General features: G+C 34.6%; 1 protein-coding gene across 2 annotated transcripts; it reads right to left on the bottom strand.

Moving 5' to 3' along the window:
• Positions 1–90666: 90666 nt before the first annotated feature.
• On the bottom strand, positions 90667–252499 carry NFKB1 (nuclear factor kappa B subunit 1). Of its 2 annotated transcripts, none has more exons than XM_051966185.1 (24): positions 252412–252499; positions 218283–218331; positions 215224–215311; positions 202930–202970; positions 188333–188431; positions 143080–143228; positions 136580–136743; positions 134852–135010; positions 133180–133284; positions 130514–130605; positions 126496–126634; positions 119918–120061; positions 118734–118820; positions 116951–117139; positions 115334–115475; positions 109771–109885; positions 102856–103057; positions 102167–102336; positions 101244–101346; positions 99472–99596; positions 97571–97637; positions 97108–97280; positions 94310–94478; positions 90667–91492 (listed from the first exon to the last, which is right to left on the bottom strand). In XM_051966185.1, exons 2-24 carry the CDS (start codon positions 218322–218324, stop codon positions 91326–91328), a joined length of 2931 nt encoding a protein of 976 aa, XP_051822145.1. In that variant the 5' UTR covers positions 218325–218331; positions 252412–252499; the 3' UTR covers positions 90667–91325. The 2 variants fall into 2 exon arrangements, with proteins under 2 accessions (XP_051822145.1, XP_051822146.1); XM_051966186.1 differs by having other exon boundaries at positions 202930–202967.
• Between the last annotated feature and the right edge of the window lie 35859 nt (positions 252500–288358).

Below are 288358 nucleotides of genomic sequence, written 5' to 3'. Positions count from 1 at the left end.
TTCATATAATTTGGAAAATTTCAGTCAGCTTTTGTATAATCGGTGGAACTCAATGTTAAAAATCTCAGTTTGAATGGAATCAGCACCAGATGCTTCACCAACAGGAGCCTAAGGGTATTCAAAACCTCTTTTTCAGTTGGAACTTCAAATAGGGAGAGATTGACTTCAACCTGAGGTAAATAGTCAATGGCTTCAGCATTGGTTGTTGTTAGTCTGCTGAGAACATTATGGGAGTGTTCAACTCATCTTTTCAAGAACATGTCCTTTTGCTAATTGATGTGGCTCCTTCCAGCCCTGAGTAGTTGAGATACACCATACCATACCTTTGGCCTACAAATAACCTTCAGTGCATCATAAAAGTGCTTTGGATTATGTTATCAGCATAAAACTGAATTTCATCTACCTCATTACTGAGCCAAGAATCCTGCATGTCTCTAAGTGTGCATACATTCGAGTGGAATCATCTTTGCAGAACTTTTTGTACATTTTTTTGGATGTCTCAACCACTGGGTGGGATCCCCATCTGCCATGGTAATTAGGCCAAGGTTGGGTAAGCAGACAATTTCAGGGCATTTTTTCTATCCCATTCCTCATATCCAGAGATGAGCAGTGGGATTCTTAAAAGGCTGCTCAGACGACCAAGGGCTGCTGTATCTCACTGTTGCTACTTGCATGCAGGACTGTCACTCTAACTCCCAGTGTATCTGAACCTGCTGTTTCATCACTTGCTTGTCACCACAGGGCTTTGAGATAGGCAGAAAGTAATGTTTTTTGATTCATGCATAAATTGGATTTAATTGAGGCAGAATTGCACAGAATCATTGGTTTCACTCTCTCTTTCAGAGACATCACAGTCTAGTGGCAGGACAGAGAGGACATGACTAGTGATGGCTCAAAATGTAATAGATGACCTTGTTATTGTTCCCATACACTCATTCCAGCAAAGGAAGTCTTCATGTGCTTGAGATAGATACCTCCTAACTTACCATAGAATTTGAGGCCCTTCAGTTACTTTCAACCTGATTTAGCCCATCTGCTGAAATATTTTAGCAGGGTGTGTCCACTGTGCATGCAACAGCTTCTTGGAGCCATAGCTGAGAATTAGGTAGATCAGATGGACACTAAAGGTGAAAAGGAGCCCTAAAAAGCTACCAGTAGCTTTCACACCAGAGGTACTAGGTTTTCCTGAACATACCCTAGTCCACTTTCTTCTCCAATCCATAAGTTTGATAGGTGATTTCTTCTATGTTCTACTAATTTTCTTATGATATAACCCTCTATATCTAAATCATATGCCTATTTTGAAATTATCTTTGTATACAGTGTAAGATGTTAGCCCATATATAGTTCCTGATAGACTACTTTCTAGTTTTCTCAAAAGTTTTGTGAAATATTGACTTCTTGCCCCAATAGTTGGGATCTCTGTATTTGTCAAATTATAGGTGACTGTGCTTGTTTACATAGATATACTATGTACCTAATTTGTTTCACTGATAAATTTTTCTATTTCTTATCCATTACCAAATTGATTTGATGATTATAGCTTTGTAAGATAGTTTGAGATCTAGTACTGATAAGTTCCCTTCTTTCATTTTCCTTTCATTACTTCTCTTGTTATTCATGAAACTTTTGGTCCTTCAAATAAATTTTGTTATTAATTTTTTCTAATTCTACAAAGAAATTCTTTGGCTGGTTTAGTATCTACTGAATAAGTAAATTAATTTAGGTAGCATTGTCATTTTTATTTCTTTATTTTTTGGCATTTTTATTGCAATGGCTTAGACTATTCATGGACAATAAACATTTCTCCATTTATTTAACTCAGTATTTATTTGGTTGAAATGTTTTATAATTGAGTCTATACAGTTCCTATGGGTGTCTTGTGTGGCAGATAGATTCCCAAGTATTGTATATAGGATATAGATATTTTAAATGGAATTTCTCCTCTCTTTTGCTGTTTGGTTTTGTTGATAACATACAGAAATGCTTTATCTTTTATCTTACAAACTGAAGTTAATTGTTTTGATTAGATTTTTTGTTGATTGGCTCATTTTATGAGTAAAAAAAGAGTGTTAGTTTTGTTTTCTTATCACCTATGCTTGTTCCATCAATTTCTTTTTTTTCTCCTTACTGCTATAGCTAGCATTTCTAGTATACAATTGAAAAGTAATAATAATAATGGACATCTCTGCTTTACCTCTGATCTTATGGAAACAATTTCTAGCCATTAGAGATAATACTTGTTCATGGTTTTATCATTTGAAGAAAAATATTTTATTTATTCTTGTGCCTTCTGGTATTTTAAATAGGAATGGGTTTTGTCAAAAGGGTATTATGCATTTATTGAAATTATCATGTGACTTTGTTGTTTTTATTATTGATATGGCCAGTTGTGCTTATGCTTTTCCTAATATTGAACCAATCCCTGCTATAATCTCCTTTTTTAATATTTTGTTAAATTTTTTTTCAATGGTACTCATTAGAAAATTGTTCTATAGTTTTCTTTTGGTTTAGATATCAAGATATATTTGTGTCATAGAAGAAATTTTATAGAATTCCTTCTTTACCTATTTTCAAAGATAAATTTGTGCAATATTTTAATTAATTGTATTTTAAATGTTTAATAGAATTTTCTTGCAAATCCTAACAAACTGGAGCAAGAACTTACTATTTGACAAAAAGGGCCATGAAAACTAGAAAGCAGTCTAGCAGAAAATGGTACGGATCAACATCTCACACTTTATAGCATTATAAGGTCAAAATTGTTATATGACTTGTACATAAAAGGTGAAATCAAAAGCAAATTAGAGAATAATGAAAAAAGTTCCCAGACAGATTTGTGGATAAGGAAAGAGTTCATGATCAAATGAGAGAAAAGAAATAACAGGAGGTAGTATTTCATTAAGTTGAAATGTTTTTTTCACAAATAAAACCAATGCTGTCCAAATCAAAAAGAAAGCAGGAAACTGGGGTAAAATTTTACAACAGCTTTTTCTAAGTAAGGTCTCATTTCTCAAATATATGGGGAAGTGAGCCAAATTTATAAAAAAATAACAGCCAATCCTTGATTGATAAATGTAGAATTACGTAACCAGACCATTTTCAGAAGAATTCTAAGCTATCAATAGTTCTAAATTACCAATTTAAATATTCTAAATTACTAATAATTGGAGAAGTGCAAATAAAAAATACTTGAGATAACACCTCTCAGTCATCAGATGAACTAACATAACATAAAAGGAAAATGACAAATGCTGGAAGGGATATAGAAAAATAGGCATGTTAAAGTATACTAAACTAAACTAGTATATTACATTATATTTTTATGCATTGTTAGGTATAATGTGTACCTCATTTTAGCAGAACTGATACAAACATTCTGAAGAATAATTTGAAAATAATCCCCCAAAACAGGTAAATACTAGATCTATATCCCAAGGAAATTAGAGAAAAAGGAAAAGGATTTATATCTATTCATATTTGTGCTGAATAAGAATTAGAAAATAAGGAGATGCTCTTCAATTGAAGAAAGACTAGAGAAGTTCTGCTATATGATCGCAACGACATACTATTATCATGTAAGAAATTCTGAACGGAATGGTTTCAAAAAAACCCAGGAGACTTATATGGCCTAGTATTAAATGAAATTAGTGAGACTTGGAGAAAATTTTACACAATAACAGCAATATTGTAATGATAATCAATGTGAAAGACTTGGGTACTCTGATGAAGTGAGAAAGACTCATCTCAAGTTCAAATCTAGCCTCAGACTTTTACTAACTCTGGGCAAATCACTCAGCCCACTTTGCTTCAGTTTTCTTATCTGCAAAATGATCTGGAGAAGGAAATGGCAAACTACTCCATTATCTTTGCCAATAAAACCCTAAAGAGGGTAACAAAGAATTGTACATGCCTGAAAAATGACAACAGAAATAATAGTTTCCCAAGGAATTCAAGCACCTAAAGTTAACAATTTTCAGTTATATCTCCTAAACAATTTCTATTTGATTGCCTCTTATTTTTTCACCTCTTATCTATTGTACCCTTCTTAGATATGGTCAAGAAATAACTCATAAGGTATTCACATACCAGCTCTTCCCCAACCAATCTCATTATTCTAGGCAATTGATTTATGAATTGTGACCTAATCAGATTTTCCTGCTTCAAAATCAGTGTGGATTTTAAGACTGAAATATGACAAAAAAGAAGAAAGCAATCTATTATTCTATAAAAAAAATAAGAGCCATTCCTCAATTGATAAATAATTAAAAGATATGAACTATTCTTAAAAGGCTATACAATCATATCCTTTGACCTAACAATAGAACAGATATAAAAAACAACACCATATTTAGAATGACTTGAAAAAGCTATTTAAAGGTGTTGAGACCCATTCCATACTATGCTCCTTCTGTCTCCACTGTCTGATTGCTGTCCTGTGGTCAAGATACCACATTAACAATACCAACTCAGAGTAGCCATCAGGGAATCTGCATATGAACTGAGCCATGGCGTATAGAAATTTGAGAAGCAGTATGAGCAGATCTTCATTAAGTGGATTACCACATGGAAATGCCACATGGAAGTTGAGTAGGCCCTGCCTGAGTAAGAGGATTTCCAGAACCAATTAAAGGATATCATGATACTTTGTGAACTTATCAATAGGGTATAAACTGAAGGTCAAGACCTAGTGAAAAAGATCCAGGCTTTAGGCATGGCCTTCAAATATGTGGAGTTTGTTTCCTATAGACACCGGAGGAGCAGCTAGACAATGCAGTGAATAGTGTACCAGTTCTAGATAAGGAGGATCTCAATTCAAATCTGGCTTCAGACACTTAATATTTACTAGCTGTGTGATCCTGGGCAAGTCACTTAACCTCAATTGCCTTATAAACAAAAAACAAACACAACAACAACAAAACAATGATACCGGAATGGAATGCAGGAGACACTGATTAACCTTGGTGGACTGGCAAAGACTCGGGATGATGTATTCTTTTTTGGAAATCTTCTCTAATTTTCTAAGAAATCTAAGGAGAAAGTCCAAGATGTTATAGTCAACCAACTATTATTGTGATGCCGAAGAAACTGAGCAAGACAGAGGTTATTAGAGACCAATTCAATAGTTTATTAAATGGAGAGAGATACTGGGACCAGAAGGATCTTGGTCCCAGGGCTGGACAAGACTATCATCTCAAAGAATCCAGTCCCGAGTACTGGGACAGCAAGCTTTTTTACAGTATAATAAGAACAGTGACACCTAAGTACCTCTTAGGTGGGGATAATCTAATGGTGGGGGAGGCCCCTAACATGACACAATGGAGGGAGGTTACTGATATTCTAATGACATCTAAAATGGATAAACCTTTATCCTGTCAAACATTAAGAAGCAATGTCTATAACCTAAAGATATAAAATCTTTATCTCATCAACCATTTAAGAGGGAATGATTATAGCCTGGGGTTTTGGGGCAGAGCAACTGAGGTAAATCTTTATCTCATCAAACATTAAGAGGGAAAAGTTATAACCTGAAGCAGAATAACTAAATAGGACAATTGGAGAAACTGGGTCACAACATTAAAAGGGAACTTTGGTACAACATCATAAGAAGACAGAAGAAAATACTATTAAAAACCCTGAGCACAAACATATTTGAAATGGAAGGAAAAAAACCATATTTAAAGACAATGAATCAAAGAGTAAAAGTTGAGAATAGATACAGAAGAAAAATAATGAAGAAAATGAAGTAAAGAAATTCTTTTAGAAAAAAGCATAAAAATGAAAAAGAAATTAATTAAACAAAATTATTTTAAATAATTTAGAGAAAAAAGAGAGGAAGAATTACATAATGAGAGAAGGAATTACATAATAATAAAAAGAAAAAGAAAAAAAGAATTACCAAGTAAAGCTAAATTCAAAAAGTAGGAGGAAAGTAACAAATAGAAGGGGATAGGCTTGAGAGTGAAGGGAAAGGAGCCTGTGTTTACTTATAGAAGTGGCTTAAAGTAGATTGAACAAAAAACAAGTACTTTCTTTACAAAGAAAGACAGTGAAAAAAATACCAATTTAGAAAAAGCAACCTTAGAAGAAAATGAAAAAAAAAAAACAAAACTCTTTTCCTTTCTCCCAGGGCATACTTTTTTTCTGATCCCTTAATGTGATCTTTTTTTTTTTTAAATCTTCCCATCATATTCAACTCACACTTGTGTACTCTGTGTATTCCACACAGAGAACACTAATAATCGAGAAAGTTTTTAGGAGTTTTAAGTATCATATTTCCATTTAGGAATGCCAACACTTAAATTTTATTAAATCTCTTATTTCTCTTTCCTGTTTATCTTTTCATGCTTCCTCTGAGTCTTATTTTGGAAAGTCAAATTTTCTATTCAGCTCTGATCTTTTCATCCAGGATGCTTGAAAGCCCCCTATTTCATTGAATGTTTATTTTCCCCCAAAAGATTATACTCAGTTTTGCTGGATAGGTGATAATCCATTCTCTTTTGCCTTCCAGAATATCATGTTCCAAGCTCTCTGCTTAGAGGACTGCTAAATCTTCTGTTTTCCTGACTGTAACTCCATGATATTTGAAGTGTTTATTTTTGGCTGCTTGAAACATTTTCTCCAGAGAAAAAACTGGTAGAGCTTGAATGCATATCAAAATACTTTTTCTTTATAATTTTTGGTTGTTTTTGTTGTTGTTCTTATTGTTTGTCTATGTTTTATTTCACAGAAATGGGTTTTGCATGACTACACATATTTTTCTTAATGGGGAACTAGAGGAGAGGCAGTGAAAGAATTTGGAAATCAAAATTTGAAAAAAAAAGTTAAAATTGTTTTTACATGTAATTGAGAAAAAATATAAAAATAAAAACCATATGAAAAAAGAATGATAGTAATACTACTCAAATTAGCGGAAAACAAAGAGACTCCTTTTATGAGACAAATATAATCCTAAATCAAACTAGGGAAAGACAAAACAAATGAGAATTGTAGCCTAATATTACTTCTGTGGATTTTTAAATAAAATCACAAGAAATAGACTACAGCAATCTTTTAAATTGCTAAGTGATTTGCCCAGGGTTATACAGGTAGGATGTATTAACTGTCTAAAGCCAGACCTCCTCAGGTCCACCTGATTTCAGGGCCAGTGCTCCACCCACTGCACCATCTAGCTACTCGATTGCAATCATTAGAAATAGTATAAAAAATCAATTAATATGCCAGAGATGTAAGAATTGTCTAGCATTTTAAAACAACACAATCATATTAAAAACAAAATATCCAGAAACATCATGATTATCTCAATGGATGGAGAAAAAGCTTTAACAAAGCATAGAACTCATTAATGCTTTTTTAAAAAAAATACCTACACACCTACAAAGTATAAGAATAGTGGGATCTTACTTAATACCATTAAAAATCTATCTAACATCAGAAAAAGCATTATATGCAGTGGGAATACATTATAATCTTTCCTTATAAATATTGGTGTCAAGCAAGGATATCCATCATCCCCAGAAACTCAGATAAATTTTAGAAATGTTTGCAATAAAAATTTGACAAGAGAAAGAAATTAATGGAGTGAAGATATACAAAGAGAAAATAAAACTATCCTTATTTGCTGATGACATAATGATATACTTAGCAATTACAGAAAATTAGCAAAGATAATGAATGAAACATATCTTTAGCAAAGTTGGAGGCTAAAAATATGACCATAAAATTCAAAGTCATACATAATTACAGCAATCCAAGAGGCAAACATGAAAAGGAAAACTCCATCCAAAATACTACAAATTGTATAAGATATCTAGAAACCAATCCATCAAATCACACGAAGAACTTCTATATTTTCACTTTTATTGTGCTTCTGAAAGAAATAAAGTACTTAAATAGTAGACTGCTATTGGCTAGATCATGCCAATATTTTTTTAAATGACATTACTGCTAAAGTTAATTTGCAAATTATCAAAAAGATACTTTACAGAACTCCATAAAACAATAACAAAATTCTTTCAGAGGAATAAATAAAATAGACTATAAAGAAAAATAATGAGAAAGGAAGGGATGAGGGATAAATAGTACTTCCAAATTTTAAATTTCATTTAAAAGCATGTCATCAAAACTAATTGGCAATGGTTTAAAAAAAGAAAGAGAAGTAAAGAATTGGAACAAATCAGACATAACAGAATAAGAAACTTTAGAACTCAATAAATCAGTATTCAATAAACCTAAGAATAAATTATTTAAAACTTTCTATTTTATGAAAACTTTTGGGAGAACTGGAAAGCAATATGACAGAAATTAACCTTATATTAATACCATCTTCCAAAATAAATTCAAAGTGTTTATGTGCCCTAATCAAAAATCATACTATAGACAAAAAATTTCCAAAAAAAATATCATATACCTTTAGCAACTATGAATAGGAAACATATGCTTAACCAAACAAGGAATACAGGCAATTATAAAAGCTATAATAGGTATTTTTTAGTTAATTTTTAAAATTGAAATGCACAAATAAATGCACAAATGCACAAATAAATTCTTTGTTGCAAATTTCTTTGATAAGGATTTAGGATGCAAGATAAGATACTACTAATAGGCATATCTCAGACCCAAAAGCCTTAGAGGTAAGTGGGAATATAGATTTACTACTATAATGTTGGTAGAGCTGTGAATGAGTATATTTTATAAAATTATTTTATCTGAAAGTGAGCTGGGATTTCTATCTCCAGAAATTTCTCCAGATATGTAATTTTTATATATTTTGTTGAATGTTTATGTCATTCTCTTCATCAATTATAAAGATGTTATCAAGGGTTCAGTATGGTTCCTTGGCAACCATGAGATAACCAAGCATCCATCATTTCTTTTAAATCTAATAAGTAACAATCTTCAGCAGAAGCAGCCCTAATAGCTCTTCATCTTCATAACTATACCAAACCTATACCAAGTAGACCTTAGGTGCAAGACCTAAACAAAAATCCACAACTAGTTACAACTTGATCTATCTACTGGGCTTCAGAAAAAAAATTATATCTGAGGAGTGGGAACTGGAAATGTTCCAGGATGACATAAACCTTCAAAAACTTCTAGGAGAAATACGGTTTAGATTAAACTCGCAAACATCAACAACTGAAAGCACCGATGCAGTAAAAATGGGAGGGGGTAAGGTTAATGGGACCATTCACAGAGTTTTTTGACTTAGTTCCATTATGAAAGGATTTGGTGCTTTAGTATGCAGGAAATAAGGAATTTATTTGGTTGAGACAATGTTTAAAGATTAGGCAACAGCATCTATGATTCTTTGAAAATGAATGACTGTCCTTGATCACAAAACTAATAATCTGAGACTGGATTTCAACTTAAATTGACCTGGCTTTAGGGGTAGTACTCTATCCACTGTGCCACTAGCTATCCCATCCCTATTGCTTTTTAATTTAGGCATCTTTGAGATTTTCATAAATACTATTAGGCAACCAAGTCAGGATTAGTTAAAAATCATATAGCAATCTGAATGATACTTTCATTTTGTCCTGGTCGTATATTGTACTAACCCACATGAAGAAAAATGCTCTAATTTTGGACTCATTAAAAATTCTGTTCCAATTAATCAATTCAATTTTTTTTTTTTTTTTTTTTGCAGGGGGAGGAATGGAGCTCCAGGAAATATCTTTGGAAGCCATCTTGTGCAGATTGGAAACTAAGTTAGGCTGGAGATATAAATTTAAATAAATTGTGAAATACAAATTTAGCCTTTTATAAAGGAAGACTGAATGAAATTCAATGCTCCACCCACTCCAGCCTTCCCATTAAAAGGGAAAGGGGGCAAGAAGAGTTGGAAAGGTCCTAAGTATATCCAGGTCTGAGTTAATACTATAATGAGATTTCTAGTGATTAGTTTATCCTGGAAAGGTCATCTTGTTTCATGGAGTTAAGGCCAAGCAGGGCTTGAAGATATAAAGTATAGGTGCAAAAATCAGATGAATAATCTTCTTCAACTACTATAAATGCCATTACTGAAAATCCATTTTAAAGCTCTTAAAAAAAAAATTAACAACCATTACCTAGATATTTATTGATTTGCAGTTTCTCTAACAAAGAAGGGAGTGCATACCATTTATGTATCCTGCTTTTAGAAAAAGATTGAAGTTGTTTAAACGCTGTATAAGTTGTCATTTCTTTGATATTTCCTTATCATCCTTTACTTATCTCCCCTTTTGCTTTTAGTGGATGAACAGGTCAAGTATAGAAATATATAGCAAACTGTATTTTTGTCTTGTACAATTTTAAAATTGTAAGGATGATGTGAGAATATGTTGGTTTTCATAAAACGATCAATATATTGAAAAAGAAAAATCATCTTTACTGCAAAGGTATTTTGTTTTTGTTTTTAAATAAAAATCCTTTATAATTTTTTTTAGTTTGAGAATTTATTGAAAGCATTAAATGGGTAACTTTTCTTTAATATGTTATATCACTCATACATATATTTGTTTAAGATGTATTTCTTAGAAGAACTATAAAATTAAACACAAAATACAAATAACACATTCACACAATCTGAAGAAGTGTTACCAAGATGCTTATGAAATATTATGTGACTTGGCTCTTTAGACACTAGGCTTTAATTTTAAAATGTTAATGCTGGTTGAAGGAAAGCTGTATCTAATCAGATCTAATAATGTATCTAATTAGAAATTATTTTATCTTACTGTTTTTCAAACACAGGATAAGAACAGATAATTTGTTTTTTTTTTTTTTATTCCTTTTTAATGCTTTTGAAATTATACACTATCAGTATTTGTTGACTTACAAAAAATAAATTCTGGCCCCCTCCTCCTTTGCAGTCTTTTTCTATCTTTTCCACCCCAATATACTGTCATTTTGTGGACTTTTTTGTTTCTCAAACAAGACACTCCATCTCCTGACTTTCATGCATTTTTACTGTCTCCCTTGCTTGGAATTCTCCCCCTCTGCACTTCTGCCTCCTAGCTTAACCAATTTCCTTCAAGTATGAGCTAAAACCCTATCTTCCACAAGAAACCTTTCCCAATACTCCTTAATATAATGCCCTCTTTTGGTTAATTATTTCTAATTTATCATGAATGCATGTTGTTTGTACATAATGGTATATAAATTATCTTCCCCATTAATTAGGCTATGAGTTCTTTTATAGTAGAGAATATAGTGTGTGTGTGTGTGTGTGTGTGTGTGTGTGTGTGTGTGTGCGCGTATTGGCCAATCATAAAATAGCATACAATGCAAAGACAGAAACAAAGAAGCTTGCAAATTCTTTATTTTCATCTGTTTTGACAAGTATGTAAGAATGCTAAAGTTACTTATAATGATATTAACAGAAAGCTATAATAATGAAATAAATGGCTTTTTAAAAAGCATATTCTTAGGATTCCTTACCCAAAATTATGAAAGATTTATTATTATCAGTTTCTCTTCTATTACAAATATTTTCCATTTAAAAAATGATCTTCAACATTCAAGTCATGCATTTATTTTTAATTTATTGTAGGAATTGATATATAATATTGTTTTTAACTTATGACAAACTATTTTCTAGATTTCTTAGTAAAATGAATTGTATGTTTGAGTTATTGGCAGTTAAAGGCAAGAAAGTTGCTACCTCACTTCTCCCAGATCCTCCATGCTCATGCAGGCCATTCCTAAGCATAAACACTCTAAGAATTCTTGGCCATGGTTTGCAGCTTTATTTCAAATGACAATTGAGATCCTTTAGAGAAGAATAATGAAGACATTTTAGTGACAGTAGGTAACATTTCAGATGTCTATTACCATAGTAAATCAATAAACAATTATTAAGCTCTTTACTCTGTGCCAGTCAATAGCCTAAGCACAGAGGATAAAGAGAAAAGAGAGTCAGCTTTCATTAATGAGGTAAATAGCAAGCAAATTTACTTTGTGTGTGGACAAGCTATATACAAGATAAATAAAAAATAATTAATAGAAGGAAGGCACCAGAATTAAGAGGGATTGAGAAAGGCATCCTACAGGAGATAATATTTTGATTGGTACTTGAAATCAGGAAATGGAAATAAGGCAGAAGATCATTCCAGGCATGGTGGACAGACAGAAAATTCCTGGAGCTGAGAAATGAAGTGTGTTGATTGTGGAATAAAAGAAGGTCAATGCCATTGAATGGAAAAATAGGAAATAAGATGTAATGAGATGGGAAAGGTGGGGGGAAGATACTAGATTATGAAAGGCTTTCAATGATTCGTATTTAATGCTAGAGGTGATAAGAAGCTATTGGAGTTTACTAAGTGTGGTATGGAAGTGAATAAATTGAGAATGAATTAAAGATGGGAGGGACTTAGGGCAGGCAGACATACCCACAAGCTTTTGCAATAATCCAAATGTGAGGTGATGAAGGCCCATATTTGGGTGTCAAAGAAGAATAGATATATTTGAAAGATATTGCAAAAGCAAAATCAACAGGTCTTGACAACAAATGATCTATAAATGTTGAGAGACAGTAAGAAATGAAGAAGAATAGCCAGATTGCTGGCCTAGGGTAATTGGAAGAATGGTATTGCACTCAGCAGCAAAAGGAGTGGGAGATGATTTGGATTGGGGAGATACATTTAAATTTGAGATTTCTGAATGATAGTTGGAGAAGCAAGACTGGAGATCAGCAGACAGTTAGGACAGGATAAAGCAACATCAACATACCTGTGTGGGACAGTATCGACCACAAAAACAATCAGAGACTCTCAGAGGAAGAAAAAGCAAAAAGGGTAATTATTATTTCTTCGGGAGAAATGGCATCTCCCATCTGACAAGGGGTTTGTCAGTAAAAGAAGTGCAAAGTAAAAACTGCAAAGCACAAGATTAAATAGCCTGAATGCACAAGTCCCCAACTCCTCCATCCCCTCCTTGGCCTTTTCTCCTCTTGTTTGGGAGAGTCAGGGTTTACATTCTAATTGGGCTGAATGTAATAAAAGAATAAATTGCCTTTTAAGAGGCACTTAAATGCTAATTAAGAGGTGGTGGGAAACTGGAGGGGACAAACACCTGCAATTTTTTTTAAACTATATTAGTTATTATAAAGTCTCAAGTCACAAGGTATAGTTTTAGGCTATGTTCCCATGAGAGTGTCTTCATTCAATTAATTCCACACATACGCATGAGAGCTGATGAAAGGAAGAAGAAAGCTCAAGACATAGCCCCTGTGGGACACCTAGGGTTGGAATGGCATGACCTAAATGAAGATCCAGCAAAGAAGACTAGGGAATAGTCTGATAGGAGGAAGAACCAGGGGACAACCATGTTCCAAAAGCCTAGAGAGAAGAAGAAAAGAGAAATACCACCTTTGGACCGTGATCAAATTGCGCCTATCCTGCTGATTCTCTATGTGCTTTTGTCTCTGTCAGACAGCTGTTTTTCCTTTATGGTGATTAAGCCATACTCTTTAGGAAAAGATTAGTGAAACCAGTTCCTTGGAAAATTCACTATAAAGGGTGATAACTGAGAAAAGATGAAAAGATGAACTGAGTTCTTTTTTTTTATTTTATTTATTTTTCTTTTTTTTTTCTGAGTTCTTAAACTGTCACATAAATCTCATTCAATTTCTTAACCTCTCACATGGCTTCATTACAGTCCTCTTCAAATAGTCTCTTCTTGTCCTGAGACTCTTTCTCTTAGTTGTCCATAAAACTTCCATAGAAATAAAATGTATTGAAGATCATTTGCACATTCAAAAAAGGGTCTCCTTTCTTGGAGGCCTATTCTATTCTAAAAATATAGAAATGACACATTATGAAATGACTGAGGTGCCTGTATTACTTTATTTTTTGGGGTCTTTTACCAAATTTTCTATAAACTTGTTTATCTCTTCATCGTTTCTTGGTGCATCATGAAAAAATTAATCATCTTCCACCTTCTTCCTCCATAACATTACACAAGCAAATATATATTTTAAACTGGTATTGCTGCTGACTCCTCTGTGCTTGACAAGGAGACTATGTGTTTGATGGCTAAGGTGGTTTTTAGCTATTTTTGACCTTTTTGTGGTCATTAGTATGCATTTTGTAAGCTTCTTTAGAGATTGAGGATAGACTGTATCTATGTGCTTTCTTTCCTGAGTTTTCTTTAAATTTGAGGGGGTTAACATGTTGAGAAGTGAGATACTCTAACCCCAATAGGGGTCCTGAGGCTGGTGTCGCAGGTTTTGCGAAAGAATTTGCAGTCCCAGTTTCCAAGCGAGGTTTAGCAAAAATGGGTTTATTTTCATGGAGAAGCTCTTTCTCTCAGTAGGTCCCTTCCTGATTAGGAAGATAGAAAAGACTGGGGTACAGAGTTTTGATTTTATTTAGGTTTCTATGGCTTCAGGCTAGGGAGCGATTTGAGGGATGAATTTCCAAATCAATAAAGGGTGGTGATTGTTTCCCAGGCCAAACTGATTCCCAGATCAATTGGAGGTAGGAATTTCTCATGAGAACATGAGGAGGGTGAGGATCATTTTAGGAATTTTCCAAGGCCAGGTGGCCCACCCTCCACAAAGATCAAGGGGACACAGAATCCTATTACATCAAACAGATTGTTAAATTAGGTCAAGTTAGAGTTGCTTCAAATATACAAATATACTTTAAAGAATAATTTATGTTATAGAGTACAGAGAGGAATTTAGTTTGAAGATAAAAGAAAATTAACTAGTTCCAAAAATAATCCCATGCAAGCTTAATATAAAAAGCTAGTAATTTAAATAAAAATGCCTAAAATCTAATTATCCTTTTCATGTACTTTCATTAAAAAAAATGAAAGATATCTCCCCAAATCCTGAAGTTTCATTGAATATAGTTTGGAAGGAGTTAAAGTAAATGATCTTCTGGCCCTTAAATTGTTTGTTTCTATAACTGTTAGAACCACTGTATAGTTGGGAAGTCAATGTTCTTAGATAGCATTATACAACGAACGGTTTTTTCTTTTTTTTTTTAAAGGCCAATAATACATCTCTCATCTTCTGAGTCCTTACATATACCTTATTTTAGCCTAGAAGTTACTTCTCTGACAGCTCGCACTTAAATATCATTAGGTATACAGGTAAAATTATACCAGAGCTCCACTCCCTGCCTTCTACACCCTCATAACCGCCCACATTCTTTTTATCTTGTTAAGTATTTCTGAAATCTCTTTAATCTTATTATTTCCTTTGTTTTCTTCTCCCACTCTTTACTGTCGTTAATAACTTCTTTATTTCTCCACTTTTTTGACTTGAACATTATTCTGATTAAGAAATGTCAAGCCTCAACCTCCTAGTTTTCCTTTTTTTTCAAATGTGTTCTTAAAACCCCCTCAAATGCCTGTCTCACCAAGGTCCCCAAATGCCCCTAGTAGTTTTTTTTTTTTTTTCTTTTTGAAGATGATTGGGAGTTGAGTGACTTGGCCAGTCATATAGAAAGTGTCTGAGACTGGAATTTAAACTCAAGTGTTCCTGACTCCAGGGCTGGTGCTCTATCCATTATACCACCTTACCTGCTTCTGCCCCTAACGGTTTAAAAAAACAAAAACAAGAAAATAAACTATATTTTTTCTTTTACCTTCTAATAAAATTAACATAAACTGTTCTCTAATAAAATCTTATTTTGACATAGACTGCACTTTTGTTTCTCAAAGCCAAGGCTATATCACAATGTGAACTCTTGCAAGTTCCACCAAGGTCAAAGGTTTCAAGTATAATTGAAATATCAGATATGTCACTCAAGAGTTCTATACTGGTAGAGACTCATCACTGTATAATTTGGTTCCTAGGCAATGATTTATTTTTCAGCAGCTGTAAGTCAAGAGTACTGAAATTAAAATAAGTGCATCTGGTTTGAAATCCTGGCTGTGTCACTTATTACCTATGAGAGCTTGGAGAAGTCATATAAGCTCAGGGACTGAAGTAAATGGCCAGTAGGGTCCCTTCTTCTCTTAATTTATGACCTTAAAATCAATCAAGATGTTCATTATTATGATTTGTATCTATAAAGATAAAAATATCTAACATTTATATACTGCTCACTATGTGCCAGTTTACTATGTGCTAAGCACTTTACAATTATTTTATTTCATCTTTATCACAATCCTCAGAGGTAAGTACATATTTTATATATGTTTTATATATGATTAAACATATATATGAGGTAAAAAGTTATTAAGTAGTTTGCTTAGGATCTCACAGATCACAGACAAGATTTCTACCAGGAGAGAAGTAGAAGGTTGGGGTCCAAAATTAACTGTTCTGTTCTCCTCAAAGAGATGGGGTATCAGACTAGAGTTATACCATTCTTCCTTTTACCCCTAGTTAATATTATTAATCAGGAAAAGATGATTTTTTAGATTATGAAAACCTTAGAAGTTAGATGAAAGAGTTTGCATTTTATCAGGTTTTGAGCAGTAAAGATATAGATTGTAGAAAAAAGGAGTTATTTGTAATCACAAGATCTGATTGATTTACTTATGTCTTTTTGTGTTAGCTACACTTTCTTACCATCTTTAGCTATTGATATTTTCTTGATCACTTTTCAGATATCTTTAGAATCAGTCCTTCAATGACTTAAAATTATGTCTCCTCCAACATGATAACCCTGTGTAACTGGTAGGCTAATGGTGACCTCAAAAGTAAGAGGAAAATTTCAAAGATGGAGAAATTTGAAGGAAAAGATAATAACTTCAGTTTTTGCTAATGATTTTTAATACACTTTTGGGACAACTAATTCATGATGTCTAAGAGACAGTTGGAGATAGGAGACTGGAGATTGAATAAAATAGATTTGAGTATCATTAGCAGAATCATTTAATATGTAAAGATGATAATTGACTCCATAGGAATTGATGAGATCATCAGCTGAAATAAAGGGGGAAAAAAAAAAAAGGACTCAAAACAGTTCTATGGGACATTCACATTTAGTAGGCATGACTTTAATAAAAAGCTAGCAAAGGGGACTGGAAGAAGCAGTCAAATCAGTAGGAGAACCAGGAAAGACTGGTGTCACAAAAATACAGAGACAGGCGTCTGTAAAGGGAAAAGGTGTGATCCACAGTGTTAAATGCTATAAAAAGATCAAGACTGATGGAGATTGAGAAAAGGCCACTTGATTTAATTTTTAAAGAGGATTGTCAGTTGAATTATGAGCTTGAAACATAAAGAGAAAAAAAAGATAGGAGGTGAAGGCATCCATTTTAGTGGATAGTTTTCTCAGAATGTTGGTATAAAGGGAGGAGAGATAAAGGATGAAACCAACAAAGATAATCAGATCAAGTGAGAGCCTTTTAAAGACAGAGAAAACATGAACTTGTTTGTTAAGCAGGAGGGAAGGAGCAAGTGATACAAGAAGAGATTAAAGATTAGGAATTAAGGATGATAGTAGGGAAAACCATTGAAGAAAATTAGAAGAGAAGTAAAGATGAATGTAGAGGTGTACTTGACAAGGAAAAAGGCCACCTCCTCAGGTGGCATCAGAATGAAATAGGAGAAAATGGAGGAAGATGCTCAAGTGGTGTGAGATGAGAAAAAAAGGTGAAAAGCACTCTAGGTAAATGGTTACATAGAATGACAAATAATCTGGAAATCACTGTAATCAATTGCTAACCAATACTTTATCTGTTAAAACATAACCAATCTCTTTTGATTATTACACGTGGTACTCACCATGGCTAGTATTTCTTGACTCTCTTTTGAAGATATTCATGATAACATAAGGATTCTGCAGAGTCTAGAAGCTCTCAATTTTTCTCATTTTTTTTCTCCCTTGTTTTCAATCATTTGTCAAACATTTATTAAGTAGTTATTAGTGTAATGTACAGAACTATATTTGCCCACAAGAAGCTTACATCCTACTGAGAGGATAAAATATATGCATAAATCAATAAATACAAAGCAATAAAAATAAATACAAAACAAAATAATTCAAAACATTTTAGGAGGGAAAGAGAAATAGCAGTAATTTAATACCAAGAACAAAGCTATCTTCAAATATTTGAAATTATTCTAAGGAAAAGAGTACATATGCTTGTTTTGTTTGGCCTAAGTGATACAACTTGAAGTAATTATCTCATGTTAAAAAGAAATAAACTTTGATTCTTTGCTCCTCATAATTTCTAATAATTCCCAACAAAGCTATCCCAAAGTATAATAAATTGACCTAAATAATTAGGTCCCCTCTTCACAATAGAAGTTCATCAATCAAAGACTGAATGATGGAGCAGCTAAAGGGTGCAGTAGATACAGCAGTGGCCCTAGAATCAGTTCAAATCTCACCTCAGACACTAGCTGTGTGACCCAGGGCAAATCACTTAACTCCAAGTACTTTAAAAAATACAATAACAAAAAGTTGAAATACTACTGGTTGGCTATCTTGTAATATTTGGATGGTGAGTAGGGGATATACTGCTTGGATTAGATTGCTGATAAGACCTCTTCCAAATTTAAAATTCAATGATTCTGAGTAGGACATAGAAGTAGCAAGGTTAATGATAAGCCTTATATCCTGGATGATTGGTATAGTGATGCTAGTGACATAATTTATAATTTTACTTAAAGAAGCTAGCTTCTAAGGAAAGACTATTAAAATGCATAAATACCCTCTGTGCCCTTCATTTTTGGTGTCATTAAGGCAATTAGGACCAGCTTGAAGACAAGGGAAGGGGACTATTGCTAAAGGTCCAGATCCAATTTCCTTCTCATGTATGCCTATGAAGGAAATAGGATTAACAATAATCTTGGTTGTGAAGGTGGTTACCTAGAAACATCAATTTCCTGCCCATTCTATAGTGTAAGAGCTAGTTTCTTTCTCCTTCTTGTTCAGTTGGTAAAGTCTCTCCACAAAAACCATGCTTCTTGCTTACTTGAGTCTAGGACACATCCAGATAACCAAGCTCCTTTTCTTGTTTAATGCTTTTTAAAAACTTTATTCTTGTTTAATGCTTGATATATAGAGAGATCAGATATTTCTCCCCTTAGAAATGCATTGGACGCTCCTGTTCCATCTTTACTGGTTGTCTAAGCTTGAGTTTGCTAGCAAAATAGACTTTTGCCAAAGACTTCCAGTATGGGATGAGGGTAGGCCTGGTACCAGGTGGCAGCAGAGAATAGGACTGACTGAGCAGGCAGAGACCAAGGCAAGAGACCAAGGCAGCAGGTACCCTCACAGGGCTCTACAGGAAGGTAATTTCTGTGGTACAGATACCAAAAAGTCTGAAAAAGCCCCTCATTCCCCTGCATGAGGTACACTAGGTCATGCCAGGCAGTTGGCAGAGCATTAAGAAGCCTATAATTTTTTCAGGCCCACTAGAAGATCCATAATCTTTTGGATCTAGATGCCCTGGATCTGATTATGATAATTCCATTTAACTGGGAAGCCATAAGTACAAAATTGCTTCTCTTCAGCTTTCTCTTCAGCTTTCTTTTAAGGTAGAATTCCTATTTGACAGGTTTATCCTAGCCATAATTTAGATTGTGTTATTAGACAGGAACATATCAATTCCCAGAAAAAATGAAGTTATGATTTTGTGTTTGTATTGCTTGACAAAATGTGACTTAATAACTAACCATTAAGAAAAAAGCGCCTGCTTATAGTCAATAAAGCTATTGAACTTTATCGTTAAATAGAGTTAACTTGTTGGGATTACTTCTATTTGAAGAAAAGGTATCTCAGCACATGGTGCAAAAATTATTATTTGTGATAAATCTAAACTATGCTTAATTTATGTGATGTTCCATTGATCCACCTCCTCCTATTTCCCTATCTCCTGTTATCAGTGAACATGATATTGCAAATTTCAGATTGCAGCATCTTTCTGATAAGGAGATGGGTAATAGAAAATAAATGAATTCATCCATCAAAAAGATTTATTAAGTGCCTACTATGTTCCAGGCATTGTGCTGGGTATTGGGGGCTCAAACACACACAAAAAATAAGTCACTACCTCAAAGAGATGATATTCTATTTGGGGAAGCCACACACACACACACACACACACACACACACACACACACAAACAAACAAAATGAATATAAGGTAATTTTGTCTTTGTAGTGGATCACCGTGAATCAGGTAGTTTAAGTACATTTTGGAATGAAATGAGATATTCATAAGTTATTCAGTAGTTATAAGGAGGTTTACTTCGATAAATTATAGAAAGAACTTTCAAGAAAATTACAGAATTAGCTTGGGTAATCTCAGCCCCTGTATACAAAGACTTCTAGTCAAGAGACTCAAGATAGTAAACTCTAATGACCTTGGCATCCTCTAAGCCTGAAAGGTCCCTAGCTATATGTTCACATGATCTTTTACATCCTATAGTGAACAAGGTATATCAATATGGCCTGAAGTTTTCAGGAATTAAGTGAATTGATCCCTTTAGATCAACCAATTGTTGGGAACATCTTTGGATTTTAGGAAAAGGACTAGTCTAACTGATATGTTAGAAAGAGTGGAGAAAGAAATTCTATCATATAAGATAATATAAAAAATAAAACCCAGCACATGCAAGATAAAAAGTTTTTGTCATGGTTTATTTCCAAAAATGATTAGGGAAAAAGAAAAACCCTATATGATCTAAAAAGTTTATAGCAGCTCTATTTGCAAAGAACTAGAAATTATAAGGATGAACATCAATTGGAGAATGGCTAAATAAATTGTGGTATATGATTGTGATGACATATTACTATACTATAAGAAATGATGAGCACAATGATTTTAGAAAAAAACACCATGAAAAAACTTGCAAGTAATGATGAAGAGCAAAATAGAACAAAGAGAATATTGTAAACAGTAATTACAATGCTGGTTTTCTTTCTTTTTTTTTTTTCATTGTCATAGAAATAATTTTATTAATAAAAATGTTGAAATGAATGTCTATCAATTTAAATGAGGCACTTGTAACCTCAGTTATCATTACATTTAAAAAGTGTCAGATTTTACGGTCTTATTCACAACTACAATAATAGTTTACAAAGGTTTTAATTAGTATTTCTTGTGGTTGGTCTTTGTCTCCCACTCCATGGATTACATCTCTCTGTCAGTTAAAGAGACAACCCTGGACCTCTGTTCTCATAGTCTGAAACTGAAATGTAACACATCTGAAAAGCTTTGAGTGACTACTGCTAATATCTGCAGAGGAGCTGGAGAAAAGATTTTGGCTGGTAGAAAGAAGATCAGACTCATTAAATGTCTAAATGGACTCGTTTTCTAGCAGACTATCAATTTCAAGGTCAGCTTTTAAACAGATTTCTTCAGGTTCTATCTTTAAAAATACTTCATCTTCATCATCACCTCTCGCTGTTTCTTCAGTTGTGGATCAAGTGTCAGTGGATCTTATCACCACTGAAACAGATTGAGATGTGTGCTCAAAAGCACCAACAGTACAGTAAATTGTCAGTACAGCTGCAATGTATAAAAGAATAATAGCTACACTTCAGTTCTGAATTTTTCTTCATGTTCTAAGAAGAGAGGTATTTCATACATATCTAAACCTCCTTGAGATGCAAGGTAAGAGCTGAGTGATACACAAATTAAAAAGAAAATTTAAAAAAGGATAAAACCTTAGAGCCTCTGATTCCATGTCAATGAATAAGAATTTATTTAATATTTACTATGTGCCAAGTACTTTTAAGGGCTGGGGATAAGGTCACTTCTCATCTACATTATTTAATTTTTTTTCCCTAAAGCTTTCCCTTATCCCCACAAAAAAACTCATCCAAACATTTCAAATTGGTAGGATTTGGGTTTTTTAAAAGGGTCAGTTATATTTAGCCAAAGGTAGTACAACTAAACCCAACAAAAATAAAAATTGAATGTGGTTTGGCAAAGTGATTTAGGAAAAGAGATGCCTGATATTTCCTTCAATCTCCACGTCTATCCTCATCTTTTCAGTTTTATTAATTGTAACAGGAATTTTATCCAAGCCATTAAAGGCTAAATTTCAAACTCAACTTATGCATATATGGAAACATTCAGGTGATACTATATCATATATATATTTGATAGCAGGAATTGGGGATGAAAGCAGTTACATTTTTATTTGAAGCTGAGTTTCTATGTTGCAGGATAAAAGTAGTGTCTATCTTTTATGTGATTTATTCTTTTAAACCATAAAAGATGAAATGAAATAGGTTCTTCATTTCATAGGACTTGTTCTATTGCTGAGAAACAATTAAGATGTTCATTTGCTTAAAAAACATTAAAATTTGAAACTATCTAAATTCTATATAGTAAAATATTTCTTCCAGCACACTTTAATCTAAAAGAGTTAATCCTGCTTTTCAAAATGAACTATTAGAGAAAAGGCCCATCTTTTCTGAATGGAATGTATATTGAAATCTTGCTTGGTATTGAAAAATAGATCAGGGGTTTTCTACTTTCATATATATATATATATATATATATCATTAGGATTAAAAAGTTCAAGAGGTCCATCTGCATAGATAATATCTTTTAGGTTCCAAGAATGGATCCTATTTTGTGATTGTGAACTGCTACTTGGTATGAAAGTTCTTACTCTATTAAAGTAACATCAGAGCAAGGAAATGGGTACCTGTCAGAGAACAAAGAGAATTTTCCTTGATGTGCACAATGAACCTCTTTCATCATCCTCAAATTAGAAAAAGAAATAAAATACATATCTCAGGCCATACCAAATAAAATTGAGTTTTCTAAAAAGATAATTTTCTTAAAAGGAAAAAAAAAACTTTTCTCATACTTTGTGTTAGAACAGAAGAAAAAAGTCCTCTGTTTTATTCAAGATTCATGTTTCCCCTACAAAGTTTTACTCAGCTTTGCTGAATAAGTTATAATTGACTGTAAGTCTATAATGTTTTTGCTTTCTGCAATATTATATTCCACATTCTTTAGTCCTTTATAATGAAGGCTGCTAAATTTTGTGTGATAGCAATTGTGTCTCCTTAGTGCTTGAATTCTTTGATTGTGATATTTTTTCTTTGATCTGAACTCTGGATTTTGGCTATAATGTTCTTGGGATTTTTCATTTTGGGATTTTTTTAAAGAAGTAATTAAGAGGTTCTACTTTCATTTTTTTTTTTTTTTTTGGTTTTAAAAGACAGGCAATTTTCTTTAAAGATTTGTTGAAATATGATGTCTAAGATCTTTTTTTTTTTTTTTTTCTGTATTCAAGTAATCTAACATTACTTAGTATCTTTCTACTCAATCTGTTTTCTAGGTCAATTGTTTTTGCTAGGAGATGCTTTATATTTTCTATTATTGTTTTCATTTTGGTCTTTGTTTTAATTTTTGTTGTCCCACAGAATGTTGTTTGAGCAAAGTTTTATACATCTTGTGTCAAGTTGAAAATTTTGTTTCTAATTCTTCCTTCTACAACATTGATTCTTTTTTTCTTTTAACTCTGGCTTCATTTCTTCCAGAAATTCCAGTTGAATTTGTGCCCAAGCTATGCTTTGCTTTGAGGCTTTGTTTGTAGATGTTTTAAAGCATTCTATTTTGCTTTTTTGCATAGACCCCTCCCCCCATAACCATAATCATAATATGCTGGTCATAAGGTATTATGGATAGTTTAATAACTCTTTGGGCATAATTCCAGATTGCTTTTTAAAATGTTTGGATCATTTTACAATTCCACCAAATGAATGTGCCCCAATTTTTCCATATCTTTTCCAACATTTTTTACTTGTGCCTTCTATCATGTTAGCCAATCTGGTAGGTCTAAAATGAAATCTCAAGGTTGTTTTAATCTGTGTTTCTCTGATCAATAATGATTTAGAGCATTTCTATATGACTATAAATTGTTTTGATTTCTTATTAGAAAACTGTTCATATCTTTTGACTATTTATCAACTGGGAAAATGACTCACATTCTTACAGATTTGACTATAAATAAATATATACAAAATCTTTCTCTGAGAACCTATCTATAAATTTCCCCCCACTTTTCTGCTTTTCTTCTAAACTTGTCTATGTTTGTACAAAACTTTTTTAATTTAACAAAATCAAAACGATCCATTTTACACCTTTGTTAGCTATCTCTTCTTTAGTCATAAATTATTTAACTATCCAAAAGTGTGATAAGTAATATATTCCATATTCTTCTAATTTTCTTGTAAAATATTTCTTTATATCTGTCATGGATCCATTTTGACTTTATTTTGGTAAATAGTATAAGATGTTTGTTTGTGATCAACTTCTGCCATACTGTTTTCTAGTTTTTCCAAAACATTTTTGTTTGCCAAATAATGAATTCTTATCCCTATATCTTGCCTTTACTCTTGTCATATATAAGATTATTATGTTTGTTTATTTCTATGAATGGTATGTCTCTTCCATTCTACTGATCTACCTTTTTATTTCTTAGCCAGTATAAGATAGTTTTGATAATTACTGTCATAATAGAGTTTAAAATTTGGTATTTCTAAACTTTCTTCCTTTATACTTTCATTATTTCTTTTGACAGATTTCACTTGTTTGTTTTTCAAATGAATTTTATTATTATTTTTTCTAATTAAGTAAATCAGGTTTTTTTTTTTTTTGCAATTTAATTAGGATGGCATTAAACATATGTTAGTTTGAATAAAATTATCATTTTTCACTATATTGTCCTTGATTAAATCATTGTGCTTATCTTTCCATTTATTTCAACCTGATTTTACTGAGATAAAATTTTTTTTTAATAATTTTGTTTAGTTCTTGGAGGGTATATTCCCAGGTATTTTAAACTATAGAGTTATTTCAAATGGCATGTGTATGGTGTGTGTGTTTTTAATGTCTCTTTTTTCAGAGTTTTGTTTCTGTGATATAGGAAAGCTGATAATTTAGGTGGACTTACTTTTATATCTTGCTACTTTACTGAAATTATTCATTGTTTTAATTAACTTTTTAGTTGAATCTTTGGGATTTTCCGAGGATATCATCATATTGTCTGCAAAAAGAAATAATTTTATCACCACATTCCCTATTCTGAATCCTTTAATTTCTTTTTCTTCCCTCATTGCCATTGCCAGTATTTCCAATACAATACTGAATAATATTGGTGACAATGTACATCCTTTTTTCAGATCTGATCTTACTGAGAAAGTCTCTAGTTTAGTCCCATTACAAATCTTGCTTGTTTGAACATAAAGCTTTTTAGAGTGTTAGAGTTTTAATAGTGGCCAGGCTACTTAAACCTGTGCAATCTTGGATAAGTTACAATCTTTCCAGAACTCATTGGAAGAATGGGGGAATTTGATTAGGTTAACCTGGATATCCCTTCCTGCCTTAAATTTGTACTCCCATGATTTGTTAAAGAATTTAAAAATATTTAGTGTTGTGAAAATTTACCAGAGGCATGGTACTGTGACTGTAAGCACATTTTTTTCTTTTCAAAATGTTTTCAACAGCCTATTTTATATCCACTTGCAAACAAATAATGTGCTAATGATAAATCATTTTTATCTGTTCACTGCAAGAGAGTTGTTTTAGAGGATCTTACTCAATCAATTAATGCTATTGATATTTGCTCCAAGATCTGATTAAAACTATATTTGAATGCTTATGAAGGGGGCTGACAAGATGCTAGGAAAACTAATTCCTGATTCTCTACTTGACTAATTTGTCCCTGAAAGACAATTTTTTAAATTTATAGTACATCAAGGAATAATTAATAAATAAGTCAAATCTTCCCTTAGCATACTTCAAATGTCAGGAGAAATAGAAGGATCCCCACATATTTTGTGGATCACCCAGGGAGGATTGAGGAGAAAAATTTGACAAAATGCCTGCACAAGAATGAGAGTAGATTGAATTTTTATATCAATAAAATCACAAATGATCCAAGTGTATGGTAATTATGCCTTAGTTCTCTTGTCATTGAATGATCTTTCAGCTGCTATGCCTGTGTCATGGTAGATGACATGACCTAACCATCAAGAATGTTACAGATCTATTTTTTATACCTGGGCTGGCATCAATGTCAGATTGAACCTTGAATATATCCCTTCTTTGTGGGTTGAGTCTGTACCCTGTAAATCCCTGTAGCAGTTTTGGAAAAAAATGTTGCCTCTGAGATCAATAACCTTGCCCTATAATAATATACAATCTCTTTCACCAGATGCTTTACTTTTAATGCCCACATCTAAGTAAGAAAGTCTTTGTACTGCTGATGGAGAGTCTCTTTTTTCTCAGCCTTTGATTAGATGAGGTCTTTCCTCCTGTTCCCTATAAAATCTATCTAACTTGCCTAATGTAATAAGTGGTTTTGATGGATAGTCCTGATAGGATTTCTTCATTCCATGGAGTAATTTTTTCAAAAGGCAAATTGTTCAGCCTTTCAAACTGTAAAAATCCAACTGGACAGATGGAAACTATCTTCTCCTTGCCTTCCTCAAACATAGGAAGCTGGTGGTATCCAATATGCTAGTCTAAGACCAAAAAACACTGGCTGCCTAACAAAATCCAAAGCATCTTGCACCTGAGGCCTCATTTAATGGTCCACATTAGTCCTTTAGTTCAAAGTTCAGTTACTGATACATATTTGTATCTTTCCATTTTTCTTAGGCATTGCCACCATGAGTGATGCATAAGGAGTGTTGGATTCTGTGATGATGACATGAACCAGCATCTGTTTGAGATGTTTTTCAACATCTTCAATCATAAAGAAAGGAATCCTTTCAGATTTTTCTCCAAATAGTCAGGAATCAATGAGCTAGATGCTATGGATTCCACCTTGAGCTCATTGTCCTCTTGTAGAGTTCTAGCCTTAACCTCTCCTTTCATTCTTGTACTAATAGGGAGTTCCCAGTAAAATATCTAAGGATCCGAAGAATTAGGACTCCTGTGACATTCACTGAAACCTCTTATCTTTAGTCTTTTGTAAGCCTTTGCATAGTCTGTATTAATGGCCAAAGAATACAGGTATTGGATCCCACAGGACTTTTTCAAATACCCTATTAGGATTTTAAAATGACTAGAACTTGTTCTAATCAATGTTGACATTCCAGTAAATGTTGGAGGCTCTGCAAATATCAGAACCACAATGACTACTTATCTGCAAATACCAACAATTTCCTTGGGGAATTTCAAGATTACTTGGATGTATCCCAAGTATGGATAGTTTTTATCACTCAAACTACCAAGTTATAGCTTTTAAAGGTATTTGACCCAAAAAAACCTGTCATAAAAACTGTAAAATGAGGGTAGTTTGTTATTCATTATCTAAGACAGCATTACAGTTTCCATTCTCAATATTTACCACCATCTGGGTCCAGGTAGAGGAGACCCATAATGAATAGATGATGAGGTCAATATGTTTGTCTTCACGGCCCAGAATGATACATTCCTGCTCAAGTTTCCTGAAAGTGGCTCAGAAGATTTTTAACTTCTTCATGACCAATGCTGTCTTTTTTTCGCTAGTACATCTAACATAAATATGTCTATCTAATCATAAGTATGTCTATCTAACTCACACTTAGAACAAAAGGTTTATCAGTTATCCATTTATCTGATGGAAGTGTTCTTATGCCAGGCTTTTGTGCCCTCCTTTGTCTTGATACTCTATCTTACCACAGAGAAAAGAATTATACATTGCTCCATTTTTTTCATGTTCATCTAAAGTAATATGCATTGATATTGTTGTTACTCTGCTTTGCTTTTGTGATCCACATTTGAAAAGTCCTACAGTCTGTTGAGATTAAACCCAGTATGATTATATTGATCCTTGAAGTCAATTAAGACCATAGAAAGATTTCTGCTTCTGCATAGTTGAGGACTCTATATAAAGCACTGGCACAATTTTTGCAGTGTAATTTTTTTTTTTTTTCATTTACAGGATCCACAGAGCTCATCTGTATCAATCTGTAAAAATTGCTCTTTCCTGAGGAAAAAATCAATAGGAGACTTTTCTCTTTTGTGTTGTATAGTGTTAGAGCCAAAATTAGCTTAGGGATCTTCTGATCTCCCTTACCCTCCCCTCAAATACTGCAACTTAAATTTGTGTACATTCATGCCAGGAAATATCTGGCCTTGCTTCTATGTGAGAAAATGCTGAGTTTGCAGCTTCTCTGTTAAGCTATCTATCAAAGTCATTACTTTGGCTCAGGAGTTTTCCATTTTTTCCAGGTATATTCTTTTCTCTTTAAATTTTTTTCATTTTAAAGTATTTAGTGCACAAATATCTTGCTTATATTTTTAACATTCAGTTAATTTAGAAAAGAACTGAGTTCCAAAGTCTCTTCTTCCCTTCTTTTTCTCCCCTCACGCCAAGCAGGAAAGCAATGATACATACATATATATATATATACATGTGTATATGTACATTTGTATGTATCATGTAAAGTGTATTTCCATATTAATTGTGTTATTCCTTCCCCCCCACCTCAAGCAAGAAAAATAAAGACAGTGAATAACAATGTGCTTCAATTTGTATTAAGGGTTTATCAATTCTCTTGCTGGAGGAAGATAAAATTTTTATCATGAATCCTTTTGAATTATCTTAGATCATTGTATTGATTAGAATAGCTATGTTTCATAGTTAATTATTATTATAATATTGCTTTTATTGTGCACAGTATTCTCCTGCTTCTGCTCACTTTGCTTTTTATTATATAAATCTTAAAAATTTTTGCAGATTTATACTCAAACTTGTTCATCCATTTCTGAATTGATGAGTCTTCCCTTAAATTTCCAAATCTTTGCCACTACAAAAAGAACTAATAGTAGTTCTAATTATTTGTTGTATGTATGATCCTTTTCTTTTCTATTTGCTCTCTTTTGAATACAGATCTAATAGTGGTATGCTGGGTAATTATAATCTGGAGGATTGCACACAGTGTGCATAATTCCAAATTGTTCTCCAGAAAGGTTGAACCAGTTTATAACTCTATAAACAGTGCATTAGTGTGCTAATTTTTCTACATCCCCTCTAGAGTTTGTTGTTTTTTCTTAAAGTCGTTAGCCATTCTTCTATTTTTAAACCTCAGAGCTGTTTTAATTTGCATTGATTTAATTATTCGTGGTTTACAGTATTTTCTCATATGATCATGAATAACTTTTTTTTCCTAAAAACTGTTTGTTCATATCCTTTGACCATTTGTCAGTTGACAAATGATTCTTATATTTACAAATTTGGCTCATTTCTTTACATATTTGAGAATATATTTTTTATCAAAACTTATATCAAAGAACTTGTAAAAAATTTTCTCTGCTTTCCTGTGTTCCTCTTAATTGTTGATTTTATTTGTGCAAAACCTTTTCAATTTCATGTAATAAAAATTATCAATCTTAGCTTCTATTTCTTGTTTGATCTTCCCTTATCTATAAATCTGACAGAGAAAATTTTTGTATTCTCCCAATTAACTTACAGTATCAGTCTTTATTCCTTAATCATATACCCATTCTGAACATGTCTTTTTATGTTTTTGTTTGTTATTGTTGTTTGACTGTATCTGATGTCCCATGACCCCGTTTTGAGGTTTTCTTGGAGAAAATACTGGAGTACTTTGCCATTTCCTTCTCTTTTGTAAAAGAAGAACTGAGGTATACCTGGTTAAATGGCTTTTCCATGTCACATAGCTATTAAATGTCTGAAACCAGATTTGAACTCAGGAACATGTCTTTCTGATTCCAAGCCCAATGCACTATCCTCTGTGACATCTAGCTGCCCTTGTCTTTTTATATAGTATGAGATGTTGGTTTATGCCTACTTTCTACCAGACTACTTTCCAGTTTTTCTGCAAATTTTTTCAAATAGTGAATTCTTGTTCCCTAAGTTTAGATATTTGAGTTTATCAAACACTAGATTACTATAGTCACTAAGTATCATATATCATATGTCTGATCTATTCCATTGATACATTACTCTATTTCATAACAGTAACAGATTGTTTTGATTTTCATTTTGTAACCAGGTTTGAAAACTGCTATTATATGGATGCCTTTCTTAATTTTTTATTTTTATTTTATCAAGTCCCTTGATATGCTTGACTTTTTATTCTTCCACATGAATTTCATAATTTTTTCAACTCTGTAGTTCTTTGGTTGTTTGATTAGTATGGTACTAAATAAGTTAGCTTAGTTAGGATTATCATTTTTATTTTATCAGCTCATCCTACCCATGAGCAATTAATATTTCTGTAGTTGTTTAGATCTGTATTTGTGTGGAAACTATTTATATATTTCATGGATTTGTTTTGACAGATAGATTCCCCCAAATTTTGTACTTTTTGATGTTATTTTAAGTGGATTTTCTCTTTCTTTTTCTTCCTGTTAGACTTCATTGGTAATATATAGAAATACTGATGAGTTATGTAAGTTTATTTTATGTATAACATATTTGATTGTTTCAACTAGTATTATACTTTACTCTCCAGGGTTCTATTTTCCTTTAGGATTTCTTTGTATAAAGCTGTTAATTCTCTTCTCTTAATTATCTTGCAACATTAATTTCCTTCCACAACTTTTCCTATACTACTTTTACTTGATGAAAAAATGTCTTTAGCTCTTTCTTTAGCTATTTCATGAATTCTGGATGAGTTGTTTGGAGGGAGTTTTAGGAGGGTTCAGCTAGAATCCTATATGTATTCTGCCATCTTGGCTCCATCCACTGACTTCCTTTTAAATCCCATTTAAAAATCCTATTTTTTTTTAAAAAACAGGAAGCCTTTCTCAATCTTTCTTAACTCTAGTGCTTTTCCTTTCTTAATTATTTCCTATTTGCCTTGTATATAGCATGCTTTATGTATGAGCTTGTGTTCAGTGTGCAGTTTCCTTTGAGGCTTTGTTTGCAGTTGTTCTCGATTCCTTTTCTTCTGAGTTTTGAGGCTTAAGTTTTTCTGTCACTATAGTAGCTTTTTATGATTGGATTCCTTTCTTTGCTTGCTTATTTTTCCAACATATTTCTTGACTTTGAACTCTGTAGTCAAACAACTCTGCTCAGTGTTACACAGGGATGCCTAATAATGTCTTTCTGGTCATTTGTTCAATCCCCTTGCCCTCTCTGGGCTGAGAGCTCCTGAAGCCGCTTTTTAAATTTGATCCATATGTAAACTGGATTTAAGTGAGGCAGAGTTGCACGAAGTAGTCAAAGTCACCATTGTCCAGTGGCAGGACAGAGACAGGACAACTGGTGATGACTCAAAATGCAGACCTTGGTGTCTTCTATGTCTAACCAGGCTCTGTGCACTCCACAACACCTGTTTCACCTGCTTTCATGACTGTTGGAACAAATTGTTCTCATCTGCCCATTCTACCTGAAGCTGCTGTTGCTGTTGTCACAGCTACCTTCAAGACTCAGAACTGGTTTTGCTACCCTATATGGTCGAGCTTGCCCCCACCCCAGAGTCACAGATCTTTCTTTCTTACTTCCTAAGTTGTCTTGGGTTGGAAAAAATGTTTCAATGTGATCTTTTGTTGACTAAGCTGTTCTACAATTTGATTTGGCATATTTTAAAGTTGTTTGGAGGGGAGAATTAGGAGAATTTAGCTGGAATACTACATGTACCCTGCCATCTTGGTTCCATCCACTGGCTTCATTTTAAGTCCCAGTTAAAAATCCTATATTTAAAAATATGAAGCCTTTCTCAATCTCGCAATCTTTCTTAATTCTAATGCTTTTCCTTTCTCAATTATTTTCTATTTACCTTGCATATTACAGGCTTTATTTATATGCTATATTTATATTTGTTTCCCTGCTGTCTGTCCCATTAGATCATAAGCTACTTTTATTATAAGGATTATAATATATTTATATTTATTATTTTTATTATATAATATGTATAATATATAATAAAATGTATTTATTATAAGGATTATAAAGATTATAAGGAACTGTCTTTTGTCTCTTTAGTAACTCCAATGCTTAGCACCATGCCTGGCCCATAGTAGGCTCTCAATAAGTATTTATTGATCAGTTCATAGATGGGTGGAGACTGCCTGCTTTATTCATGTTGACATTTTCCCAGAATTTTTGAACAAGCAGAAATCAAATGGACATTGTTCATTTTCTCTCTAAATGCTGCAAGTTGGAAGTGTTAGAAATGAATGTAGATTCCAAAGAACTTGAAAAGAATGAAAAGAGCTCAGAATGATCTTTACAGATTTAAGAAATCTGAAGAGAACCTCAAGATTAAAGAGATACACTCTCTGGCTTTCACCAACTCCATCTCACTGTTTAGGCAGGCAGATATAGAGCATAGTTCTCAACCGATGAGGAGAGAGATACCCAAACCCATGAGATAAGTATTTATTGGTGAATTTGAGCAAGTTAAAAATGGCATTTTTATTCAAAGCAGTAAATTTCTATTTCCTTTACACACATTATATAGTATAAACTCTATTAGCATTTGTGAAAATGACTTCAGCTTTATGGAAAGTGTTGCAATCTGTATTTGCCATTAAGACAACCTTGAAGGCAAAGCCATGTTTTATTCTCCTTTGTAATTACCATAACACCTAGCATAGCATATTATAGTTGTTTCAGTGGATATGTCATGTCCAACTCTTCTGTGACCCCATTTAGAGTTTTCTTGGCAAAGATACTGTACTCAATAAATATTTATTAAATGAATAATTAACTACCAAAGAGATACACCATGTTTCTAATTATTTTCCTATATATAGGTTGAATGCCAAACCTTATAAAAGTAATGAAGATAATTCTAAGTTATTTTAGAGCAAGGGTTTTTCAATAACAGAATTCTCCTCAAGAAATGATGACTAAGCTACTATTGTCATTAAATGCTCTGTATAATTGGTCTTTTCCTACCTTGATGATTTCAAGATTTTATGTAGCTTGATCACACAACAATGTGTGATCAATTAAACAAATTTACAATTTGTTTAATGTTTATTTTTACAAATAAACAATTTAAACAAAATTATCAAGACTCAATTTTAATAAAAAAAGGAAAAATAAAGCAAAACAAAATCCAGAACTCTCAAACCCTTTTAAAAATTATATGATACTGTACATACGAAATTTCTAAAAAATTTTAAGTGGTTACAAAATTATGGGTTTTTTTCATCCATGATGAAAGGATTATAATCTATTGGTAGGTGTCTCCACATTTTTATAGTCACAGGTCTTTAAAATTAAGGTATGCATGAAAAAAATTGAATATATATGTATTTTCCATTCCAAATTTTGTCTGAGTGAAGATTTTCTAAGATTATCACCCATTACCTTGATATTCATAAATGAGAAGGTCATAATTGGAATCACAGAATCACAGAATTTTGAAAGATGGAAGGAACCTTAGTGGCTATGTAGTCCAACACATAGCCAAAAGGAATACACACAATAAATAGTATATGTAAAATACTATCAGCTGATCTAGAACATTGGTATAAACTCAATAGAAACAAGGGTCACTAAACATTACATAAGGCTCCCTGCAGGCCACATTGATTTAGAAAACTATATATTGATATTATCTATGTATTATTAATTTTCAAATCTTATTATTCCCAATGACATTTTAACTTGATTGGGGCCATCCTCAGGAATGTTATGGACCATATGAGACCTATGAGCTGTGTGTTTGACACCTTTCATCTAAAACAATATATCTGACCCAGCCTTAGTATGGTAATAGAGAAATGTGATAAATACATTGTTAAATAGAAAAAGGACTTTGTACAAATCAATATTCAGCCCATTTAGAGTACTCTACTATGATAAGAGAATCACTTAAGCTTAAAATAGAATTTCCTCTTCATGTTTTATCAGTTTCTTCAATATTTAATGAAGATCCTTGATTTCATTCATGCCTCCCTCCACAGACACATATTGGAATCTCCTTGTGTCTTAGTAAATGCTCTCCATGTGGCTGTGATGAAAACATTTATCAGCTATTGGCCATCTTCCTGATATTGTCACTATGATCATTCTCAGGTTATATACATACACATTATACATACATATTATATATATAAATATAAGCTGTAATTAAGCTTATGCTTAAAGCCTTTATATTCTATGAACATAGCCTTTAAGAACCTATAGAAAAATATGCATAATGTGGTTTTACATTTATTTATTTATTTTTCAAGGCAATTGCAGTTAAGTGATTTATTCAGAACCACATAGCTAGTAAATAGCAATTATCTGAGGCTGGATTTGAACTCCTTTCTATGTTCCATCCACTATACCACCTAGCTGCCCCTATTTTCCATATACTCTTTATAAATCTGTGTTAAATGGTGGAATTCTGTGTATGGGGTGGGAAAGAAGGGAGGGGGACAGTTCAAAACTTAAAATATTACAAAAGTAAATTTGAAATTTCAAAAACAACCTGACACTAGAAAAACTCTCCAATAAAAGAATAAAGCTCACAGAGTAAGTTATAAACGTACAAATAGTAATTATAGATTTATAGATCAAACATGTCTTTTATCATATTTAGCCATTATCTAAATAAGGACAAAAATTTTAATAAAAGATAATGACATTAGTCTTAAACTAAAACTTCATCCAGGAGCCCTCTACTGGCCAAATATAAAAGATAGAAATTACATTTGTAGAAATGGAACCAATATCATGATAATACCATGCATGCAATTTTAAAATATTTTCATATACTTTATCATATTTTATCTCTATAACAACTTTGGGAGGCAAGCAATAAAGGCTTTATTATTCTATTTTACAGATAAGAAAACCAAGAGACTTTAAATGACTTGCTATTCCTACAGCTAGTTCTTTCAGCTAGTTGCTACTAGTGCAGCTAGAATAGTTCATTATTTTCCCATTGTATAGCTAATTATTTTGCATATCAGTCATGCTTTAATATTCTAATGGATCTATGATCTAACTCAGTAGTATGGGTAATCCTTCCAACAATGCTGAACATAACCAAACCAATCTCTGCCAGGCTGTCCTGTAAAATCTTTGACACTGTCTTCACAGAACTTTTCGACACAGGAAAGAAAAAGTGAACAAAGAATGGCAATTGCTCCGATTTCAATATGCATTCATGTAGATACTCTATAGAACTATACTGTATATATGTATATACATATATATTTATGTAAATATGTGTGTATGTGTATTTGGGATAGTGTAAATAGTGCATTAATTGGGCCCAGAATTGGAAAGATAAAAATTACCTAGATAGCGATTTTCCTTATCCACAGGGTTTCCATGAAAGTAAAGGCTCATCTTTTCCATGGCAGTATCATTACATGGTAGCCAGATATGGATCATCATTATCTGTGAAGAACAAAAGATGAATATCACACAAAGGATAATAGGAAAGATGCATGGTAAGTATAGGAAGAATGAAATGTAGGATAAACAAATCTGAAAAACAGGAGGTAAGGGAGTTAATCTTACGAAGAAAAAAATGGTCATATGGCAAGAAGGAAACATGGCAAATGGATAATCAGAGTACTTTACTGATACCCTTGTGTTGTGACAAACTGAGGGAGAGATTCAGCATATTTGGAGATCTCCCTGTGGCAAATTTTTGCAAGAGTATGGTCAATCACACAGGATAGGTAGGTGTGAATAAATTATAATCTACCTAATTAGAGGAAGCTCCTAAATTAATGAAATTTCAGATCCATTTGAATTAAGGAGGTCTGAGTGTATTTTTTCCTCTATGCCTTTAATATCTTCCTCTCCTTCAGAAAACTTAAGAATTTATTCCTCAGAGCTCTCAAAATTGTGTTGCTTCAAACATTAACCCGCTCCATTACTGTAATTCAATTACTTTTCCTAATTTTAAATGATCATTTTACTTCCTCAATAAGAACATTTTGGAGTGTAATGTAAACTTCCAAATGGGTATCTCCCTTGAGCTTGATGGAGAAAGGGGCATGTTATAAAAAGTAATTGGAGATCTTTTCCATTTTTTTTCCTCTTTGTTTGTTCTTCTCTTAACATTCCATCCTTATATATCCTTGGATTGACCTTCTATAAGGTGGGTTTTTCTATTACATTTTTAATGTGATTTTTTTTTTTCTTTTTACTCCTTCTAATGGTTTTATGAAGCGATGGTGCTCATATTCTCTTACCATCCTTTTTTTGTAACATTTTACTAATGAATTTATGCTTTGTGATATTATTTTCTTTTTAACCATATTTCTATTGGCAAGGAGGTAATCATCTTTTCTTATGAAGACTATTATTAGATTCATTTTTACTCCATGTTATGGCATAGATTTGTATCAGTTAAATTTCTGTTTGTAGTTTTAATTGGTATCGATATCTATTATCTATTTCCCATTTTCATGGTTAATCACTTAAAATAGGTGAAATTTGAATATTTTATTTTATTTTTTGTTTTAATAATTAATTTAATTTTTAAAATTCTTTCCTCTAATTTTATATTAATTTTGTTTTGTACTTTATATAACAAACTTGGTGTCTGAGTAGATTTGCTGATTTGAGAATGACTCTCACTTAAGTTATGAAGTATTTTATTACTTCTTAAATTGTTTTAATTTTGTAATATTGGTTAGCATGGTTTTGAATATAGAAGTACTGAAAAGCTTATTGATTGGTTGATTTAACTACGTGGAAATAGCTTGTAATATTTAAAGCTAGAGATTTGGCACTCAAAAGAGGGCAGTTATTTTAATTAATAAATAATAATGAAATTACAATTATAGCCCACATAACCCAAAACTTCATAGTAGCAAAGAAAAAAAAGTAGGTAAACAGTAGTGGGATAGTGAGAAAGTCAATAATCATTTATTAAGCATTTATGTGTCAAACAATATGCTAAGAACTAGGAGTAGAAATATTAAGTAAAAAGAAAAATGGTTCCCATCCTTGAAGAGCTTATAATCTAATGGGGAAAGACAACATTTAAAAAGGAGCTGAAAAGCAAGGAAGGGAAAAGAGGGAAAAGGAGGAAAGAAGGAAGAAAGAAAGAAAGAAAAAAGGAAAGGGAGAAAGTTTCATAAGAGAAAAGAAATAAGAATAGAGGGTTAAAAAAAAAAGTTCAAACAGCTAGGAGCAAAGCCAGGAAAAAAGTAAGCTATGGCTAAATTTGGTACTCTTTCAAATGGGTTGCTTTTGGCTAGGAACTTACCAATGGAGATACGAGACCACTCTAAAGTTGGAGACCTCTTTGGGGTATGAAAAATGTTGGGATCAAGGTAGAAAAGTTAGAAAATGGACAAGTCTAGAAATTCAGAAGCAAAATTGGCTAAACAAATTATAATCCTTATAATAAATATAATTGAATTTTATTTCTTTGTTATGAGAAATGACAAACATGCAGAGAAGCTTGAGAAGACTGCTATGAACTAATGTAAAATGAATCAAAAAATTATATTCAATAAGTACAACAGTAGAAATAGAGGGAAAAAAATCCAAATAACAAAACAACCTAAAATGAATATAGAAAAATTATATTTGAGCTTTCTTTAGGGAAATAGACTCCCAAAGAAGAAATATAAGAAGATAACTTCCTCTAATTATTCTTTGCTGTGGTGAAAGATTGTGGGTATGAAACATTTGCATATCATGTTATATATTTTTGGCATGTTGGTTAGTTTCACTAATCTGTTTTTTTTTCTTTTGATATGAGAGATGGTTCTCTGATAGAAGAGAGGGGAGAATTATATATGTAATGTAAAAGTAAAAGCAATTAAATTTTTTTAATAAATTTAAAAATTAGTTTGAAGAGTAGTAGATGAGGCTGAATGTATATGAAGTTTTATTTAAGATCCTCCAAAATTAATGGTATTTTTATTATTGTTGTTGTGATATGAATAAAACAATAAGTATAATTAATTTCAATTTAACAAACATCTTTAAAGAACATTAAAAATAAAAAACATTAAAAATACAAAGATAAAAATAGTCTCAAATCAAGGAATTTACATTCTCTTGGGGCAAGCCCAAATGTTGCCAATTGATTTTATTTTATTTTTTTTTTTTAATATTTTATTTTATTTTACAATAACTTCATATTGACAGAATCCATGCCAGGGTAATTTTTTTTACAACATTATCCCTTGCACTCGTTTCTGTTCCGATTTTTCCCCTCCTTCCCTCCACCTCCTCCCCTAGATGGCAAGCAGTCTATATGTTAGATATGTTGTAGTATATCCTAGATACAATATATTTTTGCAGAACCGAACAGTTCTCTTGTTGCACAGGGAGAATTGGATTCAGAAGGTAAAAATAACCCGGGAAGAAAAACAAAAATGCAAATAGTTCACATTTGTTTCCCAGTGTTCTTTCTTTGGGTGTAGCTGCTTCTGTCCATCATTTATCAATTGAAACTCAGGTCTCTTTGTCAAAGAAATCCACTTCCATCAGATTACATCCTCATACAATATCATTGTCGAAGTGTATAATGATCTTCTGGTTCTGCTCATTTCACTTAGCTTCAGTTCATGTAAGTCTCTCCAAGCCTCTCTGTATTCATCCTGCTGGTCATTTCTTATAGAACAATAATATTCCATAACATTCATATACCACAATTTACCCAGTCATTCTCCAATTGATGGGCATCCATTCAATTTCCAGTTTCTAGCCACTACAAACAAGGCTGCCACAAACATTTTGGCACATACAGGCCCCTTTCCCTTCTTTAGTATTTCTTTGGGATATAAGCATTGCCAATTGATTTTAAAAAGAAACAATTTCCAGAATAAGTAAGCTCCATTATTATAGAAGGCATAAAATTGTATATGTTATCCAAAGCTGTTGAAAAGCCTTGAAAAGAACATAACATTAAAAAAATAAAAACTATTAGCACAAAATCTGGAGATTTATGTTCAGTTCTCTATACTGCATCTTCAAATCTTTTAAATTTCCCTGTAATGTATCCTCAAACCCTTTAACTACCCCATACTATCACTAAAGTAAAACAAACACACACACACACACACACACACACACACACACACACACACACACATTTTATTTCATTTTCCAACACTGCTATTGACCTGAAATTTCATTTAAGATTTTTATAAGTAACATACAGGATCTGGTAAAACGAAGATTGAGTTTTATTAACTCATTATTATTATTATTATAGTTTTTTATTTACATAACATATGCATGGGTAATTTTTCAACATTGATCCTTGCAAAACCTTCTGTTCTAACTTTTCCCCTCCTTCTCCTCAATCCTCCCCTAGATAGCAGGCAGTCCTATACATGTTAAATATGTTAAAGTATATGTTAAATCCAATATATGTATACATATTTATACAGTTATCTTGCTGCACAAGGAAAATCAGATCTAGAAAGAAAGAAAAAAAAAACCTGAGAGGGAAAACAAAATGCAAGCAAAAAATAACAGGAAGAGTGAAAATGCTTTGTTGTGGTCCACACTCATTTCCCATAGTTCTCTCTCGCAGGATGCAGCTGATTCTCTTCTTTACTGAACAATTGAAACAGATTTGAATCATCTCATTTTTGAAGAGACCCACATCCATCAGAGTTGGTCATCGTATAATCTTGTTGCCATGTATAATCTCCTGATTCTGCTTATTTCACTTAGCATGAATTCATTAGTCTCTCCAGGCTTCCTGAAATCATCATTGCTGGTCATTTCTTACAGAACAATAATATTCCATAACATTCATATACCACAATTTATTCAGCCATTCTCCAATTGATGGGCATCCATTCAATTTCCAGTTTCTAGCCACTACAAAAAAAGGTTGCCACAAACAGGCACATATGGGATCCTTTCTCATCTTTAAGATCTCTTTGGGATATAAGCCCAGTGGTAATACTGCTGGGTTAAAGGATATGTACAATTTTATAACTTTTTGAACATAGTTCCAGATTGTTCTCCTGAATCGTTAGATTTGTTCACAATTCCACAAACAATGTATCAGTGCACCAGTTTTCCCACATCCCCTCTAATATTTGTCATTATCTTTTCCTATCATCTTAGCCAATCTGAGAAGTAGGTAGTGGTATCTCAGAGTTGTCTTAATTTGCATTTCTCTAGCCAATAATGATTTGGAACACTTTTTCATATGACTAGAAATAGTTTCAACTTCTTCATCTGAAAATTATCTGTTCATATCCTTTGACCATTTATCAATTGGAGAATGGCTTTATTTCTTATAGATCTGAGCCAATTCTCTATATATTTTGGAAATGCGGCCTTTATCAGAACCTTTGACTATAAAAATGTTTTCCCAGTTAATATTGCTTCCCTTCTAATCTTGTCTGCGTTAGTTTTGTTTGTACAAAAACTTTTTAACTTAATATAATTAAAATTTTCTATTTTATGATCAATAATGTTCTCTAGTTCTTCTTTGGTCACAAATTCCTTCCTCCTCCACAAGTCTGAGAGGTAAATGATTCTGTTTTTCTAATTTATTTATAATCTCATTCTTTATGCCTAAATCATGAACCTATTTTGACCTTATCTTGGTATATGATGTTAAGTGTGGGTCAGTGCCTAGTTTCTGCCATACTAATTTCCAATTTTCCCAGCAGTTTTTGTCAAATAGTGAGTTCTTATCCCCAAAGCTGGGATCTTTGGGTTTGTCAAACACTAGGTTGCTATAGTTATTGACTATTTTGTCCTGTGAACCTAACCTGTTCCATTGATCAACTAGTCTATTTCTTAGCCAATACCAAATGGTTTTGATGACCACTGCTTTATAACAGTTTTAGATCTGGTATAGCTTTTATTATGTTTTTGATTGCATTGTATTGTGAAGAATTATTATTGATGAGGAACTGTGGGGAACTTAATTGATTTATATGAGCAGTTCATATTTTCAAATGCAAGCTTTTTAGAGAGCTTATGAGTACTTTTCATAGTCTTTCTCTAAGAAACTGTAGTTTGTACAGTAATTACACTTAAACCATCTTGTTAGGCAGGCTAAATCCAGGTTGAGGATAATTGGTAGGCCTCAAATCCATTGGTGAGTTAAAACGATGTTTCCCCTGAGCATGTGAAAACTTTCCCTAGTAGAATGGACAGATGAGAACAATTTATTCCAAAGGCCATGAAGGAAGCAGGAGCACTTAAAGCTTGGTCAGATATTGAAGGTACCAAATTCATATATTGTATCCTGGGCCATAACCAGTCATTTCAATTTTTGTCTTGCCCCTGAACTGGAAGGGAATGAAGCTGATGACTTTGTGCAATTTTGTCTCACTCAAAACCAATTCATCTGTGAGTCATTACCCTCTGATGTCAGTGGCTCTCTGAAAGTGAAGGACAAATAACAAGAATTCTTCTTTCTAGCCTGTTGTCTGTGCATACATTTGTATATCTGAAAAAAAAAAAACAAAAAAAAAAAACCTTACAGGAGAAGTCAGAAGACACGGCTTCTTGTTCCTGTTCTGTCACTTATAAGCTCAGAGTTTGACCAAGTCATTTAATTTTTCTGATTCTTAATTTATTTGCTTATTTTAAAAAAAGTGTCAGTTACTGATCTGTTTTTTTTTTTTTTTTAATAATAGATAGAGTAGAGAGCACATTATGAAGGTGTAAGGAGCAAAGGCAGGATCTAGTACTATACAAAGGAGTTTCTTTTCAGATGCTTCTAGCAGTACCCATACTGTAGAAAAAAGCTAGCCAAAGTATTGTTTGCATTAGCAATTCTGTTGGAACAATTGAAACAATCAGATCAGAGGAAGAAGGATTATAGCTTAGACTACATGATCTATGCTTCAAGAGTGAGTAGGATGAAGACAGAGTAGAAGAAGGAAGGTACAGTGGAGCAGTTGTTTCCCTTTGCTTAGAGTTTCTATATCTTCTCTTATAATTGGATAACAATTATATGTGTATCTGTATGTGTAAATGTGAGTTGTGTCTGGGGAGTGTGTCTGCCCAAGGTTATCATCATCATCATCTTCATCATCTTTATCATCACCAACACCATTATCATTGTTATTATTATCATTACTAACATTTAAAGATCAGTTTAAGGTTTGTGTTCTATGAACAAAGCAGAATTGAATTAGCTCCAAAGAAATATGAATCCACCCCAAAAGTTCATAGAAGCTATTTGAGTCTGACCTATGGCAGAACATCCAAGATCATATTTGTCTGATCAGCCACAATCAGATACACTAATTTACTCTATTTTGATCCTCTTTGAGAATGAAGGACAGCAGGGAGGGAGGGGAAAAATTGAAACATAAGCAAGTGCAAGGGATAATGTTGTAAAAAATTACCCTGGCATGGATTCTGTCAATATAAAGTTATTATTAAATAAAATAAAATTTAAATTTAAATTTAAAAAAAAAAGAGAGAGAATGAAGGACAGCAACCAGCAAAATCTATAAAATTCTTTACATTGTTTATCTCATTTGATACTCAAAACATTCTTGTTATATATATAGATGTCATCATTACCCTCATTTTATAGAGGGGAAAAACTGACACCAATTTACTCAAGGTCACAAAAATAGAAAGCAAGGCATGATTTAAACTTAGGTGTTTCTGACTATCATTCCAGAATCACGGCTTTCCTATGGCTCATGTTCCTAGTATGCACTAGAATTGGAAGGTGAAAAGGATATACTCAGATATAGCCTAGGACTCCCTAACTGAATTGTACCAGCTGCTCTTAATTTCAACTTACTACCGTGTTTCCCCGATAATAAGACACTATCTTATTATTTTTTTGGACAGAAAAACACCAGAGGGCTCATTTTCAGGGGAGGGCTTATTTTAATGAACATTGACAGCAATTGCAATAAACAGGTAAATGTGAACAAAAAAAAGTACCTTTATTCAATAATGATCATGTCATCTTCTTCAATGACATCGTCATAAGTGTCCATACCCTGAATTCCGTCCTGGATGTCTTGCGCCTCTATTTCCTTCAGAAGAAGTGGACCTAATCTGTCATGTTCAGCAATATAGCTCTCTTTAAATGAACATGTCTTATCCAGGTAACCTGCTCGTAGTGCCTTGGTGACACAGCTGTCAGTCATTTTATCCCATGACTTCTTCACCCAAGTCATGACTTCTTGCAGACAGGGCTTCACAAAGTTTCCACGCTGATTTCTTTCCATTCTATTTTCAATGTAGTCATTGACTTCCATGCACAAATGGTCCTTGAATGGCTTGTTTATTGCAATATCAAGGGTCTGGAGATAGGCAGTCATTCCTGAAGGAATCATTACTTGATCTAGTCTTCTCTCTGCAAGGAAGTTCTTCATTTCTTTAGCACGGTGAGTGCTGGCTGAGTTCTTTTATCCTCCATCATGCCCCCTCACTCTCACTTACATACTGGGTTTTTATATTGTCCTGCCTCAGCTCTCCTCCGCGGCACTGCTCTCAATGGTGCCAGCAAGCAAATCACTGGGGAAGAACAGGATGACGTGCTCACTGCTGCAGCTCTGATTGGATGCAGCTCGGAGCGCGGTATGCGTTTCACCCGGGTGGGCGGGGGGAGGACAATGCATACAGAGGGTACCATAATGTAGCATGTAGCGCAGGGGATCACCTTTATTACATTAGCAATCTCAATAGGGCTTATTTTTGGGGGAGGGCTTATTTTAGAGGACTCTTACACAGTAAGGGGAGAGCTTATTTTGGGGATAGGTCTTATTATCGGGGAAACATGGTATGTCAAGTAAAAAAAGGTCAGTGATAGGCATTAAGCATTACCTGTAAGTCCAGTTGATTATATCAAATTACATAATCTATTTTTAACATGTATAGAGTTCGATGAAAATGTATGGAATTGTTCTCACCAAAGATAATATTGTCACTTTTTTAAGATTATGTGCTCATATGCATGAGTAAAGGAAGTTCCCTAATAAAGCCCTCTATAATGATGAAATCACATTACCCCTCTTCCTCTCAATAGTCATAAAATTAATTAATATACAAATAATAACCTTGAATAAATTACAGAAAACATGTGGGAAGTAAGTGACTGGAAATAGTGAATATAAATGGGGTTTGAAATCAGAATTTGGTTGTAAATGGAAGATGAGAAATGGATTGTTAAAAGTGGAAAAGAACTGATCCAACCATTCTGGAGAGCAATTTGGAACTATGCCTAAAGAACTATCAAAATGTGCATACTCTTTGATCCAGCAGTGTTTCTACTAGGCTTATATCCCAAAGAGATCTTAAAGGAGGGTTATGAACAAAAAATATTATTTTGTAGTGGCAAGAAACTGGAAACTGAATGGATGCCCATCAATTAGAGAATGGCTGAATAAGCTATGGTATATGAATTTTATGGAATATTATTGTTCTATAAAAAATGATCAGCAGGATGATTTCAGAAAGGTCTGGAGAGACTTGTGTGAACTGATGCTGAGTGAAGTGAACAGACCATGAGAACATTGTACACAGCAACAACAAAATTATACGATGATCAATTCTGATGGACATAACTCTTTTCTTTTCTTTTCTTTTTTTTTTTTTTTGATAGTAACAAGTTGAATTTATTACTTTTTTTCCCCCAAAGCAAGCTTTACATAATAGATATTTCACATATAATCCTTTTTTTCTCTCTTAATTGTATATGGAAGTTTTTTCTTCAGGTGGAGGGGAGGCTTATTATCTATAAAAATATTTAAAATTATCAAATTGTGCTTAAGATTTGGCCTTCCATTCCACTCACTGAATCTATGTCTCTGAATGAACTTTATTATTTTTTATTTATTTATTTATTTTTTAGAGTCTGTCATATGCTAGTACTTTACTAAGTATTGGGGTTACAAAAATAAAAAGACTTTGGCTCTGTCCTCAAAGAATTTGTATTTAAATGTGAGACATGTACACACATGCAACACACACATATATGTGGATACATATCTAGTATGTTATGTATATATGAGCAAGAATTCTAGTACCCTGCTTGGGCCCTTCATCGTCTCTCATATGGAATAACGCAGTAATCTTCTGACTGAAACCCTCTGCTCAAAAAGCTTCAATGGCTCCCTATTGACTCTCTCTCTCTCTCTCTCTCTCTCTTTTTTTTTTTTTAATAACTTTTTATTGATAGAACCCATGCCAGGGTAATTTTTTACAGCATTATCCCTTGCATTCACTTCTGTTCCGATTTTTTCCCTCCCTCCCTCCTCTCCCTCCCCCAGATGGCAAGCAGTCCTTTACATGTTGAATAGTTTACAGTATATCCTAGATACAATATATGTGTGCAGAACTGAAGAGTTTTCTTGTTGCACAGGGAGAATTGAATTCAGAAGGTAGAAATAACCCGGGAAGAAAAACAAAAATTCAAGCAGTTTATATTCATTTCCCAGTGTTCTTTCTTGGGGTGTAGCTGCTTCTGTCCATCTTTGATCAATTAAAGCTCTCTTTATCGAAGAGATCCACTTCCATCAGAATACATCCTCAAACAGTATCATTGTTGAAGTATATAATGATCTCCTGGTTCTGCTCATTTCACTCAGCATCAGTTCATGTAAGTCTCGCCAGGACTGAGAGAAGAAAATTGAGGAGATTCTGAACTCTAGATCCTTGGCAAAAGCCCTGGCAGTTTTGTCCATCTCCTTCACTCCTCCCCCTGAAGACCAAGGACTTTTTTTTAATCCTGACTCCAGCTGTTCTTGAGGTCTCCAGGAAGCTAGTTTGTGTTGTGCCACAGTTCCCTTTTAATGTCCTGACCCAGTTTCCCTAATTGTCCTATTCAGTTACTCTGCCTCAGGTTATAACCATTCCCTCTTAATGTTTGATAGGATAAAGGTCTTGTATCTTAGACCTCAAGCTATAATTATTCCCTCTTAATATTTGATGGGATAAAGATCTTTATCTATTTTAGACATCATTAGAATATCAGGAGCCTCTCTAGTACCTCCCATTATGTCATCCTAGGAGCTTCCCCCCATTAGGTCATCCCCATCCAGGTACCTCCCCCATTATGTCATCGTTCTTGTTACCCTATAAGAGAATCTTGTATCCGGCATTCACTGCTGGATTCTTAGAAACGAAAGTCTCATTCAGCCCTGGGACCAAATCATGGATCCATTGGGTCCCAGTAAATCTCTCCTATTTAATAAATTATTAAATACTCTCTAATCTCTATCTTGCTCAGTTTCTCTGGCATTACACCTGGACTTTACAGACTACAACTTGGCACAAGATTTTTGCTATATTATTCTCTAAGCTTACACTGAAGTATATTATAATAAGGAATTACAATTTTAGAATTAATTTAGCATCTAGTTACTCTAAATCTAACTAACTAAACAGATTACAAAAATGCTTCTTTTAAGACTTTCATAAATTGATATAGAGGGAAGTGAGCAGAAGTCAAAAAAAAAAAAAGTACAAAAATACGATACCATAAAGATAAACAACTTCTTCCATGTGTATTCCGACTTAGTCCAGTCCCTAGGTGATACAACTGAGATTTGTCTGTCTCTGTGTCTTTGTCTGTCTCTGTCTGTCTGTCTCTCCCTTATGAATAAATCTAAATGCTGGTAAATATGAGAATCTTCTCACTGTCTCTTTACTTGTCTGATATAGTTTGCTATACATAGACCTCAGGCTTAGGTTCCAAATCTTTAAAATATAGGGTACAGTATTCAATTAAAGAAACATTTATTAATGTCTTTCTGAGTGCAAGCTACTGCCCTAAACACTGGTGCTATGAAGATAAAGGAGAAACTCTTATTTAAGGCAACTTACATTCTACAAGAGGGATCGCTCTCTCTCTCTCTCTCTCTCTCTCTCTCTCTCTCACACACACACACACACACACACACACACACACACACGCACGCATTTATATATATGTCAGTTCTAGGCCATTCACAGAATGTGAACAGAAGGAACTATTTGCTATAACCCCAACTGCCAGGAGATGTCTCTCTCTGTCTCTATCTCTTCCTGTCTCTGTCTCTCTCTGTTTTTCTCTGTGTGTGTCTCTCTGTGAATCTTTCTTCTCTGTCCCTCTCTCCTTCTCTCTTCTCTCTCTCTCTCTCTCTCTGTCTCTGTCTCTGTTTCTCTTTTTCTGTTTCTGTCTCTCTCTCCTTTCTTTGTCTCTCTCTCTCCTTTCTCTTTCTCTCTCTCTCTTTGAGAGAAATTATTTCAGTATTATAGTAATAATCAATTATTAATTTGGTTTCAGGCTTTTCTCCTTTAGTTTCTTATTTAAGGTCCAGTCCTTATAAAAAGGCATCCTCTGAAGGACATGATTGATGAGATTGTCTTATCCCCCAAGTGATTTTTGTCTCCAGTTTCTCTTTTCTCCAATTCATCCTCCATATAGCTGACAAATTGATGTTCTTAAAGGATAGGTCTGGCTATATAATTCTTCTGATCAAAAAGCTCCAAGTGACGAAATGAAAACTTCTCTTAGGCATTGAAAGCCCTTCCCTGGTTGGTTCCATTTTGTTTCCCAGATTGATTTTTCCTTACTATTCACATGCTCTGACCAAATGAGACTTGTTGCTCTTCTTGGTACATAACAATCTAGCTCCTCTGTTTTGTCTCTTTACACAAGCTGACTTACTTCTCTTATGAACTTCCTTATACTACCATCAAGGGCATTGCCATCCTTCTAGTCATTAATGCTCTTACCCTTTCCATCATAATATTCATTGTCCCTTGTTCTTCAGATTCAATCAATTGCTGTCTTATTGTTTCTGTCTTCACAACATCTTTCATTTATATACATTTCTCTCCTTGCCTCTCCTCTCTTCTTTTCTCTCCTTTCTTTAAGCTACCACCCTATTATAAGTCTTGGGTTATTACAGTGATCTCTTTTGGGATAGATAAATATGAATCAATTGAAATTAAAGTTTTCAATAGCAAAAAAACCTCAACTAAATGGCAATAAATAAGTCATCTTTCACTCCATTCCTGTGTATTCAGTAAACATATAATTATTAAAATTTATGGTATTTTCAAAATAACATATACAAAATACTTTTTGGCACATTTGGAAAAATTGGTTTTATTTTCCTATAGCCCATAGATCATGAAAATCTCTATGGCTGTTCTTCTCAATACATCAATATCAAGAAAATATAACTCAGAATTAACTGTGAGAGTACAGCAGGTTCCCCCTTCTCCTCCACCCTTTACAAAAAATAAGAAAGAAAAAGAAAGGGGTGGGGGAATAATGAAATAAAGATGTGAATTCTCTAAGAGGAGAGTGGTATTCAATTACTAACTTTTAACCAATTTAAGCATCAATAAATGAAGAAAAGTAACACAACAAAACCTTTAAATAAAGTGACAAGCCTATTAGCATAGATTATGCTGCTAAATACTTTCTTATTATTTTACTCCTTAAGGGTGAGAATTTGAAAAGATCATGCTTTACAAGCAGATTTATTTTAATTTAGTTTAATTTATATTCCCTTAACATATCACACTCTAGAATGAGATTGTATATATTTGCACTGACTATATAGCATTATTTATTCAACTCTGTATTCACCATTTATAAAACTTAACAGGCTCCTGAAAACATATCAAATCTTCCTGGTGACAGATTTGATCTACATTTAAGCAAACTGATAAGAATAATGGACAGCCATCTGTGTATGAATCTGTAGAATCAAAAATCAGATCAGTTAGAAAATCTCCTGAAACTTGGGTTTTATAAATTGTCACTTCAGTCAAAAAAAGACAACTCAAAGAAGGATGTTGCCAGTTTACTGTATTAAGAGGTAGAATTTATTTTATCAGATTCCTTTCATTATACATCATCTTTAGAACCAGTCTGGTTTCTCAACCCCATCAACCTTCTAGTCTTGTGGAAGTTCTTCATTGTCATCTGTTTTGTCTCCTTGGCTTCCATTCCTGGGTTTGAAAGTTATCTATCTATCTATCTATATTTTTTTAACATTAGGACAAATCTGTATTACGAGTTTCTACTGAAATGATAGTGTTTATTGAGTTCACAAAATTAAGTTTAATGACTCTGCATGAACATGAGCTGGTTTTTATTGTCATATTCAGGCAGTGTGTGTGTGTGTGTGTGTGTGTGTGTGTGTGTGTGTGTATGAGAGAGAGAGAGAGAGAGAGAGAGAGAGAGAGAGAGAGAGAGAGAGAGAGAGAGAGAGAGAGAGAGAGAGAGAGAGAGAGAGACAGACAGACAGACAGACACAGAGACACACACAGAGAGACACAGAGAGAAAAATTAACATTTACAAGATTAAGTTCAACTTTTTTCAGTAGCGTAGCACCTTTGTAGCTATTTTGTACTGTTGGGGGAAAAAAGCATCCATAGACCCATGGAAGCATATCACTGACTTTTATCATATATGATTGCTAATATTACTATCTCCTTTGATAATGTTAATTAAGGAATAGTTTTTAAAATTCATATATATATACATGCAATTATAGTTGTTTATGGATATGTTTCTCTCCAAGAAACTTGTATTAAAGCTTGCGGCTCACCATTTGCACCAATCCTTTATTGAAGCAAAAGATTAAGTTGCTTGAAACTTTTATCTTCTTCACTAGTAGAACACAATACTTACATCTTTCTCTCTCTTGGTTCTCATTGGCACTCATCCTTCTGGTAACAAGGTCTTTCTCCCTTTGGATGTTTTGATTTGGGAGAGAGAGAAGAGTCAGTTGTGGTGATGACAGAAGACTTACTCTCTGGCTTGAGCCACCCCCCTTCCCTCTCCATCTCAGTCACCTCACCTCCTCGCCTCCTCTTAAGTGGCACTTCCATTGTGTAAACCTCTTCCCTTTTTATTCTACCCACCAAAGTGATTTTTCATAAAGTTTAAGCCTGATCAATGTCCCCCTTTTATCTTTAAGATCAAATAGAAACTTCCCTCTTTGGCATTTAAATCTCTTCACAACCTGGGCTCTTCTTATCTTTGAAGTATTTTTTTTTTTTTTTTTACATATTACCTCCTCCATATTAGCTTTCTTCATGCACTCTTCATTCCCACCAATATTGGTGTACCCAGTGTTCCTAACATACAATGCCTTATGTCCTATCTCTGTACCTTTGTACTGACTTTTCCCCCATACCTGAATGAATTTCTTCCTCACTTCAGCTCCTAGTTTCCTTTCCTAGTTACATGTGCCTGAAACATAGTTAATGCTTGTTAAGTTCTTAACTGACTGCTTCACAATCCCAAGTGGGGATGGAGGTGAGGATCACTGATTCCAAAGGAAGATATATTCTTGGCATCTCAAATTGGAACTCTCAATTTACCTACAAACATACTCTTGACTGTGATGGTTTCTACAAATAAGCAGAGTAATTGAAAGCTACTTCCATCTCTAGGCCTCAGGATACTCATCTATAAAGTGAGAATCAGACTATATGATTTCCAAGGTCTTTCCAGATTGAAGTTCCATGATCCTATTGTACAGGACAATATTTCCGACATTAGGTTGAGAATCTAACTACCACATGGACCATCAGTGCCATTAGAATTGTATTATAGGTTCCAATGTGACCTACAATCTTTGATTAAGTGGAACATTAATTCTATTTTCAAGTTAGTACTATGTAAGTAAAATAGTGAAAACCTAAAAAAAAAAATGCTTTGAAATTCTCATTTGTATCATCTTCCGTTTCCTATTTTGTTATAATGTAAATCCCCTGGGATTTGTTGCAGCTCCTTTTTCCTCACCCCAGTTCCTTTTTCATTTTCAGAGTATTGAGGCATATGAAAAATGTTTCATTACTTCACTTCACTCAGCACTTCTCCCCAATGTTGCCAACAGGTTTTGAAAATGATGGTGTATTTTATATCTATGGTATCTCAGACCTCCATTTGAACTACAAGATGATGCTTACTTACTTTAAGTTCTTTAACTTCTTGGTTGGAGAAAGGAAGAAGGATGAAGTAACAAGAAATAAATTTCTGTCCTTTTGACATGATCTTGTTCAGTTTACATTCTACCAAATGATCTTAATCAGTTTACATTCTACCAAAAAGTCTTCAGAGGCTTCTCTCAATATTTTTTTGGACCTGCAAGAGACTAGAGAAGGAAATGGCAAACTATTCCAAGCAAACCATGAATGAGGTCTTAAAGAGTTGGGAACATTTAAACAACAACAATGGCAAGATGATTTCTATGCAAAGTCTTTTCTTTGGATTAACTGTGCTTCCTACACTGATGGGATGGCAGAAATCGAGCTTTGAATTTTTATTTATTTATTTTTTTCTTCTAAAGTTAATCCAGATGGAAAGGAATCCATACCCACAGCTTTGGTGAAATTTAATAGGGAAAAGTGTAAAATCTTACACTTGGATTAAAAAAATCAAATTCATATGTATAAGATTAGGAAGAGATATGGTTAAAAGGCAATTCATCTGAAAAAGATGGTCTCAATATGAGTCAATGTGATATGTCAGCCAAGAAAGCAAATCTGGTTCTAAACCACAATAAGAATAGTATGAGTTCTAGCAATAGGCAAGTGAGATGCCTCCTGGCTTCATCAGATCATATTGTCTTTATCTGTGGACACCACATCTTAGGAAATATTTCAAAGCTGTCAAGTGTATCCAGAGAATATGTGGGATAGAATAAGAGATTTGGGGTTCATCTATAGGACAATTCTATAAAGGAGATGGAAAAGATCATACTTAGGAAGGAAATTGTAGATATTGTCAAGTATTTGAAGGGTTATCATGTGAAAGAGAGAACAAACTTGCTCTATTTGACCCCTGAAGGAAGAACCAGGAACAATGGGTTACAGAAGCAAACTTAGGGACTTAACATCAGAAAAAAAAAAAAACTTCCTAACACAGAGCAAAGGTTCTTAATCTGATATTGATAGGAACTTAAAAAAAAATTTTTGATAACTGCATTTCATTGTGACTGGTACAGATATAGGCATTTTATTTTATTTTTTATTGAAAACCATGATTCCTAGAAGGTGGCAGGGAAGAATCAACATTTTTATATAGCATCTACTATGTGCCAGGAACTGTGCTGAGCATTTTTCTTTAAATATCTCCTTTGCAACATCTCTGAGAAATAGCTGCTACTATAGTTCATATTTTGCAGTTGAGAAAACTTGCCCAGGGTCACATAGCTAATAACCCTGAAGAAATGAACTGTCATGAAAGGCTTGTGAACTGTAATCACTGTAGACTTTAAGATTACAGAGGAGAATCAATGAAGGATGTCCCCACTTTCTGACAGAGAAGAGATGTCACAGGGCTGTCTTAAGAGGTATGGTTTGCCTCAGGAGTTAGCAACTTTGAGTAAAAGTTGGAACTTGTTAGGCATATGGTAAATGTAACTCTTGTTTAAGCCAATGCTGGAACAGAGGGCCACTTGGATTCCTTGTAATTCTGGTTTTGGAAATCTGCCCTTGTACTTTCCCCTCCTGACCAATCCAATTTCCATAAGGGTTTGAGGCAGATCTATCCTATTCCTTTCCCTATCCCAACATCTTAGTTCATCTTCTTTCCTAAATTTATTCATTTTTTCTTTTCCCAAGACAAACTGTATCCAGATTTATTAAAGATATTTTTCATAAACAATCATGGTAATTCAAGAGATTTGGCAGCAACAGAGTTAGAGAATGGGGTGTAGTAATTGGTGCAATGGTTGTTCCCATGTTCTCTTCCTCTTCCCTTTTTCTATTATGACTAAACTTCCTTTCCCCATCCCATGATTAGAATTTTTCAAAAGGAATTTTTGTCAGGAAAATAAAGGAAGGAAAACAAACAGAAAAACATGGAAATAGATGTGTCATAAAAGCACAGAATGCTTTTGGATAAAGTCTACTCACAGACTGGTTTCATTAATATAATTTTGAGGACACTTTACCCTGGTTTCTTTTCCTCTCTGGAGTTGGAAAGGGCTTGCTAGACTTTTGAGGTCTTAGGAGTTATTTTTTTGGGGGGGCAAAGGGTGTGTGTGATGGTAGTAATGTCAAAGAAAATTGCTGGAAAATCCCCTCATTTCTAACTTTCTAATTTTAGCTGCATTAGTTTTGCATATGCAAAAAAAAAAAAAAAACTTCTTAGTTTTATGTAATCAAAATTATCCATTTTACTTCATGTGATCCTCTCTATCTCTTACTTAGTCATAAATTCTTACTTCTATAGATCTAAGAGCTACCTTTTCCCATGATTCACTAATTTACTTACAATACTATCTTTTATGTGAAAATCATGTATCCATTTTGATCTTATCTTGGTAGGGTAGATTCAGTCCTGATATTCATTGAATTCTATTCAAATTCCATCACTAGCTGAAACCCAGCTTGTAGAACTCCACCCACTAGTCCCCTTCAGCTTGTAACCAAAGCTCCTATTATAAAAGAGCCAATCTAAAATCCTCTCTTTGCAGAGGTTCTAAACGTGCCATGCTATGCCATGCTGTGCCAAGGAGCCTCTGCCCATCGGATAATATTCTTTTCCAGTGCTACCCTCTCTTTATCCTACCCTATTTCCCTTACTAGACTTTATGCCTCTGTAAGGATTTCTAACCTTACTTCCCAATCCCTATAATAAACCTCTTTTATCAATCTAGGTTTTCTGGTCTTGTAAATTCCTTTACAGAGAATCTCTTCACCGCTAGAAGGGAGTTCCCCAAAACTCCCTATCCTTGTGCCAAATCCTGAGAGGGTGTAGGGGAGCCAAATCTCTTCATTTGGTTCCCTGAACTCTAAACCTGCCACTAGACCTTATCATTTAACTCCCTGACCACCAGAAACCCTAATCTCATTTTGATTTCCTAAATCTAAACCTTATCATTTGGTTCCCTACTAAATGGAACCGTAAAACCTACACCTCATCAGTACCAGGACAGATATATATATATATGGCATATAATAAATAATTAATAAATGTTGAATTGAATTGGATTATCCAAGTATGTATTGGCCTTATAACTGGTGTTATCTTTGTCCACATCTTAATATCATCATCTTGTAAGAGCTAGAAATGAACTTAGCTTTTTTGAAAACTTATTCTTCATTTTGGATTGCCCATATATCTCATTGTCCTACCTGAGAGTATTTCTTTAGCCCTTGGTTCATTTCCCAAATAAATATGGCTGATACAGTGTGGGCATATGCCTCTCATGATTCAAGAGTCCCAGTTCTGGCCTCTTCCCCAGGTTTTCTTTGATTATTCTCTTCCATGATCTAATGGTTACCTTACAGAACCTGATTACTCTGACATTACAATGTTAAAATGACTTAGCATATTCCTCAATTCCCAACTAAGAGATGATGGACTCAGGGAACAGATTGAGACATATATTTTTTTTTTTTTGACATAGCCAATGCAACAATTTGGTTTGATTGTTATATTTGTAACAAAAGTTTTGTTTGTTTCATTTGTTTGTCTCAGACTAGGTGAGAAGAGTGAGAGAAGTAGAGGGAGAGAATATGTATCTAAAAATTCATAATACAATTATATAGCATATTCAGTAACAGTAGATATAATTTCCCCTAAGGAAAGAGAGAATATGTATCTAAAAGTTTAAAAAAATTTACATAGAATATTTATAACAACAGATATAATTTCCCCCAAGGGAACAAGAGTATCCCCCAACATTTTGTTCCAAATTAGATGGGGAATGAATAAATGGAAAGATGGGAAAGTGAGAAATTCTTGCTATCTCAGCTTTAGATCTGGGAGAATAATCACTAATTTCCAGTTATTTCAGGCCCAATTTTCCAGTCCGAAGCTTGCTCAGGCCCTTAATATTTATTTTTTCTTTCAGTCCACTGCCTTTTGGGCATTTCACCAGTTAGAGAAGAGAGGAGCAATGGAAAGGCAACAAGAGCTTATTTTCTGCTCTGACCCAAGTTCAGGTCAAAAAAGAGGCTAAAACTGGTAGCTAAAAATAAAGGCAGTCTGTTCATCTATCTGTGTAATCCCTGGGTCCCCATTAGCATGGATAATTGAGTTTACAATATTGTAAAAGCCAGTGAGAAGAGGCCAGTGAGTATGGGCAGCTGTTCTAAGCTCTTACCTTTTCAGCAAGTGTTCTATGGCCTTTGGGGGCCACAAGTACCAACTCAGCTACTTATTGGCACAGGGCCCTTGCTGGGACTTTTTATTTGGTGAAATCATTTTCGGCAGCAGAACTGCCTTCTTTAATGTCCCTCTTATTTAGAGGTGATACTGATAATGTGATAAATTTTCATTATATCTTGACTTCCCTCATCCCTGGAATAAGACAAAAATATTCCCTAGTGCAAGGTATGGGTGTAATCAGGAAATCAATTTATTTTAAATATTAAATGGTAAAAGAAAAAGCATGGGGTAGTTGATGGAGAGCTAGCCTGGGAGTTAGGATGACCTGAGTTTAAACTCACTTTTGACTTTTTCTACTTGTGTAGTTCTTGTAATGCCAGAGAAACTGAGCAAGATAGAGATTAGAGAACAATTTGATATTTTATTTAAAGGGAGAGATATACTAGGATCAAATGGATCCATGGTTTAGTCCCAGGGCTGAATGAGACTATCATCTCAAAGAATCCAGAAGTGAATAGGGTTACAAGAACGATGACATAATGGGGGAGGTACCTGGATGGGGATAATCTAATGAGGAGAGGAACCTAGAATGAGGATGACATAATGGAGGCAGGCACCTAGAATGACATAATGGAGGGAGGTACTGGAGAGGCTCCTGATATTCTAATGATGTCTAAAATGGATAAAGACTTTTATCCCATCAAACATTAAGAGGGAATGATTATAGCCTAAGGTCTAAGACAGTGGTTCTCAAACTTTTGTTCTCAGTATCTTCATGTTAAAAAACTATGGAGGATCTGTTCAAAGAGTTTTTGTTCACATGGGTTATATTTATAGCTATTTACTATATTAGAAATAAAAAATAATTTTGAATTTGTAGACCCTCTGAAAGGGTTTCAAAGACCCCAACAATTCTTTGGACTACACTTTAAGGACCACTGGTCTAAGATAGAAGATCTTTATCTTAACATTAAGAGGGAATGGTTATAACCTGAGGCAGAGTAACTGAATAGGAAAATTAGGGAAACTGGGTTAAGGACATTAAAAGGGAACTGTGGCACAACTGTTCTGAATAAAGTTTCTGAGTAAAATTCTTACTCTCCCTGGGTGTCAGTTCTCTCGTCTTTAAAATGAAAGCATTGCATACTTGTGATATCTCTTTTAGCTTTCACCCTTACTAGTTGTGTATGACCCTGGGATGTCACCTAATTTAGTGATCTAAGGTGACTTTCTTAAGACCCCATCATTGGCAGAGCATTTTCTTCCTCTTGGGATTTCCTTTCTCAAGGAGATCAGGCTCTATACCTCCTTCCAAAACCAAAATTGGATAAAATGGCATTTGGGGGTCATACTACCTCTCCATTTTCTTTTTACTTAGGTTTTTTTTTTTTGTTTTTTGTTTTGCAATATCACAATTAAAATTCTATAATTGTTATATTTGTGAATTAAAAACAATTCAATTTGGTCCTAATCCATAAATGAACCACAGTGAGGTAAAGAGCCCCACTAAGTGACGAGGCAGAAGCTGAGAGAACTCCCAGATATTTTGGTAGGGCAAAATTAGAAAAATCAAAATTCAAAGGCATTTACTAATTCTGCAACAATAAGATAATTGGAATGTTTCAGAGCCAGCCGGTTCCACAGGAACAGGGTTATAATTAACATCATGGTAAGATTTTTTCCAGTTTCACAATGATAAGTAATGTCCTCTTAAGTTCACCATTTAATTGTGAAATACCTTTGTTTGGGTTCCAAGATAATCTCCTTTCAGAGCACAAGGCAGCATGGAGCAATGATAAGATTGTTGGACTTGGGGTCAGAAAATATTTTAGTTCACATCCCACATTTTAGATGTGACAGTAGTGAAATCTTCTGAACCTCAGTTTCTTTTATAGTATCATGAGGATGATTGTTTCTACCTCACAGAGTTGTGAGAAAAAAAGTGTGAAAGTGTATACTGAACCTAAGGAAACTATAGAAACACTTCTCAGTCTTTTCATTTAATCTCTGCTGGTCCTAAATAAACCTAATGACTGATGGTATCTTTTTGGGGTGAGAGTACCAGTGAAACTCTCTGGAGCCCGTGTGCTCTCATAGGATTGAATACTTGATGGTGAAGGCAGGACAGCCTCCTTCTATAATGAACTAATGATGGAATGCTGAAAAGGTGTGGCCAGTGCACAAGACAAAGTTGTATTATCTCTGACTTGACAGTTAGTGGTGAGTTCTCAAGCCCACTATCACTTCCTGTCTTCTTTGTAGGATGCTGTGAGGCTAGAGAAGACACAGATTACTGTGAGTATCCCAGCTTCCTGAAGAGATATTGAGGTTACCTCTGGAGCAGGTACTTCCTTTGCAGAGCCATAACCAGAGTAGCTTTACCCCAGGGTACCTTATGTGGTGTTCCTCCTTAACTCAGGGGAAGAAAAGAGAGGAAGACTCCAGTTCTTCCCTTCTTGTGGAACAGTTTGGGGATAAGGAACAGGTAGGGAACAGCATCATTTGATGAAAAATGATATTGCTGAAAAGCCTGAGGATTAATGCATAAGGGCTCTTGGGCTACTTTCTATCATTGAAAAGAAGGGCAGGTTCTTTGGGGACCTTTTCAGGTGGTTAAGTGGCTCAGTGGATAGAGTGCCAGACTTGACATTTTCAAGTCAGGAAGATTTGAGTCCAAATCCATTCTTAAGACACTTACTAGTGTGACACTGGAAAAATCACTTGGCCTATGTTTGCCTCTCATCTGTAAAATGGAGCTAATATTAGCACCTATCTCCCAGGGATTTTATGAGCATCAAATTAGATAATATTTGTAAAACATTTAGAATAGTGCCTGATACATAATAAATGCTACATAAATGTTAGATTATTATTATTATTATTATTGATACAAGAAGAAACATCCTTCTCTGTACTTTCTGAGTAGAGTGCATATCAAAGCTCGTAGCTTGTCACCCCCTTGGAAAGGTAGCAGAACATCTCTCCTGACTTGGAATGCCCATAGAGAATGGATACTTCAGGGTCCCTTGTGTCATAGGAAAGGAAATTTGTAGCTCCATGGGATGGAGAATACTTCCTGAAACAAAGGAGTACTTAGAAAGACAGGCAATAGAGCCTATTTGTATATGAGACAAGAAAATAAATGTTTTGTCAAATTTGTCAGTTCATGGCAGGGGTGGAAGTTGGTCATGATTATGTTTATTTTGCTTTCTAATTTTTGGTTTCAACAGTGGTTTATTCACAAAAACTCTATCAAACTTTATTGCAGAGCAAAGATGGAATGGTCTACATCTTAAAAATCCCAATAACAATGAAACATGTCCACCTACCTTTAACTCAGAAAATATCCATTTTATGATAAATGTTGGAGAGGATGTGGGAATACTAGTGCTTTGTTGGTTGTGAATTGATTCTACCATTCTGGAGAGCAATTTGGTACTAAGCCTCAAGAGGCAATCAAATTATGCATATTCTTTGTATTCAGATCCCTTTTAGCTCTTAGATGTGACAATAGGAAAATCCTTTGGATCACAGTTGCTTTTCCTATAAAATGAGGATGATTATTCCTATCTCAGATTTGTTGTGAATAAAAAAATGTGAGAATAAAAATAAAAAAGTATGGTTTATAAACTTAAAGCTATAGAAATGCATCCCAAAGAGATCATGAAAAAGGGGAAAGGACCTACATGTATGAAAATATTTATAGTATCTTTCTGTGGTGGCAAAAATGGAAATTGAGGGGATGTCCATCAATTGAGGAATGGTTAAATAAAGTGTGGTATAAGAATGTAATGGAATGGTATTGTTTAATAAGAAATGATGAGCAGGATGCTTTCAGAAAAACCTAGAAAGACTTGCATGAATTAAAGCAAAGGGACCAGAACCAGAAGACTGTTATACACAGTAACAGCCACATTGTGTGATGATCTTATATGGATTAGAAATACAATGATACAAAACAGTTACAAAGGATTCATGATGGAAAATGCTATCTTATCTCAAGAGGATGAACTTAGACTCTGAATATAGAATGAAACATACTATTTTTACTTATTTTAAAATTTTTTTTCTCAGTATATTTCTTCTTTCACAACTGGGATTAATATGAGAATGTGTTTTAATGATTGGACATATTAATTTATATCAAATTGCTTACCTTTTTAAGAACATGAAAGGGGAAGAAAAGAGGGAGAAAAATATGAAAGTAAAATTTTGTTAAAATGAAGGTTAAAAATTGTCTCTACATGTAATTGGAAAAATACTATTAAAAAGAGAAAATATACAATTGATTAACTTGTCTGTAGAGGCCCACTTTTTCTTCCTTCCTTTTCCCCTCCACTAGACAACAAGGAATCCAATATAGGTTAAACATGTGCAATTTTTCTAAACTTAATTCCACATTTATCATGCTGCTCAAGAAAAATCAGATCAAAAAGGGAAAAAATGAGAAAGAAATAAAAACAAGCAAACAACAAAAAAATGTGAAAATATTATGTTGTGATCACATTCAGTTTCCATATTCCTCTTTCTGTATGCAGATGGCTCTCTCCATTACAAGTCTATTGGAATTGACCTGAATCAGTTCATTGTTGAAAAGAGCCAAGTTCATCACAGCTGATCATCATATAATCTTGTTGTTGCTGTGTATAATGTTCTCTTGGTTCAACTCACTTCATTTAACATTACACATAAAATATCTGGGAATCCACCTACCAAGACCTACTGGGTACTTCCATGAATACATTAACAAGAAACTAGAGAAACAAAGGAAAACAAAAAGAATGGTATTAATTGTATACTGTTAGTTTGCTTATATAAATTTATAAAATTACTTAATTTATAGATTTGGTGCCATACCAAACACCAAACATTATCTCTAGCACTCAAAATAACAATAAAATATTTTGAAGGAACCAAAAAATCAGGAATATTAAAGAAAATAATAAGAAAAAAGATATGAAGAGAGTCTTACTGTAACATATTTCAAACAGGAGTAACAATAATCAACAAAACTATATGGTACTAATGAAAAAATTAAAAAGTTGATCAATTGAAGAGATCAGGTAAATAAGACCTTGAAACAATCACATAGTCTAATAGCCTAATACTTGATAAATCCAGGGCCTAATAGCACAAGGATTCACTATTAGACAAAGACTGCTATGAAAATAAAAAAAAAAATAGTATGACAGAAATTAAATTTAAGACATCTTTCATCATATGCTACAAAAGACAGAAATGGATAGATGGCCTAATTTTAAAAGATTATATAAACAAATTAGCAAAAAATTGAGCTTTAGACCAATTTCCTGGAGGTTAAAAGCTCATGTTGGCATGAAATGTGACCTCTCCAAGCCATTCAGTAATTAACCAAAGGAGATTTACTTAGTAGTAACAAGGGCAAGATAGTCAACAAAGATGTTCAGAGAAGGCATTTTTCATTATTTCAGCTCATCAGAGCTCTGAGTTATTTATAGACGTTTGCCAGCCAAACATTAGAGAAAGGTTGGAGCTATTCTGGCTTTTTGTACTCAAGGGATACTAATGGTTTCAATTGTTATCATTTTCTAATCCTTTGAGCAAATAGTTTTTAACTGTTGAATAACGTATGGGTCTTTGTACTTTACAACACTGGAACAAAACTACCAGGAAGTCATTCTGCACCCATAATTATTAGCATAGTTGGTAGAGTGGTCTTAATACCTTTAAAAGAACAAGTAGCCCATCCCATATGTAACTTAACTATGGTAGACATTTTGCTACACTAAGAAGAGAAGAAGGTATTCTACGGATAAGGGGAAAAATTCTTGACTAAACAAAGGTCAGAGATGATTATAAAAAATTAATTGAATACTTTTGATAATATAAAATTTAAAAGCTCTTGCACAACTAAAATCAAAGTAGAATTAGAAAAGCAAGCTAACTGGAAAAAAATATTTGAAGCAAATTTCTATGATTAAAGGTCTGATATTCAAGATGTATAAGGATTTTAATAGTTTTAATTTTTTAAATTATAAAGCATTTTTCTACTGCCCAACTCTTTTTTTCAGCCTCCCCTTTCCCAAAGAAAAAGAAAAAGAAAGAACCTATAAACAAAAAATAAAAGTATAATCAAGCAAATAGAATTCCCCATCAACCATGTTCGAAAATTCATGTCTCATCATTATACACTTCAACAACATTACTGTATGAGGATGTATTCTAATGGAAGTGGATATCTTCAACAAAGAGAAGATCTAATTCAGTTCCAATTGATCAATGATGGACAGAATCAGCTACATCCAGAGAAGGAACACTGGGAAATGAGTGTGAACTGTTTGCATTTTTTTTTTCTTCTTGGGTTATTTTTACCTTCTGAATCCAATTCTTCCTGTGCAACAAGAGAACTGTTAGGTTCTGCACACATATATTGTATCTAGGATATACTATAACATCATATTTAACATGTATAAGATTGCCTGCCATCTAGGGGAGAGGGTATAGGGAGGGAGGGGAAAAGTTGGAACAAGAGTACAAGGGATAATGTTGTAAAAAATTACCCATGCATATGTACTGTCAATAAAAAGTTATTAAAAAAAAAAGAAAATTCATGTCTCATTCTTTATCTCTGTTAAGAAAATGGATAGCATTCATTGTTGCTCTTTTGAAATCTGGATTGGTCATTGAATTTTTACTAGAATTCATAAGTGTTCCAAATTGTTCACTTTTTAAATATTGATTTTATAGTGTAAATTGTTCTCTGGGCTTCATTCATTTCATGCTGATTAATTCATACAAGGCTTCCCAGACATCTCTGAAATTATTTTTTTTTTATCATTTCTTATAGCATAATAGCATTCTCTCATGAAATCATTTGCAAACCATAATTTGTTCATTTCTCTATTGATAGCTATTCTTACATCTGTCATATTGATAGTTTAGAGAATTTTAACAGCACAAAAGAGATATTTTTGTACATATTTAAGACTTTTCTTATTGTTTTGTCTTTTTGAGACATAGACCTAGTCATGCTATCTTTGGGCTGAATAGTTTTGTTCAAGTTAGCAGATTTTGAATCATAGTTCCAAATTGTTTTCAAGAATGTCTAGACATAAATAATATATTCATATGTCTTTTTTCCTGCAGCCCCTCCAACATTTTTCATTTTCATTTTTTATCAGCTTTGTCAATCTTAAGGGTGTGGAGTACAACTTCAGAGGTGATTTAATTTGTATTTCTCTAATTTTTGGTGATTTGAAGTATTTTTTTCATATGACTGTGGATATCATTGGAGAAAGAAATTGCCAAATCAATCTTGTATCTGCCAAGAAAACCATAAAAGGGATCATAAAGAATCAGAAATGACTGAGATATTTTCCTTGAGAACTAACTGCCTATTGATTGACCATTTATCAATTAGCAAATGACAAATCATTACAATTATACATACACATATATATATATATTTCCATGTATATACATTATATATACATATGTATGGCCCAAATACATAAAAACAACATGTCTTCCACAATAAATGATCAAAATCTATTAACCATTTTTAAAAAAGAAATGCTATCAACCATATGAAAAAAATGCAGCAAATCACTAAGAATGAATTCATCTTCTAACAATTCTAAGGTTTCATCTAATTCATCAGATCAGCAAAGATGGCAAAAATGATAATTATAATTATTGGAGGGTCTGTAGCTGAATTGATATAATAATGCCCTATCAGAAAAGCCATGTGCCTTAAAAATGGATGAATATAGCAGAGAAATCTAAGAAGATTTACATGATCTGATAAAGAATGAAATAAATAGTATAACAGTTCATGTAATAACATGTATCAGTAACACAGGAAACAGCTGAGGCACTAGAATTCTAATCAATGTAATGATCAATCATGGTTCCAAAAGGTTAATGCTGACGCATGCTTCCCATCTCTTGACAGACAGATGAATTAGGGGGACAGAATGAGACATAGATTTTTCAGATACAATAAGTGTGTTCCATGAGAAGTAGGGAATAAAAGAAAATAATATCAATGAAACATTGGAAAAAACCTATCTAGAAGAGAACAGAAGGAAGTTCAGAAGGTGATAGACAAATAGGAAAGTGTTGGTACAATCATGTTTAATGTATATTTAAAAAGCAAACTGTACACATGTTAAAATTTTTATATAGTTTTTCTGTTTATATGTATATATTTTTAGTATTTGCTAATTTAAAAAAGCCAATATTACTTAACTTCTCTTTGCTGCCCCAAATTTTTATGAATGTCATTGCCACTAGCCCTGGTTACTTTTAAAATATTATGCCATTTTATGCATTGTCCTACTTTAATCTATAATTTTTTTATTTCTGCAAAAATTTCTAAGACAAGCAAACACAGAGAAACAAGAGAGATTAAACAACTATATAGTTATCTGCTCTGATTGCAAATCCTGTGTTTGAAAAATTGAAATGATAGAGATTGCTTTATTTCAAGAACAATCTATCATAGAAATAATAATCAAAATAAAAATTTTTTCATTCATATCAATTCGTATGAAAATTTTATTTTGGGTAGTTTTTGGTCATTTTGTCATAAGCTATGATTCTACAAAGAGATAAAGATGGACCAGAGTTCAAAAGTAACTATTAAAATTGAAGAATATTTCTAAACTATTTGAAAGGTGACATATACATAAAATAGTATTACTAATGAGTAAGAAATCTCTTAGATACTCTCTCCCTCTCATCTCCATTCCCCACAAAATTTTTCACCATGAGAAGATGAATTAAGATAGCAAACAATTATATTTGGTGTATATACAGTTTGGAATTTAAGACTTGTTTCCATAGGGCAATGAATCTTAGGGACATTTGATGGGTTCTCCATGGAAAATGAAGGTATTCACTGTTTCCTTGGTGAGAATGTAGGGGATAGAACTTAACTGGGCTTCATTGAGTGGAGGTGCTCCTTGAGTCAGAAGAAGCACCCACTTCTGTCACATCAAACTTGAAATCAAATGACATATGATTTTGCAATGTGAAGTACTTTGCACACCTTACACCACTATATAAATTCTAGTGGTTCTTATAGAAAAGAGATAACCGATTTTTCTCTAGAACATAGGCTCATTCTGCTAAATGAATTCCTATATGTTCTTGAAAAGGGAAAAGAAAAACAAAACAAAAGGAAAAGTGGGGATGGGGCAATCTGATTTTTTTCTGGGAACCTAAAAGCTTTTTTACAGGCTAGCAAATTTAATTGGAATCTAGCCTCAAAAGTCTCAAATAACAAATCATCTTAGTAATATAATCCCTGTTACAGAAACCTAATCAAGAGCCCTTTTTTGACATCTAGACAACAATGGTCATGTCCATTCTTCATGATTTGGGGCTCACTTTCTTATAAGCTCATGAAACTAAAGAGCCCATCAAATTGGCAAAGAAATACATTTCCCTTTCACAAAATTCAGTGAATTGGTCATTATTGTTAACTATATTGAGTTTAGGGAACCTAATATGAACCTTGGTTAACTAACATTTCCAAAGAACCAACAAGGGATTGGTCCTAGAAGCATGTAAGTCTTCTGGATCTTTCTCTTCCATCGGTGGAATTATGTCATCTAATTTCTTTTTATATTTTTTAGATGAAGATTTATAGATATTGATATCACAAAACTGAAATGCTAGGACTCCTGGAAGTCACTGGAATAGGAAGTCATTAAAAAAATAAGTTGTGGAATGGATAGAGGCTGAATCAGTGATTACTGATTAGCGATTTGTCTTGGAGGTAATATCAGCATGGTCAGGTATGGAAGCTGTGGAATGGATAGAGGCTGAATCAGTGATTACTAATTAGTGATATGTCTTGGAGGTGATATCAGCATGATAGCAGCATGGATATGGAAGGGTTGCTGAGCAAGGCTGTATTATTTGAATTATGTTCAGAAAGATATGAGTCAAGGGAAATGGATGAACACCAGCCTGGGTGTAGAGAGATTTGTATTCCACTTTTGCCTGTATCATTAATTCACTGTCTCTGGTCAAATCATTGAATCTCTTTTTTTCCTTATTCATATCTAAAATGAATCTTTCATTAATCTCTTACATTTTTCTAATTCTATGTGCTTGTGCCTAATAATTCTCAATGTAGCACTTTAAAAGTTTATAAAATGTTTTCCTTTAAAAGTTTACAAAATGTAACTCTAAGCAGTAAATAGTGCTAGCATTAGACTGAATTCCATCTATTCATGCATTCATTAGATTGATTCATTAGATGAATTCCATCTATTAAATCTACCAATTTATTAGATCTACCAAATACAATAGAAAGGCTCAGAAGACCTTTACATGTTTCTGGATTGATCCTTTGTGGGTTCATCAGAAAGGTTAGTTAGATAAGGTTCACATCAGGTTGCTTAAATTCAATATAGGGGCATTTCCAGGGAGGAATTCTCTCTACCAGTGAAGAACAGCACCTTTTCTACAACATTTAATCCTAGAGAGTAAGCCTAAAACTCTCAGGGATTAAAGTATTTACCCAGGGCCACACAGTCAATAAGTGTCAGCTGTCAATGTGTATCTTGAACCAGTATGCCATTGTCAGTGTTGTTAACCTCTTTTCCGATATAAATAAACTGAGTCTCAGAGATTGAGAATTGCTCAGAATCTCATGGCTCTTAAATAGTGAACCCAAGAAACCCCTAAAGTAGTTCTGTTTTTGAGTTTTGATTTCTTTTTAGAGTTCAGTACTTACAAAGTTTTGCCTCAAGGTTCACCACAGAGCAACTTTTTCTGATCTCTGTTTTTTGGCCTACTTCCTTCCAATCCATCAATGTTACCTTTGTAAAAGGGTGACATTTGAATGCTTTATAATTAGATTTAATTGCTATGGATCTATGAAACTTGGCATAAGGCATCCTGAAAAGATGACTAAGGAAAGGGAACAGATGAAAAAATGAAAAGAATGGTGTAGAGCAGTGATCTCCAAGTTTTTAGACTGTGCACCCTTGATTTTCCTCTTACCATCTGACCATTCCCCAGTTGTCTTTGTTGAATCATCATTCATATCACATCCACTAACTGTGGGTATTCTCCAAGGTTTTGTGCTGGATCCCTCTCTACTGATATTCTGCTTATTAGTTATTCCATCAGTTTTCATGGATATAATTATCATTTATGCAGATGACTTCCAGATAAATATATCCACTCCTAATTTCTCTACTAAACTTCAGTGCATGCACATTTTATGCTTGAATCTCCAGCTTTTTAAAAAAAACTATGTTCTATACATATAGTATTGTACTGATTATTATCTCCATTATAAAATCTGAACAATGGATGAGATAAAGGTGAAATAATATTTTGTTCTTGAGTCTATAGGGAGTCACTGGAATTTATTGAGTAGGAAAGTGACAAAGTCAGACCTGTACTTGGTTGATTGTATAGAAAATAGATTGGAAAAGGAGAGATCAGGTGGCTATTTCAGTGGTCCAAGTGACAGGGACTCACCCAGAACAATGGCTGTGTATGTGAAGAAAAGGTAAAAAAAGTACAAAATTCCACAATAGTGGAAGCAGAAATGACAATTTGGCATCTAAGTGGATATGTAGAATTAGGGTAACCCTAGGATAACTCCAAAGTTGTGTACCTGGGTAACTAAAAGGAAGTTGGTACTTTCAATATGTAATTGGATATAAAATATAAATTTGGATTTTAAGCTTGAGTTGTTTTGCATGCCACTTACTACTTAGAAGTGATTCTGGACTGGAGAAAGATAACTGGATACCACCTGATGAAGGTAATTGAGAGAATTAGAGAGAAAATATATTCTTCATTCCGATTTTGAGAGAGGACAGACATATACGATTTCAGATTCACCTGGGGATCAATTCCAGACATGGAAGAGTGAGGGACAAATTTTCTAATGTAAAAATGTAGGGGAAAGTCTGCTCCTCAAAATATTCCATATTTTCAGTTTACATCTGTAGTCATTTTGAGGAATTTCCTTTGAGTGATATCAGTGCCTTTCTCTTGATTGAGTAGAGAAATCTGACTCCCAGTTAGAAAGCTAATTTGCTCTCTATTTTCTAATCTGGGTTTACTCACTATTCGTCATTTGTGATGATCTTTTGTGTAATTAGCAATTGATGAGAATGGTCCAACCAAAGTTTGCTGCTTTGAACAACAACAAAAAATATCCATGTCCCTAGATTGAAAATATTTAGTGGGGCAGATAATTGTAAATCTAATCTTGTACTCTTTTTTTTTTTTTTTGGTCAGAACAGAGGGGCAATCCTCATGGCCCCCTCTCTTGATCCTTTCTAGATAGGATTCAAAATTTCCCTTGGAGAGGAGTGGGCAAGATTCTTGAGATATCTATCAGTCCCTCCCTGTGAGCTGCATGTAGACAAGCCAGGTGGCCATAAAAACAAAAACAAAAACAAAAACAAAAACTACATGAGTTGCATACACTTTTCAAATAGAAATAGGGAAGTTTGGAAGAGAGATGGGTTTGCAAAGAAAGATAATTAGTTCAATTTTGAACATGTTGGATTTGATATGTCTACAGTACATTCAGTTCAAAATGTCAGAGGCATTTTGTAATAAGCCACTGAAGTTCAGTAGAGAAATTAGGACTGAATATATTTATCTGGGAGTCATCTGCATAGATAATAATTAACCCCATGAAAACTGATGAAATAATTAATAGAGAGAATATCAGTAGATAGGAGAAAAGGGTCCAGCACAAAACCCTGGAAAATACCCACAGTTAGCCGATGTGATATGAATGACAATTCAACAAAGATAACAAGAGAATAGTCAAATAATAAGAGGAAAATCAAGAGTGGTGACACAAAACCAAGAAAATGGGGAGTAACTATCAGTCATTGGTAGCTGAAACATAGATTCATAGCAGCAAAGCCACATTTGTTTGTGAACTTGATAAGACCATTTCTGTATAGAAATTATAGGGAGCCAACATGGCCGAGACAACACACATTTCTTTCTGACCTTCTCTACAACCCTCAGACTAGTTAACAAATATAGCCTCTGAATTAGCTCTGGATTGGCAGAACCCACAAATATTGGGAGTGCAGCAAATTATCAGCAAAAGATAATTTTGAAGATCACCAGAAAAAGTCTGTTTCAATTGGAAATGGGAGGGAGGCAGCCAGCAAAAGCAGCTGAGTACAAACGCTAGTGCAGATAGCACAAAGTCCTGGGGCTGTGCAGTCTCTGTGGGTGATGTGGACTCTGCATGGTGGAGAATCTACAGGAAAGAAACAGACTAGAAAAGGTCTATTTCAATCAGAAATGGGAGAAAGGCAGAGAAGCATAAGCATCTGAGCACAAAAGTTAGCGCAGACACCACATAGTCCCAGGACAGTGCAAACTCCATGGGAGGTATAGACTCATGGGCTGTGCGGACTCCCCTGGCAGTGTGGACTATATGGGTGATACAGACTCCACGTGGTAGAGAACCTATGGGCTGGAATCTACATCAGCAGTATTGGCCATTCTGCCCTGGTTGCAAGCCAGTAGATCAGCAGAGAAGTTATAAAAAACATCCAACACAAACACAAAAGAGCAATAGTGAACCCCAAAATACGAGAATCTCCCAGGACCTGGTCATGCCACCCAGCAGTGGGAGTGAATCAGCACTGACCCAGAGAAGCCACGGCTACTTGGAAAACCTCCCCTGCCCTAAAAGCAGACTTAAATTTTTTTTCAATGAGTGAAAAAGTAAAGAGGACTATGACAATAGACTGCATTTCTGATGAAAGAGAAGAACAGATTTCAAATCCTGCAGAGACTAAAGACAGACTGTATCCAGATGAAGCCCCAAAGGGTGATATAACCTGGTCCCCATCACATAAGGTTCTCCTAGAAGAAATGTAAAAAGATCTTAAAAGAGAGCTAGAAGAAAAATGGGGAAAGGAAATGAAAAAATTGCAAGTGGGTTTGGAAAAGGCACATAACTTATTGAAAGATAGATTTGATAAAATGGAAAAAGAGAGCAACTCCCAAATAAACAGAATTTGTGAAACAGATAAAGCAAATTACTCCTTAAAAAACAGAATTTGTGAAATGGAAAAAAATTCCATAGAACAAAACAACTCATTTAGAAATTCAATTGGACAAATACAAAAAAAAAGTAAATGAAGAAAATAATTCACTAAAATTCAGAACTGAATAAATGGAAATTAATGACTCAATGAGACAAGAATCAGTCAAGCAAGACCAAAAAAAAAAAATAGAAAAAAATAGAAAAAATGTAAAATACCTAATTGGGAATAACCAACCTGGAAAATAGATCTAGGAGAGACAATCTAAGGATTATTACACTCCTTAAAATACATGATGAAAAAAAAGAATCTAGACACTATCTTTCAGGAAATCATCAAAGAGAACTGCCTGGATATCATAGAATCAGAAAATAAAATGACCATTGAAAAAATTCGCTGAACACTTCCTGAAAGAGACCCTAAAATTAAAACCCCAAGGAATATTGTGGCTAAATTACAGAACTATCCGACTAAGGAAAAAAAATATTACAAACAGCCAGAAAGAAGTAATTCAAATACTGAAGAGCCACAATAAGGATAACTCAGGAACTGGAAGCTTCCACTTTAAGGGATCCAAGGGCCTGAAATCGAATATTCCAAAAGGCAAAAGGTGAAAGAACTTGGAATACAGCCAAGACTAAATTACCCTGTTAAACTGAGCATTTTCTTTCAGGGAAGAAAATGGACATTCAATGAAACAGGTGAATTACATTTATTTCTGAAGAAAAAATGAGAGCTAAACAAAAAAATTTGACCTCCAAATATAGAATGCAAGAGAAGCATAAAAAGTTAGAAAAAAAAATCTCTTGAGAACTGTATTTCTGTTATGGGCATGCATAGAGAGTACATGTATAATCTGATTTTACTGTTATAATATAAAAAAGAAACTAGAGGTGGAAAGGGGATTGTAATAGAAAAAAAGGGGAAAGTGGAGGGAAAACGAGGGGAAAAGTGGAGGAAATTACATCTCACGAAGAAACAAAGAAAACATATTATAATTGAGGGCAAGAAGGGAGCATGATGAATATTATGTGAATCTTACTCTCATCAGTAAAAGAATATTAGATATATTTTGTTTCACCGAGACACATCCCTCATCTTATAGAAAGGTGGGAGGGGAAGGGGAAAAGGGAAGGGGTAGGCTAAATAAAAGGGAAAAGAGAAATAATAGGGAAAAGGTATAAGAAAGGGAGAGGGTCTCTAAAAGGGGAGGACTACATGAGGCAAGTAGTGCTCATAAGTAAAATACTGGGAAGGAAGGAAAGGGGAAAGGAAAGAGAAAAGTATAATTTGGGGTAAATAAGATGACAGGAAATACGGAATTAGTAGTTTTAACTGCAAATATGAATGGGGTGAACTCTCCCATAAAGCATAAACAGATAGCACACTGGACTAAAAGCCAGAATCCTATAATATGTTGTTTACAAGAAACACATTTAAAGCAGAGTGATACATACAGAGTAGAGATAAAAGGCTGGAGCAGAATCTATTATGCTTCAGGTGAAGTAAAAAAAGCAGGGGTAGCCATCCTTATCTCAGATCAAACAAAAGCAAAAATTGATCTAATTAAAAGAGAAAAAGAAAGAAACTATATCTTGCTAAAGGGTAACATAGATAATGGAGCAATATCAATATTAAACATATATGCACCAAGTGGTGTAGCATCTAAATCCCTAAAGGAGAAGTTAAGACAGTTGCAAGAAGAAATAGATAGGAAAACTATAATAGTCTGAGATCTCAACCTTGCTCTCTCAGAACTAGATAAATCAAACCACAAAACAAATAAGAAAGAAGTTAAAGAGGTAAATAGAATACTAGAAAAGGTAGATATGATAGATCTTTGGAGAAAACTGAATGGAGACAGAAAGGAATATACTTTCTCCTCAGCAGTTCATGGAACCTTTACAAAAACTGACCATATATTAGGACATAAAGACTTCAAAATCAAATGCAGAAAGACAGAAATAGTAAATGCATTTTTTTCCAGATCATGATGCAATAAAAATTACATTCAATAAAGGGCCAGGGTGCAGAGGGCTGGAACTCTGAAAAGGTGTATTTGAATCTAAGACAACAGAGCACTTAAGGCTAATTACTTACTAAATGTGAGATAATGGTTCTATAAGCATATACTTGGATGATAGGGTAATGTGATGACTCTCCTCACTATTGGCACTTGCTGAATGTGGTGTGGTGAATCAGAGGCAAGGATTGGAGGGCTGAGGGAGAGATTGAGACTCTCTGCCACAAAATGCTAAGGAGAGAAGACTTCAGGCTTCAGATTCCAAAATCCAGGATTCATCTTTGATGAGTCCTATGGCAGTTTGCTTGCCTCCTTCACTTCTCCTTCTAAAGACCAAGGACTTGACTGATCCTGACTCCAGAGAGCTAGCCTGGACATTATACCAGGGGAAAAAAGATCAAAATGAAATTGGAAACTAAATAATCTCATCCTAAAGAATGAATGGGTGAAACAACAAATCATAGATACAATCAATAATTTCATCTAAGAGAATGACAATGAGACAACATACCAAAATTTGTGGGATGTAACAAAAACAGTAATAAGGGGGAACTTTATACCTCTAGAGGCTTACTTGCATAAAATAGAGAAAGAGAAGATCAATAATTTGGGCTTATAACTAAAAAAGCTAGAAAAAAATTAATCCCCCCTAATCAAATACCAAACTTGAAATTCTAAAAATAAAAGGAGAGATCAATAAAATTAAAATTAAAAAAAAACCCTATTGAATTAATAAATAAAACTAAGAGTTGGTTTTATGAGAAAAAAAAACAAAATAGGTAAACCTTTAGTTAATTTGATTAGAAAAAGGAAAGAGGAAAATCAAATTGTTAGTCTCCAAAAATGAAAAGGGAGAACTATTCACCAATGAAGAGCAAATTAGAGCAATTATTATAAATTATTTTGCCCAACTTTATGCCAATAAATTTGACAACCAAAGTGAAATGGAGGAATATCTACAAAAAATATAGATTGCCCAGATTAACAGAAGAGGAAATAAAATTACTTAAATAGTCCCATTTTAGAAAAAGAAATAGAATAAACTATTAATCAACTCCCCTAAGAAAAAATCCCCAGGACCGGATGGATTTACATGTGAATTCTACAAACATTTAAAGAACAATTAACTCCAATACTATATAAATTATTTGAAAAAATAGGGAATGAATGACTCCCACCAAATTCCTTTTATGACATAGATATGGTACTGATACCTAAACCAGGTAGAATGAAAAAAGAGAAAGAAAATTAGAACCCAATCTCACTAATGAATATTGAGGCAAAAATCTTAAATAAAATATTAGCAATGAAATTACAGAAAATCATCCCCAGGATAATATATCACGACCAAGTAGGATTTATACCAAGAATTCAGGCTGGTTCAATATTAAGAAAACTATTAGTATAATTGACTATGTCAATAACCAAATTAACAAAAAACCATATAATCATCCCCATAGATGCAGAAAAAGCATTTGATAAAAATCTAACACCCATTCCTAATAAAAACACTAGAGAATATTGGAATAAATGGACTTTTCCTTAAAACAGTCAGTAGCGTCTATTTAAAACCACCAGCAAGCATCTTACGCAATGTGGATAAACTTAAACCATTCCCAATAAGATCAGGAATGAAACAAGGTTGCCCACTATCACCATTACTATTCAATATTGTATTAGAAATGCTAGCTTCGGCAGTAAGAGTTGAGAAATAGATTAAAGGAATTAGAGTAGGTAATGAGGAAATCACATTATGACTCTTTGCAGATGATATGATGGTATACTTAGAGAACTCCAGAGATTCTATTAAAAGGCTATTAGAAATAATTCACAACTTCAGCAAAGTTGCAGGATACAAAATAAATCCACATAAATCATCAGCATTCTTCTACATCACTAACAAAATCCAACAGCAAGAGATAAAAAGAGAAATTCCATTTAAAATAACGGTTGATAATATAAAATATTTGGGAATTTATCTAACAAGGAAAAGTCAGGAACTATATTAGCAAAACTACAAAATACTTTCCACACAAATAAAGTCAGATCTAAGCAATTGGAAAAATATCAAGTGCTCATGGATAGGTTGAACAAATATAATAAAGATGGCAATACTCCCTAAACTAATCTATTTATTTAGTGCTATACCAATCAAACTCCCAAGAAACTATTTTACTGGTGTAGAAAAAATAACAAAATTCATCTGGAAGAACAAAAGATCAAGAATTTCAAAGGAATTGATGAAGAGAAAAGCAAATGAAGATGGCCTAGCTGTACCAGGTCTAAAACTATTATTATAAAGCAGCAATCATCAAAACCATTTGTACTGGCTAAGAAATAGAGAAGTTGATTAGTGGAATAAGTTAGGTTCACAGAATAACATAGCCAATGACTATAACAATCTACTATGTGACAAACCTAAAGGCTCCAGCTTTTGGGATAAGAATTCACTATTTGACAAAAATTGTTGGCGAAATTGGAAACTAGTATGGCAGAAAGTAGGCATAGACCCACATCTAACATAGTATAGCAAGATAGGGTTGAAATGAGTTCATGATCTAGTCATAAAGAATGATATTATAAACAAATTAGAAGAACATAGGATAGTTTACCTCTCAGATTTGTGGAAGAGGAAGGAATTTGTGACCAAAGAAGAATTAGAGATCATTATTGATCACAAAATAGATAATTTTGATTATATTAAGTTAAAAAGGTTTTGTACAAACAAAACTAAGGCAGACAAGATTAGAAGGGAAGCAATAAACTAGAAAAACATTTTTACATCCAAACGATCTAATAAAGAGCTCATTTCTAAAATAGAGAATTGATTCAAATTTATAACAGTTCAAGCCATTCTCCAGCTGATAAATGGTCAAAGGATATGAACAGACACTTCTCAGCGAAGAAATCGAAACTATTTCTAGCCATATGAAAAGATGCTCCAAGTCATTATTAATCAGAGAAATGCAAATTAAGACAACTCTGAGATACAACTACACACCTTGTCAGATTGGTGAGGATGAGAGGAAAAGATGATGCTGAATGTTGGAGGGGATGTGGGAAACCGGGACACTGATACATTGTTCATGGAATTGTGAACAAATCTAACCATTCTAGAGAGCAATTTGGAACTATGCTCAAAAAGTTATCAAACTGTGCATACCCTTTGATCCAGAAGTGTTACTACTGGCCTTATCTCCTAAAGAGATCTTAAAGAAGGGAAAGGGACCCACATTTGCAAAGATGTTTGTGGCAGCCCTTTTTGTAGTGGCAAGAAACTGGAAACTGAATGGATGCCTATCAATTGGAGAACAGCTGAATAAATTATGGTATATGGATGCTATGGAATACTATTTTTCTGTAAGAAATGAGCAGCAGGATGATTTCAGAGAGGCCTACAGAGACTTACATGAACTGATGCTGAGTGAAATGAACAGAACTAGAGGATCATTATACATGGCAAAAAGAAGACTATATGACTATCATGGATGTGGCTCTCTTTGACATGGAGATGATTCAACCACTCCCACTTGTGCAGTGATGAAGAGAGTCATCTACACCCAGAAGAGGACCACGGGAACAGAGTGTGAAACACAACATAGTACTCTCACTCTCTCTGTTGTTATTTGCTTGTATTTTGTTTTCTTTCTCAGTTTTTCTTTTTCTTCCTTATTGATCTGATTTTTCTTGTGCAACAAGATAATTATATAAATATGTATACATATATTGAATCTAACATGTATTTCAACATATTTAACATGTATTGGACTACCTGCCAGCTTGGGGACAGAGTGAAGGAAAGGAAGAGAATATTTGAACCAAAAGGTTATGCAAGGGTCAATGTTGGAAAAATTACTCATGCATATGCTTTGTTAATAAAAAGCTTTAATAAAAACAATAAAAAAGAACAACAAAAAAGAAATTTTATTAATTATATTAAGTCTTAAGTCTGTAGTTCCTCAGAAACTGAGATATAGTATAGGTGAGAGGATAGCTCTGAAGTACTGGGGGAAATATTTATAATTCTTTCTTTGTTGTATCTTTGAAACTATATACTCATTTGTGTGTGTGTGTGTATGTGTGTGTAAGAAAGAAAAAGGGGAGAGGGAAGGAGGAAGAAAGAGAGAAAGAGAGTAAGAGGGAGAGAGAAAGGGAGACAGAGGGAGAGAGAATCAGAGATAGAGAGAATTTGGTAATTTAGAAGAAAACAGTTTCAATTTAAGATAAAGAGGATATTGAAAACTTAGATGCATGGTGGCAGGCTGATATTCTGTCCCATAGAAATAAGGAAATCTAGAAATGGCATGATTGGTAAGAGGAAAATGGAAATAATATAATCATAATCCATTCATGCTTGTACATCCTAGTATACTTTCCAAGCAAAGAAATGAAAAATATGTATATGTTGGAGGAAAGGACTGCCTTATTTATCTTTTGATCCTGCTTCAGCGAGTAAGGAGAAATATAATGTAGGCATTATATGGACAGTTGTATGTTTATTATAACTATTATAGATGCTTGGACCATTTTGATTGCAATCCTTTCTGCCTTGAGAGGTCCATCTTGGAGTAGCCACAGATGGCCAATTATGGCTGAGAATAAAATAGGAGAATGTTGAAGTAGATGGAGTATTGGAGACAAAACTGTGATTGGCTATGATGGGGGGGGAGTGGTTGTATGAGGTGTTGCAACCCATCTTCTTTCATTAGTTTGTAAATTCTTTGAAATTGTTTTTATAATATTAATGTTGTGATATAAATTGTTCTTCTAATTCTGCTTCTTCATTTAATATCAGTTATTATAAGTCCATTTTTATTTTGGAAATAATCTATTTCCTCTTTTTTTAATATCACATCTATTAGCTTATTTAGCCTCTCAATCAATGGACCTTTTTAAGTTTCTACTTTTTTTGCCACCACAAAAAGAGCTGCTATATATTTTTTTGGCACATGTGGCACCATTTCCTATCTCTTTGATCTCTTTTTGGACATATCTTTTTGGATATAATGGTGGCATACATAACATGTAATTTCACTCATTCATATTATATTGTATCATTTGAGCAAATGCTCAACTTCCATATTTTTTCACACAGCCACAAACTGTTTTCAGACTGAGTCTGATCATCTCTCACAGGCTGGAAGAGTAGGGGTTTTCATGATTCGTGGCCCTTTGCAATTTATTGATCAATTTTGACCTAACTTATTCCCAATCTGAGAATTAATTTGCCCCTTCTTAGGCAACCTGAAGGCTCCCTACCCAGAGGCTCACCATATGGATGTCAACTTAATTCAGACATGATATATATATATATAATTACAATGCCTAAAATTTTTGAGCACATCTGCCAGCCTCAGCCTCCTCAGTAGTTGAGATGACAGGCATGAGTCACCATGCCCATCCAAAGTGTTTTCACATAAGAATCTTTCAGTTTTTTTTCCTGCCACTCTAGGGTAATCCATTAATGGATTAAAATGCAAATTTCCTAAATTCCCATTAGAGCTACCTTTCCTTTTGAAAATATATACATTTCATCCTCCAAATTTCATATTAAAATAATTTTCAAACTTTTTTTTTTAAAGTTTTGTGTTCCAAATTCTATACTTCCTTCCCCTTTTCTCTCCCCTCCCTCAGATTTGTGTTTTACATGTGCAATCATATAAAATATTTCTATATTAGTTTTTTTGTACAAGAAGACTCAAAAGAAAGAAAATAAAAAATACCATTCTTCAGTTTGTATTCATACAATATCAATTCTTTCTCTAGAGGTAATCCCCCCCAGTTTTCTGCTCTTTTAGTTTTGGGTACATTGATTTTGTTTGTAGGAAAAAAGTTTTTAATTTTATGTAATCAAAATGATCTATTTTCTATTTTATAATGTTCTTCATATCTTCTTAGGTCTTAAATTCTTCCTTTACTCGTAGATCTAACAAATAAACTGTTCCATGCTCTTCTAATTTGATTATGATATCATCCTTTATGGGTTAATCATATATTCATTTTGACTTTATCTTGGCATATGGTGTGAGATGTTGATCTATACCAAGTTCTATCATACTGTTTTCTAGTTTTCCCAGGAGTATTTGTCAAATAATGAGTTTTTATATTAAAAAGCTTGGCTCTTTGAGTTTATCATATACCAGATTACTATGGTCACTTTGTATCTAATTTGTACCTAATCTATTTCACTGATCCACCACTTCATTTCTTAGACAGTACCAGATTGTTTTAAAAATTACTGCTTTACATACAGTTTGAGATCTGATACAGTTAGACCACCTTCTTTCTCATTTTAAAAAATGGATTCCCTTAATATTCTTCAAGATGAATTTTGTTATTATTTTTGAGCTCTATAAAATAATTTTGATTGATTAATATAATACTGAAGAGATAGACCAATTTATGTAGAATTGCCATTTCAATTATATTGGCTCAGCCTATTGATGAGCCAATATTTTCCAATTTTTTTGATCTGACTTTATTTGTGTGGAAAATATTTTGTAGTTCCTTGCCTTTGCCTTGGCAAATAGAGCCCTAAATATTTTATATTACCTACAGTTATTTTAAATGGAATTTTTCTTTCTATCTCTTGCTCTGGGCTTAGGTGGTCATATAAAGAATTGCTGATGATTTATGTGATTTTATCTTATATCCTGAAACTTTAATAATGTAATTTTAGTTGATTCTTTAGGATCCTCTGAGCATTTAGGATCCTCATATCATCTGCAAAGAGAATAGTTTTGTTTCTTCATTGTTTAGTCTAATTTCTTCAATTTATTTTTCTTCTCATTGCTAAAGCTATACTGACTAGTAGAGGGCATCCTTGCTTACTGGGAAAGCTTACTTCTAGTTTATCCCCATCACTGAAATGCTTGTTGATGATTTTAGATAAATATTACTTATCATTTTAATATAAACTCAGCTCATGCCTCTACTCCCTAGTATTTTTTAATAGATGCCATATTCACAGGTTTCTTCTGCATCTGTTGAGTTATAATCATATGATTTCTGTGAGTTTTATTATTGATATGGTCAATTATGCTGATAGTTTCCCTAATATTGAACCAATTCTGCATTCCAGGTTTAAATCTTACCTGTTTATAGTGTATAATCCTTGTAATGTATTGCTATAATCTCTTTTCTAGTGTTTTATTAAAAATTTTGCATCAACATTCCTTTTTTTCTGTTTTGGCTCTTCCTGGATTAGTTTTGAGCACCATGTCTGTGTGACATTTGGTAAGATTCATTCTTAGCCTATTTCCCCAAATATTTTTGGAGAGTATTGTCCTTTAAATGTTTGATAATATTCACTTGTACATCCATCATCTGGCCCTGGGATTTTTTCTTAGTTCATTGATGGATTGTTCAATTTTTTCTTCTTCTGAGATGTAGAGGGTCACAGTCACTGGGAGAACTCTGGGTAAGGTATAAGACCCTTCAGCCCAGAGGGAACCTGCTGACAATGTCAGCACACTAGTGTGGGGGCTCTAGAAAGCATAGTACATTTTGGTGCCTAAACACGGGGCTAGGTGGGAGGCTCTACACACAGCAGCTCAACTGAAGTGATCAGCAAGTTTGGCGGAGGAGTCCCCATGACCTTAGGAGAGGACCTCCCTATCGGAAACTAACAGGGGATATAAGTGAGACTATGCTAAAAATAAACTCTCTCTGGCCTCACCTCTAACTCCTGGTCTATTTGTCTCTACAGGATCAGGGGTAGAGCCCCAAGCCAGGTGAGCTGGCCTAGTTGTGGCTGCCGATGAATGGGCAGATAGAGTAGCCTTAAGGGATGCTACAAGTGGTGACTGAACAGGGATCACTCAACTAGGACCTCATAGTGTAACAGGTCTACAGGGTGAGAAGGGAGACAGAACTCTGCTCTAGTGAGTGGAAGATTCGGTATGGGTGCTAATAAGTCGTATCTGCTTTGTCCATCAGAGAGAGATGGAAAAAGAGAGGACCCTTGAAACAAAGGAGAAGACCTAGTAAACATATGGTAGTTCCATCTCTGACTACACGTGCCACTGAAAGAGCATGGCAGTAACCCTATGTTTATGGCAATTGACTCATGAATATCAAAAATTGTTAATGAGACTGCTGCAGGATTTCAAAACCTGCAGGAATCATTGGATTCCCTGAGACATGATAAGACTGATGCAGAACTTCAAAACCTGCAGGAATCATTGGATTCCCTGAGATATGATGACTCTGTTGCAGGATTTCAAAACCTGCAGGAATCATTGGATTCACTGACACATGATGAGACTGATACAGGACTTTAAAATCTGCAGGAATCATTGAATTCCCTGGTTTTGGACTATCTCTTGGCTGCTGAAGGAGATGTATGTGTGGTTGTGAATTGATAATTATTTTCTACATCTTCCTTCTAGTACTCATGGAAATTTTTTGTAATACCGTGCTGATTCATATTGTTTGTTACATCACTACTTGCATGCATGATTCCTCATGTTGATTCTAGCATGTGGTATATTACTACTTCTTTGTGTGATATTTTCCATGCTGATAGATTTATGTATACCTGTTTCAACTAAAATAAAAGAAACTGGGAGATGTAGAGAGCCGCAAATAGTGGGGGAAGTCTGGGTTAGGTATAAGACCTTTCAGCTCAGAGGGAACCTGATGACAATGTCTGGTTTGGCTCCCCATTTCCCTTTGGTGCCCACCTCCCTTCCTGAGAAGTCAAGGAGGATATAACCATCTGTATTCTACTTGAAGCAAGGGATACTTACAGTACATATCAAAACAGGGTGCTTAATACTTGCAGTGTTCTGTGGTGATGTAATGCTACTATAGTTAGCACTTGCGCAGTGTGCTGTAGTGATGTAATCATACTAATTTAAGGACTGAGAGGACTTGAAAAAACATCCTGCATCTTTGATCAGCCTTGTGGGTCTCCTGCTTCATCACTCCTCCACTAAGACCAAGGACTCGAACTGATCCTGAGATCCTCCAGAGAGCTAGCCGGATGGTATATTTTGGCACCCCAGCATGGGGGCTCTAGAAAGCACACTACAATGAGATTGGGTTATTTAAGTGTTATCTCTTTTGTTAATCTGGGAATTTATATTTTTGTAGATATCCATCCGTCTTATTTAGATTGTCAAACTTATTGGCATATAAACGGGCAAAACAGTTCTTAACAATTGTCTTAAATTTCCTTTTCATTGGTGATGAGTTCACCGCTTTTATTCGCAATACTAATAATTTGGTTTTCTTTTTTCCTTTTTTAAAAAAATCATTAACCAATCATTTATCTATTTTATTGGGGTTTTTTTGGCCATAAAAGCAGCTTCCAGTTTTATTTATTAGTTCATTGATTTTCTCACTTTTAATTTTATTACTCTCTCTTCTGATTTTTAGGATTTCCAATTGGATACTAATTAGGCTTTTTAATTTGTTCTTTGTGTAGTGTTTTTTATTTGCATGTCCAATTCAGTGATCTGTTTTTTCTCCATTTTATCTGTGTTAACAATTAGAGATATAACTTCCCCTCTAAGTACCACTTTGACTGCATCCAATTAATTTTGGTATGGTGTTTCATTATTGTTTAATAATAAACAATTCTTTTTCTTTCTTTCTTTTTTTTTTTTAAATAACTTTTTATTGACAGAACCCATGCCAGGGTAACTTTTTACAACATTATCCCTTGCACTCACTTCTGTTCCAATTTTTCCCCTCTCTCCCTCCACCCCTTCCCCCAGATGGCAAGCAATATAAATAATTCTTTAATGAAATTTTCTATAATTTGTTCTTTGTTCTTATTATTTTTCAGGTTTTGATTATTGGTTTACAATTAATCTCCTTCCATTGCCCAATATTGAATATAACTTTTATTTCCTTGTAATCTAAAAAGGATTCTTTGGATATGTCCACTTTCTTACATTTGGTTATGAGACTTTTATGTGCTAATACATGGGTCAATTTTCGTGTAGGAGTCATGTGCTGCTGAGAAAATATAAAGTTCTTTCCATCTATTCCCATCCAGAAATCTATTATAGCAACTTTTTCAGAAACTCTTTGTTGTTTGGTTAGATTTGTCTCATTCTGAGAGGGAAAAATTGAGGTCCCCCACTACTATAGTTTTATTATCCATTTCATCTTATAACTCATTCAACTTCTTCAAAAATTTAGATGCTACACCATTTGGTGCATATAATTTTAGAATTACTATTACTTCATTGTCTTTGGCAACTTTTTTTTTTTTTTTTATAACTTTTTATTGATAGAACCCATGCCAGGGTAATTTTCTACAGCATTATCCCTTGCATTCACTTCTGTTCCGATTTTTCCCCTCTCTCCCTCCACCCCCTCCCCCAGATGGCAAGCAGTCCTTTACATGTTGAATAGGTTACAGTATATCCTAGATACAATATATGTGTGCAGAGTCTTTGGCAACTTTCAACAAGATGTAGTTTCCTTCCCTATCTCTTTTTATTACATCTATTTTGCTTTTGTTTTTATCTGAGAACATGACTGCTACCCCTGTTTTCTTTTCTGCAGCTAAAGCATGATAGATTCTGTTCCAGTCCCTTACTAGTGCTCTGTGTGTGTCTCTCTGTTTCAGATATGTTTCTTGTAGACAACTTATTGTTACCATGTCACTTAAAGCTCTGAGAGCCTCAGCTCCCTCATCTGTAAAGTGGGGCTACCTATCTCCCAGAATTGTTGTAAAAATGATTATAAACTAGAATCCATAAGTGGGTAAGTATTTATAAGTGGATACTCTTGAAATTCAGCTCTATATGCCAGGAAATAGAACTCAAATCTTTGGTTTCTATCTCTACCTCTTTCAGCAACATAATGATTTTCTCATATTGATAATACTCTCATGTAAGCCATAGTTCACAGGATCATAGAATGTGATCTCAAGTGACATTCTGGGGAGTTCATGTGACCATCTCATCTACCTCCTCCACTCCACCATAACTAGAAAGGAATCCTTCCTGTAATAAACCCTACATGTGTCCACTTAAAAACAGATCTTCAAGTAGGGTGATCCCATACCTCCTGAGAAAGTACATTTCACTTTGGGACAGCTCTAATCATTAGGAAGTACTGACTGACATTGAGCTGAAAGTGGCCTCTCAACCATTCTGATGGCTATTATTCCTGGTTCTGCCCTTTAGGACTTAACAGAACAAGTTCATATTTACAGCCTTACATGCCAATCCTTAAATACTTTGAAGCTTGTGGTTATGTTCTCCTTTCACCTTCTGTTTTCCATACTTTCCTGGTACTTTCAGCCTAATTAAATATGCATAGACTCAAGGTTCTTCACTATCCTGGTTAGAATTATCTGGACACTCCACAGCTTATCAATGTCTTTTTTAAACTTTGGTGGCTAGAATTGAACACAATGGTAACAGATCAGGGCTGATAAGGGCAGAGTATACTGGGACAATCTCATCTGTATTCCTAGGAAGTTATTGTTATTCAATCATTTTCAGTCATGTGCCACTCTTTATGACCCCCATTTGGGGTTCTCTTGGTAAAGTTCTGGAGGATTTACCATTTCCTTCTCCAGCTTATTTTATAGATGAGAAAACTGAGGCAAATGGGGTTAAGTAACTTGTCCAGGGTCTCACCACTAGTAAATATCCAAGGCCAAATTTGAATTCAGGAAGATGAGTCTTCCTAATTTCAGTCCTAGCATGCTATCCACTGCATAGCAAATTATCCTTGTCATTAGGTTTTTTTTTTTTTTTTTTTTTTTTTTTGGCTGCCACATCACACTGCTGATTTATATTGTAGGTGGAGTTCACCATAACCCTCCAAACTGGGGGGAATCACTACTGTGTAACTAAATCTTCCCTTGCAAGATTGATTCTTGTGTACTTTAATGCAAGACTACATTTATCCCTTTTGAATTTCAGCTAGGTGGCACAATGCAAAGAATAATAGACATGAAGCAGACAGACCTGAATTTAAATCCTGCCTGACTAACTAGCCATGTGATACTGGGCAAATCACTTTATTTCTCTCAGCCTTAGTTTCTTCATTTGTAAAATGGAGATTATAGCACTTATCTCAACAAAATTGTGAGAATCAAATGAGATATGTAAAGGTGCTTTGCAAACCTAAAAAAACGCACAACATAAATGGTAGGTATTATTATTATATTCAGAATAATCCTCTAACCTGGTCAAGATTGTTTTATATCCACTCTACTTACTATCTTTCCCACCTTTATATCATTTGCAAATTTGATGAACAAAACATTTATTCATGTCTTTATCTAAATCATTGATAATGTTTACAGAGCCAAGCACAGATTCCTGGGATACTGCATTGAAGATATCCTGTTGTGTTAAAAACAAGCAATTACTACTGTTTGAGTCTGCCTGTTCCCCCAATTCTTAATCTCTCTGACTTTAATCATATAATCATAGTGTTCCATCTTATTCACAAGAATATAATGAAATGCTTTATCAAAAGCTTTGCAAAAATCTAAGTGAGCTTTATCCACATCATCTCTTCATTTATTATTATGATAATCCTGTCAAAAAAGGAAACAAGGATAGTCTGGCATGACCTGTTCTTGATGAAATGTGATTACTGTTTTCTTTTACAGCTAGATGTTCACTAATGATGTCTTTAATGATCCATTCTAGAAATTTTCCAGAAATTGAAATCAAACTCATTGACTTAAAGGTTGCAAACTGTTCTCTTTTCATATTTGAACACAGGGACATTTATTCTCTTATCTTGCAGAACCACTCTCATTTTTCATGCCCTGTCAGAAGTTTTATCAGGACTCCTAACTTTGATGCCCTAAGCACAAGAGTAAAAGTCAGACTTGGATTGTGATCCTAATTCTGTCATGAATAATTCATATCAATGGTCAAATTCCTTGGTCCTCAATTTCTACCACTTTTAATTGGGATTTGCATGAGAGGACCATTTTAGGTTCTTTCCAGCTCTATTATGTTAACATTTTAATTTTTCTGAAACTTAGTTACCTCTGTTATCTCTGTGGGCTAAGGGGGGCAGGGGGAGGTTGTTTTCATCTTCCTATACCTGCCAGAAAACAGAGATGGGAATCTAGCCACTAGATCCTGCAGTTCTTTGCAATTTGTCTACCTTATTTTCCAACACTGGACTAGGGCCTATGGCTCTGGCTGTTCTTGAAGTATAAGTATAAGTTAAGACCAAGGAATTCTATGTGTAAAAGGAATATCATGATCTATTTAAAAATAAGAAACCTGGAAGATGTGTGAGTTGTATAAAGTCATATGAGAGTCTGGGTAAATTGGAAGGTCATTTTCTGTTCCAACCATTAAACCATCTTGTTTACTCCCATAGCCCTTAGTCTGAAGACCCTTTTAAGGACAATTTTGTCCTTTCATTCATTCCTTTCTATATCCTAACCTTAGTTTCTAATCCTGAAAATCATCTTTGGATTTACCAGTATCTAGTGTTCATGATAATAGGTGAATGAATATGGCAGAGAAGGGAATATGCCAGACTCTGAGTCAGAAAAACTTATGTCCATGGCTCTTCTCAACAATGTGGTGATTCAAGGCAGTTCGAATACATTTAGGAAATGCCATCTGCATCCAGATAGAGAACTATGAAGACTGAATATAGATTAAGGCATAATATTTTCGCTTTTTGTTTTTTTTTCTTTCTCATGCTTTTTTCCCTTTTGTTCTGATTTTTCTTGCACAACATAAATAATATGGAAATATGTTTAAAAGAACTGCAGCTATTTAATCTATATCAGATTACTTGATATCTTGTTACAAATGTTTTGTGTATTGAAAACTATCTTTATAGGTATTTGGAAAATAAAATATTATTAAAAAGAAAAAACCCAAGTTTAGGGCCTGCATCCTGAAAAATATGTCTCTGTGACCATGGGTTAAGTCATCTCACTTATCATTGTCTACACTCTTAAGTTTCAGAGTGTGGTAGGAGTGGGGAGAATGGGGAGGATGATTCTCAGTAGAGGGAATTTCCTATGCTAATGAAATCACAGGTTTGGGCCAATATTACAACAAATAGGAGGACATGTTTCATAAAGATGTCATGTATGAGTAAGGTCTTGATGGAACTTTCTAGTCTTGGCTGAAATATGATTGTTTTAGGTATCAGCAGACCTAACATAATGAATTTGCCAACAAGCAGAAAGATGCCCCCAAGACATTCAACAGGAAAGGAAATGGAGCTTCAAGACTTCTGTGTAGTCCAAAAACTAGAGAACTTATCTACATATAACTGAAAGGGTACCATATCACCTCTCTACCAGGTAGAAATTTAATCTCTTTTACTCAGATACTATGTCCTTTCTTTCCACACCCTGGTTCATTTTGTAGCATAGCAAAATATAATAGTACCATCAAAAACTCAATTTTTTCTTCCCATTATTAAGAGGGCAAAAAATGCAGACATAAATGACTTAGGGTTTAGGTGACTTAAAATATCTGTGTGAACTGACTTGATTGATGAGATTTGATTTAAGAAAACCACATGCTTTCCTTGGCCAAAAATGTGTGTGGACTTGTGTCTAAGAAATATTTTGGTTTATCTTGTAATCCTATGCAATTTATATATTTAAAAACATGATTTTGAGGACTTTCTAGAAGCTTCCAAAAGCTTCTATCAGTAAGACTGCTAAAGGAGATCACGACCCATCCCCATCCTTGTCCCAAAAGTGAAGAATTCCTGGCTTAAAAGACTATTGATTTAGATAAGATTGAGGAAAAAGCTGGCTTCATAGATAGGGCTATACTTATAATGGGAGAAAAATCCTAAAAGGTAACCAAAGTATCAGGGAAATTTTTATAATTTTTTCCCCCTGAGATCTAAATTTTAAAAGGGAAGTCTATTTCAGCACCAGAACAGAAGCTTCCCTGAAAGAGCTGTATTCATTGTGGCTTTATCCCCATCTACTGGTACCATATAAAAATGATTCCATCCATAGAGTTGCAGAAGAGATTGATAGTATCAGTAGCCTAACTGTTAACTTTAGGAGCCCTACCCAGAGTAGAGACTGGAGAAAGTAAAAGAAAGAGGAAGTTTCTGGAACAGAGGAAAAAGGTTTAGAATTAGGATCATTTTACTGTAAAAGTTAGGGAATATATGGTCTAGAACCTCACACTTAGATCCTCTGCTGTTAGCCCAATTTTTCCTTTAAATTTAAAACTTTCCAAAATGGAAAACAATAGGCCATGATAGTGCCAGGAGATGGAAAAGTAGTAATTGGTACAATTCCATAAAAAGACTTTTTTAAAATGAAAAAGTTTAAATCAAAGCTATAATCAAAGTCAGCATTAGACAGATTTTTACTAAATAAATATATCATAGTGATTATTTAATATGTATGTGAAAAGTATAATTTCCAGATTAACCTCGGTATTTTAAAAGTACAATAGTTGTTATATTTCCCCATAAGCTTTTTAGAAATTTTCAGGAGAAATATAAACCTATTTTTCTAAAAATTTTGTCTTTTTCAATGCGGAATGTTGGAGGGGATGTGGGATAACAGGGACACTGATACATTGTTGGTGGAATTGTGAACACATCCAGCCATTCTGGAGAGCAATTTGGAACTATGCTCAAAAAGTTATCAAACTGTGCATACCCTTTGATCCAGCAGTGTTTCTACTGGGCTTATACCCCAAAGAGATATTAAAGAAGGGAAAGGGACCTGTATGTGCCAAAATGTTTGTGGCAGCCCTGTTTGTAGTGGCTAGAAGCTGGAAAATGATTGGATGCCCATCGATTGGAGAATGGTTTAGTAAATTGTGGTATATGAACGTTATGGAATATTATTGTTCTGTAAGGAATGACCAGCAGGATGAATACAGAGAGAACTGGCGAGACTTACATGAACTGATGCTAAGTGAAATGAGCAGAACCAGGAGATCATTATATACCTCAACAATGATACTGTTTGAGGATGTATTCTGATGGAAGTGGATCTCTTCGATAAAGAGAGCTAATTCAGTTTCAATTGATCAAGGATGGACAGAAGCAGCTACACCCAAAGAAAGAACACTGGGAAATGAATATAAGCTGCTTGCATTTTTGTTTTTCTTCCCGGGTTATTTATACCTTTTGAATCCAATTCTCCCTGGGCAACAAGAAAACTGTTGGGTTCTGCACACGTATATTGTATCTAGGATATACTGTAACCTATTCAACATGTAAAGGACTGCTTGCCATCTGGGGGAGGGAGGGGAAAAATTGGAACAGAAGTGAGTGCAAGGGATAATGTAAAAAATTACTCTGGCATGGGTTCTATCAATAAAAAGTTATAAAAAAATAAAAATAAAAATTTTGTCTTTTTAAAAGAGAAATAATGCCCTTTACTGATGAATAAATATAAATATAGCTTATAAAGAAAATTTATTAGAGAAATTGAAAGGTGAAGAGTAATAGGAGTTAAATCCCTGTCTGAAGACATTTGTAATCAATTGAGAAATTAAAGTCTTTTCAATTTGCCTTACAAATAAGTTAAGCAACAGATATAGATGTTAAGTTGTTTAAACTGAGAGGGCAGATTTATTCATCTGTCGGTGTTTCAATTCTAGATTTTAAGAAATAAAATGATATAATGGAGGAAAATTATATTAGAATCAGCATCTATCCAAATGAAATAAAGATCTCTTAGCACTACTTTGAAATTCTCCTTGTGTAACTTGGACATATTGCTTCATACACAATCACTTGTATTAAAGAATAAGAGCTACATCCAATCTTCCAAGTTGTTTAAAAAAAGAAATTGATTTCTTTTTTTTTTTAAATTTTTATTTAATAATTACTTTATATTGGCAGAATCCATGCTAGGGTAATTTTTTTTTTTTTTACAACATTATCCTTTGCACTCGTTTCTGTTCCAATTTTTTTCCCCTCCCTCTCTCCACCCCCTCCCCTAGATGGCAAGCAGTCCTTTATATGTTGGATATGTTGCAGTATATCCTAGATACAATATATGTTTGCAGAACCGAATAGTTCTCTTGTTGCATAGGGAGAATTGGATTCAGAATGTATAAATAACCCGGGAAGAAAAACAAAAATGCAGATAGTTCACATTCGTTTCCCAGTGTTCTTTCTTTGGGTGTAGCTGCTTTTGTCCGTCATTTATCAATTGAAACTCAGTTAGGTCTCTTTGTCAAAGAAATCCACTTCCATCAAAATATGTCCTCATACAATATCGTTGTCGAAGTGTATAATGATCTCCTGGTTCTGCTCATTTCACTTAGCATCAGTTCATGTATGTCTCGCCAGTCCTCTCTGTATTCATCCTGCTGGTCATTTCTTACAGAACAATAATATTCTATAACATTCATATACCACAATTTACCCAGCCATTCTCCAATTGATGGGCATCCATTCATTTTCCAGTTTCTAGCCACTACAAATAGAGCTGCTACAAACATTTTGGCACATACAGGTCCCTTTCCCAAGAAATTGATTTCTTAAGAGACAGTTGATTATGTGATATTTTTTCTTGGGAAAATAACTTTCTTTTAATAAGCAGAGCCAAATTAGTTCTAACCAGCTAGGTAAAAATATAATGAGATAAAGTCAGAAGAGAAGGCACATTGATAGCATTATAAAATACACTGATTTTCTCATGCCAAAATGCTTTGAAGAGTTTTTGAGCTAAGAGGCCATCATCACTTTTTATTCATTTTTATAATAAAAATAAAGCAAATTCATTTTTCTAACAAATTTCCTCCTGAAACTTGCATATTTGGTGGGCTTTAAAAAATGGAAATTCTCAAGAAATCAATAAATGCAATATTCTCATATGCACATTTCATTTCTCAATGATCAAGTAACTATTTATGAGACAGTCAGAATAATGGATTTATTGATTGGAAAATATTTATGTGCTTCCCAATATTAAAAAAATGTAAAACTCTGTTTTAATCATTTAAATTAATCATTTCTAGTCTATAGGAACAATTATCATTTTAGGTAATTATTTTTAAATACAAATTTATTAGGAACCTATTAGCTATAGATACGTGAACACATTTGATTTGACTTCATCTAAACAAGAACAATTAATAGATTTGGTCTTTTAAAACTAAAAAATCCTATTGTTTTATTTTATAGATGAACACAGAATCCTCCATTTTATCAAAGTGATATAAATCTAGGTGTTCAAAAAATCTTATTTGAGTGAAATGGGGTTTTCTTCTGAAGCCATTAAAAAGATTCAATATCTATTTCAAGTAGTGGTTGAAAAAGAAGTAACAATTTCACTGTATTTTGAGAAATTTGGTAGAGTAGAGTTAGGATGCTGGAGTATTAGGAATCAATGGGATTGAGCTCCTCTGCACAAACTCCTCTAAACAGATCTAGAAAATGCATTAGACTGAATCCTGATTGGGAAATCCAAATAAAATGTATGGTTTCTCATGGAAAAGTCAGTATAGAAAACTAAGCTTGTCCATCACATTAATATCATTATAGTTATTATTTTATATTATCCACATGAACATTATACAGAATTATTTGTTTTGCATGTTACAAATTATAAATTTTATTCATGAATATCCTTTGACCTAACTAAGCATGAATGCCAAAAGAGATTTTAAAAAATTGTAGCAGCTCTCTTTTCAGGGTAAACAACTGAAAATTGAAGAGATGCCCATCAAGTGGACAATGACTGAATAAATTGTGATATGTGATGGTCACTGAATACTATTGTTATGGGAAATGATGAACAGTCTCAGAAAAAAAAGTCTGGAAAGTCCTCCATGAATTCAAGCAAAGTGAAATGTACCATATACAAAGTACTAGCAATGTTCTATGATGATCAGCTGTAAATGACTTTACTATTCTCAGCAGTACAATTATCCATGACTACTCTGAAGGACGTATGATGAAAAATTCTATCAATACCCAGAGAAGGAACTGATTGTATCTGAATACAAATTGAAGCATTCTCTCTCTCTCTCTCAACTTTATTTTTTTTGAGGGTTTTTTTTCTATTAGGGTGGGAGATTTATGTTTTCTTTCACAACATATCTTTTATGGAAATGTTTTGCATAACTTCACATGTAGTTCTTAATGGGGGCTGGGTTGGGGATAAAGTAGAGAATCTAGAATTCAAAAGTTTTAAAGACAAATATAAAAAATGTTTTGAATGCAATTGGGAAAATATTAAAATTTAAAATTAAGAAAATATAAATTATAAAATTCTATTTGAAAAGTGTGAGCTTTAAAAAATTATTAAGTGGGTGGGTATTGGGAATAAGAGAACTAAAGAAAGAATGTAACTCAATAGAGAATGGAAGGGAAAAAGAAGAGAGAAGTGTAATATGGTAGGTATAGGAAAAGATAAAGAAGGTAAAGAAGATTTCTGACCTACAAAAGAGGGTTTTTTCCCTTGAAAATGTAGACAGAGCATTTATTAAACACTTAACTAGATACTGTGCTAAAAGTGTATAGGAAGGTGAGGCTACAACTAACTAAATTGAGTAATCGTAATAGCAAGTGAATATTGTCAAAGCTCCTTGTGAGAGTCTTCTAGGACTCTCTTTAGTTAGCCAGCCAAATGAGATGACATCTTGCAGAGACACTTTGGCACTATGACATATTTCAGTTTTGATGGGTTTATGAAAGAAATTCTTCACGAAGGCACAATCTGACATGAGATGATCAGGATCTGGACCAATGTCCAAAGCCTATAACTAAAATAGATAGATTCTGATTCTTGAGTATGATGACAAAGTCTCTCAGTAAGTTTTTAACTGATAATAACGGGAATTCAGCAACAAAGTAATGTAATGAGCCCCAGGTATCATGTTAGAAATAGATTCTTCAAAGATCAGAGAAGGCGAGGTTTTCCATTTACTTTTTCTTTTATTATAAAAGTAAAATAAAAAATAGCATTTATAAATCCAACATTTCTCCTTTAAAGTATTTAATCTAAAAAATATTTACAATAGTAAAATGCAGAAATAGTGGAAAATACCATTTTCAGCATTGATTAGACCAATGTTTAAATATTCACTGAAATATACATATTCCTTTCTTTTGAATCATGATAACCAAAAGCAACAAGCTTTTAAAAATTTGTACATTGAGTGATTCCCACTTCAAAATACCTTTTCTTAATTTTTTTATAATTTGAGTAACTGTACTATGAATAGCTAGAGAGAGTATCCTTGTGGGTACTCCCCAAGTCTTTTAAAGTGAGTGGGTATGCAGCATAGAAACAGCAGGAACAAACAGAAAGCAACTTGAGTCCATTGGCAGCCAAAAAGTTTGGTAAGACCCATTTCCCTAAAGAAGGTACTACCCTGACCCTGGGTTCTGGTTACTAGATATATCTGGTAAATGAACCAAACTATAAGTAGTTTAAGAAATAAGAAGGAAGTTGAAGATCCTGGTTTTAATCCCAAATAGTTCAAACCAGTTCGTTTCCTCTGAGCACCTTGATCTTCCTTTCCTTTGGATGGTTAAACGGGATTTCTGTGCTGTAAATCCTCAACGATTTTGTTAAACCTTGCCTTCGATTGATGCTTCCTGTCCATATTCACGAGACATTTTGTTGAGTGTTATCAATGGGCCAGGGCTGGTCAGAGACTCAGTAAAACTGAGTTTATGAAAGGAGGTCTCCACCCCACTGTCATAGACATTTTCATTATCTTGGAGTTTATATTCACCTGAGGAGGAAAGGCAAAGTTTTAGTGCTGGACAGCTCCTATTGTTTTTGTATGGAGTTATTAGATATCACTAGGCCTGGACAACTGTCATTGAATTTCCCCCTTTATTTCTGCCACTACCATCTCATATCTTTTACCTTTCCCATCACACCAACCTAATGAAATCAAGAATTATTGACTAAGTGCTTAACCTGGCACTAAAAACTGTGCCAGGTAAAGGACAGTAAATAAAAGAGAGGAAATAACCTCTTTTGAAGAACATTAAAGAGCTGATTAGCAAACATACTTTGTTTCTCTCAAAACATAATTGCAACAGAAACATCTTGGTGGTGCAGTGGATAGAGCACTGTCCCTGGAGTTAGAAAGTTGTGAGGCCTTAAACACTTATTAACTTTTTGATCCTGACCAAGTCAGTTAAACCCAACTGTCTCAAAAAACAAAACAAAACAAAACAAAAAAACAAAAACCAGAACCTAAAGCATAATTGCAATGAAAATGAAACAAGAAGAAAAGAATGGAGAGGAGTCCCTGTGTTAAATTTCCTTTGGACACAGTTACAGGACAAGTTCAGAGACTCAAAGGAGACTAATGTGATATTCATTGAATGTGAAGTTACAATAAAATCTTTTTCCCCAGTCTCTTTTATGATAAATATAGGATCATGGTCAATGGCTAACCAAGTACTTGATCACTTGGTACAAGTTAGCTAGGTAACTCAATGGATAGAAAAGAAACAGGAACCACACCCTAGACTTTAAATGAATGTTCTACATACCAAGGATTCAACACTATTTTATGTCAATAAATTATTTTGATAAAATAATTTGTTTTCCTTTAGTTGTTTTGGTCATGTCTAACTCTTTGTGACCCGATTTGGGGTTTTGATACTTGAGTGGTTTGCCATTTCCTTTTCTAGTTCATTTGACAGATAAAAAACCGAGGCAAACAGGATTAAGTGATTTGCCCAGGGTCACATAGCTAATAAGCATCTGACACTAGATCTAAATTCAGGAAATTAAACCTTCCTAATTTCAGGCCTGAGTCTCCATGCACTGTACCATTTAGCTGCCCATTTGATAAAATATAGGACTTATTTTTTATTTTAATGAGACCATTCTGGAAAAATTAAATGAAAATTCTCCTAAGTAGGAGATCTTTGTAGGAGTATGAACAATGTTCATGAATTAATGAATATTCTAGAGAAACCTAGGATTTAGGTGACCAAATATATTCAAACTCTAATCAAGTGGTGGTGTTAGATTTGTGCAAATTCTGGTGGCATGTTGGACATATACCTGAGGAAATAACCCTAAATAAAGTTCATTAAGCACATCACCCATTAGAGTATTTCCTCAATGTTTTTAGATTAGATCAATACAATGCTGGAAATCCAAGACAACTGAACTCTAATCCTGTAAAAGAAGGACAGATATAACTACTGTTCTTTCAATGATATCTAAAGAGAAAACTAAGTGATGGATGCTTTGCTGGTTAATTCACATGTGTAATGATATTGCTTTGGTGATTATTGAGTCATCTTAAATTTAACGTACCCCACATGCACAGGGAACCTGACTCATTTCATTCTCAAAGAACAATCTCTTTGGAAATTCTACTGCCTTCCTTATTCCTGCCTCTTTTATCTGGAGGTGAGCAGGACACAGAACTGTATTGAAATGCAATCTTGCTTCGAGGAAGATATTCTTAACCAGGGATCCACAGACCAACAAAGATTTCAAGGTAGGAGGGGAAGGATATAAACTTAGATGGGAAAAAAAATTTACACTTGTATCTCAATTAAATTTGTCTGATTTGTAATATACCTAATTTATTTCATGTAGTTAAAAATATTATTCTGAGAAGAGGGATTGGGTGGTCCCTGAGCTTCACTAGACTGTTAAAGGCATCCAAGACACTCTGATCTACTCTTTTTTTGGGAGTGGGGAGGGGTTAAGTGACTTGCCTAGGGTCACACAGCTAGAAAGTGTTAAGTGTCTCAGGCCAGATCTGAATAAAGGTCTTCCTGACTTCAAGCCACCTAGCTGTACCCCACATCCAATCAATTTACTCTTGTGAATGGAATTCCACTGGTTCAAACAATTGAACATTCTTCTTTACTCTGAAAACCTTGGGGGCAGAAGTTCCCACTTCTGAGGGCTAAAAGATATTTTTGTTTGCCATCCCTATTGGCAATGGCAACAAGGACGTGTCACCACTATACAATTTGTCCAATACATACCAGGGTACAGGAAAATAACTGAGCTAGGAGCTAGAGGACTGGAACTCTGGTTTTGGTCTTATCACTAATTAACTGACCTCAGACTTTATTTCCTTCCTTTGTAAAATGAAATGGATTAGCTGAGTCCCACATTATTGAGCTTCATAATTCTGTACATTTAGGGTGGCAATAAGGAAAAGTAGGTGGCGCAATGGATAGAGAGCACTAGCCCTGGAGCCAGAGGACCTGAGTTCAAATCCAGCATCAGATGCTTACTAATTGTGTGACCCTGATCAAAGCATTCTACCCTGTTTGCTTCAGTGTCCTCATCTGTCAAATAAGCTAGATAAGACAATGGCCAACTACTCTAATATCTTTTGTCAAGAAAATTCCAAATGAGGTCACGAAAGAAAATCCCAAATGGAGTCATAAAGAGTTGGGCAAGAATAATTGAGTAAATAACAAAAAAAGATGGCAATATGTGCCCTATGACATTGAAGTTAAGAATAACTAATTTAGAAAGCCCAAGGTCAGGGAACATGGGAAGGCGCCTATTTCTCAATACACCAGAATACACAGACTGTGTATCATTCTTATACCTAGCTGCTGTCTTATGGAGGAGGGTGATGGGGGTGGCTTCATAGGCTGCTCTTTGATTTCAGATGGATTTACTGAGGCATTGGAGGCCTTCTGGATGACTTCAATTGCTTCAGTATAGCCCATTTCTCTCAGAGCATCCACCAGTTCCCTTATTGTTCCCCCAGAAACCTGTGAGAGAGAAGGGAAAAATGAGAATTTCTTTGTGAGAAACACTGCAATTCTATTTAACAAAGAACAAAGTTCAGGTCTTCCCCCATTTGACTGCAAGCTTCAATGTTCCCCCTCTCCTCCACAGCCTCCCTTGCCCTCTCTTGCCACCACCACCCAACAACACACAGGAGGAACAGAACCACAACTGGAAGCTGCAAAGCATCAGAATAGAATGACAAAGAAAACATATAATTTTTGAAAAAAAAATTCCCGTTTCATCTCTTGAAGACCGCTCAGGACATCAGTGAGGCTCTTTATAGTGAGCACAGAGATAAAAATTCTGAGATAATAAAATCTCCCAAATGAAGTGGAGCTTGGAGGGTTTCCCTGCACAAGGGAAGGCTACAGTTATTGAAAAACTACAGGGGGATGGATTTTTTTAAAAGAAAGAAAATGACTTCATCACCGTGCTGTTTCTACAGTGTGCATCAAGCCACAGTCTGAATTCTTCGTCATCAGCATTTCCACTGGATAAATGTGCATGTTGTTTACAGTCTAATCCCCTCATTCTATCAAGCAAGGCTACTGAGCTGAGGACTGTGAAGAACTATGCTCTTCTTACCTCTTCCTGTGCCTTTATTCTTTATATCTCTCCTTCTACACTCTCCCCCCACCTTTGTCTACTTTTATCTGTTATGGTTTCTGCCCCTTATCTATGTCTCCTCCTTCTACTGAAGTCCTGGGAACTCCAGAATAGTGCCAGGAACAAACAATGTGGTCTCTGTGGACCCTCACAGTGTTATGAGCTCGTACAGATGCCAACAACCCAGCCTGACATGATAGTTGGGGCACCACAGCGGACAACTCAGCTCTTCTGGCTTGGGGGCTCAAGCCCTGCTTCTCCTTTCTCACTGCCTGATCTTGGACAAGACTTTTCCCCTTCCGGGATCCCTTTTCCCATTTTTTCAGTGTCCCTCACCTACTCAAATCTCTTCCATGTCTCCCTATTGCCTCTAGGGTAAAATGACAAATCCTCAGTCTGGTGACTTCTATATAATGTCTCTCTCTCATTTCCCTTCATTGTCTTATGTTGACAGGTCCTTCCTTGTATTCAAAGTAAAATGAACAGCAATTGTTTTTGTTTTGTCAGAAACACTAAAGTTCTTCCCCTTCAAGAATGATATTTTTTTAACTAGGGAAAAGAGGCTATTTTCTGCCTCATTTCTTACCCAGAATGGGTATTGCTTCAGTCATATAGATCTGGGAAAAACCTTTGCTTAAAAAGACCAAAGTCTCCCACTGCATCCAGGGAAATCTCTAGTAATCCTGATCTATACCTGGCCACTGGACTCAGATGACTCCAGAGGACCAAGTAAGGCTGGTGACTCTGCACAACAACCCCTTCTCACTTTAATTCCAATCAGTTGCAAGACATCAGGTGCAAGTATCACCTCCCTGATGTCATGGTTCTCTTTGAGAATGAAGGATAAACAACGGTAACAACTAAGGGTACAAACCCTTGTTGGGAAGCAGGGATCCAATCAGGGCAACTTTTCAAATTTATGAAGAGACTTCTAGGATCCCAAAGTATCATTTCAGTAACCCAGGAGTATGGAAGGTAGGTTTTTCTAGAACTACAGCCTCCTTCCCTTCAGGAACATGAATAAAACCCATCCTTATTTCATTACCAAGCACACCCCAAGTTCTCATATTCCAAACTTTCACCATGAATCCTGCTAATCTGGGTGGTTTGCCCCATTCTGCCGAGAACACTTAATAGTTCAGCATTTTTCTATCGTTAAGTAGAAAAAAATTAGTTATCCCTTCCATAATGCAGAGATTTAGGGCATTGTATCCCTGTGATCTAGAAAATTTGCATAAAGCTTTCATATCGGTGAATAAATCTAAATTTTTCTTTTGTCTTCTTTTATGGGATATTTGCAGTACCTTATTGTAAAGTTTGGATTAAAGATTTGGCCATAGACTATATTATATAACACTATACAAATTTTTACTGTGTCATCTAATGGTTTTTGCATGTCATCTGTAGTTTCCATAAAAGTCCCCAAAAATTCCCATTTAATTTCTTATGCTGACCCAATGACACATTGAAACTGCAACAGGGAAACTCATGATACGGAAGGGATAAAGGTAGCCAGAAGAAAACAGTGGATAAAGCATTAGAATCTGAAAGAGTTAAATTTGTTTGAATTCTGTCTCAGTGCTCACTAGTTATGGTGGGTAAGTCATGAAACCTCTTTCAGACTCAGTTTCCTCATCATAAAATGGGGATAAAATTAGTTTCTACTCTTACAGGATTGTTGTGAGGATCAAATGAGATAACATATATAAAGTACTTTGTAGATATTACAGCTATTATTGTTGTGTTCATTTTCTATAAATTATTTTCTTAGAGGACCTGAAAAACCCCAATATGCTTGAGAAGAGTCTTCTCAATAAGGCAAATTTGCTATTGCCAATCAGGATCACTAGGTTATAAAAGCAACCTGGGGACAAGAAGTACCTTTCTTCCTATGAGTTTTGGGGGTGAGGGCAGGAGGAGGAAGCTCTGCTTCTGGGTTAATGGGGGCTGACAATGCAACCAAGGCTAAAAGCAAATGAGCAAATGTTTAAAACAGGGCATCACCTCATAGTTGTCCATTAGAGTTTTGGAAGGAGCAGGACTCAGTCGGAAGGCATTGTTAAGAATTCCCAGACCTAATTTCTGTGCCAGAGTAGACCAGTTTTTGTCTGGATCAGGCATTTCTAATAACTTATAAAGCTGCAACTTTGCATCTTCATTCAGCTGTTTCATATCTCCTGAAGGGAATGAAGAGACAGACAGAATGAGTTAATGGTTCATTATAGCATTGTTCTCTAACCATCTCACAGTGGAAGCACTTAATTTTGAGGATCAGTCAGTGCCCGGATGAGCAAAATTAATCTGTATTTCATTAGGTTAAAACTGGGCATTCTCCTTCCTCATGCCAGCAGGATCTTCAAATCATAAATGAGAACTTTTGCTTGACACAATACAAAACACATCCCCCCTCCCCTATAAAATATGATTTGCATCTTAAAGAAGAGATTTATATGCCATCATAACTTACCTTGTACCAGTAAATCACTGGATGTTGACTCTGATTGATATGGCTTTCCATTTAATATGTCATACACCTGTTGAGAAGAAAAGAGGAACATGTTATATTTTAACGGGAGTGTCTGAGGAAAACTCTTCCCAACAACTCAAGTTCAGAGTCCTATGTTTTCCTCACTTTCTCTATTCAATTGCTAGCTATTAGGAAAGGATTTGAAAATTGATTCTTTGTGACGGGAAGAGGGCTATGTGTCTCCCAATTTCTGTGAAGACCTCCTTACTGATTTGTAGGTCCACGGAAAGCAAAGTAGACCAAAATGTATTATTGTGAAAGGAGTACCTTTGTTTGCTCAGGGTCTCAAACAATGATGGTGTCTGGGGATGCTGAAGGCTGAGAGGTTCTTGCTCTCACAAAGCCTGCTTGTGTGAAGGTGGGTGCTGTCTGAGCTTGGTTTATAAATGTCTGTGCTGTAAGCCAGACTGGAGCAGGCTGATCAGTCATCTGAATGTAGCCAGGGGAATCTTACTGCTTCTTTTCTGGGAGGCAACTGGGAACTTATTCTGCACTGTGAAATAAGCATGCATTCTCTCTCAGGGGTTCTTCTGGTCCTCGTGCTTTCTGACCTTCCCTATTAAAACTTGCTGTCATAGAAATAACTTGAATTCAGATCTTCCCAACTCCAAGGCTTGTTCTCCATCTGCCATGCTAAGTTGCCTCTCAAATTCATGTGTATTGAGGCAGAAATACTGAAACAGTTTAAATTAATGTTATCATCTCAGAAAAAACAGGAAATTTCAAGCTGTTATCAGAAGCTGGGGGTGATGTTTGGAGGACAGACTGAGGGATTGTTTTTGGTGCCTCTCCAGAAATTACAGAACGTAAGCAGTTGCCTGTTTATAAGGCCAGTCAAGGAAACATGCTAGAATACTGCATTAATAGTATATCACTAATTTTAATGTTTTTATGTGGATCACATAACAATGTAAGTAACTTGACAATGGTCAGATACTTGCATCAACAAATGGGACACTGCTCCAGGATGGTCCTGGCCTTGAGGCCTGTCTTGTTATACCTTGTCTTACTGGACACTAAAATGGGTCACTTTCTCAGAAGACCTTAGCACATAGCTCACAGCTATAAGAAGCCATCCTTTAAGAGAAAATATGCAGTATCTCTGCCAGGAATCAATCATGACATCAATATGAAGTTCTGAAGGTGAAATGAGCATTCTTTAACTCTGTGTGTGTGTGTGTGTGTGTGTGTGTGCGCAAATTCAATGCCTCCCATTATACTCTAAGGTCTGTATAATAGCATTCTGTATGCAGTAGACACTTAATAAGTGTAGTTGAACTGACCTGTGTTCAGAAACCCACTTACATTCCCAGAGCTTCTGCTACGTCAGAAGTCTTTACATCAGCTCTGATCCTTTCCTGGCCCCTCTCACTGGGCCACCCCAGGGAACCTTAACACATCCCCCTACTGCCTTTTCAGTTCCACAACTATGAGCAAAATCCCTGTTTAATCTTGCTGCAGCCCCAAAAGGATCACACTTCGATGTTTAATACCACATGCTTCATGCCAGACAGCAAAGTCAAGATGCCAGTGATGGAGAGGTTCAGACTTGGCTGAGTCTCCTGTTGTACTGTTATTTTTCTCTTACCCACAGGTCTTATCATACTAACACCTTTAATATTCAGAATCAAAATGGTCTGGGTTAAGACAACAGAGGCTTTTCAAGGTGACAGGATGTGTTTAGAAGGAAGATTTCTAGAAGAAATGAGAGCAAAGTGTTCAAAGAGTAAGGAATCAGGAGAACATCAGCTGGCTGCCTGACACGTATTCTACTCTTTGCCTTCTCAAAAGTTTTTCTCCCTACTTCAGTCAGTGATCAAGACACTGGGATCACTACCCACCTGTGAGTTGGCTGCCATATCCAGAGGTGTAGTCCCAGGAACTACTCCCTCATCTTCTCCATCCTGTTCCCAAACATCATCCAAGTCAAACAGAGGTTCAAAGTTCTCCAAAAGAGGGTCTGCACCTGAGGAATAACAGCATATTGGTAGGGCTCTGGACTGGGAGTTAGGAAGACCTGAATTCAAATCCAGCCTCAGATCTATTAGCTCGGGGGTCCTGAGAAAGGGATTGCCAGCTACTTAATTTCCCTCATCTGTAAAATAAGATAATATTAACACCCACCTATCAGGGTTGTAAAGATCAAATAAGATATAATGTGTCAAGTTCTTTACAAATTGTTAAAGTGCACTTACATGAATGGTAACTAAAATAGTGAAACTGTTGCCTCAGCCATCCCCATTATTTTGAATTTGAATTACATATGAAACTGGATATGAAATGTGAACTTTTTGTCTACAGAAAACAACAAACAGCTTGATTGTGTTACATATCAATGATTAAATATTACATATTTACTGAGCCTCCATCTTCTATGTGTCAAATCTTTGTACTTTTTAAAAAACTGTGGGCTATAATTGTTGGTGTTGGAACATAAGGTCTTTCTTGGGCTAGTGGATAATAAGGTGACTAACATCCTAGAGGTAGAAGAGAAAACTCCATCTGAAAGGTGTTGTGAATTCCCCTTCCTTCATTTCACTTGAAATGACTTTTCAAAAGTAACCAAAAATATTTAGTCACAAGGAAGTGTATAAGGGAATAACCCAAGGCCAGTAATGACTTTGGAGTACCTTGCCATGCAACTTCTTCCTACAAATGCTTAATATGAGACAAGAACAATACATTTTGTCCATGTCTCCTCATTAAGATATTATTTCCTGATATCCATGTTGGCAACTAGAAACCATTTCTCATATAGTTCTGCTCAGGATCATCATTACCTTAAAAGGAAATAAGTGCTGTATTCAGTGTCTCTGGAGTCTTAGTTCTCACAGAGTACATCAAAGAAGGCACTTAAGAAATATTTGTTGAATTATCCACTTGTAAACCTGGGAAATTCAGGCAGAGAAATTTAATGTATAGAACTAGAAAATCTGGGCTTCACAAATTTGTAACTTAGAGGTTCTGTACCCCACTTTTTTATCTCTGTGTGTGTTAGGGAAATGTATGCTTACTTCAATGAAATATGATAAAGTCTTGTAAGAAGCATTTAAAACTTCTTTCTAAACGTGCCTCTTAAAACCAAATAAGTTTCTTGAGACTTCTCTTGTTGTCTTACCAGGCTTAACGCTGAGATATAACCTAAGTTCATTTTCCTATTTCTAAGATCTATGTGGAGGAAGGAAATCATGAATATGGGTACCTACTTTTTCTTACTTTGCAAAGTAGTAACTTTAGCACTATCACATAGGAGAGTTTTTTCTTACTCTGGGACTCTGATGCTTCCCAGACTGGTCTCTCACATATAAATAAATACAAGCAGTTCTAATTTTATGAAAACCTGGTATGGTCAAATCCACCTTTTTCAAAACAACCAAGATGGGAGTGATGATCCACATTACAAAAATATGACAGTAAGTTTCTCTAAATAACAAACATCCTTAATACACTTACAATAGGATCTAGTTTATGGAAATTTCAAGTATACCTAACTCTGCAGCATATTGAGATCTATATTATAAAGATGCACGTCAGCCTTCTTCTTTCAGCACTAATTGATGCCTGCATTCAAAGTCTAACATTTCCTCCAACTCCCTCCCCCCATTTGACTTACCCGCTGCTTTGAGAAGAGCTGCTAATTTTGTGGACCCTCGTCCAGCAGCAATATGAAGGGGGGTGGTTCCATCATATGTTGTGCTGTCCACATAGGCATCACCCTAAAACACCACCCATCAAAAAAGAAAAAGGATGAATAGAGTGCTTTGTTTTAGGTTTATATTTTCTCTTATTGGTATGGTTTTTTTCCCTAGCCACTCCCAATAACTGCATCACTGTTGGGTCTGTTTTGTCAAGGGGGAAGGGAGGGAGGGAGGAAGGAAAAAAGAGAGGGAGGGAGGGAGAGAAGGAAAAAGAGAAAGGGAGGGAGGGAGAGAAAGAAAAAGAGAAAGGGAGGGAGAGCGGGAGAGAGAGAGGGAGAAGGAGAAAGGAAGGGAAAGAGAAAGAGAGAGAGAGAGAGAGAAAGTCCAAGGTAATGAACTTGGGAAAATGAAGCCATAGTCAATGAGGAAGTTGAATAATTGGATGTGGAGAAAAACTTATTATTTGCTCTGTTTTTGAAAAGAAGTTATTCAGGGGCAGCTAGGATAGAGCACTGGTGCTGGGGTCAGGAGGATCTGAATTCAAATCCAGCCTCAGACACTTGCTAGCTCTGTTAACTTAATACTGACTGTCTCAAAAAAAAGTTTTAACAATGACTTTTGCTTTGTTTTTGACAGTTGTTCCCGAAAATTCAACATTCTCCATTTCCTGCCAGGTTGAACCCACTTTGTAACAAAGGAAAAAAAAATTTAAATAAAACCCCTAGTTATGGAGAGAGGATCTGACAGCATCTAAAATCTTGTAGGCTCACAGGTCTCTTCCTTTGTGTTTAACCCTTCTCTTCCACAAGGAGGCAGCATGTTTCAGGCCCTGTTCTCCTGGAGTTCTGTCCATTTTTCAGTTTGCACCTTTAATTAAAAGGATGGTGAGCACACTAACCTCCAATAATAGGCAGCCAGCCAAAGATACATTCTCTTGTTCAACAGCCAGATGCAGGGCAGTTCTCCCAGACGTCTGTTCCTGAGCATTGACATCTGCGCCAGCAGCAATCATTAGCCGAAGGCAGGGCATACTGTTGATTAGCATGGCCAGGTGAATTGCATTCAAACCTATGGGACAAAGTGCAAAATGCAGAACTCACCAAGAGATGATGGTAGCCTAGTGCCAAGAAAGGGACTCTTGGAAAATCCCCAAAGACCAGTTGCAGTTTAGAAAACCCCTCTCTGCTTCTTCTCCTCAATGGTCCAAAGTCCAAAGTTAACTCTTTTAACTAAAAAACATTATGTTTCTTTTCTTGTTGTTCTCCTTCTCTGATGGGCAAAATATGACCATTCTTTGAAATAACAGCTATTCATTTACCTTTGGTTGATTGTGTCTTAGCCGTCTCTCTTTAGCCACCTAACATGTGCCAAATTCCCTCTAAAAGCATTAATTAATTCAATAACAATAACAGTAAATTGTGAGATGATAAAAAGTAGATTTAGCTGAAGATTCAATATGAAAAAAGGGAGACATTTACTGCATGACCATCTACTTCAGCTATAGAAGCAACTACAGAAGCGGCAGAAGAAATATTAACAATTTCAACCATTCATTTCCATGCAAAGCCAATGTGATTTTTTTCCTACCTTCACCATTGGGAAGATTGATAAGTGATGATATCTTTCTGTGCTTTAGTAATATGCTGAGAATTTTCTCATCTCCTTCCTTTGCAGCTAAGTGTAAAACTGAGTTACCCAGGCGGTCCAGAAGGCTCACGTCAGCTCCAGCCCTCAATAGATCCTCCACCACATCTTCCTGCTTGGTGATGACTGCTAAGTGCAAGGGGGTCTGGAAATGATAGGAAAAGCAGGCAGGGCCCATATTAGATAAATGGAGAAAAGAGGAAAATCCTGCTATTTCTATAGTGTTTTCAGAGGAAGAAGAGTTCAAAAATTCTTATTCCTATAGCCACTTGGATGACACTGGCAAATCTCTTTCTCTTTCATACTACAGGGATGAGGGAACTTCATCTATCAAAGCAGATTGGCACCTCTTCAATCAATACTGTTACATTAGATATCTTAGAGACCTTATAACTTAAAACTGCACTAAGATTTTTGGGACACTATAAATTATAGGATTATTAAATATAGACATATTTAATATTAATTAGGGTTGTGTTCCCAATTTTATTGTCATGCTAAATTTTTTAAAATTTCCATTAAAATGAGTCAGGATCACAGTAGAAAGAGATCAAATCCAACCTCTTCATTTAAAAGCAAGAAACCAAGACTTAGAAAGATTAAATACTTTGATAAATATCACATAGTAACAAAGCCAGAATTTGAACTCAGGTCCTGTGACATCAAATTAGTATTCATCCTATTGTGCTGTTCAGATGTGACCAATTCTTTGTGATTTCTTGACAAAGATACTGGAGTAGTTTGCTATTTCATTTTCTAGTCCTTTTAACAGATGAGGACACTGAGACAAATAGGGTTAAGCAGCTTGTTCAGGCTCAGATTCACTCAGGGAGGTGAAGCTTCCTGACTCCAGACTCTATCCACCATGCTACCTAGTTATTCAACCATTCCATTCTTCTTTACTGATATTTGAATTTCTTTCTAGAAGGGACATGTTTTTGGCCAACATTTTTACAGGTCAAAATCTCTACTCAAAACTTTGAGTCTTATTTAAGGCCCTCTTTTGGCTGTTCTTCATAAGATCACTACAACTAGAGCCCTCTAGAGTTAAGGAATGTGCTATTATCTGCTTGCTGTGTCTGTTAAGCCTAATCCAGGGATTCATCCACTGTGAGTGACTAAGGGACTTCCTTGGATCCCTACAGGGACCCAAGAGGGATATTAGAGGAGTCAAGCTCCTGACACCTTGGCCAATGAATTTCACTGTATAGGAGGCATTAAGTGGATGGATTGTTGATAGGAAGTTGTGAAGACTTCATGTGAAGTGAAATAGGGATGAAAAAAAGACCTTGAAAAAAAGGCAAGATAAAAATCATAAAAACAGTTTTCTTCCAAAAAATTGAGATCCATGACAATAAAACAGCAATATTTTATTTTTATACAAATGAACCCATTTCACAGAATAGTAAGAGTGTAATCTACACTATTTAGCAATGCTGGTTTGTCCTTCAGTGAGCAGTTACTGACTGTGCCAAAGGGCTGACCAACAGCATCCTGGGTGTGTCATAGATTATGCCATATACATTTAGTGGAAGGAGAAAAGCTGACGTCTTGCAGGGCCAGGTGTTGTATTATTTGATGATAAGAATCCCAGCATTTCTCTGAGGTTTAATTACATTAATTATCAGGGCTACCATAAACTAATAAGGAAGAATGCTTCTTTTATAATACCTTAAAAAAAAAAAAAACCAAACAAGTTGTGAGCTCCTTTGATTAATTTAGTTTCTAAAATGAGGCAGGAGTTCAGTAACTAATCTTCATAATTATTCAATAAATCAATTTTACAAACATTTATTAAGCAAGTGCCTATGGTATATCAAGCACTGTGCTAAATGCCAGAAAAAAGTTGAATATGAACATTAAAGAGAACTGGCATTGATAGCACATGGTAAGACTGTGAAGCATTTTATGTTCAAAACAGCTTTTTGGAGTAAGAACTATACCCAGTACTTATTATATTTAGCAGCTAGTTGGAAAAGTGGATAGAGTACAGGGTCTGCAGTCAGGAGAATATGAGTTCAAATATAACTTGAGAACTTCCTAGTGTATATAACTTAACATCTTAAAATGGGATAATAATAGTACTTGCCTTCTAGAGTTGTAATTAAAGAAGAGAATATCAGTAAAGACAGTAGCACAGTGCATTGAACAGAGCAAGCACTTAATAAATGTTTGTTTTCTTCCTTCCTTATAGCTTTTTAAATCTCTTAATGTCTTTGGATTTTTAATTGGGAAAAACTTATTCTAAGTTTTGTCAGAAGGAGGGGGACAAAACACATTTTTTAAATGTGCAAAGAGAACAGAAGGAAGGTTAAAAGGAAGTATAAACAAACACGTCAATTTTGAAAGTATTTTGTAAAAAAAAAAAAAAAGATGAAACAGATTTAGGTTTCATATAGAATACTTTTTTTGTGTGTTGCATGCCTATGGAAAATCTGTATTTTTTGAAGTCCAAGTTTAGAATTTAAAAAATTAAATAAAAAGGCACTTTGAGAAATCAAAAATCTTTGAGCTATTATGATTTATGCTTATGACAATATTTATTATATTTATACTTATGACAATACCAGCAGCCTAAGGTAGGCCAGCATTATTTTATGGAGGAGGAAGAAGAGAAGTAAAATAATTTAGCCAAAACCTTCTTGTCAAATAAGTGATATAAACCAGGAATAGCATACCTCCCACAACTCCTTCTGAAGGTATCATTTTATAAATTTTGCAGCCTTGCTGGAGCTGTGGCCACAACAGGAACTCTGATTATGGCCCATTTACTCCTTCCTTCAGCTTGGAGCTGCTCTGGAATAAATTAGTGGGAAGTTGTTGGCAGACATGTGGTCCAGTGGATCAAGCACAGGACTAGAATCAGGAAAACCTGAGCTCAAATTCTGCTGCAGATACTTATGAGCTATGTGACAATGAGCAAGTCACCTATCTTTTCTATTTCTGTTTCTTCATTTGTAAGGGGATTATAATAATAGCACCCATATCACAGAGTTGTCATAAAGCTCAAATGAATAACATGTAGAGAGAGCACTTTGCAAACATCAAAGAATCATATAAATGCTAGCTATCATCATCATCATTATCATAAATATGACTTGCCTCAAAGTGGTTCATGGTTGATTATTTTTTAATTAATTTACTGAAACTTTTGTTCTTTTCCAATATATGTGTGTTCAAGGATTAAAAAGCCCCCCACCCAACTTTACCTGTTTAAGTTATATTATATTGTTTGCTATCTTGAGGGGTGACGGGGAGAAAAATAGAAAAATGTGGAACGAAAGGTTTCGCAAAGATGAATATTGAAAACCATTTTTACACGTATTTGGACAAATAAAATACTATTAAAAACTTCAAAAAAGGGAGGGGATTTGAAAAAAAAAAGAACGGCTTCCCTCAATTACATAGAACTCATCAGTAGGTGGTAACATAGTTGTGCACAGGTCCAGGTTTGGACCACATATATTAAAAACATTATTAAGCCTTTATGGCACTTGGGAGTCAGGATGCTGGATATGAATCTCAAATGTATGATCTTGGGCAATCTCTCCAAGCTTCAGTTTTCTCATCTGTAAAACGAAGGGATTGAACTCAGTGGCCTTCCCTTCCAGCTCTAGATTTACAAATGTAGTGGAAGGAGTGCTTGGCTAAAATGAAAGCACTAAATAAATGTGCATTTTTGTTATTGGAGTGTTTGCTGTTCCATCTTTTGCTGCTTCATCATTCACAGACACTGGTTAGATCTCTCTTAGAAAGGGAAGGAATGTGATGCTGCTATTTTCCAACAAGCACATTTTTTTAATTAAAAAAAAAACTGGTTGAAAGACTGAAATTAGGGTAAAAATGATAAGGTGAGATTGTCTGTATATTGACTGGAGAAGCTCAAGGATCTGTGATTGTTTACATGGGGTGTTTACTGTTTGACCTCCTGAAGGATAAGGCTTTTTGAGTTTCTATGGCCTAATTCATCATTCTATAGCTAATATGGTAATGGATATATTTTTTAAGAGAACAAGTGGTTTGTCTCTGGAACATGCTTAAAGCCTTGCAACTTATTAGGATTGGGATAGTCTAGTACAACTTCTAAAAATCCAAGGTTCCTTCCATCCTACAATCTATAGGATGAATTCCAATCACTTGTATTATATTTTGTTCCCCAAAATAACTACCAATTAGTTGACTCTCAAAAAAACTCCTTCAGTGAGTATATCTGCTATTTTCTTGACCTATAGATTTTACTTAAATTTTAATTTTATATTTTCCAAATTAAAATTTTTTTTCTCCCTCCCAACAATGGGCTGGAAAAAAAGTCCTTATAATATATGTGCATAATTAAACAAAACAATTTCTCTCCTAGACCAGTGCTTAGCACAGTGCCTGGCACATAGCAGGTGCTTAATAAATGCTTAATGACTGGTTGGTCATGATAAAAATATGACCTACAATTTTTAAGTGTCAGTATTATACATCTTAATTATGAGAAAAAACTAAGAAAAGGATCTTTTGGTGATGATGTAGAATAACACCTTAATTAGTTCCTTAGGGAAATTTATTTTGAAAAATTTTAAGATGAAAAAAAAAAGACGTAACTGCAAACTGGTGCCCTGACCCCAATGCCATGTTACTAAAAAAAATTAAGTATACATATTCTCATCAAGGTTGTTTATTTGATAACCCTTAAAAATGAAGTAAAGTTGCATTTGTTTAATCAGACATAATATTGAAATTGAGGCAATGAGGTGGCTCAGTGGATGGAGTGCTAAGATTGGAATAAGAAAGATATAAATTTAAAACTGGCCTCAGACACTAGCTATGTGACCTTTGGCCCTAGCTAAATTTAAAAAAAAAATCTAAAATTAGGCCCACACCAAAGCTCTCACCATGTGAGCCCTCCTGCAAATTATGAGTCATGGATCAAGGGAGAATCCCTTACTTCAGTCTCCTTTTTTGTGTCATAAGAGACCAGTTCCTTTATTATTTTCAGCATAACACTCAAAGAAAGAATATGTTGAGAAATCAGGAGTGCAGAACTTGTTGCCTTTCAAGAAACAATGACCTATCATCGGGGAAAATACATCACTTGAGAGGCACACAAAAATAGCTTATTGGATTTTTGTTGTTTTAAAATAGGGAAATAGTTTTTTTTTTTTTTTAAATAAAGAACTGGGAACGTCATTAAATTAGTATACCAAAACCAACAACAAAAATCTTTACTTTATATTCTGGCTCAGAGCAAGAGCCTTACCTAAACTTGAGAAATATTTAGCCAAGGGAAAGGATGAGGAGACAATTGAAAAAGGCAAAAGGAAAGTGAGAAAGGGCCAAAAAAGGAGAAAAGGTGGAAAGAAGGCAACATTAGGATAGAGAAAGATAACAAGAGAAGGAAGAGAATGGGAGAAACACCGTAACATGTAGAGAAGGTCATGCCCATTTCTATGAAGACCTTTCTCTTAGGCATGGAATGGTGGGTAGTGTTTTCTTCTTATGGATGGAGGTAGCAAACATACTACCAAAATAACAGTGTTCATAGTACTATGGTGATGTGTAGTATGGTCAAAGTGGATCCGCTAATTCTCCAGCTAGAATCACCTTCTGGATATATTTAAACAAAGGATTTTAGAAACCCTTGTAATGTACTCTTCAATTTTTTTTATGACCCACTTAATTTTGAGGATGCTAAAATATCTTATGAGCTTCTTTTTTTTTTCTTTTTCTTTGGTTTCCTTTTCTTTTCCATTTTTTGAGACACAACCTTTTCTCCTGAAATCATCTGATTTTGTCAGATAGTTATAATTTGAAGCACTCTTTTTAAAACCCTAAATATTTTTGATCTTTTATGCAAATTTATCTGGACTTTCAATCTTCCCCTCCCCCCTAATAATCTTATGCTTTTTTTTTTTTTATATTACTGACTGCTAAATTTTCTTCTCCTTTCTTTCCTAAACACACAGTGAAAGTATTAACAAAAGCACAAAGAACAGATAGTTAAGTGACTGCCTTACCTAAAGATTTTTAATCTAGAGTGGTTTAAATTAGGATTAGAGTATCTTCCTCTACTCTCATTAAAATTGTGACACAATGTATGTAAGACAAGGCACCTATCATATTTTATTTTCCTTTTCCAATATTCTGAAATAAAAACAAAGCCTCTAAATCTGGATTCTTTGAACTATTTTTTCGTTGTTGTTATTCAGTTATTTTGCAGAGATGTTCAACTTTTTGGGACCCCATTTGGAGTTTTGTTGGTGCAGATACTGGAATGGCTTGCCATTTCCTTCTCCAGCTAATTGAGAAATGATGAGAAAACTAAGGCAAAAATGATGAAATGATTTGCCAAAAGTCAAACAGCTAATAGGTGTCTGAGGCCAGATTTGAACTCAGAAAGCTGAATGTTCCTGATTTCAGGCCTGACACTCTACCACTGCTCCAACAAACTAGCCATATTATTTCATTCCAAGATGTTAAAGTTAATTGTGTCACAATTTCTATGAAAATAATGGCTTCTCCAGACATAAAAAGGTTCTTTTTCATGGAGCAAATGAGCTTTTTTTAATTTTTAAAATTAATACTAATGACTTTTCAAAGATTTGCCACGTTTTTATAAGTGCATATAGAGATAAGTGCAAAGAATACATAATCAAATCATTTGTTAGATGAAAGTTTTGTAAGTGCATATAGGGATAAATGCAAAGAACATATAATCAAATCATTTGTTGGATGAAATTTATTCAAAGTCTAATATGGCTCATGTTATAGGGTCTGGACATTCCTATATTGCTTTGTAATTTGGGAAATTTCTTTAGCCAACTTTAAATTAAAAAAAATCAGTTTTTAATATAAACGAACATTTCTGCTTACCTGATAGAGATCATTTCTCATGTTAATGATATCATCAGAAATCAAACCAGATATCACTTCTAGAAGGTTCCGTACCAATTCAGCATGAAGATGGATGATTGCTAAGTGTAAGACACTAAAATGTAAAGATAATGACATTAAACAATTAGTGGGAGGAAAATCAAATAATGGATTAATAGGTTCATATTTAATGTTTTATAAGTACAGAAATCAAAAGTTTCCTAAGAAAAAGATGATATTTGTCCCTGGTAATCTTTTTTGAGTGTCCAGTTTATGCTAGACCTAGATGCCATTCAATGATAATGACCTAGCCAATATTGTAAGTAAAGAAAATGGAAGAAGAAGAAGAAAACTGAACTATTAAGAGTATACTTGTATCCTCAGTAATGCCAATTTTCCTGGAGAAGAAATGTTAAAATATAAGACGTATTAAATTAATTCCTGATTAACAATGTGGAAGCACACTTCCTTACTTGGATATAAGCAACCTAATCCAAAGATTCATGCTGGTTACAGTCTGGTAAAACCTAGGGATTCTTAGTATTGTTTTGAAAATATATAGAATAAAACATGTAATGATAAAATAATTAATTATTTTGAAATATAGTTACCAAAATGCTAAAAACAAGTTCATGGTCAAGAATGGTTGTTATCTGATCAATCGGATGATTTCAGAGAGGCCTGGAGAGACTTATATGAACAAAGTGAAGTGAGTAGAAGCAGGAGATTATTGTACACGACAACAAGAAGATTATACTATGACCAATTTTGATGGACATGGCTCTCTTCAACAATGAGATGATTCAAACCAGTTCCAATGGTCTTGTGATAAAGAAAGCCATCTACACTCAGAGAAAGGACTATGGGAACTGAGTGTTATTCACAGCATAGCATTTTCACTCTTTTTGTTGTTGTTTGCTTGCATTTTATTTTACTTGTCTTTTTTTTCTTGTGTGACATGATAATTGTATATATATATATATATATATATATATAGGATTTACATATATTTCTACCATGTTTAACAATTTAAAAACTAAATTAAAATTAATTAATTAATTAAATTAAAGTCTTAATAAAATATGGTTATCCAGGTGAAGAACCCCTGTTCAAAAGAACAGACATCTGCTCCATACAAAGTACTAGAGAGGGCTCTCTACTGTTGAGAGTGCAATTCCAATGGAAATGCCAAATATAGATTTGCTTAAAAGATTACTTTTTGGAGAACTCACACAAGGTAAGTGTTCATAAGGATGTCTGAAAAAGGACACTCTCAAGGTCTGTCTGAAGAATTTGATTATATGACATGAAAGATTTTGGCAAAGCATGGTGTGCCCACATCAAAGAAGGAATTGCACTTTGTTAGCAAAGAAGAATTGAAATAGCTGAGAAGGAAAGGGAGATGTGCAAATTTAAAGAATCCACCCCAAATGTTCACATGGACTCTTTGTGCTCAATCTATGATAAAGCATTTTGGGTTCATACTGGTCTGATCAGCCATAGTCGAATACACTGTAACTTAATCTAGTGATGTCATTTTGATCTTCTATGAAGATGAAGGACAACAACCAATCAATAGAGAAAGTTGCTCCCAACATCCAAAATATCACATAGCAAGAAGTCATGATAGCTAAGAAGTGAAAAGACCCATCCAGCTTAACTTTGAATCAAGGGCATTTTACTCAGACATGTTACTTAAAAATAAATTATATTCAGGATTAAATATTGGCATATTCAGGTTGAAAATTGGCAGGGAGAGGCTTGTATTATGTGAAAAATATTTTCACAAAAATGATATTATATTCTATTGAGATACTGTGCTGTAAGATTTCTACCAACACCTGAAAACTGGGGAAGATATTATGCATTTAAATCATTAAAAATGTCATACTTTCCAAAACTTCCTAAAGAATTTCCATGTGTATTTCAAAGAAGAAGTAATTTTCCCTCCCTATGGGGATTTTCCTATGATCAAGAGTTTTGATTTCTTTTTTTCTCTTGTCATTCATGTGATGACTCATGACCACAAAATTCACATTGTTAATTAGCTAAAGATGAAAAAAGCTTAAGGAAAATGAGCTATGTTAACAGGAAGAGATGTCTGTTGTATCTATTACTACAAATCATTCTCTTTGAATGAACCTCAACTTTCTAATCTAATGATGATGATGGTGATAAGGAGGAGGAAGAAGAAGAAAATAATTATTTTTTTCTTCTTCTATATTGTCATACAAACTCTGGTGCTCAGATAGATGCTGCTGTTCTAAATAGTCATCCAAATCCTTCAGATTGGTTATGTGTAGATAAGGACAGGAATTCATCACCTGTTTTCTTAGGATTCTCAACATACTTTAACATATCTTATTGCCTGGTCTCCCCTGTTCCTATAATATATACAGCTTTCTACTTCTCCAGCAGCCATTGCTTTTTCTTTTTTCAATGTATCTTTATTTAATGGTATAATGAAAAAAAATATGCCAAATAGTGATAGTAAATAATTTTCTAATTCTAAAATTCCTTTCCATCCTTGTGATTGTAAAAATATTTTATTTCATAGGAATCAATTTGTAGATAATACCTCAACTTCTGATTTTTTAATTCAGCAAAATTTTCATATTTTTGCAGTTAATAAAATTTTCTTTTCATTAACAAAGATTTTCTTATTATGATGATTTCCTCTGAAAAGTTTACTAGAAAAAACACTACCTTCTTTTATAGTTTTCTCTTTGAATTATATATTATTTTGCACTAAAGTTTCTGGCATACAAGTTTTTGTGGCATTAGACAGAAAGGCTGTATGAATTCTCTTGTATAATAATAAGGTCAGTGGTTATACCACATCCTTGGTTGTACTGCAAGGAATGAGAGCATTGATCTCTGATTGCCTGAATACCAGGTTATTGTTTGCTTAAGGATTTGTTTCATTTTCAACCAAAGTTAAGGAAAAACCATCTTAGTGATGAAGCTGATTTCGGATTTTAGTCAAAGTTCTTGAATTGTGATAGTTCATCACAGGCCTCCTCTCTAGATTATTTCCAAAGAGAGTTCATGGAGTTTGGCCAGTTATGATGAAGACAAAGTTTAAAACTACAGTAAGAGCAGAAATAGAATGCACTGTGTATAGGAATTCTTGACAGATGCTATCATGATGACATGAACCAAATACTCTAGCTAGGTCAAACCAAGGGAAAGATTTAAGTATGAAAAATCAACATATACACTTACCATTAATCAAGGCAGCATAGAAAAAAGCAATGATTGCAACAGAACATAATTACTTATTAAATCAATAAACATTTATTAAGCACCTACTATGTGCCAAGTATACTAAACTCTTGGGAATGCAAAAAAATGCCACAGTCCTTGCCCACAGTCTAATGTGAAAATGATATTTAAATAACTATAAACTACAGACAAGAAATTTGCAGGATAAATTGAGGATAATCAGTGACAGAAGATGGAATTAGGAAAAGCTTTTTTTTTTTTTTTTTTTGTAGGAGGCATTTTAGCTGGGATTTGAAGGAAATCCAAGGAAGCCAGGAGGCAAAGGTGAAGAGAGAGAATTCTAGGCACGAAGGATAGGCAGTGAAATGCATGGAGTCAGAAGAGAGAGTGTTTTGTGGAGGAACAGGTCAATGTCAGAGAATCATCGAGTACATGGAAGAAAGTAATATGGAAGAAAAATGTTAGAAGCATGGGGGTATGGTGAGACTTTAAACACTAAACAGAGAAGAGGTAAAAGGGAGCCAGTGAAGTATACTAAAGGAGGGGGAGGAGGATATGATCAGAACAGTAGCTTTAAGAAGATCAGTTTAATAATTTCTCTGTAGTCTTTTGAAGAATGTTTCAGTATAAACTCCGTCTAATGAGAACAATTTGTGGCTAGACTAGGAAAAAAATGTTTTTAGAAGAAAAAAAGACACCAATGAGGGCAAAGTGGTGTTGAAGATACTGCAAACAGTAGCTAACAGAGAGGAATAACCTAAAGAAAAGTAGGTGACCTGAGGATGGAAAATTTTAGAAAAGGAAACCAAGCCTTTGCCCCAAGAGATGTGCCCAGGGGCTGAGCTAAGAAGAATGGGCACTACAAGCTAGTGTGTCTGAAGGATCATCAAAAAGGTCCATTTAAAAAAAAATCTGAGGAACTCATTCAACCTTGGGACAAAATGGATGACCTCACCATGGGACCTACTTGGAAACAATGTCTGGGGTAGTGAGCACTCTGCCAACAATCAGTGTAATACATGAGGCAAGACTTCTCATAAAGGAATGGATCTCTATAGAATGCATTTCAGTCCTACTTCCCAGCAGGCTGGTCTAATTCAGACACTTCTATGTAGTGATGATGAAGACGTCAATCATAGCGAGGGGAAGAGTGAGGTGATTGATTTGACAGAGCCTCTTGGTCTTCTTTTGCTTTCCTTTTTTTTTTTTTCCCTTCTTGTGGTGATGACTCTTTTTTTTTAAAAAATAGCCTTTTATTTACAAGTTATATGCATGGGTAATTTTACAGCATTGACAATTGTCAAACCTTTTGTTCCAATTTTTCCCCTCCTCCCCACCGCCTCTCCCCTAGATGGAAGGATGACCAATACATGTTAACTATATTAAAGTATAAATTAAATACAAAATAAGTTTACATGTCCAAACCGTTATTTTGCTGTACAAAAAGAATCGGACTCTGAAATATTTTACAATTAGCCTGTGAAGGAAATAAAAAATGCAGGCGGACAAAAATAGAGGGATTGGGAATTCTATGTAATGGTTCTTGGTCATCTCCCAGAGTTCTTTCGCTGGGTGTAGCTGGTTCAGTTCATTATTGCTCTATTGGAACTGATTTGATTCATCTCATTGCTGAAGATGGCCAGGTCCATCAGAATTGATCATCATATAGTACTGTTGTTGAAGTATATAATGATCTCCTGGTCCTGCTCATTTCACTCAGCATCAGTTCGTATAAGTCTCTCCAGGCCCTTCTGAAATCCTCCTGTTGGTCATTTCTTACTGAACAATAATATTCCATAATATTCACATTCATATGCCACGATTTATTCAGCCATTCTCCAATTGATGGGCATCCACTCAGTTTCCAGTTTCTGGCCACTACAAAGAGGGCTGCCACAAACATTCTTGCACATACAGGTCCCTTTCCCTTCTTTAAAATCTTTTTGGGATATATTGCTTTCCTTTTTTAAATCTAGATAGCCAAGTGGTACCATGGTTGGAGCATTGAACATGGTGACAGGAAAACCCAAGTTTAAATTGTGTCTCTGGGAAAGTCACTTAACTCTCAACGTTTGTTTTATCACCAGTAAAATGGGGGTAATAATAGTACCAACCTCCAGAATTGTAAAGATAAAATGATACAATAGTGAAGTGTTTAGCAAGCCTTAAAGCATTATGTAATGTTGGCTATTATTAATTGTTATCTAAATGTCTCAGAATGTTCCCTACAACTTGATGCATCATTTGACAACTTGATGCATCTCTTGCCATCTCTAGGTCCATTCCTCTCTCCTTCTCCCCTTCCCCAACTTCTTGTTCTCTATACAGTCCAACTTACTTGTCCCCATTGTCATCCTGAACTGCAGTAAGATGGCACTGGACAGCTAGTAACATCTTCACATCGCCAGTCACTGCGTAGTCAAAGAGAGCACTAGCATGTCGTTTAGCAAGCTGCATGGCCTTCTCTAGGAAAAGGTCACCTGCAAGGTAATCAGTAGTCTCCTTCAAAAAGCTGATAGTAACAGTCATAATACAGTACTTGGGCCTATTTCACACAATTACTATTCTTGACAAATGGTCAACCCACAGAAACTTTTAACCAATTAACCTACTTTCTCTCTGAGATGTGCAAGGATTTGAGGGCTTACATTAGAAGAAGCATGGAAGTCAACAATCCTAAAAAATAGATAAGTCTGAGGATTCAATCTAGTATTTATTAAAGGGGAAAAAATACTTGAGGGAGAGAACCAGAGAGATGTGCCTACTTAAGAAATGAGCCATCTACTATTTTGATCCTAATTCTTCCACTCTTGATGAAAACTCTCAGCTTAAAAACCCAAACCATCTTGGGCTCTGATTGAGATGGATAATCAATCTCTTAGTAAGGTCAATATTTCATTAGATTTTACTAGCAGCAATTTCTAAGGCAGATTTGGTATGTATTAAAGGTTAAAGTTACTGCTCTCTGGAAAAAAAATTGGATTTCCAGTCTCTGTAGGGTCCCTTCCTTCAGAAATTATAGGAAAGAAAGGGATAGCCTAGCAAAAACATGTAATTTATATGCCTTTGGAAGACAGTTTCCATGAGTCGTTAGTGTTTTTACAATTTATTTCCTTTTGGCAAATAGCCTAGAAATATCACAGATTCTAAGCAGTTCTTAGTATTTTCAGCAGAGGGCAGAAATAATCATCTAGATAAAGTTGTTAAGCCAGTTTTGTTTTGAGACAAAACTAAGCCTGAGTTTGGTTGAGAATTCTAAGTGTGTCTGGCCTGAAGAAATTGGGGAGCTTTGGGGAAGTGGAGGAGTGGAAAGAAAAATTTAAAAATATGGAGGTTATCTACAAATTTCTGAATATCTGTGATGTGGTAGAGGGATTGGGCTTGTTCTGCTTGGGCCCCGAACATAGATCTAGGAGTGATAGTTTCTAAAAGTTTGCAACAGCAGATGTAGGTTTGATGTAATAATCACAGCTGCCTAAGATTCTGTGGAAGTCAGTGAGTTTCCAATCCTTGAAGATCTTTATTCAAGTCTGGATTACAACTTTTTGGAGGTGCTATACTTTTTTAGGTTAGAATAAAAGATTCCTACTTCCAGATTTTGTGATTCTACTTCTAAAACAATTCAGTGGGCTGCTAAGGAAAGTTAGGGCAAATCTTTTCTGAACTTTTAAAAATCATGAGACACATCTTTCTGGAATATATCTTGTTCCACTTGTAAAAAAAAATGCTGCTGACAGTACTAATGGAATAGAAAAAAAGACCCAATATATATGTTCTATAGTGCGTCCATAGAGTATAAAATTTTTACAAGATATGCTAAATTAGGTATTAACATGTCAATTGATCTTAACATTAAAAAACAGCAAATAAAACTTTTTAATCAGCTGCAAGATATATCTTGCTATTCAGAACCTCCCCCTCCTCAATAAAGATTAATCATTTACTTATCACTCACCCTGCAACCTACAATCTTCCTCCTCCACTCCTACTGTACACGTCAAAGTAACCTCATCTTCCCCAGTGACTCTGGATTTATCTTCTTGCTCTGTGGTTTGTAGTACTTTCTCAGAAAGTACTGTAGAGTCCCTGTCATCACTCTTGTCGCAACTTTCATGGTCTTGCTCATATGAGGAGTCTAGAGTTTCTAAAAGTAATGAATAAAAATTAGCTGGTTCTCAATCTAATCAATTGCTCCAATTATAATATATGTTAACATATCACATTAAGGACTCCACCAAAAATGGAGAAGAAAAAAGTTATTTACAGACTTTTAAAAATGCTTATGAAAAAAGCAACATCTTGTTCAACAATTTTAATTTTATTTTTGTAACCTTTAAAATTAAATCATTGTTATTTTAAGAGGTTAAAAGCTTCTATCAATTGTAAATGAACTTTTTAAAGTAAAAAAAAAATGTGCAAAGAAGTTTATGGATAATCCTTATTTGTTCTTTGTATATTTGACTATTCATGTTTGTCATCATTAAAAAAAAAATGTAAAAACAGAAAAAAAAGTTTTTTTTAAAGCCCAGATAACTATCTTTTTTCCTTCTTGTCTACTGATAGCCTAAGTATATCCTGAATGTTCAATGCAGCTAAGTGGCACAGTGAATACATCACTGGGGCCTGGAGTTAGGATACCTGAATTTAAATCTAGCCTCAGATTCTAAGTCATTTAATTCTGTTTGTCTTAGTTTCCTCATGTGTCAAATAAACTAAAGAAGAAAATGGTAAACCATCCCTGGATCTTTGCCAAGAAAACCCCAAAAGGGCTCATAAATAGTCAGGCTTGACTGAAAAGACTGAAAAACAAGATAGTTCAGCAATTCACAAAGTAAGGCCCATGGACTCCTGGGGGTTCCCAAGGACCTATCCAGTGATCTGCAAGGGCAAAACTATTTACATAATAATACTAAAATATTTTTTGCCAACTAAAATATTCATTTACCAATTACATTTATGCAGGAGTTGGACTTTCTTCATATACTTCAGAACAACATATAATTGTAGCAGTCTGATTATAGAAAGATGAGAATCTACTTTTCTTCTATTTTGTCAAATATAAGAGAAATTTGAAAAAAAAAGTAAAATAATGACATTTTTCTCAGCAAAATGTTATTTTTTTGTTCTAGAAAAAAAAGGTTAGATTCTTTCCCATAAAATTTTATGTATGTTAATATGTCATGGGGTTGTTATTATTTTTAAAGTATTAACAAGTATTTTAAGGTGATCAATTTTAACTTATAATACGGAAAGTATGGATAGACAGAACCTGCATAAATAAAAGCTCTTTTGGATCCTCAATAATTTCTTTCTTTCTTTTTTTTTAATTTTTATTTATTTATTTGTTTGTTTTTTAAATAACTTTTTTATTGACAGAACCCATGCCAGGGTAATTTCTTTACAGCATTATCCCTTGCACTCACTTCTGTTCCGATTTTTCCCCTCCCTCCCTCCAACCCCTCCCCCAGATGGCAAGCAGTCCTTTACATGTTTCCCTCCAATTCTATAATAATGTGACTTCAATACAGCTTTCAGCAAAATATCTTGTTCATTTGTATTCACTTAACTCTTCAAGATGTGAGTAGAAAACTTATTATTGTGGTAAACTATAAACACCTTTTTTCCTTTGGTGTTTCTGGATACACACACACACACACACACACACACACACACACACACACACACACACCCATATCTTTGGTTCTTCCTTTAACATTGCAAAACCCAGCATTCATTACCGTGTTTCATCCCAGCATTAGACTTGGTTGTGCCAGGATGGAAAGGAATTCCACCATAAGAAAATCCATAGGGAGCAAAGCCATATCCTAAAAAGACAAAGGAAACAAAAAATGTCCCATTATAATTTTTTTTTTTTAGTCAAAATTTAACAATGACATGACTCCTCCACTAGTAACAAGGCTTATGCTTGGGGTGAATGTATGCCTCTATTATGTCAGAAAGCTTCAGAAATTTTGGAGGAGGGACAGAATTCTATTTTCACAAAATTTCTGATCTTCTACTGTTCTATTAATTAGGAGATGTGTGGCCATGGGGAAACTCTTGGGCTCCTCCCTACCTACCTAATGGGATTGTTGTGAAGAAAACAAAAACTCTAAATATTGTAAAACGTTAATTGTGAGTTATCTTTCCTTTTACTACCTGTGAGTTGTGTGTATGTATGTATGTATGTATGTATGTGGAGGGAGGAGAAAGGGAAAGATGACTTGACTCATTTCTTGAATAATTAAGAAGACATATTAATGATAGGATATAATAGCCCTAACTCAAACATCTTTGGTCCATTACACTGCATGAAGACTACAAGAGAATATAGAATGAGATTCAGATTGCCACACTAATTTAACCCATAGCCTTATTCTGTAGGAAAAGAACATTTTTACTACAAGCAAATAATGAATCCAAATATAGGCTTAACATTTTCACTGCCCTGGGGGAGCTAGATGATGCAGTGGATAGATCACCAGCCCTGAAGTAGAGAGTTCACATTAGACACTTAACACTTACTGTTAAGCTGTGTGACCCTGGACAAATCACTTATCCCCAACTGCCTTGCAAAAAAAAAAAAAAGTAGATAGATAATATAATAAATAATATATTTATTATACTTAAATATAATATTTATGTATAATATATAAATGTATATTTATATATTATACATAACATATTATAAATAAACATCTATTTAAAATAATAAATAAATAAATATATTTATACATACCTAAAATAAGACCTCATCAAGAGGAAAAAACATAAATATGTACTAAAAACATAGGTATATACTGAAAAAAAGCACTGTTCTAGACCACACATGGATTTTCTATAAATTGGATTGGGACATAAGAGACAGGGAAAGATGGTCTCCATGAAAACTAATAATAAGGAAACTAGATAGTATTCTTACCTGGGCCAGCACTTCCACTTCCACCACCTCCACCGCCACCACCATACATCCCTCCTCCTCCTGCTCCAGCGCCACTCCCACCACCAAAACTATCCGAAAAATTAGGCATGAGTTTTTGCCGTTTTCTTTGGACTTCCTCCTTATCTGTATTTGAAAAAAGAGAAACAAAGAAAAGAGAAGAGAAACCAAAGTAGGGGGAAAAAAGATTAAATTCGTTGATACCAGGAGCCACGAAAAGAATATCAACCCTGAATATTATTTTTAAATACTTTAAAGGGAAATTGAAAGTACTTACAGAGAATAGACACTAGATTTCAAGAAGCACTATATTAGTTCCAAAGAGTAACCAAATTGTGCAATAGATAAAGTGATACCACAAGAAAGTACACACCCAAGTCCTACTGATACTCAAAGGACCTACAGTGGTCCCCAACTCTTCTTGCAAGAGTTTCTCTAACTTTCCCAGTTACTAAAATGAATGGGACTAAACTGTTTAAAAAAGAACAAGACACTAAGGAGTTAAATGATTTGCCCAACCTATGTGATAGAGACAGGATCTGAACCCAGTTCTCTATTAAATATTCCATGCAGATTTGCAGCATGGCATGGTGGTGCACAAGGAACTGAGCCTTAAATCAAGAAGAGCTGAGTTCAAATTCAGCCTCAGATACTTATTGACTGTGTAACTCTGGGAAAGTCACTTAAGCTGACTGCATGTTTCCTTAATTGTAAAAGTTATAATAATTATAATAGCAGCACCAACTTCCTAGGTTTTTGTGATGATCAAAAGAGATAATATTTGTAAAGTCCTTGGTCTGATACTTGGCAGGTAGCAAGTGCTATATAAATTCTATTTGCCTCAGTTTCTTCATCTGGAAAATGAACTGGGGAAGGAAATGACAAATCACTCAGTAACTTTGCCAAGAAAATCCTAAATGGGGTCACAGTGAGTCAGAAAGGACCAAACAATAAAATTACAATTGTGATTTATGATTCCTATTCCTTTCAAAGCATAATATGGTACTTATTATCTTCTATATGCAAGGCACTGTGCTAGGTGCCAGGAAAATAAGGAGACATCACACAACATGTGGGCCCCAAGAAATTTATAATCCAGTTACAGAGAGAAGAAAAATAAACACAAGCCCAAGTGAGCTGAAGAGACAATATAGGAATTTAGAAGAGAGGGCTCCCTAAGAATTAGAATAGGGAGGCTTCACATTCAGTTGAATGACATTAAAGGCATATAGATTGGAAGATAAAGAAAAATTGTTTTAGAAAGATCAACCAGATTTGTAGACTGCTCAGAGGACCTGGGTTTAAAAAATGCACACACTTGCCATTTGCATAACCTTAATCATGTCATAACTTTCATAAGCCAGTTTTCTCATCCATCATGAGAAGATTGGAGTAAATGATTCCTGTGATTTCCTTATAAGTCAAGATCTACAATATTATGAAGATTGGTAGAAATGGAGCAAATGAAAAGGGAAGAAACTAAAGACATTTGGGAAGTTATTGCAATGATATAAGGTGAAGTGTGCCTTCACATAGTTAATAAGAAATTAATTAAATAAATCTTTCATTTTTAATATTTATCCTCAGAGGATTCTGGGAAGATGGTGAAATAGGTTGGTAAATTTCAAACTCTCCTCATTTCTCCCACAAATAGAACTAATTTGCACTTCAGGGAGAACACAGAGTGGTAAAAAAGCAAGAACATTTGGGGCAGAACAGGGGTCCTACAGCTATAGCTTCAGCTCTACAAGATCTGAAGAAAGACATCTGGCTGGGAATTAACCTTTAGGCTAGCTCCCCAAGAAACGTCAAGTGGGGATCCCACAGGCTAGCTGGGTGTGGCTAGAGCCAATTCAGAAGGAACCACAGAAACTTTCACCTCCCAAATTGTTTGTTGAGTTGGGGCTTGAGTCAGGGAAGACAGAGTGAACTTTGGCTGATTGGGAACACCAGGCCCAGTTATGAGGTGGAGAAGAGTCCCTGAGCCAGAAGGAACCAACACTGGGTAAATCCAGAAGCAGTAGGCTGGGGCACTGCTGGCTGTGCACACTTGCAGGAGGGTGAAGCTCTTAGTTTGGGGTTCCTGATCATAGTGGAGAGCTGAAAGGAAGTTTGAGACATCACCCCTATCCCACGATTAGAAGTACTTACACTAATAGTTTTTATTTTTAAAAAATGAACCAGTAAAGAAGAAAGAACCCCACTACTGAAACATATTATGGGAATAGGGAAGATGGGATTCCTCTTCAAAGGAAGACATTTAGTAAAAAAAAAAAAAAAAAAAAAAAAAAAATCTACCCCAAAGAGTAATGTGAAATGGCTCCCTTCCCAGAGAGAATTTATAGAACTCAAAAAAGAATTCAAAAATCAAATGAGGGACATTGAGGAAAAACTAAAGAAAAAAAAATAAAACCATGCAAGAAAAACCAAGAAGATTATGAAAAAAAAATTAGCCAATTAGAAAAGGAGGTACAGAATCTCAAAGAGGAAAATAATTCTTTAAAAATTAGAATTGGGCAAAGGGAAGCCACTGAAGCTATGAAAGACCAAAAAATAGCAAAACAGAATATAAAGAATGAGAAAATAGAACTGAACAACAGATCAAGAAGAGAAAATATAAGAATAATTGGATTGCCAGAAAGTTGTGACCAAAAAGAGAACCTTGACACAATAATGCAGGAAATAATGCTAGAAAATTGTCCTTAAATGATTAAAAAAATCCACTGATCACCAACTCAAAGAGATCCTTTGTGGAAAACACATAGGAATATTGTTGTCAAACTTCAAAACTCCCAGATAAAAGAGGAAATTTTTACAAGAAACAAAGACAAAAATTAAAATATGCTGGAGCTACAATTAGAATTGTACAAGACTTATCAGCAACTACAATAAAAGACTGTAGGTCTTGCAATTGCACCGATGAGCAAAAGAACTAGCCCTGCAGCTAAAAATATCACATCCAGCAAAATTATCTATAATTTTCAATGAGAAAAAACAGACATTCAACAAACTTGCAGATTTTCAGGATTTTCTATCAACCAAACCCAAATTTAAGAGAAAATTTAATATATAAGAACCAATATCAAAGAGCATTTTTAAGGAACTCAACATGAATGGTTTAAACATAGACCAATTGTCATTTTTTTTAACATTGGAAATGTATACTTTATGCTTAAGATTTATATCAACAATAGGGTAAACTCGAAAGATTGGCAGAGTAAAAGGTAAAGAAAAAAGTTAAAAAAAAAAAGGTAATCAAGTTATACAAATGAAATGCAGAGGAAGAATAGACACAGAGACATTACAGGAGAGAGAGGGGCTCATAGTTCTGAAAATCTACTCATATCAGGAATGGGTTCAATAGGCAACACTACACACACACACACACACACCATGGAGGATATAGCATCCTCCAAAATCTATAAAGAAACAAGGGGGGAGGGATAGGTAGATGGGGAAGCAAAGGGTGAGGGAAGAATTCAAGGGAAGGAACCCTGGGTGGGGGGATAAAATATATATTTTCTTAAACTGTAGCTTGTTTGGGTGTGGGAGTGGTGATGAAAGGGAGATGTGTGTGTGTGTGTGTATGTATCTACATATATATATATGTTTGGTTTTTTTTTTTTTCTTAACTATACCCTTCTTAGGGGTTGGGGGAAGATGAAAGGGGGGAAAAGAATAAAGTAAATAAGGTAGGCAGCAAAGAACAAAAGAACAATTTACAGAGAAGTAAAGAAAAGATGGACACACATGAATGTAATTTCTTCTACTAATACATATATATACATATATATTTTTTTTTCCCTTAAATTGGTATTTGTTGTCATATATTTTAAATCCTCCTTGATATTCTGCTGGGCACATGATAATGTTCTCTTTTGTTTTGTTTCGCTTTGTTTTATATTGTTCTTCTGTTTTTGTTTTTGCTTATTCTTTTTCTTCAAATAAAATAAATTTGAAAAAAAAATTTAGCTTCCAGGAAATAGTATCAAAATTAATATTATAATATAATAATCAAGAAGATCCTTAGGAAAAAAAATGGGAGAATGAGATGAAAAAAGGAAGATGGCATATGATAACACATCAAGTGAAGAAGAGAAAGCACAAATCTAACCATAACAGAAAATTAGCTTTTGGTCTCTTAACTCATCAAGCAATGCTGATGATAATTTTTAAAACCAAGCCCAGATATTTTAAAGGATTGCTTCAAAAGGAGAGAAGCCAGGGCTGGTAAACTTTTGAGGAAATACACCACCTGTAGAAACTTCAATGATGTGTAATTATAGAAATGAATGAACTTGGATCTGGGGAAGTTCACTTCACTAGTTTCAATGCGATTTCACAATTTTTAATGGTTTTGTTGATTCCCCCCTTAAATCTTAGAAGTTACTGTTTATATATATCATAGTGCCCTGGTCTTTGATCAGAGAAGTAGAGAAGACTGAAGACCAAAACAGAAGTAGCCATCACACAGTAAATTCGAAAGAACAGATGGAGACCAAAGTAAGATCTTGGATTTTCTTATGCATTTCATTTAGCTCATAAACACAGCTGTTTATCAGATGTATTTTGTCTGAAAATAGGAAACTTGGAAGCAATTTTAAAAAATAAAATGAATGCTCTACCAATAAACTTCACTATAATTATTAAATTCCATAACAAATAATTGACAATTAAAAAGAATTCATATAATGAATCTCAATACGATGACTCCCCTTATTCTCTTTATGATTTTTGTTACCTTCCCTAGTATTTGTCTATTTTTCTTATATGTTAAGGTCACAAACAAAAATACACACAATATTCCAAGGACATGTGTAAGATTTTGTGCCATTATAGGATGCTGTTTTGGGTTTTGTATTTAAGTGTGCACACATATGCACATACACACAAGGGATATATATTTGTAATAAAGCACAGTCCTGTCACTAACCAATCAGCCTAATGTCTTCTCAGATTTTTTGAAAATAACTTTCTGGTCTATTTCCCAGAATATAATAGCAGTCATATAATCTGAAGATAAATAGCCTTTGACACATACTAGATGAGAGACATTAGACAAATCACCAACAACCTCTGAGAATTCCAGGCATCTCTCTAAGACATAACACTGTTTTTGATGTATGTCTGGAAATGGGAATTTTCTCACTGAGAGTTCCTGACAATTATGAGTCAAAGGCCCAAACCAAGTATCCATTATCCTAATGGTATAAAATGAATAATTTCTTTCTTTACATTTCCTCCAATCTAACTCACCTTTCCCTTTCCTGCCTAGTTACACAATCTAATGAGCGCTTCCTCTCAATGAAATCAAATGAGCTAATATTTGTAAATCCCTTAACACAGTACCTGGTACATAGTCAATGCTAGCTATTTGGATTTCCTTCTCCAGAAGTGCTTAATATAATCTGCGCACTGGGAAATTTGACTGTGTACTTCCTCTCCCAGATAATTTACGAAAATATGAAATAAGACCAAACCTTGTACTAATTCATGGAGAATGCGTATTTATCTTTGCTATCTCATCCCCCAAAAAAGTTCTCTTGCTTTTTCTCCTACACAGGATTTCTTTTTTCTCTATGTTTTTTTGCACGGACTGATTGTGGTTCAGGAATGTATACCTTCCTCATTTCTGCTTTTTGGAGTCTTAGTTACCTTAAAAACCCAAATAATTCCAAGAAAATGTCACCTCCTTCCTATGTAGGGACTTTTCTGATAACTACTTCTACTAGTGCACCCATTTCTCTTTTCTATTGCCCCATTAAAATTACCTGGAATTTGTTTTGGGTATATAAGTAACTCCATACTCAAATGTACCTGTAATCTCATCAATTTGGGATATCCCCTCCAAAAGCACTGAATGCAACTGTCTAGTCTATTTGACTGTCCTCTATGTCCTTCCCAAAATTTGCCACAGGAATTCTACCCAAGGGACTGGAGATCTTCCTTGCAATATTCTTTAACTATGTTATTTATATATTTATTATTTTGTATTTTATTATATTATATATAGCATATGTAATAAATAATGAATTATATATTTTCGTTATTACATATGTGTATATATCATTTCTTCCTATAGAACATAAGCATCTCAAGGGCAAAGTCTGCTCATTTTTGTTTGCATCTCCAACTTCTAACACAATATCTTGCATTTAGTAGGAAATGTTTGCTGATTATTTCCTTAAAATAATTATTACATATCTACATCCCATAAGAGAATTTTCTAAAACAATAACTCCAAAAGCATTTTTAACAGTATGCTTCTAATATTTCCCTAATTTTTTTTCTCCATGGGACAATTAACAGAGTTTTCCCATTGATATATCTCCAATTGTAATTTTTGATGAATATATGAGCATAGCAAAATTTCATATAAGCTTGGACAGCATAATATGATTAAAATAAAATTAAAATATAGAATACCAAAATAGCATTTCTTTATTTCTTCTCTGGAAAATGAACCTGGTTCCAGGGGATTATTAATTAAGAAACTATGCTGACAGATATTATACTTATATGTCTTAGAGAAATAATTGCAAGGGACAAAAATTACTTACCTTTAATTTCTGGGTAGTACAGAAAAGGCTTTGGTTCACTGGTTTCTAAGTCAGATTTCCGCCGAAGTTGGACAAATACAGAGGCTGGCTTGGTAATATTGACATCTTTATACTTTGGAGTTTTGAATACAATGGCAAACTGCAAGTTAGAAAGATCCAGGTTTATATAGGATAAGAATAGGTGACTTGTGTGTGTGTGTGTGTGTGTGTGTGTGTGTGTGTGTGTGTGTATGTGTGTGTCTTTCTCTTTCTCTGTCTCTAATTACATTTTAGATTTAAAAAAAAGCTATCTGAATGATCAATGTAGTCTAATTTGCATTGTTCAATTTTCCACAGTGTTTTAAAATTGGTCATACTCATGATTAAAAATTTCACACCTCTAAGATGATCCTCTTCCATATCAGCCTCAACAGCCTGCTATAACTGCTTCTAACAGGGCTGAAATAATTAGTTGTGGAAGAAATGGGGGAAGGAAAGAGAGAAAAAGGGTAGCTCCCTTTGAGGTACCACTCTAAAAATCAAATACACTTTTGTATGTTACACTTCAGAACTACCCAAAATAGCATGAGACTCACATGCTCTAATATGCTACTGGGATAAATTCAGTGTGATATAGTGGCTAGAAAACAGGCATTAGACTCAGGAAGATCTGATTACCACTCCTACTTCTGTTACACATTGTCTGTGTGACTTTGGACAAGTCAAGATCTCAGTGACCCAGACAAATCCTCATTGGGAGAAGGGTTTTTCTCATTGCAGGGAGAGGAGTGTGGAAGACTTGATAACATGTTATATGTCTATGCCCTTTAACTTCACCTGGTAAAAGAGGCTGAAACAATTATGACATTTTTAAAAATTTCTGTCCTGATAGGATAATAAATCAAAAGTTAGAAGAGATCTTGAAAGTCACACAGTACAAATTTCTCATTTTACAGAAGAAATTGAGATTCCAAGGGGATAAGTGATTTACTCAAGATTACACAGGAAAAAAGAAATAAACTCAGGTCATGACTTCAAGTATAGTCCTCTTTTCCCTGTACAATAACTGTTCATCAATATTCTTCAGCATTGGGCTTCCCAAATTCTCAGCTTTAAAGCATATGCTAAGTTATCTTTGGACAACCTTTTTGACTTTTCATGATGTGATAAAACATACTAACTAGAAGAAGACCTTAGATGGAAGACCACCTCTGAAAAGAAAGACTTTTCAATGAAGTTTCATTTAGCAAATTTCACATTTATAGGGCAGCTAGATGGTGCAGTGGATGGAGCACCAGGCCTGGAGTGAGGAAGACTTGAATTCAAATATGAGCCCAGACTCTAGCTCTATAATCCTGGGCAAGTCAGGCAAGTCAACTCTGTCTTGATTTCAATTGTAAAATGAGCTAGAGACAGCAATAGCAAACCATTCCAGTATCTTTACCAAGAAAACCACAAATGGGGTCATGAAGAGTTGGACATGACTGAAATGATTGAACAACAAAAAATATTTATTGTTAGGTTCAAGCATGCCATTTTGTTAAAAGAGAACAACTTTGAGCAGCTAAGTCATTTTGACTATTATAAATACCCAAATTAACTACATAGGACATATGGAGAAAGATGCTATCTTCATCCAGAGAAAGAACTGATAAATAGATGTATAGAATGATTTTACATATATACATATTTTTGTATAACAATCATCTCTAAGTTAGAGGAGAGGGGAAGGAAAAAAAAGGAAAAAAGAAATTCACATGATAACTTTATTATATATTTAAAAGGAATAGCAAATTGTACATTATAGAATTTCATACTTTGGAAGAGGGACAGGGTGAAAAGAGAGAGAATAGAATAAATGGAGGAAAATATAGTTAGCAACAGTAATATTAAAAAGAATTTGGAAGCAAATATCTCTGATAAGTCTCATTTCTCGAGAGAGCTGAGTCAAATTTATAAAAAAAAAATTAAGAGCCATGCCCAAATGATAAACGATCAAAAGATACAACCTGTGCCCAAAGGGCTATAAAATCCTGCATATCCTTTGACCTAATAATACTATGAATCCCAAAAGAGAATTTTAAAAAACAAAGAGCTTATGTGCACAAAAATATTTATAGCAGCTCTCTTCTCAGGGCAAAAAAAAAAAAAAAATGGATGCCCATAAATTGGAGAATGACTGAATAAATTATGCTTTGTGATTATGATGAAAGATTATTGTCCTGTGGGAAATGATGAGTAGGATGCTCTGAAAAACCTGGAAAGCCCTCTATGAATTAAAGCAAACTGAAATATACAACATACAAAGTAATAGCAATGTTCTGGGATGATCAACTATCAATGATTTGTTATTCTCAGCAGTACAATGATCCATAACTACTCTGAAGGACTTATGATGAAAAATGCTAGCCATACCCAAAGAAATATCTGATTGTATCTGAATATAAATTGCAGCATACTTTCTCTCTTTTTTTAAACTTTATTTTTCTTGAAGGATTTTGAGGGATTTTTTTGGGGGGGAATCTATGTTTTCTTTCACAACATGATTTACGACAACTTTTATGGAAATGTTTTGCACAACATATATGTTTTCTTAATGGGGGCAGGAAGTGGTGACAAAGGAGAGAGTCTAGAACTCAAAGTTTTAAAAACAAATGTAAAAATTGTTTTAAATGTAACTGAGGGAAATAAAAATATTAAATAAAAAACAAAGATACGCAAAATAAATGAAAGAAAAAAATGAATAAATGGTGTTAAGGAACTCATAGTTTAATGAATAAGTAAAATGATTAACTATTTTATTTCTGAGAGGTGGTTTGAGGTGCCCCTGGAATGATAATTTCTGTATTTCAGTTTCAGCTATGATATTTAACAGCTCTGTGTCCTTGTGTCATTTCTTTACCTCTTCAAACTTCAGTTTCCTTGTTTGCAAAATTAAGGGAATATAATATGAAATCCTTCTTTTACAGAGTTTTTGTTAAGGAAATGTTCTGTGATCCTTGAGGTGCTACTTTAAGTGTGAGTAATTATCATGATGAAATCTAACCTTTTATCTTGACAAAAAGAATTGAATTACTCACAAACATTTATTTAAATTCTGTGGCAAAATACTTCAAATAACTGTGAAGGGGTTTTTTGCTCTCAGAAAATCATTAATCATACAAGTCCCCATTAGACCACTGCATGGGAGACTCTATGACAAATCTTTGGTATGTCTACCTGTTGCTTCCTTGATGAGTCAGAGGTAGTGAATCTCTCTTCTCCTTTTTTTTTCCTTCAAATTTTATTTTTAATTTATGTAATAAAACAAGCATCTCCATAACAGTATAATTTTTAAAAATGATTGCACATGAAACTACAAACCTTTTTTCTCTTTATTGTCACATTTTTAAAAATTTTGCCTCTCTTTGTATGATTGATGATTTTCTGGGGGCAAAATACCCCTTCAGAGTTATTTCAAGAATTTTGCCACAGGGTTTAAATAATTATTTGTGAGTAATTCAATTCTTTTTGTCAAGACAAAGGGCTAGATTTCATCATAACTACCACACTTAAGTAGCATCTCAGGGATCACAGAACACTTTCTTTAAAAAGACCCTATAAAAGAAGGGTTTCACATCAAATTTCCTTAATTTTGCAAACAAGGAAACTGAGGTTTGAAGAGGATAAAGGATTGGCACAAGGCCACAGAACTACTAAATATCATAGCTGAGACTGAAATCCAGAAATTATTCCAGGATCACTGTGCTTCTTAATTACCCCAAACCACTACTCAGAAATATACAAAAGAATTAATTGTTTCATTTAGGCATTAAACTGTGAGTTCCTAGGCACTTCTGATTTATTTTGCCTGTTTTTTTTTTATCTCCAGGGCTTAGCACAGTGCCTGTTAAACTGTAGATACTTAATAAATGTTTGTTGACCGACTATGCCCAATCTCCAATTTTTTTTCTTATCTTAACTGCTACAGTTAGCATTTCCAACACTATATCAAATTGTAATGACATATCTCTCAAAAAATATCAAAACATCTCTTTACCTGTCTGTGAACATCTGTGGGAGAAAAATCCCCAAAGCCTTCCCAGACTCCTCCATTCTCCTCTTCTTCATAAAATCGAATTTGGATGTCATCTATAAAAGAATGATACTTCTTTATGGATTTTTATAAATGATGTCTTATAAGCAAGCTAAAAATGAAGGAAACATAGTTGGAAAGGAAAACATGCCATATTCTAGCTCTAAAATTCTTGCCAATCTATTACCTTGATGTCACCTTTGAACACTTGTTACTTTTAGATGTAGAATATGATGAGTTCTGATGAGGCGCCTGGTAAAGGTCAGTAGCCAAGAAACTTCTGGAATAAATGCTGGTACCTGCTGAAGTCCTTAATATATATTGACCTTTGTCTTTAGTTCCTTTTATTTTTTAATTTTAATAACTTTCTACCTTTTTGAAGATTTTATAGTGATTCTCACTGTAGTGGAAACAGATGACTACTTTATTACCATTATTGTTCATCAAAGGAGTGGTTAAGAGGCAGGATAATGTTGTGCTACAGTTCCCTTTTATTGTCCTTGCCTCAGTTTCCCTAAATTGTCCTGCCTCAATTTCCCTGAATTGTTCTGCCTCAGTTTCCCCAGCTGTTCTGCTTCAGTTCCTTGAAATGTTCTGCCTCAATCCTCCTGGTTGCAACCCCCCCCCCCCCTTTTCTGCTTATTAGAACTGAGAAAATTAGGGCTGTGGAGATCTGGCATTCCAAAAGATAAGATTCCAGATGTCCTATCTCAGATGCCTAATTGACATCTTCTATATCTCTAAGTTTCAGACTTCCTAGCTCTAGTTGGGTACTTCCTTTAAGTCCTCCCAATTTGTAAGAATTTATGGTCCTACCCCTAATCTGTCAGAACTGGATTGATGGTCCCTGGATGAAGATTCCACTTACCAGAGTTTGAACTCCAACTCCCTCCCTCCCTCCCTAGCCCCCAGCCTTTGTGTATTTACATGAGCTTTGAGCCACATATATGTCATTGTGAACTCATATTTGCTGCTGGATGCTTTGAGACATCAGCCCTGGGGGCAACATTCCCCCAGCACATTCTCTCCTTCTCAAATGAAATATTAAAAACTCTCTAATCTCTTTCTTGCCTCAGTTTCTCTGGCATTACAATAGTTCCTATTCATTTTGGCAAAACTAAGGTCACATACTGTAACATTTACAGTGTTGAAATATATCTAAGTCTCATTTATTGCTTTTTTTTATTCTTAGCAAGCATGAAAATGCATAAGCTTTGAAAATAACAAAGTTTTTCTGGGTGTGAAATTAACGGATGTTTTAAGGTATCTATGAGCATATAACCCTAGTTTCAAATTTCAATGTAGAAAATAGATTTAAAAGCCTCCCCACCCCCAAAACAGAAAATACCATCCACATCCAGAGAGAAAACTATGGAGAATGAATATGAATTGAAGCATAGCATTTTCATTTTTTCTTTGTTTTTTTCTCTCATTATTTTTCCCTTTTGTCCTGATTTTTTTCCCCCACAACCTGACAAGTACAGAAATGTTTAAAAGGATTTCACATATTTAACCTCTCTTAGATTATTTGCTTTTTTGCAGAGGGGGGAAGTAAGGAAAAAAGAGAAAAAAATTGGACACAATGTCTTACAAAAATAATATTGAAAATTTTATTTACATGTATTTGGAAAATAAAATACTACTGAAAATTTAAAAAAAAAAACTGCCCAAAGCCACTTTGTTTAGCATAGTTAAAAGAGTCAATTGGGAGGTGTCTCAAAATAAAGTTCTCCCCATGGAGTCCCAGGAAAATGTGTGTTTTGTCAGTAATCCATGAGGATCTAAAAAGAATACAGAGAGGGAAAAGATGATGAAAAACCCTTTCTCAACATAACTGGTATAAATGATATCATAAAGAAACCTTTAAAGAGAATTCTAGTAAAAATTTGGGAAAAGCTGGTAAATCCAGTATATTTTGAGAAAGTAGTTTCTTATGATTATTGAAGAGAAACCAGAAGTGATAAATTAATCTAAATTATTTAATGAGAAATTGAATCTGACTGAATTACACTGAAAAGAAATTATGAAGATTCTGAAGATACCAAAATTAGTGTTTAGAAGGGGATCAAATGGGGTGAAACTAAGTTTCCAGCCAAGTGAGGAGGAGTAATCTGCTGTTGTATAAAGGGTTTGAGGTGACGTAGGCTGGGACACTGTCCATAGCCACAGTACTATAAATAGTTACTCAAGTCTTTGCTAATCATTGTCCTCATTTGTTAAGAAATTGCATGTGTTCTGTAATTTAATGTATTTATTTATAATAGGGAAATCATAGGAAGCGTTTTTTCCAGTCCATTAAATAACAAATATTTAATGAACCAGATTGGAGTCTCACACAAATGAATTAGTTGATGAGAATATATTGAAGTATTATTGATGAAAAACAAATTATGCAAACATATTCTTGCATTACTCTAGAATTCTAAAGGAAACAAGAAAAAAAACAAATGAGTCAAGTGGCAAGTGAGATGTTGTCAGAAGCCAAACCCCATTTAATAAATCTGATGCAAGTAGACTATAATCCATTGCAAGTAGAAGTATTAATATAGTTTGCTAAATAGTTATAACTACCCCACAATCACCATCAATCTGAATAATATTCCACTTTATAAATCTAGACATGCACTTACCTTTCTGAACCTTATCACAAAGAAGATAAATCTCCTCTCCTCCAGTAACACAGCCTGCAGTCCTGTCCATTCTTACAATCTTCAAGTTTGAGGCATTGGGGGCTTCTGTTGGCAAAATGAATAGTAACAAAATCACAATTTAGCCTACATTTCAGAAGGCTCCAAGTGGGGCAAAGCTCTTTTTTTCTAATAGATCAATACATTTCAAGAAGAATGGTGTTTCAACAGATATCTTTACCTAAAATATTTTCATAATGATAAGAAAATATTTTCTGGACATTAAATCAAGTTAATAAGCATTTCTCAAGTACCTAAGCATTAGGAAATGCATTAATTTATAATTCCCACTATATACCTATAAAGTGGAACAGAGGAAGATTGCAGGTACAGAGAGTGATAGAACTTTTCCACTATATTAAGAGGCTGTCTTGTTCCAAGCCTTATCTTGGACAAGTTCTGAACATTTGGGTATATGGTTCTCAATTCAATCTTTGATTCATCAACCAACAAGCTTTTGTTGCTGAGTTGTTTTTCAGTCATGTCTGATTTGTGACTCCATCTGGTGTTTTCCTAGCAAAGATTCTGGAATAGTTTGCCATTTCCTTCTCCAGCTCATATAACAGATAAAGAAGCTGAGGCAAATAGGAATAAAATGATTTGCTCAGAATCATACAGCTAGTTAGGTGTCTGAAACAAGGTCAGGAAGACTCCAGGCCTGGAACACTATCCACTGTTACATCTAAAAGCTCAATATCTAATAAACTATATCAACTATTCACCTGACCTTGTGCTGAGATACAGTATCATTTGCGTGACAGGACTTTAAGATAGATAGAATCTTAAAACTATTGAGAGAAAAAATTCAGTCAAACTATTTGCCAATTCCTATTTTTGAGTAAAGGAAAACAAATGTTATTTTTCCCTCAAACTAAATTAAGATCCTGTGTGGTTAAGGGCAAAGGTTTCAGTGTGGTAAATAGTACGATACAAAGCTTCCTTCTTTGGTCCCAGCTGTGCTATATGGTGATCTGTAATAGAGAAGTCTTTCACTTTTTAGAAACCTTCAAGTTCCCTTTAAATACATTTTAAATAATGAGAGAAATCTGTCTGTATTTGTGGGTGAGGATTTTACTACTCAGCCCAAGTGCCACAAAATCTTTATAAGTTTACAAGTCTCTTAATGAATTTAGCTGGCATATCTGTTTGCCTGGGGGATACCATAGCTTGCACCTAGATCATATAAACAACCGGGTGAACAGTGTGGTTCTGGGGGGAAATAAAAAGAAAGAAAACTTGTCCAAAAGTGGCCTCTATATGTCATGTTATAGACTAAATTGGCTTGATTGAAATGCACTCCTCAGACAATTAAGTAATTCTTAGTATTTCAACTGCATAAACATTTCTTAAGTACTCATTTGAATATATGGTCTCAAAAACATGTTGGTTAAAAAGTGAAGGGAGAGAATTTAAAACTACTTTTCTCACACCATTCCATTAGGATTCCAGAGAAAAATTAATAGTGCTTTCTTCCTCTAAGAGGATTAACAGAATCTACTGCCAGACTGTTCTGTGCCATCAACTGTGATGAATTCACCCACTAAGGAAGACTAATATTTCTGAAAGAAGTGTGAGATTTACACATATGGAACCACATGAGGGAATGTGTACTTACTGCTGTCATAGATTGCGTCTGAAACCACAGGCTCTAGTCTTCTTGTAAAGCTGCCTGTGCTGTCTGGAAGAAAGGCTGTGAACATCAGTCGGACCACGCTGAGATCCATCTCTTTTGTCTGCTGGAGAGCTGCCTGCCGAATGATCTCTTTTTCCCTATCTAGGAACAAACAGAGTAGATTATTTATTCCACATGCAGTGGAAATATGGGAAGGGGGAGGACACTTGAAATATGATGCTTTTGAAGAGTCCCTTACAGATGTGGAATTATATTTAAAATCTATTTTGTCAGTCTCCCTAGAAATATTTAAATGTAAATATTTTGATAATGGAGAAAATAAAATATTGAATTTTTAAGAAAGATAAAAATATTGTCTTCATCTAAAAACCCTTTACAGACTTTCCTCAATTTAAAAAGTTGGGAAAAAGCAGACTTTTTTAGGGAAAGAGCCTCTTGTTGGTTAAAATAATTGCATTCCCCATTCCCAAACCATCTTCAGCCATTCAGGAAATATAAAAATATTGATCAGAGGGAGAAGAGGGGACTGTTGATTATTTCAGGAAAACAACTGAGGGGAATGCCAAAGAAGGAACTGAGTAACTATTGTTCTGGTGATCAAAATTCCTATAAATATTACTACTAATTATCTAGGGATAGTGGGGGTGAAAATCTGGGTGAAGGGAGGGTTATGCTGCTTTGGGTGTTTCTCTCACTAGGCTAGAAATGTATGGATTTAGAATAAAGTTAAATTAAATAAAATAGTTTCTGACAGATGTGCCTAAAACACAATATATAGGATAATTTACTTCAACACAGAATTGAAGAAAGCAAACATAGCTAAATGCTTTTCCTCTTAAAAACTTCATCTTCTTCTCTCCTATTGTCCTTCACTCTTATTGAGAATCAACCCATTATTATGTTAAAGTCAAGGTACAATGTGTCAGACTGTGGCTAATGAGACTAATAATATGAGCTCAAAAGGCTTTTCCACGGGTTAGGTACAAATAGTCCATGTAGGGTAGATTCTTACATCTCGTGTTATCTTTTGAGCTACTTCAATTCTGGTCATAAAGTACAGCATAAATTTTGAGTTTTCCTATATTCTCCTATAATAAGAATTGATATCTTGATCATACCTGAAAAGAATTTTAAATACATTATCTCATCTGAATTTCACAAATTAGGGTTATAAATGACTATTGGCTGTATTTCATTTTACAGATGAGGTGACTGAAAATCAGACAGGTTCTGTAGTTTGGTCTATAGCTACACAGCTACTGAATAATGGTCTTTCTGACTCAACATCAGTAAAAGCATTCAATTCAGAGTCAGAAGTCCTGAATTCAAATCTTGCTGTTACCAATTTTGTGCAATGTATTTAGCCACCTTTTCCCTAAATGAGTTCCTCGTGACAAGAGGAGGCTGCACTTGATGATTGCTCAGATCACATCAAGTTCTGAATAATTTGTGATATTTTGCTGACAGAAGCAGAAAATTGCCCCAAAGCAATATATTAGTCTTGAGACTCCTCTTCCTCTGGCATTTACTATAAGAGTTAGTGACCTGAAACATATAACTTCATTGGAATAAAGCTCAGAAAGAGAGGGAGAGGGGAAGGGGGGGAGGAAAAGGGGGAAGATGAAGTGGAGGGAAGAGAGAGAGAGAGAGAGAGAGAGAGAGAGAGAGAGAGAGAGAGAGAGAGAGAGAGAGAGAGAGAGATATGTTCACCTGTGAGTTGTCTTTCTCCACCACCTTCTGGCTGCAAATAGTTGAGTTCTGGATGCACTAAAAGCCCAGGATTATACCCCCTTATACAGGCATCTGTCATCCGTGCTTCCAATGTTTCATATACCTTTTTCTTTGTCACATGAAGTATACCCAGATTTGCAAACCTTTAATAAACACAAAGAATCAAACAATCACTTGCTGCTAAAAGTTGGTGCAATTCAAGTAATGTGAAACTGCATAATTAATGAAACAAGGCAATTTCAACTCTTTCATGGTATTATTTCTCCTGTTGGGAATTTGGAAATTTTTTTCCAAAGTGCAATACTAAATAATTTAACAGGAAGTCCCGAAGGAAAAATTCTCCCAAAGACCAGATAGCAAGACTTAGGGCTGGGTTTATTTTGAATTCTACATTCCATTAAGTAAATGTGGAATTGGACAGATTCTAGGATCAAAGATCTGAAGCTGCCCCATCCAGACTACATGTAGAGTAGGAGTTTGACATCTTTTTCTCCTATTGAAAACCATAAATGAACAGAAGAATTCGTTTACACTGTATGCTAAAGATTTACGAAGTATCTACCAAAGACCCAATATTTTCATCTCTCTTTTACACACAAACTGAAGTGTTTTTTTTCAAGATAATACAACAAATGACATGGCCACCTAAGTATAACTTAATTAATGACAGGAAGTTTAACACTGTTCAGATGCAAAGATAGAAGAACAAATGGAGAATCAGAAAGAGATAACACAGAGATACTGAGAAAAACACACAAAAAATACAAAGATAGATAACAACAAAAAGACATCTATAGACATATAGATACACACACACATACACACACACACACACACACACACACACACACACACCCCAGAAAGAAAACTAGAGAAGCAGAATCTTAAAAAAATAAAAAACAAACAACTTACAGAGTGATCTTGTGGACTATTATAATATTGTTGTCATATAAAATAATACGGATATTGATACATATAAAATCGTACTGATTTGCTTAATTATAGCTCAAAAATCAGATTGTCATTACTTGGAATGTCAGGAGTAGCAACAAACATTCAATGGTTGGGTATCTACTACACATAGGTATAGGCTTAACTGAAAGGGCAGTACCTCCCTACCTTTTACATAAGTGAAGAAAACTAGCCATCCTTTAAACCATAGCACTCTTCTTCTGGGGTTAGATTTCTGAAAGGCCATGAATTGTTTTTTAATCAATACAATAAAACTGCTCTGCAATAGTATATATTTTATTTTACCTATTTAGAAACCTAATTCTGAGAAAGAGTTCATAGGTATCGCCAACTGCCAAAGAATCCCTACCCAACCTAAGGTTCTTTTAAAAAGGTCTCATTTCCAAGATACATAAAAAAAAAAATCAAATTTATAAGAATAATAGCCATTCCTCAATTGATATAAAAATGGTAGATAGATTTGAATAAGGTTTCAAGGAAAGAAAACCAAGTTTTTTCAGAAAATAGCTTCAAATGATTAATTAGAGAAATTAAATTAAAATAACTCTGATGTTCCAATTTATACCTATCAGATTGGAAGAGGTTAACAAAAAAGGAAAATGATAAATATTGGAAGGCCACCCAAAATAGGCTTACTGATGTACAGTTGGTGAAATTCTGAACTGGTATAGCTATTCTGGAAAATAATATGGAACTACATTCCCTAAGTGACTAAAATGTAATATCTTTTGACCAGCAATGCCACTATTTGTTTTATGTTCAGAAATACCACTATAGGTCATTCTATAAACCACTATTAAGTCTATACTTCAAAGAAAGAAAAAAAAAAGGTCCTCTGTATACACAGATATTTACAACAACTCTTTTTGTTAGGGCAAAAAATGGAAAAAAAAAACTATGGGGATAGCCACAATTGGGGAATGCTAAATAATTTATGGCATATGAATGAATGGAATACTCCTATGTGAAAAGAAATGAGGAACTTTTGGATTTTTAAACAGCTAGGAAGCACAGATTTGGAGACAGAAAGACCTGAATTTGAATCTTGCCTCAGATACTTATTAGCTATGTGATTCTGGTTAAATCACTGAGCTTCTTAGTTTGCTCATTTGCAAAATAAGGACAGCACCTTTATCAAATGAGTTAATAGGTGTAAAGTACTCCACAAACCTTAAAATACTATATAAATGCTACTTGGCATATTGTCATAATCATTTATATTGAAAAAAATAGAGTAAGCAGAGCACTGAAAAATAATTTATACCATAGCATTACATTGAAAAATAATTTTGAAAGACTTAAAACTCTGCTTAACACAGTGATCTGTCATGATTCCTGAGACTCACTGATGATGGAGAGATGTCTCCTGACAGAAAATGATGAACTAATACACACAATTTTGAAATAAACAAACAAACAAAAATCTCCCAATAATGGCTGCTTGAAAAAAAACATAAAAAAATTTAAGGACTTATGATTTTAAAAAAGAATCTTGGCTCTCAGTATACAAAGTAAAGTGAAGAGTAGGATAGTTTGCTAGTAAGGAGGGCATTCTGATGTACAGGATATCTTACATCTAAAAAAACTCAACTGATTTTACATCAACTGAAAAACCCAGAGGACTCTACAACTTGTTGAGCTAATATACTCACAATCCAACCAAGCCTCAAACTGGACCTGTTTCTTGACAATTTCAAAAGGTCAAAGGAAAGCAACTTCTGTCTTTTTATTTCTCGTTTTCTTCTAAAAGTCCCAGGAAATAAACAACAACAAAAAAATCTCCCTCAAACTAACCTGACCACATTCACAAAGACCTAACTTGCTTTAGAAACTGAAGAGATGAAAACTAATAAAACCATTATTCCACTATTTTTGAAAATGGAAACTGTTTCTCATTCCATGAATGATATTGAGAAAGTATTATCATGGATATTGTATGGTTCCTGTTTTTAATAAGGGATTACTTATTTATTTAATCCATGTCATCCTCTTCTAAGTTTTCTGTTGCCCTGGGCCCAATCCTCCTTCTGAATCTAGAAAGAAAATCTAGAGAAAGATCTGAAGCAGACAGAATAGTATGTATGCTTCTATCACTGACAAACTAACTGAGAGTATTGGGTATCATCAAGCTCCATATTTGTTTCATGTAAAAAAATCACTTTTTTTTTTGTTAGATAAGTCAAAATTGCAAAATACTGGCCAGTATATGACACAAACACATCTATGGAAAATTTGCTCATTTTACTTTACATTATTTTCAGGATAAATAAAGAATCACAGAATTTTGGAGGTAAAAGACTTTAGAGATAATCTAGTTTTCAGGGGGTCTTAAACCTGAACACTCCATCACACATCCTGGGATACATGGATAGAGTTTAGGAAGAGAAAACATTTGAGAATTTAAAGATGAAAAATTAACATTTTTGTTTTCACTAACCTCTAATTGAATGTAGCATTTCCTTCAATTATGAATTCTTTAAAAATCTGTTATTCTCAAAAGAGTTTTATAGGCTTTGCCATACTGCCAATGGGGTTCATGATGGAAAAAAAAGGGTTGAGAAACCCTGATCTAATCTAAATCATAAGAGAAACACAACCAAATTGGGAGTTAAGTCATAGAGCAAACTCATTTTGATTATTCATTATAATACTAGTTTTTTTTTCATCATCAATATAAAACACTCCCAATGGTGAAGCTCCTTCCCTCATTGGAATGAGTTGGCAATTTATAGTTGTTTGATGAACTGAGAAGCCAGTACATGCAGAAGCTAGGGCTTTCTGATTGCAAGTCTAATTCTCTGGCATGCTGTCTTTCCAAACATTATGGCCTCCCCAAATGCTGCCAGAGAGTGTAATATCTATATCAAACAATGATCTGAAATAAGTATAATAGCAAATGCTCATTTAAGGAATTATAGGAACAAAGAATATTTTGTAAAATGAGTTTTAAAACAAGCTCTTGATGAGTTAGAAATTAATTTAGAAATGCTGGGTTTCAGTAAAAAAGCTCAACCGAATTGATTTAAGATCTACTGGGTCTGCTACAATGAATCTAAAGTTTGTTCCCATGGAGCTGGGCAAAATCAGAGAAAGGCAAAATTTGTTACATGTCTTGATGATGCAACTTAGAAACCAAGTCTGAAAACTCTGAAGTACCTCTACATACCTTTCAGATTGACTAAGATGACAGGAAAAGATAATGATAAATGTTGAAGGAGACGTAGGAAAACTGGGAGACTAATACATTGTTAGTGGACTTGTAAACTGATCCAACCATTCTGCAGAGCAATTTCGAAATATGTCCAAAGCACTTTCAAACTGTGCACATCCACTGATCTGGTAGTGTCTCTACTGGTTCTATATACCAAAGAGATCATAAAAAAGGGAAAAGGACCCACATGTGCAAAAATGTTTGTAGTAGCCCCTTTTAAAGTGGCAAGGAAATGGAAACTGAGTAGATGTCCATTGGTTGGGGAATGGCTGACTAAATTATAGTATATGAATGTAATAGAATATTATTGCTCAATAAAAAACAATAAGCAGGATGATTTCAGGAAGTTCTGGAGAGATTTACATGAACTGATGCTAAGTGAAGTGAGCAGAACCAAGAAAGCATTGTATACAGCAACAAAAACATTATGTAATAATCAACTGTGATGGACTTGGCTTTTTTTCAACAGTGAGCTGATTCAAGTCAAATCTAATAGACTTCTGATGGAGAGAGCCATCTACATCTAGAAAAAGTTCTGTGAACACTGCATGTAGCTCACAATATAATATTTTTTACCTTCGTTGTTTAATATGTTTAGAAGAATTACATGTGTTTAACCTATATTGGATTAAATGCTGTCTAGGCAAAGGAAGGAGTAGAAGAGAGGGAAAAAAATTTGAAACACAAGATTTTGCAAGGGTGAATGTTGAAAACTATCTTTCATTGTATTTTGAAAATAAAAGGTTATTTTTTAAGAAACCAAGTCTAAGGGGCTGTTTTATTTAAGATGGGAATAGGTGTCTTTAAGGCTTCTGTTGGTACTGAAATCTCTCAATAAATGGACTCTCTAAATAAATGAGTCCATTCTCCATTCCATTCCCTCACTGCAATGGGACTGTCTACTAGGAAATATGCTGCCTTTATTTAAAGCTGGAATCCTCATCCTGGGGCCTATGAATGTTTTTCTCAATAATATTTTGAAAACAGCATTTCAGTGTACTTGGTATCCTTTATAATCTACTATATTTTCTTTTATGCTTTTAAAGACATTTTTCTAAGAAGGGGATCCATAGGCTTCACCAGAAGGACCAAGGAGTCAAAGACACAAAGTTAAGAACATTAGCACTCAGAAATGCAAGTCTGGGGACTGAATCTCCAGCACACAGCATAGTGCCTGATACATACTAAGTACCCAGTAAGTCTTTACTGAACCATCCAAAGAACAAGATATGCCCACTATTCTTCTGGTGGTGAAGTGAGAATTAAATCATCATAGGGTCTTCTGGACTCCCTAAATGATGGCTTCTCTTCCCTTAAAAACTTCCTAAAAAATCTCCATGTCAGAGACACCAATTTATTGGCATATTTTAGATGTTCAGTGTCCTGGAAATTTCATAACAAGAGATTTGTTTCAAGGAAACGTCTATAGCTCCTTAAGAACAGGATGCTATGAACTTAGAGATAATAAACATATGTTAAACTGGAGGATATTTCCAATAAATAAGAGACTATAACAAACCAGCACTCATAATTAAGAATTCAACTAGTTTGACAATTCTTTGCTTTTTCAAACCTATAAGAGGTCAATTAAAACAGGAAGGGAGTTCCTGAATAGATCATGGTGACTCACCTACAATAGGTGAGAGGAAACAGGCCCAGTCTTTCAAAAGGATGTTGAAAAGAAAAGGTAAGATAAAGCAAATTTGAAATTCTATATCTTAGGCTTCAACCTTTAATGCAGTAGGACTTTTTTACATCAAAAGTCAGATTTTAGCGACTAAAAAGGAAGTAGCTCTCTCTAGCTAGGCTTTTGGCACTTAAATATTCTCATCATCAAACAAAGAAATAAATGCCAGAACACATGAAAGCAAACTCTCTCTACTAACAGCCAAACTGAAACTTGAGCTCAACTCAAGGTCTGCAATGCCATTGGAAGTTTAATTACAGTGATTTAAAACAACTTCTCTCTTTTGAATAAACATTGTAGAATAGTTGGGATTTCAGCATAAATTTTGTTTAAGCCAGGATTAGGAAGTTTCAAAAAAATTCTAATTTCATCTTTTAGATTCAAATTATCTCTATAAAACTTCTAAAATTAAAAATGTCTAAATTTTTGAACAAATAAGTAAGCCTATTTGAGTATGAATCTAATAAATGGCAAAGTAAAAAAAATGTATTGCTTCTTGTCCTTTAGTAACTACTTTCTGAGAAGTAAGAGGGTGGAGACTAATCCTAATTATTTTTCTTTTCTGAGATATTCCCCAAATGTTTGTTCCATGATGACACTGTCACTTACCCCACCACCATGTCCTTGGGTCCAGCAGTTACAGTACAGATGCCATCCTCACAGTGCTTCCCTACCAGGCTGTGAGCATGCAGGTGGACATGCTTCCCATTGGTGACCAATTGGACAATAACTTTTGCTGGCCCCACATAGTTGCAAATCTGAATGAGAAAACATTAAAAAAAAATTAACACTAGAGCAGCTAGGTAGTTAGGTGTCATAGTAGATAGAATACTAGCCCTGAAATCAGGAGAACCTGAGTTCATATTCAGCCTCAAGACACTTGACACTTAATAGCTATGTGATTCTGGGCAAGACTTAATTCCAATGGCCTTGTCCCTTTCTCCCTCCCTCTCCCCCTCCCCCGCCAATATAAAATGTTTAACACCAAAGAACAAGGACACTTTGACATGACGGAAACAAAAACACTGTCAATAGAAAGAAGTGGTTCTGGGAGGGAACTTTTTGAAATAGGTCTTGGTATAAGTATAATAATTTAACATAAAAGGTGCTGAATTTCAATGAAATATCAGCACTACCCAGCAATGACAGGTGGTTGGGACAGAAGGCCATAGATTGGTGGAAACCTAGGACCAAAAAATGAGTAGCCAAAGTGTTCTCAAAAGTCTAAACCAGGAGTCCTCAAACTTTTTAAATAGGGGGCCAGTTCACTGTCCCCCAGACTGTTGGAAGGCTGGACTATAGTAAAAACAAAAACTTTGTTTTGTGGGCCTTTAAATAAAGAAACTTCCTAGCTCTGGGTGAGGGGGATAAACATCCTCAGCTGCCGCATCTGGCCCACGGGCCATAGTTTGAGGACCCCTGGCTCTGAACCATATTATGTTCCTATCCATTTCTGAATTTAATTATTCTGTTATATACCAGTGATGTCTTTTCCTTAAAATTTTAATTTTTAAAATTACACCTTCATTTCAGAATGTGTCCTTTCCTGTCCCCTACTTACAGAGAATCATTTCTTGCAACAAAAAATTGAAACAGGAAATAAAAAAGCAACAAAATTAACCAATAAATTAATTATGGATAACAATACAATATTGTACATGCTTAATTTCCTTTCTTTGCAAGAAGGAAGGGAGGTATTTTTTTCCTTATTTTTTTTTTGGGGGGGAGAAGCTTACCAACAATTTTTTTTTTATACAAGTCCCTATTGTAATATAACATGATAATTATGTTAACCTATAATCTGGCCATAATCCCCCTATCAACAAATTACTTTGAACCAGCATTTGCTTTTTTGTTAACTCATAATATAATATCCATTTCTTCTCATCTCTAGATGGAAGATTATTATTTTTCCATTTTGCTAATAAGGAGGGATTATATAAGCCTAGAAGACCAGTCTGATGGCACATTAAGTCAACATCCAACGAAGTTGGTGAAATCGTGATTTATGCTGGAGTAGACTAAAAAAGACTAAATACCCCAACACTATTAGAATAAATATTACCAGCAGAGACTCTCCAAAATGTCTGAGCTTTAGTTAATGATTTAACTTCTTTCCGATGTTCCCTTTTACCTAATGTCCTAACAAGCTGCAGAAAGGATTGGCTTTTCCCTCACTTCTTCTCTGCTACCCAAACTGGGGAGCCTGAGAAACAGGATAATAGCAGAGAGCAAAATGAATGGATGTTCGCCTAGACAATTTTCCCTCCTCCCCTTCTTCTCCTACACTATCACGGCTTGAAGGGGTACAGCTCCCACACCACAAATCTTTTTGCCACACTCTTTGAAATAAATCTCTCTTCCAATGCTATCACTTAACAAATCTAAACTATCAAAGCCTTATCCATTAGACTGCTGTTTTTAAAGCACTATCACATTATATACCTGCCATGACAATTATGTGTGTCCCTGTCTTATTTCCCTTACTAGGCTAAGATTCTTTGTGGTTGGGGACCATGTCTTGTTCAGCTTTGTACTGAAATGATTCTGTTACAAAATTTTTTTTCTACTTTCTAAATGTAAAAAAACCTTTATTAGTAGGCACAGGATCACAGATCTAGGTCTGGGAGTCACTCCGAAACCATCTAGTCTAACTTTCTCAAAACTGAGGCCCGGGGAGATTAAGTGTCTTGCCCCAGGTCATCTATATAATAAGCACCCAAGACAGTATTTGAAATCACAGAGCTTTTTTTTTTTTTTTTTTTTTTTAACTGTGCAGGGTACCTCCCTTAGCCCCTGTTCAAGGAGTTTATACTTATGGGGGATAAGTAGGACAAAAATATTTAAAAACAAAGTAATTTGAGGCAGCAGAAAACACTAATAATGGGGAGGGGGAAGAGAGGGGTTGGGAGAGGAGACCAGAAAAGGATTTATAGTGATACAAACTGAAACTTGAATGAATTTGGAGAGGTACAATTCCAAGCATATAGTAAACTCTCAATAAATATTTGCTGACTTAAACTGTTGACATCCCAGAGGAAGAGTCATCCTTCTAGCCAAGATGGCAACTTAAGTTCATAAATCTATTTCCTATTTAGAAACACCCCCCCAAAACTTTTATACAAGGTCTTTTACAACCCTGAATAGGGTTAGTTCATAAATCAAAGAAAAATATAATCTTTCCAAATAGATGTCCTTTATTTTTACTATGTGTTAACATCTTACACAAATTCAGAGATGTCTCCATTTACCTTTTCTTTCAGGATATATGTATATTAAAAAGAGTCTTCTCTTAACCTACAGAGTACAGTTGTCATTGTTTACTTAGTGGCTTGGATTGCTTGTATTCATTATTAATTCAAGATGAGCCAGTTATGTTAAGGATGAACCTTTGTAAGGTTCTGCTAAAGGCCTCAATTCTAAAACATATAAAGACACTGACTCAAATTTATAAGAATTCAAGCCATGCTCCAATTGATAAATGGTCAAAGGATATGAACAATCAATTTTCAGATGAAAAAATTAAAACCATTTCTAGTTATATGAAAAGGTACTTCAAATAACTATTGATCAGAGAAATGCAAGTTAAGACAATTCTGAGGTACCACTCCACGCCTCTCAGATTGGCTAAAATGACAGGAAAAGATAATGACAAATGTTGGAGGAGATATGGGAAAACTGGGACACTAATACATTGTTGGTAGAGTTGAGAATTGATCCAACCATTCTGGAGAGCAATTTGGAACCATGACCAAAAGGCTACCAAATTATGCATATCCTTTGATCTACCAGTGTTTCTACTGGGCTTATATCCCAAAGAGATCTTAAAGGAGGAAAGGGACCCTCATGTGCAAAAATATTTGTCATAACCCTTTTTGTAATAGCAAGAAACTGGAAACTGAGTGGATGCCCATCAATTGGAGAATGGTTGAATAAGTTATGGTATATGAATGTTATAGAATATTATTGTTCTATAACAAATAATCAGTATGATGATTTCAGAGAGGTCTGGAGAGACTTATATGAACTGAGGCTAAGCAAAATAAGCAGTCCCAAGAGATCATTATACATGGCAACAGCAAGATTATTTGATGAACAATTCTGATGCACATGGCTCTCGTCAACAATGAGATTATTCAGGCCAGTTCCAAGGGTGAATGGATGAAGAGAGCCATCTACACCCAGAGAGAGAACTATGGGAACAGAGTATGGATCACAATATAGCATTTTTACTTTTTGTTGTTTAATTGCATTTTGTTTTATTTCTCATTTTTTTCTTTTTGATCTGATTTTTCTTGTGCAGCAATATAATTGTATAAATACGTTTAAATATATCAGACTTAACATCTATTTTCAACATGTTTAACATATATTGGATTACTTGCAATCTAGGAAAGGAGGTAAGGGGAAGAAGGGGGGAAACTGGAACACAAGGTTTTGTAAGGGTTAATGTTGAAAAATTATCCACACATATATTTTGAAAATTAAAAGGCTGTAATAAAAAAAAGAATGAACCTTATATTATTATTATAAGAAAAAATGAAAATCACACCTTCCCTATTTTTCTATTGGCCAATTGTATTTACCTATAATTGAAAATGAGAGAGTTGGACAAGGAAAATGGTCAGAAAGATTTATAGGAAAAGTTTATAGGCAGGGTTGAGGTGGAATCATAACAAAAGTGAACTCTTCTTATATTTTTGAAGGCAAAGACATCATGATGCTCCAGGGAAATTGAGAACAGAACCCAAAGCAAGAATTCTACCTGTCATATTATCAGTCAAGAAAGCAGACCAGTTATTGGGTATTGAGAAGCTTCTGGAATTTTGCACAATGGACTTAGAACCTGTTAACCATGGAGATCCTTTTGCATTTTAAGCAATGTTTGTGCTTACTTTTCTCACACTCAGAATTATCTGAAGACTTGGCAGTAAGTAGCCCTAGTACAGAAACCATGTTTATTTTATTTTTCTTAAATATGTGTGTGTGTGTGTGTGTGTGTGTGTGTGTGTGTGTGTGTGTGTGTATGTATTTATTTATTTATTATTATAGCTTTTTATTTACAAGATATATGCATGGGTAATTTTTCAGCATTGACCCTTGCAAAACTTTCTGTTTCAACTTTTCCCCTCCTTCTTCCCACCCCCTCCCCTAGATGGCAGGTAGACTAATACATGTTAAATATGCTAAAATATATGTTAAATACAATATATGTATACATATCTTTACAATTATTTTACTGCACAAGAAAAAATAGATTTAGAAATAAGATAAAAACAACCTGAGAAGGAAACAAAAATGCAAGCAGATAAAACAGAAGGAGTGGAAATGCTGTGTAGTGGTTCACACTCATTTCCCAGAGTTCTTTTGCTGGGTGTAGCTAGTTCAATTCATTACTGCTCCATTGGAACTGATTTGGTTCATTTCATTGTTGAAGACGGCCACGTCCATCAGAATTGATCATCATATAGTATTGTTGTTGAAGTATATAATGATCTCCTGGTCCTGCTCATTTCACTCAGCATCAGTTCATGTAAGTCTCCCCAGACCTTTCTGAAATCTTTCTGCTGGTCATTTCTTACAGAATAATAATATTCCATAACATTCATATACCACAATTTATTCAGCCATTCTCCAATGGATGGGCATCCATTCAATTTCCAGTTTCTAGCCACTACAAAAAGGGCTGCCACAAAAAATTTTTGCACATGTGGGTCCCTTTTCCTTCTTTAAGATCTCTCTGGGATATAAAGCTAGGAGTAACACTGCTGGATCAAAGGTATGCACAGAGAAACTATGTTTATTGTGAAAACATGCAGAAGCTAAAGTATTTTACCATACTTTCTGGCAATTTCATTCAAGGAACCATTCAGTATATCAGTAAATCATTACTATATTTATCCACCACTAAAGGGTTAAGCAAAATCCTTTCCGAGATAGTAAAAATAAAGCCAATTTGATATCACAGGAATGTGGAATTTTAGAAATGGAAGAGGTTTTAAATTATCTAGATCAACTGCTCATTTTACAGATGAAGAAACTGAGGCACAGAAAAGTGTTATGATCTGCCCAAAACTGCAAATTTCTTGACTCCCAGCTTAATCCTCTTTCATATTTCCATTAAAGCAGGCTTGGAGGAATAAATAATAATAAAACAAATACTAATTTCGTGTCATTTAAAAACTGTGTCATTTTGTTATTTAAAAATTTTTCTTTTTGTGGCAAGGCAGAAAATATACTTAGATATTTGATTGATGAGATTTCTTTCTCTCTTTTTAAAAAAACTTCTCTGTAACTTTCCACTATCTCCAATGTATGCCTCATTCTGCACCTTAATCTACCACATCTTAGTGGTGAGGATTCAAGCTTCAACAACAGCCTTCAGAAGTAATGAATGGTCACAGCGCTGAGTAGATCTCCTTCTGTCTTTGTCTCTCTTTATCTCTTTCTCTCTATTTATGTGTCTGTCTCTCACTGTCTTTCTGTCTCTGCCTCTCCTTTTTTGTAAGTTAATTAATGTTTTTCTTTTTTGAACATCATTTTGACCTCCCATTAGTACCATCCACAAACCAAATACATAGAGCTTTTCCTATATGATAAAAAAAAAAATACAAAGGAGCAAAACAAAATACTGGCTTCTTCTGACAACCATGACCCTCTTTTCCTAACTCTCTGACAACAATGATGAGACACACTTCACCAAGAATATTTTGAACTCATGATTAGTAACTGCGCTCATCAGTTACGAAGCTTTAAAAGATCCTTTTACTTTATATTATTGTATTCATGGTATGAATTATTTCCCTCATCTTGTTTATATATTGATCTACATGAGTTTATACAATCTTCTTGTGCTTTTTTGAATTCTTCACATTTATCATTTCTTGTAGCACAATAATATTTCACTAAATTCATATACCACCATTTGTTTGGTTATTTCACAAATGATGAGCACTTACTTTTGTACCAGTTCAGCACCACTATAAGAGGGACTTCAACAAATATTTCTGTATATCTGAGACCCGTCTTTTGTCTTTGATATCCTAGGGTAGATGCTAAATTATGAAGTCTTTCAATACTTTCCTCCTTTACATGATTGTGGTCATTGCATACATTGGTATCCTGGGCATATCTGTGGGTAATTCCTCCACCAATCCAGATTACACCTTTCTGGGTGTGCCAGGCAGTACAGAGGACTGGACTTGGGAATCAGGAAGACCTGAATTCAAATCCAGCTTCATCTCCTTACTAAAACTGGGTGACTCTGAACTTAACCTCAATCTGCCTCATTTTCCACATCTGCAAAAGGGGGGTAATATAACAGTTGTCATTGTCATTTAGTTGTTTTTTAATTATGCTCAATTATTTATGATCCCATTTAGGGTTTTCTTGACAAAAAGATTGGAGTGGTTTGTCATTTACTTCTCAAACCCATTTTACAAATGAAGAAACAGTTGATTAAGTAATTTTTCCAGAAACACACAGTTTATAAGTTCTGTGGATGAATTTGAACTGAGGTATTCTTTATCTAAGTGCTGTAATCTTATCCAATGAGACCTAGCATTATTGTGAAGATGAAACAAAATAATATTTATAATGTGCTCTTAGTTACATAAATTCTAAGCACTGTTATTTTAAAATTTTGATTCAAGTTCCTTAACCTCTGCCTACCTCATTTACCTCATCACCTCCCTCAACTTATGAAGACCAAGCAAGATAATATTTGGAAAGTTTTTACAAACCTTAAAATGTAATAGAAATTCTAGTTATTGTTATTTTAAAATGATGATAACAATAAAGGTGAAGATGATGATGAGAGTGTGACCCTCGGCAAATCATGAACTCCTCCCTGCCTCATTTTCATCATCTACAAAATGGATATAATAATAGCATCTACTTCTCAGAATTGTTATTAAGTATAAAATGAGATGATAAACATAAACACTTTGAAACCCTTAAAGCACTATATAACTGCTAGCTAAGTTCATGATTCAGTAGCTGTTTTTCAGATTTGCATGGAACTGTCAATTGATTGCTGTTTGATTAGTTTTGCTAAATTTCTTTTCCCTCCTTCTTCTTTATCTTTTAAATTCTTCATTAGAAGAATTCTAATGAATTCTTAATTCTCTGAAAAGGGGAAAAATATATTTGAAAATGAACACAGTAAAAAAAAAAACCTGATAGACATCAATATTTTTAAAAAGCAAGTCAAATTGTGGAAGAAATCCCTCCAAAAATATGTATCTTTTAGCAAATGTTATCACCCTGAAGCCAGCTTGCTTCAGAACTTAGCTAGGCCAGTCCACAGATAATAGACACACTAGGAGCATACTTGAAACCTCTCCAGCTTGGCAGGACTTGCCAGAGCTTGCGTTGCATTGGCCCAGCCTTCCTTAACCCTGGATCACCCTGGAAACATGATGGAGGCCTTAGAACACTCACATACTGTATAAATTCTGAAATACAATGTTAAAAAGAGTGATTTAATAGTGACAATACTGGTGACAAGCTTCAGTCAAGCAAAACCTCCTGGGCTTCCATCTTAAATTAGGTGATAGCAATTGCATGCTGTCTTACTTTTTCTATCATGTCAAGATTCAAGACTGTTAAGAATGAGGAACTTGAAGGTCTCTCTGAGGTAAAGAACCTGAAAAATCTGCCTGTAACTAATGTATTTCATGATATATTTGAAAGAATAGCAAGGCATCATCTAGTCCTTACAGAAACCACATTGCATCTCTACAGAGAGCTGGCTGGCTAGAAGTGGACTTTCCCAAACACCACCTAAAAGCAGAAGCTGAAATGTGATGATTTCCCTCCTTCCCTCCTCTTCCCCCTTCCCCTTTCTCCCCCTTTCCCTTTTCCTTTCCTTTTCCCTCTCCTTCTCCCCCCCTTTCCCTTTTCCTTTCCCTCTCCCTCTCCCTCTTCCCCCGTTTCCTATGCTTGTATAAAACCAATACTGTTACTTTTTGTTATAACACAACTTAATAACAATATTAAGGATATTACAATCATTTCATAAAAGATGGGCAGCATCATGTAGGAACCTGGAAGAGGGAGGGTCAGGACCTTTCTCAGACACCTGAGATGTGAACCTGGGCTGGTTACTTCACATTGTTGTGCCACAGTTCTCTTTTATTGTCCTGCCTCAGTTTCCCTACTTGTCCTGCCTCAGTTTCTAATTGTTCTGCTCAATCCTGCAAAACCACCTCTCCCTTCCAATCATGATGATCCAGATAGGAGAAAGACCTTCTATTTTAGACATCATGACCCCAGCCCTTCCCTACTTATCAGAATGCCTCTCCCCATCCCAGAAAGTCCAGTGCCTCCCCCCTGCCCTGTCAGAACCAGATTGTCAGTCCTGTTTCCAGCTCTCAGCACTCTGACTCCACCCCTGCCTCAGTCTACCCCTGTATCTGAGCCACATGTATATATGTCATTGAGAACTCACATTGTTTGCTGGATTCTTGGAGATGATAGTCTCATTCAGCCCTGGGACCAAACCATGGATCCATTTGGTCCCTGTAAATCTCTCCTTTCTAAATAAATTATTAAAAACTCTCTAATCTCTATCTTACTTCAGTTTCCCTGGCATTACAACATTCCAGTGTTACAGGGACCTCTAGAAGAATGTAATTTATAATTGGAGTATTGACTTATGTTGGAAGAAAGTGTTTTCTCACCTGGAACTTCACAGGTTCAGTCATATATAATAAAAGATGCTGTGAAAAAGATACATGAATGCAACAGAAGATGGACTGCTGGTCAAGTCTTATGAACTAGACATAGACAGCTGATTTGCTGATTACCAAAAGATCCATTGAGGGCCCTAGCATCCTGAGGGGAGCATTTACAGGACAAGAGACATAGAAGATTCATAGTTTATATTATATATATATATATATATATATATATATATATATATATGTAATATTATACACACATACATACAATTTAACATAGCTGTTAAATTATTACATAAGTAATAATTTATAATATGGGGAGAATAAAATTCTACATCAATGAAATTGAAGCATAAAGATTTTATTAATCCTATCATAATAGGATCACAGATATTTGAGTTGGGACTTTAGTCACCCATACAGCTTATGGAAGAAAGTGCAGGGCTTAAAATCAGGAGTTCAAATTTGGCCTCAGATAATTACTAGATATGTGACTTTGGGCAATTCATTTAATCTGTCTGCCTCAGTTTCCTAAATTATAAAATGCAATAACAATAACATCTCCCAGAGTTATTGAGGATCAAATGAGATACTTATAAAGAACTTCTCACTCATGCTTAGTATATAAAAGGGACTTAATAAATGGTTATTTCTTTCCTTCCTTAGTCCAACCCATTTTAGAGAAGAAAGAGGCCTAGAGAAAGAAAATGATCTGAGTTGTTGAGGTTTTAGCTCTCTTTCTATGGCGATTCACCATAAGAGATAGTGTCTGCAGCTGGTAATCAATCACCTTCTTCTGCCAACTTCACATAGCACTTTATTTTGGTAGATCTTATTCTACTAAACATAATCTATATCAGGGTAGAGACTGTGTCTTATTTATGCTTTATTATTATCTCTTTCTACTGTTTAGCACTGGGCAGGTAGGGACTGCAGTGGGATAGAGCACTGGGCTTAAAATCAGGAAGACTCATTTTTTTGAGTACTATCTGGCCTCAGACATTTACTAGTGGTGTAACCCTGAACAAATCACTTAACCCAGTTTACCTCAGTTTCCTCATCTGTAAAATGAGCTGGATAAGGAAATGGCAGACTATGTCACTATCTCTGCCAAGAAAACTCCAGATAGAGACACAAAGAATTGGACATGTCTGAAAATGACTGACCTGGGACCATTTGCATTTACACACACACACAGAGACACATAGTATAACTATGTATTTATATAGTATATAATACAGTGCATAGTATAGCTATAATACATAATTATATATCATATATGAATATATAATATGTAACATAGAGCATAGAGTATCACTACAATATCCTACAGTGTTATATATAATATTATATATGAAATGGGGATACAGTAGAACCTCTCTCAATAAATATGGGAGTAAAGCAAGAATGACCAATCTTCTTATGGAAATTCTAGAAACAGGAATAAAACAGACACAGAAATTAAATATAGATAAAGAGAAGATAAAGCTATCCCCTTTTGCTGATGGTATGCTGTATTTGGAAGATTCTGGGGAACTGGCACAGATTCTAAATGAGACAATTCTTCAATAAAGTTGTAGGGCACAAAATAAATCCCCCCCCAAAATCAATAGCATATTTATATGTTAAAAAAAAACCCTTAAGAAGTCATAATAAAAAGGGAAATATCATTTAAAATAACTACAAAATGTATAATGTGTGTTTATATATAACATGTATATATGTATACAAGCATACACACACAAGCATTTGCAAACACACATGGATTGTTTATCCTGATGAATGTCATATCCTGGCCAATTAACATTCTTTGTGTATTTGGGTTTTTTCTTGTTGGCTATTAGATGGTACTCTTCTAGGTGCCTGTGAGTCTCTTTTAGACTGTCACTCACAAACTAGAGCACCTTATTTACTTCATTCACCATCTATAAAGAAATCATCTTCTACTTGGAAGTCAATACTAGCTATTCTTTATGACATTCACAAAAAACTGTGGTAAAAATACACCCCTTGCTTGGTACTGACCAAAAAAAAAAAAAAAAAAATGGAGTGACTCCATTTTTCAAGGAGCCTCTTATATAAAGGAGACATTTCTTTTAGAAGAGAATCTTTAATGATGCATTTGCTCTATCAGACTTGGTCAAACCATCTCAAGTTTATTAAAACGAGGGCTTCTGCTGAATTATGGCTAAGCTACTTAAATTGATTATGAAGGGGGAGATGGGCAAAAGGGATTTCACAATTTTCTCATTTAGTGAATCATCATTTTGGTTCAGTAAAACCAACTAGGGCATAGGAATTCAGAGTTCTATATAAGATACAATAACTAGAATAGCCCTTTTGGATATGTTTTTAATTCTAGGGATAGAGATAGAATCTGTAATTTTATTGATATAGGGATCTTACCTCTACCAATGCAGATGAGCTCTTGTTCTGAAAAGTTTTATGCAGGGTTTTCTGAGGACTCAAAAGAGAAATGATTTGCCTAAGATCAAAGAGCCAGAATATGTCATTGACTGGCTAGATTAGAATCCGGGTCTTACTGGCTCAAAAGCTGGTGCTAGATCATGTGTTGTATAATGGAATCTGAGGCATGGAAGCCTTAAATAAGTCTTTAATTCTCATGTAGACTTTCCATAATTTAACTCTATCTATGATTTTGTAGGTTTTTTTTTTTTTTTTTAATCTCTTGCCGCTCTTCTACTCCAGCCAGGCTGCTTCCAGCATTATCTTCAAACATTCTACACATCCTCACTCTCAAACATTTCCTCATGCAATCCTCATTCTATGGAATGTCATCTTTCCTTTGCTGATATGAAGGTTCATTCCATGAAAAGTCTCTTAAAACAAGTCAGTTAAGTAAAAGTAATAATTCTTGCCCCATGTGAAAGTACATCTATAGAACTTTTCAAACTTGTAGTTAATTTCTTTTTTATTTTTTCCCCTTCCTCCTCACCACCAACCCACTGGAAAAAAAAGAAAAGGACTTGTTCCTTGTAACAAATATGGATGTTCCTTCCTTGGCAAGTTCAAAAATTATATATACACATGTACGTGTGTGTGTGTGTGTGTGTGTGTGTGTGTGTGTATCTCATTCTATACTATGAATCTATTGTCTGTCTTCATTATCAATCCTCTGGAATTGAGGATAGTCCTTGTGGCAGAGTTCTTGTAGCTTAACAGGTTTTTTTTTTTGGGGGGGGAGGGGGTTGTTTTGTTTTGTTTTTTGCTGAGGCAATTGGGGTTAAGTGATTTGCCCAGGGTCATACAGCTAGGAAGTGTTAAGTGTCTGAGGTCACATTTGAACTCAGGTCCTCCTGACTGCAGGGCTGGTACTCTATTCACGTTGCCACCTAGCTGCCCCAACAGTTTTGTTTTTAATGTATGCACTTTTTTCCCCACATCTGCTTGCTTCATTTTCCATCAGTTTGTTTTTATCATATTGATGTTAAAATATATTGTTCTTCTGGTTCTGCTCCCTTAACTTTATATAATTTCATTTAAGTCTTTCCATGTTTCTTTGAAATGATCTATTTACTCATTTCTTACAGCAATACTCCTCCATCACATTCACATAAAACTACTTCTTTAGCCACTCTCTCAACAGATGGGCATCCCTTTAGTTTCCAGCTTTTTGCAACCACAAAAAGAGTTGCTAGAAACATTTTTGTACATATAGCTCTTTTTCCCTATTTCTTTGATCTCTTTTAGGTATAGGCTTAGCAGTGGGTTAAAAGGCATGCATTATTTAGTGATTTTTTTCTATCATTTCCAGAATGGTTGTATCCATTTGCAGGTTCAATAAAAGCGAATTATTGTTTTTCCACCATCCCCAAGATTCTTCAACATTTATTCTTTTATTTTGGCCATCTTTGCCATAATATACTGACCACCACAACATACATGATCTGTCATGATGACTTAAAAAACCCACAAAAAAAATTTGTAATGTTTTTAAAATATTGAACAAGGAACTAATTTGGTAAATAAAGACAATTTATTTCTCTAGTGAATTTGCTGTTTTATTATTGTAATTTGTTTCATGGTTGTACACCTTTCCATTGTTATATTTTTGTTTTTGGCAGTGCTGAATACATGATATAAAGTCAGCAAGACTTTATTATTGTTATTATTAATGATTATTTCCATTTATAGCACATAATTGGATGGGTAGGCCATTGAGTTAATAGTAGTACTTATATCTTATCTAAGTTCTATTGAAGGACAGTGAGCCAGGTGAAGAGTTCAACAGAAGGAGTAGATTGAGTTAGATTTAATTTTGGAAACTGTATAGCTTTTTTAATGGTTCCACATTACTCTTTAATATTTAAAAAAATAGCAAAAATAATTATTTTTAAAGTAATACTCTCTTGGTAAAAGTACATGACAATGAATGCTGGAATACCAGGATTCCAGAAGAATCAAAACTGAAGACAATTAGCAATGGAAAAACTTAAAGTAGGTTTAAATAGTTTGGAACAACTTTTCAATGAGGATTGGTATACAAGGTATACTTCAACATGACCCATCACACTAGAAAAATAGGCAGGCTAGGCATGAAGGAGATTAAGGACAAAAACTCAGTGTTGAACTGGTATCTATTACCAAATTAAAATTAAAAATTAAAAGAACAAAAAGGAGGCCTCCAACTAGTACACTGGGTAAATCCTTTATAGAGAATTTATGGAAAGATGTGAACAGGAATCACATAAAAGGTTTGCAATCTGTCCCAGTGGAGCTATCATAGATTAATGAAATTATGCATCTCTGAGAGGTATCTCTGTTTAGAAAGAAAACTATGTTACTCCCCAATTATTACATAAAAAGAAACTCCTAGATGAAATAATCATAACATGGTCTATTATTATTCAGTCTTGGAAACCAGACTGCTAACTAGCACAGTTTATAAGACAGCATGGTTTTTGTACATATTAGGCACTGAACAAATGTCTAATGAATTAAATTGAATATATAAACTCCTTGAGGGCAGCTTTGCATCACCTAAGCATAGTACAATGCTTTGTCTCAAGGATTGTGATTACTTTTTGCATCTGAATGTCCAAGCACTTAATAAATCTTTTCTCCCTTCCTCTACTTATTCACCTAAAGAGAAAAAAAAATCCTTAATTTAGGAAGGTCAAAACTACCCATTACATTCTGGGCCATTATTAATAATTCTGATTTTCATTCTACCACTGGACTTTGATGAATCTGGAAGAGAGAGCAAAGTTGATGATTTTGTGTCTCGCAAATCCAATTTATAAGTAAATCAAAATATCACCCCATTGATAATCTCTAAGAACAAAGAATGAACAAGAACACATCAATAACATCAATGTCATTCATTCAAAAAAATTATTTTTCCAATAGATCATAAGCTCAAAGAAGGCAAGGATTTTGTTATTTCTTACGTACCCCAATACCTAGAAAGGTGCCTAATTTACACATGAATATTTAATAAATGCTTTTGTTTGATATCTTCCTATTCTAGCATTGCAGAATCACAAAATGATATACTTAGGGGTGATCTCTTATCAATTAAATACAATCAAGTTTTTATAAGAGTGTTTCCATTTGTTTAATATTCATTGAACAACCACAAAGCACACCAGAATGGAATAACTGATACTTCCCTGATCTAAATTAGCTTTTATTCTATGGTGTACCAATAAATTCAAATGCCATCCTTTGTACACACAGATGGTACTATTGATCCATTGCTGACAAAGTTCTACCAGTTACTATCATTGATATGTGCTGATCTACCTGCACATTCATTGGTATCCCTTTTTACTAAAAAAAATTTCCTCCCCAACACTTAACAGTATTTTGTTTTTTTTTTTTTATAATTACATGTAAAGACAGTTTTCAACATTCACTTTTCTAAAATTTTGAGTTCCAAATTTTTTTTCTCCTTCTCTACCTTCTTCTCCTTCTCTCTCCCCAAGATAGCAAACAATGTGATATAAATTATATAAATCAATAACATTAAACATATTTAAATTTTTAAGTCTTTCAAAATATTTATTTTAAAAAATTGTTATTATATAAATTATTTCTGCTCACTTCATTCTGCATCACTTCACATAGGTTTTGCCAGGTTTCTCTGAAAATATTCCCTTTGTCAATTTTATAGTGTAGTCATATTTCACTACATTTATATGCAATATAATTTGTTTAACCATTCTCCAATTGATGGACATCCCCTTAATTTCCAGTTCTTTGTTGCTACTAACAGAATTCAATGCAATTTATTTTGGTCTATTATGACTTCTGAATGCAATAGCTTTTAGGAAACAACTTCTTTTCAGGAATGGTCTTTGTATTCTGGAACATATTGTAAGTCTAAAGATCATCAATATAAATATAAAGATCATCAATATATTTCCCAATATAAACAAAGGGAAATAAAAGGAAAACTGGGTATCTGTCCTAAGTCGTCATTTTAGGTCTTCACAAATGGTCATCACAAAGAGCTGAATGTTGCAAGTTTTATGGTCTTTGGTCCTTAAGGGCTGGCCATTAAATAGGGTGGATAATACTATGTTTTGTATTGGACCCACAACAAATATCTAAAAATGGGAATTCAAAGCACCTATAAATTAAATAGGGTGGATAATACTATGTTTTGTATTGGACCCACAACAAATATCTAAAAATGGGAATTCAAAGCACCTATAATCCAAAAGTCTCACTGCCCTTTCTATTTCCCCCAAAACAAGGACAGATCTATGATGACTAATTCAACTGGAATTGCCTTGTAGAAGGTCACCAGTGATCTAATTTCAAATCTAAATTTTTCATCCATCCCACCTTTGACCTTTTTCCAACACCTGACATAAATGACTTCTTCCTCTTTCTTATTGCAGTCATTTGGCTCATATGATATGGATTTCTCCTTTTTCCTTTCCTTCCCCTCCTGCCATTCTTATTTCATCTTGTTCAATGTTTCCTCCTGCCTTCTCCTATTCTCTATTCATGCTTTCTAAAGTAAATTTTATTCTTAATTCATGAAATAAAACAAGCATTTCATAACACTATAATAAAAAAAGGATGTCACATGAAACTGCATGTTATGCCTGTACAACTTGATATTTCTTTTAAATACATAAAACATATATTTTTTCCTTTTTTTCTTCCTTTTTTCTTTCTCTACCCCTTTTCCCCCTGAGAATATCTACCATTAAACATAAATTTTTATATGTGTAAAATCATTCTAGAGCTATTTCAATTTCTCAGTTTTTCTCTGTATGAAGTGTCTTCCTTTATGTCCTTTGTAGTTAATTTGGATATTTATAAGAGTCAAAATGACAAAGTTGTTCTTAAAACAAAATTGCTATTACTGCATAAAATGATTTCTTGGTTCTGTTCATTTTGTTCTTCATTCTTGGTTGGGAGATGTGTATATGTGTGTATTCACACATGTATGTACACATACATGGTACATGTGCACATATAGAGGAATATTAATCTAAGAACACATGAGCAAAATTGTAATACCAGAGAAACTGAGGCAAGATAGAGATTAGAGAGTATTTAATATTTTATTTGAAAGGGAGAGATTTACTGGGATCAAATCGATCCATGGTTTGGTCCCAGGATTGAGTGAGACTATTGTCTCCAGGAATCCAGCAACAATGTGAATTCTCAATGATATTTATATATATACATGTGGCTCAGACACAGGGGGTAGACAGAGGTAGGAGAGGAGTCAGGGTGCTAAGAGTGGGAACAGGACTATGGATATGGTTCTGACAGGATGGGGGGAAGCATTCTGGTAAGTAGGGGAGATCTGGGAATCATGAGGTCTAAGATAGAAGGTCTTTTATCCTTATCAAATATACTGATGATTGAGAGGGAGGAGTGGTTTTGCAGGATTGAACAGAACAATTAGAAACCCAGGCAGGACAATTTAGGGAAACTGAGTCAGGATAATTAAGGAAACTGAATCAGGATAATAAAAGAGAATTGTGACACAACAAAATGACCTACACACAAATGAACCTGGTTTTAGTTCTTATGCCATTCTGCTTTCATTTTTGTCACTTTTTCATTATTATAAGCACCATATACATTAAGTCCTTCTGTTTATAATCAGCTCTCAATAGCAAAGGCATAGGGACTGTCATTTAGCAAGCAGTCCAGAAACCAGCTCTGTGATGCTAAGTCACTTGACCTATAGTACTCAACTCTACGACAGAACAGTTGCAAATTTAAACCAGGAGTTTCCTCACTGAGATTTCCCTACACAAACGCAATCCCAGGTACAGATCAAAAAGCCAAAACCAAAATAACAACAAAAGATGCCTTCTAGCCTCCCATAGCTTATAAGGCTATGAATAAATTTGATGGTGGTGACTATTGTGAAATCCTACCAGTAGAGCTTTTTAGGATGAGGTACAGTTTCTCAATTGGGCTTGGGGGTGGGTCAAAGCAGTAGGATGAGTGGAAAAGAACTGTCATAAGAGATCATGATAAAACAGCAGTGACATCATGAGAGTGAGAAGCTGTAATAAATAATACTGGTTCAATCTCTAGGGTAAAAACAGATCCTAGCTGACTCTGCCCCAGGCTCTGTAATCTGGGCCAATAATCTTCAACTGGGAATGATTGCTTATTGTTTCTGCTAGAAGCTAGGTGGAATAATGTCTCTGCCACTTACATTTAATGGAAAGAACTGAAAAAAGGCAACCAATTTGGGTCTCTAGACACTAAATTGGTGTCTACCACAATCCACTGACTATAGTAGGTGCTTTATATATATGTATGTTGAATGGAACTGAATTGAATCATTCCTGTAAAGTAAGTCATCCTGAACGTCTTCCCGTCTTCTACCTATAACAAGGTTTGGGAAATATAAAAACTATAGCAATTACATCACTATAACTAACTACACACAGGTGATGACAAATAATTATAACAATACAAACTAATATATGTGATAACATATATACATGTGTATATGTGTATATAACCTTATATATTAATTATTCTGTATGTGTTAAGTGCTTTACAAGTATTATATTTCTTGATCCTCACAACAACCTCCCTATGAGATAAATGCTATTATTCTTATTTTACAGATGAGGAAACTGAGGCAAATAGAGATTAAGTGACTAGCCCAGGGTCATATAGCTAGTGAGTATCTGGGCTAGGATTGCAACTCAGATCTACCTCACTCAAGGCTACCTTCACTCTACTATCTAGCTATCCCTTAGGCATAGATATATATGCTCCATCATATTCATGACCATAATAAATAAAAAATGAAAATTCAAATGGCTCATAACCCTCAAATGTGGGGAAAGTTCTCTACATAATGTCTCCATCTGTGACATACTTCCCTCTTACAAATAGATTCCATTTAGGTCTTATATCCTACTGAAACACTTCCTAGACCCTCCCAAGTTGTAAATGTTCTTTCTCCCCTCAGAGGGACCAGTAAGGAAACCTTTATTTTATTATTAATATACATTAGATGTCACTAGTTGAAAGCTACCATTTTTCATTGGAGGTAGAGTACTTTAGCTTTGTCTTTCTATTTCTAGCATCTAGAAATCAGTGAAACAAGCATATATTAAGTGCCTACTGTGCGCTGGGGATATAAAGACAAAAGTGATATTGTCCCTGTCCTTAAGGAGCTTTAGCCAACTCTCTGTGATACAGTTGTCAATTGTTTGTTACAGAATAATGCTAAATATATTGTTCACTTATTAGACTAATTTTACTCTTTCTTCAAACAAATTATCATGCTGAATGTGGATTCAGATGCTTGATTATTGGGAATTTTTTGCCAAGTGGAAATAATCTATGGCATACTTTTTGAGGTAGACCTTATAACTAAACCACTTTATAAATAAGAAAATCTAGATAAATATTCTTATTTTCATAGTGTAGCACAAAGTATGGGTATGAGTTGGCACTGTATAGCTCTGGGTGTCTAGGCAAATGTCCAATCCTTAATCTCTTTTTTAAAAAATTTATTTTTATTTTCAATTTATGGAATAAAGCAAGTATTTTATAACATAGTAACAAAAGATGACTACACAAAACTGCAAATCTATTATGCACAACTTGCTATTTCTTTCAAATATACAACAAAATTATCAGGTAAATTTCTTTTTTTCTTTTCTTAACCTCTTAACAACAATGTTTAACATACAGTAAGAGCTTTGTATATTTTATATATGTATATATTCATTAATGTATATGTATATATAAATTTTTTCTATTATCTATTATTATGAGGATAACAGTTGCTGTACATGGTTCAGTGGATTATTTGAGGGTCTGTGAAGATCTAAGTATATATTTATATATTTATAATACACACACACACACACACACACACACACACACAATTGCTGCTGTTTTTATATTTTTTCAACCTTGGTTTATTAAGAAAATAGGAAGATTTTCACAGTAAGTTACTTCCCAAGACTGATTCAATTCAATTTCATTCAATATAGATATATTAAAATGGGGATAATAATAAAACCTACTTCTCAGAGTTGTAAAAAACAAATGAACTAGTCATTGTAAAAGAGTTAATGTCTCACTGCCCAAATCTAAGGCAGAAAAGTTGCAGATTTGCCTTGAGTGGAGATTTCCCTATACGAATGCAATCACATTCAGAACAAAGATAAATCCTAAATTTCAACAAAGATGCCTTCCATTCTCTCACATTATATGAGTCTATGAAGAGGGTTGATGGTGACTGCAAGACATTTGATAAAAATCATTCTTCTGAGAATAATATAATAACAAAGTAATAACTCAAAACCCTCTGGACCCAAGCACAGTATATTCAATTATTATTTTTATAAAAAGACTATGCAATCTTCTATAACAATAGTATAAGAATGGTGATGACTTTGATAGCATGGAAAACAAATTCACAGAAAATGAAAAAAAATCTTAATTTTAGAAATTTCATTTCATTTTTCTTTCACCATTAAGTCCTTTATCAAAATTGCTCAAGAATAGTCAAAGTGACTACCGCAAAGAAAAACAAAGACCCTGAATAATGAGTTATTGAAAAATCAAGAACTATCTATACTTGAACTGTGTCAAAAGTACTTTCATAACTAAAGCTCAGCAGAAATGAAAGCCAACAAACTATAACCTAAAGAGGTTTGATAAAAATAAAATAAAAATAATTTTAAAAATATTGGAATCAGTGAGTCTGAGAACCAAGTCAGGAGGTTTAGTTAGCCCTCTTCAATCTGAGATAAGAGTTAAGTTCTTGGCTGGACCTTTCAAGTTTAGATTACAACTCTACTAATAAAGAGAATTTATTTTTCTAAAGTGCCTCAAGTGGAAGTGGATTTCTTTGACAAAGAGATCTAACTCAGTTTCAATTGATCAATGATGGACAGAAGCAGCTACACCCAAAGAAAGAACACTGGGAAATGAATATAAACTATTTGCATTTTTGTTTTTCTTCCCAGGTTATTTTTACCTTCTGAATCCAATTCTCCCTGTGCAACAAGAGAACTGTTCGGTTCTGCATACATATATTGTATCTAGGATATATTGCGACATATTTAACATATATAGAACTGCTTGCCATCTAGGGAAGGGGGTGGAGGGAGGAAGGGGAAAAATCAGAACAGAAGTGAGTGCAAGGGATAATGCTGTAAAAAATTACCCTGGCATGGGTTCTGTCAATAAAAAGTTATTATAAAATAAAATAAAATAAAAATTAAAAGACATTAATAAACAGCATCTATTAGTAGTAGTATTAGCTAAATGAAAATAAAAATATTCTTAATTCTCAAAAAAAAAATAAAGTGCCTCAAGGTTTATATGCTAGGTAGCCGAGTGAATACAGTTGAAATTATGTGCTGCTGGGAAGATGAGTTCAAATCCAATCTCACTAGTTATGTTACTTTGGACAGGTATCACTTGACCTCTGTCTATCTCATTTTTCTCATATATAAAATAAAACTATTTCAAGATTTTTGTGAGGAGAAACTAAAATAATATTTGTAAATCACTTTGCAAATCTTAAAGCAGGTTACCACCATTATTGTAGTGGTTTACTTCTTTACACCTCTGGGAGATAATAAGGCCTGAAAGTTGTGGTTGTCCCATTTTACAGGGGCTGAGTGGGGTGGAGGGTAGGGAGAACAGGCTCAGGGCTTAAATGATCTCCTAGCAGGACTAAGAAGACGTAAAGCAGAAACAAAGAATCATACTTAGAATTGTTCTATTCCTCATTTTAGAGATGGGAAAACTGAATCTGAAGAAAATTAAATGACTTGCTCAAGCTCTCATAGACAGTACACAGAGGTAGAGACATGATTCAAAACTAAGTTCTTTCACTAAAAACAAATACACTCAACACACTTTATGTACTTGGTGAGAAATGTAAACTACTCCTTTAATTATTAAAAATTCTAAAAATGTTTTAGGAATCTCAAATCACAAATAATTTTGAATGAAAGCTAAAAACTTGAATGCCCTAAGACTATTTAATCTCATAATCCAGTCAAAAAAGATGAAATGATTTTCTTCTTCACAAAAAGGGCAAATAATTATTTCAATATTATATTTTCATGTTAAGAAAATAAATTTTAAATCAACGTCACTGAAAGCATTTGATGAAGGAATAATAATTGAGATAATTTGGCTCTTAATGATCTTAAAAATTCTTAGAAGTTCACCAGTTCTACATAGAATTTAATTTGCATTACAGTAAATACAGCTGCAGTGCAAAACAAGGATGGGAGACATTTTGGTGGCTGCTGGAAGAAAACCAATTAACTGTTCCTTTCTTTAGAAGGAAAGTACATGAAATAAAGAACATTTCAATTATTCTTCTGAGATTTCCTGTGGAAACCCCCACTCAATTAAGAGAATTTCAAGTGAGTAAAAGTGGGAAATTTTCTAAGTAAGATTTTTTACCCTTTAATTGGCTATTCTAAACACCAGGACAGCAATAGGGCAAAACAATAAACTCCACCTAAGTGACAGACTGAGGTTAACCAAAATATTGTAACAGTGATACATAATGATGAGAGAGCGAGAGGGAAAAGAGGGGGGGTGGGGAAGGGAGAGACAGAGAGAGACAGAGACAGAGAGAGACAGACACACATACACACACACACATATATACAGAGAGAGAGAGCAATAGAGATAGACAGACACACACACACATACAGAGACAGTGAGACAGAGAGACAAACAGAGACACACAGAGACACACACACACAGAAAGACACAGAGAGACAGAGACAGAGAGAGGGGGCTGCATATTTCACAGGAAGGGGAAAACATCACATGCTCTGAAATGTTCTCACATACAATCAGCTAAATAGTGTTATGGAAAATAACAATATTTCTAACCTGCAGCCAAACCAATACAAACCATCATCACCACCACTACCAACTACAAGAGTAGCAGCAATAACTACTCACATTTATAGAATGCTTTAATAATTTACAAAGCATTTTCCTCACAACCAGCTTGTTATAGATAGAAAGAACTGAGTCTGAGAGATGTGACTGACACAATATGAAATAGCTAGCAAGGATTAGGGTCTGGTCAACTCTCTCCAAAATGAATCTCCCTCCCCTTCCCCACCACTGCTTCTACAAATCAAGACACAAATTCATTAAGTCAATAGCAGATAGTAAAAAATCTGGATGGAATGTGTCCTGAGTTTTTATTCTTGTGTGTTTTCTCAAATGAAAAAGAAAATCAAAATAGACAAAGAAAGCTCTTCCTTTGTATTGTACAAAAGTGACATTTTAATTAAACAGTTTTGACAAAGACTATAAACTTTGTTCCTATGCTGTCAAAAAGAACCATTCACATTCTTAGAATGTAACAGACAGGTTCTGAATGCTGTAGGAATGGTATGATTATTAGGCAGCATTTTAACCCATAAACCAACAGTCCCAGGAAGCTTATTAGCAAGTAGAAAAAACATTTTTGATGAAAAGAAATAGAAAGATATAGCCAACACTTGATAAGTGGTTAATTCTTATGGGAGAAATGAAGACGCTGAGAAAATAAGAGAATTTTAGAATGGAGAACATTATTATATTAAATAAATTCAACTTTTATAATTATGTTAAAGGCTGAGGATACAAAATCAGAAACAAAACAGTCCTTATTCTTAAGGGACTTAGCTTAGGGGTAAGGAAGCAAACATAACACAGACCCAATTAAGAATGCCACAAAGAAGGTCCTGATCAGCATAGAGGAGCAATCAATAAATGGCATAAGAAATTTGAGAGATAAGGGATCATTTTCAGCTGTAGTGTCCAGCCAAGACTTCAGAAAAGTAGCACCATCTATATTAGATTTTCCTTAAAGGAAGATAATTTAAAAGGGAGAAAGTGCATTTTTTTATTAAAGGAGGTATATTGCCAGACAAGCTCATTTTAAAGATGATGAAACAAGTTTGCTCTAGTAACAATATAGTTTTTTTTTTTTTTAATGTAAAATCTCTCATTTGGATTCATTCAATATTCCCTGAGAACACAAAAGTTGAGGAAGCAGATCTAAAGTGCTGGCTCCTCATTCAAGTCTTATCTTTAATCACAGAAGTCCACAACTCTGGAAGGTGCCATTTATTATAATCACCATTTTCTAGTTGAATAGTTATTAGGATGGCACAGTAGTTCTATGACTCCAGGTCAAGAAGACTCACCTTCCTAAATTCAAATTTGGACTCAAGACTCTTATTTTCTGTATAATCCTGGGTAAGTCACTTAACACTGTTTGCCTCAGTTTTCTCATCTGTAAAAATGCATTGAAGAAGGAAATAGCAAATCACTCCAGCATCTTTGCTATGAAAACCTCCAAAATGGGGTCCCAAGAGAGTTGGGCATGACTGAAAAATGACTGAACAACAACTTTACAAGTGAGGAAGCTGAAGCAGACAGATTAATTGACTTGCCCAGGGTCACACAGCTAGTAAGAGTCTGAAGCCGCTCACTCTAAACCAACCTCTCTATTCACTGAGCCATCTAGTTACCCTTAAAGAAAGTAGAATGACAATTAGTGTCCCAAAAGTCTTAGTGCCGTTTTTATACTTTTATTGTTTTTGTATTAGGACAGAGGTTCTTAACTATTTTTGTCTTATGGAATCTTTTAGCAGTCTGGGGAAACTAAACCTATGAACCTTTTGTTAGAATAATGTGTGAAATGCATAAAATACAATGTATATGTTTCCAAAGGGAACCAACTATACTGAAACACAGTTGCCAATATATAGATACATTATCACAACATACCGATACTGTTATATCAATGTTACATATAATCAGTCTTATGCACATATATCCTCACACAAAATATTTATACTTCAATTTAATCATTCGTTCATTCAATAAAAGTGTATACATAGATATATATGTATATATACATACATACAACATCTATTCTGTGCTAGACACTGGAGTTACAAAGACAAAAAGATTTGAAGAATTTACATTCTGTTTGGGAAAGGAACAATACGAACAAAGGTAAATAAATACAAAAATATGATCAAAGTAAAAATAGTCATTTCTGGGTGAGAGGGCTGAAGTACATTCAAGGCTTGCAAACACATGAAGGCTAGACATGGAATTTGGTGCATAGAGAACAAGACGACCAGTTGGGATAGGCAGAGTAGTACACGAAGAGTAAGACTTTAGAAACTAAATAGAAGTAGCTGAATACTGGGGCAATTGGTAGTCACTGAAGCTAAGAGCATTACAACTATCCTCACAACCCTAGGAAGTACATGTTATTATGAGCCCCATTTTACAGATGAGGAAACTGAGATTGAGAGAAGGTAAATGATTTGTCCAGGATCATAGAGGTCTTCGTCACTCCAGACCCACTGCTCCAACCATTGTATTACCTAATTGCTGAGTAGCATCCTCAACGGGGTGGGGGTGTGTGTGTGTGACAATTATGCTTTAGAAATATTAATTTGGCAGCTTGTGGAGTATGAATTGGAAAATGGAGGCAGCAAACTAATCAGGAGACTACTCCTGGGGATCATACTAAAGACAAAGAATCCCAAATTGTATCAATAAAAATTAAATTTTAAAATCTTTGGTAAAGTACAAACCTTACATGCTAAAAACTTTTCCTAAAGCAATACCTTTTAAAAGTGATAAAATTTACATGTATAGATTCCAAAGCTAACATTATTTGTACAGGGGAAATAACAGCTTTTAAGTAAATTAGAAGCAATAAGAGGATGCCTCTTTTCAGCACTGTTATTTGATACAGTGCTAGAAATCCTCTACTGTTTTGAATGAATGAATTGTCATAGTAATAAGATAACAGAAAGAAATTAATGGCAGAGGAGACTCAATCATCCCTGCTTGCTATTGAAATAATGGTTTACTTAGAAAATGTGAGGGAATCAGCAAGAGCTTCAGTATAGTAACATGGACAAGAGCATCAATAAAATAACAGGATGCAAAATAAATCCACAAAATCAATAGTAGTATGTCTATATAGTGATAGGAAAATTCAAGAGGAAATAATAGAAAGAAAAATCCCTATTGGGACTGAATGTGGATCACAACATAGTTTTTTCCAGTTTTTTTTTTTTTTTTTGGTTGTTGTTTGCCTGTTTTTTTTTTCCCTCATTTTTTCCTTTTTTGATCTGACTTTTCCTGTGCAGTATGATAAATATGGAAATATATATAGAAGAATTGCACATGCTCAACATATATTGAATTACTTGATGTCTAAGGGAAGGGGTGGGAGAAGGGAGGGAGAAAAATTTGGAATACAAAGTTTTGTGAGGGTGAATGTTGAAAATTATCTTTGCATATGTTTTGAAAATAAAAAGCTATTATTTATTCAAAAAAAAAGAAAGATGTTCCATTCAAAACAACTATAAAATTCATGAAATATCTGGGGATATTTTATAAACAAATAAAATGAATAAATGAATGAATGGATGTATTCAAAATAATAAGAGCACATTCAAGCTGTAAAGAAATACAATTTTAAAATCTTTAAAGAAATAATCAGTTACATAATTGGAGTATTTACTGATCCTGAGTAAGTCATCCCAATACTACTCAAATAATACTACCTAAAATAATATATACTTAAGTGCTCTACTAATCAAACCAACAAGAGAATATTTTATAGGGCTAGGAAAAAATTTAAAAATTCATTTGATAGATGAAAAAATCTAGAATCACAAGGGAAATAATAATAATAAAAAAGTAGAAATGAGGAATGAAAGAGCCACTATCAATCTTGCATTATTGTATAAAGCCTCATCGAAATTATTTTATACTTCCTAAAAAATATAAAATTAGACAAATTTAATAGAACTAATAGGCAGTAAGAAACAACTAAGCTCATAACCCACTGCTTCACATACCTGAGAACATAAATTATTTGTTATTAGTCCTATACATACATATATATGTATATATATATATACATACATATATATATATATATAAAATTGAATATTCACAGTTGTGGTTAAATGGTGTAGTGAAGAGATCAGCAGGCCTAGCAAGTCAGGAAGATCAGAGTTAAACTTAGATTCTGATGTACTAGCTCTGGGATCCTAGGCAAGTCACATAATCTCTGTTTACCTCAATTTCCTCATCTGTAAAATGGAGCTAATAATAGCATCCACTTTTTAAGGTTGTGGTAAGAATTAAATGATATAAACTACTGAGCACAGTACCTGGTATATAATAGGTGCTACATAAATGTTGGTTATTATATTATCTTATGTAGCCCATGGTTTATTTTTCATTTGAATATGAAATGCAGAGGTAACCAGGTGGCAAAGTGCACAGAGCAAAGGGACTGAAGTCAGAAAGACCCACATTTAAATCCAGTCTCATATATTTACCAGATATATGACTCTAGGCAAGTTATTTAAATCTCTATTTGCTTCAGTTTCATTGAATGTAAAATAGAGATTAATAATAGCACCTAATTCACAGCATGATATGAAATATTTGTAATGTACTGAGCTTAGAGTCTGGCATATAAAAAACACTTTAAAATGCTTTCTTATGTGCTGTCTTATCTTCAGCTAAATCTTAAGCTCTTTGAAGTCAAAGATCTTTTTTCTGCATCCCTTCCAAGCTGCAAATGTGGGTGACTGGAGAGGGCCGGTATACCCAGAATAGCAGTAGAAAGAAAAGAAGGTTGAGAACAAAGGGAGATAATGAGTTGTTTTAGACATGTTGAGTTATAAATTAAAATAAATTTAAAGAGGAGGAAATACATTTATGTATAGATTTGGGGGCAAAGAATTTGAATCCTGGATCTGATTCTTACTATCTGTATGAGTTAAGATTTGTCACCACTAAGAATATTTAAGAGAAGGTGTGGCAGATTTTAAAGGCAATGCAGAAAAAAAAAATCCTGAGAAATGGCAACATCATTGAGACAAATATGCCAAACATTCTAAAAAAGATGATCTGCATTTGGGATATAATTTCAATTATGTTAATTAATCAGTCATGCAATGTCAACTTAAAAATCTTTAATGACTGACAGGGAGGCAGACAGGTAAAAAAAAAAAATTAAGTCCTAGAAGCTGTAAAAGCAAGCATCTTCAAGGTCTGGAAAAGTGAGATTAGTCAATCAATTAGCATTCAGAAAGCTTCTGCTATGTTGCAGATACTGAACTTGACAGTGAGGATACAAAAAAAGGCAAGAGTTAGTCGCTGTTCTCAGGGACTTCCATGAAAATATGATGTATAAGCTATACCTATGCAGAAAATAACTACCAAAAAGAAGGTACTAAAATAAATGGGGATCAGAAACAGCTTTTTATAGAAGGTGGGATTTTAAAATTTTTTATTAAAGCTTTTTACTTATAAAACATATTCATGGGTAATTTGTCAACATTGACCCTTGAAAAACTTTTTGTTCCAAATTTTTCCTCCCTTTCCACCATCTCCTCCCCTAGATGGCAGGTAGTTTAATACATGTTAAATATGTTAGACTATATGTTAAATTCAATATATGTATACATAGTCATAGTTATCTTGCGGCACAAGAAAAATCAAATCAAGAAGTAAAAAAAAAAAAATAAAACTGAGAAAGAAAATAAAATGCAAGCAAACAACAGAAAGAGTGAAAATGCTATGTTGTGATCCACACTAAGTCCCCACAATCCTCTGGGGGTAAATGGCTCTCTTCTTCACTGAACAATTGGAACTGGTTTGCACCATCTTGTTGAAGAGAGTCACATCCATCAGAATTGATCATCGTATAGTCTTGTTGCTGCCATATATAATAATCTCCTGCTTCTGCTCATTTCACTTAGCATCAGTTCATGTAAATCTCTCCAGGCTTCTCTGAAATCATTCTGCTGGTTGTTTCTTATAGAACAATAATATTCCATAACATTCATAGACCATAATTTATTCAGCCATTCTCCAATTGATGGGCATACATTCAGTTTCCAGTTTCTTACCACTACAAAAAGGACTGCCACAAACATTTTTGCACCTGTGGGTCCCTTAAGATATAAGCCCAATAAAAACACTGCTGGATTAAAGGGCATACACAGTTCGATAACTTTTTGAGAATAGTTCCAAATTACTCTCCAGAATGGTTGTATCTGTTCACAGTTCCAGAAACAATGTATCAGTGAGCCAGTTTTCCCACATCCCCTCCAACATTCATCATCTTTTCCTGTCATCTTAGCCAATCTGAGAGGTGTATAAGTGAGTGGTATCTCAGAGTTGTTTAATTTGCATTTCTCTGATCAGTAGTGATTTGGAGCACCTTTTCATATGACTAGAACAAGTTTCAATTTCTTCATCTGAAAATTGTCTGTTCATATCCTTTGACCATTTATCAACTGACTTGAATTCTTATAGCAATTCTCTATATGCTTTAGAAATGAGACCTTTATCAGAATCTTTGAGTGTAAAAATGTTTCCCCAGTTTATTGTTTCCCTTCTAATCTTGTTAGCATTAGTTTTGTTTGTACAAAAACTTAATATAATCAAAATTATCTATTTTGTGATCATTAATGATCTCCAGTTCTTCTTTGGTCATAAATTCCCTCCTCCTCCACAGATCTGAAAGGTAAACTATGCTATGTTCTTCTAATTTGTTTATAATATCATTCTTTTTGTCTAGATCATGAACCCATTCTGACCTTATCTTGTTATACAGTATTATATGTGGATCAATGCCTAATTTCCATACTAGTTTCTAATTTTCCCAGCAGTTTTTGTCAAATAGTGAATTTTTATCAAACACTAGATTACTATAGTCACTGACTATTTTGTTCTGTGAACCTAACCTATTCCACTCAACTATTCTTATTTATTATCCAGTATAAACCCAGTATGAAATAACCATGAGGTTTACAAAAAAAACAAAAATCAGATGTTCTGGGGATACCCTGGTATATACTCAAATCTTTCAAGGATTTAGAAACCACCCTCAATCTTTGGTTGGTCTAGAATAGGAATGTTTGACTGATTTCTGGAATGTATGAATATATACTGGGGGAGCTATGTTTGCAATTGATGTTCACATCTCATTGTTAGGATAGAAATTCGCTAGTATATGGAGTTAAAAGAATGAAAAGTTTTAGACATTACAAAATACAGAGTGCCTTAGATTAGAGAATTCAGGAACAATTGAGCCAGAATTAAGGAAATGAAAGAAGAGATGACAGTGATCAAAAATAATGCAGTGAGCTCCTCCTCACTTACAGATTTAGAAAATGTAGCAGACCAAATTGGGAGGTAGGGAGGAGAGGGAGGAAGAATACAGTCACTCTCCAGCCCAGTTCTCCATAGGGAAAGACAAGGAGGTGTGCATAAACTGCAAATGGATTGGGCCAGGACTCCTCCAGAGCCCAAGTCAAGAAATTCCAGACTAAGGCACTGCAACTAGGACAAATGCCAACTGTTAGCTTTGTTACCCGTGATTCAGCCCTTGGTAGCAAGTGCAGAATCTAGTGAAAAAGAGACCTGGCAGGTAGTGGCATTCCCTAGTAGGAAAGTTGTTAACAACATAGAGAGAAATGAGAAAGTTCAAAAGTAAACAACAGTGTGAACCAGACCTCAGATGCAAAATAGGGTCTCATTTCCAATGTCTAGCCCAGTCTATAAAGGAACAATTAGAGTGAGAATCCTAGCCCATAATTCCGATTCTCTGAACCAGTAGAGCTTTCTAGCTGCCTGGTAGGGGCTGAATTCAGTAGTCTCTCTTGCTCAGACCCAAACCTAGGTCAGGAACTTAAAGAGCTCAGACATGGGAGTAGCAATCAGACTCTGCCTAAATCAAATCACTTTTGGTATCCTGAAAGCAAGTCTGTCTCTGAGATTCTAGGAAAGACAGAACATCTAATACATCAGGAAGCAGCAAGAGGACCAGCAGAGATGCCACACAGCCCTGCCCTAACATTAAATCCAAAGCGAAGAAATAGGATGGAAGAATGGGTAAACAAAAAAGAATGAGTTATTATACTATGGTACCTTGGGGCACATAAGACACAAACACAGAAGCAAATGACTCCAAAACACCTACAGATATTGTTTCAAATCAAAACAGAAGTTCTACACTAGAATTTCTAGAGGAGATGATATAAGAGTTTTTAAATGTGTGTGTGTGTGTGTGTGTGTGTGTGTGTGTGTGTGAGAGAGAGTGTGTGAGATATAGTTTTAAAATGTTTTTAAAAATGGAATGAGGGCACTTTAGAAAAATCGGAAAAGAAAGAGAACTCTGGAAGAAAGAAGTGGAAAGGGAACTAATTGATTGAAATAAGAGAAACAAAATCTTGTCCAACAGTAATCTGAATAAGCTGACCTGGAAAACAAAGACATACTGCTTGCATCAAAATATGGGGAGATGATACATGCGCCCCAACCAAAATGCTAGTCCAATTAATAAGACTTGGGAGTTTTGTCTTGTTCTATAGAAAAGAATGGGAAAAAAAGAGGAAGAGGAATACACTTGGGGGTTGCAAAGGAGGACAGCAGAAAAAATTATCTTATAGTTGAATGTACACAGTACATATTTATACAGATAAGGAAAGGGTGGGAAGCAGCTAATACTTAAAGGTTAAAAGAAGAATACACACAGAAATGGATAAAGAAATATATTTATTTCAACAGTGAAATATAACTAAAGAGGAGGAAGAGTTTGGAAAGGGAAATAGAGAGAGGAGGCAGATTAAGGAAGGGATTAGTTCTAAGAAAAACACATTCAAAGGATAGGCAAAAACTTTTAAAGCAAATTTTCAGGCAGTAAAGAACTGGAGAATGGATGAACAAGTTATGGATCTATAGTGATAGAACACTATTGTGCTGAACTCTTAAGATAAAGACCAACCAAGATCCCAGAGGATTTATGGTGAAAAATGCAACCTGCTTCCTGATAGAGAGGGAAACGACTCAGAATGCAGAATGAGACAAATCTTTTTAGGATATAGCCAAAGTAGAGATCATTACGAATGATCATACATTTTTTTTAATGGATTTTGCTTTTCTTATGGGTAAAGTGATCCAAGTTTTAGAGTGAGAAAGCTGATAATTTTAAATTTAAGAATAATTTAAAACAAACAATATATTTGTATTTGTGATTATATATATATAAGAAAACTCTGATGAATACAATAATCAACATTTCCTGAGGCTCATGATGAAATATACTGTCTACCTCCTGATAGTGAGGTGATAGACTCAGCATAGATTGATACATTTTTTAATGGCATGGCGAATGAGAAATTCTTTTTTGCTTGATGTGTATGAAAGAAGTTTTGTTTTTCTTGCTTTCTCAATGGGGGTAGATGGGAAGAAACAGGGAGGGAGAAAAAGCTGACCTTTGAAAATAAAAAAATATGCAAGAATGAAAGATATGAAAAAAATCAGAGCTTCCCAAGTTGAACAGTGGTTTGGAAGGGAAATCAGGGACTTATGGGGAGGTAGACATTAACCACTTCAAAGATGAAAAATGGAGGAATACTAGGGAAGAGATTATGAGAAGAGATTAGAGAATACTAAAACCCTTTTAGGAATCAGTTCCAAACAAGGCTTATAAGTGACAATTAGTAATTTCAAGTTATTTGCACACCCATAGATATCTTCATATGATTAGGTTTCACAACTCTGCTGGGGCTAGAAGGTTTTAATTTTACTTCAAGAAAATAAAACGTCATCCAATAATGGTTCAAGATCATAAATCAGAAGCCTACTGGGAATTCAAAGACTACCTAGTCCATCTCTCTTGTTTTATGGATGAAGGAACCAAAACCCAGGGAGGCTGTGTGTGGCTTGCCAAAAGTTACACAAGAACCAAGAAACACAGGATTTGATTTATGAGAGTTGGGATTTGAATCCAGGTCCTCTGACTTCCAAAACCAGTATTTTCCCACTAGAGTTTTTTTTTTTTTTTAAATAAAGTTAATGGGAATTTTTTGTTTAAAATTAGAGTTTGGAGAGTCTAAAAAATTCTATCATATGAAATCTAGTCCAATTAAATATAATAAATAATAATTCAGAAGTAAAACTAGATGGAATCCTTGATTTTCCTACTCCTAGTATTACCGGATACTTGTTCACTTCTCTTTTTATTGGCAGCTCTCTTGGGAGAGAAGAAGGAGAAAAAGTAACTCTCAAGTCTCCAATCAATCACACTCCCACACCAAAAGGCCAGGAGACTTTCTAAGACTGCTTGTAACAACATGTACTTCTGTAGGAAAAATTACTTAACAAAAATGCTCTATTTGACTAATGGTAGTTGAAATAAGACTGGTGTCTGACTGGCACATTCAGTTGTTTAATTGCTGGTCTTTTCTTATTTCCCTGAATCATTAAATCAGTCCCATTTAAATTTTCCCCACTCTCAACTCCCCCAAAAAGATTGTAGCCAAATAGTTAAATCTGGCAAAACATCTGAATGAAGTTGTCCAAGGACTCAAATAGTGTTACATGAGACACTTTGTGGCTGGAGCAGTTCAACAGCCTTTAACCCGTGTCAGGGCAATAGTGCTTTTTATTATTGGTAAGTATTTACCTTGGTGGCCTTGAACCCAGATCTTTCTTTTTTTTCTTAACAAAGAAAATACTATGCTGATGCAACCATTTTAATGAAAACCTTGTTGCTCAACATGCAGTCATAACTATACATAGGACTATGATATAGGCCAGCTTTTGGAAGATTGTTAACTATAATAAGCCATATGGAGATAAATCGTGATTTCCAAGTATTCCTACCGTATGTTTAATATTTATGCCAAGAGGAAAAAATGTAAATGGGCAACCATTTATTATTTTACTATTTAAATTATACTGAGCTGCTCATTTTTGTTGTGCTGACCCTCTTCCAGGGTCCAAATGGGCCAAACACCTACAGCAGCCCCCAGATTATGGATGACTCTTCTAGTTTCTTAGCACCATGGCAGAGCATTCAAACTTGTACTGTAGAGTTACAAGTTTTGCCCCTGGATTTTCTAAGATACCACTGGCTCTCTGTAACTTCCTAGGAGTTCATCCCCATGATGAGGCAGGTAGTTTGATACTGATAATAAAACTCAAACATGACTTTCGGGAAAGAGAGAGAAGCCAGCCTTTCCTGGCACACCTTGCTGAGTCAAAAACAGGCAGCAACAAGCCATGGCCTAGAGGAAGTTATATGTATTTATTCACCAGCCTCTCCCATCAGGTGTTACCATAAAGAAATTAGTGTACTGGGAATAGCAGATGCTATTAAAGGGGATATTGAAGAGGAAAACAATATAGACAATTAAAAAGATTAACAGGGTTTTTAAATATATACATATATATGAAGTTTAAAAGTGTGTTCACTCTTTTTTTTCCCCTATGAAAAAAGTTAACAGGAATTAAAAAGATAAATATGAAGTTTAAAACTGTTCACTCATTTTCCTCTCTATGTATTGTTTCCCTACAGTATATCTCTCTATGGGGTCTTTCTATTTTGTATCATGTACCTCTTTAACAGTCTAGTGATACTTATGGACCTCTTCTCAGGATACTGTCTTAAAATGTACAAATTAAAATACATAGAACCACAAAAAAAAGAGCTATATTGAAATACAATTATCAAAATATTAGAAAATAAAAACAACCCAAGTTCACAGACCTAAGGTTAAAAAGGTGTGTGTGTAATACATAAGGAGGACTACATAGGAAGAATATTATCCATTTCTTTCCAAAGTCTATAAGGAAGGCATAAAAACAGGATGAGATTAAAATTAGTATAGGGCAAATTATTTAAGAGTTCTGCAGAATAATTAAAAGAGAACTCACTCTGCAGCCAAATTATCACAAGGGAAAATGAAGGCCACAATAATATTTCATGAGGCTAGGGGGGAAAAATGAGACCAATGAGTCTGGTCACCTCTGAAATAGCTGAGGAACTAGGGTTGGAAATGGAATTAAATCTGTAACCTACAAAAATCTCCCTAAAATGACATTTCAGAGACCTACCGAATAAACCATTTACCTAAAATAATAAGATGTTCTTTTCTTCCTTTTTCTCAGTTTTGTTCATAAGTTTTAAAAGTTTTCTATGGCAGGATAAATCCTGAAGTTTCCATAATTGAAAGATACCTCAGGAAGAAAAGCCACAACAGTTTTAATTTCATAACACAAGTAAAAAAAAAAAATATACATATATATATATATATACACATATATATACATATATATATGAATGAATACAATAACATAATAATAATAATAGTTAATATTTATATGGAACTTAAAGGGCTGCAAAGCACTTTACACACATCTCATTTGATCTTTACAACAACCCTGTGAAGTAGGTGCTAATATTATCTCTAGTTTTTTGGAAGAGGAATCAAGCAAGAACTAAGTGACTTGCTTATTAGCACAAAGCTCTTAGTATATGATACAGAATTTAGATTTAGGACTTTCTGAATTCTAGCACTCTACCCAATACATCAGTGGTTCTCAAAGGAGATCCTTGATATCCATGTAGTCAAAATAATTTTTCATAATAATACTAAAATAATATTTGTCTATTAAAATTTCCCTCCCTTTTTTCAATGATATATCTGTGAGGCTGGATTTTCTTCATCTAGTTCCACAAAACAACATACTGCCATACATGAAATGCAGAAGCAAATATGAGAATAAAGTTGTCTGCTACTAAGTCATAAATTAAGGAGATTTGGGGAAAAAAAGGAAAAAAAGAACTAAAACAAATGCTACTCCTCACTAATTCTTTTTGCTTGGAAAAATATAATTATAGTTCATCTAAAAATGTATTTTACCTAAAAATGCAATGTTTGTTACTTATAAATTAATATTTTTAACTATTTTAATTTCTAATATGGTAAATATTGATATAACCCATGTAAATGAAATGTAATGGGAGGGATCCTCAATAATTTTTAAGAAGATAAAGAAGTGCTGAAACTAAGAAGTTTGAAAACTATTGCACTATATCATATAATAGTGCTAATAGGAAACTGCATACAAGAAACTACCTCCAGCCCCCAGAGGACTTTAGGGAAGGCCTATCACCCTCTGCTATTGCTAGGGATTTAGGCCAAATCTACCCCTAAATCTTTAATTTTTTTTTTTGTCCTCCCTCTGCTGTCATCAAGTATGCTCTCTGACTTGATCCCCAAATCTTCCCCTGGGTCTTTAACCATTTCTCCAATGTCATCAGTTCTGAGCTTGGCTAACATCTCTGCTTGGCAGCAGTCCTAACAGTAGAACCGTGTAGAAATTAGACAGAGACAGAGAAGTGAAGTTACCTGCCCAGTGTTACAGAGCTAGCAATACTGGAGGCAAGATTTGAACCCAGTCTTCTGGACTCCAAAGCCAGTGCCTCCATCTCCATTAAAGAGCAAAAAGGGAATTAAATGAATACCCACCATCAACCACTGCAACTGATTCCCCTCTTCCCTGGCTGGGAAGATGGAAAAGAACACAGATTTCTATACAGCAGGGGAGAAAATATAGGCATCTCAAATCCAGAATCATTAGTCCCATTTTTTCCCCTTTAAATCTCTTAATAAAAAAAAAAAATCATTACAAACACTAAGAAAAAAATTAAAATGAGCCAAAGAAAACATCACATTGAATAAAGAAATTCTATAACAAATAAAAGTAAAAAACAAAACTAATACTAGAGATAAAAAATTTTAGAAAATAATAAGGATTAGGTCTATGATTTCATTGCTACTTATTATATGTAAAGTTTTATTTCAGGTGAGAAAACTATCTTTATCATTGAAGGTTGAGAACTTTCCTTACAAATGATAGTCTTACAGAGTTTCTCAGCACACTCAGCAATTAAATGATCAATTCAGCATCACATAATATGTGTTTGGATCTAGGTTTTTCCCTGGCAAACAGGCCAGCTCTGCAGAAGCTATATTACACTGTCTTTCAAAAGGATCTTGGTAGGAATAAGCAAGCACGTTAAAAGAATCAAAGCAAGATTTTATTTCTAGGGGAGGGGTAGAGAAACGCAAAGGAACAGGAACTGATCAAAATAACAAAATAAAAATCAATAAAAATAGGAAAAAGCAGAATCACTATAGTCAAGAAAATCAATGGTAAATGGGAATAAAAATGAAAAACAAACTTAGAAAGTAACAGAAAAATTTTTAAAAACCAATAGCAATGCTAGGTGAAGAAAGAGAAGTGAGACTGAAGAAATCAAACATTAGATTAATGAGATTTCTTCAGGATATTCAAAAAGGGGAATAAAAGAAAAAAACCAAGATTTTATATTTGAATAATTATAGAAAATCTCCCAGAATGGTCAAGAACAAGAAATATTCCTCAATTGGTGAGAATTCACAGGACTTGTCATGGAGAAGAGCAAAATTCAAGTCTCTGAAACACAGAGATCAAATTTCAAAAGGATAAAAGCAAAGCTATGAACTATATTAAAAGACTCCTAAGTTAAGATCTTTCAGAAAGTTTCTTTCAAAGTACTGAAATGACATGGGAAATTAAGCAAAATTTATGTGTGTGTATGTGTGTATATATGTATTTACACATGCACAATATACATCTTTAAAAGGATAATGTCAAATAAAAACATTACATATCATTAAGAATGCCACCAGAATTTCTCTATTTCATGTGTTTTTGTTGCCTTCTTATCACTTTGGTTTTCCATCTGTCATCTTTTACTCTTAGGATATGATCAGCCACCTCTCTTCAGAAAATGAATGGAAAACAATAAATTGCATGTGGAACACAACAGAGTTCAAATCTGTCCTCAGACAGTTATTAGCTGTATGACCTTAGACAAATCACTTAACCCCATTTGCTTCAATTTCCTCATATGTAAAAATAAGTTGGAGAAGGAAATAGCAAACCACTACAGTATATCTGCCAAAGATACCCTAAATGGGTACATGAAAAGTTGGACAAAACTAGAAAACACAACAACATACTCTTGTATTTGGAGAAAAACTTCTACATGTAGCATATACTACCCTCAGCACCCATATATTAAAGAGGTAGCACCAGATATTAAGAAGATGAAGTCAGGAAAATGACAATAACCTGACAAATATATGCAGAAGAAACATGTACTGGGGGTGACACAATTTTAAAGACATTTTAGGATTAGGGATTTAAGACAGTTTAGAGGGAAAGGTTATTTTTAAAAATGGGGAGAAAATCAAGAACAATATTATTGCCTCTTCCACCCAAAAAGGTAACTTAGATCCCAGCTTCTTAAACAATGATTTGCAACCCCATATAAGGTCTAGATCATAACTTAATGTGGGAACTGTGAAATTAAGATTTATTATTAGTAAATTTTTGATTTATATATCTATTTTTATACACATATACTCAGCGTCAGACAAAAAGGGATGATGAGAGGAAACACTTTAAAAAGTTTTGACGTAGGTAAAATCACCAATTACCAATCAGTAGCTATATGGTATAATAGACAGACCACTAGGCTTGGAGTCAAAAGACCTGAGTTCAAATGCAATAGCTATATGACAACCTAACCTCTGCCTCAGTTTCCTCAACTGTAAAATGGAGTTAATAAATAATAGTACTTATCTCCTAGATAAGGACCAAATGAGACAATAATTGTAAAGTGCCTGACACGTAGCAAGGGTTATCTAAATGTTTACTATTATTATTATTAATAGTAGTATTAAACCTATAAAATATAAGAAAAAGCTGTGTATGAACTGGGCAGGTAAGTGAGCAGTAAACAGAATACTGGGCTTGGGTTCAGAAAGACTGGTCATCTTCAAATCTAGCCTCAGATACTTATTAACTGTGTGATCTCGGGTAACTAAATTACTCTTTATTTTGATTTCCTCATTTGCCAAATGAGATGGAGAAGGAAATGGTGAACCATACAGTATCTCTGCCAAGAATTGAAGAAAAAGAATTGAAAGTCATACACAATTGAAAATGAATGAACAACATGTATGAATTGAGATATGTTTGATGGAAAAAAATGAAAAAGGAATAGGGAGAACTTCCCAGACAAATAACATTTTTACAGTTCCATGACTGATTGAGAGTAATGGAAAATATATCTTATTGTGCTTACTCTTTGTTGATTAAAAAGAAAAACGAAGAGACAAAAAGTTATCAAAATTCAAAATAAAAAAGGAGAAACCACAATGAATATGGAAAAAAGTAAATATATATTCAGGAAATGAATACATTGAAGTATTAAATGAAATGGATAACAATTCACAAAAATATAAAATCACAATTGACATAATAGGAAAAAACATATCTCAATTTCAAAGGAAGAAATTAGACATTAAAAATTATCCTTCAAAAAATTCTCAGATTTTTACTTTTTAGTCGAAAGCTCTTGTTAGTGAGGCAAACATAGCCTTGATATTAGAATCTGAGATAATACTTTTTAAAAAATCAAAATTACAAATTAATGTAAAGATACAGAAAATCTCTAAATTAAAATACAGCATGCATTTGAGAGAAAAACAACAAAAAGTAACTGCATGTAACCTATTATTCTTGTTACAGGAAGGATGTGGATTCAGTGATAACTGAGACTTAATCCAACTCGTAAGATTCTATGATTTAAGTTTTAGAATCTGAAAGGAACCCTCTCATGTTACAGCTAAGAGAACAGAGGCGGGAAGGATATGCAAAGTGACATATGCAAAGTTATACAATGAGTCAGTGGCTGAACTGAGATTAGAGCCACAGTTTCTTAACTTTTCAGTGGTGTCCTAGAATCAAGTCGGCTTGAAGATGGTTAAATTTCAGGATAAATATTTACATCTCAAAAATGTTTTGTTATTATTTATTATTATTAATTTATTATTCTGTCGATCATCTAGACTTAAGAAAGTGATGGAAAAAATTTTAACAAAGAGTTAAAACTGAAGTGTTCCATGCCTATATCCAAGTGTGCTGTTAAAACATTTACCAGCCAAATTACCCACATTTTCAAGCACATAGAATTAGTAAGGGAAGATAGTAAGGGAAGAAATAACTCTAATTGGAGTTACAAAATACATACAAATAAGAATTTTATTTCTGGTCACCTGGAAACTATGTAATATATCCCCAGTCTTCAGCTGACAGTCACAGTGAGCAAGCATATTTTATGTGCCCATTGTCTGACCTCTCCTTTTGTCTGAACTGACATCCAGTTTTGTATGGAATTCTCACTCCTGTGAAGCTGGGCTCTAACAGGCAAGCATCTCAACTTATTTTTTGTCTACCTTCTGGCCCACTCCAATATTCTCTTGGGATAGCCATGACATGTGAATTGTAAATAAATCAAACCTTCCATGCTAATCAATAACACTTATTAATTCAGTTATTTCCTCAGACTTCTCTGTCCAGAACATTCCTGTCTGCCTTGCCACACTCCTCTCTGTAGGCTGCCTCCTTTTTTATCACAATTTAATCTGTTTGAGGTCAAGGAATGCTTTGCTTGCTTGGAATTGCATTCCCAATGCTTAAAAAACTGTCTACCATATTTTGTTGTTGCTGTTCAGTTAAATAGAGATTCTAAAGCATGTCAAGAAAGCATGGCTCTCAAGTCCATGCTTTCTTGACATGCTCAGAATCCCTGTTTCTTGTAAGAGCTAAGCAAATCATACCAGGTACTGAACTCCTGTTTCTATAATGCTAACTCTGGATTTATTTGTGGTGAGACAATCAATTTGGAAATTGCTCCCACAGTACTCAGAAATGCCTGCCTTGTCGATAGATAAGCCTGTCATAGAAATGGCTAAGAATGATTATGACACAGTCCAATCCACTTATGCATTTGCAACAGTCTTTGGCCAACATATTAAGCCCTCCTTCTCCTCCTCAGAAGCACTTCCACTTGCAAGCATTTTCACTCTTAAGTTAATCAAACTTCTGTCTGTGTCTCAACTCTCCTATCTCTGACCTGCTCTGTTCAGCTCTGACCACCAACAGCTATTGGAGGCTGGTTCCAGGAGACATGCTTAATAAAATTTCCTTTCTTCCTTCCTGTTTCCTCTCATTTTTCTCTCTTCCTTCCTTTCTTCCTATATGAAAACCTCTTGTCTCTAATATTCCTTCTAATGAGTCTCCTTACTTCGTCTCACCCTTTCACAATTATACCCTACAAAGTTCTATCAGATCAATAGCTCTTTTATATATACATAAGATAATCTGACTCCTCTAATTTGAACATTTTCAATGATCACGCAATAAGGAGGAAAAAAAAATCCAAGTTCTTAAATTTGGGATGCAAGGCACTTAGAACCTAGTTCTAAACTACCATTCAGCATCATCTCTGTTTTTCTCTCTCCACATACAAACATATATGTACACATGTATAAACATACACACATATATAGCACCTGCCTTTCAAAGTGTCATATTCTGAAAATCCCATACTTTCTCACCTCCCTGTTTTTGTTTATGTTCCTTCCTATACTTAGGTTCTCCTCTACCAGGTGACACCTCTCCTTCAGGATTCAGTCCAAATACCATTTTCCCCATCAATCCCATTCCTGATTTTCTCAACCAGAAATGCAGAAAACATTTTCCCATAACTTTTCCAAACAACTGTTTTACCTCCACTTTACAGTTTTTTCATAATTCTAGTTAGTTTTAGAGTTATTTACATGATGTATGTCTTCTCCTACATGTGAACCTCTTCTTGGTAGGAATTGTATTTTTTTTTTCATACTTCTATTACATGAGGAGGTAATCTTTTTTATACCATGAAACTGTTTGGTATATGGGGAAGCCTGTGGATCCCTTCTCAGAATCACATTTATGAAGACATAAAATAAAATACATAGGATTACAAAGGAAACCAGTTTTAAAGAGGTATAATTTTTAAAGAATGTTCATTATATATTGTCAATATAGCACAAGTTTCTGGAAGGCATATCCACTAATTCCAGTTTAAACCCTTTCTAGCCATATGACCTTGAACAAATCACTTAACTGGATCTCACTTTCCTCAGTAAAATGGCAAGAATTAATTACTATTTTCACTAAATTTATCAAAGAATAAGGAAAATTCTGGAAAACTGCAAACTGCTACAACAATGTAAGCCATTGTTATCTGCCTAAAGAAAAAAGTGAAACGATTCTTTACTAGTAAGGTGACTCTAAAGTTTTAATAAATGTGCATATTAACAGAGCATATTATAATTGATATCATGAAGTAGTTTTCCTAAATACAACCTTCTCCCCCTCCATTTTCCTTTTGGGATAGATGGTGATAAAGCAAAGGTGTGGCAGACTACAGTACAATGGCTTTCTTCACAAGCCAGACACTGACTGTTTTCTGTTGTTCTGGGATCCTTCCAAATAATCAGCCATTTCATAGATCCTTGACAACCAGTTCTTGGTGTACTTTCACTTTCTCTTTTGCTCTGGTTTTTAGCCGAAAACAAAACACCCACCCACTTATTCCCCTCCCCCTTAAAAAAAGTGTAATGAAAATGGAAAATCTCACAGTTCATGTTTTCAATGCATATTAAAAAATAGGTGGGATATGAAACTGTTTGGTTATAAGAACATCACACAATGTGAAAGTATCATAGATTTGCGTGTGTATTTTTGTCCTTTGTCCTTCCACTTACTACTATTTAGTTTCTTAGAGAAATGATAATTTTAGCAGGGAACACAATGATGTCCAGTAAGTGCCTAATGATGGAAAATATAGAATCACTAACCAGTGAAAATATGTTATTACATTTCTTAAAAAATAGTTCACATATATGTGAAAAGACCCTGTGCTAAGAACTTTAGAATTATTTCATTTGAGTGAATTATTTCATTTGTTTGGGAGGCAGGTGCTATTATTATACTTATTTTACAGATGAGTAGAGTGAGATAGAAGCTAAGTGATGTGCCCAGAATCACATAGCCAATGTGTCTAAGTCCAGATTTGAATAAACTACTTGTGATTTCTCTATATTCTACATAGTCTTAGAATGAATGAATACATTTTTAAGAGTATGCCAAGGAGCAAGGTTAGGACTAGACCTATACAGTTTTGTCCCTTTATTCCTGCTACAATAAGCTCAATAAATAGTGAAAGAGTGACATTTTATATCCAAATGATTATGAATAGGATTAAGATAACTGCCAATTCCTGGCATTGCTCAGAACCTGAGGGTTTTCTTTTTTCACTCTAACCTTGGAGATTAGCACAATGAAAAGACTGAAAACAAATCAAAGAAGGTTAAATTTCAGATGAAAAGACATTAAGTGTTCTTTGTAGAAAGCATCCTCATGTTTACTTAAAGAAAATAGCTTATAGAAAGAGCCATTCACTCCACCCCCACCTCCTAAAAAGCACTATTGAAGGTTCAAAATGGAATTGTTATTAACAGAAGTGTTTGGAGTTCTACTGAGATCTAAAGTCACTTAAGTCACGTGAGACATTTAAGTCAGTACCTCCCACAAAGAGGGTATTTAACAAAAGTGCATAGTCCTAAAAAATCTTTCTCTTAAAATCATTCTAAAAATTCCTATTTTTCCTGAAAATATGTATCAGTTGACCAAAAAATGTTTATTGAATGAATTGTGGAATAAAGCTACAGCTTAACCCTAATTTTAGCAGTCAACATTCCTTCTAACTTTGATTAAATTGCATTGTGAGATTAGAGTCCAAGTCATACAGCCTGCTAGCATTCTATGAACATTTAGTATGCATACATTCACACAGAGTATTAACTGCTATAATCAAATAAAATATATAACAAAATTAATTATTTTAATTACTAAATTAAGCATTAATCATCACAATCATTCTCTCCTACATGGTAATTATACACAAGTAGTAAGCAATTCACACAAATTACTCTAATTAGTGTTGCTTTTGCATTGCCAAACAATGTTTTTAGTTTGATGGTGTTTCTTTAATTTACTATTAGTCCTCTGGTATCTAGTTCTGGGTTTGACATCAGTTTGACACCTTTGCAGTTATTGTCATACAGACACACATGTTAGAAATCAAGATCCTAACTAATTCTTCCTAGCTGGGGTTCCTAGTCCTCAAACCAAGCTCAGTTAGGATTCTTATCCTTGCTCTATCTTCCCCTTCCTACTTAAGAGGTCACTGGGCAGCTGTCTAATTGGTCCCTATTCCGGTTCTATTCTGGATGCTGAAGGAATTGAAACAATGGAAACTCCAGACAATGAGGCTCTAAACTGCTTAAATTGGAGACCACCCCCCATTGTCATTCCTATAATTCCTATAAAACAGGGTTTCTCAACTTGAGTACCATGAACTTGTTTGTTGAATATTTTTACAACTTTCAATTTCAACATAAATAGTTTCCTTTGACAACATTCTAGGAAGAGCCCTATTAATTTCACCAGATTGTCAAAGGGATCAATAAAACAAACAAAACAAAAACCTTTTGTTTCATAAATAAAGTGTCTGTTATTCCACAATTAGAGAGAAGATGCTTAAAATACTCAAATGTGACCAAGAAGGTCAATGGTATGAATGCATTTTGATTAAAGAGATAAGTGATGTAATAAGATCCTTAACTAATTTGAAGGAAGGATGGGGATGGGGTCAGAAGACAGAAGAACACTGAATACCTACAAATGAAGAATTGGGGACAGAATAGCACTGAGGGAGAAAGCTAGAAAAATCAACTAGCTAGACTAGAGACTTGTTTCTCTACTTGAGGTTTTTATTGAGGGTCTTCCCTTACCTAGAATGTTTTTCCTAAAACAAAAGCATTTTATATTTTGGAAACTCAGAAAATGATCCTAAATATTATATTCTTAAATTATCAAACAAATACCAACATTTTCAAAATGACTCTAGCAATTTGCTATTATGCCCACTGACTCAAATTAATACACACATATCAAAAAGAATGGCACCAATAAAATGAATAAAGAAAGATGCTATAGGGGTCAGCTAGATGGCAGGTTATAGAACACTAGCCCTGCAGTCACGAGGACCTGAGTTCAAATTTGACCTCAGACACTTAACACTTCCTAGCTGTGTGACCTGGGCAAGTCACAACCCCAATTGCCTTAGCAAAAAAAGAAAAAAAAAGATACTATGCTCTAGTTTTACTGTGAAAATAAGATTCAAATTAATTTTTACATAAGTGAACAAACTTAATACAATCAAAGAATATTAGGATGGATGTATGATAAGATGAGGATTCATGTGATATAAGTACTTATTTGTTAGGGATGTTCCTTTAAATATTTGCATTTAGCAAGGGATAATGTTGTAAAAAAAAAAAATTACCCTGGCATGGATTCTGTCAATATAAAGTTATTATAAAATAAAATAAAATATTAAAAAAATAATAAAAATAAATAAATAATTATTTGCATTTATCTTGCTGGCTATTTATGAAGAAAGTGTAAATGTTAAGACTTTACTCCATAAATCTGAAGGTAGTGTTAACCTATTCAATTCAATGAAGTACATTTTTACATTAATTATACTAATTTTTGAGATGACTGAAAGCCACTGAAATTGAACCAAATGAAAATGTGATCACAACCAAAATAATGCAAATGATTTAAAAACTATATTTAATACAAATACTAACATTTTTATACTCCATCATTTTTCTTTCATAGAATATGAGTCACCAACCATCTTTCTTGTAAGCAAAATTTTTATGTGGACAACTAAACGTTTGGCTTGTTGACTTAAGATCAATCCCTGTTCCTACTCATACATAGGTCATCAAATCTCCAAGAATTAATAATTTACAAGACAAAAACTGGTAGAAATAGAATGGCAAACTTACTTTAACTTGGGGATATGATTTCTTGTTCTTTTCACTAGACGCACCAGGAAGTCCTCCATGAGATGGTCCTTCACACACATAACGGAAACGAAACCCCCTCTGCAAAGGTTAACACAAAACAAACTGGTGTAAAAAATGCTGATCTAAAGATTTATAACAATAGGTGAAAAAAAACTTTTCAGGTACTTATAGCAATTGACTACAAGTGGGAAGTTACAAGAAAATTTATAATCATGACTGCTTAACTATTTAGAGTGAAGTGCCATCTTAACAAAGTCATACTGTTTTAAATAGATTTAATAAAACAAAGAAAAACATAGCCTAGTACCATCAATGAGAATTGAAATCTGATATCAGTCGATATGGAGGCAGCTTGATGGAACAGTGGATAGAGCCTGGACTCAGGAAGAAGTGAGTTCAAATCGGATCTCAGACACTACATAGCTTTGTGACTGGGCTAATCACTTGATCTCTGCTTGCCTTAATCTACTTGAGAAGGAAATGGCAAATAACTCCAAAATCAAGCCAAAAAACTCCTTGGACAATATCTGTTCCTCTTCAATTTCCACCATACAGCTAAATAGTATGATGGATAGAAGACAAGACATGGAAGTCAGGAAGATCCAAGTTCAAATTCTGCCTCCAAAACTTAGTGGAATGTTTATCCCTATGTTACTTATTAACCTTTCTTTGCCTCGGCTTCTTCATCTGTAAAATGGGGATGACACCTCATACCCACACCACAAGGTAAGAATCAAATGTATAAATATTTATATTACTAATTATTAGTATGAATTGTAATTATGATGATTCATTCTTTATTAATAAAATACATTAAAAGTCCTTATTAATAAAAGTTTCTGATCCATTTTATTGATATCGCCTTCTTTCTGCTGATTATCTCAGTTTACTGTATATACATCTGTAATTTAGACATTTGTATGTGATCTCTTCCATTAAACTATGAAAGCAGGGGGTCTGATTTTCCTTGTAATGTCTAGTATATAATAGGAGCTTAATAAGTTTTGTTTGACTACTGTTTAGACTTATATTTATCTTCTTCCACTGGCAGTTTTCTTCAAGTATTTGAAAGGATGTCATGTGTTTCTGACTTACTCAAGAGGCTTCATTTTCCTCTCCCTCTCTTAGTGTAAGTTTGCTAGCAAGGGCTGACTCAAGTTTTTGGATTTGTATCTCTAACATTGCCCCAGTCCTTTGCATACAATAAATACTGAATAAATGCTTTCCATTCCTTTATTTAATCATTCATTTAAAAGGGGTTAAACTCGATGTATACTCCTAACTGAATTCCCAAAGCAAACCCCAAATCCTCCAAAAGGAAAATCGTTCTATTTTGGCAGCAGTGAGAATGGAAAGAATGCTAGATTGGAGTTCCAGACTTAGCTATTGATAGCAGCTCTACTCCCCATTATCTGTGTAACCAACCTGATCGTTCCCCAAGGCTTTTGGGATGCATTGTATAAGACATGTGTCTAACCATTTTCGCACTGGAGTTTTTAATTTGTCTTTTCAGGAACTAAGTGTTGTGCCACAGTTCCCTTTTATTATCCTGCCTCAGTTTCCCTAATTGTCCTGCCTCAGTTTCCCCAAATTGTCCTGCATCTGATTCCCTAAATTATTCTGCCTCAGTTCCTTGAATTATTCTGTCTCAATCCCCCTGGTTGCAACCCCCTTTTCTGTTTATTAGGACTGAGATAATTAGAGCTGTAGCTGACCACTCTGACACTCCAAGAGTCATAAAACTCCAGATGTCCTATCTCAGATACTTAATTGGTATCCTCTATCTTTAATTTAGACTTCCTGGCTCCTAACTCCTCCTAAATTATTAAGAATTTATGGTCCTCACCCCCCATCCCATCAGAACCAGATTGAGAGTCTGTTCCTGTTCTCCATGCTTGGACTCCACCCCCTTGCCTTGGTCTAACCCGGCTGGATACTTTGAAACTTATTATTGCCTGGGGGCAAAATAGATCCTGTTTTGCCCCCAATACAATCTATCCCTCTCAAATATTAAAAACTCTCTAATCTCTATCTTGCCTCAGTTTCTCAGGCATTACATAAGGATTCAAAAGTCAGACAAGGATAATTTAGAGAACTGGTTCAATTCCCAAACTAGAAGGGTTTATTAAAAATTTTCTGCAAGACTTGATTCCCTCCTGAGATTCAATTTTTTTTTGGATCCAGAATCAGAGCTTATGACTCTATTATCACTTTGTCCAAAAAAAAAAAAGTTCTTTTCAAATTCATTCGCAAGGAAAAGGAAGTGAGATTCTTTTGAATCCTTGGTGTACAACCCTATGAGACAAGCTAATATTAATAAAAAATGGATAATTCTATTCCATTCCACTATTAGTGATTAAGCACCTACTATATGCGTAAGGCACTGAACAGTTAAGCATCAGTTTGTGGAAGTTCTTAGATGCTGACACAACTTTAGAAAAGCCCTATGGGAAACCTTATTTACAAAAGACTAGAACTACAGCACAATGTGTGGCAGAGAATTAGAATTTTAGTTTTGCTGTTTATTTGCTGTTTATCCTGGCAAAGTCACCTTTAAACCTGTGATTCTTCCTGTTTAAATGAGAGGACTAGATTAGATGGCTTCTAACCCTTCCAATTCTATAGAGATGCTTTCCAAAATCGCACCAAAGAATCTCTGCATCTTTGACATCCCATCAATTCTAGTAGCAGAGCAATCAGCATGTTATACTGAACCCAAGCTAGAAGAATAGGTTGTGTTCAATTTGTGAAGAATTTTATTTCTAATGGAAGGGCTTACATTTTATCTTAGAATTAACTGAGAGTCATTAGCATTTGAGTAGGGGAGAAAGAAACATGCTCAGATTTGTGCATAAGAACAATCACCTTGATAGCTATGTGGAATATAGTTTTTAGTGAGGATAGATGAGGGAGAACAATTTCAGAAGCTATTGCAGCCATTCAGACAAGGAATAATAAGTGCCAGAACTAGGATGCTAGCTGTATTAATAGAGAGAAGGGGATAGAAGCAAAAGATCTTACAAAGTGTATAAATGACAAGTTTTGACATTACAAAAATCTAGAGAGTTTGACCAACATTAAATAACATAATAAAAATGAAATTGGCTACATTTATGAACCTTAAAGTGCGATATAAATATAAGTAAAGAGACAGGAAATTAATTATCTATATTAGTAAATCCTGTCTGGTTAGAGGAAAGTTCAAAATAAACACTAAATTGGAAGGAAGTATACAGATGAAAAGATAGCATTGCATTTGGTTACAACAGTTCCAACCTGACCTGTTTAAGTTTTTCCTAGAAAAGTTTAGCCACTAAGAAACAGCTGCCACAATGAAGAGAAAATAAGCGAACCCCAAAATCTCCTCAGCCAACAATCTCTCTGCTAAGTGGGCAGTTATGAGAGCCAAAGTTAACTGCAATTTGGATTGTGAATTCATGTATAAAACATTACAAATTATAAAAGAACAGTTGAGAAAAAAAAAAGAAGCTTAAAGAGATTTGGCATAAGACTCGGGTAAAGATACCAAATATGTGAAACAGAACAAAGCCAGCAATAAATTATACTAATAGATTTTCATTAGCAACAATAATAGACTCACATATTTCAATTTTATGACTTTAATACTATAAAAGGAAAAAGAAACAGTACTTAAGAAATTGAATCTGGCCAAGCACAAACAGAAGTAATACCTGCTAAAGGGAAAGCAATCACTTAATCTGTTTGAGGATCAATATTTAGTTTATTTTTTAAATACCTGAGAAGATTGCAAAATAATGAAAGGGATCATAATTAGTTCACTGTATTCCTCTCAAATAAAAATTAAGAAGACATTCTACAGACTAATTTCTCTTCTCTAAAAAAAAAAAATTGATGAGAAACATCTATATATGCACTGAGTATATCCTTGATGATAACATGAGATGGAAAAAGATGGTCTTTCAAGATTATTTTTTATAAAAGACCCTGTCATTTTGATCACAAAATCCACCATGGTGTAGAGACCTAAACTGTTCCTGAAAAAAATTATTGAGAAAAATGACTTGTTTCAATAAAAATCAATAATGTTAAAAACAATAATGTTAAAAAGAAAAGATTATTTGACTTAATGGGAAGCTAGTAGTGCAATGGATAGAACACCAGAACTACTCTCTCCCTGAGTTTAAACCTGGTCTCAGACACTTACTATATGATGCTAGGCAAGTCACTTAATCCTTTTTGCTTCAGTTCTTTATCCATAAAATGAACTGGAGCAGGAAATGGTAAATCACTCTAGTATCTTTTCCAAGAAACTTCAAATGGAATCACAAAGTGTCAGATAGAATTGAAAATTAATTGCACAATAAAAATCTGATTCCAATGGGAGAAAGTTCTGCTTTTGAAGAAAAACTCCTGCTCAGCCAAGGTGCCATATGTACATTAAGCATCTATGGTAAATGCTTAAAGCATCTTATAAAAAGATTCTGTAAAACAAACAATATGGGATTAACTTTGTTCAACAATCTACCAAGTACAAGCATCTGGTGAAGTACAGAATAGGGAAAAATACACTTCTCCAAGGTATACACTGTGTCATAGAAATGTCTCATGCAGAAACCTAACAAAAGAATTCCCGATTAATGGCAAAAGTTTCCAAAAGTTCTATTCACAAGATGACATTATACTAGCCGTTCTAAGTCTCGATTCTTAAGAGAAATCTCCACCAAGAAGAAAGCAGATGAAAAATCCACATCCAGATATGCAACTGGTAAGGCAGTCCAATGAGTTACTTCATCTATCTATATAATTCTAAGTATCTTGGATAGATGCTTCAGGCATATAATGAGTTGAGAAGAGAACTGAACTGGGAGAAAAGATCTAAATATATGCACTCAAAAAAACAAGCAAAATTTTAAATGTTCTCATAACTATCAATGCTGCACAATCTTATCTCTTTAAGTCTGATATTCTCCCAGTGAGACTATATTACAACACATGATTTTAGAAAAATTAAAATGTTGAGATAACACAAAAATCAGAAAGATTCCTGGAGTATGTGAGTTGATCACAGCAGTGCTATCTGACATTCTTTTTCTCCTGACATAAATAAATATTTATTGCTGTCAGCAAAATGATAGCCAAGGTTACCTTTAACCATTAGTACAATTGCTACTTTCTCAATCTTGTAGTCTTTCTTTTGAACATTAAACTGCAAATATATTATGTATAACTTGCTTTTCTTTTTAAATATATAATAAAGTTGTCACATGATTTTTCTCCCCTCTACCCTAGAGATGGTTACCAATAGACACAAGTATGTACACTTGTACATGTACTATATATACATAAACACTATACTAGCTATACATTTATATATATAATATTTATGTATGTGTGTACACACACATATCTGTCTATACACACACAAATATTTATTAGTTCTTTTTCTGGAAATAGATTCCTTCATAGATCCTTTGTAGTTAATTTGGGTAGTTATGGTAGTCAAAATTATTTGCTCAGAGTTTTTTCTAGAACAATATTGTTATTATTATATACAATATTCTCTTAGTTCTGTTTATTTTTTCTTCATTATTTCATGCAAATCTTTCCATGTTTTTCTAAGATCAAGCTCATCATTTTTTATAGCACAGTAGTATTCCACCATGACCATATAACATAATTTATATAGCCATTCCCCAACTGATAGACATTCCTGCAATTTCTAGTTCTTTGCTACACCAAAGAGAACTGCTATAAATATTTAGAACATATAGTTTTTTTTTTCCTTTCCCCCCAATCACCTTGGAAACAAACCTAATAGTGATATGGGAAAACTGAATACTTATATCCTTTGATCATTCTTCAATTGAGGAATGACTTGTATTCTTATATAGTTGACAAAGTTTTTTATATACTTAAGATATAAGAACTTTATCTGAGAAATTGTCTATAAAGTTTCCTTAATTTTCTGCTTTCCTTCTGATCTTAGCTACATAAGTTTTATTTGTATAAAAACTTATTAATTTAACATAATCAAAATTATCTATTTTATACCTCATGCCAAATCATATTCATTCATAAATTATTCATTTATCTATATCTAATAAGTCAATATGATATACTTGAAAAACGTTTGTTATTTGCCATTCTTTAGCCATACACTCTTTAAAGGTTTCTTGCTTTGAGATTTTTATCCATCCTTACTGTGAATTTTCTGAAGCATATTTCTTAAAATCCAGGACATATATTTGACTCTACTCAGAATTACTTTCTATTACTCTTGACATTAGCTTCTCCACAAGGATTGGCCCACTAGATATAGATTGAGGGGGCCAACAAGAAAATAAGGCTAATAATCAGAGGTGCTATTATTCCAGGACATCTGGACATAGAGTCCTGGGCTTTTTCTACCCATATCTAAAAGAAGAGATTGGGAAGCAGCTAGGTGGTACAGTGGAAAGAGCACCAGCCCTGAAGTCAAGAGGCCCTGAGTTCAAATCTGATCTCAGACATTTAACACTCCTAACTGTATGAGCCTGGGCAAGTCACTTAACCCCAATTGCCTCAGGGAAAAAAAAAGGGATTAGTAGTAGTATCACTCATCTGGCATGTGTTATCCTATGCTTTTCTCTCAGGATGCCTTGCTGCTTCATCCTGGCTGGCTTGCCTATTCTACTGGTGACCAGGGGTATGGATATCAGTATTGGTTCCCCTTCTCCACACAGGATACTCCTCTCTGTGTTGCTATCTTTCTCCTAAGGTCTCTAGGGTTTCCCCAACCCCAACCAGATTTTCTTTAGTGAGCAGAATTGAGTCCAGAGAATAAGTTTACTCTTTCTGAGAACTGAAATTATTATTTCAGAAAGTCGAATTTACCAAATATATTACTGTAAAAAAAAATATATATATATACATACACACATATATATATATGTTTTAAAAATCAAATGCCTAATTAGCTTACTGTCAACCCCATATCCTCCCATACTCTGCTTACCAACAAGCTATTAATCAACTCCCTAAAAAAAAATCCCCGGGACCAGATGGATTTACATGTGAATTCTACCAAACATTCAAAGAACAATTAGCCCCAATACTTTATAAACTATTTGAAAAAATAGGGAATGAAGGAGTCCTACCAAACTCCTTTTATGACACAGACATGGTACTGATACCTAAACCAGGTAGGTTGAAAACAGAGAAAGAAAATTATAGACCAATCTCCCTAATGAATATTGATGCTAAAATCTTAAATAAGATATTAGCAAAAAGACTACAGAAAATCATCCCCAGGATAATACATCATGATCAAGTAGGATTTATACCAGGAATGCAGGGCTGGTTCAATATTAGGAAAACTATCAATATAATTGGCCATATTAATAATCAAATTAACAAAAACCATATGATCATCTCAATAGATGCAGAAAAAGCATTTGATAAAATTCAACATCCATTCCTATTAAAAACTCTTGAGAGTATAGGAATAAACTTTTCCTTAAAATAATCAGTAGCATCTATTTAAAACCAGCAGTAAGCATTATATGCAACGGGGACAAACTGCAACCATTCCCAATAAGATCAGGAGTAAAACAAGGTTGCCCACTATCACCGTTACTATTTAATATTGTATTAGAAATGCTAGCTTTGGCAATAAGAGTTGAGAAAGAGATTAAAGGAATAAGAATAGGCAATGAGGAAACCAAATTATCACTCTTTGCTGATGATATGATGGTATACTTAGAAAACCCCAGAGATTCTATCAAAAAGTTATTAGAAACAATCCACACCTTCAGCAAAATTGCAGGATATAAAATAAACCCACATAAGTCATCAGCATTCTTATATATCACTAACAAAACCCAACAGTTAGAGTTACAAAAAGAAATTCCATTTAAAGTAACTACTGATTGCATAAAATATTTAGGAATCTATCTACCAAGGGAAAACCATACTCTGCTTACCTTTACTATGTACCAGTTTTGTGATGTGTTTTAAGACCAGAATTGAGAAAGCATTCACTTGCACTAAAATGTTCCAGTGGTTAATCAAGATACAAAGGTTACCCTGGGTCTCCAAGGCTCTGCCACTGGAATACAAGCTGTGGCAAGACATTCTAAATTGGACAAGATCCAAGTACAGCCCCAGGGACAGGCCTCTGTCTGAAGGCCAATTTAGTTGTGTGCTAAATAGGAAGAGATTCTTCACCAGAAAGTTGCCCCACCCCTTTATTTAAGCCAAAGCTAATCATGAATACAAAATTATGAAGGCTTTCAATGTGAAGCAGTGGAGGGAATATAGACAAAGAAAAAAATTTCCTGGTATTTTTTCATAAAAATTTTTAATTGATATCTTGTTTTTATATCAACTAAATATTCCTCTATATCATCTCCCTCCCATAACAATATTTTAAAGAATTTTTTTAAATCAGCAAAACAAATCAATATATTTTTGAAATATGAAAATTCATGTAGTAAAAATTTTTGATGTTTTTAAAACATCAAAAAACCATTATCTATGGCCTCCATCTATTCAGGTAGGCAGTGTAATAAATGAATATGACTTTGAACTCTTCTTTTAGGCACTCAAGTGCCCTATGCTAACTTTAATCTAGGGCTTATGGATTTCACAAAACTTTCACCTAAATCACCTACCTCTTTTAATATGTGTGTGTACTTTGACCTAGGTATAGATTTCTACTGCTACTGTCCATATAGTAATTCTATTATGTGAAATCTTGGTGATCAAATTTTATCTCCTTACACATCATGCTTTATCTTTACTCATGTCTTATATGTTGAAATAACCCTATATTCTTGAAAACTAAACCAACTAAATGAAACAATAGTTCTATTGTGTTCTACCAAACTGGAAAGGCTTCAAATTTGGGCTTACTTTGTCTGAGAATCAGCCCAATCAAGTTCAAAAAGTTTATTACCAGGTTCACTGCAGAATGAATAAGTTTTTACACTTATGGAAAATGTTTTAGCAGCTAATAATTCTGATAAAGGCTTGGTAATAAATATCTATAAGAAATCAACACAAACATCTGAGAATTAGTTATTCCTCATAATTAAATGATAAAAAGATATAAAAGGGGAGTTTCCAAAAGAATATCTACATGTTCTCAATACCATATGAGTATGCTACAAACCACTAAAAGAAATCAAAATTCAATTCTGAGATTGAATTTTCTATTGATCAGATCTGCAAAACAGGAAAAGATGAAAATAGTAAATGTTGGAAGACAGACACATTAACATATTGTTCATGGAGCTGTAAACTATTCCAACAATTCTGAAAAGCTATTAGGAACTGCAACCAAAGTCATGAATGGCACATATTCTTTTTTTTTTTTAATTTATTGAATTAAATACAAAATAAGGAAAAAAAACAGAATAAAAAAAAAAGAAAAACAGAAAAGGAAAACAAAACTAAAAAAAATTGTCATGTGCCCAGTAGAACATCAGGATTGATTCAAAATATATAACAATAAATTTCCATTTCAAGAAAGCATATATTATAATAGAAGAAATTATATTCATAAGTGTACATCTTTGCTTTTTTGGTAGGATATTCTTTTGTCCTCTGCTTTCCACTTTTTACTTTATTCTTTTTTCTCCCTTTCATCCCCCCACTTCCTTCAAGTAGATAACAGTTAAGCATAGATATATTTACACACATATATACACACATATTCACACCCATCCACAGACCTCCCCCACATATATATATGTGTATATATATGTATATATATATACACACACACACATACATAGACTTACATGCATACTTACCCACATATATTGATACACACATCCACATTTATCCATATGTAAACATGCATCTAAAACAATATTAATATGGTTGACATGATATAGATTTCTCCCTTGATTGAATCTTTGTTTGACTTCATCTCAGATCAATGATTACTAGCCCTACTTTTTTCTAATAAATTCTATTCCTGATCCTTATAGTGTTTGTGTGTATCTTTAATTTCTATCCCTGCTAATTTTTCTATTTCAATTCTGCTCCTTAACTTGACTTGTAATCAATTAACCTCCCACTATCCATGGATCCCTCTTTTATCTTCTCCCCCCAACCTTTCTTTCACCCTTTATCATATTGCCATTAATCTACACACTTAATCCTACTCAGATTATTCTAAACATATTTCTGTAACCCTTTATCCCTATCTCCTTAATCTATACAGATTGAACCACTACAATTACTCTACGTATCCCTTCATGGTGTGTGTGTACACACACGTACACACACACACACACACACACACACACACACACACACACACACACGGTTCCCTATTTAAACCATTCCTGATGATGGTTTTCAGAACAATGAGCCCTCTTCCTTCCTCTAATCCTATATCAATTCTTCCTTTGTACTTCATTTGTATAACAATTACTATTTTTACTTTTTACTAGACAGCTTTGCTTTTTAGAGTCAAATCACACTTAACTCTGCCTCAATTTGTCTTTTAAACTATTCAAGTACTGATGTCAATCTTAAACATATGGTATGCATTTCCATGTACAGCACATAAACAATCTGTCCATGTTAAGTTGCTTGAAATTAATCTTTGATATTGGTTCTTATATGTTAATTTTCTATTAATGTTCTGAAAATTTGAAAGTTAAATGAATGTCCATTTTTTTCTTTCAATATTATGGATAATATTGTTGGACATGATATTTTTAGGTACAGACTTAGTTCTTTTGATTATTAGTATATATGATTCCAAGATCTGCAGTCTTTTATTGTGGCTGCTGCTAAGTCCTGTATAATTCGAACTGTAGCATTAGCATATTTGAATTTTTTTTTGCTTGTTTCTTGAAGTTTCTTTTTGATCTGGGACTTCAAAATTTGTCAATAATATTCCTATTTGTTTTCCACAAAGGATCTCTTTGAGGTGGTGAGTGGTGGCTTATTTCAATTTTTACTTTTCCCTCATGTCCTATCACTCCAAGACAGTTTTCTTGGATTATCTCTTGCATTATGGTATTAAGATTCTTTTTTGGGTCACAACTTTTAGGTAGTCCAATTATTCTCATATTCTGTTCTATTTTTTCATTTTTTATATTTTGTTTTGTTATTTTTTGGTCTTTTAAAATTTCATCGGCTTCCCCTTGCTCAAGTCTAATTTTCAAAGAATTACTTCTTCCTTTAAAATTCTGTAACTCCTTTTGGAATTGGTTACTTTTTTTTCCATAATCATCTTGTTTTTCTTGGATGGTTTTTATTTTTAGTTTTTTCTCAATCTTTCTCACTTGACTGTTAGTCTTTTTTAAATTCTTTTACAAATTCTTTCTGGACAGATATTAACATTACTATTTGAGATAGAAGAGACTTTTTTTTTTTTACTACTTCATTGTTCTCTACAGATGAAACCTGGTCTTCCCTATTCCCTTAGTAAATTTCTATGGTTGGGCTTTTTCTTCTTTGCCTGTTCATTTTTTTAAAAAATAAAAACTATTAGTGTAAGCACCTCTAATCCTGGTATGGGGGTAGGATACTTACACAGTAACAACAAGATTATGTGATGATCAACTATAATGGACTTGGCTCTTTTCAACAATGAGCTGATTCAGGTCAATTCTAATAAACTTGTGATGGAGAGAGCTACAGTCCAGTTGCTTCTCATGCCATCTTCTTCCAAGATCATAATCTTTAAATGGAAGACACTGAAAAAGCCATTTATGCTCCCCATTGTCTTTGATTTCCTATTTAGGATTTCAGAGTTTCTAGAGATATGTTAATCACTGAAGATGAGAATTGTTCCAAAACCACAACTGTTCCTATTGTAGAAAAGTGTTGGTAATTTACTTAAAAAAAAAAAAAAACTATAAACCACAAAAGCAACAAGAAATTCTTAACATTTAGCCTCAAGAACTGGGTAGCCAGGAAGACAAAAATTCACATGCATACTTGCCAATTTAAATAACTTAAATGAATATTTAGCAGTCCTAGAAAAGCACCATTCAATAACACCCTAGAGCAGAAATAAGTATTCTAGATATTCATATTATAGTGATCAAAATTTGAAAAAAAAAATCCAAGGTAAAGATGCCAGGAATAAAGCAAAAAAGTAAGAAGTATTCTGGGCAACAGTTTTTTATCATGAATTATTGTTTCTTTTAGAGACTGGGGAAATAGAGAGGAAAACCATCTACAAATGTAGATGGTTCAAGTTCAGTCATTTTTCAGTCATGTCCTATTCTTTATGATCTCATTTGAGGTTTTTGAGGTTTTTTTGGCAAAGATACTGGAGTATTTGGCCATTTCCTTCTCTAGATCACTTTACAGATTAAGAACTGAAGCAAATAGGGTGAAGTGACATGCCTAGGGTCTCATAGCTAGTAGGTGTGTGAAGCCAGATTTGAACTCAAAAGTAAGTTTACCTGATTCCAAGCCCAATGTTTTATCCGAAGGCTTCTTAAACTTTTCCTACTCACAACCCTTTTTTGCCCAAGAAACTTTTAAGTGGTCCTGGAAATATAGGTATATAAAATAGGTACACAAATCAAACATTTAGTGATAATGAATCATAATTCTGCACCCCACACATTCAACTATGAGATCCCTTATAGGGTCACAAACCACAGTTTAAAAAGCTAGGCTTTATCCTACATTAACAAAATTATTTTTCAATTAAAAAATAAAGTAAATTTTCTTTGAATCTCCATTATATTGTTAAGGACAAAAAGAACCTTAACAAATTGTCAATTCATCCTAAGATATCTTAAGAGTTTAGACAAGATAACCTCTGAGACCCTTTTCAGCTTTGATACTCTAAGATGCTGATTCCTTCCAAAAACAAATGAGTTTCTAACTTTAATGGGGCAAATCCTAGTGCTCCTATATTTGTTCAGGAAAGAAAAAAGCACCAAAACTGATGATTTTGATGAAATATCTGATACCGTTTCTCTTCATTGAAAAGTTTGGCAATCCACAGTCATTCATGGTAATCATTCCATTCACTTAAAATGAGTAATCAACCTCAAAACTAAAGCAATGATCATCCTGACAAGAAGTTTTGTTTGATACAACATTCTTATATAGATGGTTTTTACTTTCACTGAAGACAAAAATTAACAAATTACATCAATATGGGCAATGGGCATGCTGGCAGTTGTGTAATCAAGAATTTCTGTAACTTCATGAAAAGCACAATAGGTCAAGATTCCATCAGTGAGAATGAGTGTACTTTCATAAAGTACATTCACCTTTTCTGGTAACACAAAAACATTCATATCTTCTGTATGGGTTTTGAGAGAGACATTCTTTACCATTTATTACAAATATATACAAAAGTACACATAACAATATACATAATGAATATATTATTAAGCATATAGTTTACTGAGTGAATGAATATTTAAGAACATCACAATTTAGTGTGTATGCATATAATTCTTAACTCCATTTAAAATGATATTTTTATTAATATTTTAAATTTTTTAATGTGATTTATTTCAGTGAATAAAAATACATTTTCCTTTTAGCTTCATTTGCTATAAAAATCTGGATTCTCCCAGTCTAACAGGCTAAGAAAACTACTTTTATGTCATGATACTAGATAGAGTTTTAAAAGTTACTCAAGAAAAATACAGTTTTTAGGGAACTAATGACAATGCTGCATGAGTGATTGTTGCAAACTATATAAGGGGCAGATGAAGAGAAAGAAAACAGAATATGGAATATAACAGGGTACCCATCAGATCCTAGAAAGGTGACAAAATGTTTTTTACTATTCTCATTTTACATCAAGTATTTTCATTTGGTTTTCAGTTTTATGAAGATAGTCTATGTAATTAAGCATCATAATTAAACACTGTAGAACTATATCCTAGTACTACTGGTACTACAGTACCAGTATGGTAGTACAGTAGTACTAGTAAACTCTAGTACTACTGAGGCATCAGTGGTTCAGGGGTTTAATGGAAAGAAAGTAATCACATTTTTAGCAGATTGGTAAGATCTTGAAGATCCTGACAGAGAGGAGATGGACTAGAGGTACAAAATGTGATATACAGCCAAAATGTTGATTTGTCCTCATCAACTATATATCTTTGTTTCAAAGGAGGTCCTTTACTAAGGAGGATGAAATTAAGGAATTGTGATAGAAATGGAAATAAGGGGAGCATGAATAAAACTTTCAAAAACATTACAGAAAGGGATACAAATAAGGTAATTTGTCAGCATACTGTTAATATATTTTTTAAAAAATATTTTTGTAAAGGAAATTCAGTTTTTATATAACCCTCTATCTTGTTTTTCTTTGAATACTGAAATATGAAAGTTGATGATTATTAAATTTTCATTTTGAGAATATTTTTAAAAGAAAGATATTTTCAGAATAAAATTTTCTCAAGTACTTTAAACTTTGGCATTCTACTCCTTTTATTTAAGAGAATGCATCTATTAAGGAAAGTGATCACTGGGCTAAAAAAAAAAAATCGACAAAACATGTTTTAAAATGTTATACTACAATTACTGATTATTGATACTACAATTACAAAAACCATTTTGTTTCTATTAAGCATTAAAAGTTCCCAACCCACCTTTTATTATCTTACCTGTTTAGGTTGCTCTAATATTTGAAGGTAGGGACCATCTGCTAAAAAAACAAAAACAAAACAAAAAACAGAAACCAAAAGAAGAAAGTAATTGTAAGATTTCTCAAATTTAGCACAAAACATAAAACAAACAAAAATAAACATATTACCAACACAGGCTTTGATGTTATAATTTCTATTTTATTCCACTCTAGTTGGGTCATTATCTCCATTCTCTCCAGATTCCCAGATTTTGCTCCCAGAACTTTGAAAGAACAACTTTGGATTGATTCAGATTTAAGTCTCTACCACATTCCTAGGCAGTCATATAACCCAGTTTGTACTCTTCTCCCCTTTCTAATTCTTCTTCATGTACATTTTTAAGAGTAAGGACTGTTGCTGCTGCTATCTGTATTTTCAGTCCTTAACAAAGTATATATAACATGTGTGAAACATTGAATTCATTTAAAACAAAAATTCCTTGAAAATGTAATTTAGTCTCTTTTTATATATTATTGATGTTTCCTGATTTCAGTAACATTTCTTTACCAAATTTAACAGCACCCACAGGAATACTGGGGCCACATGATAAATTTACAAGGCAGGGGGTTGAATTCGATCTCACTGTCTTACAACAGGGATGGACAGAAAGGATGAACTAGGAAAGCCTTTGTAATTGGAAAACTTTCTTTAAAATGCAATAGGCTTCAAGATGATAACTTCTTTCATTGAAAATATTTCTTTCACAATATTTTAGCCCTCTGTTTTCTTCTTTTTGCCTCACCAACAATGAGAGAAGAAACAACAATCCTATTGTTCTACTCACAATTCCCTTTGGGAGTCTAGGGAAGTCTATGAACTTCTCAGTATGTTTTTTTTTTTTTAAATGCATAATTTAAGGAAATGCTAACATTTGATTACAGATTAATGAAAATAAAGCTGTAATTTTTTTTTTTCCCATCCAAGTTCATGGACTTTCTGAACTCTCCACCTGGCTGCTTAGGAAGAATAAGACTGTGGATCCTAGGTTAAGAAATATGACTTTATCGTGACTATGCATTTTGTTTCAGATTTTGTTTTTCTTGCCTTTTCACTGAGTGAGGGAGGGGAAAGGGAAAAGGAGAAAACCTGGAACTAAAAAAAAGAAGAATAAGAAATTCTTTATGCTTAAAAAAAAATAGAACTCCTCCTGTAGATGATTCATAGTAGGCAATAAGAAGGGGTAACTAAGTGGTGCAATGGATAGAGTGTTGGGTCTAGAGTTAGGAAGACTAATATTCCTAAATTCAAATATGACCTCAGACACTTAACTGAGCAAGCCACTTATCCCTGTTTCTTTCAGTTTTCTCATATGTATAAAGAGCTAAAGAAGAAAAATGTAAACTACTCCAACATCTTTACCAAGAAAGCCCCAAATGGGGACATGAAGAACTGGACAAGACTGAAAATCGACTGAACAAACTGTAACAACAAAGAACCTACAATATTTCTATACCCACGTTTGAGGTTCATATCTGAGCCTGTTCTTTTTAAGCTTCCCTCATACATCTGCCTTCATTATGGGGCAAGTATTATTTAACAGGTAAGATCTGGAAAAGGAGGCCATTGTAGCCTTTCAAGTATAGGAGATCTAATAGGATCAAAAAAACAAGTGAGCCTTCTTTCTAGATCCTTCCAAATGACTTTCTCCAAAACTGTAGTTTTGGATCTAAACTCCCTTACTCCTACCTCTACTATTTCCCTTTCGGGAAATATGGATCTTCTTTCCAGCTTGTCTCTCAGAAAAGGGAAAGGACAGGGAAAACAAAATGGCAGAATATGCATTTCATACTCTCTCATCTTTCTTTCTTCAATTGCTTACTTGGGTGATTATCACTCAAGTTTTCATTGAGCTCAAGCTTCCTGCTACTAACTACCTTTGGCAAGTCCCTGAATATACTCATATTCTCTATCTCTTTCATCCCTATCTCTCCCTCTAATCTCTTTGTGATACTTTCATCTCTTTCTGTTGCTCTCCCTGTCTCTCTCTCTCTCCTCACCTCTCTCCATCACTGTCTCAATGTATTTCTCTAATCTCTCCTGTCTCTATTTCCATCTCCTTTTCTCTAAATCCCTCATTCCTTCAGAATGACAACTCAGCTGTGAGGGAGGAAAACAATCTGAACTACATCATACTAAGGCAAATTAATCTCCCTTCTTTACCCCCAGATCCCCTTCCAGGAATGTTTGCATTTCAAGAGAGGATATTTATGCAACAAAAATGAATAACTAGGTAATATCTAAGAAATCTTTCAGGAGGAAGAGTTATTTTTCTCCCAGTCTCTGAAGTCAAAAGATGTAGAGCATACCCCCCTCCCCCCCATCCCAGGACAGAGGGCAGGCAGTCTTTGTGGTCCTCCAGTGCTATCCTACACCCAAAGGAGAAAAAAACAGCTACTCTCTCTCCTTTTGCTCCCAGTCCCACCAGCTTTATTCCTACAACTCTGGCTGACATGAGATATTCAACTTCTGGTCTTCCTGGGAAAATGAAGAGATCTAGCTATCTGGGTGACCTTCTGTGAAATATTTTAACATTACTGAGGAAGACCTAGGGGAGCTTCTTCCTAGCTATGTGGAGCAGTGAAGAGAGCCCTGGGCTTAGAAGGAGGAAGACTTAAATTCAAATCTAGCGTTAGACATTCACTTACTAGCTGTGTGACTTTGAGAAGGCACTTTACCTTCATAGGCCTTCATTTTTCTCAATTGTAAAATGAGGATGATAATAATACCTACATCCCAGGGTCATTGTGAGGAGAAAAATAAAGATAATATCTATAAAATGCTTTGCAAGCTTTAAAGCTATAATGCTAGCTATCATGATTGTTGCTCTACTTTCTAGATCATGGATGGCCATTTATATGTGTGCTTAGATGAGCACATAATAGTGTAATGGGCTGAAACTGAGCAGATGCACTTGGACAGCCGAGCACTTAAGGCTAATTACTTATTAGCCAGTATTCTATTAGCACATGCTTAGAAAATGGCTCACCCCACTATTCTGTGCTGGCTTGATCTGTTGGTATATAAAGAGATTTGGAGGAGGGATTAGAGGGTGGAATAAGACAAGCGAGTGTGAGTCCTAGCGGAGTGAGGAAAAGGAGATTTCTGTGTCCATTCCTCTCATTTCGACCAAGAATAAAGACCAAGGATTTTTGCTTGTCCTGACTCTGGCTGATTCTAAAGTATCCAGAGTATTAACTCAGTCCCCACATAATAGAATGAACATCTCTCTGGGAGTCAAAAATCTTGAATCTTCCACTTGTTATTCCTGTGATCTCAGACAAATAGCTCATATGGTACGCAGATGGAGAGGGAGAAAACTCAGGGAATCAGTGATCCCATAAAAAGGATTTTCCCTCCTGTCAACAAACTCTATAGGATCTACAATAGATTTTTTACAAAAGTATCTGAGGTTAGATTTGAATTTAGGAATATTAGTCTTCCTGACTCTAGGCCCAGCACTCTATCCATTGCACCACTTAGTTGCCCCTTCTTATTGCCTAGTATTAATCATCTACAGGAGGGGTTCTATTCTTGGGAAAGAAACCTCAGTTCCAGCGGGGAATTTTCATCTCCCCAACACTGTGGTAAGTCCAATATCTGAGCAAAGGCATATTGAGCGAACCTGTGCTGATAAGAGACACCAGGCTCAATTGTGCTGCCAAGAGGTAGCCCTGGGCAAAAAGAAACCAGAACACAACCTCCTGGTGAGGGCAGAAGCAGTGGGGGTAGGGATGCTACTGGCTATGGGTTCTATGGGAGAGCAGAGTTCTTGATTTCAGTTCCATGCCAGAAGGAAGAGCTGAAAGAGGACCTAAGGCCAGAGAATACTTTGCGACTAGTTAATCACAATAACAATCTGCTAAAAAAAAAAATGATCAGGCAAAGATCAATCATAGAAAGTTACTCCTGGAATAGAAAAGACCAGGGTTCATCTTTAGAGGAGGATACTGAAACCAAAAAAAAAAAAAAAAAAAAAAAAAGGCTCTCCTATCCAAAGAGTAATGTCAAAAAGAATTCATAAGAAAACTTTAAAAATAAAATGAGAAAGTGAGGAAAAAAATAAGAACAATCCAAGAAAAACAAGATTATGAAAAGAAAGTCAACCAACTAGAAAAGGAAATCCAAAATCTTAAGGAAGAAAATGATTACTTGAAAATTAGAACTGAGCAAGAAGAAGCCAGCAATATTACGAGACAAAGAAATAACAAAATATAAAAATGAAAAAATAGAAGAGACTGTGAAACATCTCATTAAAAAAATAACTGATTGGGAGAACAGATCAAGAAGAGAAAACTTAAGAATAAATAGACCAACTCAAAGCTTTGATTAAAAAAAGAATTACAATATAATAATGCAAGTAACAACTTTCTAAAATTGCCTTGAAGTGTAAGAACAAGAGGAGAAAGCAGACTTAGGAAAAAATTTCACAATCACCATCTGAAAGAAATACTATGATGAAAATCTACAGGAATACCAAAGTCAAATTCTGAAACCCTAAAGAAAATATTATAGGCACCGTGAAAAAAAATTCAAAATATGGCAGAACCACAATTAGAATCATACAAAACCTAAAAGCAGCTACATTAAAAGACAGCAGGTGAAGGAAGACTATATATTGAAGAGCAAAAGAACTGAGGTTGCAACCAAAAATATTATACCCAGTTCTGAATAACAGCAACATTAACAAATAGACATTCAATGAGTTACAAGACTTTTAGGATTTTGCTGTAAAAAACTTGAACTTAGTGGAAAATTTGACATAAAAGATCCAAAAGAAATATAAAGTAAATATCAAAGACTAATTAAAAGAGCCCCAAGAAGAACAAACTGTTTATGTTTTATGTGTGGAAATGTAAATCATATGTCTAAGACTGTCACATTGCCATTAGTAATTGGGTAGTTTGAAAGAAAAATTGGGTGGAGATGAGTATGATATGATCCCTAAAAGCAAAATCATAAGGGAAACAATAGAGAAAAAAGAATAATCACCTTATGCAAATGAGAATGTATCTCTAAAAGACTATAAAAGGATTCTAAATTCAGATAGAATCAAAAGGCCAGGGGGAAAAGATCAGGGGAAAGGACAAGGGAGGGATCCTAGAGGAGTAGGGGTGGGGATAACAGGAGGACAAGGTAGCAGGTAAGACAGAGGAGTGAGATGGGATAGGAAATAAGAGATATACACAAAATTAAATAAAGATCAGGAGTAGAATTTATTATGTAGAAAAACCAGGGATAGTAATCATGATCTCAGATAAAGTTAAAGCTAAAATATATTTAATCAAAAGAGAAAAATTGGGAAACTACACTATATATTAGTCATATTAATCAATATTGTTTTAGACTATTTCAAATAAATAATAATACATTATAAGATTGGAATATTACTGTGGTGTAGGAAATAATGAATTAATGGAGTTAGACAAATATGAAAAGACTTGGACTTATGTAGAAAGATGTTATCCACCTTTAGAGAAATAGAGGACAAGCAAGTATAGTACAAGTATAGATGCATATGAGTGTATATATGTATGATTATAGATATCTGTATGTATGTTATGTGTGTATATGTGTGTGTGTATCCACATTATAGCTTTCTTGGGGGATATGGGAGGGAGTGGAGGGAGAAAGAAGGAAAAAAAAGGAATAAAGCAAAAAATGAACAGCAGAGAACAAAAGAAAAGCTACAAAGAAGCAAAGAAAAGGAAAGCTCTGAATACAATGTGTAGTAATTACTATATAGATTTTCTTGAAATGGAAATTTATTGTTATATATTTTGAATTTTCTCTTATGTTCTGCTATGCACAAGACAACTTATTTTCTTTTCCTATTTTATATTTAATTCTAAAATTAATTTGTTATTTTTTAAAATGAAGGAATGGAAAAAAAAAATGTCAGCAGCTTCAGCCATGTGTTTTGCCCCACTGTACCTAGCTCTGCTAAGTACTAGAGATACAGATAGAGGATATATGACAGTTTCTGCTTTCAAGGAGATTGGGAAAGACAATACTTAAAAGAAAGGCCGACTGAAGGGTAGATAGTAAGGTCCAAAAGTCTTAAAGATGCAACTGTGAAGGAATGGTAAAGATTAAGAGGTCTTGAATTATGATGGTAGTTGGAAAGGTTTAGTTAGTCAAGTCCAAAAAACCATTTTATGATATTAAATCTTCGAAGAAATTCCTCTACCCCAAGTATCAAACTCAAGATGCAAGTTAGTCTGAAAAGTTCCTGATTATGGTCCAAATTAGACTAAAATGCTAGATGGCACAAGTAGATTGAGCACTGAGCCTCAAGTCAAGAAGATCTAAGTTCAAATCCAGCCTCAGACACTCACTAACTGTGTGAACTAAACTCCTTTGCCTCAATTTCCTCATCTGTAAAACGGATTTAATAATAACACCTACCTCTCAGGGTTGTTGTAAAGATCAAATGAGATTAAAATTTGTAAAGTACTTGGCATAGTGCCTAACATATAGTAGGTCTATTATATATGCTTATTCCCTAATGAAAAATATTTTACAAAATAAAATTTTAAAATGCAATATAGATGCTAATTTGTCATTCTTTAAAATTATTATGCCCCAGCAGTGTTTGTACTTATTTAAAGAACTAAAGATCAATGCTGCAAACATCTGTAGAAGTAAATGCTCTTTATGGTGTCCCATCATCATTAGCTACACTGGATTCAAGCTCTAGCTTTTGCTTCTATTTCATATTTCAAGGATTTGTGGTTTTATCCACATGGTTACTTTCTCTTCCAGTGCACAGTGTAAACTCTTCATGCCTTAATAGACCATTTCATGAATTGTTATGTATCACCTGGTGGCCATCCCTTTGATGATCCTCTCAATTTCAGTTGGTCCTCGAACAAGAGACATGGTCACAAGCCTTATACTTTCAGCATTTCCATTTTGGCATGACCTATTAAGGTTGAAGCTTTCCAGACTCTTGAGAACATAGGCTATTTTCATTTCACAAGAAGGCATCAGAGTAGGTCAGAAGTGCTTTTACTTAAAAAGCAAATAAATTATCTTTTTTAAAATATGAAAATGAGGCCATTGGTTCATTAGGTCTCAATGAGCTTTCCCAAAAATTCAAAGGGAATTTTACTAATCTATCGACCTTCTTTAATTTAGCTGATTTTATGGCCAGTGGTATTACTGGCTGACAATGAGGAGCAAAGCACAAAGCCAAGTCACTAGAATGATGGCTATCTTTGGAATACCAAGGTACTAATCCAATGACACAATTTAATAATCATGACCATTGTCCCACTCAATCGTTAGTGAACAAAAGGTGAATGACCATCCAGATGTAGTAGAAAGATCACTGATCTTGGATTCAGAAAACCTTGGTTCAAGCGCTAGCTAAGACTCTTAGGATTTCTTTCTTTGAAAGACCTTCAAAATTAGCACAGTACATTGCCTGCTGACATCCAGTGACTGCTTAATAAATGCTTATTGATTGATTGGTATTGTGGAAAGAACAGTGGCTCTAGAGTCAAAAGCCCTGTATTCAAACTCTCTTGCTAATACTACCTGAGTGATCTTGAGCAAATCACTTAAATCTGCCGAGCCTCGGTTTTCTCATCTATAAAATGGGTGATATTATACTAGCTAGTCTCTGAAGTCCCTTTTAACTCTAGACCTATAAAGCCTATCTATTTTCATATTTTTACTTGGAAAAACTAAGACCCACATAAATCGAGCAACTTGTTCAATCACAGAAGTAAGTAAATAGCAGTGCTAATTAATATTGAGTGGGAGGTAGGAGAAAGAGCATTAGATCTATAGTCAGATGGCATGGATTTGAATCTAGCCTCTACTACTTACTACCTGTATGACTTTGAATCCCGCCTCTTTGGACCTCTCCCATATCTTTGTGACCCTGGACAAGTCAACCTTTGAGCCTCAGTTTCTTCACCTGTAAAAGGGAGATAATACTATTTACACTACCTACCACTGAGCACCATATAAACAGGAATGAGTTATGGCTGGAGGGAATTACTCTACCAACATTTACACAGAGTAACTTATTAAATGATAGGACAATGGCTTACACATGACATGCACAATGAATATATGCTGAAGTGAATGTTAATAAATTATACTCCTACAGTTTAGGGAGGGGTGAGAGTCATATATCAATCATATTTTGTCTTCTTTCCTTACACATTTTCTTAAAGAAAGCAAGTCTGAAATAGGACTAAAAAGAAGAGAATCATTATCTCGTGACTGATATAGATTTTCATCTCTGGAATTTAAGCTGGCTTCATTTTGACTTTTTAATTATCATCCTTTATTCTGTTTGCATTATAATATCTCTTCAACCATCTAAAGAAACTGCTATCTATCTTCTAGGTTTCATATATTTCTCTTATCTACTGATCTCTTCTGGTCAAGAAAATCCATTGATCATGAGATAGACTTTCCTTTTATATCATGGCTATCAAATAAGACTTGATATTTTGTGGTTCTCTTCTCTCAGATAAACAGAAACATCTGATGAAACATAGCCTAATAGAGAACAGAAAAATGATGACACAAAAATTTCAATCCCAATCACTTTTATATGATAAAACAAGACTCAAAACAAAGCAAAGAAAAATAAAGCAATGGAAGCAAAAAAATTAATCCATATGACCAAAATATCTGACGTTTACATATCAAAAGGAATTATTGACAACAAAAATTGAGATCTATTTTCTACAAGAGAATCTCTCACAGCTGGTTAAGTGTTCAATATCAGCAGAATGTTGGGCTATGGTTGTGAAATACAGGGGGCATGATATTCTGCCCATTGTACTCAAATTAAAATTTATAATTTTTAAAAATGTGAGAATGTAATTTTGCTCATATAAAATTTCTTTCCCTCAGATTAAAACAAGAGAGTACTTTGGATACATTACTGAATTATAAATAAGCCCTTAAATTGACATTCTAAGTGATTTATGGCTTAAAGTAGATTTAGTTTTATTTCTTCACTGCCAGAAATGAATCTGGAAAAATGACAAAGAGGAAAACAGTTGGAAAGTAAAGTGTAATTATTTCTTGTGGTTACATTACTGAAAGAAGTTATAGGAGAAGTCCTCTGATAATGAATGAACTTGAAGTATATCATGTTTCAACAAGGAGAGAAAGGGAATAACTTTGCATGTTTTGCATAAAACATTAGTATAGTATCTTTTATCTTTGTTCCCCTACCAATTCAACCCCTCAATTTTTTTCTCTTTTAGCTTTAATGCAGAAATTATGAATAGCTTTGTAAAAATTAAGGAATCTAACATAGGAGGGGGCATAGGGTGAAAACAATTTATATAGCAAGAACTGAACTTTTGGAGTACAATGCTTTAAGAAATTGAAAATATGCTTATTATTGTTTTGCTTCTGAAGTGACATAATCATTCTGCCAAAGTAGCATATCTACTAAGAAAAACATTTTCCTGTAAGAGGAAGACAATATTAATAAAGCACAGTGCTTATGAAAACACCTGTGCAAAAATCTAACAGTCAAAATGTAAGCAGGAGGAAGAGTAAACTCTAGGAGTTTCTAATACCCTCCAGGATCACCCACCTTTCAAAACTTTTGATACCTTATTCTTCCCCACTTATTCTGAGATCCAGTGACATTAATCTCTTTGCTAATTTTCTAATCTCCTCTGGAAGAGACAGTGGGCCTGAGGATTTTGTGCAACTCTGCCTCATTTAAACACATCTATGCTTGAGTCAAAAAAACATCAAACTCCAAACACAGCACTCCTAGCATTTTCCCTAGCTGCTTCCCATGCCTGCAATTCTCTCCCTTATTCCTGGCTTCCCTGGCTTCTTTCCAGGTTAAAATCCTTCCTTCTACCAAAAAACTTTCTCAGGTCTCCTTTATCTGTGTCTACTCCCTCAGTCAGTTAAAATTTTATGCTCTCTCTGCATGAAATTTTGTAGGCATTTTCAAAAGTCAAATTTCTATTCCATAATGATGAAAAAGTTAATAGGGAAGAGTAATCTGGAAAATGGAGATTTTTCAGCTATAATTTGGTTTTGGAAAAAAATTTCTACTATAGGCAAAGTATTTTGTAAAACAGGAAACTCTGAAAACAAAGTATTTGCTGAGATGACTCTTTTGATACCTCCATACTACACTAATTTTATCTTTTCCCCTTTGTCTAACTTAACAATTAAAAGCACACTGGGAAAAACTCAACCCTGTGATGTCTGCTATTATCACACAAAGGCATTAATGGAATGAAGACAGATCTCCAGGGAAGATATTGAAATTTCAATAAAGCACTGACACCAGGAAAATAGTAAAATATGTCAAAATCAGAATCACAAATTTCACAGGAAGCCTAGAAGCCACTAAGAAAGTAAAGAAATTCATTTGTACACAGGAAACTGAACTAGGGTTTAACCTGGGCAAAATCTCACAAGATCTCAGCTCTGTCTGGTACCTTAAAAAATTGTTTTGTTGGGCTGAAAGAGAGCTAACACCTCAGAAACATACCCATCAGATAGCAGAAAGTGGAGGGAAAATCTGGCATTTTTTTTGCCATTATAGTCATGAAAATATTGTAGAACAGAATTTGGAAAAGTTTGTGAAACATTTTTTAAAAAGAGAGAGAAAACGAGAAATGTTCTCTGGAGAAATATCTAGTAGACAAGAATGTTACCAGCTTAAATAAGAGTACAAAATTGGAGAAATAGATGACTGGAAAATACTTTATAAATGAAGTAGCCTCAAGCTTAATCTCAGTGGACATTTTAAGAAGTAATAATTACAAATATCTCAACTAATTTCTTAAAACACCATTTCAGTCAAGTGAAGAGCATATAAAAAAAGTCTTATCTCAAAAGAATATGCATAAGAAAAAGCCCAATGCACTAAAGATTGATCATCTACTTGGGAATTATCTATTCTATGGATTAGTATATTTAAAGTTCCAGTCTGTTTCCCTCTGTCAATCAGCAAACTTTTGGGATACCAAGAGTTTTAGTTTGGGGATTCAGAGGCAACAAAATTTAATCATAATTCAAGTGAGAAAAAGAAATATGAAAATAACAAATGTCAGAAGATAGAAAGGAGTGAAGGGGAGCAATGCAAACAATTGCTAAATTTAAAAGAAATAAATAGGAGATTTTTCAGTGCTATGTGTTGATGACACTATGAGACCCCATTAAAAAAATGTGAGTTATATAGATCTGGCAAAAGTGCAATTGAGAATGGGGAGAAAGTAAAATGAAGATGGAGAACTGTAAAGATTCTGAATATTTTATCTAGCTTTACAATAAAGCAGAGGACAGGTCCTATGATAGGAACAAATGGCCAACTGCATTGCTCAACCAGAGCAATTCTGGAAGAAAGAGAAATTTTAAAAATTTCTCAGAGGATCCCTGTCAGAAAGAAAGAAATTAAATGGGAGGAGGCAGAAGTGACCAAAGAAGGTTTGGAATCAGAAGCAAATTGGTAAAAATCTGTAAATCTAGCACAAATTTGAATTAGGTAGTACTGGTTTGAAAGGTTAGGCCACAGAAGAGATAATAAAAGATAAATTATAATCTGACTGCTATAAAGGAGTAAGATTTTCTCTGGGGATGGCTTTCTAGAAATCCTGTGCATTCAAGGAATCAGAGGGAGGATTAGCTACAGGAGAAGATGGGAATTATGTCAATATTGGTCTTAACACCAAATGACTGGGAGAAAAGGAAAATGCTGATTCTGTTGAAGGCATAGTTAACAGCACAATTAAATACAAATTAATCTTTTTTAGAAAAAGCTTGAAAAACAAAGCTGAAAAGAAATTGGAGCTAGAAGGAAGAAGGGAAGGTGATCTGGGCCCAGAGGGCATCCAGGGCACAAAACCATGGGCTAACAGAGAACATTCATAACCATGATTATGTGTACCGTGGGTAATATAGTTGATGCTTTTATTCAGGCCAATTTTGGCAAAAATTCTCTGAATCATTAGTGTTCGAATAAGCTGGTTTTATTTCAAACAAATCCCTGAATTTCTAAAGCAGAGTATGTAGGGACACCTAAAAAGAAAGAAAGAAGGGAGGGAGGGAGGAAGAAAGGAAAGGAAAGGAAAGAAGGAAAAGAAAGGAAAGGAAAAGGAAAAGAGAAAGGAAGGAAGAAAAGGAAAAGAGAGAGAAAAGGGGAAAGGGAAGAGGACAGGGGAAAGGGAAGAACAAGAAAAAGAGAAGGAAAGAGGAAAGGGAAGGAAGAAAATAACCATAGTTCTCAAATAAACTTAACCCTACAGAGGAAGAAGGATGTCTTACCTGTTGGCAGTGGTATGTCTGCTGGAAGTAATCCTGAACTATTAAGAATTGCATTTATCCCAATATTATAAGGTTCCATTTGAAACATCTGAAATAAAAGTCATTTAAAAATAAATTAAACCACTATTTATCCTAGTATGTCTTAAAAAGCTAAGTTTGAAATATTTAAAATACCGTACCAATGGATGTATATTTTTTTAAAACACCAAACAATACAAAAACTTGTGAAAAATATATTTTTTAATTTCCTAAGGACCATGCAGGTAATATCTATCATGTAGTACTCTCTTATTTCTATGTCTAACCTTCTTCTTAAGCCTTGGATTCTTTTTGAAATGATGTGGAATAGCAAGGTGAAAACTCAGAATGACCCTGGGTTGAAGTGAAAAGATCAGATATCTCAGTTGGCTGCAGATTTAAAAGAAATGATCTCTTCTAGAGGAGCTACACATTCAGCTGGACAAGACTGAAGGGAAGAGCCAACCTATGGTGTGCCACACATTCCAAAGGTTCGCTAGTTAGGAAAGAAAGGAATCAATATTAGATCAGCCTCTTTTGCTACTATCCTTAAGGTAAATTGCTGATTTTTCAGAAATATGAAGCACTGATCCCAGAATTTAGGGGAAAAAAAGAAAGAAAGAAGAGAAAAAGAAAATGTACATACTCCTAAATACATACCTTCAAGGGGCCCTCCCCCCCTCAAGAGAAGAAAGATAAGGAAATGCTCCACCCTTGTTGCTAGTGAGGGTAAAGATGCCCACATAAGAGGCACTTTCAAAATGAATGTCTCCCCAGCAGTTTTTGGAGGGCCAACCATCTTTTATTGATAAAAAGATTTCCTGTGTTTAGGCAGGAAAACATGGTTTTAAACCAAGCAGAATAGTCCTTATACATGGGTTAGGGTTCACCTTTAATTGTCAAAGCAACATATTAAAAGTGAAAGGTAAAACCAGGGTGCCTAAATTCTGAGTAGCCAAGTGTCTGTCACATCACAATCAAAGAAGGCATTCCTGGGCCTACCCCATTTCCCCACTTTAAAAAAAATCGTTAAGTCTGTGAAAGGTAATTTTCACTTTTAACAGGATAAACTTTTATTTTTTTAATACATCACAAAGAAGATAAATTTAGGGTAATCTCAGAGGGAAGGCATTAAAATTAAGGTTTATCCTACACACATACACACACCCATGGACGTCTCCATTAGACAAGGAGTTCCTTGAAAGTATGGAATATCTTTTTGTTGCATCCTCAGCAATTAGATGTTTGTTGACTGTCTGATTAAACACAGTACTTTTAAGAAAACTGTATTTTTTTTTTTTTTTTTTAGTCTAAACCAGAGTAAGAGACCTCACTTTGCTTTTTTGGAAAATGAATTTATGAGGCCTTCTTTGATTTGCTTTTTGACATTGTTTTCTGTCTGGTTTCATTCCTGGTTCTGCTACTTCCTGGATAAACATGTCCCTGATTATTCCTTTTCTCATTTATATATGGAAGACTCTAGTTCTTTATAGTGTCATTACACGGACCAAATGAGGTAAAGTTATAAAATTAGAGGTATAAAGAAGTATTTGTAAAAATGGGGCAAGGGGAATAAATTACCTGTTTTGTAGGTTATATCAATTTAATATTACTAATTCAAATCATTACCTTTAAATTCCAGGGCTCTACTCTTAAAGAAACTAACTTCTAACTGGTTTTGAATTGAATGGTAGAGAGAAAGGCTGGGCCACATTAGACATAATAAAAACTAAATTATGAGCTGGCCATCATAAAGGAATAGAAATTAACTTTATATGGGGAGTAGATATAGGAAAAAGAAAGTATTGTTCTTGTTGAGTTGTTTCAGTCATGCCCAACTCTTTGTGATCCCAGTGGGGTTTTCTTGGCAAAGATACTGGAGTAGTTTGCCATTTCTTTCTCCGAATCATTTTACAGATAAGAAAACTGAGGCAAACAAAGTTAAATGACTTGCCCGGAGTGACATAAATAGTGTCTGAGGCCAGATTTTAAATTCAGGAAGATGAGTTCTCCTAATTCCAGGCAGGCACTCTACCACTATGCCACCTAGCATTATACAGAGGCTAGTATGTGCCAGGCAATGTATTAAACACTTGATAATTATTATTCCATTTGTTCCTCACAACAACTCTGGGAGGTAGATGATATGATGATCCCCATTTTACAGTTGAGGAAACTGAGGCAGATAGAGGTTAAAAATGACTTACCTAGGATCATATAGCTAGGGGGAGGGAGGGAGAAAAATATGCAATACAAAGTTTTGCAAGGGTAAATGTTGAAAACTATCTTTGCATGTATTTTGAAAAATACAAAGCTACTATAAATAAATAAATAAATACGTTGGAACTCAGACCTTCCTGTCTCTAGGCCCAGCTCTCTCTCCATTAAGTCATCTGGCTGCTTCTTTTACTGCATCGTAATAGAAATTTATGTGTGCAATAATTTAGAAGACATGAATTTGCCTTTGCAGTATGCATTAATTCTTACAGTCTTCTGTATTTTACTCCTCTGAATATATTCTATGATATAGAGATTCTAGGTTGTTCCCTACTCTCAAACATTCCATCTTGTCACCCTGTATCCTGTTCATGCTCTCCTCCACACATCCCCTTCTTGTAGTTCGTGGCTTCCTTCAAGACTCAGCAAAAGCGCCATTAGATGATGCAATACCAATCCTGAAGTCAGGAGGACCTCACTTCAAATATGACCTCAGCCACTTAACACTTCCTAACTGTGTGACCCTGGACAAGTCACTTAACCCTAGTTGTCTCCCCCCTCCCCCCAAATAAATAATTAAAGAAAAGAGCACAAATCTCACCTTCTTCAAGAGACCTTTTCCCATTGACCCTATTACTGGTGCCTTCCATCTGAGATGACCATTACTCATTTACTAAATACTTGTAGACCCTCCTGACTATGACAAATTTCCACTGGACTTAGTCATTAACAGTACTAACTTTGATTTTATTTTTAATAAGCCAATATGAATTCTTTAAACATAATTAAGAAAACTGTTTTGACATTATCATTCCAGCACTTACTTGTTCATGCATTCTCAATATGTAATGATCCTCTTCTGCCATTCTGGAACTGAAAGGAAGAAATGAAAGGATTTTGAAAGTGAGAAAGGAAAAGCATCTCTCCCTCCCTATCTTCTTCAAGATGGACATAGTTTTCTTTGGGAATTTGAGAAGAAAGTCACTTTTTGGGGACATAGATCCTTTTTGATAATACAGGGACTAGAAAGGCAAAAAACTTTCAAAATTATTCAACAAAAATGAACCAGATTTTTTTTTTTTAAAGTCAGTTAACTAGCATTTATTAAACAACTACTATGTGCAAGGCAGTGCTAAGCACCAGGGATATAAAGGCAAAAACAAAAACAAGCTCTCAAGGAGCTCACAAGATAATGGGGTAGACAATATGAAAATAATCAACTTGGGGGTAAATAAAAATATCTAGACTCAGGAGATGGAGTGTCTTGTATAAGGAATAAAAAGAAGGCAGGTTTTATTACACCTTTTTATTACATCTACAAACTAAAAAGATAGGAAGGAGTGAAGCTTAAGATAATACTGGTAAAAGTTTATTCTATTGAAGTAAGCTTCCATATTGATATTCGATAATCTTAATAGCAATAAAACCTGTTTTTAAAAGTATAACTAAGAGCTAATGGTCAATAGCTAATGGCCACATAGATTTAAGCCTGAAACAGACTTTTCAGGAAACTAGTTCAAACCCCTCCTTTTATAGTTGAGAAAACAGATGCCCAGAGAAATTAAGTGATTTATCTAAAGTCACTCAGATGGTAAACATCTGACTCAAGAGTTTGATTCCAAAGGCAGCACTTTTCCATCTGCTTCAATACATACCAGAAGGTTAGAGTCTACAGGTCTCAGCACATCTTCTACTTGCTGAAGTCCTGCTAATGTGCCAGTGCCAGTACCATTTTGTGAATGAGAAAGAATCTCATTCACAAAATGTTAACTGAATGATCATTGTTATGATCATCTGAACTCATTTTATTTCATCCCATTTTCCATTCAATTTTGCCCTCTGATGTGAAAAATTAAGTTTATAAACCTTGTTCTTAAAAAAAATTAAAAATGAATGAATATATGAATAAAGCCCTGTTCTTGCAGCATATTAAGACTGGTTTATTGCCTGCCAAGTTTTAACCTTTTCCTGAATTCAAATCAAAGCTAATTATTTCCTTAACTGCCCTATACACTAAGAGGGCTAGATGTCTTAGATGATATCAAGAAATCCTCTCCTCCTCCAGAAATTGAGTACATATCAATTATTGGCTGAATGACTGATTGACCTATCTCTAGATTAGAAGGTTCTATACAGTCTTATTTCCTACTAATCTCAGCTATGTACCCTCTACTTTTTTAGTAGTATCCTATATTTTCCAATTATATATAAAAACAATTTTTGACTAATTTTTTTTAAAGACTATGGACATTTTTATTACTCTCTCTGGATAATTCCAAATTGCTTTCCAAAATGGATGTGTCATTTCATAGTTCAACCAACAAAATATTGATTTATCTATTTTCCCACACCCCCTCCAACTTTGGCTTTCCATTTGTGGTCCTTTTTTCTTTTTGTATTTAAAGCTTTTTTATTTTCAAAACATATGTATAGTTTTTAGCATTTACCCTTGCAAAACTTCGTGTTCCAATTTTTTCTCCCTCTCTTTTCCCCATCTCCTTCCCTAAAAGGCAAGTAATCCAATATATGTTGTTAAATATGTGAAATTCTATACATATTTCCATAATTATCATGCTGTGTAAGAAAAATCAGATCAAAAAGGAAAACAATGAGAAAGAAAGCAAAATATAAGAAAACAACCAACAACAAAAAGTGAAAATACTATGTTGTAATCCACACTCAGTCCGTACAATCCTTTCTCTGGGTACAGATGGCTCTCTTCATCATAAGATCATTGGAATTAGCCTAAATCACCTCACTATTGAAAAGAGCCACGTGACATAAATTTTTTTTGCCCAGAGTCACACATGTAAGAAAAAAGAAGATGGAATTCAGAGGTCCTTATACTCCAATTTTAGTTATTACACTGCTATGTATTACAATACATAGTTATTACATAGCTGGGCTGCCTTGTAATATAGAGTGGTAAACTTTCAGTTAAACAAACATTTGGGACACCCATTGGGCTTCTTAAAAATGGGTTCCCAATAAGCTGCTATAAATTTGATTGATATTCTGTAGTATCATGCAACCCAAACAATTTCATATATGCCATCAGAATTATTACTATATTACTTCTACTAAATGTGTTGAGTTTCTATGATATGTTAAACATTCTCCAAAGCACAAAATTTAGAGGCAGCCACTTGACATAGAGTATTGGCTTTGAGTCAGCAAAAACTGATTTCAAATCTTGTGAGTTTTTAGCTATTATCCCGGACAGGTCATTTCAATTTGATTTCCTCATCAGTAAAATGAGAAATGAGGGATTAAACTCAATGGTTTCTAAGGTTCCTTCAAGATCTAAAGTGTGTGTGTGTGTGTGTGTGTGTGTGTGTGTGTGTGTGTGTGTGTGTGAAAAAGGACAGAGACAGAGAGACAAAGAGACAGAGAAAGAGACAGACAGAGAGAGAGCATGAGTGAGCAAGCAAACAAGCTAGTAGTTGAACAGTCTACCAGCAGTCTACAGAAGACACAAGACTGACAGTTAAAATCAGAAGCTTTAAAAAGTTTTTTTTTCTAATTAAGACAAATCTTTTGTGATAAATCACAGTCCTAAAAAATCTTAAGGTAAGCAATATTAATGTCAGCAAAATTGTGTAATTGTAAATAGAACACTCCAGGAATCAAGATTCACTTAAAAAGAATGAATCACAGAGTAATATTTGCATTAATTACAAAGGCAGGTTTTCTGTCTAAAATTATAAAATATAAACTAAGCTGTTGGCACTGTAAGACTATATAGGGAAAGTCCCTTCTTTTTCCCTCCTTCTATCCTATTATCTCTTCTCTTCCTCTTCAACCCCTCGATGCTTGTACTTTTGAAAAAGGAGAGAGAAATCAAAAAGGTAGGCCCAAAATAATATGGGAAGACTGGGAAGTCTAGGGATCTGTGCTTCATGTATGTTTCCTCATTGAACTGCTGCAAAACTTTGAGAAATGTTTGAGTGTCATAGAGGGGAAAGACATTCCAGAAAACTGCAGCTAGCAAGTAACGAATCTTTTGTTTTTGTTTTTAACACTTAGCATTAAAACTGACTAAATTTAAAATTGGGGAAAGGTAGAATTCTGACATGGGGTGAGAAGATAAAGGGTGAATTCTGGTAGAAATGCCCAAAATATTCACAATTTGCTTTTGTGAAGATCACTTCTGAATACCACTGTATATAGTACTTACTGAAGCCAACAAGAGTAGTTAAATTAACATGATGTAATTGTGTCTTATTTCACAGGATCATTCATTCTTGTAAGAATAGACCAACGCCTCATGTTTCTCAGCTTATAACTACAGAAACTCTGCAGCCAAATGCTGATGGGGAATTGTCAGAAATAGATAAAATGCTTTGTTTCTAAAGATTAGATCAGCCTCAACTCAGTCTCAATAATTTCTTCTTTATTTTGGGGGCAATTAAGATGAAGCTGGCAAGAAGTTAGCAAAAAGATGGAAGAGTTAACTGGCTAATATATCAAATGATACGTGTTATCATGAAAGTCTAGAAAGATAGGTTGAATTCAATAAAATTAAATGTAATAGAGCAACATGTAAATTCTTAAATGGGTAAAAAAAAAATAAGTCTGCACATATTCAAAAACACAAAAACAACCAAAAAAAAAAAAAGGCCAGATAAAGTGGTATGGCTGGACAACAGCCCATGTGAAAGATTGGGGGAGTTTAAGCAAACTGTATTCAAAATGATTCAACAATTTCAGCCAAAAAAGTTAATGCAATCTTAAATTATATTAATAGAAACTCAGCTCCCAGAACAGAGGAGGTGATAGTCCTGGTATCTATTGCCTTTGTCTAATAATATCTGGAAAACAATGTTTAGATTTGAGAATCATTGCCACATTTTAGGAAGAAAACATAGTCCATCCAAAGGAAGTGGACCAAGAGAATGGGGGCACTAAGAGTTCTTCACATGAAGCCTGAATGACCATTTGTCAGGGAAGTTGTAAAGAAATTTCTTATTTACAGGAATACGAACACAGAGCTGAAACAGGCATCAGAAGTCTGATTTTGCAGATAAGTAAACTTAATGTCAGGGAAGTCCCCTGCCTGAAGTCATATAATTAGTAAGTATGGGAGGTGGGATTAGAATCCAGGCCTTATAATTCAAAAGCTCTTTTCACTCTACTACCAAGTAGGGTTTCCTGTGTACATAGAATGGTCAAGTGAGTTGTTCAGAATAATATAACTAATATACATGTGTATGGGGGGAGGAGGGTCGTTCTGTCTGTCACTGTGACTCTGAAAGCAGCCTTCAATCCACTTTTCCAAGGTTCAGAACAGACAACCAATAAGGTATCTTCCAACTCTGTCATTATGCAGATTGGTAGAAAATTACAACCCCTATTGTAAATGGGCATGGTAAAGAAAAAGGGAAAAAAGTTGAAGTCTCTCACTCAAAACATTTTCTTTTAAAAGAGCCTCTTCTTCTAAACATCCTCCTGTAGCTATTACTGGAGGAAGAAATGTTTCATGCTTTATTCAGCAAAATTCTTGGAAATAAGCTGTCACAGAAAGCAATAGACTCTTTGTAGGAGACATCAGAAGTAGCCAGTGTGGGCATTTGTTTTGCTTACAAGAGTTTTGTTTTTCTTTTCTTTCAAAGGGGGAGGGGAAAGGGAGAAGAAAGGTTTCTAAGAGGACTTTCAGGGGGAAAAAAGGAGGATTACTAAGGTATTTAAAATATATATATTATACATATAATATATATATATTTATCTGAAGATAAATTTGAACTCAGGTCTTCCTGATTCCAACTCTAGTGCTTGCCTACTTAGTTGTCTTGCATATGAAAATGTTTATTATTTATTGTGTTTAAGTTCAAAAATTTTAAAAGAATTAATAAAAAAGGAGAAGGCTCCATGGGACAGCAGGATATAAAGAATACCATAAATAGCCATAAAATATTAGTCTTCATTTTCCATTTTAATTAAAAATCTATGAAGTTGCGATCATGGTTAATTCCACAGGAGAATGTATTAAAAGTATTACTTTGCAACTTCCTGATGAACCATTACCTGAACAATTCATGGTTTTTAATTTTTTGGTTCATATGGAAAGCAAGGATCATTTATCATATTCACAAACAACAATAGTTTTTCCTATTGATTTGTCTGTGAAAATCACTGGGTTTTCTGTTTTGTTTTGTTTTTTTAATGCAATCTCTATAACTTTCAAATGGGTTCAAATGGGATAAATGAAAATTCAACCTTTAAATTTATTTCAACATTTCTCTTAGTGTACACTTTGAGGATAGGTCCTAGGGAATTAAAAAATTTGCATCTCTACTGTTTTATATAATATACTGAATTTAAAGGGGAAAAGATTCAATACAGGATTATGAAAAGTATTTATCATTTGTTTTCATTTCAAGAAGAAAAAAACTTTGAAAATGAAATATCAACCTCTATCTCCTACCCACTCCAAAAAATGATGGTTAGATCTAAGTTAACTCTCATGTTCAAATGCTGATTGCATTTCTGCTGTATTTTCTTGGTTTTCCTTTGGTTATTGTGGGAGAAAAACACAATCCCAGCAACCAACATCTTTCATATTGGTGTTCAGGAGATGTACACACACACACACACACACACACACACACACACATGTATACAAACATATGTATATGCATATATCATATATGTATACATATATACCTGAGAGAGAGAGACACACACACACACACACACATACATTATGTGTGTGTATGTTTATATTTGAGTCAGTCAGCAGTCTCACTATATAGTTTTTCTTAGAAATGATGATATGAGGCCATCAACTAAGTGAGAACATTTGATTTCATTTTGGGGAAGTACTTCAGTAATTACTTATTTTTTGATTAAATCCAAAACAAAATATTCTCACATCTCCCTGACCTGACTGCCAGATTTCATTCTCAGGTCTTACTGCATATGTATGTATGTGCATATATATACAAGAAAAAAAAAACTGATCACATCAAAACTCCTAAGAAAAATGTAATCAACTGTTAGAATGCTCCACTATTCAAGTTATAAAAAAGCTTTGCTTTTCTCTTCACTTGTTTAGTTATGTTTGACTCTATTTGACCCCATAGGCAAAGTCAATGAGGTTTTCTTGGGAAAGATGCTGGAGTGGTATGCCATTTCCTTCTCTAGTGTGTCCCCATTTTACAAATAATAAAATGAGGCAAACAGGAGTTAAATTCCTTGCTTTGGGTTACTCAGCTAGTAAGTGTATGAGACTAGATTTAAACCCAGGTCTTCCTAATTCCAGGTCCACTGCACCACCATTTAGGTGGAATGCTTCCAAAGAATATTTCCTACTCTCTTTTCATCTGGCCTACTTCCACAAAGATATTGCCAAAGGTTTTCAACTGACATGGTAACTAGTTCTCAGCTCAGAAAAGAGCACTGAATTTGGAAGTAGAGGATTAATTCCTGATTTGTTTAGAAAAGTCACTCATCAGAGCTTCACTTTCCCCAACCTATAAAACTTGGGGTTTGGATGGCATCCTTTCTAATACTTAGTATGTCTCTGATCCCAGAAAGTCTGACAGAAAAGGAAACAAAGTTCATTTTTCATGACTTGTTTTTCACAAAGCTAAGGCAGTTTAAAGGAATAACTGCTTCCCTTCCTAAGTATCTGCAAATCATCCAGTGATGAATATGTTCTAGAACTCTGCTGGGCATGATGTCAAACTGTACATTCAGCAGCCTGTACATTCCCGAGACCAGCTTCTTCCCCTTTCAGAAAATCAGTTCCTGCCTCTTCAACACAGCTCTTCCTCAGAAATCACATCTATAAGCTATTTTGGTACCCAGGGGATACTTGGACCAGATCAGGTGACCTGATGCCATTTAGGGATCTCCAAAAGATGAGAAAAGCAAATAAATTGCTAAATATATTTGACTCAGCAGACTTGGAATCAGGAGATCTGAGTTCCAAACCTGACTCAGACACTTATTAACTGTAGTTAGTCTATTTCAGCTTTCTACTAAATAATCTCTAATGGCTACCCATTACCTCCAGAATCAAATATAAAATCCTCTGTTTGGTACTCAAAAGTTCTTCATGATAACTTAACTATCCTTTTGTCCCCTTTTTATGTCAACCGCCCCCCCCCCCCACACACACACACTCTTCCATCAAATGACAGCAACCTAATTTCTGTTTTTCCACTTATCTGCTCTGGACATTTTCTCAGGCTCTCCTCAATGCCTGAAATGCCCTCTCTCATCATCTCTTCCTCCTGTCTTCTTTGGCTCCCTTGTTTGTTGTTCTGTCATGTCTAATTTTTTATAAAACCATTTGAGTCTTGGCAAAGATACTGGAGTGGTTTGCCATTTCCTTCTCCAATTCATTTTACAGATGAAGGAGCTGAGGCAAATAGGGTTAAGTGATTTGTCCAGGGTCCCATTGTTGATAAGTGTCTGAGACTAGATTTCAATTTAAGAATATGAGTCATCTTGTGCCACTCAGCTGTCCTGGCTTCCTTGAAGTCCCAATTAAAATCTTATTTTCTCTGGAAATTGAATGGATGCCCATTAATTGGAGAATGGCTGGGTAAATTGTGGTATATGAATGTTATGGAATATTATTGTTCTGTAAGAAATGAGCAGCAGGATGAATACAGAGAGGCTTGGAGAGACTTACACGAACTGATGCTAAGTGAAATGAGCAGAACCAGGAGATCATTATGCACTTCGACAACGATATTGTATGAGGATGTATTCTGATGGAAGTGGATTTCTTTGACAAAGAGACCTAACTCAGTTTCAATTGATAAATGATGGACAGAAGCAGCTACATCCAAAGAAAGAACACTGGGAAATGAATGTAAACTATTTGCATTTTTGTTTTTCTTCCCGAGTTATTTTTACCTTCTGAATCCAATTCTCCCTGTGCAACAAGAGAACTGTTCAGTTCTGCAAACATATATTATATTAAGGATATGCTGCAACATATTTAATATATATAGGACTGCTTGCCATCTAGGGGAGGGCGGGAGGGGGGAGAATCGGAACAGAAGCAAGTGCAAGGGATAATGTTGTAAAAAAATTACCCTGGCATGGGTTCTGTCAATAAAGTAGTTATAAAATTTTTTTTAAAAAATCTTATTTTCTGTAAGAAGGATTTCTCAATCCCTCCTAATTCTAGTACTTTCTCTCTGTTAGTTATTTCTAATTCTTCCTCTCTTCACTCCCCCATAAAGTGTTTTTGAACATTTATGTTAGCTTGCAATCTCTTCCATTAGACTGTGAGTTCCTTGAGGGTAGGAATTATCTTTTGCCTCTCTTTTCTGATCATATATCCAATTATATCATGATACTTCTTTTGCATAATAACAACAGAGATTGACATTTGTTGCAGTCCAGGCCTGACATGAATAAATTCAGATTCAAGAAAAGAATGAAATAAGCCCCACAGAGGCTAACTTGATCATAGCTGGAAAAGAATATTGATCAAGAATATAGCATTGAGGGGGTGAGGGGCAGCTAGGTGGTATAGTGGTTAGAGCATCCTTAAGTCAGGAGGACTTAAGTTCAAGTCTGGCCTCAGATACTTAATACCTCCTAGCTGTGTGACCCTGGGCAAGTCACTTAACCCCATTTGCCATTGCGAAAGGAAGAAAGAAAGAAAGAGAAAGAGAGAGAGAGAAAGAAAGAAAGAAAGAAAGAAAGAAAGAAAGAAAGAAAGAAAGAAAGAAAGAAAGAAAGACAGATAGCATTGAGATCTTGTGATGAAGAGAGCCATCTATACCCAGAGAGAGGACTGTAAGAGAGGACTGTAGGAACTGAATGTGGATCACAATATAACATTCTTACTCTTTTTGAAGTTGTTAGCTTACATTTTGTTTCCTTACTCATTTTTTTTTCTTTTTGATCTGGTTTTTCTTGTGCAACAAGAGAATTGTATAAATATGTTTACACATATTGGATTTAACATATGTTTTAACATGTATATCTTGGATTGTTTGCCATCTAGGAAAGGGGGTGAGGGGAAGGAGGGGAAAATCTGAAACACAAGGCTATGCAAGGCTCATTGTTGAAAAATTATCCATGCATATGTTTTGGGGAAAAAAAAAACATTTATGCAGGTGGTTTTAACTTCTTTGCCTACAGGTCAGCCATGATAATTTGCTGGTCAGAAACCCGAGGGAAGATCTGTTGACTCCTTAATACACTTTTTTTTGTTGTTGTTACTTAGGCCACCAAAAAATTACCTTAATGGCCTGAGCTTTAGTCTCTAACATAATTAAGTTTTAAGGATGGTTCCTTATCTTTGAAGGAAAAAAAAAAAACTAGAATAGTTTTGGTAGTATAGAATCTTGAGTTATTGTTCCTATCACAACATTCTGATTATTACTAATATCAAGTGTAAAAAGAGAAACATATATTCTCCTAAGGTGTTTCCCAGTGCCATGATGATGGCCAAGACAGTATATAAATATTAAAGGGATTCTCTATAAAAGATAAAGTTCTCCAGAAGTTCTTGTTTATAAGTGATATTCTATTAAGGGCATCAATGCCTAGAAATCCAAAACTATATATAAGTTTCCCTAACTTTCTAAAAAACACATGTATTAAAATGTCTATTGTCCAGATAATGATGGACAGTTAGACTGACAATATATAGAGCTAATTCATCAGTCATTTCATCCAGGACCAATATCACACATAGACAATAAACTGAGGCTAAACTGCTTTCAGAAATCACACCGTAGTCTACATGAATCCCTGAAACAAAAGACTATCATTCTTCTGGCAACACCATATAGCTACAGATCACAGCATACCAATTCCCAAAGATATAAAGTTGAAAGTTATCTAGAGGCAATGCAGAGGCACACAATGGATGTAAGTAAGCAACAACACATTAGCAACCAGGAATTACACCAAAAAGTATTTCATCAGATCTATGACTAGAGAAGACAGTAGATTAATAAGTTACAGGCACATACTACAGAAGTTTGTGCAAACCACGAACTATATTGTATATATTACTGAAGCTTAGAAATGTACCAAATAATTGAATATAGGATGGAAAATGAAACAAAACTATTGTACAGAATAAATAACACCTTGACCTAAATGAAGCTAAGTTCCAATTATATGTGATCCTTTATTTAGAATTCTTGGGGGTAGTCAGTCACAACAGCTTCTGACAATGCCTAAAAAGGTGTGTTTCTTAGCTAAAATAAGCATTCTCCTATGCATACCTTTTGGAGGGTCCTGGAGCTATTGGAATAATGTGGATCAGATCCTTCTGGGATAGCTAACTTCTCTCATCTCCATGGATTTTTAGTTAAAGTCTATGCAAGCAAACCAACTGTGACTTGCCCAGGATCACTCAGCTAGTAAGTCTGAGGTTAAGTTGTTTTAAACAAAAACAATTTATAAACAACGAAGCACATGACTTCATTTCATGTGACCTCATTACCATTATCTTCTCAATTGTTGTAGGTTTCAATTCCCTCTTTCTTATAATACCTAGGTAATATTTATATAGCACTTTAAGATTTGTAAAGTCCTCTACAAGTGATTTTGTTTGATCTTCACAATTATGTTGTGAGGGAGGTGCCATTGTTATCACCATTTTCAGATGATGAAATTGAAGCTGAGAGAAGTCAAATGATTTACCCAGGAACACACACTGGTAAGTGTCTGAGGAAAGAACTCAGGTCTTCCTGATTCCTAGTCCAGTGCTCTATCTATTATGCTACTTAAGGATTGTTCCCCATGCCAGTGAAAAGATAAGTAGAAATTGTGTAGGCTCACCTTTTTCCCATCATCCAATATACATCTGCCCCGATATATACTTCAAGAGATACAAATTTCATTGTTGGAGGTAAAGTCCCCCTACCTATCTATGTACCCAGACTACAATACATTCATCTCTTTGCATCTAGGATGATTTTTGTCCTTTATCTTTCTATAAATCCTTAATAAAGTGTCTGGAGACCTTCTCCTAGTTCCTTTATTATTTCATAGCAAAGAACTCACTAATCAATAATAATAGTAATGATTCTAAAGGCAAGTAGGTGGAACAATAGATAAACCACTGGACCTTGAATCAGAAAATCCAAATCCAGTCTTAGACACTTATCAGCTATTTTAAGACTGTGGGTGAGTCACAACTCAATTTACCTCACTTTCTTCATCTATAAAATAAGTTGGAGAAGGAAATTGATGCACTCCAGCACCTTTGTTGATTAGAAAGGGTCAGAAAGAATTAAACACAACTGAAAACATCTGAACAACAAAAATCTCATCAGCACTAAAATCTCAACACATGCAAAGTGAATTAATCATTTCCATATCCCCAGGATTCTCAGCATCTACTCCCTTTCCTTACCTTCTCTATTCCAATCCATCCTCCAAATAACTGAGGCTTCTTTCTTAATAGACTCCTCAATGGTCTTCCTGCAATAATCCATTGTGTCATAATTCTGCTTTGATCATTTTATTCTTCTACCCCCAAACCTTCATTTATTTCCCATTGACTAACAAATTCCTAGATTGACATTTAAGCTCTCCATAATCTGGCCTAGGGGAGAGAACTCCATTTAATATCTGTTAGATCCTTGGCAAGTTACACAATTGCTCTCAACCTCAGTTTCCCTCCCCCAGCAAAATGGAGATAATAATGTTTGTTTGTACCGACTTCTCAGAGCTGTCAAGAGAATCTAATGAACTACAAGTCAAGGGCTATAAAAACTTTGAATGTTCTTTATTATCCAACCTACTTTTTCACCCTTATTAACACAGTATTTTACACTGTCTTTACTTTGTATTTCAACCCAAACAGGATTAGTTACATAAGTTCTTCATTCTACTATTTGTATGCTTTCTTTGCTTGGAATCTTCTTCTTTTTTTCTTTTTTCCTTCACTTTCTGCCTTCCAGACACTTCCATTCAGTTACCAGCCTTCTTCAAGAAGCTTGTCAGATACTGTTTATTCTCTCTCTATATGAACTTTGTGGTATACGGTCTTATTCTTTGCAGAACTGTTGTTTGTGTATGTCACAGGTGTCAAATATTTGGCCTGCTGTCCAAAACAGTACAAAACCAGAGGATAATGTAATTGGAAAATACATAACAAATAAATAAAAACACATTAGTATATAAATAATGTTAATATGTGGTTTCCTAAATCAATATGCTGCCTTCAGGGATCCTATGTATGATAGTTCGAGTGGCTTACATTTATATATAAATTTGACATCACTGGTGTACACATCAGCCCCATAATCAGAGTGTAAACTCCCACTGAGTAAAACCTTTCTTCCTGCTACCAATGCCTAACTTAGTAATAGCCCCTTTTTTGAAAGCCTAGAGAAGTACTATTCCTTTTAACTATCCTGTGAAAAAGCCTATCTCATAATAGTAGCTTTCATGTGATGGTCAAAACTCATCTAAGTTGATCTTTAGGAGAGTTCCATAATTGAAACTCTTCCAGTCTGATCGCTAGCATCCACCGGGTGCTTTCTGTCTCCTCTGGTTATACCTTTCAAAATCCAAAGCCTATTACAGGATAAAGTATCAGAGCAACATTTTAGGGAAAGAATGGTAACAATAGTTGTAACAATAGTGATAATATTTCTATAGATGGATACAACTTCCTCTACCCTTATTCTTCTTGCCCCACAAAACTTAAAAATTCCCCTTTATTTGCATTCTTAGAAAATCTTAATTCTACTCTTTTATAGTCACCTTAGTTATGTTCCTTTCATTCTTCTGTCTTTTGCATAGGTACTGTCAGAATTTGACCTTTATTGGACAGCTCCTTATGCAAACTCAAGGGTCTCTTTTAAAAGCTTCTCCATTTTCTTCCCTCACAAAATTTCTCAAGAACTTCCCATCTCCTTAAAGCCAACTTTTATTTTTGAATATCAGGCCATGTGATCAAAATGGTGATTTTGACATCCTTCTCTAAATACACCGTCTAAAAACAAATCCAGAATCTTCTATGAATCAGACCTCTCTCCTGACTTGCTTTTTTTGCTTCAAAACTCCATTGCTCCCACCTTTGATTCCTTCCCTCTCTCCTTTGGATCCTATATTCATTTAGTCACTAAACCTCATTGATTCTTCCTTCAGAATATCTCCATCTGAATTTCTTTCCTCTTTTAAAAAATAAGTATCCAAGTTCAGTCTCTAATCACATCTGGAGAATGGCATTCCTAATTGGTGTCCCATACTATTTTCTTACTAACTTCCATCTCTCCAGTATATCCCAACTGATTAATGTTTCAAAAATAGTTTTTGTTATGATTCACTTGGATTAAAAATCTTCAATGACTTCAATATTAGTTTCAGAATAAAGTCCTCAACTCCAGCTACCTTTCCAACCTTAACTTGTGACTACTATTCAACAAAGCTCTTCTCTAATTCTTTCATGTTCAGACCTATACTACCCAGAATTCCATTTCCTTTTTCTTTTTCATAATCCAAATCCTAGATCTTTCAAGGTCTAGTGGTTATAAACTTGAACTCTTATTGACATTCTGCTAGGATTCAATTCCAGGTAGGGAACATTTTTAAGAGATAGCAGTCTGAGGTTAATGGTTTTTCAGTCAAAAACTTATATTCAAACCCAGTATCTGATGCCCATTGTCTGTTACTTGTGTTAAGTAATTTTACTTCTTTTGTGCCTCAGTTTCCTCATTTGTAAATGCAATGTTTAGATTAAATGACAGTTAAGATCCCAAAAGGAACCTTTAAATCTGTAATTTCATAATCTTTTGAAATATTAACTCTGTCATTAAGTCTTTCCTGACAACTCAGGCTCATAGCAATATTTTTTTTTCAATCAGTCAACAATAAGCATTTATTAAGAGCTTACTGTGTATCCGGCATTATTCTGATTGCCAAGGATACAAAAAAAAAAAAAAAAGCATAAAGAGTCCCTGATCTCAAACAGATCACAATCTAACCGGAGAGACAACATGCAGACAACCAGATGTAAACAAGATAGTCAGTGTTACTTCACTTTCATCTACAGATGTATTTCTTTCAAATGGACTATGAACTTCTCACATGTTTCATAGTAGGCATTGTAATAGTCAATACTGCACTATACATATTTAATAGGCCATTCAATAAATCATATGACTAAAATAAAACCTCATTCCCCCCCAGAGAAAATAAGATACATATGACATCATGCCACCAGCTAAAAAGCTGGCTTTCCTACTACAATGAAGAGTCACTTTCTTAGACAGAAGTGAATTAGTTCCATCTTAACATTAGCATAATTCCTGGCACATGGTCCTATTATAAATCACCGACAGTGGCTTGTTAGGATGTTTAAATGAACGTTGTATTGTACTGAAGGCATTTCTCATGCTTATTTATTCTTTGAGGAAAAAGAATTTGGATCAGATCTATAAAACTCTGGCCACATTTACCTAAGTGATCATGAGTAACCCATTTAACCACTCAAAATCTCACTTTCTTCTTCTGTAAAATGGGAGGGAAGTTGGAACAGATGTTCTTTGGGGTCCTTTCCAGAATCAAATCGATGATCCTATGAGTTCAAACTTGGAAAGTTCTCAAACTCAGGGCTGAACTGAATCAGGGCTATTTTTCTAAACTCTTTTCTATCTTTCTAAACTCTAAAAGGAATGATATTACCTTTTTAAAATCTACTAGCTCACTATTAAGATGTTTAAGTTTGACTATTCCATTACTGGCACCCAAAGGAAATTTTATTTACCGATCCTCCACTGCTGCCTTCTTCCTTTAATGACGTTGCAAATTTCTAATGCTTTTGGGGGGAAGCTAGGAACTTCCTCTTCCTACAAGTAGAGTGGAATAGATGCACATGTGATCAAATTTGCATTCAAATGTTTCAACCCTGCCCAGTTTTAAGTAGGACTCTTGAGTGCTATTGTTGAGCTTACCATCTTAGTCTAGGGAAATAGTGTTTTGTGGACTATGAATTGAAAATTGGCAATATGAAGGCTTCTGGCTATCACACGAAGCAAATGGCCAGGTTTTCTTTAACTCTACTATCAAAAGGGATTTTCTTAAAGCTTCAAATGGAGTTTTATATGGATTAATTCTGATCAAGGCAAATCCTTAAAACAAAAAACTTACCATGAGAGGTACTCTGCTTTCCATTTGCACTATTATCCTTCCTATTTGAAAGCAATACAACTAACTCTGTGTGTGTGTGTGTGTGTGTGTGTGTGTGTGTGTGTGTGTGTGTGTGTGTGGACATGGCCAATCAGTCACAAAGAGAAATTAGGTTTTGATAGAAATAAGGCCACAGAAAGGGCTTTCTGATGATACACAAAAGACTTAGTACATGCAAAAAACACTCCTTCCACCACTGTTGTGCCACAGTTTCCTTTTATTATCTTGTCTCAGTTTCCCTAAATTGTTCTGCCTCAATTTCCCCAATTGTTGCGCCTCAGTTTCCTTGAATTGTTCTGCCTCAGTTTCGCTGGTTGCAACCTCCCTTTTCTGCTCATTAGAACTGAGATAATTAGGGCTGTGTCATTCCAAAATATAAAACTCCAGATGTCCTATCCAGATACCTAATTGGTATCCTCTAAAGCTCAAACTTCCCGACTCTAGTGGAACATCTCCCAATTTGTTAGAATTTATGGTCCTACCCCCATTTATGGTCCTGTCAGAAGCAGATTGATGGTCTCTGCCTGGATATTCTCACTCACCAGAGTTTGGACTCCATCCCCCCTTCATGTACCTGAGCTTGGAGCTAGGTGTGTATATATTTCATTGAGAACTCACTATTGAGACTGGATTCTTTGAGATGAAAATCTCATTCAGCCCTGGTATCAAAAATGGATTCTTTTGGTCCCAGTAAATCTCTCCTTCTCAGAAATCCAAATAAAAAATTAAAAACTTTCTAATCTCTATCTTGCCTCAGTTTCTCTGGCATTACACCATAATGTTCATTTATCTTTAGATATAGCTGTCAAGACTTTTCTATACTGACTTCATATAAAAAGGGAATCCTATGATACAAAAAATAGCTGTGGAATTCCTAATTTATGAATTAGGTTAACTTTATAGGTACAGAAGGTCACTCTAAGGACAATCCTGATTTCAAGAAAAGGAAGTATACTTTTAAGGACTTTCAAAAACAAAAAAAAAATAAAAATCCAATATACATTATTTACATATCCTCTGTTTATATGCATTCACAAATTTTGTTTGGCAAGTGTGATGTCTTTCCATGATCTCAAACCTTCAACCACATATAGAGCTAATAAGTCTAATAGTCTTAATAATAAGTCTAATACTCTTATAGAGTTGATCTTTAGCCGGTCCCACAGCTTGGAAATATGGACAATAGTGTCTTGAAGGAAGAATATTTGAACAGATAGAGGAAAGAGAAGAAGAGAGGTAATGGTAACTGTGAATGAAGTTAAGTAGGTAAAGGAAGGAAACAGAAAAGCATTTCACAGAAGAACCTCTGAACTTCCTGTCAGTTTTGACAGAATTTTGTGACTCTGAAATTTACATGATTACTCTCACCAAGATTAGGTCAGCAAGCACCAATTAAAGTGACAATTCTAATTATACAAATTTTTATCTGTGCCTTCATTTTCCTTTAACTTAATTGCTACTTTATAAAAGTTAATTTATGAGGTTTCTACTTAGAAAATCCAGAAAATTCAATCCCACTGGAGTTTTACGTGAAAATTACCTAGTAACAGAGTTAATTAGTTATCAATAGCACAATGAAGAAATGAATATTATTGTAGTTTTTATAAAATAAGTATGAGACAAAATTTTAATGACAATAATCTTTATTTCTTGGCTTTTCATTTTTAGCAACTAGTTTGTTTAATAATATTTTATTTCTCCCAATTACATTTAAAACTATTTTAAATATTTGCTTTTTTTTAAGTTTTGAATTCCAAATCATATCCTTCCCTCTGTCACCTCCCTGCTCCCTGAGACAAAATAGGTTACACATGTGCAAACATGCAAAACATTTTCATATTAGTCATTCTGTACAAGACAAAAGAAAGAAGGAAAGAAGAAAGGGAAGGAAAGAGGGACAGAGAGGGGGGAGAGGGAAGAAGGAAAGAAGGAATTTAGGACGTTAAGAAGGAAGAAATAAATCAGTATGATGATATTTGTATTCAAACAATATCAATTTTCTCTCTTGGAGGTGGAAAGTATGTTTACTTTATTTTAACCAACATTTTTATACTTTTAATATAATGGCTTGGATATTGATGACAGAATTATAGAATTGGAAGGGCCAACCCATACATGAATTGGAATCCTTCTATAAGACACTAAACAAGACAAGTAGTCTCCAGATAAGGCCTATTTCCAAGATTATGTGATCAATCTGAAGGTAGTAAGATCTATAACATCCCACACTTTCTAGCAACTAGCCAAATCTTGGGATTTTTTTTCTAATACAGCCATTCCTACTCTTATATCCCCCTTTTCTGAGCCTTGTATAGACACCTCAATTCAGTTTGAATTGAACTATTACCCACATACATATAGGAACAATCATGCAAGTGCCTTTGGAAAAGTTCTATCACCTCATCCACTCATCCTTCAGAAGCACCCCCTAGAAGAATTGCATTGAAGACAATGCTCCCTTTTTGTTCTAAGTGGAAAAGACTGAGTCTTAAAGGATGAAAAGGCATAGATGGGTTGTGACTGCTGTAAAGTCATCTTAACTCCTCCCTCAAACCCACCCTTCAAACTTCCCCATTTTTGTAGAGGGTTCCAACATCTGTTTCAGACACTCAGGTTTGTAACCTCGGAGTCACATTAGCTGAAACTATCACTATCTCTCTACATCTGTCCCCAGTCTCAACTCCATAACTATCACCCTTGTTTAGATCCTTATCACTTTGGGACTATACAACTGTAATAGTCTCCTAATTGGTTTGTTTCTAGCCTCAATTCTCTTCTTACTCCAATACACTATATTCAAAGAGCTGCCAAAGAGATTTCCTTCAAATTCAAGCTTGACTATGTTACTTCCCTACTGAAAATAAACTCCAAGGGCTCTCTATTGATTCTAGGATCAAATATTAGTTCATTGATATCTCATACTCTTTAAATGCCTTTTTTTTTTTTGCATGTAAATCACATAATGGACATAATTATTAGGAGGCTAGTGCACACACACACACACACACACATATACAAATATATATATATGTAATTTATAAATAGGCAAACATACACATATAGGAGCAATATAAAATGTGTGTGTGTGTGTGTGTGTGTGTGTGTGTGTGTGTGTGTGAGAAAGAGATACACAACCAACAGAGTTTGGCATAGACCTTATCTGAAGACATCCCACTTTTGCTCAGCTGGATCTATTAACCAAGTTTTTTGGTTTTTTTTTTTTTCCTCCTCACATCAAGTCTAAAATAATCTCCTTGCAACTTTTAGCTCTTATTAGGGAGTCTGTTCTTTGGGGTCAAGGAAAACAAATTTAAACTTTTTCCCCACATGATGTCTTCAAATACTTCAAGACAGCTATTATGTACCCTTTAAAATCTTCCCTTTTCTTGGCAAACATCCTGAGTTCCTTCAATTGATACTCATTTGGCAACCTGCAGTGTTGTGATATGGTTAGTATAAGGATCAAATGAGATTTCCAAAACCTTAAAATACTATATAAATGTACATGTGTGTCCTTTCTTGTGTGCTCTATTTTTCTCTCTGGCAAAGTGAATTACCCAGGATCACGTAGTTAGTAAATATCAGGCCAAATTTGAATTCAGGTCCTCCTGACTCTAGGTCTGATGTTCTACTTACTGCGTTATTTGACTGCCTCCCTATTCTAAATCTCAAAACTCTTTAATATTATACTTCATTCTCTACAACTCTTTAGAAGTACATTCTCACAATCAACCATCTCTCTTCCAAAAATCTTTATCTCTTCCTATCTAGTAGTTCTTTTTTTGCTAAAACACACCCAGCTCTTTTCCATTTGAAAACAAAAACACCTCAAATATCCCTGTCATACTTTTATCAATCTATAAACATTTATTAATTACCTACTATATTCCAAAAACTGTGTTATTCTCTTCTTTATTTCAGTCAAATTTCTGGAGAGGTTTTCCTACAATTATAGCCTCTTCTGTTTCATTTCTCAATATTTAACACTCTTTTTTCTTAGACAATCATTCAATTAAAAATATTCTCTCCAACGTTACCAGTTATATCTAGCTTGCCAAATCTGATGCCTCTTTCTCAACACTTGTCTTTCTTGATCTTATCGCAACATTTCCCAGCTGACCTCCTCCTGGGTAATTCCTCCTCTCAGGTCTTTCATGGCACCAAACTCTCTTGGTTCTCCCTACCTACCTGTTTGAATGTTACTCCTCAATCTTCACTGCTGGATCATTCTCCATAGCATACCCTTTGTGGCTCTGTCTTAGTCTTGTTCTCTTCTATCACCTCATTAGGTCCCATGGATCCAATATCACTTCTATGAATATGGTACCCAATCTACTCCCATATCACCAACTGCCTCTTTGACATTCTGAATTGGATAAACACCTTAAACTCAAAATGTCCAAAATAGAATTCAATCATCTTTCTCCCCAAATCCATTCTATTCCAAATTTCTCTAATTTCTCTCAAGAATATCATCATCTTTCTGATCACCCATGCTTGCGATCTTTCAGTCATTATCATTTTTATACTCTTCCTTACCCGACATATCTAATCAGCTGCCAAATCTTATAGATTCTAAATCCACAATATCTCACATATTTTCTTTCTTACCTTGGCCTCTTTGAATCTCTAGTTTCCCTCAAAACTTCGCTGGAGCACCACTCTAAATTAAGCTTTCTTGAACAATCTAGCTATTGTTGTCTCTCCCCTAAATTATTTTGCATTTATTTGACATATGCTATACTTAGATTGTATATGTTATCTTCTCTGACATAACATAAATTATTCTGGGAGCAGGGACTGTTTTACTTTGGTCTATGTATATCTAGCACCAGCTCTAGTACATAATAAGTTCTTACAATACTGATTGTTGTAGAGGGAGGTCAATCAATAAAATTAACAAGCATTTATGAAGTGTCTATTATGTGTTAGAACAGGGAATACAAATTAAAGAACTAAACAATTCCAAATGAAATGGCACTTACAATTTAATGGGGAAGACAACAAAATACAGGTAAATACACCATATATATGTATATATAATGTATGTATGCATATATAATGAATAATACAAATATATACATATATCAAATAGTTAAATGTAAGATAGTGTCAAAGGGAAAGTCTGAGCATTTGTTACAGAGAGAATAGATGCCTCAACTGTATCTTAAAGGAAATAAGGATCTTTGAGGTCCCTTCCAAATCTCCTAATTTCCCACCCAAAGGGCCCTCCTTTCATACTTCTTTGACTTCTCCATCATGTCCCCAAGAACCCCATCATTGGGAAATCTTACATCCTATAAGATCACTCTGTCTTAGCACTCTCATACCTCATCACTATTCTCTGCCTCTCTGACTGGTGAGTGAAGTCATAAATTCTAAAACTGGCATTTAAGGAGATAACCAAAGATAGTCATCTCCTCATTTCCCCCCAGGAAGCTTTCTCCTTTTTTTTTGTATTTTACTTGTATTGTTTATATTGTATTTTACAGAATCTTCATTTTGTATTTTATTGTATTTTTGTATTTTACAAATATTTTATATTTTATGTCATTTAATGTATTTACATTAGATTGTAAGATCCTTGAGGAGAGGAGCTATCTATTTTTGTTTTTTTGTCCACACACAACATAATGCCTGGCACAGAGAAGGCAACTAATCATTGATTATATGATTATTTTGTAATATCAATAAAGATTATTGATCAAATAACTTAAGTTAACTGGAATAGTGGATCAAGTATTGCATCTGGAGTCATAAAGTCAAACCAACAAGCATCAGTGAAAACCTAGTTCTGTATAAAGTCATTTAACCTATGTCTCAATTGGAAAGCAGGGATTTTAATAACACTTACCTCCCAGGGACAAAATGAGATAAGATTTGTAAAACACTTTGCAAACTATAAATTTCTCTATATGAATGATAGTTATGAACAATTTTATTAATTATTACATGTAAATGCTAGTAATTAACTTAGTGTATAAGTACAGGCAATTATTAGTAGTAATTATAGCTCATATCTACATGTCACTTTAAGAGTCACACAGCCAGGAAAATTGGTCCTGGAATTGGCATTGGACCAGGAATTCCAATTCTGAATTCATTATCACTAGGTTTAAGAGGCACTCAACAAACAAATCTCCCCTCACCATTACCACCTTCCCTTCCCCCCCGCCCCCCCACCTTTTTACATGCTTAATAAACGGCTTAGAAATTATCCTGTAAGGAAAGGGGGGGGGGGGAAGATGTTCAGAGATCTGAAAGTAAAATTTTAGTTATCATTTCAAGGATGGGGTTAAATTCATACCCTTTGGCCCATTTCGCATGAATTTCACAGAATAATTAGGACATTAGCCAAGTTGAATGAAAGGAAACAATGCCTGTTAATGTCTCCTTAAGTCCTTTCCACCCCTCCAAACAACCTTTCACTGGCAGAAAAGACCATTGGTTCTAATACTTACTACCGTGTGACTAAAGAAGCCAAAGGACAACTTACTCCTCTCCCTTTTCTGAAGTTCCACAGCAGATTTATTAAAAAGGCTCAAATCAAAGCAATCTTTAATAGGGGAATGTAAAGTTAAGTAACTCTTTAATGGACTGCTCAGGCATCCCAATGTTGGAAAAAACTGAAGGTAAAAAAAAGGGGGACAATAGAGGATGAAATGGATAGACAGTATCATGGAAGCAATGAACATAAGTTTGCACAGACTTTGGGAAATAGTGGAGAATAGAAGGGCTATGTGCTATTCATGGGAGTCACAAAAACTGTAACATGACTTAACAAATGAACAACAATTCTGAGTTCTTGGGTAAACATTAATTTTCTTTCAAGCCATATCACCTTCATTTTCTAGAAAAAATAATACAATTATCAAGGAACTAGACAGCATTTGTTTTATTTTAGGCTTTCATTCTGAGTTTCAATTTCAGCTGATATTTTGGAGGAAAGAGATGGAATTCTCAGACCAGGAGCAAAGGGATCCAGATAACAGTCTTTTAAGAATTATTCCAGCATGTGTCTTGGAGACATTAATACTAAGAATATGCCTAAGACTGCTTTGTTCTAGAATAGTCTCAGTTCTAGGAGTTTCATATGCATCCAGTCAAATATTTACGTTTGGCTTAAGTTTCTGCAAACTAGAATACTATATGATGTTGCTATCAAGCTAGACTATAAATTCAGTTCATCTCTGATTTGGCTTGTGTTAGGACTTATTTCTGTAAATATTTAAAACTTAAAAACCAAAACAAACAAGAATCTGAGCTTTACTTGAAATTCTGCAGAATACCAAGATGGAAAAAAAAAATAATGGAAAGGGCTTGGTGAAATGACTAAAAGATAAATCACTGTTAGGTTTCAAGGATAAATGTTTTGTTTTGGTTTTTTGATCCAAACAGTCCTTTGCTTAACCTATGATATATCTGGATATATATTACAGAACTAGTTTAAAAAAAAAAAAAACAAAGAAAGAAAAAGGAACCTTTTGGAGACCAATTTGGAACTAGGTCTATATCCCCCCCAAATTTTTTTTTAAGATGGGAGTGAGTAGGAAGGGGGAAAACTTATTTGTATAAAAATATTTATAACAGCTCTTTTTGTGGTGGCGAAGAATTCAAAATTGAGAGGATGCCCATTAATTGAGACATGGCAGAACAACTTGTTTTATATGACTGTGATGGAGTAATATTGTACTATCAGAAGAAATAATAACCAGGATGATTTCAAAAGAACCTGGAAAAAACTTACATGACTGATACAAACTGAAGTGAGCAGAAATAGGAAAACATTGTACATAATAATAACAAAATTGTATTATTAAGAATTGTGAATGACTTAGCTATTCTTAGAAATTCAATGATCCAAGATAATCTCAAAGGACTGAATGGGACCAGTGAAGATTTTTCAGAACACCGCAGAATAATGGGTCAGACCTTAGCCCTAAGTTTCAAATGTCACTTGATCCCCACTCTCAGAGAGCTATAGGGCAGAAAAGATTAACCCTTGGTCTAAGCTTCAGGAAGTATGTCCAGGACGTGGACAGCATTGTTCACCATTTCTTTTTTTTCAATCCATCCAATAATTTTAAAAATCATGGGGGGAGTGGGAGATGTACCCATATCTTTTCTGCTTTATAATTCATCCTCTGCTTCGGCCATGTCCACACACCACACTGGACTGTTCAGTTATTGTGCTGGTCTACATCTTGCAACGACCGAATAAATGCTTTCTGTTTATATCTGAAGATGCTTCCCAATAGTCAGTTTGGATAAGGGGGGCGGTCCTAGCACCCCACCCCACACAGAACTTAATGATAAAAATAATATCCGCTTCAGAAAAAAGAATTAATATTGATTAAAAACAGATTAAAGAATGCTATTTTTCACTTTCTTCCTTGTTCTACTCTTCTTTCACAAAATGACTAATATGTAAATGTTTTACATGATTACACATGTATAACTTATACCAGACTGCTTGTCATATCAGGGAGGGGAGGAGAAAGAAAGAGGGATAGATAGAATGCAGAACTCTAAACTTTGTTTAAAAAGTTAAAATATTGTTTTAACATGTAATTGGGGGAAACAAAAAAAAAATCATTAATTAGTTAATTAAAATGAGAACTACTCCAATTCAGTAGACTTTGAATAATATCATGTTTTACTCTACCCAGTACTTTAAGACAGTGTGTTATATAAATAAACTTTAATATTGACTTTTCATAATTCATGAAGAGAATAAGGTGTTTGTATGTCTAGGAAGCCAAAGAGGTTAAGATTAAGAGAAGAAAAAGGTAGAAGACAATCAATCAACTAATAAACACTTATTAAATAACCATTATATACCAAGCATTAGACTTAAGAGCTGGAGGCAAAAAAAAAAAAAAGGCAAAAGACAGTTCTTGCCTTCAAGGGGCTTACCACCTATTGGGGAGTCAACATGAAGGCAAACTTAAAATAAATAGGATAAATAGGAAATAATTGAAAGACAAGGCTCTACAGGACCAGGAGCTCATTATATACTTCAACAACAATACTATATGATGATCAGTTCTGATGGATGTGGCCATCTCCAGCAATGAGAGGAACCAAATCAGTTCCAATAGAGCAGTAATGAATTGAATCAGCTACACCCAGCAAAAGAACTCTGGGAGATGACTGTGAACTATTACATAGAATTCCTGATCCCTATATTTTTGTCTGCTTGCATTTTTTATTTCCTTCACAGGCTAATAGTACACTATTTCAAAGTTCAATTTTTTTTGTACAGCAAAATAACTGTTAGGACATGTATACTTATATTGTTTTTAATTTATACTTTAACATATTTAACATGTATTGGTCAACCTGCCATCTGGGGGAAGGGATAGAGAGAAGGAGGGGAAAAATTGGAACAAAAGGTTTGGCAATTGTCAATGCTGAAAAATTACCTATGCATATATCCTGTAAATAAAAAGCTATAATTAAAGAAAGAAAGAAAGAAAGACAAGGCTCTAGAATTAAGAGGAGTTGGGAAATACTTTCTATAGAAGAAAGGATTTTAGTTGGAACTACAAATAATCCAGGGAACCCATTAGGATAAAAGGAAAAGCATGCCACACAAAAAACTGAAGCAACCAAAGAAGCCAAAATGTAGTATCTTGTTTGTGGAGCAAGCTAGCCTGAAGAATTTGATAGAAATAAGTCTATTACCTTTACATAGGAACACAAAAGCTGCCATTTTGGGTGCATACAATTCATATACTGTGCTCAGTTAGACTTTGGAAATAACCTTGACAATTATCTGGTTCAAGCCCTCTATTTTTCAGATGAGAAAACTAAGGCCTGGGGAGATTGAAAGAAATGTTCAATGTCCGGTGTTCCTTTCATTTCACCTCACTGGTACAATGACAGCCACTGAGGGACATTTTAACTAAGTGACTTTTAACTTCTGGTGAATTAATTTGAATTTTATAATTTTTAAATTTCATTCAATACAATTATATAGCATTCAAGCTATATTTTTATTGGTGCAAAATGTTTACAAAGTTTAAATTGCTTTATTATCTATCCATAAAAATTTGAAATTAAGCTAATTTCTGTAGTTTATAAACTGCTCTGCTTCTTGAAAGCACTAGATTTCATTCATTAAAGAAAAAAAATCACTTTTAGTACATTTTAAAATTAGAATAATTCTCTTAGAAGAAAAGGAATATGTACTCTGACAATCCTATATTCTATTCCTGTAGTATGTGATTAGTACCTAATAAAGTGATACTCTCCAAAATTTAACTTGTGTCCAGAATAAATTCAATCAGTCTTATTATCAGTACCAGTAAATAGCATTTACTAAGTTCTTACTTTTCAACAATGTTAAATAACAAGAGATATAAAGAAAGCAAAAACAAAAAACCAGTTCATGTCTTGAAGGAAGTTAAATTCTAATGGGAAAGGTAACAATTAAATAATTAAGAACATTGAAGATCTCTCCAGAATTTATGAGTTATCTAAGAAGGGGAGACACTAGGTAGAAAAAGTTTCTCAAAGAAGTTGGATTTGGCTTGGGTCTTGAAGAAAAAACAACGAAGCTTTTAAATCATTTGAGGGGACCAAGCTTCTAGGGCCTGGGGTCAGCCAGTACAAGCCATTTTAGAAGAACTTCAAGTAGGCCAATATGATTAATGAAGTTGGCCTCCCCCCAAAATGTTAACTTGTATACAAAGCAAATTCAGTAATTCCTACTTAGTGCAGAGCAAGGTCCAATATTTATATATCAATGCTAATTGCTCAATTAAAAATTATTTCTTTATATATCTTCGATGTATTATGATTTGGTTAGTTCCCTCAGAGGACTGACTATACTTTTTTGTTTTGACATAGATTGACTAATTTTTTCTTAAAGCTTAAACTTTTTCAAGCAAAATGTCTCCTTTATGAAGTTAAGTTCTTTTAAAATACAAATGATACACATTCATATACATATATATAAATTAAATATATATTTAAAATTATACTTGCCATATCATTTTTTTTTACTTTAATAAATTCATAAACTCATAGTGTGAAGTTTGCAATAATCTGTTACTTAAATGCTGATAAAAGATTCAGGAGGTTATAAGAATTATGAGCTCTTTTCAAAAATGGTGAAATATCAAGGCAAACAATAAAATTTTTGAGAGGGAGTTTTAAAAATCATTATTCCTAATTACCTAAACTTTTAAAAGAATAGGTTGAAAAGTGAAAAAAAGAAATAATTGCCAAGAGTAAGATGAAATTTTCATCAACATACATCTATAAACCTGACTCCAACTAATTTTTCCAGCCTTGTAAGAGATCATTATCTTTTCTTTATTCTGTGATGCAGCCAAATTTGCTTTCCCTCTGCCTTCCTCATTCAGGATATTCCATTTCTAGTATTTGTACTGTATTCCACACCTGGAAAAGTCTCTCTTTACCTTATTTTCATAGGGTACCTCCCTTTTTAAGATGCAACTTAGGGACCATTTTATTTCTACATGAATCCTTCCTCGATCCCTTGAACCCCCCCCCCAAAAAAAAAAAAAAACTGCTAGGGTACACTGTGCATGTCTGTGTATACATATATGTGAATTTATTTACTGATTTAAAATTTATGTTAAATGTATTTTTATATTATATTTTCCTCCCCATTAGAATATAAGCTCATTTTAAGTAAAGATTATTTCATTCTTTGTACTTTCATCTCTTGTGCCTAGTAAAGAGCTTGGAATAAAATGGGAACTTAAAAAATAATTATTCATTGACTGATTGATCTTTGCACTTACTAGATATAGCTTCTTTCTTCCCCAATTTCTCTTGGCTAGTAGACTTCCTCGTAATTAAGAATGGAACCTCTTTGAAAAATAGGAGTATATTGCCCCTCCCCCCCACGTATGCACAGTATCCTGCAGAAGACATTGTTCATAGTTGCAGAAAAATCCATAGCATTAACATATTGTTGTACTGAATTGGATTGCAAGGCATAATACATAAAGTTTGAATAGCATAATATTTGTTTGCATAAAGAAGCTATTAGACAACCACAGAATATTCAAGAATTAAGAGAATTAATTATAGTTAAATCAACTTAAAAAATGGATCAAGCTAAACTATGTACTTTTAACATTTTGCATTTACTAACTTAAAAAACAAACAAACTTCTTGACTTATGATAGCATACTACTCCATTCTAAGCAATCTCTACCAATAGAATGACACAGAATATGCTTGGATTTCAACAAAATATTTTACAAAGTATCAAAACATCCTCATGGACAAAATAGAGAGATATGGAAGAATACATAGGAGTTACTAGATTGATTTAACTTAGAGATAAGTCATTCATTATGGATCAGTTGTCAAACTGACACTGTTCATTATCAATGGGTTGTTGTCAGTTTAAAGTTAGGGTCTCTGGTGGATGGCCCAGGGATTGAATCTACAGTCTGAATTATTCAACATTTTTACCAGTGCCTTGGATAAAAACACAGATGAACTGCTGCTGAAATCTGAGGTTAACCCAAAGTTGAAAGTGAATAAATGCCATTTCTATGAAAAAGTAGTTCAAGAGGCTCAATGTGACAACAATAAATGTTAAACTTTGAACTTTGATTAGAAACAACAGCACCAATAATACAAGTGTAGAACAAGAGAGACAGCACTCAGCAGAACATGGAAAAGAGATCTGGGGAATTTATCATAATGGACTACAAGCTCACTATGAGCCAGCAAGGTGACAAAAAAGCTAAAAAAGAAACATAATATCTGGATCAAGAAACCAAAAAGCATTTATTTATTTCTTACAATGTGCCAAGCACAGCACTAAACATTGAGGATGTATAAAGATACAAGGAAACCATACTATGCCTCAAGGAACCAACATTCTAAGAAGAAGGCAAGATGTACATCTTTAAGCTTAAAACTGCAGTAAGACTTTTTTTTTTTTTTTAACAACCTGTATGTAGAATATATACAAAATAAATACAATATAGTCTTTAGACAGGAAATATTGGCAGCTAGGGAAACATCAAAAGGCCTTATGAAGAAGGTGACAAGAACTGAGTCTTGAAGGGATTTCCAAAAGATTTCAAAATAGTCCTGCTGTCTCCTATCTTGGTCAGACATTTAGAATATTATGTCTAAGTGTGGGAGCTATGTTTTGAGAAACACACTGATAAGCTGAAATGCAACTAGAGGATAAGTAATAAAATGGTTAGGAATGGAACAAGCATCTATTAAGTGCTTACGCTATACCAGGGACTCTGCTGTGTAAGTATTTTACACTTGGAAAAACTTAGTTAAACCATTTAGAACTGTCCCAAATAGCAATGAGCTGCTTTGGAAAGGACAGGGTGGCCCTTTGTTGGAGATGTTCAAACAGAGAAACTAAATGGCCATTTTTCAGGCATGCGCAACAAAGGATGCTTACTCAGGCCACGGGTGAGACTCATTGACTTCTGATGTTCTTTATCACTTTAAGGTTCTGTGACGCTGATCACTTCTCCAGATTAACAGTCATTATTCTAATGAAACTTGCTGACTACTCAAACACCAAAGACTCTCTGGTGGGTTACAGAGAAAAATAACATTGATCATGTAATCTAGACAGCAGGTATACATATACATACATACATATATATATATGTGTATGTGTGTGTATGTATATACATACACATACAAATACACTCTTACAAATACACACATATATATACATATAAAATATAAGAATAATACAATTGATCAATTATTTATAAATGGTACCAAATCCCAGAATAATGAAGAACAGCTCAAATAGGAAGGATTAAAATATCTCTAGAATGATATAGTTACCAAGCTATAGTACTTGTCTATTAAGATAAATAAATAGGAGAAAAGTAAGTAGATGAGTAGAAGATGCTAAATAGATAAAGAGATACATAGATTACAGATAGGTAGATAGATATATATAGAAAAATAAATGATAGGCACATAGATATGAGAGAAAGAAGGGAATGAAAAGATGATAGGAAAAGAGAGAAGAAAGAAGAGGAAAGGAGAGGAGGGTAAAGGAAAGAAGAGGAGAGAAGAAAGAACAAGAGAGATTAGAAAGGAGAAGAGAGGGGAGGAAAAGAGGTTGTACTAAATGATCTCTGAATTGTCTACTTTCTGCAATTCGATTACATTTGAAAATCTCTTTATAAGAAACATCTATGTATTAAAAGATCTTTCCAGATCTGGTGTCCCTTTGTCCTAGCAGTTTAGATCCCCCTTCCTCCTTTAGGCTGGAGGATAAATCAGGTTTGCTCAACATTAGGACCAATCACCAAATAATCATTCCTGTAATGGAGAAAGACATCTACACCCAGAGAGTGCACTGTGGGGACTGAGTGTGAATCACAACATAGTATTTTCACTTTTTTGTTGTTGTTTGTTTGCTTTTCTTTCTCATTTTTCCCTTTTTGATCTGATTTTCTCATCTTGCATGATGACTGTGGAAATATGTATAGAAGAATTGCATATGTTTAACAAATATTGGATTACTTGCCCTCTAGGGGAAAGGGTAGGGAGAAAGGAAGGAGAAAACAAAATTTGGAACACAAGGTTTTGTAAGGGTGAATGTTGAAAACAATCTATGCATATGCTATGAAAATAAAATAAGTTTTCTAAAAATGTATTATAAGACAAAAATGTCAAAGTTTAAGATATCTGGTAAGTTTAAAATGAAAGAAAAGTTACCACAGATATTTTTGTAAGCACTAAGAGAAATTTATTTTTACTGTTATTTTATTTGCCAAATGAAGTCATCTGTTTTCCTCACTTATGAACCTAAAATATTAAAATTAAAAATCTGAATTAGATTTCATTTGATCAGTAAGAAGCAATCACTTTGGGGAAGCTAGGTGGTGCAGTGGATAAAGCACCAGCCCTGAATCAGGAGGACCTGAGTTCAAATCAGACCACAGACACTTAACTCTTCCTACCTATGTGACTCTGGGCAAATCACTAAACCCCAATTGCCTCAGGGGGAAAAAAAAAAAAGCAGTAATCACTTCTTATGTTCTGCGGTAGGGAAATTAATACATTTTTTGAAAAAAATTAATATGTGTTTGAAATATAGCAATTCTGCGATCTAACTTGTGAATACACAGATTCTTTAAGAAGAATGTAAACACACACACACACACACACACACACACACACACACCAAGGAATGCTTTGTAAATGTGTACCGTACTTTTCACAAAGAGCTGATAAAACAGCTTTTTAAATGCAGGTTATAGGTCATGTCAATATCTATCATTCTTTTTCCATGGCACTTAACATATATTAATAATGCATATGGCACTTTGAATGCCAACATGAGAATAAAACTCATTATTATATCCTTTAGAAACAGGAGGATCTCTCAAAGGGAAATGAACCTTTTCAGCAATTCAGAAAAATGATAATAGCATTTATGTGGTGCTTTAAGATGTGCAAACTTGTTTACAAATTAATTCATTTGATCCTTATCATAACCCTGTGAGGTGTTTATCTCATTGTACAGAAGAGTAAACTGAGACACAGTTTTAAGTGGCTTGGGTCACTGAGTAAAGGTAAATGACTTGCCCAGGTTCCCACAGCTATTGAATTTCTCAGACAACATTTGAACACAGATCTTGACTTCAAGTTCATTTCTCTATACGCTGCAACACCCAGCTACTGTGGAATACTCTGAAAAACTTAATCAGTACTTAGGTGTGAATGTATTTGGATCAAATCCTAGCCCTGCCACTGGCTATCTAAGTTATCTGCAACTGAAAGGAGTTGGACAATAGGAGTTTTAAGGTCTTTTTTTTTTTTTTTTTTTTTTTGAACTAAATTTATAATCCTTTAAGGGAGCTAGACAACAATACACAACAATTCTCTCTCTATTACCAGTTTCTGACATATGTCCAATTTGTACCCAGGAACCAGAAAAAGTGAATGATAAGATCTGGGATCACTGAATTTTAAAGCCTACTCCATTTCAAGGTAATTAATTTTGGGACAGATATTTCTAAAGAGCTTAGTATAAAAGCAGCTACTTGGATAAGAGTGAACAGAGTCTGGGGCTGGAGTCAAGAGAATTTCAAACACTTACTATTGTGACATTGGGCCCGTCACTTAACCCTATTTGCTTCAGTTTCCTCATCTGTAAAATGAGTTGGAGAAGCAAATGGCAAACTACTCCATTATCTTTGTTAAAAACACACTCAAAAATAGGGCCCAAAGAGTGTGCCCTGACTGAATTTACAACAAGCAAGGCAAATTGACTCAAAGATCCCAACATTATTAGCAGAGGAGAGGGGTATTCCGGTTCTTTTGTTATTTGAAAAAGTTGCTTTGATTTATGGTAAATATTTGGACAGAATAACTTATATGTAAAATAAAGCATTTAAAAGACAAAATATGCATTTAAAAAACAAAAGAAGGAAACTTTAGAAGTGATCACAATATTGAAGTAGAAGAACAATCATAAAATGGGAATAAAAACTCAGTTCTACCTCTTCCATTAACTTGTTGTATGAGCTTAGGCAAATCACAACTTATATGGACCTCAGTTTTCTCATCTTCCAGCTTTGCCTGTGATTTCCATCTCCAGAAATGATTTTGAGGATAAGAAACACTTTAAAAAGACATTTATGCTAAGAATCTAAAACTCACATTATTTTAAGTCGTGACTTAAATATTTAAGTATTTTTCATTCATTCATTCAGGTGAACGTTTTGCTAAATACATTTGAGTTGACGTTCTACCAATACTGACTAGACATTTATAAAGTCCAACTGACTGATAATTTCAAAAAAAAAAAAGTACTAGTGTAACTCTTCTCAGTACATATATTCTTTGTATTTTAATAATTCAGTTGTATATATACATGAAAAACGAATGCAACAAATACAACAAAATTCTCTTCCAAAATTCTGTCTTTTCAAATACATTAGGCTCAAATTAACTATTCCACCCCAAATCAGGGAAATTCTTTCACCATTACAAAGAAAACAATCAAAAACAATTCAACTAGTTTGGAATTGGGCAGCCATCTCATCATTCCCTACCTGGCAGTTGTCGGGGTCTTCATCATTGTCTCCAGAAACTTACTTCCAGAAACATGGAAACAACTCTGAAACTCAAGCCTGTTTAAGTATCCCTAACCCCTGGAGGGGGCTCCCTCTAACTGCTGAGGGTGGAGGGTGAACATAGAAAACTTTTCCCCAGATCTTCCTCCCCTTGGCACAAGGCATCATCAGGCTTCAGAACTTCAATCTACTCCCTGCCTCCATCTCCAATTTTCTGCTTCTTTTTATGTATTATTTCCTCCAGTGAGCTCCTCTAGGGGAATGACTTGTCTGCCTTTCTTGGTATCCCTGTGTTTTTAGCCAAGAGACTGGAACACAGTAGGTCATTTAAAAATGACCAACTTCAAATAAGAAGATGTAAAAAAATTGTAAAATTAAGTCTCAACAGCATGCTTTAGCCGAACTTTTGAATTTTTGATCTAAAGGACAAAAAGACAAACAACTATTCAGGAAGACTGCCTATTCAGGAAGACTAGTGACTCCCCAAAGTAACACTGTTACAACAACTGGGAGTATCTTGTTTCTAAACAGTGGGAAACGGGATTCTGGGAGGACTACTGTTTTAGTCCAATACAGTAAATGGTTAAACACTTCCATATTATATTCTCAGTAAATAATCCAAGATTTGGAATCAGTTACTTTGATAAAAATCCACTAAGTTGAACTTAAGCCCTAAACTGTTGGTTTCTATTTAACCTTTACATATCCAAGTTAAAAAAACAAACAAAACAAAACAAAACAAAAATCCCTGATAACCAGGTTATTTAAAAAGTGAAATAGAAAACCCAGGGTGCAAATTAATTTCACTGTGGAATGATCATACTCATAAGATCAATTATAAACCTTCAAGTAGCTTACACTATGGTTACTAAAACTTAAAACTGCCCTCTTTGGGGCATCCTGGGCCAGTAACCACTTTTTTTTTTTTTTTTTTAAATAACGAACTAATCATTATTAAGTACTTGATTTAACGAGTAGAAATACCCCTACCCCGCCTTTTTCAGATTGTCTTGGGGGGGGGGGGTGTCTTGGAATGCCTTTATATACTGAAATTTCTGAAGGGACAACCCGAAGTGAAGAATCAGCACGTTTTCAGTTGAGAGGGCAGATAGTGAACAAGACTTGGAAATTATAGAGTGTTTTCAAGTTAAGAAATCAGTAGCCTCTTCTGCCTTCATTTCGTGAAACGCCCTTGGATAAAAATCAGGTTCAGCCCTTCACTCAAAACACCGTTCCTCAGACACAGACACAGACACACACAGACACACACACACACTACACACACACACACACACAAGATACGGGCACATACTCGCACACATGTCCACAAACGTACGTCCTCAGTCATTCCCTTACCCTCTTCTATCCCTCACCCCCCTTCCCCCCAAGAAGTTTTCCCAGCAGCTGCCATCCAAGATGCCCAGATTTTTTTCGAAATTTTGGAGGAGGTGAAATGGGTCAGGGGAAAAAACAACACAACCGGCCAAACCACATGGCCCCCTGGGTGCCCCAGAGCCGATTTGCACTATTCCGGGTCCCGGGCTGCCTTTTTCCTCTTCTCTCACCAATCCCATGCACCTCGCAACTGGTGTCAACCTCCTCCAACGGGTCGAACAGGAATGAGGAAGTCTAGACTCAGGATGGCGGGGTGGGGATCTGCAAGTATTGGGGACTCGGCGTGAAGAGCCGCACTTGTCCGCACCTTCCCTCGCAGGAAGTCTCCCTGCCCCCCTCGCCCCAACTTTGTTCTTACCTTTTGGGAGAGCTGTTCTACAGGGCCTCCCAGCTCGTCCCGGCTCCCCGCTCAAGTCCGGCGAGTAGCAAGGGAGGGCTGGCCGAAGAAGGAGGCGGACGGGCAGCTCGCGTGGTTCAGCCTTGCGGAGCCTAGCACCAGGCAGCACGGCGCATGTCCCGCAGCCCGGGCCGGGGAAGCAAGGGGTGCCGCTCCCCTAAGCGCCCTCTCCAGCGGCCGCCGTGGGCGCACCGCAGTCCCAGCTCCTCGTTCGTGCGCTCTCCCCGGTGCACCTCGGGCTGCCTACTAGACTGCGGGCGGGTGATACAGAGCGACGGGAAGGGGAAAGGGGGAAGCTGTCAGAGCGTTCCCTCGCCTCTCGGGTGGCGAAACCTCCCCTTCCTGCTAGCGGCTTGCGGGCGCACTTCTCTGTCTTTCTCTCGTTCACTCTCTCACTTCCTGGCTGGAAATTCCCACTGACGTTGAGCCGGAGAGAGCGAGCAAGGCCAGACGCGTACACACATTCACAGACACACTCCCAGTCTGGAGGCGGGGAAAGCCCGTTCTCCTGGGGGTGGGGAGGAGGGCAAGATAGGAGATGAGGAGTGGGGTTGCCTCTGCGCCCCTCTCTGGCCTCGGTTCCTTAGACCCCTTCCCCGGAGCGCAACGTCAGGGACTGGAGGTGGGACTTGGACTTGGCCGCTCGCTCTGTGTTCTAATCCCTTGGCCTCGTCTGCTAGAGCCGGCGCTTTGAGGCCCGGGGAAAGTTGTCTGGTGGAGGCCGTGGTCCCAGCGATCGGCTCTGGCTGCAATACCTCGGCCAGGGCAGCGGAGCACCTGCTGGGAGCTCCCCGGGGATCGTTTAAAGGTTCCCCAAACTCACGCTGTTGCTGTTGTGCGCTGCAACTGACCTGATTTTAAATCAGCCCTAAGGTCTTAGGTATGGATTCCTGATGAAGTCACTCAACCCCAGTGTATCTTAAGTTTCTACGCCTGTAAAACGGAGATAATAATAGCACCTAGCTCCAAGAATTGTAAGGATCAACTAAGCTAATAAGTGTAAAGCCTTTGATAATTGTAAAGCACTATATAAATTTCAACTATTTTTAAAAATAATAATTCACACTTTATAACAATACAGGTTCTAGCATCATCCATTCACAGAATTTGAGATCTGTCTTTGACAAAGTAAAAACCAACAAAACAAAACTTTAACTTAAATTAATTCCCCTATTGGAATGTTTATGAAAAATATGTAGAATAATGACGATAATGACAAGGGTAATCACGGCCATTTGGGGTTTGGCCACACTACTTTCCTGTGCATACATGCCTCATTCAAGCCTGAAAGCTCCAGAGGCAATGTTAATATATTTTCTTATTGTACAAATCTCAGACACCTTGTGATTGCCCAAAGTCACAGAAATGGTAAGTATTTTGCGTTCCAAATTCAGTAGTATCTCCATTCTACCATTTTACCTTCTTAGTATTCATTATGATTTAGATATGACCAATTCAGGCCTTTTTTTCCAGTCATGTAGGAACATAGCTTATCAAGGGTTTTGAGGTTCAAGGGGACCTCAAAAACAGTTTAATCTAACCCCTTCAAACAATACTGGTGATGTGAAGATCCAATAAGATTATGTATGTAAAATGAGTTTAACTTTAAAATATTATATATAAATGTGATTTGCCATTAACCCTTCTCCCCTCCTTTTCCCCCCCCCCCCCACATACAAACACACACACACACAAATAATTTGGGGATTTAAATCCAGGAACTCTCATGGTCCACCAAGTGCTCTTTCAGATTCCTCAGTGCTCACTCATGCACCATTTCTTAATAGTAAATGATCAAAACAATATGCTATATAGCCTAAATATACCCTTCATGCATCCTCTTAATATCATATTTTAGAAAGACTGCGTAAGTCATCAGCATTCTTATATATCACTAACAAAATCCAATAGTTAGAGTTACAAAGACAAATTCCATTTAAAGTAACTACTGATAATATAAAATATTTAGGAATCTATCTGCCAAGGGAAAATCAGAAACTATATGAACAAAACTACAAAACACTTTCCACACAAATAAAGTCAGCTCTAACCAATTGGAAAAATATTAAATGCTCTTGGATAAGGCGAACAAATATAATAAAGATGATAATACTAATAAACTAATCTATTTATTTAGCACTATACCAATCAGATTCCCAAAAAATTATTTTAATGACTTAGAAAAAATAACAAAGTTCATATGGAAAAACAAAAGGTCAAGAATTGTAAAAGGCTGAAAACTTTGAGCAGATGCATTTGGACAACGGAGCAGTTAAGGCTAATTACTTATTGGAAAATACTCTATTAGCATGTGCTTGGAAAACGGTCTGCCCCACTATTGGGTGCTGACTCAATCTGTTGATGTAGACAGAGGATTGTAAAAGGGGATTAGAGGGTGGAGTAAGACAAGGGAGAGTTACTTTTTGGAGGTGGAGATAGAGAAAGAATGTGTGGAGATTTCTGTGTCCATTCCTCTGACTGCTACCCCAAAAGACCTAGAATAAAGATCAAGGACTTTTGTTTAGCCTGACTCCGGCTGATTCTAAGGTATCCAGAGTGCTAACTTGGTCTTCACAAAGAATTCCAAGGGAACTAATGAAAAAAAATTAAATTAAGGTGGCCTAGCTGTACCAGATCTAAAATTATATTATAAAGCAGGGGTTACCAAAACCATTTGGTATTGGCTAAAAAATAGACTAGTTGATCAGTGGAATAGGTTAGGTTCAAAGGACAAAACAGTCAATAATTTTAATAATTTAGTGTTTGAAAACCCAAACACCCTAGCTTTTGGGATAAGAATTCACTGTTTGACAAAAACTGCTGGGAAAATTGGAAATTAGTATGACAGAAACTAGGCATTGACCCACACTTAACACCATACACCAAAATAAGGTCAAAATGGGTTCATGACTTAGGCATAAAGTATGAGATTATAAATAAATTAGAAGAACATAGGATACTTTACCTCTCAGACCTGTGGAAGAGGAAGGAATTTATGACCAAAGAAGAACTAGAGATCATTACTGATCACAAAATAGAAAATTTTGATTATTTCAAATTGAAAAATTTTTGTACAAACAAAACGAATGCAGACAAGATTAGAAGGGAAGCAATAAACTGAGAAAACATTTTTACAGTCAAAAGTCCTGATAAAGGCCTCATTTCAAAAATATATAGAGAATTGACTCTAATTTATAAGAAATCAAGCCATTCTTCAATTGATGAATGATCAAAAGATATGAACAGACAATTCTCAGATGAAGAAACTAAAACTATTTCTAGCCATATAAAAAGATGTTCCAAGTCATTATTATTCAGAGAAATGCAAATTAAGACAACTCTGAGATACCACTACACACAGTCAGATTGGCTAGAATGACAAGGAAAGATAATGCAGAATATTGGAGGGGATGTGGGAAAAGTGGGACACTGATACATTGTTGGTGGAATTGTGAACACATCCAGCCATTCTGGAGAACAATTTGGAACTATGTTCAAAAAGCTATCAAACTGTGCATATCCTTTGACCCAGCAGTGTTACTCTTGAGCTTATATCTCAAAGAGATTTTAAAGAAGGGTAAGAGACCTGTATGTGCAAGAATGTTTGTGGCAGCCCTCTTTGTAGCGGTCAGAAACTGGAAATTGAATGGATGCGCATCAATTGGAGAATGGCTGAATAAATTGTGGTATATGAATATTATGAAATATTATTATTCTGTAAGAAATGACCAGCAGGATGATTTCAGAAGGAGAAACTTACATGAACTGATGCTGAGTGAAATGAGCAGGAGATCATTATATACTTCAACAACAATACTATATGATGATCAATTCTGATGGACGTGGCCCTCTTCAACAATGAGATGAACAAAATAAGTTCCAATGGAGCTACACCCAGCAAAAGAACTCTGGGAGATGACTATGAACCACTACATAGAATTCCCAGTCTTTCTATTTTTGTCCACCTGCACTTTTGACTTCCTTCACAGGCTAATTGTACACTATTTCAAAGTCTGATTCTTTTTGTACAACAAAATAATTGTTTGGACATGTATACATATATTGTATTTAACATATACTTTAACATATTTAACATGTATTGGTCTACCTGCCATCTGAGGGAGGGGGGAGGGGGAAAGAAGGGAAAAATTGAAACAAAGGGTTTTGCAATTGTCAATGCTGAAAAATTACCCATGCTTATATCTTGTAAATAAAAAGCTATAATAATAAAAAAAAGAAATGTAAAAAAAAAAGAAAGAAAGAAAGAAAGAAAGGCTACGTGCTTCATTTGTATCACCTAATGTTGGATCTTAGCTAAAGAAAACCCATAGTACTTTAGATGGGTCTTCTGTGGGAGGATTCTGGCAGACCTTGGGGAAAAAGTCAGTCCAAGTGAGATGTGGATAATAGATGGGGTGAAGAATTGACATTAGGGCAATCACAGATTCATTGAAGAATAACAGCCTAACTCTTGGTGGAGTTGTAAATTGATTCAGCCATTTTGAAGATAGAGCCAAAGTGCTATAAAATTGTACATATCCTTTGACCAAATATAACTGGGTTTGTATCCCAAAGAGGTTAAAGGAAAAGAACGTATATGGACAAAAGTATTTATAGCAGCTCTTTTGTGGTGGCAAAGAATTGAACATTGCAGGGATGTCTATCAGTTGGTAAATGACTGAACAAGTTGTGGTATGTGATTGCAATGAAATACTATTATGCTATGAGATATGAGAAGCAGAATTATCTTAGGAAAATCTGAAAAGACTTATATGAACTGATGCAAAGTGAACAAAACCAGGAGAACACCGTACATGGTAACAAAAATACTGTACGATTTTCAACTGTGAATGACATCCACTCTTAGCAATTCGATGTTCCAAGACACTTCTGAAGAACTTATGATAAAAATGCTATCCACCTCCAGAAAAAAGAACTAATCAAAGCTTGCTTTTTTAAACTTTCTTTTTCTTCATTTTTTTCTCTCTTGCCTGTTTTCTTTTGCAACATGGCTAATATGGAAATATATTTTTCATGACTATATATGTATAATCTATATCAAATTGCTTGCCTTTTGAAGGAAGGGGGAGGAAGAGAATTTGGAACTCAAAATTTAAAAAATGTTAAAAATTATTTTTCATGTAATTCAAAATAAAAGGAAAGAAAAAGAATTGTGACTAGGTCAAGACCAGCTTTCAGAGAAAGATCTAGAAGTTTTTTTCCTTAGCAGGCTCCTGGAATTCATACAAGAAGTCTACCTGCTTCCTTATTCCATCCAATTCACCTTTAATCCATTCTACTAACATAAAAAGAAGAGTTCAATGGATACTACATCTTTTAAATCAAACTAATCTTAATAAGGAAATAATGACCAGAATCTAAGTTATTGGGTTGGTGGCAGTTTCCTCTCATGGAAAGGTCTTGACAAAGAGGCCTGAAAATTAAGGGACTTCTTGGGATTGAACTCTGGCTCTCATTTTAAAATTGCAAAACTGATCAAATTATTAGTTCTTGAGGCATCTAAGTGATGCAGGGCATAGAGCAGCAGTCCTGAAGTCAAGAAAACATGAATTCAAAAGTGACCTTGACACTTAAGACTTCCTAGCTGTGTGACCCTGGGCAAATCACTTAACCCCAATTGCCTCAGGGGAAAAAATTATTAGCTCTCAGTGACTCTAATCTTCTCAAATATACCCAGAGCTGCTTCTGATTATTATAGCTCAGGAATGAGGCTATAAGATGTTTCCTTAAACAGAAAATTTCACTAAAGAATAAAAGGGGTATAGAAATAAGATGAGGTTTTATCATAACTGAAAAGAATTACAAAATTAGTTTATTCTTGTTTGAGTAATGAATGTGACCTCTAAAGGACAGAACATTTAAATTTTATAAATCAGTTTTAGTTTCATAAAGTTTAGAACTCAGATGTCATTTCTTCTACAAAGTTTTCCTTGATTCTACCAAGTCAATAGGACTCCTCCTCCCTACCCCCAGGACCTTTCAGATCACTTTGTTTTACAAATATCCAATTCCCTTGTTAATTACTATTTTATATTAAACTTCTCTGTGTACTAGTCATGTGTCCCTACTAAAGCTCTAGATTTCATGAGAACAAGGACTGTGACTTAACTAAACTGTATCTCCTTCGTTGTCTAGCATGGTGTTCATTATCTTGTTGAACTAAAGAACAACTCTATACATTTTACTTTAAGGAAAATTTCCAGTTCTGAGGAAATTGCCTAATATTTGTGTAAATCCCCCTGGGAGAAAAGAACCTTCTCTTATAGGTTGGTAAAAATTATCTGGTGTTATTAATATATTCATAAAGGAGTGTTTTTTGTTTTTTTTTTTTCATTGTAAGCTTACTCACAAAATGTCACCCTTCTGGAGATAGGGAGGAGAGAGGTGGGAAGGGCACCATAGAATGAGTCATAAAAAAGAACCTGGGGAAGTGGGCAGAGCTTATAAATGACAGAAGCTGGATTTAGTCCTTTCTGTCCTACTAAGGAGTTTAGAGCTTATTACATTCCTTAGACTTGGTTAGAACTTTAAGATAAGGAAGAGAAAGAAGAGATTGTTTTAAATCTTAACACGGCCTCATCTTTCCCCCTCAAATTCTTCCCTCTTCCCAACTTCTCTATTCTCAAGGGTACCATCCTCCCAATCACTCACCCTCACTGAGTGTACCATTCTCGAATCTTCATTCTTCCCCACATGTCAAATCTGCTGGTGAGTCCTCTCATTTTACCATCTCTCATATATGCCATCTTTCTCTCTTCTGACTACTAAGTTTCCCTCTCACACTTATACTTCTAAAAGCCTGCCAAGTCTCTCTTCAGTATAGTCCATTCCTCCATTTAGCTATTGAACTAATATTCCTAAAGAACAGATCTGACCATGTCACCTTCTATTCAGTGACACCCTATTAAATATAAGAAGCTTTGTTTGGCGTTCAAATTCCTTCACAATCTGAACTCCTTTTGCCTCTCTAGTTTTTTACACCTTACTCTCAATCACATAATATTTGATTCAGTAACACTGACTCCTTTCTCTTTTATGTACAAGGTACTCCATTTCCCAACTCTATGTATTTCACTAGCTCTCCTCCATGTCTAGAACTTTCTCCCTCCTCCCCTCTGCCTCCTGGCTTCCTTCAAATCCCAGCTAAAAAAGCACTTTCTACAAGAAGTCTTTCTATGATCCCCCCCTCCCAAATTCTAGTGCCTACTCTCTACTAACTATATCCATTTTGTCATGTATATATCTTCATTTTGTTTCTTCTATTAGATAGTGAGCTTCTTGAGACAAGGAACTGATTTGTTTCTTGTTTTTGCCTTTTAAAAATCTCTAATGCTTAATACATCTTCCTGAGACACAGTAGTCACTAAATAAATGTTTGATGATCAATTAGCCTTGAAGAAAAGCTCAATGAAGGAGGAAGACTCCAGTGTGTTATTATTCTGCTTTATAAGTGCAGAGATTGTGACTTACAGGTGATAAGCATTTAAATAAGTTCAGTGATATTTCTACACTTATACTGCTTTCCAAAATAATAATATCCTAATAAATTTACTTGCAATTCTGGTCAGATGTAGGACCATAGTATAAACCAAAAGAGACCTGAGAACTCAGGGATGACCACATCTGCCATGAGACTGCAAGTCTTTTCATAAAACTAGACATTCATGCTGACTTTGAGACCAGACTATAACAGGTCAATATTTTGAAGTTTGAAGGGATCACAATTTACAAATGAGGAAACTGAGACAAAACATATTACAAGTGTGTAGAGATCTTCGGGAAGGATTGAGGTAAGAACCAGGAACAACAATTCAAAATGTCATCAAAACTAATTTGTGGCCAGACTGGAGTAACCTTAGGAAAATACCTCTGTGCTCTTTATTTTGTGATTTGTTTCATTTTCTCTTAATAGTTTTCCCCTTAGAAAAAAATTCCAGCCTGATTATGATTGAACTCAAGGGGAAAAGGATTTGTCCATACCCAGGCCAAAAGAACCAGAATTAAGGTACCCCTGGAGATCAGGTTTTGTGTCTCTAGATTTCTTCACTCTCTTCCCCTAGTCTCCTTTCCACCTCAGGACTATTTCCTCCTCCCATAGTGAGCTCATATCCCTTCTCCTCTCTCTCCCCACCTTTAAATACTGTACACGCGTACACACACACAAATTGTTTTTGGGATTCCAATGCTATTTCTTCTCCACCCACTCCTTTCCTTTCAGGAAAGGTGCTGAGACTGAAAAGACTGGACAGTAGCAAATGCATCTAAGACAGCTAATGTTATTCCTAATACTTAGGAATATGTTAATATAGCACAAAGCAAAGAATTTCTGATGTAAAAGACTGGGGGAGGATCATCAGAAAGTCTGATCCAATACCTCAGATAACATATCCTATTGTCCTGCTTTTAAGGTTGATCTTAGAGTCATAATTGGAAAGAGGAGACTAGTATGTAATTTGGGGGAGAGGAGGGGAGTGGCAGAAGAATTCAAAATTACAGAAAATATAAACCTGAAGCCACTCACTAATCCTCAAGCACAGTCCACAGCTGGAATGGGAAAGAAAAGCTCTGCTATGTAGAATATGGTTTGTCTACATGTTGTGAAGTGCTGCCAACGGGCTTTAAGAATTCTTTTGGGAGTTCTGGTTTGTTTATTTCCAGAGGAAAGGCTAAGAGTTAATTTCCTAAGGTAGGTAAAGGATGCAAATTAATGCACAAAGTATTTTTTCTTTGTTCTTTCTTTAACAAATACTTAATGAAAACCTGCTATACGCAAAGCATTAGACTGGACTTTATCTATCAGGCAGACACAAGTAAATCAGAAAAATATAAGAATTTGAAGTGACCTGGGAGATCCAGTCTTCCTGCCTCTCATTTTAGCCTCTGACTTTTCTGGGGATAAACTTGGGGCCCAAATCACACTAGGCCTTTGTTCCATTTGGTGAATTCTGGGCCCAAGCTGTAAGTCTTGCTATTCTCAATCCTCTGTTCATTTTTTTTTTTTTAATGACCAAGACCTCTTCTCTATTACTTATTTTTAATATTCTCCGTAACTATTTATGGATTTTATATACATACACACATATGCATTAGAAGAGAAGTATGGTGTATAAAATATATGAGATATAGCATTTGGAATCCAAGGACTTTACTTAGAGTCTTGGCTCTGCTATGTACTTCCTGTATGACTTTAAGTAAGTATATAATCTCTCTGGGCTTTCCTTTTCCATATCTGTGACATAAAGGGAGTGTATCAATTGGGGAATGGCTGAATAACTTATGATATATAAATTTTATAGAATAATTGTTCTATAAGAAATGATCAACAGGACGATTTCAGAAAAGCCTGCACAGACTTATATGTGATGCTAAATGAAGTAGAAGCAGGAGAACATTGTATACAGCAACAACGAGATTATATAATGATCAACTCTGATAGACATGAGTCTTTTCAAAAATGAGATGATTCAGACCAATTCCAATAGACTTGTGACGGAAAGAGTCATCTGCATCCAGAGAGAGGATTTTGGGGACTGAATATGGATCACAACATAGTATTTTCACCTTTTTTGCTGATGTTTTATCCTTATCATTTTTTCCCATTTTGATCTGATTTTTTTTGTCTTGCATGATAAATGTGGAAATATGTTTGGAAGAATTGCACATATTTAATATATTGGATTGCTTGCTGTCTGGATGGGGAAAAGAGGGAGAAAAAATTAGTACACAAAATTTTGCAAGGGTAAATGTTCAAAAATATCTTTGCATACATTTTGAAAATAAAAAGATATTATCAAAAAAAGAAAAAATAAAGAGGATGGATGAGATCTAAAGTGCTTACTAGCTCTAAATTCTGTAACTTGTACATTTGCTTTTTGTCAAATAAGGAACACAAACTAAAATCCAAGAAATGGAGATCAAGAGAAATAAAACAAAAAAAATCTGTCTCCCTAGTTTGGTAGCCAAGACTTTGACACATCAAACACTGAATTCTATAATTAATAGCTAATTAAACTGAAGCGAGGGTAGCTAAGTGGTAGAATGGTTAGAGTATCAGGCCTAGCTTCATCTTCCTGAGTTTAAATCTGGTTTCAGTCTCTTACTATCTATGAGATGTAGTCAAGTCTTTTATACCTGTTTGCCTCAGTTTCTTCATCTGTAAAATGAGCTGGAAAAGAAAATGGCAAACCAGTATCTTTGTCAAGAAAATCCTAAATGGAGTCACAAAAAGTTGGACACAAGTGAACAACAACAAAACAGAAGGGCAGAGTAGCACTTGTAATCTTGTAAGCAATATGAAGATATCAGAATATTTTGAATTATGGAATCTCAAAAACCCAGAGACCAATGGGAACATCAATCATTTTAATTGGAGAAAGGGAGAATGTCACTGATTAAACGGAAGATCATTTGACTTTAAAATAAAAAAAATCAGCTAAAAAGCTATACCACTTAATTTTATTAAGATCTGTATTAAATAGATACCAACTATTGGCTTGATTCTTGTTATTGTTTGTCCTTCATTCTCTAAGATGACCATGTCATCAGCAAGGTGATGCCATGACATGTAAGTGAATTGGATTTAAATGAAAAAGAACTGTGCAAGATCACCTGCTTCACTTTCCCCTCCAGAGCCATCTGGGTTCAATAGCCAGATATAGATCAGGATCATTGGAGTTGGCCCTGGATAAAAATTGACTTGGACTAAGATAGGAATGATAAGGACCTAACATTTTCAGAGGAAAACCATTTTTGTGGATGGATATCTTTGTTGACAAGTGATTGACTTTATACTCTTCCATTACAAGATATAAAAGGAAAAAACATTTTTAAAACCTGGAATATTTATAATAGAATTATAATATTCTAACATTATTACAATTAATGGGAATTGTCATTAGAGTAGAACTTCTAGATCATCTAATCTGGTTTCTCACCCAATGCAAACATTCCATTTGATGAATCTTTGTTAAATGCCTTCCATTTACAATGCACTGTTATGTTCTGGGGATATGAAGATGAAAAATGACGTTGAAGAAAGCATGGTGAGAACGTGGGACCATAGATTTGTTATGAGAAACTGACTTAAATCTTGGCCCTGATCCTGGTCATCTGTGTGATCTGTAGACCTCCAAGTTCCTCATCTATTAAATATATAGGTCAGGAACGCTTAAATCTGACTTCCTGGAACTTTTTTTTTTAATTAGAGAACTGTATGATTCATTTCATTTATAATTCTTTAAATTTTATTTGATGGACTTTGTGGCTATGGTTGTATAAAGAGGAAGAATTAATGAGGCAGGTTAAATAGTTTATTCATAGCTGTAAAAAGGAATCTGAACTCCTGACTTGCCCTCTTTTTCAATTATAAAATGCTGCCTCCATTATTAAAGTATAATGTCTTCAAAGAGCAAGATGTGTAATCTGATCAGAGATTTAGAGGTTGGAAGGATATTAGAGAAATCTAGCCCACTTGTTCCAGATGTTCTTAATGTGTATGAGTATATGTGTGTGTGATCGAGATGATGCCATGGGTAGAGTGCTGGGTTAGAAGATCAAATCTGGCCTCAGACACTTTTTATCTATGAATGTGTTTGCCTCAGTTTCTTTTTTTTAAATTTTATTTTCAAATTACACACAAAGATAGTTTTCAACATTCACTCTTGCAAAACCTTGTGTTTCAAATTTTTCTCCCTCTTTTTTTTTTTAAAATAATTTTTTATTGATAGAACCCATGCCAGGGTAATTTTTTACAGCATTATCCCTTGCATTCACTTCTGTTCCGATTTTTCCCCTCCCTCCCTCCACCCCCTTCCCCAGATTTGCCTCAGTTTCTTCATCTACAAAATGAGCTGGAGAAGGAAATGGCAAACCACTGTAATTTGCTGAGAAAACTCAAAATAGGATCATAAAGAGTCAGACATGATTGAAAAAAATGATTGAACAATAGCAATCATTAGGGAATAACATATACAAGAAACTATATTTTCATGTAAGAAGGTGAAAAAGAAGGAAATAAACATGTATTAAGTGCCAGCTATATGCCAGGCACTGTGCTAAGTACTGTACAAATATTTTGTTTGATCCTCAAAATAACCCTGGGAAATAAGTATTAGTATTATTAGTCCCATTTACCTTATAGATGAGATAGACAAAGACTTGCCCAAGCTAATAAATTTCTGATTATAGGATTTCAACTCTGATTTTCCTGACTCTAGGTACAAATATTCCATCAGTTTTATCATCTAGCTTTATTTGGAGAATTTACTTTGTAAAGGGGATTGTTTGACTTTTGTGTCCAAAAAAATGTGTTATTAGGTTTCAAGCTCCTCCATTAGATTGTAAACTCCTTGAATACAGGGATTCAAAGAGGCTATTCGCCTCTTTTTATATTTGCAATATTTAGCATATTGCTTGGCATAGAGTTATACATAATACATTTTCTTAATTCTATTTTGCAAGGCAATTGGGGTTAAGTAACTTGCTCAGGATCACACAGCTAATACCTTATCAGATATTTGAGGCCATATTTGAACGCAGATCCTCCTGACTCCCAGGCCAGTGCTCTACTGTACTCTCTAGCTGCCCTTAATAAATATATTATCAATACTTGTCAAAATTAAATAAAAATTTAAAGCCATTTTAGTTGTTTTTAGGATTTATCACCACCATCTACTCATTCCTAACATTTTTCTTACAGCATCATGCCATTTCCATTTAACTACAATTTTTTTTTGTTTTTTTGTTTCACTTGTTATAAGATTGAGAAAACTGGTGTAACTCTTAGTCAAAGGACTTTATTTTCAGTCACCTGCCATTGCTTCCATTTTCTATGCTTGTATAACCATCTGGATTGATTGATGTTGTCTGTGCATTGACATTGATTTCTTGAGTCAGCCCTCCTTTTCTTCCTAATTTGAATAACTTATGCTTGTTTTGTGATCTTTCTTATGCCTTTGACTGATGTCCCTTGTACTGATGGTGATTGCTATCATTTATATAGAATTTTATGATATACAAAGGACTTTACAAATATTATCTCATTTTCCCTTACATATCCCTAGGAGATAGGTGGTATTATTACCCCTAATTTATACATGAGGAAACTGAGACAGACAGAGGTCAAATGATTTACTCAGGGTCACACAGCTAGTAAATGAGACAGGATTTGAATTCAGGTCCTCTGGATTCCAGGTCCATGGAACTGTCCAGCTGCCTTGGCACAGAATCATAGAGCAGGAGGTTACATGTAACCTCTTTGTCCAATAAATCAAATCATAAATTCTTAGTTTGACATTCAGTCCCTAAAATCTGTTTCCCTTCTACCTATTCTGCTTTATCACTCATAATTTCCCAAAACATGACAGGTCAATTTCTTCACTGCTCTCTGCATATATCTCCCTTAATTCCACTGCTGCATTTAATTTCTTCTGTCTAAAATACCTTCTTGATTTTTCTCTCCTTTTTAAATCTCAAAGTATTGAAGAAATGAAGTTCTACCTTCTCTCTTCAATTTAATATCACAACAACTTGCCGGCCTAGCAGATGTTAGGGATACAATGCTTAGATAAGACAGTCCCATGTTACTCCCAGTTTTCACTTTACCTATCATCTGGCTGTCCCACCTGGGACAGCTTGTCAACTGCTCTGTTACTGATGCTTTCTTGCCACTTGGAATCAAAGCCTCCTAGCCAGACCTCGGAGATATTATCTTTTTCAAGGAGTGGGTGAAGGTGGAATGTTAGGGCTAATCTATTCTGCTTTGGAACTCCTACCTTGGGGCCTGGATGCTTTCATGACTGGTCATCTTTGAGTGGGTGAAAACTCATACAACTCACAATCTAGCTTGCTATAGAGTATGCTTAATTTTCCATTTCATCATCCTTCAGGACCACTGGATTTCCTGCACTACCCTTCCTGCCTCTATCTTTTTCTTCTTGTTTGTAGTCAAATCAGTACTATCATTTCTTTTTCGAAGGGCATGATAGCAATCCCTATGACTTCCCTATGACTCTATATACCATCCTTGCCCAATCAAATTTCTATTAATCAAAATTTTATTGCCCAAATCAAATATTTCTATTAATAAATCAACAAATATTTATTAAGAGTTGACTGTATGCCAGACACTGTGCTAGATGCTGTGGATATACCTACAAAGAATGAAACTCACTAGAAATTTATATTTCTAATAGAGAAAGCAACAATTACATATCTTTTATATAGAATAAGTAAGGCAAATCAATATTAACATACACAAAGTACTTAAATATAATGCAATTTGGGAGGGAGGTAAATACTGCATTTGTATCCTTAACACCTGTTTATACAAAGCAATTGGTAAATGTCTTTTTAAAATTTATTTATTCATTTATGATCCTAAACATATAGTTGGGAAATATGATATACCAGATCATATTTACCAGGCACATATACACTCACGATAATTACATAAGAGTGGTGAAAGGAGGGTTCTACGTGAGACTCAGGGGGTAATTTAATGATTGGGTGGAACAAGAAACACTTCCTGGAGGAGGTGCCATTTGATTTTTAAGGGTAAGGAAGGAATTTATGTGGTAAAGAGAAGAGACAGAGGTGATTCCAAACATAGATAATAGCAGCAGAATCTCAAAGATGAAAAAAGTCAAAAGAAACAGAGCATGTTTAAGGAATATGAAATATATCCAAGGAAAGTAACATATGGTAAGACTATTAGAGTTCCTGTCGCCATATTATGTAGGAACTTGAGTTCTAAGTAAAGGAGTTTGAACTTAGTAAACAATAGAAAGTTATTGAAGGGTATTAGAAATATTTTATTAAAGCCATTAAAAACTCTGACTCTTAGGGTCCACTCATAACAAAAAGAAGCAGTTAAAGCAAAACAAATCAAAATATCAGCCCTGTCTGACCACAAAAAATAGGGCTCTGTGGTTAACTTCCTCTCTATTGAAAGCAGGAAAATATAGTCCATCATCAGCCTCTTTGGAATAGATTGTCACAGCATTAAAGCTAAATATTAATGTCTTTTGCTCTTGAAGGTTGTTAAGCAGAGGAGTAGCTAGATCTGGTCTATGACTAAGGAAGATCACTTTGTCAGTGTTACTGAGAACAGTTTTGAAACAGAAAAGAGGGAAGTGGGGAAGTTTGTTATGGACTAAGGGAGTAACCCAGGTGGGTGGTATCAAGAGTGTAGGCAGCTGTAGAGATTCAGTGATTATGACAGAAGTCAATAACAGTTGGGGTAACAGAAGTAGTGGGAGCTCTCTAGCTGAAGGGAATTCAGAGGAAGTGAAAGGGTGGGGCACCATCAACCATTGCCAGTGTTACAAATTTGCATCCATAGGTAGGCCAACAAGTGTGACAAATTGGAATTTTCCTGGTCTAACTAACTTGCTACTAAACCCTTACTAAATTCCTCAATCTCTCACAGAATCTCAGCCTTCAAAGTTTCCTTAAAGGCCATCTAATTCAGTGCATGCCTGAACAAGAATCTCTTCTGTAGCCAGCCCAATGAGATATCATCTAAGTTTTTCTTGGAAACACTCAAGAAAGAGGAACGCAACAATACCCATGGTATTCCATTTCACTTTTGAACAACTTAAATTATCAGGAAAATTTTCTTGATTTGCAGTTAAGATCCCTTTAACTGGAGAATTTGTGAGTAAAAGAATATTCCAATTTGGGATGTTTTAAGTTTAATATGTCAGCAAGAAATTCCAAGGGATGTGTCTGACAAGGAATTGGAAATGTAGCAAGATTGACTGGATAAGTAGATTTGAAAATCATCTTTATAGAGATGATAATTAAATCCATGAAAGTAGATGAGAATCAGAGAGAAAACAGAAAGGAGGAAAAAACCCATGACAGCCTTGTATTCCCCTATCTTATGAATGATGGAAAAAAGATGGATAAAGCACAGCCAGACAGTTAGGATACAAATATAATGAAAGCCAGAGAGAAGAGTATCATACCCGAGATGGGGGTGATATCCATCTTATTTTAAGAGCTGCAAGAATGGAGACAATTGTTGGAAGAATATACAATCACTTGTCTTATTTCCTGGTGGTATTTGTTTTCTCCTTCACACCTATTTTGTTTTATACAACACTCCTCTCTTAGAATAAAGTCCAGAACCCTCTCCAAACATTCAAGTATCTGGTAATCTTCTCCAACCTTTTCCCTTACCAGTTACCTGTCTACTATCCTCCACTCACATGTATGTAAGTCTGACTATATTAACATGTCCTTCCTCCTCAATTCTGTGAACTCTGTTAGTTTCCTTATCATTTCCAGGATAAAACATAAAATACTGCTTAGCTTTCAAAGTTCTTTATAATCTCTTTTTCCTACCTTTCTAGTCTTCTTGCAACCTATACCCCTCCATATATGCTGTGATCCAGTAACCCTGACTTCCTGGCTATTTCTCCCTCATGAGGTTCCTAATTCCAGATTCTCTCCCTTCTCTGTAATATTTTTCTTCCTCATTTCTATCTCCTGGCTTTCCTGACTTCGTTCAAGACTCAGCTCAAGTTTCAGCTTTGCAAGAAGGCTTTCTTAGTCATTTTGTGTTTCTACATAATGTTTGCATGTTGTCTCCCATATTAGACACAGAAGGGAGGGACTATTTTTTTTTTTTGCTTTTCTTTGTATCCCCATACTTAGCCCAATGTCTGGCTCATAGTGGATGTTTAATAAATTCTCAATCACTGATCAGTATACTAATCTTCCAATGCAGTCAAACTGTTTTCTCCACTACTCCCAATAGCAGTTAATGTTTTGACTTTTACCATTCCTCAGATCAATCAATAAACATTTATTAAGCACCAACTATGTGCCATTACTGTGCTAAAATTGTGAAGATACAAAGACACAAAAGACAGTCCCTGTCCTCAAAGAGTTTACAATGGGAGATTGATCTAATCTGTCAAGAACTGTTTGGATCTTGACTTTGTCTTTTAATGTGGTAGTGATTCTTGCCAGCTCTGTGTCATTTTGCAAATTTGATAAACTCACATCTTATTATTTCATTCAATTCACTGGTAAAAATGTTAAAAGGGGAGGGGGAAGGAGAAGGGAGAAAGTGCCAATTTGTGCCAGAAATTGTACTAAATGCTTTCTAAAAATATCTCATTTAATCCTCACAATACAGAACAATACACCAGAGATCTGCTTCCAAGTAGTATGACTTATTAATGATTATGGTTCTGGTCATTCAATCCATTCAGATTCATCCAAATAGTATCATCCACCTAGTTCACAAAGATAGAGGAAAATATCTTCTCAATTGCTTTGCTGAAATTCAGGCTCCCCTTATCTTCAGCATTCCCCTAATCTATTGCTTTAATTATTTGATCCAAAAAGGAAATCAGTATGACTTGTCACGTCGAAGCCATCCAAATTTTTATTGACCCTGACTAAACTTTCTCATAGATCACGCTCTTAGTCATGTGTTCTTGAATTTTGCCAAGTATTGGAATGAGGCTCTCTGACCTGCCATTTACAGACTCTGTATCCTTCCCTTAAAAAAAAAAAAAAATCTCCATTTTCCTCTCTCCAGGCCTGCAGCACCTTTCCCATTCACTACAGTCTTTCAATAAACACCAACAGTGGCTGTGTAACCATATCTGCCAGTTTCCAATATTGTGAGATGTTTGCCAGAGTCTGGTGACTTGATGTCATTGAGTTTTTACCCTGTTCTCACTCAGCTTCAGTTTCCATTCTCCATTAACCAATCAAAGGCTAAGTGGAATCTGTAATCATTAACAACTCGGTGTCAATTAGATATGTGAAGGATTCCAGGAATATTTGTATTTAGAAAGAGCACAAATGTGCAACCTCTTCAATCAGAGACTTTCGCCTCTGGACAACGTAGGTGCTGAAATGTGGAGAGAGTTCAGTTCTCTTGCAAGGCCCCCTTTATTGCTCAGTCAGGCTGACTCTTTGTGACCCCATGAAGAGGGTAGGGGTTTTTCTTGGCAAAGATATAATGGTTTGCCACTTCTCTAGTAGATCACCTTTACCACTCCCCAATTTTGGAATTGTCCTTCAAACCCTAAAGATAGCATAAATCCCTCCATAAAAAGCACTCTCTTTGGCCACCTTTATTGTGGTAGATAATTTTTTCTATTTAATACATTCAGTACCCAAAGTGCTTTTTGGACAGAGGATGTTGGGTTTTTTGGATGAGTCACCCTGGCATGCACTACTAACAGAGAGTCAGCTTACTGTGAGCATAAAGTGTATCTGCCTTCACTTCAGCCTTAGACACACATTCTAATGTGTACTTTTCTCAGACCTGACTCTCAACCCTGTCCCCCAACCGACTTCAGCAGGGAAATGACCATACTTCTGAAATCAAGAGGAATTGGCTTCGAATCTGACTCTGTTTCCTGCCTGCACAATTTGGCAAGTCTCTTTATCTGAGTCTGAGATTTTTTATCTCATGATCTCAAAAACTCCTTTCTAGTTTCTAAGATCCCAAGTGTAGACCTCTAAAGATCTCTCCCTATGTGATACCTGAAATGGATAGAAAATGGCTTCATTACCTATTGTATAAGACTAAATAAAATGTAATTAATTGTTATTACTGTAAAATCCAAAGGGGGAAAAATTCTAATGTTGGAATGCTAGACATTAAGGTAGAGGGTGGAGATGGGGGAGGAGCTACTATATTTTCGGGGTAACTTTAGGGGTAAGAGAGGCTTTCTAGATTTCCTATCAAAGCATACCAAATAAGCAGCTTCTCATATAGCCTGCAAAGCTGTCCACAGAAATGAGGGCTAACTGAAGAAATCCTCCTAAGAAGCAACAGTTCTAGAAACAATTTTATTAGACTTTACAGTCTCTCCTGAAATCTACTTTTTGTGGATTTATAGAAAAGTAATAATAATAATGTGTTCTGCTAGCAGGCAAAAGAGACAGCTTTTATTCATGAGCAAGACTCTGACAATAATCAACTAAAATATTAACCAATGAAGTTAGAGAATTCCATTGAGGAGAGAAATTTTTCTGGCTGCTGTAACAGAGATATGCATTGAGGTTGAAGGGTCACATTTTTCTTTCTTCCTTAAATCAAGATTTCTTGCGGAGAAGTTTGTATCCCCTCCTTTTTACACAGAAGTTATTTTTACAAATACAATTCTTATTGCTTCTACTTAGTGTTTCTTTATCCCTGAGCTGTCTCTCCATGCTGATAAAGCGCCTTCAGGGAATGGAGACTCACTTAAATGTCAGCTTAAAAAAATAATTAGGAAGGTAAATCAGCTTCAGCAAAAAATAAGTAAATTATATAAGATATATTTCAAAAAGAATTTTATTATTAGTTGCTTTTGGGGTTTATCAATGCCAGGGCTGACTTCTTCCTTTTATATGAAGTTAATTTAGCAATGATTATATTTAATAACACAGTAGTTACTATTTGTTGTTTTGTCTTATAGAATGAGTAGAAGGGAGAGTGAGGCTGACAATTTTGTGCAATTCTACCTTATTTAAATCCCATTCATGGCAAATCAAGACATTGCCCCATAGGGGCAGTTAAGGGGTACAGTGGGTAGAGCTCTAGCTCTGGAACCAGGTTCAAATTCAAAATAGGTAATTGGTTATCTCTGCTCTGTTCATAATAAATACCAGCAAAAAGAAGATAATTGTGCTTTGTCATAGAGATTCAAGTGGAAAAATTCTATGAAAAACTCAATATCTTCCAAACTCAATTGCCCCATACTTTGATAATTAATAACTTCAATGGAAGGATAGGAATAGATGAAAGTGCTAAGACATGCTGAAGACTAAGGAGAATCAGAATAAGAAGGGAGGTCAGAATTTAGTGGAATAATAGACAGAATTCTCTTATATGTCATAAACACTGTCTTCAAGAAAAGGAAGAATAGATACCAGCTACTATAATCAGATCAAGTACCAAATAACATGGCAAAAACGAAATGGGCCTCATTTTAACAGGCAAGAAATGATTCATTAAGGATGGGAAAGTCATTCCTGAATCGTGTCTCTACATAGGCTACCAACCTGTTAGAGAAAGGATGGACCTTGCTGGAAGAAAAATGGCTGCGACTATGGATATAGCTGGAAGAAACAATAAAAATATCAGTTTCCAAAGGATTAAAAATGAGTCTCTCTCACAGAGAAGATATAGGGAGATACAGCTGGAATAGACAAGCTGCAGCATATAAAAACTAGGATTTCCAAAGAGCAACTGGAGTCAAGGATGTCATTGTAGAGATGCCAATAGAGAAGATATGCCTAGAATAACTGATGGATAGATCTTCTGGAATGCTGATGATGCTAGGAGAAGTCCCCTTGTTTGTTGGATAGAACTCTATAGTCTCCTAGCCCCCAGATCACAGTAAAACATAGGTCAAGACATGAACAAGAAGCCAGAAGATGGGTAGGCATGGACGTTATCAGAGACATCATTCCTAGTGAAATCACAGATTTGTACTTCCTCATGCCTTTTGTTTCTTATACCTCTGAAGAGTGATTTCTTATTAACATGAAGAAAAATTCAACAAATCCATTAAACTCCCAAATGAACTTAGAAAACTATAATCAGTGAATAACCTTACTTTTTAAAAGTAAAAAAACAAAACAAAACAAAACAAGCTGTGGTCTCTGCCCTGGTCTGAAGTCCTTGGATAAATATAGAGGAAACTGGGATTTCACAAGAATGTGTCCTGACCTTCTGAAGAAAAATGTTACTCATTCACCTTCAAAGAAAGAACTGATAGGGTCTGAATTTAGATTGAAGCATAATTTTTTTGTCTTTTTTTTTTTTTTGCAATATGGCTAATATAGAAATATATTTTGCATGATTGCACATGTAAAATCTATATCAAATTGCTTGCCTTCTCAAAGAAGTGGAAAGGAAGGGAGGAAGAGAATTTGGAACTCATTTTCAAACACAAATATTAAATTTTTTGCATATAATCAGGAAAAATTAAATGTAAACATTTACAGAACAAGTACTGCTTTTTAATATTCTATAAATCCATTTAACAACTAATAAATTTATTGAGTGTCAGTTGTCTGTTCACTACTGTGTTAGGTGCCAGGAACCTAACATGAAAACTAAGACAAGATTCCTGACCTCAGGGCTCTTACAGTCTGGTTGTCCTGACAACATAAATAGCTGTCAAAGTAATGATCTAGGGCAAACTATTACACTAAATACTTAAAGAGCAGGTTTCCTGCCTTCAGTCTCCATGTGAAAAGGACAGACCAGTAGATGGCCTCCTCCTTAAGGTTATTTCATTTTGTATTATAAAACAAATACAGTTTTCAATTTTATTGATAATCAATGAAAGCTGATAATAATGTTTGACAAAAGGAAAGTGGCAAGTTGTTCCCAGGTATAGAAAACTGGCTGCCATACATATGACTTAGGGTCTGGGGAAGTGAGAGCTGGTCACATAACTACCTGGTCAGGAGGGGTAAAGCTTGGGAGTGACCAAGCTTCAACTAGAAAATTATAGCATGGCTGTGATGTAAATAGTGTTTCCCTTGAACTTTTTGGGGCGATGGGAAGGAAACTGAGGAGCTCTCCTCTGGGAGAGACCCGTCCCAGGGAATCAAGACAAGTAGTTTCATTCTGTTATCCTGGCGGGGCCCCACAACATCCTCTATTGATTAACTACCTTCTATTGAGTTGAAAATTAGTCCAGGACCACTTAATTCAATTGGAGGTCTTGGTCTGATACTAAAACTCAAACTGACCCTAGCCCCAGGCCAAGATTTGACCATAAAACTGAAAACTTTCAGCACACTCCTTACAAATCTTCTGATTTGATTAGGGGTTCGTCTGCTAAGAGAATTCTTTTCTTAGTGAAAAAATAAAACTTTCTTTTTTTGCCACAGCTTCTTGGGTTGGTGAATTCTTTTCACGTTGGACTTGCATCTCTCTCTGAGCCCAATCTCATACTCCATCAGCTGCACTGTGGCATCAGAGTAGGGAGTCATCAGAGGAGCCCATAGAAATAAACTCCCATCTACTATTAGCTTGAAGGTCTATTTCCTCCTCTTAGATTTCTTCAGAGCTGTCCCAATATCGGAGGAAATTCACTTGAATGTGACTATGTTCTTCTTTCTGACAACCTTTCTCTAAATAAACTGAACTCTCATAGACTAAATTATCTATCTCTGCCTGTGACTCTCTTCTAGACTCTAAAACTGTATGACCAATTGTTTGGTAAATTTCTCTGAATAAATGTCCTATAAATACTTCAAATTTGATATTTCCAAAATTTAGACAGATCTTATCTGTCTAAATCCATATCTTCTCCAAGCTTCCATTTTCCTGCTCTTTCTGTTGAATTATTTCAATCATGCCCCCCAATTCTTCATGACCTCGTTTGGAATTCTTTGGGCAGAGATACTGGAATAGTTTGCCATTTCCTTATCCAGTTCATTTTATAGATGAGGAAACTGAGGCAAACAGAATTGACTGCCCAGTCACATAACTAAAAAGTATCTGAGGCCAGATTTGAACTTTGATTCCAAGTCAAGTGCTTTATCTACTGTACAGCTTAACAGTCTCAAATAAGATAAAGAAAGCTAGGGGAGACTACATTCTGTACAGGTAAACATTATGTAAATGTTTATACTGAATTTATTGTTGTAATTCAGTCATTTAGTCATGTCTGATTCTTTGACTCCATTTTGAGTTTTCTTGGCAAATATACTAGAGCGGTTTGTTATTTCCTTCTCCAGCTCATTTGATAGATGAGGAAACTGAGGCAAACAGGGGTAAGTGACTTTTCAGGGGGTTAGACAGCTAGTAAATATCTGAGGCCAGGTCTTTCTGGCTTCAGGCCCAGAGTTCTATCCATTGTACCATCTAGCTACCCTGGATTACACTGGAATGGATACTAACAAATACCTCCCAGGAAAAACTCTCTCTATACTAACTCTCCCATTCCATCAGAGCCCAAGGTTTCTGACTCTTTGCCCCACCAAAAGCTGAAAGGACATTTTTTTTTAACCTTCTTGCTTCAAATGCCAAAATTCCTAGTTATGAACTCTGATCTGTGATCGTTGCTCTCAGATGTTGTTCAGATGTTGATGAGGGTTGAGAGATCCCCCGACAGCAATGGGATCCCCTGGCCGGTTCTCAGGCTTTGCAAAAGAATTCGGAAACCCCAATGAATACAGTCTCGAGGCTTGTGGCAAGAATGGGTTTATTATGTTGAGAAGAGAAATATCTTCATCAGCAGGCAAACTCCTGTGAGGACTTTTGTTAAGATAGGTTTGCACTGAAGCAACTCAGTAGGCATTCCTGATCAGGAATTAGAAGCAATGGCTTGACAGATCCCTGGTTATATCGGATTTGCCCTGGCCCCAGCTGGGAGGCATTTGGAGGGACTAATCTTCACCTCAGTAGAGGATACTGATCATGCCCTAGGCTGAAGTTTCCAATTGAATGAGATTACTTATCTGGGAGTTTCCCCTATAGGAGAGTGGGGTCCCTCCCAGACTCTCAGGACCATCCTTCCCCCAAAGATTAAAGGGTACATAGTTTACATTAGGACCTTTCCAAACCTCCTCCTCCATCCCCCAAAGATTTTAGTGTATATCAATGTGACTGGTCAAGCTCCTTTTCCAAGCATAGATTTCTTCTAGGATAATCTGTTGGAGCACTTTAAGAGGTATAGTGGATAGAGTATTGTACTTGGAGTCTGGGAAGACCCTAATTCTAAGTTTACTTCATATGCTTATTAAATATATGATCCCGAGAAGTCATTGCTCTTGCCTTAGTTTTACTGTTCACAAAATGCTAATAACAAGATCTTCTACCTCTCAAGGCTGTTGAAGGAAAAAAAAAAAAGATATTTGCAAAGCATTCTACAAACCTTAAAACTCTATCCAAATACTAGCTAATATTACCCTGCTTCTTGCTTGCAGGACATCAATGTGCTAAGGTTGTGTTAAAATTCAAAACATATTTAGTTTACTTGTTGCCACTAAATTCCATTCTTATAACAATCTAAATGATAGAATTTGAAAGTAAATGAAGATATATTTAAATTTTGACATGTTTGATTTTCAGTTATTTTACATTCCACTGTAGGGAGTCAAGGTCAAGGAATACTTGAATCAGAGGATAAAGCATTCCATAAATTACAAATGAACAGGTTTGAAAATAGAAGTATTGTTTCTCCTCAGTAGAGTGACTTGAGGGCCAAGATGGTATCCTACTATGCCTAATACTGGTTGAATTCAACTGACTATAGCCTTAATTCATTAATTTTCTAATTTTACTCCCTTCCTCTAGCCTTCAATATGTTATTTTAGTGGCTATACATTTTAAATCCATTGTTAAATTTCTCATGTCTGTCTAAAAATATTTTCTGGAATGTGATAGCACCATCTGTTGGTTTCTAAAGGTAACTATAAGGAATGCAGCTAATAATGGAAATGTGCTGCATTTTGGGATATTAAAATTTTCTACTCTTCTCTTTATTTTCAACTATCCATTTTATGGCTAATCTATAGCAATTCGAGAATGTCAAATCAGCTGTCCCTTGCCACTTTCCATCACCTTTTCTTCCTCAAATTGCCCCCGATTTGCTAATTGGTTTGCACTTAGGATAAGCAAATTAATTTTAATATTATCTAAGAAATTTGAAAGTAAATTGTACATGTGTACAATGCATTCTAAATCCCAAAAAAACATGGCTCCTCACGTTGTTTATGTTCATTCCTTTCCATTTATGTGAATAACAATGATAGCAATAGTAAATTATGCAAGCTGAATTATATGTCATTAGCAAAGTATGCTATATAACAACCTACCCTTAAGGGAGTTTGAAAGTATATTATTACTCTAATTTTATGGATAAAGAAATCGAGGCAGAAAGAAATAATGTGACTTGCCTAAAGTTTTTTTTTTTTTTTTTTTATTGTTCACACATGTCTGACTCTTTGTGGTCCAACGGACCATAAAATACCACTACTGAAGAGATCCTAAGTAACTGGTTATGGTTGGCAGAGAGGGACTGGAATATCGATGGGATTATTCCCTGGGGCAGCAGAAAAGGGCATTGATAAGGATCAATTTAAATCTGATAATTCCACCCTCTGTGGAGGTCCTAGGCAGCCCCCCTTGGTATGTCTGATTTAGGTTGAATCCCTAAGCTTGAATTTCCCCTATAAATCTATTCATGGCTCTCTCCATCTTTGCTGAACCTTTCTGGGTCAGTCTAAGATACTCTGCTCTGTGGTCTCTTTTCCCTCCCTTTCTCCCATGCCATATGATGTTTCTTTTCTCATCCCCCATCATGACTTCATTCTTTCTCCTCCTTATAGTTACTCTTTTAGAGTGCTAAACTCCTCTATAAATTTAGCCTGCCAACTAAGAGCATACTCCAACCTCAGGGGGTGTTTCCTTTGTCTTGGTTAATTGTGTGTTCTACTAGGGAACTTGTCTTTTCCATCATTAATTGTTACAACTGCTTTCCTTGATAAGTACGTGTTCTCCCAATTCTATTTCATATTTACCATTCCTGGTGTATCTCTTCATTTTGTCTATAACCTCTTCTCCTAAATAAACCTACTTTTAGCCAAAGAGAAAGGTTACGACTTTATTATCAGACATCCATTTTATGGCTTATCTATAGCAATTTGAGAATGTCAAATCAGCTTTCCCTTGCCACTTTCCATCACCTCTTCTTCCTCTATGCTCCCAAATTGCTGCCTGGTTCGCACTCGGGATAAGCAAATTAATTTTAATATTATCTAAGAAATTTGAAAGTATGATCAGATCCATGACCCAACCCCAACATTTGGTGCCTAAATTTCATTATTCAGTACTAAATCGCAAACACATCATTTGGCTCCATAAATCACATCAACTCATGTCTATGGGTTTTTTTTTGACAAAGATGCTGGAGTGATTTGCTAATTCCTTCTTTTTTAAAAAATTAAAATGATATAATATATTTGTATTTATTTTCTTTATACATATTATGTATATAAAAACATGTTGACACACATGTATGTATAGATAAAGTGATGAGGTCCTGAATGGTGTTTTGGACAGAGAGAAACTAAATAATTGATCTCTGAAGCAAATTACTTAGTTGCCTCCTACCCAATCTTATGTAGTTATTACATAGCAAAATAGAGATTCAAGCTCTTATTTTCTGAATCTAAGTCTAGTACTTATTCAATTCAATTCAGTTTAATAATAAATCATTTATTAAGTACCTACTCTATATGTAAGGCAATGTCCTGGGAGCATTGATGCCAAGATAAATATGAAAATAATACTTACTTTTACTTTTTCCATAATGCCATTCATATAGTAAGGGAATTTTATACTCAATTTGAACTATATATGTATTCCTTGTTTTGTTCCCCCTTATAAGACTTTAAATGTTATTTTCGAAGTTGAAATGAAAATTTTTAGAACTTCTTGTGACTCAGAGACTGTTTGATGGATTGTTTGGGGGAATAATTTAGGACTGGAAAACTAATAAGAGCTCTCATTCTGATTCAGCTGATTTGCAGAAAGATTTCACTTCCATTTATTTTTAGACCATGCCAGCTTTTCTTAATATCATAGGAGAAATGATAAGTGACTCTGTTACATGATTCTGTTAACTGCAGAACTGAGCTTTAATTTTTTGGAGGTAATCAGAATTAAGTGACTTGCCTAATGTCACATAGCAAGTAAGTATCCAAGACAGGATTTGAACTCAAGTTCTTCAAGTCTATGACTGGTGCTCTATCCAATGTACCACCCGGACCTGGGCTTTAGAAGTCCTAGATCTGTAAATACTTTTGGGAAAACAAGCACATATATCAGTATAAATGTCTGCCAACTGTCAATATTCCTCCCAAACCTCAAATCCTACTGAATCAGGAGAGTTTGGGCATTCAGTTACATCATACATTCAAATAATATTTTCTTTTTTAAAAAGAAATTTTACTCCAAATTTAATTGCCAAATAATAACCAGACATTTCTATATACACTGTGGAACAGGACAGAATTATACAAGAAACTGTAAATCTTTATTATGTAAATCTTATTGTTATTTTCAAGTATCCCATTAATTTAATAAGTAACTTTCAGAGTTGCCTTTCTTGTCAATGATTCTTTTTGGGGTTCCTTCTGATGGGAACTCTGGATCAGCTTGTAGGTCAGATCAACTTATTCTCAAAAATTATTAAGAACAGACCAGCATGTTCCTATTGTCTACCATGATGAGAACTCAAGTTTTCCCAGATTGTCTTGATTAGCGTATTTGAGACATCCTTGATGAAAACTCCCAGATTGCCTTTAAAACAGTCTCAGCACCTCAATATATACCCTAGTTACTTCTTAGACTTTGCCTTTATTTTCCCTTCCTCCCCAAGACCTTAAAAATCATGTTTCTTCCCTCTCCCTCAAAAGTAAATTGCTCACTCAGTATATCTCTGACTTACTTAGTCATATTTGTTTGAGCCCATTTGCTATTCATGCAATAAATAGCAAATCTCTGTTACCTGTGATGGATAGCTCTGACATTTCTTTATGCCACCAACTGAATCTCTATTATACTATTTTATAATATTCTTTTATAATTATGCTCTTCCAAGTCCATTTCACATTTCTATTTCATATTACCACTTCTGGCACCTTTATTACCACTTCTGCTCACAATTTCTTTTCTTTTTTCTTTTTAAGCAGAAAGAATCTTAACCCTTCCTCTTCCCTACTCCACTGAAAAATGGGGGAAAAATCATTGTAAATTAACATACAAAATCAAGCAAAACAACTTTTCACATTGGCCATGTCCAAAAAAATCTGTCTCATTCTGCAACTTGAGTCAATCAATTGATAAGTTGTAAAACAATAATTTCCCATCTACCAAAGGTTGGCTTATGTCTACTTTCTAAAATCATCATGCAATTGATTTGCCATTTCATGTCCCTTGTTTTCCTGTTTATTCCAAGATAATTGTTTTTTTAAATTGGTTGTTTCTGATCTTTCAGTAGTCGTGGGTATTTTCTGCTTCATCAGTGCCCAGCACTTTGTTGGCTTCTTCATCGTAAGACTTGGGTTGGTTATTGATGGAAATGGCAGAGAGAAACAGTGTCCTTGATACTGATAAAATCCTGAGTTACTGGCTGGGGTTGATCAAGAAAGTCTAAAGTACTGATAAAATTACTTCCTGAAGCAAGCAGGATAGAGCATTAATGGAAATCAGTTCAATCTTATAGTATCCTCTTCCCACTCCTCACCCCCAGGTTGTGAGTAGTCCTATCTTGCTATATCCAGTTAGAAATCCAAATTATATCAGACTCCTGAGCTTAAATTTCCCCTATAAATCTGTCCATGGCCCATGCTATCTTTGTTGAATCCCTTTGGGGATTATAGCCAGCCATGGCACTCTATCTCTCTGTCTTCCCCTCCCCCACGTCTCTTCTCTTATCACTCTTATCACTCTAGTAGTGTGCCTTATGATGTGTCTCCTCTCAGCACTCCTCCATGCCTCATGGTGTCTCTTCTTGATGTGGTTGGGGTAGCAGTTCCTGGTTTGAAATAAACTTGTGACAAATTCATAATGACAATTCTCTCTCTGGCAAAAGATAGATTTATTTAGGGGAAGAAGTCACAGGAGTACAAATATGAAATAAAGTTGGGAGAGCATATAGTTAGCAAGGAAAAGACAAGTTCCCCAGGGAAACACCCAATTAACCAGGAGAAAGGACACATTTTATGAGGTGGGACTAAACCATTCAATGGCAAGTTAGATCCATAGATGGCACTATCCAGAGTTAGCTAGAGTAAGAAGAAAGGCATCATTGAAGGCAAGGCACTATGAGGGAGAGAAAGAGAGTGTTTCGTAATGGGCTTAATTCTGAAAACAACTTAACAAAGTTTTTCATCATAAGCAGATCTTTTATGGGATAAATTCAGTCTGGAGGGTTCTCAGGGAAACCAGGGAAGTAAAAGTGATCAAAGGGATCAAGGAGAAGGGGAAGGAACAGGGAGTTCAGAGGGAGATCAAAGTGGAGGCAGATGGAATACTTGGAAGACCAGGTCCCTCACCTTCTAAAGATAGACTAATCAATATCTCAAAAGGTTATTTAAAGATTCCCAGGGATTGGGGGATGCACAGTGGAGATTGATAAAGAGTTCCATCCTTATAATCACTCTATATACAACAGGATTGTCTAGGAATTGGTTATATCTGATAATAACCAGACAGGGAAGGAGATTAAGTTCACATCATCCTCACACCCAGCCCCTGATCATGCCTCATGGTGTCTTTCTCCTTATAGCTAACTCTTTTAGGGTGCTAAATCCTTTTTAGGATTTAGCCTGCCAGCCAAGGGCAATACTCCAGTCTCATGGAGATGTTCCCCTTTCTCCTGGCTAATTGTGAATTCCACTAGGGAACTTTTCTTTTCCACCATTAATTGTTAAAATCTCTTTCCATTGCTAATTGCTAGATGCTTTCCCAACTCCATTCATTCTAATTCATATCATTCTTGGTGTCTATTGTGTCTCTTTATTTTGTACATAACTTCTTTTAAATGAATCTACCTTTTTACCAAAGAGAATGGCCATTGTGAATTCTTCCCATGAACTGAACAGCGACTGTGGTGCCTAAATCTCATCATTCAGTGCAGACTCCCTGAATAGATCATATGGAACAAGAAATTGCTCTCCTCAATCACTTTTAAATGGCAATTCCTTATCTCATTGTGTCTCTCCTGGCCTCTAAAGTTGATATGGTAAGCTCTGTTCCTAATAGAGCCCAAGGACTGGATAAGAAATGCTTTCAGAATCTCTAATTTTGGTGCCTTCAGGCAAAGTCATAGCTCTGGTTGCTTGATTATAGTTGTAGCTATTATCCTGAATCTTCCTGACTAATTTTATTAAATCAGTAATGCTGTGCAATGTACACAGTGGCTGATCACTATAGCTTTATTTTATTTTAAATTTATGAGGTAAAACAAGTATTTCTGTAATATAGTAGAATAAAAAAAGATTTCACATAAAAGTGCAGATTTATTATATGCAAGTTGCTATTCCTTTGAAAAAATATAATAAAGTTATAATATAGATTTTATTTTATTTTCCTCTCCTCCATGCTACCCCAGATATGGCTATCATCAGACACAAATAATGTTTTAATGATGAGTTTTTATGAGTTCTCCTGAAAATCTTGGTTCATGAAATATAAATAACCAGATCCAGACCATTTTCTTGGAGTAGATCAAGTAATTTCCCAAAATGTTGTTCAGTGAACTGGGCAACAAAGCATAGAAGTTGAATACAAATTACATCCTGCAGTCTACACCTTTTCAGTATTTCTTAGTGAATCTAGCCTAGGGATTTTAGCTGGAACTTTCTGCTTCTCTGCTGGAGAAAAGTCCTATGTTTAGGGCAATCTGTATCTTAGACATCCTGAAAACTGAACTTGTGAGCTTATACATAACATCTGCTACAAATTCAACTGGAACATGATGGAACAATTGCATAATTTTAATTATAGCTTTATGAAATAGAAGAATTAATGTTCAATTTTCTCAGGGAGAAGATAGTGTTGAGGCTCAAAAAGGAGACCCCAAAAGGTTGGAATTGCATTCTGGTGTCTAGAGGTGTCTCAAAAGAATTTGCATGCTTGAACACATCTCCAAGTCAAGGGGAAAGGTTTATTATAATTTTAATGCTAATTGAAATAAGTTACTTTCCAAAAGGATTTAGCAAAGAACCAGGAGAAAGAAGAAATTTATAGGACAAAGTTAGAGGGACTAGAGCTTCATGTTACTTATTTTCTAATTTTATGGCTTACAAGTAGGTTTGAAGGGTGATCTGTTCATTATTGTTTCATCAACTTGGTTATCACGGGCTAACAGATTATCTTTCCATCAGTCAGCAATGTTTGTAGACTATCCTAAGGCCAGAAGATTTTATAATCATTGATAGATTGTTAGAATAATAGTACTCTAAGGTCAGGGGACTTCAGGATTACTGCTATATTTCCCCTAGAAGCTGAACCCTATCTATAGGGGAAAAAAAACCCAAAAACCAAAAACAAAACTTAATTTTCCTGTCTCCTCTATAGTGTCTTTGAAATGCTTCCATTTGTTGGGGCCTCTCTTTATTTTTCATTTCCTAAATACTTCTACCAACCTAATGAGTTTATTACTTCTCATGTTACATAAACACTTATAGGTGACCACTATTTCTTTGAACTATTTAGTTGTCAAATGCATTGATGAGATAAGAAGCTAGAATAGAAAATGATTCCACACTCAAATAGAACTGGATCTCTGATAGCCATTTGAGTTAAAAAAAACCTTTTACATATTTTGTTAAAAATTTACAAATTATATTTTAATCTGGATGGAACTACACTCAAGCTATGTATAGCTATGGACTGTGAGTTTGACATCTCTGGGGGAAAAATGTTCTTTAAGGTTCCTTCTAACTAGATGTCTAAGTGAATCCTGTTTCAACCCTAACTGTATTAACATAGACAAGCCATTTAACCTCCCTTAGTTCCCTGTTCTGTAAAATGCAATGATCATAGTATCTAACTTAAGGGGGTGTTGTGAGGATCCAATGAGATTAACTCATATCAAGCAGTATGAAAACCTCAAAACTCTATATGAATATTAGCCCTATTATTAGCCCCAAGTCTATGATCCTTTAAATTTTAATTTATTAGTGGTTTCATATGTCTCTCACACCTACCTTCTCCTTTGAGTCATCCCGTAATAAAGTATAAAAAGAGGAAAAATAGCAGTCCAACAATTCATTGGACAATTAAGTGGCATACTGGATAGAGAACCCTGACCCTAGAATCAAGAGACTGAGTTCAAATGTGTCTTTAGATGCCTATATACTATGTGACCCTGGGCAAGTCAAAAACCATGTTTATCTTAGTTTCCTCATCTCAAAAATGAACTAGAGAAGGAAAGGGTAAACCATTCCAGTATCCTCACCAAGAAAACCACAAATGGAATCATTAAGAGTTGGACACAACTGAAACACTCAACTATATATGAAGCATACATTATATTTCATTCCCCCTATTCTCTCCCTTTCCCTCATTGAAAGGGAAGAACTGCATTTTTTAAACCTTTTTTTAGGGTCAAACTCTGTCACTATATTCTCAGAATGTTCAGCTTTGTTTTTCTTTCCATGTTCATTTGTATAGGTTATGAAATTTTTTTTAATAGCCATATTATTTGAGTTTCTCATGATATAGTGAGCTCATTTTATAAGATAGTGTTGGAATTATTGAATGGGGGCACTAGGAATCCTATGTTCAATTAAATCATTGAACTTAGAGGAAAAAGGCCTCAGTTTGTAAAATGATATCTTGAAGGCCTTTTGAGCCCTAAATTCTGTGATTCTATCCAACATATAATTTTTTGGGGGAAAGTTCATTCTTTGAATAACATTTGTCAGGGTAACTTGATGGAATTTGGCACATTTGATCCCAAGTGTGTAAAAATTATTTTCTTTTAGGGAATAAAAATTAGCAAGAAATAAATGTCTTCTCCAGAATCCTGAGTCATTCTAGGGTGTGCATATTTCATTCTTTATTCATTTTAACTTCTCAAAGTGAAGAAAAAAATCCGTCCTGATTTTCCCACCCAGAAAAAAAAAGAAATAATACCTGAGAATAACTCGTATCCAAAGTTTTTATTTCTAATAATTGAAGGAAAATAAAACTATGTAATGATAAACTTGAGGTTATAGGATTTAAACAAGGAGAGAAAAATCCTATTTTGAACCCAAAAATTTCCAACCTTATGTTTTCTAGGCTAATGTTTTCTAGAGCTTTCCTCCAATCCTTGGATAGCATGCAAGAGAAATTCTTCCTTTGAATACATGGAGATTGTTTCTTGGTTTATGATTATTGCAGATATTTGAAGAACCTATCACAATTTTAGACTGTTTCTTAGACTTATTCAATCCTTTTTAAGTCATATTTGACTCTTTGTGACTCCATTTGGGGCTTTCTTGACAAAGGTAATAGAGTGCTTTGCCATTTCTTCACTAGCTCATTTTACAGATGAGGAAGGTGAGGCAAATTTGGTTAAGTCACTTGCCTAGTTTGTGGAGACAAATTTGAAATTTAGGAAGATAAGTTTTCCTGACTTCAGGTCCAGCACTCCATGTACTACATCATCTAGCTGCCCATTCTTAGACTTATTGTTACTTTGTTCAAAAGGAATTCTTCTATTTCTAATTGCTGCTATATTTCTCAGAAATTCAGTCAAGCTATATGCATTTGTTTTTTACTTTTTACTTTTACAAGGCTGCTTCTGTGTAGAAGTATGACTCCCATAGAGCAATGCAGGCAGTTACAGTGGGGAGCATACTGGGGTTTTAGGAAACTGCAAGTTCAATATGAGTCAACAGGGGGATGCTAAAATCAAAAATGGTAGTCTTTGACTGAATAATTTGAAGTAGCATTGTCACTAATTAAATTATAGTCCTTTCTTTCTCCATTTTAAATACCACTGCCCTTCTACTTTTCTCAATGTCTTCCTTTCTCTTCCAATAAATATAATCACACAAATAAAATCCATCCATTGATCATGTCTGCAGATATATGTCTCATTCAACCTTTTTAGTAGGGTAACTACATGGTACCATGGATAGAATGCTGAGCCTGCAGTCAGGAAGACTCATCTTGGTGAATTCAAATCTTGGCTCAGATACTTACTAACTGAATTACATATATCTACTCTTTCTTATTTACATGTGAAGAAATGGAAATTTCAAATTCATCTAGGGAGACAAATGGACTTGTCCAAGGTTATATGGGTAGGAAGATCAGAGATAAGATTTCAACCTAAGACTTTTGATTCCACATAGTGCTCTTTTCCACTGTTTAATGCTGTTAGTACACATTTTGTCCAATACATTGAATAATGACATGTACAGAATTTTGGACTTGGTATGAGACAGACTGGAATTCAAATCCTGCTGAGACACTTATTTAGACTTAGCTGTTTGACTCTGAGAAAGTCATAACTACTTTCAGCCTCAGTTTTTTCATCTGTAGAATGGGGATAATAATGACACCTATTTCACAGGATTATTTTGAAGATCAAATTCAATAACATGCTTTTCAAACCTTAAAGTGATATATCAATGCTAGCCATAATAATAATAATTATTATTATTATCTTCTCTTTATAAAATCTGATATAATGAGCTTGATAAGCAAACCTTTTCCCATTTTGACTGATATATTTCCTCATTATCTTCCTCAAATACTCATTTAGGATACCAGAGGGGGAAAAAATTCTTACTCTGCTATTGATTCCTAAAATAGTTTATTCTCACCTCCTCACTTAACAGGTATCTTGGTTTAGCTGACCACCCAAAAGCTGTTCCCATTATATGTCTAATCCTGTTTCAATTTATTTTTTGAGATATGACTTTGATGATGGTTGACTGGTTAGTAGGTTCTAATGTCACCTTACTCTACAATTGCCTCTCTGCTCAGTTGTATAGAACAATGGGGACTGGATTGTGGGGAATGAGGGTGATGACATTTTTTTTCCCAAGGGATAAGGTGTCATTAGGATTCAAAGTGGTGCTGTAGCTCCTTGATGGGAGCTATTTCATCATCCACTCATTCTATCAAATGGGTAAGCTGAAATGGTCCCTGCCAGCTGTCAGACAGCTGAAACTAACACTGAGAAAAATACCACTTTTATGAGTTTCAGTTAGCATGTGATCCTGAGTCACATTCTGGACTGAATTGAACCTTAAGAGTTTCTAATGCCTCCATTTCTAATAACAAGTCCCCCTGGAAAAGTGAGCTGAACATCTCATAGGAACTGTGTTCCACTCTCCTTTTCTTGCTTAAAGGAGGTTGAAAGTGTATAACCACAAATAAATGGAAACCCTACATTTATTAGAATACCTGTGCCTATTCCAAGACTATGTCTGAGGAGTCTTGGATTTAGGAAGAATAACAGGTTCCAATTGCTTGTTACGTGTTTCATTATCTTTATTATGTAGCATGTTCTTTGGTCATTATGTACTATTTATTTGCTTATTGATCTTTTGCCAGGAGTAAATCCAAGCATGCAAGTATGATTTGGGGCAAAACCAGAATCATTATGATAAGGAGACAATGAGATCTCATTGAAGTGTAGCTATTTCAAAAAGGACTCAGAATTAGTCAATGAGTTGGTGCTTGGAGCTAAATTTAACTGGTAGCTTTACAAATTCATAGACAGCAAGCAGAAACTCCCTCACAGGGAGAAACAGAACTGAGATAGAAAGTAGCTAAGCTTCTGGTTACCATAAAGAACATGACACTTAGTGAGTCTTTATTCCTCTGGACAAGCATAAACCTCCAGAATGGGTTCCCTGATGGCTAAATACTAATAGATGGTAACAATGGAATTATTCAGAACAACAAATGTATCATTTCATCTGGGTCTACCAATATAAAGAGTAGATATATGTAATTCAGTTAGTAATTTTTATAATTGTGATTGTATATTGCCATATTTTTCCATTTTCAATTTCATTTCATTTCATTTTTAAATTAGATCCGCCTGATCTTCCCTTCTCCCACACATTGAGAAGAAAATGAAATAAAAAAATTGTTACAAAGAAAACAAATTGCCATATTAGCTATATCCTGAAAAGAAAGGAAGGGAAGAAGACTGGAAGGAAGGAAAGAAAGAAGAAAGAAAGAAAATACATTTCAACCTATCCTGACCAAATCCTGTCTAGCAGCTTTATAGCTGGAGACTGATAACATGTTTTATCATGAATCCTTCAGTACTGTGATATCATTATGTTGATAAGATTACTAAGTCTTTATAACTAATTATTTTTACAATATTGTTACTGAGTGAATTGTTCATTTGGTTCTGGTCACTTCACTTTGCTTTAG

Source organism: Antechinus flavipes, chromosome 6, assembly GCF_016432865.1.
Source record: "Antechinus flavipes isolate AdamAnt ecotype Samford, QLD, Australia chromosome 6, AdamAnt_v2, whole genome shotgun sequence".
Taxonomy (NCBI): Eukaryota; Metazoa; Chordata; class Mammalia; order Dasyuromorphia; family Dasyuridae; genus Antechinus; species Antechinus flavipes.
This window is presented reverse-complemented; position numbering and strand designations above follow the sequence as displayed.

Coding starts and splice junctions, on each gene's coding strand:
- NFKB1 (XM_051966185.1), bottom strand. CDS start 218,324: ATGGCAGAAGAGGATCATTACATATTGAGAATGCATGAACAA. Junction 133,285..134,851: donor AGACGCAATCTATGACAGCA/GTAAGTACACAT, acceptor TTTTGCCAACAG/AAGCCCCCAATGCCTCAAAC. Junction 99,597..101,243: donor AGCTCTTCTCAAAGCAGCGG/GTAAGTCAAATG, acceptor GTTATTCCTCAG/GTGCAGACCCTCTTTTGGAG.